General features: G+C 36.5%; 4 protein-coding genes across 16 annotated transcripts; 3 read left to right on the forward strand and 1 right to left on the reverse strand.

Annotated features, from left to right (window-relative positions):
• Positions 1–30,214: 30,214 nt before the first annotated feature.
• On the forward strand, positions 30,215–120,903 carry GPR160 (G protein-coupled receptor 160). 4 transcript variants are annotated; one of them, XR_014022959.1, is made up of 5 exons: positions 30,215–30,315; positions 30,356–30,504; positions 31,078–31,191; positions 79,878–79,975; positions 120,845–120,903. XR_014022959.1 is itself a non-coding variant. In XM_081301227.1 (5 exons), exon 5 carries the CDS (start codon positions 83,141–83,143, stop codon positions 84,155–84,157), a length of 1,017 nt encoding a protein of 338 aa, XP_081157353.1. In that variant the 5' UTR covers positions 30,215–30,315; positions 30,356–30,504; positions 31,078–31,191; positions 79,878–79,975; positions 83,075–83,140; the 3' UTR covers positions 84,158–84,489. The 4 variants fall into 4 exon arrangements, 1 of the variants encoding a protein (XP_081157353.1); XR_014022960.1 differs by lacking the exon at positions 120,845–120,903 and adding an exon at positions 115,551–115,635; XR_014022961.1 differs by lacking the exon at positions 120,845–120,903 and adding an exon at positions 110,300–110,550.
• On the forward strand, positions 76,999–78,884 carry LOC308653772 (ubiquitin-like protein ATG12). Its single transcript, XM_081302450.1, has one exon. It carries the CDS (start codon positions 77,003–77,005, stop codon positions 77,423–77,425), a length of 423 nt encoding a protein of 140 aa, XP_081158576.1. The 5' UTR covers positions 76,999–77,002; the 3' UTR covers positions 77,426–78,884.
• On the reverse strand, positions 86,751–167,841 carry PHC3 (polyhomeotic homolog 3). 10 transcript variants are annotated; one of them, XR_014022958.1, is made up of 18 exons: positions 167,802–167,841; positions 164,258–164,423; positions 159,136–159,291; positions 157,824–157,901; positions 136,846–137,004; positions 134,768–134,866; positions 128,043–128,289; positions 120,806–121,674; positions 120,463–120,510; positions 115,873–116,026; positions 110,298–110,548; positions 106,271–106,430; positions 103,311–103,425; positions 101,365–101,497; positions 101,034–101,265; positions 100,711–100,859; positions 97,581–97,713; positions 95,670–95,807 (listed from the first exon to the last, which is right to left on the reverse strand). XR_014022958.1 is itself a non-coding variant. In XM_081301218.1 (16 exons), the coding sequence occupies exons 1-16, from the start codon at positions 167,813–167,815 to the stop codon at positions 95,653–95,655; spliced, it is 3,036 nt and encodes a 1,011-aa protein (XP_081157344.1). In that variant the 5' UTR covers positions 167,816–167,841; the 3' UTR covers positions 86,751–95,652. The 10 variants fall into 10 exon arrangements, 8 of the variants coding, with proteins under 8 accessions (XP_081157344.1, XP_081157346.1, XP_081157345.1 ...); XR_014022957.1 differs by lacking the exon at positions 100,711–100,859; XM_081301218.1 differs by lacking the exons at positions 97,581–97,713; positions 100,711–100,859 and having other exon boundaries at positions 86,751–95,807.
• A 23,789-nt stretch (positions 167,842–191,630) lies between these two features.
• PRKCI (protein kinase C iota) lies at positions 191,631–261,608 on the forward strand. The gene is made up of 18 exons (XM_081301034.1): positions 191,631–192,030; positions 210,689–210,810; positions 218,386–218,475; positions 219,404–219,454; positions 222,668–222,753; positions 225,420–225,560; positions 228,619–228,673; positions 229,747–229,805; positions 235,669–235,845; positions 236,275–236,372; positions 237,305–237,391; positions 238,918–239,053; positions 244,182–244,269; positions 245,280–245,405; positions 246,811–246,890; positions 248,257–248,346; positions 251,220–251,335; positions 259,017–261,608. Exons 1-18 carry the CDS (start codon positions 191,930–191,932, stop codon positions 259,102–259,104), a joined length of 1,791 nt encoding a protein of 596 aa, XP_081157160.1. The 5' UTR covers positions 191,631–191,929; the 3' UTR covers positions 259,105–261,608.
• The last annotated feature ends 26,750 nt before the right edge of the window (positions 261,609–288,358 follow it).

The following is a 288,358-nucleotide window of genomic DNA, read 5'->3' on the forward strand; positions in this document are numbered from 1 at the left end:
TGGTTGTACATGATTTAGAGTTAAACCAGTCATGTAATCATATATGCACATAGGGTAATAGTGTCCAATTCATTCCACTATCCTTCCCCCCAAAACCACCTCCGGTCCCTTCACTTCCCTCTAATCCAAAGTACCTCTATTATTTCCTAGCCACCCTCCCCCATTGTGAATTAGCATCTGCATATCAGTGAAAACATTTGACCTTTGTTTGGGGGGAATTGGCTTATTTAATTTAGCATGATATTCTCCAACTCCATCCATTCACCAGCAAATGCCATAATTTCATTCTTCTTTAAAGCTGAATAGCATTCCATCATGTATATATACCACATTTTCTTTATCTATTCATCTGTTGAAGGGCACCTAGGTTGGTTCAATGGTTTAGCTATTGTAAATTAAGCTGCTATAAACATTGATGTGGCTGTGTCACTGTAGTATGCTGATTTTAAGTCCATTGGTATAAAGCAAGGAGTAGTTTAACTGAGTCAACCGGTTAGTTCCAGTCCATGTTTTCTGAGGAATTTCCATACTGCTTTACATAGTGATTGCACCAATTTGAAGCCCCACCTTGCTGAAGTATTTTTAAAAAGTCTCTTAACTCTGCCATTCTGCTTCCCAATTAGCTCAAGCCATTATGGTCTCAGGATGAGGCTGGTGGTATGAGGGATTAGGGTGGGGTAGATGTAGGAAGGACTGAGAAGATAAAGGATGCACACAGATTGTGCAAAAAGAGAGACCAGAGTCCAAAATTATTCCAGATTCCTGGCCTGAGCAACTAGAAAAGCCAAAATAAAAACTTTGGGACTTGAGAAAAGGTAGGGCAAGATAATTGAGCTTTGAGCATGTTGTATTTGAGATGGGACATCCAGATGGAAATGTCCAGCAGGTCATTGTTATAGTAATGTGCAGTTTAGGAAAAAGGAGAAAATTAGAACCCACCATTTTGGAGTCATCAGATCAACCTTGAGCTGGGGGGTAAAATCATGAAATTGAGTGAGATTACCAACAGGGAGCGAGAGACCAGTGAGCCAAGGTTGGACCAGGGAAGTCACCATTTAAGAGCAGGCAAAGGAGTAGGAATCCCCCTGGAGACTGGGAGGAAATGTTCCAGGAGGTAGAAGCAAGGAAGGTGGTGGACACCAAGGTGAAGGGAGGAGGGGTCAAGGATGAGGCCAGTGGAACCAAATGCACCAGCAAGTGCACTGGGCTGTGCAATCATGGAATGCCACCTAAATAGTAAAGAAAAGTTCTCCAAAGATTACTAAATTGGGGGAGAGTATCAGGGTATTGCTATGGGAGTAAAAGCAAACAAAGAAGATGACATAAATTATTTTGATACAATAATCCTTGGCCACCAGGATTAACACCAATAACAAGGACATTCAAGTATCAATAACAAGGAGCTTACCAATCAGAGCCAGACAGAGAGACGCTGGGCAGATATCTTTGCCGAAGCTTTTTATTGTTGTTGTTGTTGTTTGGGTTTTTTGGGGTTTTTTTGTTTGTTTGTTTGTTTGTTTTATACTAGAGATTGAACCCAGAGTCACTTTACCACTGAGCTACATGCTCAGCCCTTTTTATTTTTTTACTTAGATACAGGGTCTCACAAATTGCTAAGGCTGATCTCAACGTTGGGATCCTCCTGCTTCAGCCTCCTGAGTGCCAAGCTGCTGGCTCGGATTCCCCCTGGCCCCCGGGGCTTGGTACCGGCCCTGGTTTCTTGTGTGCACGCCAAAGAGGCCAGCTCCCAAGGCCTTGAAAGATTTGTGGTTTCTGTTTTCATATTCAGCCTATAACAGTCATGTGGGAACGTCCTGACCTGCTTGGGTCTGATAAGGTTCCTGGTTGAAGGCTTAGTATGAGTCGACAAGAACCACTTGTCCCCCTCCGTCCTTGCTCTCGCCTACCAGTAACTTTCCATTCTATCTGCAAGAAATATATAAGGATGAGCTGAGATAATAAAGTCAGTCTCCCCCTGGATGAAGAACCTTGGTGTCCTGTGAACTCTTTTAATCCCGACGTCTCCCGACTCGGTCCATTTTGCCGGACGCGGCAGGTGGAGGTTCCATCAAGACCGGAAAGCGGAGGTAAGCGGACGGGACTCACCTTCCATAAGAGAAGGGGGAGAATTGGAGACCTTCCATAAGAGAAGGGGAAAAGAGACCTTCCATAAGAGAAGGGGAAAAGGGGTGCGCACCATGGGTAACTCAGCAGCTAAAGTTCGTCTGGCCAACGAACTCAGAGAGCTGTTGAACACACAAGGAACAGGAATAAAAACAAAAACTGCAACAGAATTCGTTGAAGTTATTGCCCAGGCATGTCCTTGGTTTCTGACAGGGGGATTTCTTAATAACAATGATTGGGATCAGGTCAGATGTGATTTACAAAGATTGTTGAGGGATCAAGGTCCGGAAAGTATCTCAATCGCCACTTTCTCTTTATGGAGACTGGTTAAAGATGCTTTGTTAATAGATAAAATAAAGATTAAGGAACAGCTTGCAGAATGTGAACAAGTCCTTGACCAGGTCCAGGAAGAGCAAATGGCAGAGTCCTTACCCCTTTCCCATTATTCTTTCATATCTCCTTCTTCATTCTTAGATCCACCCTAGCTGCTCTCAACCCTGCCTTCTCATCTTCCCCCTCCCTAATAGGCCCACAGAAAAGTCTTAATTGACCTTCTCCAAAATATTCACCATGGCTTATTTTAGGATTTTCAGCAAAAGAATCTCTACAAAAAGGTTCAATGTAGATAAATTTCCTATTTTCATGTTGCCCTGTTTTATTTGGCTACTGTCTGAAAAGATCAGCACTCCAGGCGCTAGACACTCCCTTACTAGTTTTTCACAAAAATATGTAAACAAGGCCTCTGGCCTTGAGCTGGGCTTCACAGTGCTAAGTACATTTCTAAGATAAGGGAGTTACTAACTGGGCTCCATGGTAACAGCTGGCAGGAGGAGGAACTGGAGGGTCGAATGAAGAAGTCAAGATTTAAAGCACCTACGGCCCCGATCGCTGTTGTGCTCCCTCCTTATAACCCCGATTGGGACGAGGACAACCCCAGAAGGCGGGGGGGGGGTGTTCAGTGGCAGCCTAAGATAGCCCAAACTTTTCCAGTAATTGAAAACCTGGATGCCTATGGACAGCCGGCCAGAGTGTATGTTTCTTTAGCCTTTAAGGATATTAAACAACTAAAGGAGGCAGTTACTAATTACAGACCCCATGCCCCCTTTACATTGACTCTCTTCAAGTCTTTCTCTGCCAATCAGCTGACACCTAGTGACTGGCTACAGCTTTGCAGGGCTGTGTTGTTCAGAGGGGATTTTTTGTTGTGGGAAAGTGAAAATCAAGAGAGGTGTCGCGAGCTAGCCCGAGTCAATCAGGACGCCGGCTTCCCACGGCGTAACCTTGAAATGTTAACAGGCTCAGGACAATATGCTATCATAAATCAACAAATTGATTATGACCCTGGGGTCTATGCTCAGATAGCTGCAGCAGCCGTTCAGGCTTGGAAGGCTCTACCTATTTCAAATTCTGAAACAAAAATTTCAAAAATTGCTCAAGGACCCTCTGAGCCTTATTCTGACTTCATAGCCCGATTGATACAGATAACAGGAAAAATATTCCCTAACTTGGAACAAGTTATGCCGGTCATTAAGCAATTGGCTCTTGAAAATGCAAATTCCTATTGCCAAAATGCCATTAAATCTACCGGAGCAAAGAGTGTTGATGACATGATTCGAGCTTGTAAGGATATTGATGGAGCTCATATTACCAGACAGGTTTTGGCCGCTGCCCTCAAAACGGGATTGTCAGGGTTTAATGGTAAAGGAGCCCGACCCAAAGGCTGCTTCCAATGTGGGAAAGAGGGACATATTAAATGAAATTGTCCCGAGGGGGATAGACGGGGTCGGGAAGGCACGCCTGGCCCCTGGCCCTGATGTGGCAAGGGGAATCATTGGAGCAGCGAGTGTAGTTCCAAGTTTGATGCTCAGGGACGCCCACTGCAGCCGGGAAACGGGAACAGGGGCCCACCCCGGGCCCCGGAAGCCAGAGAGTACGGGGCGGTCCAGAGACAAAACAAGCTGCTACCGCAGTAAGATCTTGGCCAGGCGGGGAAAAATGCAGACAAAATCAAACAAAATACAATCGGTTAGGAAAACTTGGGGAACTTTTGCCCCAAAAATGGGCAGCAGACTCCATGTTGTTTGCATCACCATGGTAACCATGGACTGCCTGGCCGGAAGAGCGGCTTCCTGGTCCCACCTTCCACACTTTTGGGGGCTACTGATTGGTTCTTCCACAGTCACTCAGACAGGACTTCTAGTCCCGCCTTCCAGCCACTAACCTGTACTGCTGTGTTTCAGATTTCTACCGGAGCTGCTCAGAGCCTGTATTTTTAAAAGATGCCTACCTGTAAATGCTAACGAAAGATATCTTTTTCAGACAAAATTTAATTCTACAGGTCTCTATGTTACAGTCCTAAATTTAAGCTGGGTCTAAGTTAAATAACCTGACCTTTTCTTTATAGTTGTGTTACTAAATAATGTTCTATTGATGAGAGATATCAAATATGCTTCTTTATATTTTACTTTTAATTTTGGAGGTTATGAGGATGCATTTGCTCGCCACAGGAACAAGCCGGCAAAGTTCCTGTGATGACCAAAAAATCCTTATTTTCATTGCTAACTATAAAAATAAAAATGTATACTCAAGGATCTTATTTCAGTTACATCAAGTGACGTCACATAAAAGAGTGCACTCCTAGTTAAAAATAAATTAAAATGGATCCAAATATTTTAAGGCCACGTGGTTACATAAAGTTAATACAATTATAAGTTATGCTCTTATTCTTAATATATATATTTTTTATATATTTAGATAACCTATATTTGTTAATCTATAAATTAATTAGCACATGCCTAATTGATTAGTTAATATATATTTGCCTAATTGTTTTTCTTCAACAGGAAACCCATAATTTATGTTTTATATCTACATTTATCAGATACTCTGCCTTTTCAGTTACAGATATTTGAGATAAATGTGTTTACTATAAATTTGCTTTTAAGTGAAAATACAAACAAGTAGTTTCTAATTCTCAAGGTTACTGTTTAAACTTATAAGATGATAAATTATTATAATTATTTCTACAAAATATCTAAGGGTTTTAACTATATTTTCATTGATATTTCTTATCAAAGTATAATAATTTGTTTATAGATTCTAAGGTTTTCAGAAATTGTTCCAAAGTATATTTTTTTTAAGAAAAAGATGCTTCAACAAAGAAAAAGCACACATGGATCCCAAAAAGAAGAAAGAAATCATCTTTGGGTAAAACAAGGTCTTTATATTCATTTTCCAAAAAAAAAAAAAAAAAGGGAGAGAAAGATTTTTATATTGGTATCTAAACAGATGATGTAAAAAGTTAGAACAATTAAAAAAGAGATTTATATATACTAAACTGACTATAATTAATTTAAGGGTATTTCAGGTTATTTTCCTAATTTAACTATACTAATGTGAGCAAAAATTTTGTCCATATTTTGATATGATAAACACCTATTAAAATGTAAGTTTACTTCTTTAAAGAAAGATCCTTATTGCCTAATAATTCTTACTGTTTAAGATAAAGATTAATTTTGGTAAATAAATTCACATTGTTGATTAAATATTAAGTATATTGAACTACTAACTTAAACCCCTGTATGACCTTTTGAGAGGAGACCCCTCACCCACCTCCCTGTGAAAACCTACTCCAAAAGCCTTGAAGGCACTCAGGTTAATAGAAACAGCCTTACAAGAGATGCAGGTAATGCAGGTGGACTACTCCCAGTAGGCACAAATCTTCAAACAAGTCCCCATATTCTTAGGAATCTAAAATGGACTATACAAAATGTGGAAACGGGAAAAATTGCAGTTTTGGCCCAAGGTACCGGACATTATCCCTCACCAGGATGGTGGCTGAATATTACTTTTGACCTATGCCACCTCGTCCAAGATTCTTGGCCAGATACAGGAAAAACCAAGGAGGATTCCTACCCCCCTTGTCGGTTCCGATCATGGTATTTATGCCCGGGACGACAACGTACTTGGAAGTGTGGAGGACCTGAGGCCTATTATTGTGCCTCGTGGGGATGTGAAACCTCTAGTAATGGGCATTGGCTTAAGAATTCACCCAGGAATGACTATGCCCACTTCTGGCAAACAATAGAGGGAGGATCAAATATTACTATTCAGTTTACTTCCAATGGAAAACAGCAATCAGATTGGACTCAAGGATATCTCTGGGGGCTGCGTATTTACACCCCCGGACAGTACAATCCTGGCCTGCTTTTTCGGCTCAAATTGACCATAGAACAGCCTACTGGAAGTCTAATAGGACCTAATCAGGTGCTCGGAGACCAAAAGGCCCCATCTGGACCCAAGCAGCCCATAGCCCCGACATTAAAACCTTCCCCCAGCGGTCAAACAATAACTATGGGCTATCAAACCTTTGATTATACCCCTGAGCCCATACACCCTGGAACTGGAGATCGCCTTCTTAATTTGGTCCGAGGAGCTTTTTTCGCTCTCAATGCCACCAATCCTAACAGGACCCAAGATTGCTGGCTATGCTTGACCTCCAGGCCGCCCTATTATGAAGGGGTAGCGATGCTGTCTAATTTATCCTCTAATACCACTGCAGATCCTAAATGTTATTCTCTGCCTAGTTATAAGTTAACTATCACGGAGGTCATGGGACAAGGGGTTTGCTTGGGAAAGGTGCCGCTTTCACGCCAACATTTCTGCAACATCACCCGACCAATAAATCAATCCCAATCTGATTATTTGTGGGGTCCCAAAGGGTCCTATTTTGCTTGCAATACTGGGTTAACTCCCTGTGTTTCCATGGCAGTCTTAAATACAATTACTGATTTCTATGTGCTGATACAATTATGGCCGAGGATATCTTATCATGGATCAGACTATGTCCTGGGACACCTTGAGGGACATACTCGGCTCCCCAGAGAACCCATAACAATGACAATTGCCCTCCTATTGGGCATAGGCGGAATAGCTACTGGAATAGAAACCGGGACAGCCGCCTATGTCCAGGGAGGTCAATTATTAAATCTACAAATGGCTATGAATGAGGATTTAACAGCCATGGCCAAGTCAATTAGCGCCTTGGAAAAGTCCCTCACCTCCCTCTCAGAAGTTGTGTTACAAAATAGGAGGGGACTAGATTTATTGTTCCTAAGGGAAGGAGGACTATGTATAGCTTTAAAGGAACAGTGTTGTTTTTATGCAGATTACACTGGGGTAGTCCGTGAAACTATGGAAAAGGCCACGGAAAGATTGGCTAAAAGACAAAAGGAGTTTGAAGCACAACAAGGATGGTTTGAACAGTGGTTTAAAAACACCCCATGGCTAACCCCTTTGATATCCACTGTAATGGGACCGCTTTTCAGTCTCCTCCTTATAGTTGCTGTAGGCCCCTGCCTTGTCAAGAGATTGACACAATTTATTAAAGACCAAATTAACATTCTGACTTCTAAGCCAATACAGGTTCATTATCAACGCCTACAAACCAAGGATGATCTTGCTGAAGTTTGTCTCCGACCAATTCGAAGATGATTTTTCTACAATGATCCCTGCTTCATGCCTTTCTCCTTTTGCCCCCTTTTTCTTCCTTATTATTCCTCTCCTCTGACTCTATGCCTTGTCGAACCGGAACTGATTAAAGACCTAATAATGACTGGCTGGATCGCTACCACTTAATGCCTTGGCAACAATGAGCTGATGTTGTAGTACCCAGAGACGGGCAACTTTCACGCTTACACTGCAACCTAAGACAGGGGAATGGGGCCTCCCCAGAGACGGGTAAGCACTGTAAGGGCAGTGAACTACCTAAGACAGGGGCTACTTGATTCCCTTTGAAGTGCAACAAACAAAAGAGGGGGAACTGCTGGCTCGGATTCCCCCTGGCCCCCGGGGCTTGGTACCGGCCCTGGTTTCTTGTGTGCACGCCAAAGAGGCCAGCTCCCAAGGCCTTGAAAGATTTGTGGTTTCTGTTTTCATATTCAGCCTATAACAGTCATGTGGGAACGTCCTGACCTGCTTGGGTCTGATAAGGTTCCTGGTTGAAGGCTTAGTATGAGTCGACAAGAACCACTTGTCCCCCTCCGTCCTTGCTCTCGCCTACCAGTAACTTTCCATTCTATCTGCAAGAAATATATAAGGATGAGCTGAGATAATAAAGTCAGTCTCCCCCTGGATGAAGAACCTTGGTGTCCTGTGAACTCTTTTAATCCCGACGTCTCCCGCCGGACTCGGTCCATTTTGCCGGATGCGGCACCAAGCCACGGTACCCATCTGAACTTTTCTTTGTGTGAGATTGCTGTGACCTTTGTGCAAGGTCATGGTCCAACAGTGAATATTCTTGTTGTTAGGCATATTTGCATGAAGTCCTCTCCTTCATAATTTCCCATCTTTATTTAGTAGTAGTAGTAGTAGTAGTAGTATTTTGTTGTTGTTGCTATTGTTGTTGTTGTTGTTGTTGTTAGGACTTAATACAAGTGATTCCATTTTGATTCTGACAACTTTCACAGAGGTCAGTATGTGCTTGCAAAATGGTTTCATCGGAGGCTGGGAAGAGCCAGACATGAGCAAGGAGGAGAATGAATGAACGGGGAAGGGAGGAGGTCTGAGCATGACCTTTCCAGAACTTGGCTGAGAAAGGGAAGACTAAATAAGAATGTAAATAAAAAAAAGGATAGGAAAGACTTGAACTTGCTCAGGGTGAGACTGTGTGTGTGTGTGTGTGTGTGTGAGAGAGAGAGAGAGAGAGAGAGAGAGAGAAGCTGGATAAACTGAAGACACGGGGAGGAGATGGACAGTTTGGTGGACCTCTGATCAGACAACAGATGGGAGGAAATGGAAATCTGTGCAGGAACCCACTCACTGACCTCTATGCTTTAAGGGTCTTTAAGAACACTTTCTTTTTCTTTAACTTTAATGCTTTTATCATATTCAGAAGCTTCAAAAAATAGAAAACTATAAAAGGTGAAAAATCTCCCTCTGTCCAATTTCCCCTCCCATTTTAAACCCCTACATGTATCTTTCCAGTTTCTTTATGCATATACAGTAAAGCACAAATGTAGGTTCTTATTTTCACTGAATCCCTTTTCCCACTACCTCCTCTTCCCCTTTTAAAACCAAAAGCACATATTATGTCCTCTGTTCTGTATGTTGCTTTTTGTCACTTATCAGTGTGTCTTGGAGCATCTTCCCATGTCATTGAGTGGTGAGCTGTATGCTTAAGAGCATTTTCCTAGGGTGCTAGGGTCCTAAATGCCAGAAAAGTATGTATTTAAATTTCCTCTGGTTGAATATTCTGTCATTTCATATCATAATATTTAAGCATTTCATTTTTTAAGTGCAGCAGGTTTAACAACAATTTACTGAAAATATTAACTGGTACTGATTTTTTTGTATATTCCAAATTTGCCATAAGAGTAACAGAAATAGAAACGACCATCAGAGTCTGTACCTCCTCAGGAGGACATAGGACTCTACCACATTTTAAAGTAAGTGTCCTGTTGAATGTTGAGTGAAGAAAGAGTGAATATATCTGAATATGGCAGAAAATCAGCAGAACTACAAATCTGATAGTGGTCAGAAACCTGATAACTTGGAGAACAGGTGAGACAGGACAGTTGATTCAGGTTTAGGCAACAGGAAAATATCACCATCAGCAAAGGGCAAGTGTAGAAGTGGACCTGGCAATTTGCAGTGGTGGAGAGCACAATGAAAATCAGAGATGTTAAACTTCTTAAATCTCTCACATCCTGCACTGATGGCTTCAGGTGATGCCCTTGAAATAGAAGAAACAAAAATAGAAGCTACCTCTCTGGAAGTGCTTGAATGGGAATGGATTTATTTGAATTGAATTTTATGCTTTGAATATTTTTAAGGTTTAAATATACATCTTACTCTTGGTAACAATAATTCTCTGCAGTCAATCACTCATAATTCAGTGTTTTATTTTGCTGCAGTACTGAAGATTGAACCCAGTGGCACTCTACCATTGAGCCATACATCCCCAGCCCTTTTTATATTTGGAGACAGTATCTTGCTAAATTGCCAAGGCTCGCCTCAAACCAAATTTTTTTGAATTAGCAATCCTCCTGCCTCAGCCTCCTAAGTCGCTGGAATTATAGGCATGCAAACCAGTCAGTGTTTTTGGTTTTGGGTTTTTTAGCCAGCCTAAACCTCGGATTTGGCAATGAATTTTTATGAACAATATCAAAAGCATAATCCCCAGAAGAAAAAAATTGATAAGGTGGTATTTTAGTAATTTTTTCTTTTTTTTTTTTTTGCCTCTGTGACCAAAAGACAAGAACAATTTTAGAGGAGGAACAGTTTATTTGGCACTCACGGTTTCAGAGGTCTCAGCCCAAAACAACCAACTCCATTGCTCTGGGCCCAAGATGAGGCAGAACATCATGGCAGAAGAGTGTGATGGAGGGAAGCAGCTCAAAACATAGCACCAGGAAGCAGAGAGAGCGCATTCCCCTCAACAGAGACAAAACATATACCCCAAAGTCATATACCCTAGTGACCTACCTCCTCCAACCACACCCTACAGTTACCACCCAGTTAACCCTACAGGGGATTAATGTACTGATTAAGTTAAAGTTCTTATAAACCAATCATTTCACCTCTAAACTTTCTTGCATTGTCTCACACATGAGCTCTTGGGAGATTCCTTATATCTAAACCATAACATGTAGATTTTATCAATATTAAACACTTCTGCTCACTGGGCACAGTGGCAGATGCATGTAATCCCAGCGGCTAGGGAGGCTGAGACAGGAGGATTGCTAATTCAAAGCCAGCTTCAGCAACTTAGCAAAGCCCTCAGCAACTCAGCGAGATCTTGTCTCTAAATAAAAAATATCAAAAGGGCTGGGGATGTGGCTCCGTGGCTTAAGTACCCTGGGTTCAATCCCTGGTACAAAAGAAAATTTCTGCTCTGAAAAAGATACTGTTAAGAGAATTAAAATCCAAGCCATAGACGGAGAGAAAATATTTGCCAAGCACCATCTGATAAAGGACCTGTGTTCAAAATAAACAAAGGACTCTTAAAACTCAATAGTAAGCAAAGAAACCCAATTTTTTAAAAATGGGCAAAATACAGACACCACAACAAAGACATACAGATGTGAACTAAGCATATGGAAAAATGTTCCTCATAAATCATTAAGGAGTTACAAATTAAAACAGTGTGTTAGTCAGTTTTGTATTACTATAATGAAATACCTCAGACTATGAACTTATAAAGGAGAAAGGTTTATTCATCTCATGGTTGTGAAGGTTCCAGTTCAATATAGGGTGGCCACATTGCTCTGGTTCTCTAATGAGGGTGGCACATCATGACAGGAGCTTGTAGTGCAGCAAATCATTTCCATCATGAGCCAGGGAACAGAGAGAGAGAGAAAGAGAGAGAGAGACAGAGAGAGATAGAGAGAGAGAGAGAGAGAGGAAGAGAAAGGCCCAGAGGGGTCCCACAATGCCTTGCAAGGGCACATCCTCAATGACCTAAAGACCTCCATGAGGCCCCACCTCCTAACAGTCCATAGAACCTTCCAATTCTATCACTTGGGTACCCAGCCTTTAACATATGGCCCTTTGGGAGACATTCATCCAAACCATAGCAATGAGATACCACTACACACACACCTATCAGGTTGGCCCAGATCCAAAGCACTGACACACCAAGTCTTGGTGAGGGTGTGGAGTAGCAGGAGCTCTCATTCATTGTTGGTGTGGATGCAAAATAGTACAGCCACTCTGGAAGATACTTTGGCATTTTTCTTACTAAATAGAAATATGGATCTGTTCAAATGAGTGAAGAGTACCAAAAACAGTAGCAGTTTTCAAAAACATGTGATCTTACAGTTCCTGGGGGTCTCTTTCCAGGAGATCTGCAAGGTCAAGTTATTTTCATAATAATGCTAAGGTACCTGTCCACTCTCCTTCTCTCACAAGTGTCAGTGGCATTTTCCAAAATAATATGGCAGCAGCTTGACTGCATAGGCAGATATGAGATTCCAGCCATTGTCTAGTAAGCCAGACATTCAGTAAGTTTCTTTTTTTTTTTAACAGGTTTTTAAAAAATATTTGATGTTTCAGTTGTAGTTGGACACAATATCTTTATTTATTTTTATGTGGTATGGGGATCGAACCCAGGGCCTCGCCCACGCTAGGGGAGCACTCTACCAATGAGCCCCGCTCCTCAATAAGTTCCTTTAAACTGTAAAATAGTGCCACTTGTCTCACAACATTCTCACCTTGAAGAACAATTATTTTTATAAAGGCATGATACTTATATTACCATGTCTTTTATTGTTTCTAAACTAATTTTTAAAATTCTTGGTTTTGGTTTTTTTACTTTTTGGAGTACTAGAGATTGAACTCAGAGACACTGAACCACTGAGCCACATCCCCAGCCCTATTTTGTGTCTTACTAGAGACAGGGTCTCACTGAGTTGCTTAGCACCTTGCTTTTGCTGAAGCTGGCTTGAACTCGTGATCCTCCTGCCTCAGCCTCCCAAGCCACTGGGATTATAGGTGTGCGCCACCACACCCGGCTTGGTTGTGATTTCTAATGCTATTGATATTGATCCATATTTACCACATAAATGAAGCTCTTTGGCATTCTCAAGCATTTTTCAGGGTAGTTATTAAGCAGGCAAGAGACCCCCCCTAGAAGACTCTTGCCATAATTAAGCTTCTCCAGAGACCTTTACCACAATTATTCTTGTTAACAAAACATCAGCAAAGATTTCTGCAAAAAGGCTAAATGTGGTTAGATGCTTTATTTCCTGTTGCCCTGTTATGTCTTGCAAAAGCTAAATTTAACTGCAGACTTGATGGGTATACTCTTTTATGGTATACCCTGTAAAATCCCTGACTGGTCTAAGATATAGGATAAAGAACACCTTCTGAGAACTCAAAAGGAAAAAAAAAAAAACTTTTATATACCTCCAAGCCCCTCCTGCCACTGGATATAAAATTTAAAAAATTTCCAAAATCTTTTTCCAGAGGAGAATGTTTTAGGCTATTCCATAGCCTCTCTGAACCCTGCAGTCAACAAACCTGCATCCTGAAACCCCGGTGTCCAGCTTCTTCTATCCCTAAGGGGTCCCGAAACCAAAAGGTGTGAGAGCTGCTGTTTTAGAGCAACTTAACATTAAAAACTCTTTGATAAAGTTGACTGAAATGAGGAGGATTCAAAGACAAATAGAACCATGTGGTAAAAACAAAAGAAAGCCTTCAGAAGTGGAGGCAAACAGAATAGGACCAGAAAACTCAAGCTACAGATTAGAACACAGGAGAGGAATGGCTCAAATTTGAGGAGACTGGCTCTGCAGTGTAAATCATTTACCTGCTCAGCACAGACCAGTTGTGCCTGGCAAATATAACTGCCTGACAACCTCAGCAATTAGTTGTTTGAGACACAGATATGATTGCCGACTATGACTGCATTTAATAATAATGACACTTAAATTGCATCTGGTACTTAGGGACACTGTCCAAATCCCTTGAGGCATTATTATTCACAGTTACTTTTCTGCCATCGTGTATCCATTTTATTTAAAAAGAAATAGTAAACTCACAAAAGAAAGAGTGGGAGGTTGAATTCAGGTAGCCCTGGATGTAAAATTCTGCCTCATCCTGACTCCATCTAGAAATTGCTGGAACTTACCCATGTCAAGCCTGCACTACAGAAAGCGCTCGCCTTGAGAGCAACAGTGTCTTTGACAAATAATTCCTGTCCTGTGACTGGCTTTAGCTTTGACAGTGTAGCTTCCCTTGTTACTTCCCACAGTTTGAGGCTGATTTCTCTTAAGTCTTAGAGTCACTCAAACTTTTAAATAAATTCCTTTTCTTCTCCACATCCTCACCGATTTGTGCCATTCTTCTTCTTTTTTATCGTAGTCATTCCCACCGGGGTTGATTTCCACTCTTTGCATTTAGGATGACTGTGGATAATCTCAATATGAATTGAATCCTAAACATTTAATGCAAAGCTCTTATATACGATGCTTCAACTTTCAAGTTTAGGGTCTACTTTTGACTTCCTGAGACCAGAGCAGCAAGAAATCAGTATCATCTAAACTCAGAAGGGAAGCAGCATTTGCCCATGAGGCATAGAGAATTTTTCACATAGCTCCTGAAAATATCTGGGCCCAACTTCTCAGAACCAGAACTTGCAAATCTTTGCTGAAAACTCTCTGGGCTACCTGAATTTTTTTCTCTAGGCAAGATAATTTTTAAAAATACTTATATCTTTCTTATTTTCTATGTTAAGATATAATTCACATATTATAAAATTCATTTTTAAAGTGTTCAGTTCAGTGGCTGGGAATGTTGCTCAGTGGTAGAGTGCTTTCCTGGCACTCATGAGGCCTTGGATTTGATCCCCAGTGCCCAGCCCCCAAAACATATAGTGCTCAACTCAGTTGTATTTATATGTTCACAGTTTTGCAACCATTACCTCTAGCTAATTCTAGAACATTCTAAATAAATACAGTACCCATTAGTAACCACCTGATCTTCCCCTGGTAACCACTCATCAATTTTGTATTTATGGATGTGCCTATTCCAGAAATTTCATATAAATGGAATCATGGAATATGTGCCCTTTTATGATTGGCTTATTTCACTTGAGATACTGTTTCCAACACTCATTCATGTTGTAGCATATATCAGCAATTCATTCCTTTGTATTAATATTTCACTGAATGGGTAGACGGCATTTTGTTTATTCATTCATCAGTTGATGCAAAAATACTTTCTTTTCCACTTTGGGTTATTATGAATAATGTTGCTATGAACATGTTTTTGCATGGATGTATTTTTCCATTTCTCTTTGATATGTAACACCTAGGAGTAGAATTGTCGAGTCTTAGGATAACTCCCTGTTTAACTTTTGAGAACTGGAAAACTGTTTTCCAAGAAAGCTACACCATTTTCATTACTACCTGAAATGAAGGTGTGTTGCAGTTCCTCCATATTCTCACTGATGTATTATCATTGTCTTTTTTAGTCATTTAAAAAATTTTAAATCATTTTTTAAAATTACAGCCACCCCAGGGGATATAAAGTGATAGCTCATTGTGGTTTTGATTTGCATTTCTCTAATGACAAATGATGTTAAGAATCTCTTCTTGGGCTGGGGATGTGGCTCAAGCGGTAGCACGCTCGCCTGGCATGCGTGAGGCCCGGGTTCGATTCTCAGCACCACACGCGAACAAAGATGTTGTGTCCACCGAGGACTGAAAAATAAATATTAAAAAAATCTCTTCTTGTACTTACTAGCCATTTTTGTATCTTCTTTGGAGAAATGTTTTTTCAAATCTTAGCCCATTTTTATATTGAGTTACTTGTTTTTTTATTGTTGAGTTGTATATGGAAAGATAATTTTGAGGTGTATATTCTATGCTGTTTGCCTGAGTTCTCCAATAAAATCCTTTATTGGGCACTGTCCCTTGTGTATTAGTTTACTAAGAGTGCTGTAACAAAGTACATTGGACTGGGTGGCTTAAACCACAGAAACTTATTGTCTTACAGTTCTGGAGGCTGGAAGTTGGAGATCAGGATGTCAGTAGGGTAGGTTCATTCTGAGGGCTGTGAGGAAAGGATCTCTTCCATACTTCATACTTTTCTGATGGTTTTATGGAAATTTATGGCCTGGCTTGTCTTATAGAAGTATCATCCTGATCTCCAAATTTGTCTTCACATAGTATTCTCCTTGTGTGCCTGTCTGTGCCTAATTTTCCCCTTTTAATGACACCAATCATATTGGATTAGGGGTCTATCCTGCTCTGGAATGACTGCATCATAATTTAAATAATTTATTCTAATTTGTTATACATGATGGCAGAATGCAATTCATTTCATATTACACATATAGAGGCACAATTTTTCAAGTCACTGATTGTACACAAAGTATTTTCACACCATTTGTGTCTTCATACATGTACTTAGGGTAATGTGGTCATCCTTGGTTGGGTGGAAGTAATTCTACCTCTTCATAGATTTTTCCCTTGTCCCACTGAACTATTTCCTTACTTCTTCCTCCCTCTTACTTTACTCAACAACCATTTTCTGAGAACCTGCTATGAGCTGAGCGCTAAGCCAGGAAGTGTGGGGATACAACCACATATCCAACCCTCAAGGGACTAACATTCAGTTTCCCTCAATTGCCTTGTTGCTGGTCCAAATTAGAATAAGCTAGTTCATTGTGAAGGGACACTGCAAAGAGGGCACAAAAGCTAGTCCCCACACTGCCACCTTTGCTGAGTTTCTACCACTAGTGACATTAAGATAGGATCTCAGACTCAGCAAGAAGTCACCAAACATGGAGAAAGCTAAGGAGTGTAGTCCGGGATTTGAAGTGCTGGTTTTCCCCATGTGTGTGATTGCCTTTTCCTATATAGGCTCTGGGGCTGCCGAGGCCATCCATACCCTCACTAAGAGGCTCCCCCTGTTGACTTTACCATCCCCTCTGACCTCACTCCCCTCTCCTCCAATGAGAAATGAAGCTTTCTACAAAGTATCTGAACCATTTCTTGGCAAATGTTCCCACAAACAAGTCTTGGGAAAATGGTTGAGAAAACATTTGTTCCCTGAGGAGTCCTAATCTTTTAGAGATACACATTGAAATATTTACAGATGAAATGATATGATGTCTGGTATTTGATTCAGAATAAAGCACGTGTGAGGAAGTGGGTGGGTTATACCTGAAACAAGATTGACCATGAGTTAATCATTGTTGAGGCAGAGTGACAGGAACACAGGGGCTATTGATAACCTTTATTTATTTTTACATTTAAAATCTTCCATATTAAAGTTAAGAAGGAACATATTCCTACATTTCATCATATGTCATTGAAAGGAACTTATCATTTCGATATATTTTGCTGCCTAAATACTTGCCTAGATTTTAAAAAAATGCTGATATATGAATATTGACAAAACAGTCATACAAAACAGTCTTTTTTTAATAGTCACTCAAGCCACAGCAAAGAAAAGGGGGGCTAGATTTCTTATCTATTGGTGGTCTTAAACCAATAACGGTCTTGTCCTCCATAAAATGCATAAAACACACAAAACTCTAGAACATCATTCTAATAATCGAGTTTAAAGGGATAAACCCCATATGGGGACAGATAGTTGAACTTGATTAAGAGATTTTCGTGGCTCTCTGTGATTGAGGTATATATGTACAATGGAACATTACTCAGCATTAAAAGAGAATAAAATCATGGCATTTGCAGGTAAATGGATGAAGTTGGAGAATATAATGCTAAGTGAAGCAAGCCAATCCCAAAGAACCAAAGGCTGAATGTTTTCTTTGATACATTTCTTTTCTGTATTTGAGGTGATGAACTGACTTGTCTTGTCTCAGAATTTTCGTACACTCATTTCCAGGCAGCATATCATTGGTATTGGCTGGAGATCATGGAACTGTGGTTTTTAGCCTCAGTACAAATCTGAGAAAAACAACTGGGAGATGGGTAGAATTTTCTTTGAACTTTATCTGCCTTTTCAGTACTCCCTTGAGCCATTATTATGTAGTACAAAGACCACAAACATTAGAGCCAGACTTGCATCTTAGAACTTGTGTAAATTCTATAACCTCTCCAAACCTCAGATTCCTCATCTATAAAATATGAAATAATGTCTAATTTGCAGGGAAACTTTTAGAGAGTTATGGGTAAGGTATGTGAAATGCCTCTCCCATCACTCAATGAGAACTTATTGTGCATGTTCCTCTTCACCCCACATCTCCAATGATTAGCATATAGTAAGAATGCAATACCTGTTGAATTAAATCTCAGATGGCGGTGGTTAGTGGAAGTATTGAGACTATACCAGATTCCTGTCTTGGCAGGTCACCTGAAACACATCTAGATGACATCCTCTTCTTCTTCTTCCTCACATCTAATCAATGACCAATGTTCTATCTATTCAAGTTCCCAGCATCAATGGAATTTATCCACCTTCCTTCAATTCTGCTACTTCTCCCTTAGTTCAATACTTTTTCTTCCCTCTCTCCCTGTCTGCAGCAAAGGCTGGTCTCCTCATGTTTATGCCTCCTTCTTTACAGTCCATTATCTGCACTATAGCTTAAGGATGTTTTAAACACATATGTCAAAAACATAAGAGTATAATGAAGTCTCATGTACCCATCACCCAACTTCAACTCTCAATGAATGGCCAGTTTTGTTTTATGTATACCCATCTGCTTTCCCCAATGTTCTTGAATTATTTGAAGCAAATCCCAGAAGTCATAGCATCTAGGGACATATCTTCTAAATCCTTCATGTGGCTTGTAAGGCTCTGTATGATTTGATCCCTATTGACTTCAACTACAGATCCCACGTTGCTGTTCCCCTGTCTTAAACCCAGGCAGATCGGGCTTCTCTCAAGTCCTCCCGCAGTTCCTGAGGCCTTTGGGCTATTTTCAATGCCCAGAAGAGCTGTCATTTATCTTCTGTCCCCTTTTGCTCAGCTGTAGGTACTCATGCTCTGTTGCCATCTGCCCATTACTTCCTCAAGAGGCCCCTAGGCTCAGGCTGAACACCTCTCATCGGCTCTTTTTGTACCCTCTGCTTCTCTTGCAAGTAGTAACACGTTACTTTGTAATAAGTTATGCCAAGCTGTTTTCCCTCTTAAAAAACAGCTCCGAGAAATCACATCTATTTTGTTCCCTGCTGCAGAAGCCAGTGCAAAGGTCAATACTTTCCTTATAGAAGGCACTTAGTAAATATTTGTTAAATGAGGCTTCTAAGAAAGGTATAAACAAAAGCCACAACCATTTCATGTTATAAATTTATAAGTTGCTTTGATATTTAGACCAGTGTCATAAATCTTTCATAACCACAAAAATAATGCTTAGACCTATAATTTTAAGCAAATATTGTTATAGTCAATATGACTTTTAAAAAAATTATAAGCTGCATGTTATGCTAGACACTGAGGATTCAAAGATAAATAGTACATGGATTTTGCCCTCAGGAGCTGGGTCTAGAGGAAATGACAATCATTTCTTTGAAAATTAGCCATGCTATATATAGAAGCCAGAATGTTTTAGCCAAAGAACCTGTAAAATATCCAGCTGCTAAGAATAAACAGGAGTTTGCTGTTAAAAACAAAACAAAACAAAAAAACAGTTAACATTTACTTTGGGCCAGTTATGCTGTAAAATAGTTTTCACACATGATATCATTCAATCCTTACAACATCACTTGAGGTATGTTTTATTATTCCTATTTTACAGATTAAAGAAAAACTGCCAAGGCATTAAAGAATTAACAAATTCTTTCTAAGTCACCCAGATTTGAAACCAGAGACTTTGACCTCAAAGTGAATATTCTTACCCTGTGTCTGGGATTGACAAATAATCTTTGAGCACTGTTGCAAGAAAAAGTAAGAAAATAAAAGACACTCTTCAAATCATCCAAGTTTTCCCCTTAGTGTACTGGTCTCAGAACTGTGTATACACATTTCATAGGAAAACAATGGATGTTGAGAAAAGATTTACTGTTTAGGTTAGGTTCCCAAAGACCCAAGGTACTAACCATTGAATTGGAAGTTTGTACCAACTTCAAAGTCTCATGGGTGAAGCTACTGTCTACCATGAATTTAGTTCTGTAATGTTTTTCTTACTTGTCTATGGTGGGTTCTGACCCAAATGAAATGTATTATATTTTGGGAGAAGTTGTTAGGGTAAGTTTCACTTGTGGAACTTAAACCATGAAAAGAGATTCTGTATTAAATATACATATATTAAAGTTTTAAAAAATATTTTTTATTAAAGAAAATTTCAATAACATACAAAAGTAGACCAAATAGAATAATCAACCTCCACGACCCACCCCTTGCTTCAACAACAGTCAACTCATAGCCAATCTGTTGTATTTATATTGGCATTGATTTCTACCTCCTTTTGTTTTATTTTGAAGCAAATATGTTCGGGAATAATTTGAATGTTCTGTTCTTTGGGTTAAAAGAATATATGGAACCAGCAGAAAATTAAATGTGATTTAGTCAGCAAGATACAAGAGGAACAGGAACAAAAAAGAAGACTCTATGTGATTTTGACCAGAGGAAGACGGGGGATTGGAGTGGATTATTGGAGGTGTTTGTACAGGCAGACAGTAATGCGCCCCGCGGGGAAAGTTTTGATGTGCACAAGGAGAATGCAGTGCTTCTACATGTCACTGTCATTAGCACATCAGCTCTGCACAGTATCTTCACTGCATCTTCACCACCAAAATGATTAAGACATTTGTTCATGAATCCATGGTGCCTCTTCTGTCTGGCCTAAAGCCATTTTGTTTTTTTTTTGTTTGTTTGTTTTTTTTGCCTAAAGCCATTTTGGCATGAAAGGAAACCCTAGAGTGGGACTGTCCAATTGAAATATACTGTGAGACACAGGTGTGATTTTAAATTTCCTAGTAGTCACATTTTCAAAGTAAGAAGAAGCAAGTGAAATTAATTTTAATGGTATATTTATTGAACCGAATGCATCCAAAATATTATCATCCCAATATGTCGTCAATATAAAAATTATTATCAAGATAGTTTATATTCTTTCTTTTGTGCTGAGTCTTTAATATGCAGTGTGCATTTTATAGTTACAGCATAACTCAATTTGGACTAGTCCTTAAAATGGGCTTGATAGCAATATGGGATTAGTGGTTACTGCAATGGACAAAATAACCTTAAAGAACACAGGGTAAGGGAGTTAATATCTACTTTATAATGTAGTTGAAAATATGCTACTTAGCATCACTGGCAAAAGCTGAAGTACAGTGGGTATAAACTGACACAAACAAAAGAACACTAACAATGAAAAGGTTCGACAAATTCATCTACAAACAAGGAAATAACTACAATCTCCAAAACCCAGGCTATGAAGAAGTGTGTCTCTCCAGATCATAGTATAGTTAGTGAGTGGAAAGCATATTGGCAGTTTCTCAGATTCTTTACTTACAAAAATATGATAGTGAGTGGAGGCTTGAGTCACTCAAATCCGGGTGCTATTATTTATGAGCTGTGTGACTTGGGAAAGTTATTTAATCTCTGCGCTATGGGTTCCTCATCTATACAATAGGGGTCATGAAATGTGGGACAGTCCTAAGTATTAAGTAAAGCAGTCCACGGGAAACAAGAAGAACCACACCCATGTTTAAAGCCATTAAAAACAACACACAACAAACTTAACAGCCACAGGATCATGGGAAGATCAAGAGGAAAGTGGGAACTGAAGATAAGAAAGGGACAGCTGATGATACAACTGAATTTACAAATCATTTTTATTTTCTCTGGGGTCTGGGTTCTAACTCAGTGAAGTTGTTTGGAGGGGGAGGGAGAAGAAAGTGGAAACCAAAACGGGCTGTGTAGGTACACAGCAGAGTTCATTAAGCAAAGTTAAAAAAAAAAAAAGTCACTAGCCAAAATATCTATTATCTAGGAATCTTTTCAGTTGACCACAGCAACCTCCTATTTAGGTAACTTTCTCTCCAGGAGGGAAACTCCCACTGAGAAAAAAGGGAAATACAGATAACTTACAGAGAATGTCCAGAGGCAACATTTTCATTTTTAAACTGCCAACTACTTCAAATCACTCCACTGAGCCACTCCAAATTGTTTCTGAATAAAAGAACAAAGGATCTAGATACAATACAGATGAAGAGATGAGTCAAACACAAAAATAATGCAATCAAGTCATGTGCATAGTACAACTAAAAAAAAGTGACAGTAACAGAAGAACATTTAAGAAAAATGTATTTTGCTTGCAAAGAATTCAAAAGGAACCTATAAGTTTTTTTGTGAAAGAGCTTTAGCAAGAGAAATGAGAGAGAAGAGAAGAAGGTGATGTAAATTGGTATTAGCCAGGAAAGAAATAATATGTAACAGTAAAAACATTTTGGAAATGAAAGTCACAGGAGAAGCAGTAAGAAGTAAATATGTCTGAGAAAAGAATCAAAGACTTGAAAGTTAAGCTTGAGAAAATATAGGAGGAAGAAGTAAAGAAAAGAGTGATTACCTCTAATCATAGATTATATTAGAATAATATATGGAATAGGTATGAGGGAAGAGAGAACTTAGACAAAAGGGCTCTCATCAACCCTTGGGAAAATGTACCTGCAAAATCAAGAGACAGCTTAAGATAAAAATAATTTTCAAGAATGGGAAGGATACTGCCTTGATGCATTTGATGGTGACTACTGATTCCATTTAAATATCAAACTAGGGCTGGGGCTGTAGCTTAGCGACAGAGCGCTTGCCAAGCATGCGTGAAGCTCTGGGTTCGATCCTCAGCACCACATAAAAATAAACAAATAAAATAAAGGCATTCTGTCCATCTACTACTAAAAAAATAAAATAAAATAAATAAATAAATATCAAACCAAGGGAAACTATAGCAAGAATTATAATCACAGAGCAGAATGAGTTGCAGGGTTGACACTGATGATGTAAATGATCAACCAGGTGGTCTAGAAGGGCAGGCTTGATACCTGGGCCAAAAGTCTCCAGCAGCAGGGCTGTCTTTGGAGCAGCCATGAAGGCATGGCTTGGCATTGTTCCTGTCCTCAGAGGTAAGCCTGCCTCTCTGGTCTCCTCAAAGATTCTGGGTTTCTCTTAAAAAAAAAATCTGTTTAAATAGCTGGAGTGTTTGTCATTGGAAATGAAATGACAAACTGTTCATGTAAAATTTGAGAAAGATGTATATAGTCCAAGTGTTAAGTAGATGGATGCTCATCCATAGTGGGCAGGAATGTTTCCAAACTTTTGAAAGGGCAGTTCGGCAGTTTTGATGAAAAATTTAAATATGAATCCCTGTGATCCAGAAATTCTACTTCTGGGAATTTGTCTGATATTAAACAAACTTCTATACATTCAACAAGTATTTATTAAATATTCTGTTAGGTGCTAGAGACTGCAATGAACAAAACAAAAATCCATTTCCTCTTCAAACTCACATCCTGGGGTATTACAATGCAAGGAAACTAGTAGAGAAAGTAAAAACATTAGGTACAGTATATTATAAAACAAAGAGTGTTAACTTAAAAGAAAAAGCAAGATAGGGGACAGGGAGATATCGGGCACTTTATAATCTGAGATTGGTGGTCAGGGAAGAGTCACGCCTGAGTAGAGACCTAAAGGAGCTGATGGATGAAGTTATGTGGTATTTGGAAGAAGAAAGTTTAAAAAAAAGAGGAAACAGCAAGTGCACAGGCCCTGAAGTAAGTAGAACCCTAACCAGCGTCTATTAAAAATCAGCAAGGAAGCTAGGGTGGCTGGAGCAAGGTGTAATGGGAAATGGAAAGAAATGTAAGAGAGAGGTAATGGCAATGGGGTAGACAGCTAACTTTGTTGGCCACAGTGAGGACCCTAGGTTTAACTCTGTGTGAGTGATAAGCCATTTCAAGGTTTCGAGCAGACAGATATCATTTGATCCACATTTTCATATGGCTGTTCCAGCAGCTGTATTGCAAATGGGTTGGGCGAGGGCAAATGTTGGAACCATGCAGAAAGCTATTTCAATCACCCCATCAAGAGACAGATGGCAGCTTGGACCAGGGGGAAAGCAGTGGAGTGGGGAGAAGTGGTCAGATTGCACAAAAGGGAAAAAGTGTGGAGACAAAGATGTTCAAGAATGTTTTCTATAATCAAGAGAAACTAGAAAGAACCTAAATGTCCAGTAACAGAAGACAACATGACTAGTCAAAACAAAGCATTTGCTTCTATTGTTCTCCTTTTTATAGGTTTTGGAGAGCAGCTATAGTCAAGGAAATTAAGAAAAAAGATGTTAGGCAAATGGTGATTTTTATTAAACTTTAAGATTGAGTTTCTTGTCCCAAAGTGTCTAAAATATGAAAAGGAATAAACTTTTGTCTAAGAAGTGAAAATGGGAAATGAATGTGTGATTTGGAATTTACATATTTGCCAGGAAAATATTTTGTGGAGGCTCAAAACTGGTAGATAAGAATTATCTCAATGTGGGGCTGGGGTTGTGGCTCAGTGGTAGTGTGCTTGCCTTGCATGAGTGGGGGCATTGAATTTGATACTCAGCACCAGATAAATAAATAAAATAAAGGTATTGTGTCCTACAACTAAAAATTTTTTTTAAAAAATTATCTCAATGATCATTTATTAATCATTCCCCATATGCCAGGCATTATTCTTGTGCTTTTATGATAGCATAAAAAAAATCTAATTTTATAACACATAATCTAATTTCACAAACTTGCCCAAGGTGATTAACTGACATAAACCAAAGAGCTGAAACTCAAACCGGGGCTGTCTGATGCCAAAACCTACCCTGTGGTGTTAGGCTGGCTAGATTGATTTTTGAGGCTTTTCGTTGGGAAGAACAGTTCACCTCTTGGGATTGCATTGAATTGCATGTAACAAACCCAGACTATGAGTGCATTAAATAAGCAAGGAGGGTATTTTTCTCATGTAATAAGAAGGCTGAAGCAAGACCTGTCCAGAGCGGGTGCCACTTCTCCTCTCTTGCGTGTTACCCTATGGCCTAAGATTACTACTCTACCTGCAGCCTCAGAGCAGGAAACAGGAAACTCAAAGGAACAATATTTGCATCAATAAAGCAAAAGCCTTGCCAGGACTTCCTCCTATGTCTCATTGGTCAGAACCATGTCATGTGACCCCTGTTTCTGCATCTCATTGGTCAGAGTCCTGTGACCACCCCAGTGATGACCTCTGGGAAGGTGAGTACTTTAGTTTGGTACACAGTCTTCCAGAATGAAACCTAATTCACTCAGAAGTTAAGAGGGGAAGATTATCAAGGAGGCAGTTAGTAATGTTTATCCGGTTAATCTGACCAATTAGGGACGTGGCAAGAGGAGATGATGCCTCAAAGTGTTACTCAATGGTGGATTCCTAGGGGTTCTGGGCACCATTGTTGATAAATTTCACTGCAAGAGAGACAGAGAAATGAAGTCTTTGTTCCAAGAAGCCTTGAGCTCAGCTTCACTTCTGCTTGTTTATTTATTTAGTTGTAGATGGGCACAATACCTTCATTTTATTCATTTATTTTTATGTGGTGCTGAGGATCAAACCCAGTACCTCACACATACTCCACCACTGAGGTACAATCGCTGCCCTTCATTTTTGTTTTTACAGGAAAGAATGAATAGTGGTGTGAGGATGGCCTTAAGCCTGAGCCTAAGCAACTCTGTTTTAAAAACTCCAGTTTGAAACCTGCTGTCTCACCAGGCACACCCAAAGAGCCCTCCAGTAAGGCCTCAAACAAGTTACTTCCCCTCACCCTGATAAACAGAGTGAAGCCCCTGGCAGTCTGTCCTCACCTGATAAGAGGGAAAAGCAAAGAAAGATTAAAGTAGAGACCACCAGACCAGATGTTTCTGACCCCAGGGTAAATGTTGTCATGGAGAAATCCAGTGGTAGCTGATAAGGATTGAAAGGGGGGGTCAAAAGCCCCCAAATTTAGTATAAATAATAGAGCTAATGAACAGGGATTCAGCCAGCCAAAACAAGGATGTACTTGAGCTGGAGAGCCTGAGAGGACCTGACATCCCATCACTTGTCATCGTTTCCTGAGCCTCTACATGATCCTCACCGCTCTCAAACTCTATCGCCTCGCCTGGACCTTGGTAAGAGCCACAACTTCTCCCTATGACCCTTCCTCAACCTGTCATCCACTCCACTCCAGGAAAAGCCTGCCTTGGTTCCTGACCTGGTCACTGCAGTCTAAGTGAGTGTGCAACTGCTGGATATAAAGCCTAAGGATTAAGATTTTTGAATTTAGCATGCAGAGGAAATGTCTGTCATTAGCCTGTTATGATTAAGTGTGTTTTGCAGTGCTTAGAATTAATCTAGAATTGTTTGCTGTGAATTGATTATGTCTACTGCAGTGCCTAGCATTGAGGATTGTCGTTTTCTTGATTAAGAATCTATAGAGTGAAACTGTATTGAGTAATTTGAGTGAATATAGCATTGAAAGGGGCAGAAGCGCGTGTACATTCTTTATTTCTCCCCTCAATTGCATATGTTGCAATTTGCCCACTCGAGACAAGTGGGAAGCAATGAATGGTCTTTGCCACAATCCCTCAACCCAGCCCCTTCCATGGAGTTCCCCTCGGGAGGTACCTGGTATGCATAGATATGCTCAAGTGCACACCCTTCCTAGACTGGAGAAGTCTGAGGGCAGTTGTTGACACAGGCTTTGGGAATGGAGGGAAAGCAGAGGGCACTTGGAAATAGTTGAGGATGCTGGGAGCATTTGAAGACAAATACAGCCTCCTGAATCCTCCTGGAGAAAGACATTGTAAATTCAGTCTAGCTCCTCAGAGTCACCCTGACCAGGTCCTGTCACTAGTAAGGCACTTCTCCTCCTGGACTTCATTTTCCCCTCCTGTAAAGGCAAATAATAATCCTATCTTGAAGTTTGGAGTGATGTACATCCAGCTCCTGTTTTATAGTATACATTCCACAGATGGCGGCTGTTATGTGTTAGGAGTATGATCTGACCCCCACACCCACCACTAATTCAGCTCCTATTCTCTCCCTGTCATTAGTACTGACAGCCCTTGCTATTCCTTTATGAGAACACACACTCTGTGGCTCTCTGCCTCTTTACTTCCCCCCGGTGGATTCTGGGCAGAAATACCTCAAATTCTGGTGAATCCTATAGTCCTTCTTGATTCAGAGGATCTCACCCCTTCTCTAGGATATCCTTTCTGACCTCTTCAGATGAGTGAAGCCCCTCCCCCTCCTTAGTGCCCCTAGCAGTCCATACTTCTTTCTGTCAGGGTTCTTACTGCTCCCTGGGGCCATTACTGAGTTCCTGACAAGGCCAGTCCAGGCTCTTTCCAGGGTTGAGATATCCAGGCTCCTCATTTAAGGCTCTGTTTGAAGATGAGCAGCAGCAGGAGGAAACTGTGCCATATTTTATATATTTCAACTGTATCATATTTTATATGTGCCATATTTTATACTTTCAAATGACAAGTCATAGATGCTGTCTACAGCAAATCAGCACTGTAGACACACAAAAAGCAATGTAACGTGTGTTATTTGCAGCTATTTAATTTAAAAATAAGAATTCATAGTATATCTGAAAGGAAAGTGACCACAACACTCTGAGCGACCACTGCTTTATTGCAGCAGTGCAAAAGAAGAGAAAAAGAGAGCAAGAAAGAAAGAGAGAGAGAGCGAGAGAAGAAAGAGAGCAAGGGAGAGAGAGCGAAAGCAAGAGAGGAAGACAGAGAGCAAGAGAGGGGGCCCCGGCAAGAGGGAGTTTTTATAGCCAAAAATCTAATGGGGTCTCTGGGTCTGCAAGCTGTCTTGTTGATGTTCAATGATTGGATCACACAGTAGTTGCTAAGGCTGAAATCTTCTGCCTTCAGGCAGATGGGGCAGGGGTCAGATGTGGGTTTCTTTTATTTTTTTATTTTTATTTTTTATTGGTTGTTCAAAACATTACAAAGCTCTTGACATATCATATTTCATACATTAGATTCAAGTGGGTTATGAACTCCCATTTTTACCCCAAATACAGATTGCAGAATCACATCGGTTACACATCCACATTTTTACATAATGCCATATTAGTAACTGTTGTATTCTGCTACCTTTCCTATCCTCTACTATCCCCCCTCCCCTCCCCTCCCATCTTCTCTCTCTACCCCATCTACTGTAATTCATTTCCCTCCTTATTTATTATCCCATTCCCCTCACAACCTCTTATATGTAATTTTGTATAACAATGAGGGTCTCCCTCCATTCCCATGCAATTTCCCTTTTCTCTCCCTTTCCCTCCCACCTCGTGTCTCTGTTTAATGTTAATCTTTTTTTTTCCTGCTCTTCCTCCCTGCTCTGTTCTTAGTTGCTCTCATTATATCAAAGAAGACATTTGGTATTTTTTTTAGGGATTGGCTAGCTTCACTAAGCATAATCTTCTCTAGTGCCATCCATTTCCCTGCGAATTCGATGATTTTGTCATTTTTTAGTGCTGCGTAATACTCCATGGTGTATAAATGCCACATTTATTTTTATCCATTCATCTATTGAAGGGCATCTGGGTTGGTTCCACAGTCTAGCAATTGTGAATTGTGCTGCTATGAACATCGATGTGGCAGTATCCCTGTAGTACGCTCTTTTAAGGTCTTCAGGGAATAGTCCGAGAAGGGCAATAGCTGGGTCAAATGGTGGTTCCATTCCCAGCTTTCCCAGGAATCTCCATACTGCTTTCCAAATTGGCCGCACCAGTTTGCAGTCCCACCAGCAATGTACAAGAGTACCCTTTTCCCCACATCCTCACCAGCACTTGTTGTTGTTTGACTTCATAATGCCTGCCAATCTTACTGGAATGAGATGGTATCTTAGGGTGGTTTTGATTTGCATTTCCCTGACTGCTAGAGATGGTGAGCATTTTTTCATGTACTTGTTGATTGATAGTATGTCCTCCTCTGAGAAGTGTCTGTTCAGGTTCTTGGCCCATTTGTTGATTGGGTTATTATCTTATTCTCTAATTTTTTGAGTTCTTTGTATACTCTGGATATTAGGGCTCTATCTGAAGTGTGAGGAGTAAAGATTTGTTCCCAGGATGTAGGCTCCCTATCTACCTCTCTTATTGTTTCTTTTGCTGAGAAAAAACTTTTCAGTTTAAGAAAGTCCCATTTGTTGATTCTTGTTATTAACTCTTGTGCTATGGGTGTCCTATTAAGGAATTTGGAGCCCAACCCGACAGTATGTAGATCGGAGCCAACTTTTTCTTCTATCAGACGCAGAGTCTCTGATTTGATATCTAGCTCCTTGATCCACTTTGAGTTAACTTTTGTGCATGGTGAGAGGAGGGGATTCAGTTTCATTTTGTTGCATATGGATTTCCAGTTTTCCCAACACTATTTGTTGAAGATGCTATCCTTCCTCCATTGCATGCTTTTAGCTCCTTTATCAAATATAAGATAGTTGTAGCTTTGTGGATTAGTCTCTGTGTCCTCTGTTCTGTACCATTGGTCCACCTGCCTGTTTTGGTACCAGTACCATGCTGTTTTTGTTACTATTGCTCTGTAATATAGTTTGAAATCTGGTATCGCTATACCGCCTGATTCACACTTCCTGCTTCGAATTGCTTTTGCTATTCTGGGTCTTTTATTTTTACATATGAATTTCATGATTGCTTTATCTATTTCTACAAGAAATGCCATTGGGATTTTGATTGGCATTGCATTAAACCTATAGAGAACTTTTGGTAATATCGCCATTTTGATGATGTTAGTTCTGCCTATCCATGAACAGGGTATATTTTTCCATCTTCTATGATCTTCTTCTATTTCTCTCTTTAGGGTTCTGTAGTTTTCATTATATAGGTCTGTCACCTCTTTTGTTAGGTTGATTCCCAAGTATTTTATTTATTTTTTTTTTTTGAGGATATTGTGAATGGAGTGTTTTTCCTCATTTCTGTTTCGTGGGTTTCTGTTGCACCAGACCGGTGGGGGTCCAGTGTTCAGCCTTGAGTGGGCTTGAGTGTTCAGACTTGAGGCAAACAGGTGATAAAGAACCAGACACAGGGGGGTTGAGTGCTGGGTTATCCTGCAGCTAACGTTTGTTCACCTTGTCCTGCACCTAACAATATCACTGACAGTTGTTTTAGTGGCATGAAAGTCTTGGGTTCTGTCACCTGTGTGTAAGCTCCATCTGGAGACCACTGCCAAAAGTGTAAATTTGTGACTGTTAGCTAACTGAGAGTTTGTGATGGAGAGTTGCCCTGCCCATGCTGCCTGCCGGGGACCTGGGGTACTCTTTAAGCTGGGGCTTCAACGCCTAGTGCCAGGAAGGGTTTTTTTGTTTTGTTTTGTTTTTTTTAGTTGTAGATGAACACAATACCTCTTATTTTCTTATTTTACTTATTTATTTTTATGTGGTGCTAAGGATCAAATCCAGTGCCTCACGCCTGCTAGGCAAGCGCTGTACCCCTGAGCCAAAACCCCATCCCCAAGGAAAGGACTTCTTGATAAGCTCCCAGCAGCCTCCGCATCCCGCACACTGAGGGATGTCTCTCCGCCAGCCTCAGCCTCCGGCACCTTTCGCCACCCCACCGGCAGGGGGCGCCCCCCTCCACTCCGCAAATCCGGCTTGTCTCTCCAGAGCCTAGACGGGGTGCGGACGCCGGTTCTTCCGGGTCTGAAGCCAGATGGGCGCGGTGGGATCTGAGGGCCGTGCTCCCTGCCCTCCCCTCCCCTCCCCGGAGTGCTCAAGGCGGGGGCGGAGTGCTCAAGGCGGGGGCGGAGTGCTCAAGGCGGGGGCGGAGTGGGCGGGCGGGCACGCGGGCCCCGCCCCTGCCTCAGTCACCTGGGGCCAGGCGCGGCAGGTGCCTGGGCTGCGACCTCGCCGCTTGTGGTCTGGGAGTCTGTGAGCCGAACTCCGACCTCTAGCTGCCAGCCGCGGGTGAGTGCGGGGGCGGGGAGGCGTCCCGAGGTCCCGGCGGGTCCCCTGCCCCTGTGCTGCGCTGCTTCCCCGGCGTCGGGAGGAGAGGGATTTCCCTTACAGGATTTGGAGGGCTGAGATTTCTCTGCTACTTGAGGGACTCGGGAGTACGCCACCGACCCGTGAGCCTTCCGGGCTCGGGGTGGGACGCGACGGGTCTGTGGTGAGTTTGAGGGAAGTCAGGGAAGTGGCTTTTGAACGTTAAAAAACAGGTGAGGGCAGAGGAACGCGGGGTTGTGACTTCTGCCTCCTCCCGGGCACTCTCAGGTGATTGCGGGCCGGTACACAGGCGCGGACGTTCGCTCCGGCCGACTTTGCGTGCCGGCTGCAGAGCGGGGCGTTGCGGCCGGCGTCCGCGCGCAAGCCGGGCGCGGGGATTAAGCCTCTGGGCTTTGCAGTGCTGGCCGGTCTCCGAGGACAGAGCGCCTTGGCTGGTTCCTTGATGACCAGCCTCACTAGCCCAATGCCTTCTAGATAACCTGGGCCGGTCTTTGGGAACCCGGCGGCTGAAGCAACTTTTTCTCACCTGCGCAGGTGGTCTCGGGAGGTGGCAGCAAGCAGGGTCCCGCATTCGGGAGGCGACTGCGCCCATCTGGTCTCAGAGGAAGGAAACACGCTTTCTTCGTTCCCCACTGTGCAAACGCTCGGGTAACGCGGTTGGGTGTTGCTCAACTCCCAGAGATAACTCGCACCATTGCAAAGAGGTGCAATGTAAATGGTGGCTGTCGATATTGTTCCGTTTCTTCAGGGGAAATGGGTTCTTGGGTGCTTTGTTTATAAATTTAGAGACAAATTTTCATATGTATGATCAGCGTTTCTATGTGGTATCCTGGAAATAGAGTTATTAGAGTTATTGGGAATCACCTGGCTCCTGTGGGGTACCTGTGATTTGAAAACGATTTGAGAGACATAACACAGCGTTAAATCTTCTGAGCCTTTATTGTATCCTTATTAAATTGTTATGGTGAGATTGTAATAAATCACCCAGTCCATCTTAAAGCAGGAGAGGGAACCTTTACTCACTAGGCTGTGGGCCAAGAGGCAGGCTGCAAGTCTACACCCTTCTATTCCCTCCTGGAGTTTGAGTACACCTTTATAGTCCAAAACCACATTAATCATAAGTGGCTGCTGATATCATTCAAAACCATAAACAAACGTTATGAGATCCTAAGCAGAAGGGAAGTGGGTCAAAAAGACCCTAGTTGAAGAATGGTTACTAACACCTGGACAGTCAATCTCTGACAGGGTACATAGTCCAACAAAAATGGGATGCAAAAAGGGAACAATTTTATATTGTATAAGAATTGCCATTTTGTGATGGCAAACATGTTATGCTAAGCAACTATTGATAGGTACAGAGGCGGGGTGTTCCAATGGGAGAAGCATTCCTTACATGACATGGAGTCTCAGAGTAAAATGGAGTCTGTCTGGTCATTGCCCATGTAGCCTGGTCCATAACTAGATGAAAGAACCTTTTAAAACATTGAGATGTGGAAGAAATTTGTACTTGTTATTTGATGGGTTTTAGTTTTATTATTGGCATCATAATTATGGCTTTAAAAAATCTTTAACTTTTAGTTACTGAGTGAAGTTGAAATGTGGCTTGGGGATATGCCTTAAAATAATCCAATTTTGGGGGAGCTTAACAGAGATGGGGGGAATGAGAGGAGTTGGTTATGAGTTGTTAATTGTTGAAGCTGGGTGATGGGTATGAAAATATGTTGAGCATTTTCCTTTAAAAGTAACAACACTATTACCTGTGGAGGTGTTTTTTTTTTTTTTTTTTTTGGTTGCTTGCTTTTTATTTTATTTATTTTTTTGGCAGAAGATAGGTTTAGGTTTAGTACTACAGGTCCTTTTAGATTCAAAGCCTTCCACACTTCCTTATTCTTTGTAAATTGGTTGTCATCACAAGCCTTCCTTTTCTCTCTCTTGGGGGTATGGATTTATTTTGCTCTAAAGGCACAGGGTGTTTGCTGAGAATGTCAAAGCTGAATGGATGAGTTGATGCAGGTGGATGCTGGGTCAGCTTTTTCTGCACAAAGGGTATCAGCATGCCTGGGGGTTGAGTTGCCTCCAGTCAGGCGGGTTGTATAAAATGTGTTAGCAGTTTTTGCCAGTTGCCCAAATCCCTTTCAAATTACACTCATCAAAAAGCAGAGGCCAGGGTATGAGGATGTAGCTTTGTGGTAGAGCACAGTCCTAGCATGCACAAGGCCCTGGGTTCCATCCCTAGCACCAAAAACGAACAAAAAGGCCAGGCTAAAGTAGTGAACACACATGCGTACACTTTTGGAACCATCATATAGGTTAAAAGATTTTTATTAAAAAAAAAAAAAAGATGAGAAGAGATCTGCTTATAACTTGAAAGAGATTTTTGTATTTTCTGTGCTGATTTTTTTCATATCTTTATGAGTTTGTATTAGGAATCATGACATGTAAATATTTAGCAAAGAACTGACTACTTAAAATTCTGCATGGTGTTCCATCATTCTTTTAGAGAACCCTGCTTTGAGAGAGAATAGTATCTAACTTATTTTTTCTCAGGATTTGTCTTATAATTTCTGCTCATTCTGTCATGTTGATCAGTAATTTGTAAACAGTTGGTTCTAAGAGGGAGCTATTGAAATGCAGTGGAGGGAAAAAGGGGAGGCGTATTTCTGAAAGATAAACCCACATTTTTTAGTAGCTTCAGTGCAACTGAACTTAATGCCTCTTTGATTTAAAAAGAAAACAAGTCAAGTAAATGACATACATGACAATTAAAAGTCAAAATGTTAGATGAATCTCCTCAAGTCTAGACCTGACACATATAGATTGAGTAGTCTAAAAGAAGATGTAGAGATGTTTTAAGATTCAATTCAGGGCTAGGCATGGTGTCATGTGCCAGTAATCCTAGCAGTTCTGGGGGCTGAGACAGGTTCAAGGCCAGTCTCAGCAACTTAGTCAGGGCCTAAGCAACTTAGTGAGACTCTAACATATTTAGAATGATGTTGGCCTGAGGCTTAGCATCGATAGCCTTTACAATGTTGAGATATGTTCCTGTTATCCCTAGTTTTTCTAGTGTTTTGAACATAAAGGGGTGCTGTATTTTGTCAAATGCTTTTTCTGCGTCTATTGAGATGATCATGTGATTCATATCTTTAAGTCTATTGATGTGATGAATTACATTTATTGATTTCAGTATGTTGAATCAACCTTGCATCCCTGGGATGAATCCCACTTGATCATGGTGCACAATCTTTTTTTTTTTTAAGAGAGAGTGAGAGAGGAGAGAGAGTGAGAGAGAGAATTTTTAATATTTTTATTTTTTTTTAGTTCTCGGCGGACACAACATCTTTGTTGGTATGTGGTGCTGAGGATCGAACCCGGGCCGCACGCATGGCAGGCGAGCGCGCTACCGCTTGAGCCACATCCCCAGCCCCCACAATCTTTTTGATATGCTTTTGTATTCGATTTGCCAGAATTTTATTGAAGATTTTTGCATCTATGTTCATTAGAGATATTGGTCTGAAGTTTTCTTTCTTTGAAGTGTCTTTGTCTGGTTTTGGAATCAGGGTGATATTGTCCTCACAGAATGAGTTTGGAAGTACTCCCTCTTTTTCTATTTTCTGAAATAAATTGAAGAGTATTGGTATTAGTTATTCTTTAAAGGTCTTGTAGAACTTGGCTGTGAATCCATCTGGTCCTGGGCTTTTCTTGGTTGGTAGTCTTTTGATGGTTTATTCTGTTTCCTCATTGATATTGGTCTGTTTAAGTTGTGTATATCTTCCTGACTCTATCTGGGAAGATCATATAACTTAAGGAATTTATCAATGCCTTCACTGTCTTCTATTTTATTAGAGTATAAGGTTTCAAAATAATTTCTAATTATCTTCTGTATTTCTGTAGTATCTGTTGTGATATTGCCTTTTTCATCATGTATGCTGGTAATTTGAGTTCTCTCTCTCCTTCTCTTCCTTAGCATGGCTAAGGGTCTTTCAATTTTATTTATGTTTTCAAAGAATCAACTTTTAGTTTTGTCAATTTTTTCAGTTGTTTCTTTTGTTTCAATTTCATTGATTTCAGCTCTGATTTTAATTATTTCTTGCCTTCTGCTTTTGCTGCTGATTTGTTCTTCTTTTTCTAGGGCTTTGAGATGTAGTGTGAGGTCATTTATTTGTTGACTCTTTTCTTCTTTTAAGGAATGAACTCCATGCAATGAAGTAGTACTGCTTTCGTAGCGTCCCAGAGATTTTATTATGTTGTATCTGTGTTCTCAGTTACCTCTAAGAATTTTTTAATCTCCTCCTTGATGTCTTCTGTAACCCATTGTTCATTCAGTAGCATATTGTTCAGTCTCCATGTGATGCAGAATTTTTTATTCTTTATTTTGTCATTGATTCCCAATTTCATTGCATTATGATCTGATAAAATGCATGGTAGTATCTCTACTCCTTAGTATTTGCTAAGAGTTGCCCTGTGGCATAGTATATGATCTGTTTTTGAGAAGGATCCATGTGCTGCTAAGAAGAAAGCATAACCACTTGATGCTGGTTAATATATTCTATACATGTCAGTTAAGTCTAAGTTATTAATTGTGTTATTGAGCTCTATAGTTTCTTTATTCAACATTTGTTTGGAAGATTTGTCCAGTGATGGGAGAGGTGTGTTAAAGTCAGCCAAGATTATTTGTTTTGGTCAGTTTGACTCTTGAACTTGAGAAGAGTTTGTTTGATGAACATAGCTGCACCATTGTTTGGGGCATATATATTTATGATTGTTATGTCTTGTTGGTGTATGGTTCCCTTGAGCAGTATTTAATGTCCATCTTTATCCCTTTTGATTAACTTTGGCTTGAAGTCTATTTGATATGAGTGTGGAGACTCCTACTTGCTTCCGCACTCCATGTGAGTTGAATTTTTCCCAACCTTTCACGTTCAATCTGTGTATGTCTTTTCCTATGAAATGAGTCTTCTGTAGGCAGCATATTGTTGGATCTTTTTTTTAATCCAATCTGCTAGCCTATGTCTTGATTGGTGAGTTAAAGCCATTAACATTTAGGGTTACTATTGAGACATGGTTTGTATTTTCAGCCATATTTGTTTATTTTTGTTATTTAACTTGACTTGGTTTTCCTCTTTGATTAGTATTTCTTTTATTGTACCACCTTCCTCTGCTGGTTTTCATTGTTGTTTTTCATTTCCTCTTCATGAAATATTTTGCCAAGGATGTTTTGTAGTGCCAGTTTTCTAGCTGTAAATTCTTTTAACTTTTGTTTATAGTGGAAGGTTTTTATTTCATCTTCAAATCTGAAGCTTAGTTTTGCTGGAGACAAGATTCTTGGTTGGAACCCATTATCTTTCAGTTTGAAATATGTTGTTCCAGGGTCTTCTAGCTTTCAGGGTCTGTGTTGAAAAATCTGCCATTTTCCTAATTGTTTTATCCCTGATTTTAATCTGATTCCTTTCTCTTGTGGCTTTTAAAATTCTCTCCTTATTCGTATGTTGGGCATTTTCATTATAATGTGTCTTGGTGTGGATCTGTTGTGATTTTGCACATTTGGCGTCCTGTAGGCTTCTTGGATTTGGATTTCCATTTCATTCTTCATGTCTGGAAAGTTTTCTGATATTATTCCATTGAACAGATTGCTCATTCCTTTGGTTTGGACCTCTGTGCCTTCCTCTATCCCAATAACTCTCAAATTTGGTCTTTTTATCCTATCCCATAGTTCTTATATGTTCTGCTCCTGTTTTCTTATCATTTTCGCTGTGCTATCTACGTTCTTCTCAAGATGATATACTTTGTCTTCGTTGTCTGATGTCCTATCTTTTAAGTTGTCTACTCTGCTAGTGATGCTCTCATTTGTGTTTTTAATTTGTTTTATTATTTTGCGTTACTTTCCTACTCTGTGGGACTGGTATGTTATTGTTTTTACCCTATAGATTTGTGGTGCTCTTGTATAGTCCCAAGATCCCTCCTTTGTGGGGAAGGACAATGTTGACATTTCCCAATATCAACAATACATCACCTATGAGTAAATTATTGTTATTAAGACATTTATAGTTACTCTCAATGTCTAGAAATGTTGGATTCAATTATTATTTAAAATATAATCAGTAGTTTCATAAAAGGTGTACAGTTTCTGGTGGTGGACAGAGAACTGGGGGTCGGGTGTGTGACGTTATGTTAAGGGGGAAAGATGTGAGGGTATGGGTTAATATAACTTACGAAATTTGGAGGAGAACTCTAATGAAGAGGGTAGTAGCAGGGAATAGACAGGAGGTAATTTAGGGTAGACAAGTATGTGGGAAGTCAGTAGAATACATAAAAACAAACATATATATGTATTTAGAAAATTACAAGAAGTAAAAATTAGGATGTTGAAAGAGGAAGAGCGGGAGGAAGAACAATAAAAGGGAAAGAAAGAAAGAAAGATAAAAAACAGAAAAATAAAAAGGGGGGGCTTATGCAATTCCTCTATATTATATTATTCTGGTGACTCAGTTCTTAAAGTTCTATTTCATGCAGAGTTCTCAGTTTCACATATGTTAGGGTTGTGAGGACCAAAGGAGGAAGGGTAGAGGAGAAAGGAAGAGGATAAAATGGAAGAGAAGAAAACAAACAAACAAAAAACTAACAAAAACAAAATAAATAAACAAACAATAACAACAAAAATACTCTTCCATTTTCTTCTCTTTCAGTAGGTGGAGTTATCTATTCCAAGCTTGAGTCTCTGCCCTCAGGGTGGTGTAGGTAACCTGTGAGAGAAGACTAGAGCTCTCCCTCTCTTGCCTGGAGCTTCCCTAATCTTGGTCTCTCTGAGTTGCTCCTGGGTTTTAGCCCCTCCTCTCTCTTGCTTATCAGGTCTCAGCTTCGGGACCTCTGCCCTCGATCACCAGGTGGGCAGCGCCCTGGCTGCACTGTGCTCCTGTTCAACTGAGAGCTGATTTTGTGCTGATAGTTACTATACTGAGTTATCACAGATCGGGGAAGGGGAGTTGGAAACTGGGTACCTGTTCAGTCACAGAACTGTGCTGGTAGCCACGCCCACCAAAATATGGTAAGAAAGGTTTTCTAAGATGGAGTCTGTCTATTTTCCCGCGTTGGGGTGTCTGGTGAGGTGAGGGAGCTTGTGCTGTGGCTAGAACGCGCAGTCCAATGACCTGCGTGGGAGTGGAGCGTAGTCTGTAGTTCTGCTGCTCTGCAGAGGTGCTGATTTGGTGTTTCTGCTCCACCACTTGAGAGTCACACTCATGTTCAAACTGTGGGCACTGATTTCTGCTAGGTGTTCGCAGCTCTGGTGGATTCTGCGAAAATCCACTATATGGGGTCCTGTCACAGGCTCTGAGATGTTGTATTCGGTCAGCGGGAGATCCCGTGGAGAAGCCACCTGATGGCTTTCTCGGATTCATGCCCAGAGAAGCCAGAAACTTGGATCCTCTGTGGACAAGTTCTCAAAAAATGGTTTCTGTTGGTTTTGCCAAATAAACTGCAATTCCTTAATCCTGCCAGTTCCTGGTGCTCAGGAGCCAGGCCTGCTTCCTAGGGAACTTCAGCACCTTCACAGCAGAGCAACCCAGGACCCCGAAGCATGAGACTGGAGTCCAGATCTCTGAAGGCCTCCTCTACTCTGCTTTTCTCATTTACATAAAACTTTAGATTAGCCATACTTGTCGTACAACAAAAATGGAATCCCTATGTGAGCAGGCCTCAGTAGGAAAAATGAATGCCTTCAGAATCGCATATCATGAACTCTTTGTGTGTTGAAAAATAGGTATTTTAAACCTTGGGGGTTTCTCAGGTATCCATGGGAATGGAGTCTCAAGAAACTCTCCCTTTTTAAGCATCCTGACTTTCAGAGTCAAATGGATGTTGAGGTTGTACTTTGGCTTTTTGGAGCTGCTCTGCTGGATCCCAGCCACTCTGATGGTCTCCCAGGATAGGTGCTCTCTCTCCCTCTCTCTTCTCTGCCCACCATGTTCCTGATGACAAGTCTGCTCCTACATACTGCTTAGGCATAGCCCTTCTGAAAGCCCTGCGCTACTGAGGAACTGAGATACCCCTGCACAGTGTGGGCTTCCAGGACTTTGTACACCCCATGCCTAAGCATGACTTAATTTTCTTATCTTGAAACTTTTGGTTAAAAGTCATGAGACAGATATTCTTATCTCTACTTATATCTAGAGTTTCATCACAGTGGAAGTTTCTATTGGTTGGGAGAAAAATGGGAAAAGAAAATATCATAAAAACAAACCTGTGGAGTGGTCTTAAGAAAAAGTGAGGAGCTGTTTTGAGGCCCTTGTCACCAAAACTACCACTCTAGGTAAACACGTGCCCTAATGTGGTAGAAAAGACAGAATACACGAGGGCCAAGTGGAATACCTTGTTCTGGCTGAAAGACATAAACAAAAAGGCTGAAGTATTTTGTAAATGCCAGACCAGAAAATTGATTGGCTCCTTTCAGGAAAATGTGGGATCCAAGGGTGTGGGTTTGTGCTCCCTCAGATGATACTCCCTTGTCTAGGAAAAGTGGCTTGGTGGATTATTTGCCAAAGCAAATAGAGGTGAGACAAAACAGTCCTAAGTATGGATTGGCTAAATTGCTGGGGTTGATTTCTGATCTTTCTTTACCTGTGACCTTGACCTTTTTATTTTTTTCTCCTTTTTTTCTAACCTCTCTACCTCATTTCATCTTGTGTAAAATGGAGGTGATATAATGCCTACCTCCTGGGACTGTAAGGATTAAGTGTCACATCAGGAGCTTCTTACAGTGTCTGGCAGGGAATGAGGATTCACAGTGGGGTCACTGTTGTTATTGTTGACTGTTTCCTTTATTTTATTTGGAGGAAACACCCACCACAGCAGCAGCGTTTCCCCCCCCCACACACACACACACTCCATACCCCCATGCCAGAAGAAAGAAATGCCCTCCAGCCCTGACCTCTCTGTTTTTGGAGTGGGCTCTGGCTACATGTTGTTGCCTTAGGAAAGTGTTACAAATGCTAACAGGGTGTTGGGTGCAGCACAGTTTTAGGATTGATGACAACTGGACCTGAGCATTTGGCTTTGAACCCAGGGCTTTGGCTCTGTTGTTGGAGATTAAAATCTTTTGACTGTGAAAGCAGATGTGTGGATCTGGCATCTGTGGAATAGCAGACTGGTGTCTGTGTGGAATAGGAGGAGGTACACAGGAGTGCCACTACCCAGCAGGGGTTTAAGGCTGGGTCCTCTGGTCATATAGTGCCTCTTGTGTGAACTGGGGATAAGTGTGTTTCACAGGAATGTCCAGAGGGAAGGAGAGCTAATAAAATTTTATGAAATCCTGACACTGACACAGTGAAACTTTGCCTGTTTTTCCCCTCAGTGAGAAAATCACAGAACAGATACACAGATGGGTTTTCTTTCTAACTTAGATAAGTAATATGCTGTTAATTAATATTTACATCTTAAATATTTAAAACAATTTTAGCCAGGTGTAGTAGTGTACTTCTAGGTCCCAACACTTGAAAGGCTGGGGTAGGAGAATTGCTTGAACCTAGGTCAAGACCAGCCTAGGCAACAGAGAGACTCTGTCTCAAAAAAAGAAAAAAGTAAGGGCTGGAGTTGTAGCTCAGCAGTAGAGGGCTTGCGTCATACCTGTGAGGCACTGCATTCGATTCCTAGCACCACATATAAATAAGCAAATAAAATAAAGGTCCATAAACAACTAAAACAATATTAAAAAAAGAAAAAATACAAAACAAAACACATTTTATTGGTTTAAGAAGGGCTATCTAATTTGATCTTCAACCAGTGATGCAGTTTCCTATTGGTGTGCATTTATTTCTCTGCCTTTTGCTGCTTGTCAAGAGAGGTAAAAGTGAACTGAGATTCAAGCAAGAAAGAAACCTGGAAAGGGGAACATGGAAAGGACTTCATTTCACTTTATCAGAAGAGAGTAACATAAATTCTTCCTCCTTATGGCTTTAGGTAATCACAGAGAATGATTGTGTTCTGAGAAGGAAAAGGGAGAGATGAATTGCTGAGTTGTTACTAGGAAGCATCCATTGTGTCCAGGGAAGCCAAATGAATGGAGCAGATAACAGCTGAGCCAAAGACTCCACTGTTGGCAGCCCTTACCTAGAGCCATTCAGCAAGGGGTCAGGGAGGAGGAGAGGTGGTAGGCTTTGGATCTTCCCTCCCACTGCCAGGGTACAGACCTATGGCTTTAGCTGCTGGTTCTACCTGCACCAACCCTTTGTCTTTCTCCTGGACTCCCATTCTGGTGCTCTAAGAAGAAATCCCCTAGGTCCCATACCCTCACCCTATCCCCCAGCTAATAGGCCTCAGGTCTATTCCCTTCTTCCTGACCCTTGAATACCTGTCTCTTTTCTCCCTTTCCTCTGCTACTTTCCATTGGTATCTTTGCCTCCAGTGCCAATACTGCCCTGTATTCTGGAAAGTTTAAAGGGAAAAAATCTTTTATGATCCCACCATCCAAGAATCCAAAAACTTGAACATTTTGTCATATTTCTTTCTTTTTTTATTGAATAAACAGTAAATTTAGCATTTTATCTTTAATTCATTTTATATTAGTAGTTCAGCATAGTTGTCATACAGTGGTAAAAAATTCATCATTCTACTTCCCTATGTCTTTATAAGTGTTTTTAATGATCACATGCCATTTCAGCTTTTTTTAGTCATTTTCTTAAATTTAGAGGCCTGGGGTGTTAACTCAGTGGTAGAGTTTTCACTTAGCATGTGCAAGGCCTTGGGTTTGATCCCCAGCACTGCAGAATGAATGAATGAATAAGAGAACTAGGTGGTTACTAATTTTTTTATGTTATAAATCATTTTTTTAAAGAGAGAGTGAGAGAGGAGAGAGAGAGAGAGAGAATTTTTAATATTTATTTTTTAGTTCTCGGCGGACACAACATCTTTGTTGGTATGTGGTGCTGAGGATCGAACCCGGGCCGCACGCATGCCAGGCGAGCGTGCTACCGCTTGAGCCACATCCCCAGCCCATGGATCATATTCTTAACAATGACAGACAGCCGTGGTTTTAAAAACCGTGAACATCTAGGCATAAGCAGTGTCCTGGTGTCAAGTCTGGTATTCTGAGCTGTGTTCAGAAGCCAAGGACCAAGATTGAAGTCTGAGGAGCTATTGAACTCAGATTTGTGACTTTCTAGGTCATTATGTGCCTCTGATATGGTGAAATAATTATATGTATGTATATATCTGTTTCTGATATATATACATACATATACACACATGTATCTCTTGTGTCTGTACACATACGTGCGTGCACACACATGTATGTTTCTGTCCCTGGTTACAGACACAGAGCTCTTAAACCCTTATAGTTATATTTGGAGGTGCTAGGGAGATTCTTTTGTTTTGTATTTGATCTTTGACACCAGACTGGCAAAGAGCTCTAAGACTTGTAAAATCCTTAGTAATAGGAATGCCTGACACAGAGCTCCTAAGTTCCTTGGGATTTCTTGGGCAACAAGAGTGTCATTTGTTTTAAGATGATGTTTCCTGGATAACCTCAAATGGGGACTTGTTGTCAGTAGCCAACCCAGTGATTAGAGGGTTGGACCTTCAAGGAGGAGAGGGGCTGAAGGAGGAGTTGATCACCATAGCCAGGGATATAATCACCATGGCCAGGGATATAATCAGTCATGCTTATATAAGGAAGCCTCCATAAAAAACAAAAAGGACAGAGTTCAGAGAGCTTCCACGTTGCTCAACACATGGAGGTACTAGGGGGTGGCACACCCAGAGAGAACCAGGAAGCCCTATACCTTTTTTACATACCTTGCCTGGTTATCTCTTCATCTGGCTGTGCTTTTGTATGTTTATAAATGGATAATCACAAGTAAAGTGTTTCTCTCAGTTTTGTCAGCTGCTTTAGTAAATTAATTGAACCTGAAGAGGGGATCATGGGAACCTGTGCATATAGTTGGCATCTGAAGTTGGATGGGAGGGGGGGTCTCATGGGACTGAATCCTCAATTCATGGGGTCTGATCTCCAAGTAACTAGTATCAGAAGTGAACTGAATTGTAATGCACCTTGTTGATGTGCAGTAGAGAATTGCTTTTGTCAGGGGGACACTCACATATCTGGTAACAAGGGTTGAGTGGTGTGGAAGAAGAGAAAGATTTTCCTTAGAAAGTCCCTTCCTTTCCTTAAAAAACTAAAGGAGCTGATGATCATTGAGAAGCAGGAGGCAGTCTTATGTTCAGAGATCCTTTGGAAGACTAAATCTCTTCTGTAAGTTTGTTAAACGGTCAGCCTGTATGTATTTAAAATGTTTGGACTAGGTTTGTGGCTCAGTGGTAGAGCGCTTGCCTAGCATGTGTGAGGCACTGGGTTCAATTCTTAGCACCACATATAAACAGATAAATAAAAGTCCATCAATAACTAATAAAAATTTAAAATAAAATAAAAATGTTTTGGGAGGCTGGGGTTGTGGCTCAGTGGTAGAGCATTTGCCTAGCACATGCAAGGCTGTGGGTTCCATCCTCAGCACCACATAAAAAAATAAGTAAAATAAAGGTATTGTGTCCAACTTCAACTAAAAAATAAATATTAAAAAAAATGTTTGGTGATGACTCAAGTCACTGGCTTCAAACTAACATATCCTATATTTCAACAACTCCCATTCATATAATCCTGTAACTGTGACTTTTAGGAATCCCTTTTCCATATTTGTTAACTTCTTTAATATATTTCTGTTTATTGATATAGTTTTTAAATGGTACTGAATTATTAGTACAAGGTAATGAACTTGTATTTTCCTTAATCCTAAGCATTGTACTTGTATTAATTATCTGTTCCCACTAAAATTATGAAAAGATGAGTTTATATGCATAGAATTTGCGGTAAATAAGGCAGTCACATTGTGAGTGAGGAGTATATGAAAACATACCTCACCAGAATAGTAATTTTAAGCAAACATGAGCATTTAGTAAAAATTAATGATAGCTATGGAAAAATAAATCATATCAGTGTAAATTAATTTCATCAAGAACATTGAAAGGATCTGGAGGAAGCAAGGCACGTATATCTTAACTTTCTCATGCCGTTGATTTAATTAAGAATAACATCATCATCAACAACCCAGGAAAACATAGCTCATGTGGTACTACATTTGTGATGAGAAGATAATGCAAGCCATTATCAAGGGTATTCTGCTAGTATGGGCTGATTCTTACCCACTTAACCTTTCAGAGGTCAGTATGGAACTTGATTAATCAATTTTAATGCATGACTGGTAATGTATATGTTTGTTTGTATGCCAGAATATTTAAAACAGATGTCAAATAACCTAGATAAATTGGGTGTTTCCAAATTGGACAAAGTCAAATGAAGGCTAATTAATTTTGTAAGTACAAAGTTCAAAGGGGAGAATGACTAGCTTCATGCCTGTTCCTGGCAGGAAAAAGCCCTGGGCCATGGTAAAACTAAGAAATTACTCCATCACACTGTAATTCAGGTATATGCAGAATACCACATTTTATAAATCAGTGCTGTGGTTACAAAATTTGTATAAGGCTGAGAGCAGGCAAAAGATATAATGAAGTCATGTCGTAATTTACAGTATTAAGACAAACTATTTTAGTTTGAGGATATACTACATACAAAAAGACATTACAGAACTTACACAGGAAGCTTCAGGAGAGCAAGACAAATAAGTTTAAACATCTATTCAAGGTCAGTCTAAAACACCTAGCACAGGTAGTTATCCTATTTAAAAAGGCAATCAAGTAGATTTACTGTGGTTGGGTGATAGTAGTCCTTATCACCCAGAGAATGAGTTCACATACTCAGGAATTTTTAAAAAAGCAGTTTTGATTCAGGCAGGTATAACAACTGGGAACTCAGCTTCCATGGAATTAGGGGGCATGTAAGTGTCCACAGGAGCCTAGGCAAGGAACCTGACAAAAGTTAGGGTTGAGCCTCCTGCTTCCTGACCGAACTCAAGAACAAGGCATGACTGGAATAAATAGGCTTCTGGAAGTTGTGGAGACAGATACAGCTTGAGGACAAGAACCTGAGCCAACTGCTTCTGGACCCAGGGCTGGGTGTGCAGTGTCATTGAGATACCACAGCTGAATGGGAGCACAAAGGGCTATATCAAGGCCGGGAGGAAGGACTGAAACTAATTAGGGAAGCAGGAAGAGAGGACAAAAATAAAACAATCCAAAACTCTTACTCAAAATGAGCTAGCAGTGGTGCACACCTGTAATCCCAGGTAACTCTGGAGGCTGGAGCAGGAGAATCACAAATTTAACTTAGACCCTGTCTCAAATAAAAATTTTAAGAAAGTATTGGGGGCTGGGATTGTGGCTCTGTGGCAGAGCGCTTGCCTCCTCCGTGCAAGGGCCCTGGGTTTGATCCTCAGCACCGCATGAAAATAAATAAGTAAAATAAAGGTATTGTGTCCCTCTTAAACTAAAAAAAATAAAAATAAAAGGGCTGGGGGTAGGTAGCTCAGAGTTCCTCTGAGTTAAGTGCCCAGTAGCATACACAAACACAGGCTAGCAAATCAAAACTTTACATGAAGAAAAATAAAAACTAGGAAGTTTAAAGATTGTTCAACAAGCTACATATGGACTTTGTAAGTAATGTAAATGGTTGGAACTTCTAGAAAATACTGTAAAATAGAATTTTTGAGAGGTAAAACTTATAGTGGGTTAAAATTATGAAATAAAAGCAAGGAGGCTAGAGGAAGAACCAACGAAAAACTTGTAGTATTAAGTAGGATGAGCTAAAATGCTGTAGAAATAGACCAAATGTCTCAAATCCAGTATGAGTTCCTGGGTGAGCATTCCAGGTCTTTGTGTGGTTCTGTACACTTAGGACCCAGCTGGTGACAGCTCATCACGTGTCTTTCAAAGTTGCTCTTACTGTCCACAGGAAGTGCATTGTGCTTAAACCAGAAGTGGTTTGTATCATACCTGCTTCTGTCTGGCCAACTAGAAATTAGTCACATAGCTATAACTAACTGCAAGAGAGACTAGGGAAAATATAGGCCATCCAGGTTCCCATGAAAAAGAAAAACACAAATTTGGAGAATGGCTAATAGTTCCTGCCATATCTCCTAAGAAATAGTTAACATTGACAAGAGCTTTCTCATCAACAATAGAATTTAGAACGTGAGAGTGGTATCTTCAACTTAGAATTTAATACTAGTTAAATCATCACTCAAAAATGAGGGTTGCTGGACATGATGGCACATACTTATAATCCCAGCAGCTTGGAAGGCTGAGGCAGGAGGAATGCGAGTTCAAAGACAACCTCAGCAATTTAGTGAGGCCCTAAGCAACTTGGGGAGACCCTGTCTCTAAATAAAATATTTAAAAGGGCTGGGGATGAGGCTCAGTGGTTAAACACCCCTGGGTTCAATTCCTGGTACCCCCCCCCACCCCACAAAAAAAAAAATCTCCTTATGTGAAAGAGAATTTGGTAATTTCTAACAAAGTTATATAAGCATTTGCCTTTGGCCTAACAATCCTGCTTCTAGTAATTACTCCTGTGGAAACACCTCTACAAAAAAATGAAGAGTATATATTTAGAGAGAAAGTTTTTCATTGCTATATCATTTGCAAATAAAAAAAATTAGAAGCAACTCAACATGCCCATCTATAAAACATTGGCCAATAAGCTATACTATGTCCTCTTAATGCAACTATAAAAACAATTTTTTTAAAAAAATTAAACAGATACTCATGAACAAAGATTAAGTGGTTTCTAAGGATTTTTTTTAAGTGGGATGAAAAAGAGTTGTAGAAAAGTATATCTGGTGTGTGCTACCTTATGTAAAATGAAAAGGGGAAATGAGCACACATATACTCAAATATATTTTCCCCTTCGTTTTACATAAGGATGCATAGGAACTATAAACCAAAACCAAATAAGAGGTAGGGAGATACACATGAAAGAGATAAGGATGGAAATGGGACTTTTCTGGGTATACTTTTTTATATAGTTTTGATTTTGAACCTTGTAAATATTTTACATGTTTAGTTATATATATAAAATAAAATTTAAAATAATAAAATATCTCGTAGTGGTATACACCTGTAATCCCAGCTGCTTGGGAGGCAAAAAAGTCGGAAACAAATGTTAGATGTTGTTTACATGGCTAGTTTTTAGCAATGGTATTGGTTAGTAACAAAATATTTAGAATATATGGTAGTGAGAACAAATGAGTCACTATACTGCTTTAATTCCTCTGTGGGAGAAAGGAGATACAAATATGGAATGGAATAAGGTGAGAAAAAAATCTTGTGATTTTAGCTTTAAATTGGAGGTGTATCCATTTGAACTTTTGATTTAATTATACATATATGTACATTTCACCTATTCATATATACAGGTACATTACATACATATATATTTATAGAATAAGCATCCTTAATCTGAAATGCTCCAAAACCTGAAAATTTTTGATTGTCATCGTGACCCTACAAGTGGAAAATTCCACACTTGACCTCATATGATGGTTCACTGTCAAAATACAGGTGTACTGAAAGTATAAAATTGCCTCCTAGCTGTGTATTAGGTAAATATATAAAACATAAATGAATTTATGTGTACCTTGTGCCCATGTTCTAGTTTCTAAATACCATTTTTTACTTAAACTAGAGCTCCCTGAGAAAATTGCTCAGAGTCAGTAGCAGTACAAGGCACCAGAAGGTAATTAAAGACTGGGTGTGTCGAGAGGACTTGGGGACCAGCCTGGAGGAACTCCAGCAGGACAAATTTGGGAAATTTTGGTTTTGTTTTGTTTGAAGTGCTAGAGATCAAACCAGGGGATCCTGCATGCTAAGCAAGTGCTCTACCTCTCAACTACACCCATAGCCCATGGAAAGTTTTAATCATTCAAAAGAACAGTGATAGCAGTGGATTGTAATACCTTGAATAAAAATAAATCAGTAATGTATTCCCAGGGATAGGCGGCGGGGGGGTGGGTGGGGGGGACCCTGGGGACCCTGCATCAGAAAAGCAGAATGAACATTAGAATTAGAAAAACTACAGTTTTTACAGTTTTGTACCTCCCACTGTGGCAACTGATTTAGGCAAAGCTGATAAATGAATGCTAAACTATCAGGTAAAACTTTGTTGTGGAACAGGATGTCTAACAGTCTCAAAATATTACTTAGAGATTATTTGATTATAAAAAGGAAGCAGCACATCTATAATAGGGAAATAGGGCAAGTGTTTCCTTAATCAAGTAATTGAACTTCATATGAGACAGACGTAATGGGATATGTCATCTCCATAGTGTTCTTGCCAGAAATGTTTAATATTTAGGAAACAGATATATCCAAATTGTGTGCTAGTCTAGGAGATACCTAGCCTAGATTCTTCAAAAAATTTCCATGTCCTCAGCAGCTCGGGAGGCTGAGGCAGGAGGATCAAGAGTTCAAAGCCAGCCTCAGCAATGGCAAGGTGCTAAGCAACTCAGACCCTGTCTCCAAATAAAATACAAAATAGGGCTGGGGTTGTGGCTCAGTCATTGAGTGCCCCTGAGTCCAGTCCCAGGTAACCTCCCACCAAAAAAAATCAGTGTCATGAAGAATCATAAAACAAAAAAATTCTAAATTAAAGGAAACTAAAAAGACATGATAAATGTATTATCCTCAGTTAAATCTTGAATTTAAAAAAAATTCTATAAAAGACAACATTGGGACAATTGGTGAAATTTTAATATGGTCTGTGTACTAGATAGTATTTTATGTTACTGTTTAATTTCATGGGCTAAGTAATGCTATGGTAGTTATTAGTAAAATTATAAATTTAAAATCATTGTCATTTTTAAGCAGTGGGGAAATACAAGGATAAAATGAAATCTTATAAGACCATACTCCACATGATAACTGTTGTTAACGCTTTGGTATATTTTCATCTGGTCTACGTATATGGAAACAGAATTGTACCCCTACATGGTTTTTATGTTCTTTTTGTTCCAGCTTATCAAAAATTCTCTATTGCATTAAGTAGTTCTCACAGACAGTATTTTAAATGATTATATAATGTCTCTGAAGAGTTTCTTAATACATTGTTTTATGAAATTGCCATATTTCATCCAGTCTGACATTCTATCAATTATAAGACATAATTTTATGTACCTCTGAAAGGAAAACTATCTTGGTAAATTAAGGTGCAATATTTTTTATTTAGAATTGTTATCTTATAAAAAGTGTGTGTTTATTTATTTGTTTATTTGTTTTACAGTAGAATGCCTCTTGACATACTGTTTACAAATGGAGCACAACTTCTCATTCTTCTAGCTGTACATAGTGCAGCTGTACATAGTCCATCGGTATAATCATATATGTATATAGGGTAATAATGTCTGTCTCATTCTGCCACCCTTCCCATCCTAACAGCCCCACCCTTCCCCTCACTCCCTCTACACAAACCAATGTTTCTTTATTCTTCCCTACCCACTGGGCTCACTATGGATCAGCATTTGCTTATCAGAAAAAACATTCGGCTTTTGGGTTTGGGGGATTGTCTTATTTCACTTAGCATGATATACTCTAGTTCCATCCATTGACCTGCAAATGACATAATTTCATTCTTAAAAGTGCTTTTAGACTTATTTAGTCATGGTTTTTGTCATATCATTTATCTGTAATATATATGCATATACATTTGTCATGTTATTTATATGCATGTATTTTTTTAAATATTTTTTTTAGTTGTAGGTAGACATAATACTTCTATTTGTTCATTTTTATGTGGTGCTGGGAATTAAACCCAGTGCCTCATGCGTGCTAGGGAAGCTCTCTACCATTGAGCCACAACCCCAGCCCCTAAATGCATATATTATATGCATAATTAGGAAGATATGAGTAGAACAGATTGGTTAATGAATCCCTAAAACCTCTTCACCCTGAATGTCCAACTTTTCTGATTGCTCTTCTTTTCTTTTTTTATTTGTTCTAATTAGTTATACATGACAGTAGAATGCATTTGGCACATTGTACACAAATGAAGCACAACTTCTCATTCCTCTGGTTGTCACACAAGTAGTGTAATCATACATGTATATAGGGTAATAATGTCTGTCTCATTCTACCATCCTTCCCATCCCTATGCCTCCACCCTTCCCCTCACTCCCTTCTGCACAATCTAAAGTTCATTTTCCACCGCTCCACCTCCCCACTATGGATCAGTATCATCTGCTTCTCAGAGAAAACATTTGGGCTTTGGTTTTCGGGATTGGCTTATTTCATTTAGCATGATATTCTCCAGCGTCATTCATTTATCAGCAAATGACATAATTTTATTCTTCTTTAAGGCTGAGTAATAATCCATTGTGTATATATACCATTCATTCTTTATCCATTCATCTGTTGAAGGGCAGCTAGGTTGGTTTCATAGTTTAGCTACTATGCATTGAACTGCTATAAACACTGATGTGGCTGTGTCACTGTAGTATGCTGATTTTAAGTCCTTTGGGTATAAACCAAGGAGTGGGATAGCTGGGTCAAATGGTGGTTCCATTCCAAGTTTTCTGAGGATTCTCCATACTGCTTTTCCTAGTGGTTGTACCAATTTGCAATATCACCATCAATGTATGAGTGTACCTTTTCCCCTATATCCTCACCAACACTTATTATTGCTTGTATTCTTTTTTTTTTGAAAGAGAGAGTGAGAGAGGAGAGAGAGAGAGAGAGAGAGAGAGAGAGAATTTTTAATATTCATTTATTTTTTTTAGTTCTCGGCGGACACAACATCTTTGTTGGTATGTGGTGCTGAGGATTGAACCCGGCCACACGCATGCCAGACGAGCGTGCTACCGCCTGAGCCACATTCCCAGCCCCTGCTTGTATTCTTGATAATTACCATTTTGACTTGAGTGAGATGACTTAAGAGTAGTTTTGATTTGCATTTCTCTAATTGCTAGAGATAATAAACATTTTTCATATATTTGTTGATTATATTTCTTCTGAGAAGTGTTCAGTTCCTTAGTCCATTTATTGATTGGGTTATTTATTTTTTTGGTGTTAAGTTTTGGAGTTCTTTATACATGCTGGAGATTTGTGCTCTATCTGAGGTATGTGTGGTAAAGATTCTCTCCCATTTTGTAGGCTTTCTCTTCACGTTATTGGCTGTTTGCTGAGAAGAAGTTTTTTAATTTGAATTCATCTCATTTATTGATTCTTGATTTTATGTCTTGTGCTTTAGGAGTCTTGTTAAGGAAATTGGGTTCTAAACTGACATGATGAAGATTTGGGCCTACTTAATCTATTAGGTGCAGGGCGCCTTCAGATATAAACCAAGGAGTGGGATAGCTGGGTCAAATGGTGGTTCCATTCCAAGTTTTCTTTTCCATTCCAAGTTAGTGCTTAAGTCTTTGACCCATTTTGAGTTGATTTTTGCACATATGGATTTTGTTACATTTTGTTACATATGGATTTCCAGTTTTCCCAGCACTATTTGTTGAATAGGCTGCCTTTTCTCCAACGCATGTTTTTGGCACCTTTGTCTAGTGAGAGATAAATGATTTTATGTGGGTTTGTCTCTTTGTCTTCTATTTTGTATCATTGGTTTACATTTCTATTTTGGTGCCAATACCATGTCATTTTTGTTACTATTGCTCTGAAATATAGTTTAAGGTATGGTATTGTGATGTTTCCTGCTTCACTTTTCTTGCTAAGGATTGCTTTGGCTGTTCTGGGTCTTTTATTTATTTTTTAATTTTTTTTTAGTTGTGGATGGACACAATACCTTAATTTATTTATTTTTCATGTGGTGCTAAGGATTGAACCCAGTTCCTCACACTAGGGGAGCATTCTACCACTGAGCCACAACCCCAGCCCCTGGGTCTCTTATTTTTCCAAATGAATTTCATGATTGCTTTTTCTAATTCTGTGAAGAATGTCATTGGGATTTTAATGGGAATTGCATTAAATCTGTATAACAATTTTGATATTATGGCCATTTTGACAATATGAATTCTGCCTATCCAAGAGCATGGGAAATCTTTTCATCTTCTAAGGTCTTCTTCAATTTCTTTAGTGTTCTGTAGTTTTCATTGTAGAGATCTTTCACCTCTTTTGTTAGATTGATTCCCAAGTTTCTTTTTTCTTTCTTTCTTTCTTTTTTTTTTTGAGGCTATTGTGAATGGGGTAGTTTTCCTAATTTCTCTTGCAGTGGCTTTATTGCTTACATGTAGAAATGCATCTGATTTATGGGTATTGATTTTATATCCTGCTACTTTGCTGAATTCATTTATTAGTTCTAGAAGTTTTCCGGTGGATTTTTTGTATCCTCTAAATATAGAATTATGTCGTTGGCAAATAGTGACAGTTTGAGTTCTTCTTTTCCTATTCATATCCCTTTAATTACTTTCATCTGTCTGATTGCTCTGGCTACAGTTTCAAGGATTATGTTGAATAAAAGTGGTGAAAGGGGGCGTCCTTATCTTCTTCCAGTTTTTAGAGGAAATGCTTTCATGTTTTCTCCATTTAGAATGATGTTGGCCTTGACCTTAGCATAGATAGCTTTTACAATGGTGAGGTATGTTCCTACTATCCTTAGTTTTTCTAGTGTTTTGAACATGAAGGGGTGCTGTATTTTGTCACATGCTTTTCCTGCATCTATTGAGATAATCCTGTGATTCTTGTCTTTAAGTCTATTGATGTGATGTATTACATTTATTGATTTTCATATGTTGAACCAACCTTGCAACACTGGAATGAACCCCACTTGATTGTGGTACACTATCTTTTAAATATGTTTTTGTATGCAATTTTCCAGAATTTTATTGAGAATTTTTGCATTTATGTTCATCAGGGATATTGTTCTAAATTTTCTTTCCTTGTTGTATCTTTGTCTGGTTTTGGTATCAGGGTGATTACCAGCCTCATACAATAACTTTGGAAGGGTTCCCTCCTTTTCTATTTCATGGGATAATTCGAGGAGTATTGATGTTAATTCTTCTTTGAAGGTCTTATAGAACTTGGCTGAAAAATCCATCTAGTCGTGGGCTTTTCTTGGTTGGTAGGCTTTTGATATCATCTTCTATTTCATTGCTTGAAATTAACCTGTTTAAATTGTGTATGTTGGGGCTGGGGATGTGGCTCAAGTGGTAGCGCGCTCGCCTGGCATGCGTGCGGCCCGGGTTCGATCCTCAGCACCACATACCAACAAAGATGTTGTGTCCGCCGAGAACTAAAAAAAAATAAATATTAAAAATTCTCTCTCTCTCTCTCTCTCTCTCTCCTCTCTCACTCTCTCTTTAAAAAAAAAAATTGTGTATGTTCTCCTGATTCAGTTTGGGGTAGATCATATGTCTCTAGAAATTTGTCAATGTCTTTGAGATTTTCTATTTTATTGGAGTAAAATTTTCAAAATAGTTTCTAATTATTTTTTGTATTTCAGTAGTGTACTTCATGATGCTTCCTTTTTCATCGTGAATTTTAGTAATTTGAATTTTCTCCCTCTTTTTCTTTGCTATTTTAGATAAGGGTTTATCAATTTTATCTAAAGAAGCAAACATTTTGTTTTGTCAATTTTTTGAATTATTTCTTTTGTTTCAGTTTCATTGATTTCAGCTCTGATTTTAATTATTTCCTGTCTTCTTCTGCTTTGGGTGTAGATTTGTTCTTCTTTTTCTAGGTTTTTGAGATGTAATGTTAGGTCATTTATTTGTTGACTTTTTATTCTTTTAATATATGAGCTCAATACAATGAACTTTTCTTTTAGCACTGCTTTCATAGTGTCCAGAGATTTTGATATATTGTATTGGTGTTCTCATTTACCTCTAAGTATTTTTTTTTTATTTCTCTCGCTATCCATTTATCATTCAATAGCATGCTATTTAGTTTCTAGGTTTTGGAGTAGTGTCTATTTTTTATTTTATCATTTATTTCTAGTTTCATTCCATTATGATCTGATAGAATGCAGAATAGTATTTCTATTTTTTTTTTTTGTATTTGCTTAAAGTTGCTTTGTGGCATAACATATGATCTGTTTTAGAGAAGAATCCATGTGCTGCTGAGAAGAAAATATATTTGTTCAATGATGGATGAAATACTCTATATATGTCCATTAAGTCTAAATCATTGATTGTATTATTTAGTTCTATAGTTTCTTTGTTTAGTTTTTGTTTGAATAATCTATCCAGTAGTGAGAGAGGCATGTTAAAGTATTATTGGTTGTGGTCTATTTGATTCTTGAAATTGAGAAGAGTTTGTTTGATGTATGTAGATGCTCCATTGGGGCATATATATTTATGATTGTTATGTCTTGTTGATGTATGAGTCTCTTAAGCAGTATGAAATGTCTTTCTTTATTCCTTCCCACTAACTTTGGTTTGAAGTCCACTTTGTCTGATATGAGGATGGAAACTCCTGCTTGTTTATACAGTCCGTGCGGGTGATATGTTTTTTCCCAACCTTTCACTTTCAGTCTGTCTTTTCCTAGGAGGTGAGTCTCTTGAAAACAGCATATTTTTGGGCCCTTTTTTAAATCCAGTCTTCCAGTCTATGTCTTTTAATTGATGAGTTTAGGCCATTAACATTCAGGGTTATTATTGAGATATGATTTGTATTTTTGGCCATTTTGGTTTATTTTTGGTTTTTAACTTCACTTAGTTTCTCCTTTGATTGACTTTTCCTTTAGTGAAGTTCCTCTCCTTGCGGTTTTCATTTTTTTTCCTCTCATTTCCTCCTCATGGAATATTTTGTTGAGAATGTTTTGTAGTGTAGGTGTTCTAGTTGTGAATTCTTTTAATTTTTGTTTATTATGGAAGGTTTTTATTTCATTTTCAAATCTGAAGATGAATTTTGCTGGACATAAAATTCTCAGTTGGCATTCATTTTCTTTCAGAGCTTGATATATGTTATTCCAGGACCTTCTGATATTGAGGGTCTGGGTTGAGAAATCAGCTGAAATCCAAATTGGTTTCTCCCTCTAGGTAATTTGATGTTTTTTTTCTTGCAGCATTTAAAATTTTATTCTTATTCTGTATGTTATTCTCATTATAGTGTGCCTTAGTTTGGGTCTGCTGTAATTTTGTACATTTGGGGTCATGTAAACCTCTTATAGCTGATTTTCCATTTTTTTCTTTAGATTTGAGAAATTTTCTTATGTCATTGAAAAGATCATGCATTCCTTTGGTTTGTATATCCACACCTTTGTCTATTCCAGTAAATCTTTTTTTTAAAAATAATTTTGTTTTTGATTTTAAGTTTTTTTTAGAGAAAGAGAGAGAGAGAGAATTTTTTAATATTTATTTTCTAGTTTTCGGTGAACACAACATCTTTGTTTGTATGTGGTGCTGAGGATCGAACCCGGGCCGCACGCATGCCAGGTGAGCGCGCTACTGCTTGAGCCACATCCCCACCCCTCCAGTAAATCTTAAGTTTGGTCTTTTGATGTTATCTCATATTTCTTGAAAGTTCTGTTCATGGTTTCTTACCATCTTCTTTGTGTGGTTGACTTTATGTTCAAGAGTATCTATTTTGTCTTCATTGTCTGAGGTTCTGTTTTCTAAGTGGTCTAGCCTATTGGTGATACTTTCCATTGAATTTTTAATTTGGTTAATTATTTCCTTCATTTTGAGGATTTCTGCTTGATTCCTTTTTATAATATCTGCCTCTTTATTAAAGTGATCTTACACTTCCTATATTTTCTCTCTGATACCATCATTTATTTCAAAGATCAGTCTAACTATGTATTTTCTAAATTCCTTCTCTGACATTTCCACTGTGTTGTCTGTGCGTTCTATTGTTGGAACATCTTAGTATATTTGAGGCACTTTGTTCCCATATTTTTTATGTTGTTTGTGTGTGTCTTCCCTTCTAATGGTAGGGATCTGAGGCAGTACAGTTTCTACCCTGTAGTCTTATAGTGTCCCTGAAGGCTCCCAGTACCTCACCTTAAAGGAGGAGACCAATATTAACAACACCCAATGCAAACAATATATAACATTAAACTGAATAGCTCCTATTAAGGCATCTAAAGTTTTGTCACAATAAACAGAAATGATGTGTTCAATTATTGTCTGCAATATAAACAGTCAGTTTGCTAAAAGGGTTTACTGTTTCAAATGATGAATGAGAGGGAACAGAAGTAGTGTAAGGTGTGATGTTTATGAGGGAGAAGGAGAGAAGATAAAGGTTAAAATTTATAGTAATAGTGGGAGGAATTAATAGAGGTTGGTTGTTTGTATGAGAGAAATAGAAAGAGAATCCAGGGAGACAGATAAGGGAGATAACAAATATAGATTTTTTTTGGGGGGGGCAGGTACTGGGGCTTGAACTCAGGGGGCACTCAACCACTGAGCCACATCCCCAGCCATATATATATATATATATATTTGTATTAGAGACAGTCTCACCGAGTTGCTTAGCGCCTCACTTTTGCTGAGGCTGGCTTTGAACATGCATTCCTCCTGTCTCAGTCTCCTGAGCCGCTGGGATTATAGGCATGAACTACTGTGCCTGGCTAGATTTTTTTTTTTAAAAGGTAAAAATAGAAGAATACACAACAAAACTGTAATATACTATTCAGATATCTCATTCCTCAGTACATTAATGCATGAAGTATATTTGAATTCAAAGATGGTAGGAGTGTGAGAAAGAGGGGGGGGAATAAATAAAAATTAAAGAAGGACACTCTCAATGGAAATTTGAACAATTGCTTCTGTTGACTTTTTCAGCTTCCCTTCTCTGCTGATAGGTGGGGTTGTCTGAAGTTTGATGGTAGCTCCAGTCCAAATGGTGCCAGACTGGTTGGGTGGACCAGCCAACAGCAAGATGTTCTCACGCACTCTTCCAGTCTTCCCACCTGTTGTAACTGGCCTCTTCTGTCCCTTCCCACTTCAAGACTCACTGAACTGGAGATCACCTGGTTTTCTCCAGTTCCCCAACCTGAGCTCCCCCTGAGGAACTGCCCCTATTCTCTGGCTTTCCACAGGCTTGCTAGACCCAGACTAGCCCACACAAGCCCAGCTGTAGTCTGATGGACCTGGGCTTCAGCTTCCCCAGGCTCTGCCTTGTTGCAGTCCCCAACATCTCAATGCCCTTTCAACTTGCAGAGAGACTACCAGGGATGTGCTCACACAAAGGAGTGACCCTGCAAAGAGGCAGCGATATCGCAGCCACTAGCACACACAGCAGAAAGACCTCAGGTGCAACCAGACTTGCAGGTACCCCTACAATATATCTCCAGGCCCTGACCTGAGTCCTTAGGCTGAGGCAGCCATACCCCAAGATGGCAGTGGTGGTGATGGCAAACCTGCAAACCCTGGCCAGTTTGCACAGATGGCAGTGGCTGTGTGTAACCAAACCTGTGGGTACTGTGACAGTGGACTTCCAGGCAGCAATCGGAAGCGGGCGATTGGCAAGTGGATGTGGGGCAGTGGGTAATGGGCAGACAAGAGGTGGGCAAATGGCAGAGGATAGGTGGCGTCAGCAAGTGATCTGTGCTCAAAAGGCAAGTGATATCTCTGAATTGCTTTTCAATTTATCTTCAGTACCTGTTTTTCCCCACAATATCATCCTCTGTGCATCAAAAACATTAAGAGCATTTAGCAGTGTTCTGCGATCTTTAAGTTTTCTATTTTAAGTGGACAGATTGTATAGTATATAAGTTCTACTCCCATAAAGTAGTTAAAGAAAAAAAAAGTGTGCTCTATTATTGTGTGTGGTATCCAAGTCACAAATTTTGATGCTGATGCTTTCCTGAGCTTATTAGAAAGTGTCAGCAGAGATTTTCAAATGGCAACCACGACTCCTTAAATGGTAGTTGACTAAAAAAATGAGTGCTTATCTTCTCCTGTGATGCCACCAGGGGTAACCATTAAATTTGTCTCCTACATGGGTTGACAGCTGCTTCACAGCCAGTGTCTGGCTAACAATGATCTTAAGATTTGTCATTAGCATCCTGACTTGAGATATAAAGTAGTTAAAATATAGTTTTTGTTTTAAAATAAAATTTTCTTTTTTATTATTAAGTGTATTTTATTTTTTACCCGAGGAACAAAAACATGCTATTCATACATTTACCTAGTTGGCCACAAGACTTATTCCAGGAGCAGGGAGGGAAAGTCATTTCTCTCTCTACCCACCACAGGCAACTTATGCTCCTTTAGCTGATTCTTTCTTTGTCTACCTCCTTATCTCTGGTAACATGCTTATCTTGCTTACATTTTTCATTTTAAAGCATTATCTATAGACTTCCTAAAAAGTCCGTTATTATTTAGGACCTTCTTTTTCAGGCAAGCCCACCACCATGAACCCATGCAGCCACTAAAACTGTAATTTTGATTAGATCAATATTTGGTATTAGATTATGATTCTACAACATCTAGCCACAGCTGACCAAAGGTTTATACAATAATTATATGTCCTTTCCTCAACAACATTTTTGTTTTTCCTGAAAGTTGTCTTTATCCTTTTCTGTATATGGTCCTATGACACATAATGCTTAGGTCAGCAGAGGATTGCATTTACCATGGTGAATGCTATACAGTATTGCCTAGTCATATCTTAGCCATCTTAAGTTTGTGAACTCTGATGCTTGCACAATGAAATCACCCAATGACACATTTGTCAGAATGCATACCATTGTTAAGTCATATATGGCTGCACTTATTCAACCACAGATTTTACTTTTGTGTAAATTTGTTTTGATACACTCAAAAGATACTTGGGATTTCTCTTTTTTTTATTGGTTGTTCACAACATTACAAAGCTCTTGACATATCATACTTCATACATTAGATTGAAGTGGGTTATGAACCCCCAATTTTACCCCAAATGCAGATTGCAGAATCACGTCGGTTACACATCCACAATTTTACATAATGCCCTATTAGTAATTGTTGTATTCTGCTACCTTTCCTATCCCCTACTATCCCCCCTCCCCTCCCCTCCCTTCTTCTCTCTCTACCCCATCTACTGTAATTCATTTCTCTCCTTGTTTATTTCCCCATTCCCCTCACAACCTCTTATATGTAATTTTGTATAGCAATGAGGGTCTCCCTTTATTTCCATGCAATTTTCCTCTTCTCTCCCTTTCCCTCCCATCTCATGTCACTGATTAATGTTACTCTTTTCTTCCTACTCTTCCTCCCTGCTCTGTTCATAGTTGCTCTCATTATATCAAAGAAGACATTTGGTATTTGTTTTGTAGGGATTGGCTAGCTTCACTAAGCATAATCTGCTCTAGTGCCGTCCATTTCCCTGCAAATTCTATGATTTTGTCATTTTTTATTGCTGCATAGTACTCCATTGTGTGTAGATGCCACATTTTTTTTATTCATTCATCTATTGAGGGGCATCTGGGTTGGTTCCACAGTCTAGCAATTGTGAATTGTGCTGCTATGAACATCGATGTGGCAGTGTCCCTGTAGCATGCTCTTTTAAGGTCTTCAGGGAATAGTCCGAGAAGGGCAATAGCAGGGTCAAATGGTGGTTCCATTCCCAGCTTTCCCAGGAATCTCCATACTGCTTTCCAAATTGGCCGCATGTGGGGAGCCATTCTGACACGTGATTGGGTGACTCCCGTTAAGGGCCTGAGGCACTCTGGCTGTGTCGGAGTTATCCCGACCCTTTCCTGATGAGAGAGCCCATCCGTGTGGGGGTGTGCGTAACCACTGACCCTGGAGACCCAATCACTGACCCTGACCTTGGAGTACAGCCCCCCCTCAACCTTCATTGGATGGAATTCTCCCCTGAATCTCTTGTTTCCCCCAAATAAAAGGCTGATCCCCGGCGTGTTCGCTCTCTCTCTCTCCTGCTAGCCCAGAGTAATCCTCGCTGCCCTGCTGAGCGGCTGGAGGCAGGGAAACAGGGAGACCGAGCCGTCTCGGACCTAGCATTAAAATAAGGTACTGTCTATGTGTTTTATTTTAATCTCTTCTAACTAACTGAATGCCAGAACCTCATTAATGAAACCACTGCGCAGGCCGCGTGGTAGAATTGGCGCCCAAGAGGGGGGCATTCTGAATTAGTTAGATTGAGTGGGAGCGCGCGCTAAAAAGATTAAGGGAAAGAAATAAAGAGAAAGGAAGATAAGAAAATAGAAATAAAGAAATAAAAAGGAAATAAGGAAGATAAAGAAATAAGAGAAAGGAAGAAGTGACATTTGGGTCACAAAAATAATAAAGAGGATAAAGAAAATAGAAATAAGATAAGAGAAAGAAAAAAGTGACATTTGAGTCACAAAAGTACCGGAAAATATTGAAGGAAAGAGACGTTAATTTACTTAAAATGGGAAATTCTACTTCTTCGGATAAGGAAATGTATCTAACTATTTTAGACAGTATAATTAATCAGAAAGGAAAACAGATAAAGAAAACTCATTGCAATTCTTAAAGATTGTAGGTGAATATTGTCCTTGGTTTTGTGACCAAGAGTCTCCAAATTTACTTACTTGGGAGAAATTAAGAAGAAAGTTACAGAGAGTTTGTCTTTCTACTGAAATACCTGGAGGCATAGAGAATATACAGAAAACTTGGACGGCCCTAGAAATTTGTCTCTTTGAATACATGGACCAGAGTCCGTGGCCACCAGAAGAGCTTCTGAGAGGTATTCAAAGAGCCATTAGGTCTATTCAAATGGAAAATCAGCCTGAGGCTAAGTTAATTTCCTTTCCTTTGAGCCGTTTTAAAACAAAAGCGCTAAAAGCTAAAACAAAGGTTAGAAATGTGCAAGCTAGCCCGCAGACAGATTATACAGAACAGCATGATAAAGAAGAAGCATCTCTAATCTTGGAGAGCCCTCCAGAAGTGGTAACCAATCTTCCTGGAGAGGAAAATACAAAGGAAACTCCTAGCGGGGCTCAGGTTTCTTCTCAGCCACGTGAGTTAGAAACCCAAATTCCAAATGGCGATAGTACAGAGTCTGATAGCAGCTCGCAGTCTGAGGAAGAAGAATTAGACATAGAAACTCAGGACTTAGAGAGAAATTTTAATAGATTGCATTTAGCACCACCTGCCCAAGCCTTTAAAATTCAGCCGATACCTGCTAGAAGAACCAAATTTAACAGGTGTGCTGAATTAAAGATGACTTTTCTTACCCCAGTTCAGCAAGGTATTAAGAAGGCTCAAGAAATGGGGGAGGATACTACTGGTTTTCACCTCTTTCCAGTTTTTGAGCAAACTGATGAGCAAAATCAGAGAGTTAGAATTCATGCTGTAATTCCATTTAAAACTATCAAGAAATTAAAAAATGCATGTGAAACGTACGGCCCAAATTCGCCTTTTGTTCAGAGTCTGATAGAAAATATCTGCTCACAACCCCTTCCTCCTAGTGACTGGGTTTTTTTAGCCAGATCTTGTTTGAGCGGGGGAGATTACTTACTTTGGAAAACTTACTGGACTGATTTTTGTAATGAACAGGCAGAAAGAAACAGAAGACAGGGCATAGAAACGCCAGTAACGATGTTTTTAGGGACTGAAGATTTTGCTGATTTAGAAAGACAGTTAAATTATGATTTTGTAGTGTACAATCAAATAACTGATTGTACAAAACGTGCCTGGAGGCAAATTGTCCCCAAGGACCAGTCCAATTTAGTTCTTACCAAAATCAGACAAGGTGCCAGTGAGACTTATTCAGATTTCGTAGCCCGACTATATCAGGCTGCGAACAGGTCCATCGGAGACCCAGGAGCTAGCGAATTTATTGTTAGACAATTGGCTTTTGAGAACGCAAACAAAATTTGCCAAGATGTTCTCCGCCCCCATCGTAAGAAAGGAACAATTTCTGAGTACATTCGCTTGTGTTCTGACTTAGATTCCACTCAGTTGCAAACGGTAGCCTTAGCAACAGTATTAAAGGAAACTTTGGGGCCACAAAATTCAGTTCAGAAGTCCCACAGCAAGTGTTACGTTTGCGGAAAACCCGGTCATTTCGCCTACGAATGTCGCCAACGCAAATTTAGGTTTAGGGCTCCATCTACTGGCGATAATAGATATTGCAGGACTCGGCGCCACGTGGTTGATTCGGGTGGCACGGATGAGCCCGCCTTCTCGCCACAAGTGTTTCCTCCTAGCGAGGGGACAAAAAACTTCCGTTCGGCCCCTCCCCGGGCCCAAAAACAATATGGGGAGACATCGCACAGTGTGACGTCACTAGCGGCGCCGACCAGGACAGTCCGCGATTTTTACCGGAGCAGAGACATGAATCACAGACAGTTTTCTTAGGACCTTCAGAGACAGTTGAATTAGATCCTGAAACGGGACCAACACAAATCCCTACTGGGATTTTCGGGCCGCTTCCTAAAAATACTGTAGGTTTAATTTTGGGGCGTAATAATTTAAAGGGAGCTATTGAAGTAATACCTGGTGTGATAGATTCAGAATTTAAAGGACAATTATATGTTACTGTAAGATCCAATTATGCCCTAAGACTCACCCCAAAGGATATTTTTGCTCAATTAATATTATTGCCTTGTGTCTCAGAAAGGCACCTGCCGGCAGATTCAGTTTCTAAACCGCCAGACAGAGTATATTGGTCCCAGTTAGTGCGACAAGAACGCCCTTTATTAAAACTTAGAATTAATAATAAAAATTTCCTAGGAATAATTGACACAGGGGCTGATAGTTCAATATTGTCCAGCCGATTTTGGCCCAGGACATGGCCTCTACATACAGCCTCAGCTAATCTAGAAGGAATAGGAAAAATTTCACAGCCTGCTCAAAGTGCCAACTATCTCCGTTGGGAAGATTCTGATGGAAACAGTGGAATATTTAAGCCTTATGTGTTAGAGTCTTTACCAGCTAATCTATGGGGAAAAAATATACTAGCCAAAATGGGACTGCTACTAGTCACCCCAAATTCTATAAGGTCAGTTAAAGAAATTAATCAAAGGTATTTTCCTGGAGATGATAGGGAAAACTTTCAGGAAGAATATCTGTTTACAAGCCAGTCTCCACGACAAGGATTAGTAAATACTTCAGGACAAAATTTTTATTAGGGGCACTGAGTACTTCCCCGATCCTTAAAACAGCTAAAAAAATTACGTGGCTCACAGAAGAGCCTATTTGGATTTCTCAGTGGCCCATCTCAGGGGAAAAGCTTAAAATAATTCATAGATTAGTTGAGGAACAACTTCAAACTGGTCATATTGAACCAACACTTAGCCCTTGGAATACACCTATTTTTGTTATTAAGAAAAAGTCAGGAAATTGGAGATTATTACAGGATTTAAGGGCAATAAACCAGGCAATTCGGCCTATGGGATCATTACAGCCAGGACTTCCCTCCCCCACAGCCATTCCTTTAGATTATAGCTTGATGGTAATAGATTTAAAAGACTGTTTTTTCTCTATAAGGTTACATCCTGAAGATTGTGAAAAATTTGCTTTCACTGTCCCAGCAGTTAATTTTAAGGAACCTGTTAAAAGATACTGCTGGAAAGTCCTCCCTCAGGGAATGCGTAATAGCCCTACCCTGTGTCAAAAATATGTTGATCAGGCAATAGATCCCATTAGAAATAGCTTCCCTGATGCATACATTATTCATTTTATGGATGATATATTATTGGCCCATGCTAATTCAGAAGTACTTTCAGAAATTTTTACTCAGTTAGAGACCTCACTTACAACTATGGGTTTAAGTGTAGCTCCTCAAAAAATTCAAAAGGTATCTCCTTTTCAATATCTAGGTCAGATAATTCAAGGGAGTACAATCCGTCCTCAAAATCTTCAGATAAGAGTTAAGGAGTTACGTACCCTTAATGATTTTCAAAAACTATTAGGAGATATTAACTGGCTAAGACCATCCTTAAAGTTAACTACTTCTGAGTTAAGTCCTTTATTTCAGATATTACAAGGAAATCCTTCTCCAACCTCTCCACGTCAACTAACTTTGGAGGCCAAAGCAGCCTTAAGGAAAGTGGAAATTGCAATTAAAAATGCACAGCTTACTAGAATAGATCCTAAAGAAATACTGTATTTATTAATATTTCCAACTGAACATACCCCAACAGGAGCCATATGGCAAAAATTAGGAGTTATTGAATGGATCTACTTATCTCATTCCCCTCAAAGAACATTAACTCTTTTTCATGATTCTACAGCTCAATTAGTGATTAAGGGTAGAACTAGGATTTTACAATTAATTGGATCTGAGCCTGATATCATAATTATTCCATTTTCTGTTCAACAGATTAATTGGCTTTTTCAAACTTCTAGTTCATGACAGATAGCTTTTGCAGATTTCCCTGGCCAGATAGATAGCCATTATCCTCGTGATAAGATTGTACAATTTGCATCATTAACATCACTTATTTTTCCAAAGATTGTACTTTCCCATCCAATAGAGGGAGCTTTATCGGTGTTCACAGATGGTTCCAGCTCTGGTAAGGCAGGTTTCTTCAGCCGTGTTCATACAGAGGTAATACAAACTTCTTATACTTCAGCTCAAAGGGCAGAACTTCAAGCCCTGATTTTGGCCTTAGATTATTTTTCAAATGAGCCTATTAATATCTATTCTGACAGCTTATATGCAGTCAGAGTTACCAAAAATATTGAAACCTCAGTTATTGGGTTTACTTCATCACAGGAGTTATTTGAATTATTTCATAATTTACAAAAGACAGTGCTAATGAGAAAGTACCCATATTTTATTGGACATATCCGAGCACATTCTAGCCTCCCTGGACCTTTGGTTGCAGGTAATGATAATATTGATAAATTAGTAGCTTTTTGTCAACAGATGTCTTCATATGACTGTGCCCTAGCTTCCCATTCCTTGCATCATCAAAATGCTTCTAGCTTACGTAAAAAATTTAGTATTACCAGAGAACAGGCTCGTCAGATTGTAAGCCAATGCCCTAAGTGTGTTATTTACACTCCATCTCTGCCATCAGGGGTAAATCCCCATGGTTTAAAACCAAATCAAATATGGCAAATGGATGTAACTCATATTCCTCAATTTGGTAAGCAATGTTATGTGCATGTCATAGTGAACACTTATTCTAGATTTATTTTTGCCACAGCACGTACTAAGGAAAATACTCAACATGTAATTTCTCATTGCTTAACAGCTTTTTCTGTTTTAGGGTGTCCTATACAGATTAAAACAGATAATGCTCCAGCTTATGTAAGCTCTGCTTTTCAACAATTTTGCCAAGAGTTTCAAATTAATCATAAAACAGAAATTCCTTATAACCCCCAAGGTCAAGCCATTGTAGAACGAGCTCATTTATCTATTAAACTTCAATTACAAAAATTAAAAAGGGGGAATAAGATAATGACTCCCCAAAATAGCCTTAATCATGCCTTATTTGTTTTAAATTTTTTAAACTGTGACACAGAAGGTCACACTGCTGCTGAGAGGCAAATGTCTCCCTCGGTGACAGGCCCATTAGGCAGAGTTCTGTGGAAAGATTTACAGACTGGTCAATGGAAGGGCCCAGATCCGGTAATATCATGGGGCCGAGGGCATGCTTGTGTTTTTCCAGAAGGTGCTTTTCGTCCTATCTGGGTGCCTGAACGTGCTATCAGACATGGAGGAGATAGAACCCAGACTCAAGCGACTGAGGATAGACACGGAGGAGCCACAACCCAGAAGGAGGAGATATCGGAAAAAGATGAAGAAAGACCAGATTGAACCAGCCGAGAAGCTGATTTCATGGAAAGATGTGAAGAAATTGACAACCCAGGCTTCCCAAATACTTCGACGCCTAGGAAAGAACAGGACACCAGTCTTGATGGTAGCGACAGTAATTGCCCTACTGGGCTGTCAGGTAAAAGGGAATCAAGTAGACACTTATTGGACATATTTCCCAGATCCACCCCTGGTACACCCAGCTGTGTGGACTGGAGAATCTATTCCAGTATTTACTAATGACTCATTCATGATGGGAGGATTTACAGATACTCATATTACTCCCAATCATGTGACTAGATTTAATTATTCTGGCTACAGTGCCCAATTACCTTTATGTTGGTCACATGATAAACATGCTGGCTGTCTGAAAGTATCATTTGAAGAAAAGACAGCAATTGGTAAACCTAGACTGACAAATAATTCTATTTATGGAGACTTAAAACCTAATACTAGATCAGTAATTAAGATGGGACTTTCCCATAACAAGCCAGTCATTTCTGCAAAACCTCCACCGGTACCCCACTGTCCAAATAGTTCTACAATTGAAATTGGCACCTTTCCAAAATGGATGGATTGTGTAAATACCTTTCCTGTACAACTTAAGGTGTCTAAAGCTAGTGGGTATATTTTAGACTGGTCTCCAAAAATTGATAAGAGACAATTACGAAGAAATTCTGCTATGACACCTGCAGGATTTGTTAGTAATATTTTGACTTATAGTGAAGGAGGCATTCAAAGAGATATTTGGCGTTTAATTGCTGCCTCAGAATATTTACATTTTACAGATAAACCTTTACCAAAATTTGTCGGCAAGAACTGTAAAGAGGGATCTTGCTATGGCCTAAGAGCCTGTGTCCAATCTCCTTATGTTTTAATTATTGGAAATGTAAAAGTTAGATGGATAGATGATAGATATTTTGTTACTTGTAATAAGTACAACCTAACCAATTGTATTTCTACAATGCTTCTCTCTGGGATTGGGAGAAGGTTAAAAACCATTTATTAGGTATTTGGCAAAATAGTAATAATAGCTTGGATATTCTGGAACTTCATCACCATATCCAAGACATTCAAAATAATAGAGCTGATTTTTCAGATCCTTCTTCTTTGGCTAACCAAATATTGAAGGAGTTAAATGGATTCAACCCTGGAAATATTCTTAAACACTCCGCTTGGTACATTATTGGATTATTCTCTTTGCTGTTAATTCTCTTTTGTATTGTAACTATAGGATGGCGAGTCCTCCAATCAAGAATCCGGGGACTCCAGAGAGTGAACCGCCGCCTCATTGTTAAGAATAAAAAGGGGGAATATGTGGGGAGCCATTCTGACACGTGATTGGGTGACTCCCGTTAAGGGCCTGAGGCACTCTGGCTGTGTCGGAGTTATCCCGACCCTTTCCTGATGAGAGAGCCCATCCGTGTGGGGGTGTGCGTAACCACTGACCCTGGAGACCCAATCACTGACCCTGACCTTGGAGTACAGCCCCCCCTCAACCTTCATTGGATGGAATTCTCCCCTGAATCTCTTGTTTCCCCCAAATAAAAGGCTGATCCCCGGCGTGTTCGCTCTCTCTCTCTCCTGCTAGCCCAGAGTAATCCTCGCTGCCCTGCTGAGCGGCTGGAGGCAGGGAAACAGGGAGACCGAGCCGTCTCGGACCTAGCATTAAAATAAAGTACTGTCTATGTGTTTTATTTTGATCTCTTCTAACTAACTGAATGCCAGAACCTCATTAATGAAACCACTGCGCAGGCCGCGTGGTAGAGCCGCACCAATTTGCAGTCCCACCAGCAATGTACAAGTGTACCCTTTTCTCCACATCCTCGCCAGCACTTGTTGTTGTTTGACTTCATAGTGGCTGCCAATCTTACTGGAGTGAAATGGTATCTTAGGGTGGTTTTGCTTTGCATTTCTCTAACTGCTAGAGATGGTGAGCATTTTTTCATGTACTTGTTGATTGATTGTATATCCTCCTCTGAGAAGTGTCTGTTCAGGTCCTTGGCCCATTTGTTGATTGGGTTATTTGTTATCTTATTGTCTAATTTTTTGAGTTCTTTGTATACTCTGGATATTAGGGCTCTATCTGAAGTGTGAGGAGTAAAAATTTGTTCCCAGGATGTAGGCTCCCTATTTACCTCTCTTATTGTTTCTCTTGCTGAGAAAAAACTTTTCAGTTTAAGTAAGTCCCATTTGTTGATTCTTGTTATTAACTCTTGTGCTATGGGTGTCCTATTAAGGAATTTGGAGCCCGACCCCACAATATGTAGATCAGAGCCAACTTTTTCTTCTATCAGATGCAGAGTCTCTGGTTTGATATCAAGCTCCTTGATCCATTTTGAGTTAACTTTTGTGCATGGCGAGAGAAAGGGATTCAGTTTCATTTTGTTGCATATGGATTTCCAGTTTTCCCAACACCATTTGTTGAAGATGCTATCCTTCCTCCATTGCATGCTTTTAGCCCCTTTATCAAATATAAGATAGTTGTAACTTTGTGGATTAGTCTCTGTATCCTCTATTCTAAACCATTGGTCCACCCGCCTGTTTTGGTACCAGTACCATGCTGTTTTTGTCACTATTGCTCTGTAATATAGTTTGAAATCTGGTATCGCTATACCACCTGATACACATTTCCTGTTTAGAATTGCTTTTGCTATTCTGAGTCTTTTATTTTTCCATATGAATTTCATGATTGCTTTATCAATTTCTACAAGAAATGCCATTGGGATTTTGATTGGCATTGCATTAAACCTATAGAGAACTTTTGGTAATATTGCCATTTTGATGATGTTAGTTCTGCCTATCCATGAACAGGGTATATTTTTCCATCTTCTAAGATCTTCATCTACTTCTCTCTTTAGGGTTCTGTAGTTTTCATTGTATAAATCTTTCACCTCTTTTGTTAGGTTGATTCACATGTATTTTATTTTTTTTGAGGATATTGTGAATGGAGTGTTTTTCCTCATTTCCGTTTCAGAAGTTTTGTCGCTGATATACAGAAATGCCTTTGATTTATGCGTGTTGATTTTATATCCTGCCACTTTGCTGAATTCATTTATTAGTTCTAGTAGTTTCTTTGTAGACCCTTTTGGGTTTCTAGGTATAGAATCATGTCATCTTCAAATAGTGATAATTTAAGTTCTTCTTTTCCAATTTTTATGCCTTTAATTTCTTTCGTCTGTCTAATTGCTCTGGCCAGTGTTTCAAGAACTATATTGAATAGAAGTGGAGATAGAGGGCATCCCTGTCTTGTTCCGGATTTTAGAGGGAATGCCTTCAGCTTTTGTCCATTCAGAATGATGCTAGCCTGAGGCTTAGCATAGATAGCTTTTACAGTGTCAAGGTAAGTTCCTGTTATCCCTAGTTTTTCTAATGTTTTGAACAGAAAGGGATGCTGTACTTTGTCAAATGCTTTCTCTGCATCTATCGAGATGATCATATGGTTCTTATCTTTAAGTCTATTGATGTGGTGAATAACATTTATTGATTTCCGTATGTTGAACCATCCTTGCATCCCAGGGATGAATCCTACTTGATCATGGTGCACAATTTTTTTGATGTGTTTTTGTATTCGATTCGTCAGAATTTTATTGAGGATTTTTGCATCTAGGTTCATTAGAGATATTGGTCTGTAGTTTTCTTTCTTTGAGGTGTCTTTGTCTGGTTTCGGAATCAGGGTGATGTTGGCCTCATAGAATGAATTTGGAAGAGCTCCCTCTTTTTCTATTTCCTGAAATAACTTGAAAAGTATTGGTATTAATTCTTCTTTAAAGGTTTTGTAAAACTCCACTGTATACCCATCCGGTCCTGGGCTTTTCTTGGTTGGTAGTCTTTTGATGGCTTCTTCAGTTTCATCCATTGATATTGGTCTGTTCAAATTGTGTGTATCCTCCTGACTCAGTCTGGGCAAATCATATGCCTTAAGAAATTTATCGATGTCTTCACTATCTTCTATTTTGTTGGAATATAGGTTTTCAAAATAATTTCTAATTGTCTTCTGTATTTCTGTAGCATCTGTTGTGATATTGCCTTTTTCATCCCGTATGTTAGTAATTTGAGTTCTCTCTCTTCTTCTCTTCGTTAGCATGGCTAAAGGTCTGTCGATCTTATTTATTTTTTCGAAGAACCAATTTTTAGTTTTGTTAATTTTTTCAATAGTTTCTTTTGTTTCAGTTTCATTGATTTCCGCTCTGATTTTAATTATTTCTAGCCTTCTGCTACATTTGCTGTTGTTTTGCTCTTCCTTTTCTAGGGCTTTGAGATGAAGTGTGAGCTCATTTATTTGTTGGTTTTTTCTTTTTTTGAGGAATGACCACCAGGCGATGAATTTTCCTCTTAAAACTGCTTTCATTGTGTCCCATAGATTCCGATATGTTGTGTCTGTATTTTCATTTGTCTCTAAGAATTTTTTGATTTCTTCCTTTATGTCTTCTGTAACCCATTGATCATTCAGTAACATATTGTTCATTTTCCATGTGATGTAGGATTTTTCCTTCCTTCTTTTATCATTGATTTCCAGTTTCATTCCATTATGATCAGATAAAATGCATGGTATTATCTCCACCCCTTTATATTTACTGAGGGTTGCCCTATGGCATAATATATGGTCTATTTTTGAGAAGGATCCATGCGCTGCTGAGAAAAAAGTATATCCATTTGATGATGGTTGATATATTCTATATATGTCAGTTAAGTCTAGGTTATTGATTGTGATATTGAGTTCTATATTTTCTTTATTCAACTTTTGTTTGGAGGATCTGTCCAATGGTGAGAGAGGTGTGTTGAAGTCACCCATAATTATTGTGTTGTGGTGTATTTGATTCTTGAACTTGAGGAGAATTTGTTTTATGAATGTCGCAGCACCATTATTTGGTGCATAAATATTGATAATTGTTATGTCTTGTTGGTGAATGTTTCCTTTTAACAGTATATAATGACCTTCTTTATCCCTTTTGATTAACTTAGTCTTGAAGTCGATTTTATTCGATATGAGGATGGCCACCCCTGCTTGCTTACGAGGACCGTGTGCATGGTATATTTTTTCCCATCCTTTCACCTTCAGCCTGTGTATGTCTTTTCCAATCAGATGTGTCTCCTGGAGGCAGCATATTGTTGGATTTGTTTTTTTTAATCCATGATACCAGCCTATGTCGCTTTATTGGAGAGTTTAAGCCATTAACATTCAGAGTTACTATTGATATATGGTTTGAACTTCCATCCATGTTTGATTGTTTATCCTTTTTTTTAAAAAAAAAATTTAGTTTGTTTCTCCGTGATTATCTTTCCCCTCGCCCTCTGTCTTTACTGAGGCACTTCCCACTGATGGTTTTGGTTATTGTTTTTCATTTCTTCCTTGTGTAGTGTTTTGCTCAAAATGCTTTGCAATGCTGGTTTTCTGGCTGCAAATTCTTTTAACTTTTGTTTATCATGAAAGATCTTTATTTCATTGTCATACCTGAAGCTTAATTTTGCTGGATACAGAATTCTTGGTTGGCATCCATTGTCTTTCAGTGTTTGAAATACATTGTTCCATGACCTTCTTGCTTTCAGTGTCTGTGATGAAAAATCCGTTGTTAACCTTATTGGTTTACCTCTGAATGTAATCTGTCTCCTTTCTCTTGTAGCTTTTAATATTTTCTCTTTGCTCTGTATATTGGATATCTTCATAACAATGTGTCTTGGCGTTGGTCTACTGTGATTTTGTATGCTCGGTGTCCTGTATGCATCTTCAATTTGTATATCTGTTTCCTTTTTTATCTCTGGAAAGTTTTCTGTAATTATTTCATTCAGCAGATTTCTCATTCCCTTGGTTTGAATCTCTGTACCTTCTTCTATCCCGATGACTCGTAAGTTTGGTTTTTTTATGTTATCCCATAACTCTTGGATGTTTTTCTCGTGATTTTTTACCAGCCTTTCTGAGTTGGCTAGACTCTTTTCAAGATGGTATATTTTGTCTTCATTATCTGACGTTCTGGCTTCTACTTGCTCCACTCTGTTAGTGATACTCTCAATTGAGTTTTTAATTTGGTTTATCGTTTCCTTCATTTCTAGAATTATTGTTTGATTATTTTTTATAATCTCTATCTCCTGATACAGATGCTTAACTTCTTCTTTTAGCTGTTTATGTAATTCATTCTCAATGTGTTCTTTCGCTGCTTGAATTTGCTGTCTTGTATCCTCTTTAAGGTTCCATTCCATCTGTCTAAGGTGTTCCTTGAGGTCTTTATATGACCATTTTTCTGATGACTCTAGGTCCTCCTGAATATTTAGGCTGTCCTGCATTGTTTGTACTCCTTTTCTTCCTTGCTTCTTGAAGCTGCTCATGTTGCTTCTTGTTCTGTTTGACTGCTGAGTTACTGTTTACTCCTATAAATTTATTTGATGCTTGGGAGGAAAGGTATTAGAAGGGAAGGGAAGAAGTCACTAAAGAGAATGAGAGTAGGCAGGTAGAATTCAAGGAAGGGGGGATAAGGAAAATGAAAAGACAAAAGAAAAAAGAAATAGGAACTAAAAAAAAAAAAGAAAAGAAAAAAATTTAAAAAAATAATAATAATAATTAAAAAAAATTAAAATTAAAATTAGAAGAGAAAAAAGAAAAAGAAAGAAAAGAAAAAAAACGAGATAGAAAAATGAAGATGAAAGAAAAACCCAAATCAAAAAAAAAAAAAAACTAATAAATGCCATCTTAGAGTTTGATTAACTTCTCTTCCAGTAGGTGGCGCTGTGCCCACCAGGTCAAGTTTCTCCTGTCAATACGCGCGAACCAATCACTGTGCAGAAGCTCCTCCCAGACTGGGCGAGTCTCCAATCCTGAGTGCCTAGGGCCTCCTCTTGTGTCTAGTTACTTCCTACTTTTCCTCTAGCCAGGCCCCTCTCACCACAATACTGGCTACACGCCAGGTCTGCTGCTCCCGGGAGCCCTGTTTTCATGAACGACTGGGCTCACTCTTCCAGTTTGCCATTCCCTCAGACCCTAAATTTGTAGAGCTTGGTGCTGAGAATCCTCAGCGAATTTTACTTGCACTCCGGTAGCCACTCCTCCGTAGCTGGTGCAAGAGACCTCAGCAGTCAGCCCTGGTGGGAGCGGTAGTCCCGCGCCGTGGGTCCCGCACCACCTCTGATTCCCTCGGGCTGGCTGTAGCACTCACGGGAGAACTGGGAGGGGCCCTTAAGGTTTCCCCGATGTGTGGAGAGGGAAAGCTAGGGGGTTACACACCTGTAGCAGCAGGTTTCAATGAAGTTATCTCCTCCGCCGCAGTCTGGTGACGTCAGTTCTCTGCCATAGTGGTGTCTCTTGCAAGTGGCGACAGTTCGTTTCTCTTTGCCGGGCGACCAATGCAACGGGTGGGTCCTTACTGTCTCTCTCAAGCCCCGTTTGGAACCTGTGGCCACTACTTATGAAGGCTCGGTAGGCATTTACCTCCGTATGATGAGAAGGGCTGATCAGTTGTTTCAGCCAGATGGATTAATGCTGAGTCACAGCTGTTTGTCTCATCTTTTCAGATGCGGCGGCGCGGGGCACGGAGCGGCTTACTCACTTCCCGCATCCATCTTCCTCTTCTCGCTATTTCGGGATGATGGCGGGGCGCTCGCTCCGCTCCCTGCGGTGTGTCTCAGCCTCGGGCTCCCGCGCCTCGCTCCGCCGCCGCCTCCACAGCCAGCGCCGCCCCGGCCGCTCTCTCCGCCCCCGGCGTTCCCGGCTTCTGGCCGCGCCGCAGCCCGCTCCGTGTCTCTCCGGCTGGCGGCTCCAGCGGCGCCCGGGGCCGGGGAGGCGACAGCCCCTCCCCGGCAAGTACCGCAGTTCCCGGGCCCCGAGTCCCTGCGGCCACAAACTGACACTTCTAATAAATCTACCAATTCCCGTCAGGTCCCCTCTTCACGGAATTTTGCTAGAAGTTCCTCAGTAGGTAGACTGCCACTGTTCCAAAGGGTCTTTCTGATCCCGTTAATGTGGAGACATTGGAATCGCTGCTTCCTCGCCGGCGGCCATGTTGGATCCTCTGGGATTTCTATCTTGTAGAAATTTCTTCAGTCATATTCACAACTCCAATTTAGAGTGTCACTTAGATCTGGTGCATAGTTAATCTTCACCTAGGAATCCTTCTTCCTTTCTTCTGGTGCATCTCATTTCATGGATCTCAGTTCTTTCTCTTTTTTAGTTTATTCTCTCATTTTGAAGGCGTATGCTTCATTGACTTCCTAAGAAGTTTGTGTGAGGAAAGCAGTTTGAATATGTGGTTTTATTTTGTATCTATACATTTGGCTTGGGATAGAATTCCATGTTGGAACTTTTTTTCCATTAAAGAAACAGTTTGGGGGTTGAGGCTGTAGCTCAGTGGTAGAGTGCTTGGCTAGCATGTGTGAGGCATTGGGTTTGACCCTCAGCACTGCATAAAAATAAATAAAATATATGTATTGTGTCCATCTACAACTAATTTTTTTTTTAAGAGAAACAGGTTGGGGGGCTGGGGATGTGGCTCAAGCGGTAGCGCGCTCGCCTGGCATGCGTGCGGCCCGGGTTCGATCCTCAGCACCACATACAAACAAAGATGTTGTGTCCGCCGAGAACTAAAAAATAAATAAATATTAAAAAAAAATTCTCTCTCTCTCTCTCTCTCTCTCTCTCTCTCCTCTCTCACTCTCTCTTTAAAAAAAAAAAAAAAAAAAAAAAAAAAAAAAAAAAAAAAAAAAAAGAGAAACAGGTTGGGAACTTTATAAAGAAAGGTGGTTTATTTAGCTCACTGTTTTGGAGGCTGAAAGTGCAAGATTGGGTGGTACCCATCTGTTTAGCCTCTGGTGAGGGCTTAGATGGATGGCATCCCAATGGTGAAAATATGTACAGAAGAGGTCACATGGTAAGACAGGAAGGAAACGAGAAATTGAGGAGCTAAGCTTGCACTTTTTATAACTACCCTCTGGCAGGAGACCTCACCAGGTTCCCTTGAGAACTTTAGCAATCCCTTCTGAGGGCAGTGTCCCCAGCAGCCTAATTACTGTCTAATTAAAGGTCCTGCCACCTCAGTACCAACAAACTGGAGACCAAGCCTGCAGCACATGAATCTTTGGGAAACCTACCCAAACCACAGTAGGAAGACATGTCACAGGCAGAAGGCCATGTAAAGATGGAGGTAGAGACTGGCTTTACCTTGCCATAAGCCAAGGAATGCCAGGAGCCACCAGAATCTGGAAGAGACAAGGAAAAATTCTCCTCTAGAGACTTCAAAGGAAGGATGGCTCTGCTGACCTCTTGATTTTAGACTTCTGGCTGCCAGAACTGAGGGAACAGATTTATGTTGTTTCAAGCCATCTAGTTTAAATTTACTCCGAGTTGTAATCAGTTATGGCAATCCTAGGAAGTTAATAAACCTAATCAGGATTGTAAAGATTATCTTCTGTTTTGACTGGGTGCTGTGGTGCATGCTTATAATCCAGCAGTTTGGAAGACTGAGGTAGTACGATCGAAAATTCAAGGCCAGCCTGGGAAACTTAACGAGATCTGTCTCAAAAAATAAAAAGAACTGGGATGTTGCTCAATAGTAAAGAGTCCTGAGTTCCATCTCAGTACCATCCCCATATGTGTGTGTGTATATATATATATATCTCCACCTCCCCACTCCTAGCTGAGGGTCCAGGTGTAGTCATTCCTCTTCCTTGTCAACACGTATATTGCCAGTCTTTTTATTTCATTCTAATGGATATGCACAGATCTCATTATTATTTTTATTTGCATTTTCCAGTGTGTCCGTTTAAATCTTTTCCTATTTTTGTAAAGTTCTATATGTCTTATTATTGAGTTATAAGAGCCCTTTTGTATTCTGGCTCCAAGTCATTATCAGATATTTATTGTGAATATTTTTCTTAGTGTGTAGCTTGTCATTTTATGTTCCTTGCTGTGCTTTCAAAGAGAAGTGTTTTTTATGGAGTTAAATTTATCCACATGAGTATGTGCATGAGTGCATGATGAGGTAATCTCTTTACTAATTTACTTTGTGATGTCTTTTTGTAGTTTGGCTAGGAGTTTAACGCTTTTATTTTTTTCCCTTAAGAAACCAGTTTTGTCTCATTGCTTTTTTTCTTTTTCTGTTTTTCCATTGTTTTTTTTTTTTTTTGGTATGGGGGATTGAACCCAGGGGTGCTTAACCACTGAGCCACATCCTCAGCCCTATTTTGTTTTTTATTTAGAGGCAGGGTCTCACTGAGATGCTTAGTGCCTCACTTTTCCTGAGGCTGGCTCTGAACTCACTATCCTTCTGCCTCAGCCCCCTGAGCTGCTGGGATTACAGGCATGAGCCACCACACCTGGCTCCATTGTTGTTTTTTAATTTTATTGAATTCTGCTCGCTCTTGTGTCCTTCCTTCAGTCTACTTTAGATTTAATTCACTCTTTCTTATGATTTAAACTTAGGTCATTGTATTCATAGGCAAACATGAAAATCTGAAGGAAATGTGAAAGCAGTTATTAAAATTGAATATTTTTATCAACTTTCTTACATTTATATTACTGTTTTTCAAAGTTATTTTTATTTTATAAATTTTAAATTCTGATTCTGTAAATAATACATAGGTTAAAAGACATACATTTCAGACAAGATTGGGTATGTTCAGGGTGATATGGCCCTAGAACAAAAAAAAAAAAAAGAAGAAAAAAAAAACATTTTAAAGGACAAAGAGAATGGTAAGGAATTGTATTACGATAGGCCATAACAGATAATCACAAAATCTTGTGATTTAATCAACAGAGATATTTTTCTTGCTCGTGTGAGTTTTGCTCAAAGACCCATCTGAGCTGTACCTTGTAGAATGTGTGGTCTGTCTAGTCCATATGGTAGGAAGAGAGGACACTGAAGGGCATCTCTTCTGTAGTTAAATGCTTTGGTCACATGAGTCACCTCATTGTGGGATCAGCACTATAATCCACATCAAAGGAGAAAAATGAAAATCACCTATCCCATACACTGAGGTGACCCTTGCTTGTTGTCTAGCCTCACTGACCTTCCTTGTGGACAGTCGTAGTATGATTGGTTTGGTGGAAATGACTCCTGTGGTCTGGCAGATCATTAACTAATGCTTGGTTGTGTTCTAACTCCATGGCTCTTTTATCAGATTTTCATTATGTAAATAAGACTCAGGAAAGGGCAAATCAAGAATCCCTTGATAATTGCCTTAACAACAACATGGAAATTTCAAATTTCTTCTTAAAATGTTCTTATAGAATATCTCTGGAAAGATGTACAAGTTATAGTGGTTTTATCTATGAAAGGAACCTGGGTTAGATAGCCAATGGGAAGGATGGAGAAGTTGGAGTATTGAGTAGGGTAGGTAATTTCACTGTATACGTTTTTGTGTGTGTAATTTCAGTTTTGTACCAGGTAAATTATATGACCTTTTATTAAAGGTTGTTTCCTATATTTTCTTAATTTTTCTATACTGGGTGTTTACCATGTAATCAGATAAATACAAAACATCTGTTTCTTGAGTTATCAGAGTTATTTTTTTCCATTGAATTTGAATACATAACATCAAGCAAGAACCACATTTTGAAGAGTTTATATTTAGAGGAATAAAATTATTATCCAAATTGATAGTCATGGTCTCCTATGGGTATCAGTAATTAACATAATTATCTTAACTTGGATGGTACTTTTTTAGAAAGTTCATTCACATATGTAAATTGGGATCTTTTTACATTTCCAGTTATGAGTTGGTCCCTGATTGTGTCTTACTGGAGAACACAAGCTTTTAAATCAGAACTGAGGGTGAACTTCAGCTCCACTACTTACCAGTTGGGGAAAATGTGTATACTTAACCCCAGTCTGTTCCTTCCTGGTGGGGGAAACAGACTTTTCATGATTGTTCTAAGGACTAACTAAAAGATACATAGAAATTCTAAGGACCGTGCAATATGGCGGAGGAGCCTGAGTCTGTGTTGCAACTCCCTTCAACTGCTGCTGCTGCCGGTGAAGGACTTACGGATGTCTCCCCAGAAACAGCCACCCCAGAGCCCCCATCTTCTGCTGCAGTCTCGCCGGGGACAGAGGAGCCTTCAGGCGACACCAAGAAAAAAATTGACATCCTACTGAAGGCTGTGGGAGACACCCCTATAATGAAAACAAAGAAGTGGGCTGTAGAGCGAACCCGAACCATCCAAGGACTCATTGACTTCATCAAGAAGTTCCTTAAACTTGTGGCCTCGGAACAGTTGTTTATTTATGTGAATCAGTCCTTTGCTCCTTCCCCAGACCAGGAAGTCAGGACCCTCTATGAGTGTTTTGGCAGTGATGGTAAACTGGTCCTACATTACTGCAAATCTCAGGCCTGGGGATGAGCCATAGAGAAAAACAGCTTGCTACTCAAGATGATGTTTTCACAGAGGAAACGGCTCCATAAAGTTCTTATGCTGTGATGAGACTTTTAACAGATATCAACTACTCAGCATGTGTCTACTGTAACTCATTTATACATAAGAAAACCTCTGTAGAGTGAATAGACTAACAAAAATATGATTTGTGTTAATACACAAGTCTTCATAGAAGATGGACATCACAGTATGCCTGTTACTCCTGCCTATTACTACCATTGTTTCAGATCTGCCTCCAAGATTGAGAAGATTGAAACTACATGAACTTTCATTACCAATTTCAAAATGATTGAAATTGTTTACTTATAGAACTAGCACTCTGCTGATTTCTTTCATGGTAAAAATTAATTTTCTAATAGGTTTTTCTATTTCTTTTTAACTCATTCAAGGAAACGTCAGGGGTATAAGAGGTTTATATTTTTTCTGTTGAATTACCTTGTCAAACCAAGTCGCATTGACCTCTTAGCTGAATACCTTACATAGTCCATTAGAGGGCAGTCCAGCTGATAAAAAGGGTTTGGTTAATCCGGTTCTACATCTTTGCCAGGTGAAAGGAAATAAGACTTTTCTTGTTAATTTCTGGCCAATATGTAGCCAAGAAAGCAAGTATGTTGACAAACTGGAAGACTTTGAGAAAATAATCACAATTTAATTATGCTGGGAAACAAACAATTTTACAAATTCTAGACAAATGAGTTTTATAGGATTTTTTTTTTTTTTGGTACTATCATTTAAGATTGAGTCCCAGTGTTGTGCTGCTTTATCACTTATTTAAACAATGTCCAAAGAACTTGCTGAGTAAACCTAAAATCATTGTGTACTTCATATTATATTCAGATTGAAAGTATTCAAAGAATAATTGTAAAATAGCCTCAAATTTTATGTGTATGTCATGCCTTGACTAAAAGAGTACCATTTTTACTGGTGTGGTTAGACTGCTCATTGCTTGAAGTGAGATTTAACTTTTTTTTCTTTTGTACTTTATTTATCATGCATAATATTTAAAGCCATTCCATAAATGGAATAGAATGTTCAAACAGGTTTTGTGACATATACTATAATTTCAAGTGTTTGTTTTCAAAGATAATATGGTAGGAAGGATGTGATTTTTATGAAAGTACTTGAGCTACACTTACATCCTTTAAATCCCAGAGTGCACTTTATGGCTAGGGTTCAGCCACATATTAGCATGAGGATATGCTAAATAACAATTCACTTTACAGTGAAGAAATTGCTATTCAGTTCTCATTTTCTGCCTAAGAATGTGAATTCTTGATTTCCCTTATACCAATGACCCTTTATAATAAATGAATATGGCTAATAGCAGTGGAAAATTATTGACAGGTTAAATTGTACAAAATTATGAGAAATGTGTATATATGTTGAAAGATGGAAATAAATTTTCAAGTCAATTGGGTTAGATATAAAAAAGAAAAAAAAAAAAAAGAAATTCTAAGGACTAAAAGGCTCACTATATTATTTCTCCCACAGGCTCTTTCTACTTATCAGGCTCACAAATACAGTGACAGTGCTAGCTCCATTTTCTACACAGTAGCAGTCCAGTCCTGTTTAATGCACATGGCTTTGTTAAACTTTTCTTAGATAAAAATGAGATTATGTAGCATGTTTTTGATTACACTAATACTTGAAGTCATTGACCTTTTTCTACTCTGCAGCCCTCATGAATGTACACAGAACTTTCCAGAAGCTACCCAATATATGTGATCTCAACTGATGAAGTGTAAATGAGAATCCCACTGTCTGCCAGTAAGCCAGATACTAAAGCAATATGTGAAGTGTAAAATTTTGCCACTTTGCTCACTATATTTTTCTTGTTGGGGAAAATATAGTAAATTTTCATTTAAAAAGCTTTTTTATGTTAGCATGCAGCAAGTGTCAAAGGATTTTGAAGTGAAATAGAACTGATGGCTTAACTGGAGCCTGTGGGTGAGATCTGACATGTAAAGCAAGATTTCTTTATACGGATGCCATGTTTTGTGTGTACATTTCCCATCGTGTTTTGTGAACTTTCAATTAAATGTTCTCTTCCCTCCTTTTTGCTGGAAAGAAACTAAGAACATAAGCAGTTATGGACCATAATCCCCCAGAAAGTGAAAGTTTTTCTCAGCAGGGGTCTGGAGCCAGTCACACTAGATGGACTTCATTCATTAAGATGGCTGTTGTCTAATCCCAGAAATTTGGGAGACTAAAGCAGAAGAATTGTGAGTTTGAGGCCAGCCTCAGCAGTTTACCAAGGTCCTAATCAATTTACTGAGACCTTGTCTCAAAAAATAAAGAATAGGGCTGGGAATGAAGCTCAGTGGTAAAGTACCCCTGGGTTCAATCCCCAGTACCTGCCCTTCCCCATCCCCCTGCCAAATGGCTGTTAATGGTTGTTTTGTTTTCTGTCTTCACACAGGGCTGACTCACATAACCTTTTGGTATAGCACAATGAATTCAAGGGACCAGCATTAACATAAAATAGGAGGACCATTAGTCAAGAGGACCCCTTGGAGAGTAAGTATGGTGTGTTAAAAATGAATTGGGTCAGTGAATGGTTTGTTTCCCAGAGTCTAATCCTTCCAAAGGGAGCCAGAGCACTCAGCAAGCCTGTAGAAGAGATAAGATGCCTTGTAAAGGATTTCCACAGTAACTTTTTAGGTGTCATATGAGTTGATTCAAATATACTTAAAAACCATGTTGGAAAAAAGCCATATTTTATAGATTTCTGTATCACTGTAGTTACTATGAATACTTTTCATGAGAAAATTAAGGATGGGTAGCTTATTAAAGGATTTGTCTTTTTTTCTGGGAGTCAGTTTACAGAACAAAATATTGTAACTTTGAATACTTTTAGTGGTTATTAGAGAACTGGAGTACAGATATAAACCTGGTCTCATTCAAGAACATTTTGATTGGTTTCTGTGATCCTGATACTAAGGAACCATTGTAAAATGACCCAAATTTCATTTTCCAGTTTACTTCCTTCTGATTATTTTCATTGCTTCCAGTTGTAAATTTTCTCTGAACCTTATTTTTCTTCTAATTTTATGATTCCCTTACAAACTCTATTTTAGGCTTTTCTTTCATCTGGTCCTTTTCCGCAGAGGCTCTTGGTGAGCATTGTTGATCCTCCTCCTCTGCAGACCTTTCTGAGCCCCTAGGACACATTGGGTTTTTGTAGGTATTAGCCAGCTTTTGTGGACTTCCAGTGGACTCCACCTGACTCAATGATGAAATGAAAACTCGGGAACCAGCCCTTAGATGGTGCCTATTTAGCTTTACTTGTTTTATTTTGGAATAGAGGCTATAAAAATCACATAATATAGATCATTCTTTTTACTTCTTTTAAATAATGGTCTTTATAAATATGAACCTATAGTATTTCCCTTCCTCAGTCCATTTTAAACCAACATTAGCTGGTTTAAAATGAAGCTTGTTTTTTCCTTTGGTCCCCAGACTTTACCTGGTTGATCATTCCACCTAGGCTTCTTATTCAAGGAACACCACTTATGAGGCCAATGGCATTTGCCAAGTTGTCAAGTGGGTAGCTGTTTGTGTCCTTGTACTTCCAAATCTGGCATGGAACTTCTTTAGACCAAGTCAAGTTAAACACTGTAGTATGTGTGACTATAGGGGAAAAAATAAGTATAGGAAAGTACTAGCTTGACTGGTTCTTTTGCATTTTTATAACTATCTTTACATATGTGTGTGTGTGTGTGTGTGTGTGTGTGTGTGTGTGTGTGTGTGTTGTGCACGTGCACGCAGATGGATCATTTGTGTATAATAAACGGTAAGTTTATGACAATAGATTTATGGCCCTGTAAGAATTCAATCTGTCCACAAACCTGACAGCCTTCTTTCGCTCTGATTTCTTTACCCTCAAGCTTTTCACTACTCCTTTGGATTTTTTTAATCATCAGTGGTTTGCTTTTAGTCAAATTCAGTTCTTTTGCTTTTCAAACACACTATTCCCTTATTTTATCGTGTAAAATTTAGGAAATACAGAAAATGTACAAGTACAGTTCTACCATATTAATAACTTGATGTGTACTGTTTTAATCATTTTTATGCATGTATATTTATTATAAGAATTAGATTATGTATTGCTGCATAATTATATAACCTGCACTTAACATTATAAAATTTTATGAAGACATGTTTTTAACAATTAAAAAATTCACAAGGCTTAAGATTGAACAAGTGTAGAAAGGATAGTTTTCAGTAGAAAACTAAATCTTCCTCCTATATTGAGAAAAAAATTTTTTGTGGGAGTTTGTTGTTTTATTCTTTGCAGTATTAGGAATTGAACCCAGGTATGCTCCACCAGTGAGCTACATCCCCAGCCTTTTTTTTTTTTTTTTTTTTTGAGACAGGGTCTTGCTAAATTGCCTGGGCTGGCCTTGAACTTGCCATTCTCCTGCCTCAGCCACGAAAGGAGCAGAAAAATGTTCTTTTTTTTAAAAAAAAAATTTTTTTAAATAGTTGTACACAATACTTTTTGTTGTTGTTGTTTATTTTATGTGGTGCTGCGGATCGAACCCAGGGCCTCGAACGTGCTAGGCAAGTGCTCTACCTCAGCCCGAGAAATGTTCTTATTAGGTACATAATAGTATATCATAATATTAGTTTCAACCAGTCTCCAGAGGGTGATATTTGTTGTTCTTATTGTTTAGGTTTGGTTTGGTTTCTTGGGGTGGGAATTTGGTCTTTACACAGTGATTAAACAGTATTGCAGAAATACCTTTGAGTCGACCTTTTTTTTTTTTTTAATCTCCTTTCTTCCATTCTTTCCTAATTTCTTCCTCTCTGACTTCATCACTTTTCTTTCTTGCTTTCAAATGCAGAATGACCCAACCCTCAACTCCTACTTCTTTGCATTTCCTACCACTTCTTAAGGTCCTCAGGTATCTATTTGTGTTAAATCTTATTCTTTTCCCTTTATTTTCTTCAGGGGCCATACCTGAAAGATCATTTCCAGAAAATATCCTTGTTTCCTTTTCATATGTTCTCATTAATTTTAGCTGAACCATCTGTTTTTAAACGTTTGAGCTTCAAAGAAAAAATTCATCTAGATGATGATCCTGCAGCTAAAAATAGGTGAAAACTGCTATGCTTAAGGATGCATATGTATTGACTCTTACTTTCACTGCCAGGAAGATAAAAAGGGGTGGTGGTAATGTTGTTTAGAGTCAGTGGGACTGTATGAGAACTATCATTGATTGTTCTGAGTATTACCACCAGGCTGCTATTTTAAGCATGTATTTTGGCTTCAGTAAATAAAAGTATTTCTCCATCTCCTTCACAAGTTTTTAAAACTTAATATAGAAGTTAGTCATTTATATACAAATTTTAGTTTACATATCAGAGTTCTGGAATGTCTGGCTCTCAAAAAATGACCAGTGTATTCACGTTAACTTTTCTTGATCACGTTCTATATCCTGTAAGTAATATATGAGAAATAGAATTCCTATTTATATATTTACTTATTTTGGAAAATGATTTAGTTTTTTTTTTCCCCTCAAGGAAAGAGGTGCTTGCTTTGTAAGGTTTTAAAACAGATACAGCATTAAGATAACATCAAAGTGTTCTTTTCGCTTTTTTTTTTTTTTACAGGGATGGAAAGTGCAGCAGTGCTTTATCATGCATTTCAACAGGTCTTCTTGAAATTAAACTAAAACTATGACAGCTCTTTCTCCAGAGAACTGTTCTTTTCAGTACCAGTTACACCAACCAGACCATCCTCTAGATGTTAATAGTCTGTTGTATTTGATCATACTTGGGAAAATATTGTTGAATATCCTCACACTAGGAATGAGAAGAAAAAACACCTATCAAAATTTTATGGAATATTTTTGCATTTCACTAGCACTCGTCGATCTTTTACTTTTGGTGAACATTTCCATTATATCCTATTTCACAGATTTTATTCTTTTAGGCATTAGGTTTACTAAATATCACATCTGCCTATTTACTCAAATTATTTCCTTTACTTATGGCTTTTTGCATTACCCGGTTTTCCTGATAGCTTGTATAGATTATTGCTTGAATTTCTTTAAAACCAACAAGCTTTCATCTAAGTGTCAAAAGTTATTTTATTTCTTCATCGTCATTTTAATTTGGATTTCAGTCCTTGTTTATGTTTTGGGAGATCCAGCTATTTACCAAAGCCTGAAGGCACAGAATGTTTATTCTTACCAGTGTCCTTTTTATGTCAGCATTCAGAGTTACTGGCTATCATTTTCCATGATGCTGATTTTACTTGTGGCTCTTATAACTTCTTGGTCAGAAGTTATTACCTTGATCCAAGCTATTAGGATAACATCCTATAAGAATGAAACTATACTATATTTTCCCTTTTCATCCCACTCTGGTTATACTGTGAACTCTAAAAAAATACTCTTGTCCAAGCTTATTGTCTGTTTTCTTGGTACCTGGTTGCCATTTGTACTACTTCAGGTTGTCATCATTTTATTTAAAGTACAAATTCCAGCATATATTGAGATGAACATTCCCTGGTTGTACTTTGTCAACAGTTTTCTCATTGCTGCAATTTATTGGTTTAATTGTCACAAGCTTTACTTAAAAGAGATCACACTACCTAAGGATCCGTTCGTCAACTGGAAATGCTGCTTCATTCCACTTACAATTAATAATCTTGAGCAAATTGAAAAGCCTATATCAATAATAATTTGTTAATGTTTCATGTTAAAACTAATTAAAACAGCTACAACAAGAATCAGAATTGTACTAGTAAGAATGGCAACGGAGGACATACCGAAAAAAAAAAAAAAAAGAACAGAAGCTCTTTTCCCCTTAACTTTTTATAGGTTTTTTGGCATATCTTTTAGGGCTATATTTATTAAGTAGTATTTTCTTTTAAAAACAAAATAGATGCCAAGAAGTTTTTAAAGTCTGTTCAGGAACACTATAAATATTAATTTGCTTATTAATACAAAAGTTAAATAATAACGTTTGGCCACATTGATGTTTGTATTGCCCCCCAAAAGTGGATGCAAATGTTATGTAAATCTGAGATTTCATTACCAACTTTAATAAACATTTTATCAAATTTAGAGAAAAAAAGTTAAGACTATTTTATTTAAATGATTTGGTATAAAATTTAATGGAGATTGGCTCATTTTAATTTAGTTAATTTTAAAAATATATTGGTTCTTAATGCAGATATTATTGGAAGAATTGGAAAAGAATTCCAGCTGTTTACTCTGGGAATTGGAAGTAGTGACTAGGTCTCTTTCATGAAATACTAGATTCATTTTCAGTTATGTCAAATCATAATCATATTAGCAACATATCACACTGTAAAGTAGGGTTTCTCATTCTTGGTAATATTGAGGTTTGGGGCTTGATAACTATTGTGGGGAACTGCCCTGTGCATTGTAGGATGTTTAGCTGCATCCCTGTCCTCTGCCCACCAGATGCCAGTAGCTCTTCTTCCACAGTAATGACCATGAAAAATGTCTCTACAAGGCTAAACCTCCGTTGGTGGGTGGGCTCAACTGCTCCCAGTTAAGAACCATTGGAGTAAAGCAATGTGAGTAGCAGAATAATCTCAATTCACTTTATGAATTAAGCTATGTAGCTACTTTAATCACCATTTACATATACTAATATATGTTGCATGAATCTAAACCATTTTTTAAAATTGGGATTTTTTTCACATTTATAGTAAGATATATATTTTTTTACATCAGGAGTGATATTCATTTATATACATACTGAAGTTTATGTGTCATAAAAATATTTATCCCTACTTTATACATAATTAGTGTCATTTTTTTTTACAAATGCTAATTGTAACCCATTGAGTTCATGATCTACAAATGCATTACTTTCCGTTTTTTGAAAATGTCCTAAAACAAGTGCTGTGGAGCACTAATAACAGCAAAGATTTAGGAAGTGTTGTGTGCCAAGAACTGTTTTAAGTATTTTAAATGCAGCAACTGATATAATTCTTAAAACAACTCTCTGATTGGTATTATTGTTATCTGTTTTTACAGATAAGGAAATTAAGACATCAGAATTAAGAAACCCATTTAAGATCACACAGCTAATGATTAGGGGAGCTGAGATTCAAACCTAGAGGTCTAGCTCCAGAGTTCATGCTCCCACTCATTGTTTTTTAGAGTCAAATGTAAAGAATGTGATTTCCTAATTATTTTTCAGTTGAAATTGCAGTGTCTTACGGATTTGAGGTGCCATAGTAAAGAAAATCATTTCCTTGAGCACACATTTATTTAGTTACCACTAGCCACCTAGGAGGACAAGATGGAAAATGCTGCTGGGAATTTAGGAACTGAATTCTGAGTACAGGTTGAACACCCCTACTCCAGGATGCTCTGAATTCTGAAACTTAAGCATTAACACTGAAAAAAGTTTTGAATTTTGAATTAGAGATGCTCAGCCAATAAAGTGTATACAAATATTCCAAAACCTGAAAAGCTTTATGGTCCCAAGCATTTCAGATAAGGAATACTCCACCTGTAATACAAAACCCAATCTGAGCTAGTCTAAGAAAAAGCTCTTTATTGGCAGGCAAGATGATGTGGTAAAATACTAGGAATTTCTCCAGTTTTGTCGGTGGGCATTCTGGCTGCCAACAGCCAAGGACTTTTATTCCAGTTTAAGCACCTCCTAGTTTCAGTTGTAAACTCTCAGGAAATGACTATTTGGCTTGACTTGAATCATATACACACTGCTGTGATCACGGTCTGATAACAGCAGACATTGAACAGAAGAGAACCACTCTACTTCATGGTACAATTTTAAAAAAGAGAATAAAGGGCTGGGGATGTAATTCAGGGGTAGAGCACTTGCCTAGCATGTGTCAGGCACTGCGTTTGATCTTCAGCTCCACATTAAAAAACAAACAAACAAAAAAACAAGTTATTGTGTCCATCTACAACTAAAAATATTTTTTAAAAATAGAATTCAGGAATAAAAATCACATGTTCTATTAAAAAAACAATGCAAATAGCCAACTGTATCCAAAGTTCAGTTGAAGTAATCCTTTTTTCAAGTGAATAGGGTATATATTTAACCGGTTTAGAAAGGTCTAAACCTGGATCTTCTTATTTCATTGTTACTTTTTCCTCTGAATATATATATTGTCTTCCAATTGGCCATAATGTAGAAATGAAATACTTTTAAACATATTGAGCTTAACTAGTAACAACTATACTCTTTGCAGATTTCAAATCAGAATTTAAACTATTTACAATCTCTCCCCATATCGCATAAGCTTAAAGAAAAAAGAATTCAATAGACCAGCCAAATGGAAGAGGCTTTTATTTGTAAAGAAATGAACTTACAATGGTCTACAATATATTATTGTAATATAAACAATATAAATAAATGATCCTGCAGGCCCACTATCTTCTATCCAGACCCACATGAAGCAATGTTACAACAACATTCTATGTGAAAATGTGCAGGTTTAACAAAGGTGCAATTACAAGCAAATTTAAGCAGCAGAGTATAAGGTGCTTTCATTTAATAGTTAATGTTGCCATCAACAAATATTTGAATGCTCAATCTTACTTCACTGAATAGACACAACAGGAAAATCTAAAATTCATACACATGCTACTTGTTAATATGAAAGTGCTTTCTCTTTTTTTAAAAAAATACACCAAATGAACACTTTTTACATAGATCATGGTGTGCTCTTATAATGCAAAATTAACTTCATTTTCAGGTTATACATTTTAAAACTGTAGCTATAGACACCAGTCTAGGAATTCTAATGCTAAGAGTGCTAAAACTATTCCATTTCTCATAAGGAGGACTCTATTACAATGTCCAATGTAAGAATACATCTATATATAATCTTAATTTTTTTCAGTAAAGATAAAAAATGCTTTCCTTCTCCCTTGGTGATATTTGTTCAGTTCATCCCAGGTAGGTCATCTTTTGAGGTTTTGATAATATGAAAGTCCTATTTTAGAACAATTAACAGAAATAATTAAACTAGTTAATGTACTTGAAGCATCAACATTTTTGAAACAATTTATCACAACACTTTGCCTTTGTTAAATTAACAAAAATTTAATGAGCAACAAGTCAAAAGGTACTGATTTAATCAAGAGCCTTGAAAAGCCTTTCCACTGCAGCAGCACCTATCCCTGGGCACTGCTGTCTGTAACATCCAGCCTTCACTGCAAGTGTAATCCTTACTGTGAAGATACTTTTCGTAACTGACTTTTTCCCCTTTTATGGGAAAAACAAAACGTTTTTGTTTGTTTTTTTTAATGAGGTGACTGGGAATTTAATCAAACAACGTGGGAATTATATATCCAAAATTGCACCATCTTTTGCACTCAGTTGACTTTTTAAAATTTAAGAACATATATACATATATTAAAGTACATACATAGTAGGCATTTCAATAGCATAAAATATCTGAAAAATTAGGAACACTTGAAAAATTAAAAATTTAAAAGTAATTTTTAACTAGTTTCATGGAACAATTTACAAAACCCAGGCTATCTGGCTACTTCAGAAGTTAAGTGTTTTTGAACAGTTTGAAAGAGTCTAATGTAGATTCTAAATGAACACTTTGTTGGACATTTTCCTGCTTTAAAAAACTGCAACTCTGATGCATAAAAGTTTAAAATAGTTTTTCGTTTTATATCTTTATAGAGAATATAACTGTCAATTGATGTTAATGTTTAAAGCTAGAATTACAATGTGATTCACAGAATCCCAGAGTGACAAGGGAATTTTACCCAATTAATTGATTTTCCCATTCCATGTGTACTTCCCGGATTCTTGCCAGTTCAAGCAGGGAACTGTTTTTTCTTCAGCAGTTCTGCATTTTAAAGGGCACCCTTTTATTATGCAATACATAGGCTTTTTTATTACCAATTTTCATATATTTTTAAAAGGTAACTATCTGTAATACCCTTAAAATACAACAAGATTTATTGTTTGTAATCTTTTTAGCTTAAAAAAAAATCTATCCTGGTGATTTCTTTTGAGACGTTTCAATTTTGAAAAACTGCTACAGTGTCAATACTGTATAGAAAGCCTTTGTAGTTAAAAATGTGCAGTGAATCATTGTTCTACCACTCACCATGTACAGCCACAATTCTGAAACACTCAAGCACCAAATAAAGATATCACAACAATCTCAAAATATAAGCTCTTAAAGGATCCTTAATTTTGTAGCCTATCAGGTGCATGGTCAGTTGATGTGCAGTATGTGAAATGTTACAAGAACTGTGATTGATTCAGACCCCTTGTATGCCATCTAGTCTTTTACCCAAAGCATACAAAATTCCCTCTCAGTTCCAAGTTTACAGTCAGTACATTAATTAGTACTAACTATGACCTTGTTCATTTAAGCCACAATGAACTTTGGTCAGGAAGATTTTACTTACTAGTTTCTTCATGGTGTATTCCATAAACAATATAAATGTTCAGATGGTTTGCTAAATGGATGAAAGTGCATGAATGTCAATATGCATATGTGTTTTTATGTTCAGTAGTTAATAGGTAGCATTTAGAAAAAGGTCCTCATTTCCTTGTCTGTATGAATTTTCTACCTCAATCCTTAGAGCAAGTAAGTGACACAGAAAATGGATGTTTACTAATTTACTAATTAAGTATCAAATGAACCATTAAAAAGCAAAAAAGAACTGAGTAGGAGCAACTTTAAAAATATCTCATTTGTGGCCTACCATAGTAACTTTAGAGCTGAGAGGTATACAAATGATTATTTAAATCCAAATCAACATTTTGAAGAGTGTAGGCACCACACTGCACATTCAAAGAGGTTAAAAACAGTTACCTCAAAGTGCACACACAGCTAATTAACCAACTAAGTCAAAACTCAGTCTCCAAGCCAGTGTGTTTTAGGTTCGCTTATCATGTTAATTTAGTAAGTATATGATTTATTTCTACTCATTTTTAATACTATCTAAAGAAAAAGAATACTTTTAAGTATTATGAAAAAAATTAAACATTGGACACCTCTAGTTTACTTGAAGCACAAAAAAATCCTTTCTAAAATAGGTTGATATTTACTTCAAGGGCACCCACCTCTCGTAAGCATGAGCTTTTTCACTGCCCTCAGTTAAAGCTCCACAAAACATAGATTTAATACTCAACAACATGCCATGAAGTTTAACTTTTCAACCAATAAATGATGGCAGCTATCAATCCTTAAGGTGATTAGTGGAGTTAATTTAGCAGTTTAAAAAGAATTCTACTGCATTACTTTTACATTTAATTAAAACTATGCCATGCAAGCATAAGAACCTTTTAAAATTAGTTCATTTTTTCCAAATTAAAATTCACTCACTACTATACTTCTTTTAAACAACACATTCTTCTATGGATTCTCACTAAATACCACCAGTATCACTGAGAATTGTATTTTTCAAAAGGCAGTAGAAAAAAAAAATTCTAAAGTATAAAGTTTTAACCAAACTCATTATGTATTTTTTATCTAACATTTGATTAAAATTGTCATCTGAAAATAAAATTGTTCACAAGCTTCAAAAAGGGGAAAACATAGCATTTGTGGTAGATAGTTCTCTAAAAAGTTCCATGAACGTGACATTTGCAAGGGTTATGTGCATGTGTCTGAGTAAAATGAAGAGCTTGCATTAAGATGCTACATTTAAGATTTTAAAAATGATTGCAAGGGACTCCCCATTCTTCTCTGGAATATGATGGTAATGATTATATTTGTATTAGTGCCCTACAACTTTCAGAAAGAACTTTTTCATAGTATAATTTAAAAGAGATTAAATAAGCTCTAAAAATAACATGTAAAACTTTGGAAATTATAAAATTAGGAAACACTTTTTCCAAAGAAGGTAGTATAATTTTAAACATTTTGTATCAAAGAAATGGCTTGTACTGCTGCTATGAAGAAAACTATAGGGCATGATTTATAATTTTCTAACAAAAGAAAAGAGGGATATGTAACCAAAGAATGTTTTTTAAAATGTACAGCTTACTGGGTTGAAATTAAATCTTAATAAGATTGCATATTTAATTTTTCCTAATAGTGTATCTGTGCTTATCTGATTTGATTTCATCAAATGCTCTAAATAAATTTATAAAATGTCAGTATCAATGAATGTGGGCTAAATAGTGCATGTCACAATACATTCTGCTTTGCATCAAAGAAATAGAGGTAGGCTTGTGTTTAATGAAATTCAGACTGTAAAGAGAAAACTATAGCTTTTAGTTACCCAATTCTTAGACTGAGACACAACCACAAAATGCTATCTTAAAATACCTTTCTTTATAACAAGTCTACAAAGGTGATTTAACTGTAGTATCTGAAAATGAAAACTCCGTAATTCTGGCCACTCAATTATAACAATGAACCTTTGAATCTCTGACATATTCAACTATAATAGCTTTCATCTTCAGAAATCAAAAATTACTAATGTACGTATCATTGGTGCTATAAACACTGAGTTTGATTATAGGCAAATTTTAACCCAGTAAAAATGATAGTAGGCGGGAAGGATGTAGTTTAGGGATAGTTTCAGGTCCTGAGTTCAGGACCCCCATTACCACCACTACCAAAAAACAAAACAAAACAAAACAAAAAAACAACGAAAGAAAGAAGGGGAAAAAATAAAGAAACCAGAACCCTATTATGGTTTAGATATGAGGTCCCAAAACCTCATGCGTGAGACAATGCAAGAATGATTAGATTATGAGAGGAGTAACCTAGTCAGTAGACTAATCCACTGATATGCATGAACTGGGTGGTAGTAACTATAGGCAGGCAGGGTGGGCTGGATGAAGTAGGTCACTGGGGTTGTGCCTTCAGAGTTCATATTTTGTCCCTGGTGAACATAGAGCTCTCAGCTTCCTGGTTTCCTTGTCTGAGCTGCTATTCTCCACCACACACCTTTTGCCATGATGATCTAATTCATCTTGAGCCCAGAGCTATGGAGCTGGCCAACCATGGACAGAACCTCTGCAAAATAAACTCTTCCTAAGTTGTTAATGTCGGGTGTTTTGTTCATGGAGATGAAAAGGCTAAAACAAACCTGCTAAAATTGGAATCAAATAATTATAATTTATTATCTTGAACTATTAATGAAGGCCACCTTTACATTAGATGATTTCATGTAATATAAATTCTTCTAGATCCTTTTGGTTCTGGAATGCTTTTCTTCCTATTTGGTCTCTTCCTCCACTTCTCCCTCCAACCCCTCCCCTGCCCCCTCAAAACCTTTAGGACACAACTAGTTTCACATTTTGTGCATGAGAAACAGACTGAGCAAACAATTTGCATAGAAGGGCCAGTCTCCACTGCCCAAAAGTTTTTACCGAAACATAACTGTTAGACATTAGGCCTCCCAAGCTATCTCTATAATCAGCCCCATCACAAAATCCTCTACGGGTATTCAAGCAGAGGTCTAAGAAAAAAGTTTTTGTGCAGTTTTTGGTGGGGGCTGGAGGCTTTAGGGGAGGAAGTGAGGTGAAGTCCTTTCAGGCCATCAGCTAATGCTCAGTACCAGTAGGCAGCATGTATTTTCTGCCACTCACCAAGGATGAGAGTCTTTGAACCACAAAATATAACCAGCATCTTCTGGCTGAAAACTTAAGGGTTTCCAGTCAGGGATTTTACCCACTGGACATAGTAGTAATGTCAGCTTCATTCACTTACATCTATAATAGTTTCCAAAATTAATACACATAAAAGCATAGGCTAAGACTATACAACTCCATTGTTTCCCTACTATATTTGTGCCTTGGTGGTACTAAAACCTTGAAAATATAGATACTAGGCTTTAAGAAATTTACCTGAACAAGTCAGTGAGAGCTGGAGTACTATGAGACAGAGATCAATCCAAGACTTATCTTTGTGAATAAATGTCTGGTATAGTTTCACACAATATATGATTAGGTATGTCAAAAAATTATTCAAAGGCATGGTCACAATAATACCTGTTTTAGGTATTACTCTGAGTGTTTCTGCATACCAGGAAGCAAAAATAAACAGTGGAATACCTTTTAAAATATCATTTCCTTCTTAAATTAGGTAAAATGTGAACATTAACATCAAAAGTAAAGCAATCTGTTCAGTGTTGAAATGGGCTAAACTAACAACAACAATAACAAAAAGGCCAATGTCCTGGTCTGTGGCTTTCCCATTCTCAAGCTTGTTGATTGACATTTCTTTAATTCATTTCTACGTTCTCTATCCCTAGGTGGCCTTTAAACTTGGACTTAAAGTTCTGTTTAAAGGACTCCATAGTAAATTTTAAAAAGTGATATGCCACCAAAGAATGACAACAACTCTGTCTTTTACTGTACTGATTATATCAAAGCTGCAGAGCTGTGTTTTACACATGTCTACACAAAGCTTGATGCATATTAATGTCACATAAAAATAACTTTTTTACAAACCAGCTCTTTCAAGGTTTTTGACTAGGAACACAAAGCTTAAAGCAACTAAAATTTCAAAATTATGGTCTTTCTCCCCCCCGCCCCCTCAATGGGAAAAGAGTGCAACAGTTTAAAGAAGTTAAAAAATGCAAATTTAGATAGCAAAAATAGGAAGAATCCCCCATGTTCCCTTTTGCTTATTATTCCTTCTCTCTAGTCAAAACCCTAAAACACTCAGTAATATGAAAGGAAATGAAAACAATAGCACTCTCCCCACATATATCATAGTGAAGCTGCCTAAACTTCAGGAGAGGTGGACGATCAGTATCATATATATCCATTATCTATAAGAAGCTTTGAAATTTAGAAGACTAAATCATCTAGAAAGAAATAGCTGCATCAATGGGAGAATTACCAGTTGATAAGCAGATGAGCCATTTCTAAATCAATTCACTTGAAAAAAGCAAGTTTATCTTCTAGGTATGTTTTGAGTGGGTTACAACAGAATTACAAGGACCATAAGTAGATGTTCTCCAACAGAAACTCCTCTGGGCACAGGGGTTTTCCAGTTTAGAACAACTTACATTAGTAGAAGAAGAAAATAAAAGGAACTTTCAACATAATTCAAAGTTAATACCTTAAAGGTTATAAACAAAATAGTTATGGGAGATAAATAATTATTGCTAGAGGAGCTATCCCTGAAAAATCAATTTTATATTAATTGTGGATTAACTACAATAAAGTTTTAATTCCAGGGGAGATTTTCCTTTGTGCCTCCCTCCCTCCATACATGGACAATCTCTTAATACTGCTTAGCATATGTTTATGTTCTGAAATTGCAAGATGAGGGGAAAAGCACATCACAATTATGTCCTGATGATTAACTACTAATAAATGAAAACTGTAGAGTACCTACCTTTCCTTGAACTTTAATCCAATAATTAAAACTGTGATACAAAGAAATATGTAACATAGACTATAAGCTATTGTGGGTCTGGAACATGAGCCTTCCATTATATTACACATTCTAACCCTACACATGACTATCAGTAAACATCTTTTTTAAAAACAACTACACAAAGAATCCCACAAAGCATACATTCAAACAAGAGGCATCTAAAGATTAAAAAAATTACCCGCTATATTTTTGTATAAAAATAATCAACATTTTCTAATGTACACAAAGCCAAAAGATAAATATCTGTGATGTCTTGTGACATCTTTAGTTTTTTACTAGCTCAACGCAATCTTTTTGAAAAGAGCAGTGAAATGACTGAAACTCACGGACTCTGTTTTCACTTAATGAACTTCGTGGCCAAATATCAGTGTATTTTCCTTCAATCACATGTAAAAGATAAGATATAGGAAATGACAGAAACTTTCACAGTCTTCTCAAATATAACATTTGACACCCAAGACTATAAAGCTGTCAGGACTCCACAATATTTTTAGTGTCCTAGTTCTATAGAAAACTAACTGAAAAGTTAGTGAAAAAGTTTTGCTTCATAGTTTTTTTAAGTTAGATCTGATCATCCAAGAGAAATCACTTGGTAAGTATTCTGCAGGAAGCATGCAAAGATTTAGTAAAGGAAAAAGGAATGTGCATGTTCAATACTAGAAGAAATCCAAAGTGCAATCACATATCCACCCAAAACTTCCTTGCCAGAAAATGGTGCCCTGGTTCTTAAGTGTAATTATATTATGCCTTCATCAGTGCGCAGCACAGAGATAAGAAAGATAACTAATATGAATCAGTACTGAGTGTCAAATTGTAAGCTAGTCTTTATTTGATAGACCAATTTTATGGATTTATCTCCTTTTTCTATTATGCTTAATAAACTGGAAAAATACTTCAGAACATTAATGCTATATGAATAATACTTCCATTACACGTTTCCTCATTATGAACCATCTCTTTAAAATGTTCCTTTGAGTGAAAGAATTAACATTTTTTATTCCTTCCTCATCAGCGCTGCTCAACCTTGGCACTGGTGGCATTTTTTACTAGATAATTCTTTGTTGTGGTGGGCTGTTCTATACATTGTAAGACATTTTGTAACATCTCTGGCCTCCTACTAGACATCAGTAGCAACCTCACCCAAACTCAGTTCTGATCTATGACAATCAAAATGTTTTTAGATGTTGGCAAATGTTCTCTGGAGAGCAAACCAATCTCTATCAAGAGGCACAGCTCTAAATGTACAAACTCTGAGAGGAAAACTTGTCAGGCAAGCCAAATTATCTGAAATAGAAATCAATTCTTTTGACCTCCAGATCAGTATCATTTATGCTAGAACACAATCCTTTCTTAGAGCATTTGTTAAAGACATTTTTAAGAATGCAAACTGATATTTCAATGCATATGATCCCGTCATTGGACTCCTAAATCATTCCATATCTTTATGACAACCTTTAGAGAATGAATAGAGTACAAAAATGTATGAGAAAAGTGAATCAAAAGAAGTGTAAATCAAGTTACTTTTAAAAGAATTCTTTATATTAATGATAAACATCACTTTTAAAAATTATCTAGCATAACGTTTCTTTGAAAAATACCATGGCCCTTTATAGCAGCTTTTTCAGTGTTGCATGTAACCTGTAAAATCAATTTTACCAATGTTGACTAATCATGAAAATGTATGATGAATAATTATATTGTAGAAGAAATGTCAACACTTGATGTGGAGTTCCCAGTGTGCTTGGCCATCTATCATAAGTGTAATATTCTAGGCCAACTTAGGCCTTTACCTTACAAGTCTGTTTAAAAAGAGTAAAACTGGTGTTATATCAAAGCCTTATTGTTCTTGTTAAGATTCCTTCAGAGAGTTGATGCGTGCACAGATCTTCAGGGCTGGGCCTAGCTTGATATTCATTGCACTCATGAGATGGTCTTCTTTTAACAAGAGAAGGGCCTGTCCATCAATCTCTTGTGCCCTGAACTCGTCTGCAATATCCTGACAACCTGGAATTTAATCAGAGGACGGAGTTTAGAATTAAATACTTGACAACTAGACATAATTCCTAACAGCAATAGCTATACTCTCATTGGGTCTAAGAATCTGAAATACAAGTTGATAAACAAATGAAATTTATATACAGTAGCCTGGTATTCATCCTTGAAAAAGAGAGTATTTGTTGGCATTCTGAAAATAAAACTTCAAAATCTATGTAGAGATACTTCCTTGGAATTCTTGCTCTAAAAATAATTAGAGGTAAAAATGTACAGAGTAATCATAACGTTTCCTTCATAAAAAGGTCTCTATCACCTTGAAGCATGCCACACATGCTTGGATTAACTAGTAGATACATCTCATGAACTTTGTATAATATATCCTTCACATATAGGTACAGAGGAATGAAATATAATGTTCTGGGGCTGGGGTTGTGGCTCAGTGGTGGAGCGCTCACCTGGCATAGGAGGGGCATTGGGTTTGATCCTCACCACATAAAAATAAATAAATAAAATGAAGGTATTATATCCAACTACAACCAAAAAAAAAAAAAAAATTAAAAAAAAAGAAATACAATGTTCTGCTATTTAAATGATAATCTGGAAATATTTTCTTAAGTATCAGAATACCATTTTCATTATCATTTGTACCTTATTCTAAATTATAATCTTTGTTGCCAAGTATCTCTGAAATATTATTGTTCACTCAGGACAGACCCAATCCCTTGAGATTATAGTTATCAATGTATTGCAATATTGCTGAAATATGCTACTTAAATTATAATTCAGGGCTGGGGAAGAGTACTTGCCTAGCACATGCAAGGCACTGGGTTTGATCCTCAGCACCACATAAAAAAATAAAGGTATAAAAAAATTATAATTTCAACCTTGAATCTTAAGAAACACATTCTCATTGAAATTATGAACTTCCATGCCAGTCTTCTGACAAATAACGAATATTTTAACTCAGCTTAAATCAGATGCTTTAGCAGGTTACAATACTAGTGTCCACTTGAGCCTCAAATGTTTTTGTTATATACCAAAATTTTTGCACATCCAAGTTACTCAGTAACTTCCCTATTAGAGGTAAAGAAACCAATAGTTTAGGAAATGAATGATGAAGCCAAGAAGAAAGAATGAAAATGAACTAAAAACTTAACTTTAAAGTGTTTTTATTTTACTCAATCGGCATTCAAAGAGAAAATACAAAAACTAAAAGATGTATGTACATTCCATGTATGTATTATATATCAAAATACATTCTGCTGTCATGTATGACTAAAAAAAAACTAAAAGATAATGAAGAATAGAAATGATTACATTACACCTTGGCCATCACAATTTTGTTAGAATAATATTTGTCTTCTATTGCAAATATATCATCCCTTCATTTGTATGAGATGTCTCCTACCTTAATAACGTCAGCACCAAACGCAAAGCATTATAGGTGCAAGATACATATATTTATGAATGAGTGAAGGATTGAATAAGTGAATAAAAGATAAACAATTAACAAAAATATACTCTACTACAGAAGAATTATCTGTAAGAGTAAATCACTTTTTTTGTGTTCAGCTGTGAGGCCACCTTTTCTCTTAGTTGTTTCTTTTCCTGTGTCCTGTTTTTATATTTACTATTTCCTATATGGCATCCAGCCCTTCAATTTCTCTATTTTAATAATTTCTCAGATTTTTTAAAGTCAGCATTTTGGTACCCTCTACAGAATGTTTATGGTTTTGCCCATGTATCATTTAAAAGAAACTATAGAGATGAAAGATTACTCACCATAGAAAAGCCCCTTTTCTTTTCCCAGAGGTAGCTCTCAACAAAACTGGGCAGACAAAACTGACTAATCTTGCATCTAGTTGTGACTTCATCCTTCTTTTTATGAAAGAACTAGTGTTCTTCTCTCTTCAGTCTTACTTACAAGAACACAGGAAAGGAAAGAGAAAGATAGGATAGAACTTAGATTCAGAAAACAGGAGCAATGAGAAGTAATGAGGACCATAAGAGCTATATTTGGGAATAGAAATGAGTTCTCCATAAGGAAAATATATAGCACGCTCTTATTCCTCTGCATTGAGAGATTCCTCTGCAGATCAGATGTCTTTTCATAGGTGGACAGTAAAAGTATTGGTAAAATAATAAAGAACAAAAAGTGATTTGGAAAACAGCATTGTTAGACAGGAAAGTATATTTTGAGAAACTTGGATCAAAACTAACTTAAGCCAACCTCCAAAAAATATAGTTATGTTAGTATAAATATGAGAAAATGAAGTGCCTTTTAAAACAGGGGAACAGGGAAACAGAAGTAAATACACTTCTAAAAACTCAGTATAGAAAAACATTTAAAAAACCAAGTGCTCAAGATACAGTGAACTGAAGTTCTGTGAGCTTCCAACATTAGTTTATACTTCTGTAAAATGGTTGGAACTCAGTGATGTGCAATAAATATACACCAACTGAAGCAACCAGTTGGCTCAGCTGCTTTTACCTCAGAGGAACCAAGTACAGTGTAGTTCTCAGTATGCACTAGGTCTCAAATGATCCCTACAAATGAACAGAATCACTTCCCCATTTAAACCCAAAATTTTAAAAAATGCCCTACATAAAAACTGATTAGTAAGATTAGTAAAAAGATCACTTATCACTCAATTCAGAATAAACAACTCTCAAAACTAGTTTAACAAAATACCAGTTAAATATTCATACTTTGAAGAAATAATTCCCTATTTTACATGCTCGTAGAGAAATCTTGTTGATCCACATAATACAGAATAATATTTGCAAAAGGTAATTCACCACACAAGGAAGAGTTAAAGAAGATAACCCACATAATTTTTTGAAAATAAGAATTGTTCTTATAGAGAACTTTTTATGTATGAGAAGTTATAAGACAGTTTTTAACTGTGGTGACAGTTCTGAGAGATGTGTGTACTACATGTAAGCACAAACAGTCCCAACAGAATGGTTAACAAGATGATATACAAAAAGAACAGAAAACCTTAGCAGTAAAATAGAGGTGCCCTGATTAGAAGGGGAAGGAAGTCTACCCTGGAAAGAAACAATACAAGAGATTACAAAATTGATGAGCATGTTCATACCATAAGAAAAGCTTGGGAAGACACTACTCCAAGAAAATAAACAGTCCTGAATAAAGTAAAAGAGACTCAAAAGGAAATTCACAAAGCCCAGAGGATACAGGCATGTCCTGGTATAAGATTTACCTTAAGCTACAGGCATTATTCAGAGACAAAATTTAAGAAAGGTGGGGTAATTGATCACAGAAATAAGCTGCTTATCTGGCCTGTGGAAGCAGTCAAGAAATACTCCCATTTTATCAGTAAAGGGAAAGAGTTATACTAAGTAGACTCTAAAACAGCACCAAGTAATTATAAATTATAAGGCAGTCTCCTTTTAAGGATAATATTCTCTAAAGAACTCAGAACAAAATTAAGTGCCTAGATGAACTCATTGACAAGCACCCCAAGTTTAGCAATAATAAGTTGAATTTCTTTTTTTTAACCTCAAATGAAGCACGAATGGGACACAAAAAGTCGGCCTATGTTCTAATAAAGCAGCCAATAGTAGCAATAGAGCAAATGGATCCTGGGAAAATTAGCCCCAAAAAACCACATTAAGTGATAAAAGAATCAGCAATAGCTATTATTTGTTAATTATTTGGGCAATTAATTTCCTGAGGATGTATACCAACTCTCCTCTCCAAAAGGAAAGGAGTATTTCTCCCAAATGAGAAAGGAGACTCACAAATAGATCACATGCTCCACTTGGAAGATGAGGACTACTGAAGATGATAGAATCAAAGTGCAACCCCAGATAATTAGTACAGATTCCAGTGTTAATTCCTAAGACAACTATACTGGTCCCAAGAGTAAAATTTGTTTTATTAAATACTAAAATCACAACCAATGAAGATTCACTATCCTCTAGTATACTGAGTTTTAAAGCAGGTTATAAACCCACACGGTGGGCAATTAACTCAGACCTTAGTTTTCTTAGGCATATGCTTAAAATTTTCACATGAAAAAAGTATACCTGCTTTAAACAATTCCATCTTTCTATTAAAATGGCCATATTTTAACATTTTATTAAAGTTTTATAAAAGCTATATTTAATAAAACGCCAGAGAGTTCTGTATGTAAGTTAAAACGGGCAGCAGCTTTTAAAATTATTATTTCTAAATATATTTTCTTGCATACCACATTAGCTATAAGTATTCTTCTGAGACTTTGGTCACCTTTACAGAAAGTCAGCAATAATAGCTAAATAATTTGTTTATAGGAGTCTGGTAGATAATTCTGATGAGACATATTATCCTAGAAATCTTGAATCAAGAAAAATAATATGATTCACAAAACCAAAAGGAAACATTTTAAAATCTCATTTACCATATTCATAAAGTAAAGTGAGTAAGATTTGCTGATTTAAAATAAATATATCATCTTAACATATATAAACAGTACAGGTCTCATCATGAGCAACTGATGTCTCTAGTTGCCCACCCCTTGGAGAGAGTGGATATGATTATTGTTGCTTTAAAGAAAAAAGGAGACTTAAGTTGATGGAAAGAGTATCAAACTGAGAGAACAGGAAAACATAAATAAGAAGATTATCTTCAATATTAGAATCATATTGTAGTAGAGGGAGGATCTAACTATTGAAGTTTGTTTATTGAAAGGAATTAAAGAATGCTGCTTCCTTTAAAAGAACCAGCTTGATTTTTTAAAAAGAAACCAAAATTTTATCATTTTATATGTCTTTATTAGCTTTCAAAATGTTTAAAAAATACTAGTCTCATTTCATTTTTATAAAGGTTAAAATAGGAAATAAGAAGAAATAGAATAGAAAAATAGAGTAGAAGGGAAGAAGTGTCTGATTCAATCTCTCTACTGACCTCTCAAGAGAAATCAGACTGAAGAGAAGAGAGCACCTTAATACTGAAGAGAAGAGAGCACCTTAATATCTTCACCAGCTGGGGTGTCACAGAAGCAGGACTAGTCAGTTTTTATCAACTTGGGGGTATGAAAAAAATACCCAGTTGTGCTGAGGGAATAAGCAAGAGGAAACAGATCAAACTTCAATAGCAAATGCCATTTAATTTATACATACACGCAGACTTCTCTAGCTCTTTTGTGCAAAAATATGGATGGATCTAACATCATTCCTGAGCGTCAATACACAAGAAAAACATTAAAGTCAAAATGGTGAATTACATACCAGGTAAAGAATGGATGAAGGCCCAGACATCATCAACTGTCCATATAGAGGGCTCTGTCTGTGTAACTGGTAACAAGTCACTGTTCTCGGGCATTTTCCTAATTCTTACTTCTCGAAGCTCACGTTCTCTCTCCCGCTCACTCTGCCTGCGCAAACGAGTTGTCATAGCAGATGGTACAGAATCTTCATGAGAAGCCAAGTCTTCTTCTGCAGATGGATAAGTAATTGGAAGCTGGAAAATGTAGTACAAGTAAAATACAGCATTGTATTTTGCATTTTCTTTGCCATTTCTGAAAAGGGTATAGTATATTAAAGCAAGGTTTCTACAGACCTGCCTAAGGATATGTTCTCTTGCTGCCCCATCAGGGCCACTTGGACGACGACCACGATGCCCAAGGCTTTGATTATCAGGTTTACGATTCCAACGACTAAGTGCAAATTTTTTAGAACAGCTAACATTGTACCTAGGAAATTCAAATGAGAAAAAAATATTAAATGATGACATGAGACACTCCATTTAGTGTTTAATTATGACTTTAAAGTGCAATTATGAATCAGGAAGTGCCTTTTCTTCACTAAGGAACATAATAATACCTCATAAAATAAAGCCCAAATTAGTCAATGGATTTGTGTATTTATAATACATCTCAATATAACATTGGATACCTATTAAAAGATACTGATTACAGCATGATAGTGAGAACCTTTCTGTAAAATACAACTAATTTTTATAGCAACAAAAACATTCAAAGTTCCAGAAAAAAAATATTTGTAGTAAATATTTAGAATCTATTCAAACTGGTATTTTCCCAAGTAATAATTTCTGAAGAGAGATTAATAAAAAAGATATTGATGTAGTAGAGGGAGGATCTCAAGCAGTTAGTAAATTTTTTTAAATATTACAAAAATCAAAGTAAAAATATATAAAGTTGGAATTTCAAAGTTACAACAAATGCACTGTGCTCATTATTCAGGAAATTTGGAAGGACATCTTGATTCTTTAAAATTGGTTTATTTTTCTTTTATATCCACAGACTGCCTAATATTTTTGAACACAGATCTTTATAAGGCATGATGCTGTCTTCAAGAGTCTTACACCATCTAGTAGATCTCAGAGCCCTAGAACAAAGACTGATAAACTTTTCTTAGAAAGGGCCATGACAGCTACTCATCCCTGTCACTGCAGTGTGAAAGCAGCCACAGAAACTGATAAATGAGCATGGCTGTGTTCCAATAAAACTTTTCAATTTAAACACTGAAATTTGAATTTCATGTAATTTTTCACATGTCATGAAATATATAAGCAGCAGGAAGAACTTGTCCTGGGTGAGTTTGCCAACTCACTCCTAGAAAGAATAAAACAAAATTATCGTAGAAACAAATTTCTAAAAAACTTTGCATGTTGTGGAATGTGCAAATTAAGAAATTAAGTTAAAACATGAGTTCAATATAATTTTATTACAGATCTATCAATATGAAAGACTACTTGAATAATAGACTGACAAGTGAAATAATCCATTTTTGGAGGAAACAAGTAATAAGAGTTTTACTATGTATACTTTGGTGGCACCAATACAAAATAAAATATTCAAGAAAGAAATTCACTGGTGTATATAAATTAAGATCTTAAATTCTTTGAGGGAATTTAAGAGAACTACTTTTTTGAACAGAGAATTTCAAAATAACCAACCTGTGCATAAAATCAACTTTAGTGGTAAATATCAGAGTGGGTACTGATAATACTACATTTAGGAGTTACAAGCTTAATGAAGAAATAACATTTTTTTTTTTTTTTGCTATTAATACTCTCTGTCTAATAATTACCATTGAAAACATTAATTTAGAAAAGATATTTTTCTGTCTGATGTTAACAATGTGGAGAACTTATCTGTTGTTATTCGATAACAAACCTAAAATATGTATAGAATATGATTCAAACAAATGAAAGCACTTTAAAATAAATTAAATCCAAATATTTCAGTACTGGTAAAACAAGTGGATGATTAAAAACCATTTCGGTATACTTCAATATATTACACTGTAAAACTGATTCTAAGTGTTATGAATAGGTAATTTTCACAGTGCATAATCTAGTAACATAGTAATCTAGTAACATTATACCAATGTAGCTCCATATAATGCCAAATTATTCCTCTGAATTACAGTATCTACGTTTTCTATTGTTAAATTATACAAGAGGCTTTTTTTTTTTTTTTTTTTTTTTTTTGGCAGCGGTTATTGTCTTGTCCTTTAGGGAATTCAAGAATACAGAAATACCTTTTGGCACATGACATAGTGCAGAATCGTTTTGACCGTAAAAATTCATTAGCATATCCCATTTTCCCACAGAATTCACACTTGAGCAACTCACTGTCCATTTCTTCTAATGTCTCTAAAAAATAAAAAATAAAATAAAGGTAACAAAGGGGAAAAGTTCCAAAAAGTTAATTGTAGCATATTTTTTTTTTTAGCTCTATGTGGGTTAAATACTTCTACTAGACCAATAGTCCATTGCTTTTTAATTCATAGTCCCTTTGGCAGAGCCAAAGCCTTCAAAAACAACCACCTCCTTCTTCAACATAAAAATCATATGGACTTTTTCTCTATATAAATGAGTATAACATTTTTCCTTTTTTTTTTTTTTTTTTCCTGTGGTGCTGGGGATGGAACCCAGGGCCTTGTGTATTTGAGGCAAACACTCTACCAACTGAGCTATATCTCCAGCCTGAGTATAACATTTTTAAAGGTTCATTTTGCTAAGATCCAGCATGTCTAAAATATGAAAACTTTATAAACACTATGAGAAACAAAGATGAATAAGACATAATCACTATCCTCCACAAAGAACACTTTCAAAAAACTGTGTGAGGGCTGAGGATGTGGCTCAAGCGGTAGCGCGCTCGCCTGGCATGCGTGCGGCCCGGGTTCAATCCTCAGCACCACATACAAACAAAGATGTTGTGTCCGCCAAAAACCAAAATAAATAAATATTAAAAAAAAAAAAAACTGTGTGAGATGTGAATTTTAAAAAATTGTGCTGCGGAGATATATAGCAGGGAAGCCTTAATTCTAGCTGAAAGTATAAGGATAACTTCATAATTGTGCAATTTTGATATGTCTGATATTAAAAGAGAATATAAAAATAACTCTAAAAGAGCTGCTAGAATATATGATAGAACATATAAAGATAAATATATCTAATTGTAAAATAGTTCCTATTAGTTATATTGTATTTAATAAAAAATAACAGATTAAGCCTTAAAAAAAATCACAAATTGTTTCATAATTCTCAACAGCTGATAATTTTTTCATCATGCTTCCCATTAAAGTAGAATGTTCTCCTTCTACCCCTACATTTTCTTCTTTAGACCATAAGCCAGAACCTACAGAAGCTTCCAAACTAAATCCTCAAATACTCAGAAGCAGTCACTATAAGCAAACAATTTAATCTTCATGACCCAGTTTTCTCTTTGTAAAATGAAGCTTACAATATCTTTCCCAAAGAACTTATGTAACAAATGAGTGCCCAAAAGACAATAGGCATGAAAAATGTGACAGTTCCATTTCCTATTTTTCACACAAGAACTAAAAGTAATAAGATGTATAAGTGCTCAAGAAATACTTTAGTGAAACCTGTTAAATTTGTAAATCTACCATATGTTACCATTTTCTTGCATCATAATTCCTATGCTAAGTCATATAAAATATGCAGTTAAAAAGCACTCTAAATCATTTAGCTATGAGCTCATATGTACTCTTTCTATATTACTCTAATAAAGACTTATTAAGATGAAGTCAGGACTCTAAAAATGTAAATATGAAGGGCATGTACTCTGTAAGCTCAGCCACTCACATTATCCCAGTTTAAGGCAGTGAGAAAAACATACTCTGAAATAATATTTGACACTATGGGACTCCAAATATATTATCTGACTATTAAAATCATGAACTAAAAAGTGGTCCATCTGTTCATCCTTCCTTTCTTCTCTCCCTCCCGCCTTCCTTTCTGGATCAAACCCTGCATGCTAGGCAAGCACTCTTAACACCAAGCTACAACCCCAGCCCCTAAGGGGCTATTTTAAGGAAATTCTAAAAGTCTTTAGACTTTTAGACTTCAAAAGCAGAAGTCATCAATTTATTTGCAATAAGGAAGAAACAGTCTCAACACAATTGAAAAAAAAAATCATTCCTTCCAATGACTTAGGGATGATTTTGACACAGTTGTGACCCAGTCAGAACATCTTACCAACACATTCCTGGGACATAATATCAGAACTCCCAAATATATTATATTTGTTATACTTATCACTTGATTGAACTTTGAAAAGCCTATAACAGAGATAGAACCTCTCACTTAACCACTACACTACTGATACAACCCTAAAGAGTCCATTTCTTCAGTTGTTCCAAGATCAGGCTACAGCCAAACCTTTGCTTCAAAGTTGTTATTTTAACATTAACAAAACAATATATAATACCTGATAACAGGTTAAAATACCTTGCGAAGAACAAGAAACTGTTTTTGCTGGTGAGAGGGGGAGATACCAAAGAGATATATGGCTTAAGGATAATAGTCTAACAAAAGTAGACCTTCAGAATCTCATTTAAAAACAACAACAACAAAAAAAACTTTGTGTTTATTTGTGTTTTCCTTCAGTCATTCTGAATACCAGTTTGACTTCTATGGACTATTCATTATTGAAATAAAGTCTATTTTAGAAGATTCTTTGACAGTAAGGAGGTTTAGTGATATTTTTATCTCTGAACAAATGTAATCACCTATTGACTGAAGAGTATATCCATCATATAATTTCAATACAACCTGGTTTCACCCATCAAAATATGGAAAGTCTAAAGCCAAACAACCCAGAAGCTCTAAATTTTTAAGCAAATTCAGTAAAATGGTATTTGTTACTTAGGTTTCCTTTAAAAAAAAAAAAAAAAAAGAAAAGAAAAAGAAGAATTTGTTGCTTTGATGCAAAACTTACAATTATTTTCTCTTATACATGATGAAACTTTTCCCAAATGTCAAACACATTGTACAAATTAACACCAATTTTGCTGTTTTAATTATTTGGTCACTACAAGTCTGGTTAGCTTTCTCATTATTGTAGTCAAATAAGGTACTCCATGAGAATAAAAATGCAAATTTTTAAGTAAAAATCTGTGAAGAGTAAAAATCCATGTTCTGTTTCAAACAGTACAAGTTAAAGGGTATTTTAAGTGAATCCACACACCTTCAGCAATCATGTCTTCCATCTCTGTGTCTGAAGAATTGTCTGCATGCTTTGTATTATTCTGTATCTCTGGCTGAACACAAACAGAATTTATCACCTGATTATCCAAAAGAGGCCTTTTTTTCACAGGTTGTTCTATTAGCAAAGATGAACGGCTCACCTTTAAAAAGGAAAGAGAATAAAATGAAATAATGCCTGAAAGATATCTAGAAATAATTTGATTAAAATATCTCTTGAAATGAACAATACTTGTGAAAATTTACTTGTTCAGTGATCGGCTCCATTCATTTAGTGCTTCATTTTTTAACTAAGGATTAAGGAGTCTTTTTTTTTTGTGTGTGTGTGTGTGGGGGGGGGTACTGGGGATTGAACTCAGGGGCACTTGACCACTGGGCCATATCCCCAGCCCTATTTTGTATTTTATTTAGAAACAGAGTCTCACTGAGTTGCTTAGTGCTCACTTTTGCTGAGGATGGCTTTGAACTTTCAATCCTCTTGCCTCCACCTCCAGAGCCACTGGGATTATAGGTGAGTGAAGTCTCAACACAAACATCTTATTTTTAGTTACCAGCAGAGCAAAGGCTTCAAAGTGTTTGTGAAATGGAAACTACTGTCTTAGTTTAGGCAAGTAATTGATTTAGTAATTCCAGAATTAATACAAACATAGTGCAGGTTATCCTACACTATGAATATTTCAGTAGTTCTGCCCAACACCAAGCAAGGCTATAACCATCAGTACATTTAGGAGTTGGATGGGTTTCCTTTGTTGTTTTTGTTTTGTGGTGCTAGAGACTGAACTCCAGGGCCTTGAGGTTGCTAGGCAAGAGCTCCATCACCATGCTATACCCCCAGCTCTTTTGTTAACTTTAAAAAACATTACTCAATTAAACAATTTTCTCTCAAGTTCTATGTGGTGACTAATCTTTTTCCTTCAGAAACTTTAGTGTTTTCCATCTGAATGCAACACAAATAAAAGATGAACAACACATTTTTTAAGTAGTGGGGCAAAGCAAGGGCCTCCCACATGCTTAGCCAGGCACTCTACCATTGAACTATAACCTCCAGCCCACATTGTGTATATTTTATAACGTTTTTAAAATATTTTTTTTAGTTTTAAATGGACAGCATGCCTTTATTTTATTTATTTTTATGTGGCGCTGAGGCTCGAACCCAGTGCCTCACACGTGGTAGACAAGCACTTTATTACTGAGCCACAACCCCAGCCCCAGATAAGGAAACTCTTTAAAAGGACTAAGTTTATTGCTTTATAAAAGCAAAATCAGGTCTAGAACTCAAGTCTCCTAACTTCTAGTAGGTCAGCAACCTAACCTACTAAAATCACAAAAGGAAAGTCCTCAAACATTGTTAACATTAACATCAACAACATATTCACAATGTTTAGTTACCTGATTATCATGAATACTCATTTGAATACTCAGAACTATTTTCAGGAGAAATTAAACACACACACACACACACACACACACACACACACACACACACATTTACTGATTCTCCAGGTAAGCCTTCAGCTAAAAAATGAGGATTAGATACCAGGTGAGGTGGCACATGCCTGTAATCCCAGCAGCTCAGGAGGCTGAGGCAAGAGGATCAAGAATTCAGAGTCAGCCTCAGCAACAAGAAGACACTAATAAGCAAATCAGTGAGACCTTGTCTGTAAATAAAATACAAAATAGGGCTCGGGATGTAGTTCAGTAGTTGAGCATCCAAGTTCAACCCCCGGTACCAAAAAAAAAAAAAAAAAAGAAAGAAAGAAAGAAAGAAAAGAGGATGATTAGAATATCTTTCTTCTCAAGACTGCTGGTTAAATCTTTTGTATCAGCTACACATAGGGAAATCACAGCTTAATGAAAATTTCTAAAATTAACTTTAGAGTATTATCAGCATTTTAAATGAAACAGATTTTTAAAATTTTGTTTCTTTCATTAAGATATTGAATATGCCTCAAAAAAATTTATAGAAGTTATTCCTGAAGGGGGGAAACTAATATTCAGTGCTGCCAAAGCCATATACTTTTGACAGATGAATAAACTTAATCTTTCCATAAAATAATTTTACAATATATATCAGGTCATTTGGCTATATGTAATATGATAAAATAATCTTACTTCTATGAATTTAGGTTAAAAAAATTACTGAAAGGAGGACAAAGGTTTATATAAAAGGAATTCTTTCAGAATTTCTTCTCTGGTGGTGGGGGGCTTCACACATGCTAGAACATGTACACAACCTATACCTCCAGCCTCACAGAACTATTTCAACAGTGAAAACGTTAAAATAATACAACAATGATGGGAGGATTACATAAATTATGGTTGTCAATAAAGTGGATTATGAAACCTTACAAAATTTTTCCAAAGTGTTATTAATGATATGGTAAGGGAGCCCAGCATGGTGGGACACACCTGTAATTCCAGCGACTCTGGAGGCTGAGGCAGGAAGATGGCAAGTTTGAGGTCAGCCTCAGCAATTTAGTGAGTCTCTGTCTCAAAGTAATAATAAAAAGGGCTGGGAATGTCGCTCAGTGGTAAAGTGACCCTAGGTTCAATCCCCAGTATCAAAAAAAAAAAAAAAAAAAAAAAAGTTTAAAAAAATCTCTTTTAAAAAAAGATATGGAATGATAAATGCACAAAATTTATGATGTGAAAGTAGGATTATACAGGTAATAATGACAATTATGATTATATAAACATACACACACTGTGGTATTACTTGGGATTATATGTCTTATACATTTCCCAAATTCTCATTTAGAACATGTATATTGTTTGTGCAATCTGAAAAACAAAAGTTCTAATTATCATTAGTGATAATAAAGAATAATTGTTATGGCTATTATGTATCAGTCACTACACAGAATAATGTTTGCACGTTTAATTCGCACACAACAACCCTAAGAGTAAAGAAACATCTCCATCTCCCAGACATGCAAAATGAAGACCAGAAAGGTTGAATAACTTTACAAAATCGGTTAGTATGCAGCACAACCAGGATCCAAACAAACATTTTAATTAGACATATGGTTTTGTTTAAGTAGGGAGAAAAGACTTCCTCCATCTACAATACCAACATATTAATAAATCCAAGTTAACACACATATACACATGCAGAAAACACCACAAAAGCAACTATCAAAATACCAGATTTTTGGAGCTAGGGTTGTAGCTCACTGGTAGAGGGCTTGCCTAGCATGTGCAAGGCGCTGGGTTCGATCCTCAGCACCACATAAAAGTAAATAAATAAAGGTATTGTGTCCAACTACAACTGAAAAAAAAAAAATTCACCCATGAATCTGAAAATAGATGATTCCAAGATCTTCAAGAGAAGTAGTTTATGTTTTTACATGTCTACTTGTCCTTGATTTATTTCCTAAGGAAAAATTTTCATCTCTAGATATTATCATATAAATTACATACAGCTACAGCTAATCTCAAATTGTAAAACATAGTGATAGAATACCTCCATTATGAGGTAAACATATTAAAGCATTTAAAAAATCTGGTCAAAGGCTGAAATTTAGGAAGAAAACTATCTGGTAATTATAAATGATAAATTGGTAAACTTCAAGTGTTAGGGCACTGAGAAGTTAATACTTTCTGTATCTAAGTTAAAACTCACAAAAAAATCACATAAATACCATTCTTAAAATAATGTACTAAATGTTGTTTCAATTCTGTCAAAAAGAAAAAATGAAAAGGTTTATTTTGTTGAAGTAAACTTCCAACTATCTGTCTCTAAAAATTTCAGATGTAATGCCTCTATACTCTGAATTTTTTTCATTTTTTTCCTTACTTTATACATCTAAATAGCTAGCATAAAATTTGTAGAAATATATTTGGAAGTTACATATGTAAAGTGTGTAGAATGTTAAATTCCAGATAAAGTCAACTTTTTTTGAAATAAAATTACAAGCTTTTTCTTATAGAAGAATAGACAATTTAAAAAAAATAATGTTATGTGAATAATAATATTTTTTTAAAAACCCACAAATATGCTTGCTACTTACAGGAAATGGCTCTAATCCTTCTTGAATCACAAAGCCTTCAATAACATGAGTCAAGATCTGTGGTTTAACAATAGCCTGTGGAGGCTTATTTTCTGTGTTTGGAATGCTACTGGGCATAGATGTACTATTACTCCTTGTGGTAGCAGCTGGAAGTAAGAGTGGAGGTGGAGGAATAGAAACGTGTGAAGGATCTGATGGTGATTTAATTACTGAAGCACTGACTGATGCCACTGCAGGTAATTCCACTTCCTCTGGAAAAAAAAAAAAATTATTTTATAGCATTTTGTCCATGCAAGTCTTTAAAAAGCATTCAAGAATAAATACTGTTAATGATAATATTCAATATGTTATTTGCAAAAACTGTTCTAAGAACTTAGTATTTACTATCTCATTTAATCTGCACAGTGATCATAAAGTAGAAATACTTTTATCTCCATTTTATAAAAGAGGGCAACTTGTTCAAAATTATCATCCAAACATGGCTTAAAAAAAACAACTGCCCTGTAAGTCAGGAAATGTTTTAGAATATCAACTCAAAGAGTAATTACAAAAATGGGTGGTGGTTTTTGTTTGTTTTTTAAAGTACACAGGTATTAAATTCCCTATGTTCCTACTTCTATATTCCTGGTGGTATGGGTAGAAAGGCAGATAAATAATTTGAAAATAAAAAAGGATCATGAAATCCACAAAATATCACACAGGCCATCACTCTTAACCTAAGCAATAAGATACCTCCCTCTTCAATGGCACTATATATGTGCACTGTATTAGTCAATTTTGGGACACTGCAGCACTAGTCAAATGCAAAATGTTGGACTGGATCACTATGATTCTTTCTCTTCAAATTCTGAGGACCACAGTAAGATGGTCCTGACAGCTATGATGGGTACTTTATGCCCATTTGGTAGCACCAGCCCTTTACTGCCTATACTAAAGTGGAAAGATGGAACCAGTGGCTATTTAAGAATATCAGTGAATATAGATGTCTGAAGAAAATAATAATATCTTCTGAGCAATTCATATGCCAGGCACTATGTTCAATGCCTTACATATTCTAACTCATTTGATCTTTACAGCTAGCCTATGGGTAGATACTATTATCATCTTCATCTTAAATTACCTGCCTTAATGGCACATAGCAAATAAGCAATGGAGCTTGGATACTGAGCCAGGCAGTTTGGTCCTAGATATCATGCTCTTAACAGCTCTGTTAATTCTTCTTCACCATTAGTTTGAAAAAAACTGATACCAACTATCAAGGTATTCAAAATATAACCCAGTTAGGTACAGTAGAAGAAAGAATAGGAATCCCCAAAGAATAGAAAACTCGGCTAATAGAATATGTAGCAGGGGTTGAGGATGTGGCTCAGTGGTTAAGCGGCCCTGGGTTCAATCCATGGTACCAGAAATAAAAAATATGTAGTAGGGTTAAGGATCTATCTCAGCAATAGAACACTTGCCTAGCAAGCACAGGTCCTGGGTTTGATCCCTAGTGCCACAAAAAAATTTAAAATAAACTAATAAAATAGGGTAGTAATCCTATGCATATCATCTCAGATATGGAAATTCAGGCTGGGGATTAGTTTAACAGTAAAGCACTTGCCTACCACATGCAAGGTCCTGGGTTGAATCCGCAGCACCATTAATTAATTAATTAATTAATTAGTTAATTAATTAATATGAATGAAACAAGCAATAGAAACACTAACAATTCACCATAAATATCACCAACATGATAAATATCACTATGTAGTTTTTAATGGCACTGTTACATCATAAATTAACTTACTTCCACCAAATTTACAAAGGTAAACTATACTAGAAAGCCTAAGGTCACACAATCTTTAAAAACTCAATAAAAAATGCTAATTCTAGTAACACATATATAGTTGTACATATGTATTATCAAAAATATTCCACAGGGCTGGGGATGTGGCTCAAGCGGTAGCACGCTCGCCTGGCATGCGTGTGGCCCGGGTTCGATCCTCAGCACCACATACCAACAAAGATGTTGTGTCCGCCGAGAACTAAAAAATAAATATTAAAAAATTCTCTCTTTCTCTCTCTCTCTCTCTCTCTCTCTCTCTCTCTCTCTCTCTCTCTCTCCTCTCTCACTCTCTCTTTAAAAAAAAAATATTCCACAAAACTCCTATCCCATATATCAAATCTTCACATATATTTCTATGAAACAAAGAATAAAAAACACAAAAATTCTGAAAGGGAACTCTGTTTTCTGTTGGAAAGATAAAATTAATCTATAGGGGAACTGAAACAAAATAAAATTTTAATATCCTTTATAGGTTTATGATACTTCCTTACTTTAGAAATACAAAGTGGCATGCTATAGTCTGAATCCCAAAGTTCATGTATTGGAAATTTAATCCTCAATGTAACACTGACAAGAGGTGCGACCTTTAAAAGGTGATTAGATCCTGAAGGCAAAGCCCTCAAGATTTGATTAATGTTGTTACCTTAGGAGTGGGTTTCTTATCACCAGAATGGATCTGATATAAAAATGAGTTTGACATTCCCTTTGCATGCATACTCTTACCCATGTGATACCTTCTACCCTGTTATGCCACAGCAAGAAGGTCCTCATTAGATGCAGCCTCTTGATCTTAAACTTTCCAGATTCCAGAATCAGGAGCCAAATAAATTTTTGCTCAATATAAATGATCAAGTTTGTGGTATTCTGTTATATTTTGCAACACAAAATGGATTAAGACATACTGCATTAAACATAATTAAGTATAATTTGGTTTGTTCAGAAAATACTGGTTGGGCCAGGCATGGTGGCGCACACCAGTAATCCCAGCAGCTCAGGAGGCTGAGGCAGGAGGATCGCAAGTTCAAAGCCAGCCTCAGCAAAAGCGAGAAGCTAAGCAACTCAGTGAGAACCTGTCTCTAAATAAAATATAAAATAGGACTGGGAATGTGGCTCAGTGGTTGAGTGCCCGAGTTCAACCCCCGGTACCACATCAAAAACACAAAGAAAGAAAATACTGCTTGGTGTATATTCTAATTAGTTTTTAGATCATATGTTTAAATCTTAGTCCTAAATTTTGTTAAAAATAGAGCTGTAAGCCAGGCATAGTGGCTCATATCTGTAATTCCAGAGACTCAGGAGGCTGTGGCAGGTGATCATAAATTCCAGGCCAGCCTCCAGACCCTGTCTCAAAATTAAAAAAAGAAAGGCTGGGGCTCAGGGGTAAAGCACCCTTGGATTTGAACCTCAGTTAAAAAAAAAAAGAAAGAAAGAAAAATAAAGAAATATTGAAAGAAAGCAATAGAGCTGTAAGTTACTGACTTTTTGATGAAGCCTATTAATTGCCAGTTTATAAAAAACTGTTAAACTGAAAACAGCTGAATGTGGTGTCATATGCCTATAATCCCATTAACTCAGGAGACTGAGGAAAGAAGATCATAAATTTGAGGTCAACCTTAGCAACTCAAGCCTTCAGTAACTTGGCAAGACTCTGTCTCAAAATGAAAAATAAAAAGGGCTGGGGATATAGCTCAGTGGTAGAGCACCCTTGGGTTCAATTCCTAATACCATCAAAACAAAAATAAAACCAAATCATGAGAAACATTGTGACATATTACCATAGAACAGAAACACAATTATGAAACCTTTTAGATTTAAGGCAAGTATTATAGAAAATCTTAACTTATATAACTTTGCCATTTTATAGATTTTAGTGTCTATTCAGCACCTCATTTCCTACTCAAAAGCTAAAAACTTCTCCTAGCTTTTTGCATACTTTTACTTAAACTGAATCCTAGATGAAACAAGTCTATTTTCACAAGTTAGTTGATGGGAGTTTCTAAAAATCAACCTGTAATCCCCTGTCCCCACCTACCGCCCATGTACAATAAAAGAGTGAAAAGTATGAAAGAAATTAACGGAAGATAAATAACTATATTGTAGTTGACAATTTAGCCAGAGGAATATGCATCCACAGGATCTCAGAATATATTCCTAAGGAAAAGATGTAAAGATATTGTTTCAACATTGCAAAAAATGTTTAAATTTGGTTTTAGTACCATTAGTGATGCTTATTTTGTAACTAAATTACAGTCACAATGCATGTTTAAAAAAATAACTTATATTGAAAAACTGTTAGCATCAAAATGCATTTTTCATGTAAAAAAAACACATATATTTGATATTACAGACTTAAATCTATTTTTGAGGTATTACTTTGAATATAAAAGGAAATAATGTTAATCCATCTTACTTTGTATAATTTTATTGACTATATGTTTTCAATATTCAGAAGGGGAAAAAGTTACAAGAAAACTAATTTTCACCTTTTATACTTTATAGAGATCCACATTAGTAGTTAGGAAATAAAAGCTTGAGAGAAAGGAAGGAAAGAGGATGTAGCATGATAAAGAAGAGAGGAGGGCAAGAGTTCCTTCGGTGTAAAACAGGGTCAGTGTCCCATTACATTTGGCTTCCATGCCTATTACAGTAGTTTTTCTTAATTGAAAACAATCATGAGGGCCAGGAGATATTCAACAGAATAGGATACTTATAAAAAAGCCAAAACTAATATTGATATATTTTAGCTCATAGGTCAGCAGGTTTTCAGTGAAGGGCCACTTGGTCTTTGCAACTACTCATCTTTGTGGATAGTAGCACAAAAGCAGCCATAGATAATATTTGAACAAATAAGCATGGCTATGCTTCACAGAACTTTATTTGAAATTCAAACTTTATTGAACATAATTTTCACATGACATGAACAATGATTATTTTGATTTTTTTCAACTATTCAAAAATTTAAAAACCCTCCTTACCTCCAGCCATGCAAAAATAGGCAGCAGAAGATATCTGAAAGTGAACTAGTTTGCCAACCCCCAATCCAGATAGAATATTCATAAATTAAAAAAAAAAAACCATGGAACTTATCTGTTTTAGGATGAAACTCTGAGTTGTAAGCTAAACTAATATTTCAATAAGATACCTAAGGTTCACAAGAACTTTGATATTGTGAGGAAGGATGTTCAGGAGATGTACTTGAATTCATAAGTAGTAATGAATTAATGAATAAGAATTTACTTAAATGCAAGAATTTTTAAAAACTTACTTCTTTTAAGAAAAGTACTATAATATTAAAGAAATTAAAAGTACTTGGTCTTCTTGATCACAAATAAGTGAATATCAGGTATGATTTAGAGTGCTTTATGATTTTTAGAAAGTGTGATTTAAGTCTTTTGAGATAATTTTTATTTATTCTAATTTTTAAGATGAAAATAATTCAAGAATCTGAATAAGCATATGAAACACATCTGTATAAGCGTAAGCGACTGAAAATTAGAAGATTTGCAAAGGCATGTTTTTCATTTGAGTGGTATTGAAAAATATATAAACTGCAAAGTTTCCCTGCTATTAAACAGTTTTCCAAGAAGGAAAATAAAATCTTTTGAAATCTTGACTTCTAATCTACCTTTTGCTATAGTTAACCACAGCAACAAATTAGATTAATACCATCTCTAGTTGAAAAAAACACTTCTCATTACTCACGTTAATCAAATAGAAAAATTCCCCTATATGCTGACATTTTCTTACCTAACAAAGGATGTTCAGAAGTCAGATCTTCTCCTCTTCCCACAGTTATAGCTGCTGGAGACAACGTGGGTGGTGGTGGGGTTCTATCCATCCGGACACATTCATCTGACTCTTCTGGCATTTCTTCTTCACACACATCTTCTACTTGATAAACCTGCAATGATAAACCACACTGCCTTAAAATGTTTCCAAAAATACATTTAATGAGGTATTCTTAATTTTAAAAAATTAAATTCTAAGTGTATTAAACTTTAAAACAGTAAAAATGACTATTCTGACAAGTTGAAAGGAAAACCTTATAATCACTCAAATGAAGTTTTTCATAATACTTGATTAATATTTCACTGAAAGCCAGCTGTGTATCAGTTATCTAGGCCAGAAATTTTCCAAAATAATAATAGTCAAAGCTAAGCATATTCTTAATTTTGAGAATTTTAAAAAGTTTTGATTTCACTATAATCAAATATCAATCTCAAGAATACTACTACTGTGTCTATTAATTTCTACTTGTCAAAGTCCAAGTAGATAACAGGAATTTTCAAAAGCACACTAAGCAAATTTCCAAAATAACATAATAGGAAATTATATATAACATAATAGGAAATTAGGATATACTGTCATTAAAACTATATCCCAGGTTCTTTTTATCATGATGTTGTGAACTAAAGATTAAACTACGAAAAGCAATGTCCAAAAGCTTTAAAAAATGCAATTTATCTTTCCTTTTCTGTCTACTCAAGAATTAATGAATCCGCAAGCTAATCATGTATGCAGAATATAACTTTCTTTAAAACCCTCACATGTACACATGCACACACAAACACACACACACACACACATACACACACACACTCTAAGCCATTTGGATGTATATTTTAGTTTTTTAATATTGTTCCATATTTATGGGGGAAAGGTTTTAAATCTTTACTACCCTGTTATTTAACTGTAAAGATTATACTTAAAAGAGAACATGGAATCAAAAGATCTCTGAGAAAAAGCATTGTAAATAGAAATAACTAACTTATTAAACTGAAGGCTTAATTTTCAAAGTGCATTTCTAGAGACATTATAATATAAGTATTTTAATTGGTCATCATTTGTTATTTATTTAACCATTTATTTATGAAAGATGATAAAGACACTAAAAACAAAGCTACAAAACAGTTCACCTCCCTCCTTATAAATGTGCTAGGCTTTTACCTAAATTTATAAAGGATTATGAGTTTTTTAGAATTGTTTAATGAAACTGATTAATATTCCAGTAAAAATCAACAATATTCACAAAATAACTGTGACATCTAACATTTTTAATAATAAACATTTTGATAACTATATAAAATTAAAGTGATCAAGATTTCTGAATCCAGCGTAAGTTGTGTTTATAGATGAAACTTCAAAGGTACACATAACAACAAGAAAGAGTTACAAATAAAAATAAAAATATGCCCCAGCCTCTACTAAAAAAAAAAAGTTTTTTAAATGATTATAACGCCCCCAAATTTTTGTCCTTTCTTAAAAATATTTTTTAGATGTTGATGGACCTGTATTTGTTTTATTTTATTTTATTTATTTATATGTGGTGCTGAGGATCGAACCCAGTGCCTCACACATGCTAGGCAAGCGCTCTGCCACTGAGCCACAACCCCAGACATTTTTAGTCTTTTTTAAAACTTAAAAATTACATTACTGGCTAGGCCAGGGGTGTAGCACATGGTTAGAGTACTTGCCTATTATGTACAAGGCCCTGGGTTGGATAACAGGTATGGCAAAAACAATATATAAAAATAAAAAATTCTGTTGTTACTGATAACTTTATATCAAGTGCAATATTCTGAATTATCTCAATCAGCCTCTAAGTAGATAATGTTATTAAAATAATTCACTTATAACCCTACATCTGGAAAACTGCTTCACCAAAATAGACTCCTTGCCTCATGTATGGTCTCAGAAGAAAGCGATCATTTATTATTGTACAGTATAACGATGCTAGTATCTGTTCTTGATAATAGTAATTTTAAAAATGATGTTAATGCCCAATATAGGGAAAAATCAACCAGAAAGACATTTCGGGGTTAACCAAAAAAAAAAAAAGAAAGAAAGAAAGAAACTTTTCTGGTACCCCATTAATGTGTCTGAGTGGTTGGGGAATTAATCCTGCATAACTAGACAAGTATGTTTTTTATTAACCAGTTCAATTTTATGTGGATAGCATTTTCTTGAGTAGATACTACTTTTCTTCCAAAGAAAAGCTGAAACTATCACTTTAATCTTAATGCTGTCGTCATGTTACTCAAACATTTATTTGCTATAGTACCTTTTAAGGAATCAAAGCTTATCATACACTGAACTGATTTTTTTTAAATAATGAAAGTGTTTTAAAGGATGAAGTCATAACACAAACAGCATTAAAAAATAATCCATCAAAGAATACTGTAAAATACTTTTCATTCTCTATAGTTAAGGCCAACTATACATACTTTTCTTCCAATTTCCCATGTAAAGGCAAAGTAAGTTAAAAAGTTTAAGGAAGTAGGCAAAAATGAATCTGTCACAGACATCTGGCATGATCAGCACAAAGAAATCTAAATGCAATAACTAAAATATTGAAAATAGCAAAGTGGAGGTTTTGCTCAAAAGATCATTAGGAAACTATACATCACATTTTCTGCTTAACTTGTAACTATAACTATTCTAAAAATAACAAAGACTGCCAAACTTACCTCAATAAAGTCCATTATTCCCATCTGTCTCCCTTTCCTAAATAAACTGAGGAACATTTGTTTATTAGTTCTAAATTATCTACCCTCAACATATCTCATTTATACCCAAATGTCAATTAAAAACTTTAATGCTTTTATAAATATCTTTCAAAAAACATACTGATTTCACTTTGATAATTCACTCTTATCTTTCAAAACTTCATCTCTAAAGAAATAAGTATATCTCTCTACCTTAAATATTTGGAACCACCAAGAAACTGTAATTTGTAAATAAATGTGTTTTAATGGAAAAATAATACAAGGATTATAGAAGAAAATATAGTAATTTAACAAACAGAGCTATGTTACTCAAAGAAAGTTAAAAGATGAGGAAAGGTAAATGGAAAACATCTACAGCTAAGCATAATGACTATATCCGTGATACAGAGAAAATTATGTATTTCAAAGGAAAAAACTCTGCCAAAAATGAAATAAGAAACTTTAAAAAAAAATCTTTAACAGGGAGGTAGGCAAGAATCAACAAAATGCAACCTTAAATATTTTCAGTTTTAATTTAATTAGTTTTTAAAGTGTTATATTTTTTATATTTCTACCCAAATATTTTTCCCTTAATAAAAACAATTAGAAAATATAAGGAATATGCAGGTGTTTTATTTTTTACTTGTTAAGAGCCAAACAACTGAACCTGATAGAAAATAAAATTTAAATTAAATTTGATTTCTCTGAAGATACCATATAGTTCCTATAACAGTTTTTGTGACAGAACCCACTGTAAACTCTTAAGAAATCATTAAAAGAAAATATAGAGACATAATAATTATAAATGACAAACATTTCTAGTACTGTTGTTTCTGTGAAGGTCTGTTAAAAAGGGTAACAGCAAGTGGAATTCAATCTATGCTTATTAAGATCACTCAGAATGATAAGAATAAAATATCTATAAATTTGCATTCTGAGATCCCAAATGTTTCCCATTATGGAGACTCTGAAACTCCTTTCCATTCTAAGCCAATTATCTTTTAAGTAATAAAATCTTTTCAGTGAGGTATAATGCAAAAACCTCCTTTTAGGAAAATTCTTCTTCTCAGTATTAATTATGAGTGGGGCATGGTTGCTCAAACCTGAAATCCCAGCTACTCAAGAGGCTAAGGAAGAAGAATCACAAATTCAAGGCCAGCCTGACAACTTAGCAAGACCCTGTATCATAATAAAAGTAAAAGCACTGGGAATGTATCTAGTATGCAAGAAGCCCTGAGTTCAACTCTTAGTACTAAAAGGAAAAGAAAAAAATATAAATTGGATTTATAAAATATAAAATATAAAATGTAAAAAATATAAATTGGATTATTCTGACTAAATATTTTAGAGTTCTTATTCCAAATTTATTGTAAATTATTTTAAAAATCCCTTAGATGCTATTTTTAAATGTTTTTCAAGATAATTTTCCTTTCGAAACAACATGTAACCATTTTTAGAAGTTTATTCTAATAAATTTCACTACAATCTCAATTACTCAAAATTTTTACTCCTTCCAGTCGATTTTCTTCCATTCCCAGCATTGCAATTTTTACTGAGATTTTTTAGCTTTTTAGGTTAGAAATATTTTAAGTGTATACTTTCCCTCAGTAGAAACAAAATATCAGTTATGTTTTTTGCAAACTTGGGCTCTTTCCTAGAATAATTATTTATAAAATTTTAATTACATAATACAATTTTACCAAAAAATTACATCATACAAGCATACCTCCTCCACCTTGAAACCAAAGCCTCTCAAGGCCCAGGACTTCTGAATGCATACAACCAAAAAGGGTAGCTAGATAAACCACAAGAACACACAAGCCAACAGAAGGGATCTATGAAGGATAATCACCTTAAGAGAAAAAACTTTGTGCAGATGACACTGGTTCAAATGCATTCCCTTGGGGAAAAAAAATCAACTCTGTAAAGATAGCAGATGGATTTGTTTAAATAGTAATAAAATTAACGAGGGACTTAAATAACCATCACAGATTATCAAGCATGCAACCATACTACAATAAATAATGGCTTTTTTTTTTTTTTGCCCATATAGCATGTTTGTCAGAATACTGACATACGGAAATACCAAGCTTTTAAAATTCATAGGCATTTAGGTTTAGCAATATAACAGTGTGGGAGAAAAAAGTTTTTACTTTTAGTTCAGCAAGAAAGTCAAAGAGCTTCCAAGGGCTTACCACTGGTGGATCAACAGGTGCTGGTGGTTGTACTTGTAGGTTTACCGCAACAGTCTGTGGAGGAGGAAGAGTCTGAAATGGCAACTGGACCAAAGCTTCTGCAGCTGGAAGCTCCTCTTCTGACACCAAAGCATTCTGCACCAAAACCTGGCCCTGGGATAGAATTTCAGGCTGCACTTGTAAAGACTGCATAGACTGCAAGGGCAGTGGTGGAATCTGAGCTGGAGGAGATGCTGACATCTGTGGAGGGGTTGCAATTGGGATTGGAGAGGATTGTAGGGTTGAATATTGCTGGTGTGATGCTGGAGACACAATCTGCTGACCTGGGGACACCAAGGCAGATTGCTGAACTGGGCCAATGTGTACAACTGGAGAAGCTGGGAGTGGAAGATGGGATGGAAGATTCAACTGTGCTGTGGTTTGTACCTGATTAGCAGTAGACTGCTGCAAATTTGTCCCTGGCTGAAGAGCTGATGACACAAGAGGGTGTGGTTGAATAAGTGCTTGTGGATGAATAATTATAGTAGGAGACTGACTTGGTGAATGAGGTGGTGGAGGAGACACTACCACAGACTGCTGTGCTGACTGTGACTGGTTGGGAGACACGGTTAGAGGAGGGGGATGGCTTTGAATTGGTGAACAATGCTGTGACTGGGCATTACTGGGAGCTGGAGGAAGGCCATGGTTTGGGAGTGGTATACAGTGCTGGGATGGGGGTGGATCTTGAGTTGGATTCTGAAGTGTGATTGGTTGAATCTGCTGCTGTTGTTGTAATATCAGCTGATGATGGGAAACCTTGGGAGGTGGTGAATGAACAGGAATCTGTTGATGTTTTATTAGAGAATGAGGCTGAATTGGAGAATATGAAGCTGTGAGAAAAAAAAATAACAATTAGTACTGATTTCAAAAAATGTCAGAAAATTTTAAATAAATATAAAGGTAGAAACTTTTCACATCATGAAGGACATAATCATTTAGAATTCTTTAGCAAGTCTTTAAGATAAGGGTAATTTGAAGTTTTGTAAGAAACAGTTTTTCCTTGAAAGACTAAGTTTTTTAAATATTTTTATTTGTAGATGGACATGATTCATTCATTCATTCACTCATTCATTCATTTATGGTGTTGAGGATTGAACCCAGTGGCAAGCATTCTACCACTGAGTTACAATCCCAGCCCCAAGACTATAAAAATGTGATAAAATAGCTGTACTATGAAAAGTTCCAATAGAAAACTGCCTAAAATAATCTATTTATCGGTCATCAGAATAGCCACATTAACTTTTAGCAAAATTTATGCACTTGAATTTCTATTTGAGAGTATCATAGATGAACAAGTATAGTACATAGAAAGGTAACTTTACGTCATAAAACTGTATAATAATATATTAAAATTAATAAAATAAATATCTCATCCTATGTCTAAACATAGGCAAGATTACAAAGTTACCTAAATAAGTTTCAAAATTTGAGATCAAATATTCTGTTTATTTTTCCAGGAAGAGAAAATGTTTTGTATAAAAATGTAATTCAATTAAGCAAAATACGTGTAAGTCTTACAGCATAGTTAAATAACCATTATAATAAGTGAAACTTAGAGGCAATTCCAAAACTAGGAGAACACTGGTTTTGCTTGCAGAAAATGAGGCAATCAGAAGCCCATGCTGTCTAAAGGATCTTCTTTAATGCTCCCCCCACCACAAAAACCCACGGTAATTCATAAGAGATGGTATCAGATCTTCTTCACTGAAGAAACACAAGAGGGATAAAAATATATAGGATATCATAATTGAGTTATGAAGAGTTGCCCCATCATTATGCCTGTTCTGCATGCTGGTGCACATATTAACATAGAGTAGCAAAATCCTCCCTATGTAAGTAAAAATGGAAACTGGGTTTGTTATAAGATAAACTGCAATGATTGTTTAATATTAATATAGAATTATACACATTTAAAATAGATCTAAAGATAGGGCATAATTTTTTTCTTAAATTTCAGAAAATGATAAAAGTTCTATTACATGTCTGAAAGACTTGCATTTACTTTTTTTTAATATTTTTTAGTTGTTGATAGACCTTTATTTTATTTATTCATATGTGGTGCTGAGAATCGAATCCAATGCCTCACACATGCCAGGCAACTGCGCTACTGCTCAGCCCCAGCCCCAGCCCCAGCCCTGTATTTATTTTTTTTAAATGCTTTTTAAAAAATATTTACTTTTTAGTTGTAGTTGGACACAACACCTTTATTTTATTTATTTTTATGTGGTGTTGAGGATGGAACCCAGGGCCTCGCATGTATTAGGCAAGTGCTCTGCCACTGAGCCACAACCCCAGCCCCTTGTATCTACTTTTACATTTAACAACATGTGTAAGAAAAGTCTTATAAAAACTTCCAGCACCTTTTTTCTTAAATACTTTCACATTTGGTTATTATTTAAAATTTTAAGGATCCATTAAAGAAATTAACATCTAATTAACATCTCAATAAAGAGTGCTTAGAAGATTCAGTAGATATCTAGTAATTAAATTTAAAGAATGAGGGACTGAGGGTGTAGCTCAGTGGTAGAGCATACACATACTTAGCATGCTCTAGGTTTAATCCCCAGCACTGCAAAATACACACACATGGAAATTAAGTTTAAAATTTCACCTAACAAAATAATTTTCACATAGTAAGTAGACTGGTACTTCAAACAAAGACTGTCAGCTCTTTATAAATGTGTGCATATAGACTATGTTATACAGTATTCAAAGAAGGTGGATTAACAAAATCTCAGATTTTCATATAGTGGTTTTCCTCCAAGGCAAGATGCTTTCACATGTCTCATCTATATTTATGAAATACCTGTGGAGTAGGTAGAAATTATTATCCCCTTCCTATACATAAGGAAATAAGCTTTAATTCAATTTTAAAGTATAAATTACATTAAAATATAAATTATATTTACCATTTTCTTTTGTTGTTGTTGCTGTTACTAGCAACTGAATCCAGGGGTGCTTTACCACTGAGCTACACCCCCAGATCTTTTATTATTTTATTTTTTTTAAACTTTCAGACAGGGTCTCACAAAGCTGCTTAGGGCACTAAGTTGCTGAGGCTGGCTTTGAACTTGTGATTTTCCCTCAGCCATCCAAAACACTAGAATTACAGGCATGTGCCACCGCACCCAGCCTAAATTTATCATATACTTGATTTTTGTACGCTAGAAAGTAAATGATCTGTTTATATTCTAGAGCTGATAATCCAATAGAGTAATAGCCTATCCTTTCACCTACATTAATTTTTTCTTGGATCAGAAGTCAAAATAAGTTTATATATTTTGCATTAGTTCATAAGTCCACATGAGAAAAATGTTTTGATATTATAACTGTGATTTTTTTTAATGGTGCTGGGGATGGAACCAGGGCCTCAGTGCATGCTAGGCAAGTGCTCTACCACTGAGCTACATCCCCAGCCCAATTGTGAGGATATCTGAAACAATGTCCCCATCATACAAGAAAAGCCTAGTACTCTAGAAAAACACATCATGTTGCTTAATTCCTCTGATTTTAAACAATTATTATCAGGGTGGCCTAACATTTGGAAGACTAATGATTGGCATCATTTTTATTTGGAGGACTAATGATTGGCATCATTTCTCTTTCCTACACACACACACACACACACATTTTTAAAAATATTTTTTTAGTTGTAGATGGACTTGATATCTCTATTTATTTATTTATTTATTTATTTATTTATTTATTTATTTATTTATTTATTTATGGTGCTGAGGATCAAACCCAGGGCCTCACACCTGCAAGGCAAGTGCTCTACCATTGAGCTATAGCCCCAGCCCCAAATAACTCTGTTCTTTATAATAATATATTTTTTTCACTTAAGTTACAATGCCATGAGGTAGGCATGGCACTATACTAATCCAACATATTACAGATTAACAAACTCTGAGTAATTAAATGCAGGCAAGGGACACCACTGGGTCTAATAGAACTCATAATCCTGAGTCTAGGGACTTGTTATGGGCAGTTTCCCCTACCCCACAAAATTCATATGTTGAAGCCCTAACTTCCCTGGCATCTAAGGATTAATCAAAGTTAAATGAGGTTTAAGGGTAGGGCACTGAAGTAACAGGATTTGTATGTTTACATTAAAGAGACATCAGAGAGCTTCCTCTACCCCACTGTGCATACAGAGGAAATGCACATAACAAGAAAAGGTCATCTACAAACCAAGACATCTCACCATAAACTGTATATTGCCAGACCTTAATCTTGGGCTTTCCAGCTACCCAGTTTGAGGTATTTTACTATAGCAGCTACAGCAGATATTTTCATTGTATACTTAATTAATGTCTGCAAAAAAAAAAATGATGTATTTTCTAATTAGACTAATTTAATAAAAGCTCTACAAACTGTTTTAAAATTTTTCAGCTCTAATACAGTTCATGATTTTGATACATTTGGTTTAAGTTTGCCTTTACTGTAGGCATTAAAAACAGAATTACTGCCAGGCCACGGTGGTGCATGCCAGTGATCCCAATGACTCAGGAGGCTGAGATAGGATGATCACAAGTTCAAAGCCAGTTTCAGCAACTTAGCAAGAGAGTCTCAAAATAAAAAGGAATGGGGATGTAGCTCAGTGTTAATGCCCCTGGGTTCAATCCCCAGTATATATACACATACACAAAGAATTACTAACAAGCAGGAATTCTACACCCAAGGAGAAGTGGTTCAGAAAATATTATTTTAGCATTCTAAAAATACATATAAAGGAAACAATAAACATGTCCAATATAATTATTATTAAATGTGGTTTACATTAGAACACAGGTAGTTTTTTTAATATTTAAAATGACGCAACAGTTCTGGTTGAGGAAAAGTCCAAGTTACCAATTCTATAATCTCTCAAAATATCTTAGTTTCAGATTAACTTCCCATCAATAAGAGGAGAGAAACTAGGAGAGTATAAAATATAGCTGCTGCCTTGCCAGAATATATGAATTGCTTTGAGTAATAGCAACATGAGGCTTAAACAAACTTATAAGTTTGGTACCTGGGAAGGTTTATGTGGTTTAAGATGTTCTGGTGTGATTTTGTTTCTAATCAACAGCATCGTGGAAAAATGGAATTTGGTTAATGTAAATAAGATCTGAATCTGGAACTGAAAGTGACCTGAGACTCTGTCAGTCTGGGTTATTACATACATAAAATATTGCCCTGGTAACAGTAAAGATAATTAACAAACTACCAACCAAAGAGGAAAGAGTAAGTTGCAACTTGCAACCAGGTATTGGTTAAGAGGACCTAATAATCCAAAAGTAAACCTCCTTGCTTGAACTAAACCTAAGAGTTCCCAACTGAGAGACAAAGAAAGACAGAGAGAGAGAGAGAGAGAGAGAGAGAGAGAGAGAGAGAGAGAGAGATCCCACATTTCCCTAAAGAGAGTACTCTAACTGGAAAAAGAAATCAGAATTTTCAACATAATCTATCAAAAAGTACAGGAATCATCCAGGTACAATGGTATATGCCTATAATCCCAGCAATTTAGGAGATGTGGCAGGAGGATTGCAAGTTCAAGGCCAGCCTCTTAAGGAGGCCCTCAGCAACTCGGCAAAACCCTGTCTCAAAGTAAAAAATAAAAATGGCTGGGGATGCTGCTCAGTGGTTAAGCTCCCCTGAGTTCAACCCCCAGTATCAAAAAAAGAAAAAAAAAAAAGGTAATACAGAAACACTCAATATTATATCTCCCCTTAAGGACTTTATTATCTAGTAGAGAAGCTAAGATCAATAATTATATAGATAACTATAAAAGAAAAAAAGAACCATAAAAGAGCACAAAATGTTACAAGTATTCAGTGAGGAGAAATTTTTAACCAGAGAAATCAGACCAATCCAAAATTCTGACATTTGGTGAAGTAATAAATGATGTTAAATTTAACATAGAGGAAAAATGAAAATAGAAATAGATGTAAGTAGGAAAAAAAGCAAACTTCAATAGTGTAGAAAAACTTTCTAAAAAGTAAAGCAGTTAGTGGGGGCACATGCCTGGAATCCCAGGAGACTAAGGCAGGAGTATCTTAAGTTTGAGACTGGCCCTGGCAACTTAGTACCCTGTCTCAAAATAGAAAGAAAAAGAAAGTAATTGTTTTTTAAAGGGACTGAGGATATAGCTCAACAATAGAGCATCCAGTACTGCAAAGAAGGGAAAAAAGAAAAAAAAAAAAAGATAAAACCAGAAACAGAAACAGAAAGATGATGCTTAATGAGACTGTTGGAACAAAGGATTTTTTTTTATGAAGTGTCTAGCCTAGTGCATCTTTTTCACACATACACAATAAATAACAGTTATACTGCTGTCAAAAATATGCAGATATGTTAAGAATAGGGAAGACCTAACATGCTCGAGAAGCAAAGGATCAGCATGAGAAGATAAAACATGCTACGGTAACTATTAAACAAGGTCAGGAACAGGTTAAAAAAAAAAAGATGGGCTCATAAGCAAATGGTGTTGATCTTAAGAAGAAAGCAGGTAACACTTTATCTTATTAGAAGTGAAGGAAGCTCAATCCTAAAAAATACTGAGATGAATGTAAGAGATAGGAAGCTCACACTGGATGGGATGGCCCCAACATTTTCAGTATAAGAACCATGAGGCAAGGTTATCTGTAGAAAGGAGAGGAAGCACAGGTGAGCTTTAAAGCTTGACATGAATGAAAGTGACTTAGCCGATTCCCTGACATCTTTCTCCCAGATGAAATCAGAGAGGGGAAAAAAAAAAACAACATAGTAAGGAAAACAACTTTCCTTATTTGCATAGTCCTCATTTTTGGAAAGTGACAAATTCTTCCCATAGATGACTTTAAACAGAATAACGTATTTGCTTTTTTAGAAGCTTTTAAATTTGTTCCACTAAAATATAATAAACTATAGGCAACACACGAGGCAAATCTCTTTTAAAAGCTAAAAGATTTTATTTCTACAAGGAGAGACCAGCACACAATAAAGACATTAGTCAACCATCAATTAACAGAGAATGTCTATTTTACTGTTATAATTTGTTTTAGCTATTGGGCTTTTTAAATCTCTCCTTTTAAAAAGCTACATAGAGAGATGTTCTTTAACTCAGGAAATTCACATTTTAAAATGTCATTCTTATTCAAGTAGTAGACATCTTTGTTTTTGCTCTGTCTGCTAAGAAAATAAACAAAGCAAGTATAAAATAAAAGTTTTATCCTACCTGGTGCTATTAACTGGTGAATACTTGATGTCCTGGTGACAGCTGTGCTTCGTGATTCCAGACTTGGACTTTCTCCTTTCTTATTACTTTCTGGAGAAGGATCTCGTTGGCTGATTTTAGAACTGGTCACTGTTGTTTTGTTATGGCAAATTGTCAATGACTGAGTTTGACTAGTGCTTTTTGGTGGACCATTCTGTGAGCTAGATAACACACCCAACTTCTGGCTGCGTAATGTTAAATTCTGAACCTAAGAATCACATAACAGAAAATAAGGATGAAATCAGATGACTTTGATGTGGTAATCATTACAATTACAACAATGACAACACATTTATATTATATTATACTTGTCACACATTCCAAGTACTTAAAACAAGTGGTTAATCCTGAAGAAAAGGAGAATTATTCTAAGTAATCACATCTTAAATATCATGCAGTAATTTTTAAAAAGATGTAAGGGACAGGGGTAAGGGGAGAGAAAGGGAAGGGAGGGATTGAATAATGCAAAGGAAGGATGAATCATGAAAGACTAAATGACAACAGATTGTGAGTGTGTGGGTGGTTATATCTCAAACGGACTATGAATATGAGGAAACTACTCTGTAACATACAACATTAAAAGTGACCAGCTCTAACTATAGAGACTGTAAGGGGATACTAATCTTGTAAGAAGGAAAATTAATTCATCAAATCACCTACCCCATTGTGATATTTGTTAAGAGCATTTTCAGAAACTCTATTTTTAATTTAGTTAAATTTTGTTGCTGTTATTGAACACTCATTGCCTCTGAGAACTAGTTCTCAGGAACTAAAAAAATTGTGCATGGTTTGTGTGATAGCTCCTACTTGGGGCTATTCTACATATACTATATGTGGATGGAGGCAAGGATTATCCCAATTACTCTCACCTGAGATTTATAACATTTCCAAACAGCAAGGCAGAAAGTAAGCTGCCTAACTTCTTGCTTATCTGGAATAAATATACCAAATACATTTAGTGCTAGCACTGGTCCTGAGAAGGAAACTGAAGTAAAAGAAACTGCAAAGTGACAAAGCAAATAACATACTGCTGCTTTATAAATAATTGTTTTTCAGTTTCACGTGTGCCCTTTTTCTTAAAATACATCATTAATTGATGCTTAAAGGCTATATTTCTTCTGTCCAAGTTCCAATGTAATGTTCAGTCAACAGCAGGTACTGAAAAAATGTTCATGTTAGGAAGTCTAAGTTTTAATCAATTCTATTCTAAGCTACTGAAAGAATTTTCTAAGTGAAACTATATGGAACATCTGATTTTTCTCAAATATTTAGTTATCAATGTTAACATAATGGACTAATAACCACTGTATTATTAAAATTTAATACAAAAATAAAATCACCAATGCAGGTATTTCTCAGACTGCTATTCAAACCCTTCACAATCTAGGCCCAAACCATTTTGTGCCACATTTTCTATTCCTCCAGCCCACAATTCTCACATTCTTGCCAAACTGTTCTGTTCCCCATTCCAAACATATCTAGCACTTCCTTCATTCCCCCACAAACTCCTCTTGCCTAAATGCCAATCCACCTCAAAGTTATCTCCTGAAGTCCATTCTTCCAAGCCTAATAAAATCCCATTCATGCTCCTAGAAAAATAACCCCAAAGCCCTTTGTTGGAAAACAATTTTTTTCCCTTTCCTCTAAAAGGATTTTTCCATAGAATTGGGATCATATTGGCCTACAGCACAATGTCTAGCTTACTTTAGAATTATTAATGTATGTGTCTGTGAAATACTGAGACTATAGCTAATAGGCTCTCATCTCTAACATTCCTTTTTTTAAAAATTTTTAAAAATCTTTTTTTTTTTAGTTGTAGTTGGACACAATACCTTTATTTTATGTTTATGTGGTGCTGAGGATCGAACTCAGGGCCTCACAGGTGCTAGATGAGCACTCTACCGCTGAGCCACAACTCCAGCCCAACATTCCTTTTTGTACTCCCTACATTTCAGTGTTTAAACATATCAGAAACTTCACAAATCTCAGGTATTCTCCTATATCTGATTTTGAAATACATCTTACATAGCGTTTTTCTTTCAGTATACTCAGTTCTCAGGCTAACAATGAAATCTGTTCACATATACCCCAAAAACCTCAACAAGTATCTGATGGAGGCACATTAAAATCTCGCAGGTAAAGACAGACAATATAGAATCTATGTTAGCTGTAAATAATCTATAAAACAGACTATGCAAAAATGATAACCAAAGGGTAAATAATCATCTGAAAATCTTGAGAGCATTCCTTGAAGTGAAAAGCATATTCACAATAAATGAGGATTTGACACAATGAATCCTAAAACCTGCACCACATCCATTTCTAGAGTACATTCTAATTTTCCCATTGTTTCTGAATTCTGCAAGAAAATACATGTGTATATATTTATATACAATGCTATATATATGTGTCTATGTGTGTGTGTGTGTGTATAAAAAATTATAAATAAATCCCAACCATGTAAACTATATTGCCAAAACCTATAATCTAGCTGTTAATAGACCACATATTCAGATTTCCTTGACAGAGCTTGGTTTTGGGGGAGAAAAAAATCCATCCCAAGACAAGGAATATTGGGGCACTCCATATCCAATTTTCATTTCACCTGAACCTTTCCTATTATCAAACAAGGGAAACATTCTGATTTTGAGTCTAATTTTGCATTAAGTATTTTTGCTAATTTTCACACCTTACATTTTTATAGTGAGTCTCCACTGCCAAAATGCTCTCACATCAGTTATTTAATTCAAATCAAACAAATGCTGTAGAAATTATCATAGCATACTATCATTGAAAGGTAACTAAGAAATTAAGAGTCAATGTCACAGTGCTGTCAACAAAACTGAGTTTCTAGCTTTTAAATTCTAGCTATTTTTTATCTGTATGGCCACAGAGCAGAGACTGGGACACAGATGTTTATAAAAAAGAAACCAGATATATATTATGAATGGATTTTATTAATTTCTATATCAAATTGTATAGTACTTATCTAAGATTCAGATTTAACAATTCTAAGCAGAGATTAATGCTGATGGGAAAGACTGTATTATAATTTCCAAAATCCAAATTTTAAAAACCCTTAACTATTACTACATCAAATATACACTGCCTACCTATTGTGGACAAATTTTATACAAAGTACATCTTAATGGCTGTCACCTTTTCATTCCCCAGATACCCTTGGTAAATGAAATTTCTTATTCCTCCCTCTCTCTCTATATATATATATCTTTTGCCCTATAATATCTTTCTAAAATTATTTTTTCTTTTTGCATGATAGAAGGACTGGAGCACTTAAAATAATAAATAAGGGTAAGATATCCCAAATTTCTCATTTTTAATAGTATATTATAAAAACTATCAAATGCTGAGGAAAAATTAAATGCTATATTGACTTTTGTAGCTTAAAATATTAAAATAAAACTTCAAATATTTATCAATTACAAATACAATTTTTTAAAAAACTGCAAATATAATTTTAAAACTCAGAGTAAGGGGCTGGGGCTGTAGCTCAGTGGCAAAGCACTTGCCTAACACGTGTGAGGCATAGGTTTGATTCTTAGTACCACATAAAAACAAATAAAATGAAGGCATTCTGTCCATCTACAATTGCAAAAAAAAAAAAAAAATTAAATTAGAGTAGAGCAGAAATTTTCCAAAACAGTTTTGAACTTGAGGAAAGTTACCCTCAGTGTTAAAAAGCCTTAGCATCACCTACCACTGTTAGCCTTATTCACTGCCCTTTCCAAAGCCCAGCAAAGAAAAAAAAAAAAAAAAAAAACATTTGTCAAGAGATTCCTAAAGGTCAATCCAGTTCTCTAGTTCCTTGAAAGCACATTCTTGAATTAAGACAGATCATCACACAGACCACATCAAACTGGACTCAAAGACCACTTTTTTATTTACTTATTTGTTTAATACATGGTCTTGCTATACTGTCTAGGCTGGCCTTGCATTCACAAACCTCCTGCCTTAGCATCCTGAATACCTGGGATTATACTTTAATAAACTAATTTGACTATACTCACATTAAAGATGTTGTAAAGCCTGGTACAGTGGTGCATACCTATAATTCCATCAATTTAGGAGGCCAAGGCAGAAGAATTCCAAATTCAAGGTCAGCCTCAGCAACTTTGAGAACTTGTCTCAAAATAAAAAACTTTAAAAGGGGGCTCGGGATATGGTTCAGTGGTAAAGGGTCCCTGGTTGATTCCTCAGTGCTATATCACACACACGCACACTCTCACACACACACTCCTAAGATTTTTTCTTCATGAGAACTCATAAACAAATTGTGTTCTAGACAGCATGTTAAAAACAGTTGTGTTTTCCCAAGCAACTGGTTTCTTTTACCTTGAGAACTGTAAATCCTTTAAGTGGTTGTGTTTCTCTCTTTACTACTAGCTACTTAAAATCCAAGAACCAACTTTATATTCATTTTCAGACAATGTAGAACAAAAATAGTAATTGGTACTATATGATATTGTATAGCAGGTACTATGCTAAGTACTTTTTGATTGTTGTCACATTTATTCCTTGTAACAACCCTGAGTTAAACTGACTACCACCTTCATACACTCATGTGAAAACTAGCCTTTATTACTAAAAAAAAAAATAATATACAGAGGTAATATGGAAAATACCAAAGAACTATCTCATTTTTTTTATTACTAGAAGATTAAGATCCTTATAATAAACATCCATTTCTGCCATAAGGAGTCTAAAACATTTACTATGAAAAATAACAAAATTGTATCAAAGTAATATTTTACTCAATTATTTAAACGTCATTCACTCTAAATCATTTTTACCAAATATATTGAGATGTCGTTTATGTACAATGAAATGAATGAACCAGTTCTAGGAGTTATATACACACAATATAACCACTGCCCTGATCAAGATGTAAAACATTCCCATCATCGTAAAAGTTGACTCATACCCTTTCCCAATCTCCCCCACCTTCTGCCCCAAATACCACTCACTAATCTGATTTCCCTTATTATGTATAGTTTTGCCTGTTTTAGATTTTCATACAAATGGAATCACAGAGGATATACTCTTTTTGCCTAGACTTCTGCTAAACATGTTTCTGAGATGCATCAGTAGTTCATTCCTTTCTTCTTTTTGAGTAGTGTTCCACTGTATGAATATACAACAATTTGTTTACCCATTCAGTTTTTGAAGGACATTGGTATTTTCAGTTTGGAGTTATTCTGAATTGAGCTATCAAGAACATTAAAAGTTTATGTCTGTATGTAGATGTATGTTTTCATATCTTTCATGGAAGACATCTAGGAGGAGAGCTGCTGGGTCATATGTTAAATGTATATTTAACTATATAAGGAGCTACCAATTTTTTTTCTCAAAATAGTTGTACTTTTTTATTTTACATTTTCACCAGCAATGCATGAGTCTGGTTGCTCCACATTCTCACCAACATGTGGCCATTCTATTAAGTGTATGGTAATACTCACAATGGTTTTGATTTAAATTTCTATAATTATTATGATGCTGAGAATTTTTTCAGGTGCTTACTGGTCTTTTGTGAAACGGCTCCAAATCTTTTGCCATTTGTTTTTGTTTGATTTTTTTTTTTTTTTTTTGGCACTGAGGATTAAACCCAGGGGCATTGTACCACTGAGCTACATTCCCTAGCCCTATATTTTCAGACACAGTCCTGCTACATTGCCAATGTGGGTCTCAAAACTTGTGATTCTCCTGCCCTTAGAACTTAATTATTAAGTTATAAACATACTTTGTATATTCTGGGTACAAGTCTTTTGTCAGATGCATGTATTATGAATATTTTCCCTCCATCTGTGGCTTGCCTCCTCACTTTTTTAAGAAAGTCTTTTAAGGAATCATTTTTAATTCTAATAAAGTAATGCTCATGATTTGATGAGTACAAAAGGACTTATCATTATTTTCTTTTATGATTAGTGTTTTTGTGTATCCTATCTAAAAAGGCCTTGCCTACCCTGGATTTGTAGATATTCTCCTGATTTCTTCTAGATGTTTAACAGTTTTTGCTTTTATCTTTAAGTCTGCATGCTTCTTCTAGCTTACTTTTATGAGTGGTGTAAGGAGAAAGGTAGGTTTATTTTCCCATGGCATCAAATAAAGGAATATTCTACTTTTTTAAATTTAAAATTTGCCCAATTTAATTGATATTTATTTATTTATTTATTTATTTATTTATTTATTTATTTTTAAGTTCTCGGCGGACACAACATCTTTGTTGGTATGTGGTGCTGAGGATCGAACCCGGGCCGCACGCATGCCAGGCGAGTGCGCTACCGCTTGAGCCACATCCCCAGCCCTTAATTGATTTTTAAATCTAAAATCCATCATTCACCCTGATTTATTTCACAGTTGCCTGAAGATGAATCTGCAAAAAATAAAGTCGCATATAATAAGAAAAATCTACAATAAATCTAAAAATGTCATTAGCATAACTCTCATAAATGAATGTCAGACAACCTAAATATCTGTTTAATTGTATTATAATTTCTACAAAACAAAAAAAATTTCTTGGAATTCTTATTGTATCTTATAAAATTTCAATCTGAAATGCATGACAAAGAGCTCTGAAACCATCAGTAGTTGAACTACAAATGCAATGCTTATCTTTAACCTAAAAATCCAGACCTCAAGTACCACATTATGAAGCTAGACAAGCTCACCTGAGTAGCTGCAGACTGACAGGAAGATGACGATGACGACGAGACAACAGGAATGTCAGACTGTACAGCAGCCACAGTGGTAGCGGGTGTGAAAATCAGCTGTACAGACAGAAAACCAAAAAAATACTCTAAGACAAAAGAACATGTCCCACACACAATGTATAGCAGGCAAGAGAGACTGAAATTTATGACATAAAGACAATGCAGTTTAGGAATATCTCCTAAGCAAAACATTTTACATGACAAAGGGAAGTTTCTGATAATAGAGAACTCAAAAAAAAAAAATCAAACGGTTTTGAAAGAGCTCATGATTCGATGAGTACAAAAATAAATCAGTGTTCAAAGAAGAAAATATATTTTGGTAATATGAAATTCTCAGACCAAATTTTGTCCCAAATAAGCTGTCATACTTAATTTTTCTCCCAGTTCAAACTACAATCTCAGGATCCCTAAAACGGGAAATTAAAGCAGACAACTATAATTACTATTTTGGGACACAAATTAAATTTCAGTGAAAAACATGAAAAGAAACACTAAAAAGTTTCTTCAGTCCTCTTTACCACGAGCATAATTATGCCACACACTAGACTATAACATTTCTCTCAGCTAGAGAAGATCTAAAGGACAAACCTAGGTTTCTTTTGATTTAAAAACTATTTGTAAAGAAATATCCTAAATGTAAATGCCACAATATGTTAAAATAGAACAAAAGAGCTTCACATCAAAAGAAGAAAAAAAAGGAAATCATACTCAATTCATTCACTCATCACCATCTCTTTCAAAATTTTAACGGTAAACAAATGTCATTAATTTCTAAGGCAATACAATTCACTCACATTATCCAACTCAATTTAGTAACTTATGACAGTTGCTTCAAAGAATGTATAAATATATTATTTCAAGATTATTTTAAGGACTATTCAGTTCCTCACTGCTATTTAAATTAAACAACCAATTATGGGATCTTTTGAAACTTCTTTAGTCTTTCACTAAACTTAAGTGAATTTAACAACAAAGTATAACTTTCACATAAAGATATTTTATTTAATTTATGAAACAAACATCCTGGAAACACTAACCCAAAGAGAAGATATTCCATTTATTCTGAGCCATACGAACTATCAATTTTAGAGGTCAAAAATGGCCAAATAGCAACCATTTAAAATGGTTCTGCCCTATTTTAAAGTAACATTATTACCTAAAGAAGATATCATGAGGGGACCCAGAAATATGGTAATACTTCAAATAATCTGTGATTAACAGGTTAGTCATATCATTATTTACTGTTAGAAATGTGACTGCAAACTTCCTTTCCAATTTTAGGTGGTGAACTGGGGATCCAGAAATACACAAAAAAGTACATTAGGGCCAAAGCTTTTGTCTAGCTTCCTGTAAAGACATCAAATAAAATATATGTCAACCATTTCTACATTCCTTAAAGAAGCTCAACAATTAAATTAGAAAAAATAGTATGTACCCAATCACAGAATACCAAATTCACATTCCTGTGTTAATTTAAAAAAAAAATCAAAGTAAGCCTAATAATACAACCACACAGAATCTGAGATGGGAATAACCAAAGCTAAGAATCATCTGATAAATTATAGGCACTCCAATATGATATCAGACAGTCCCAGGATATAACCTCTTACTTATGGCTAATAATGAGGCTTTTAACACTTCTAACTATTTCACCAAATCTAACATGTCAAAAATATATAATAATTTATGTACCATTGTTAAGTAGTAATTATTAAGTGTAAGATAAAATGCAATTTCAGAGATGTTAAAATGTGAAAAAAGTTTTTGAAATTGGTAAACTTATTATTAAAAAATACCATTCTTATGTCATAGAATCTGTTAGCTTCCCAAAGTTAACAATATTATCTATTACCAAGAAGTATTATTAATTCAAATTAGAATTTTTGTAACTTTCATGAATGTATAAGAAACTCATCATATACACAAAACTGTTAGGCACTATCTTAAATATTAAAAATTCTTCATTGCATCAAATCAAGAAACATTTGGTCTCTAAGTCCTTGAACACTGAAGGACTTTGGTAGCTCATATCTTACCATTTGAGCTCGGAGATACATTTGAGCTTGGCTCGCCGTTAGAGTAGGGGAGGTACTCCCTAATAACATAGTCTGTTGGGTAATACTGCCGCTGGTAGAACTGGAAGCCTGGGAACGGCTTATTAACTGTGCAGGTGTAGGAGAAGTGGAGAGGTTGATCTAAGGAAGAAAACATATTATGTCAAAAAGACTTCAATTTCTAGCCTAAATTTTTACTAAATTTCACCAAGCTGTAGTTAGGCAATCAGTGGTATAAACTGTGACTAGGGAACCCAAAAGAGATCTTTTTTTTCAGTACCAGGTATTGAATCCAGGGGTGCTTAAACACTAAGCCACATTCCCTGCCCCTTTTTTATTTAGAAAGAGGGTCTCACTGAGTTGCTTAGGGCCCAGCTAAATTGTTGGGGCTGGCTTTGAACTTAAAATCCTCCTGACTTAGCGGCCACGCTGCCATCCCACCCAGCAGAGACCTTTATCTTTGACAGACTTCTGACTTTGAGCAATTATTTGTACCTTTGGAATCAACAGCATGGACTGGTTAGTAATTGGGACAATTTTTAAGGATATCTGCATTGTGTTTAAATAAGATCCAATATCTTAAAATATCATTTCTACTACCTCCCAAAAATTAGGGTTAACGTTCTACTATTTTAAAATTTCACATAAAACAATCTAATCATTAATTTATGCTTTTTTTGTCAAATTCACATTTTGAGGAGTTTCTAAAGTGAACAAAGATTAAAACACAGATAATCCACTAACATACATAAAAACATAGAAATGAAATATACAGTTTTAACTTACATGCTCTCAGAGCAGAAGAAAACACAATAACCACTTGTTAAAAATATGGGGGAAAATCCTGAATATTGGTTATGAAATTAAACTATAATCACTACTTTATAAAGTTTAAAACTGCTTTTTGGAATAAATTAGTGTATGGTCAATCTCTAGGGAAAGGCAATGGGATGGGACTGGTATAGGAACAAGGCAAAAGAAGACACACACACCTATTTTTATCTTTCCAATTTTAGCTCACAACCACGTATCTATCACCCATTTAAAAAATAAATATTTTCAAAAAGAGACTAATATAATTCAACCTCAAATCCTGCTCCCGCTTTTTTTTTTCCCCCTCAGTACTAGAGATCAAAACCAGGGTCTCACAATGCTAGGCATACACTCTACCACAGAGCTATACCCCCAGCCCTTTTCAAAAAAAAGAAAGGGAGAAGGAAATTCCCAAGTGCCAGAAAGAAAGAAATTCAAAACTACACAGTGGTGCACGTCTGTAATCCCAGTGACTCAGGACGTTGAGGCAGGAGGATAGTGAGTTCCAAGCCAGGCTCATCAACTTAGCAAGACCCTAAGCAACTCAGTGAGACCCCATCTCTAAATAAAACACAAAAAGAAGGGCTGGGGATGTGGCTCAAGTGTTTAAGTACTCCTAGATTCAATCCCTGGTATGAGAGAGAGAGAGAGAGAAACAAACACAAAGCCAGAGATAAAAGCTCCAGCTGACTCCCAAGGCAGTGTACAGGAGTATGTTGGGGCTATGCAGACAAAATACCCAAAATTTTGAGACAATATCCTGAAAAGGGCTGGTCAGTATGTGAAAAGGGAACTGAAAAAGCTCCACTCATGCCTCACACCTGGCCTGCTCATACTGGAGGGATGCAGGGAGGAACCTATGAGAATCAAAACTCCAGGCTTGTACAATGTAAGAATCCAAATTTATGATTCCTGTGTAGTTTCACAACCCATCCTGATAGATTAGCATCTAGGGTCTAGTTCCCAGAGCGGGGTGGGGCAAGATGGTGGAAGAGGACTCTCCAGTCATCACCCCTCTGAAGAACCATCAATTTGAATGACTATTCATGCATGAAATTACCTTCACAAAAGCTAAAGAAATCTGGTAAGAGATCTCAGTATCTGGTTATAGCATAATAATAAGAAAAGACACACTGAAGAAGGTAGGAAGAACGCTTTTATATTACTTATGCACCCCTCCCCCAGTTGTAGGGAGCAGCACAGCATGGATAGAAATATCATCTGCTTGGGGAAAGAAGAGGTCGGAATCATAGGACTTTGCTTGGACTTCAGTATTGGGCCTCCAATAGTAAAACCCATCACCAGGCAGACTTTTGACAGCCCTTGACCGCCATGCTGATACCCAGACTGAGCCTATAGATACATTGAAGAGGGTAGGAAGAACACTTTTATATTACTGGTATCAGATGGTAACTCTGTAAAGGTCTTGTGTTGTAGCCCACCAGCACCAAGTTACTGAAAAAGCCTTGAGTTCAGTAAAGATCTCAGTTGCAGGTTTATCTCAGCAACAGTAGGTTTCTGGTATCCCCCAGTGCTGAATTAGCTTCAGCAATCATAGGATTCCAATCCAGTGTTGAGCCAGCCTCAGAAGTCACAGGATATCAGCCCACTCTGCACCAGTCATGCAATCCAGGGCTTATGGCCATAACTACCACAGGTGCAGTCATCATGGGTTTAGGGATTGCTATTAAAGGACATTCCCCAAAAATGCCAGAGTACAAGGCTGGGATAAGTCCCTACTTAATTGATGCAGACCAGGGGAAAAAAAATCAGCGAAATAACATCAAAAAAAAAAAAAAAAAAACACAGGGAAATAACATCACCAAACGGACAAAAGTTGCCAGTGATTGACCTTAATAAGATGGAGACATATGAATGGCCTGACCAAGAATTAAAAATAGCTATTTTAAGGAAGCTCTGTAAACAACAACAACAAAAAGGTCAGAAAATTATCACAGAAATTTAAAAGAGCAATTGATTTAAAAAAAAAACACAAATCCTAAAAAATACAATAGATGAAAAAAAATGCAACAGAGCATCAATAGTAGAACTGATCAAGCAAAATAATGGGTAAACCCAAAGACGGGTATTCGAAAATATACAGAGGAGAAAAGAAAAAATAAATAAAAGAAATGCTCCAAGAGTACAGAATTTATGGGACGGCATCAAAAGAACACATGCATAAATCATTTGTATTCAAGAGGGACTACAAAAAAAGAGAAATAGGTTATATCCCAGCATGGTGGTGACACCTATAATCCACCACCAACTTGGGAGGCTGAGGCAAGAGGATCACAAGTTCAAAGCCAGTGTCAGCAACTTAGGGTGGGGATATAGCTCTGATAGAACATCCCTTTGTTCAATCCCCAGAAATTAAATATCCAGGTACAGAAAGGTCTAAAATCTCCAACAATATTTACTCCAAATTTAAGACTATCCCATGATATATTTTAATCACACTGTCAAAGACTAAAGACAAAGAGAGGATTTTGAACAATAAGATAAAAGAAGTAAACTATATATAAAGGAGTTACAATGTGACTAGTAACAAACTTCTCAATAGAAATTTTATAAGAAAGGGGGAAAGTGAGATCCTATATTCAAAGTGTTAAAGACAAAAAAGTGCCAATCAAGAAGACTGTGGTGGGGTGGCTGGGGTTGTGGCTCAGTGGTAGAGCTCTTGCCTCGCATGCATGAGGCACTGGGATAGATCCTCAGCACCACATAAAAATAAGTAAAATAAAGATATTGTGTACATCTACAACTAAAAAAATATTTTAAAAAAAGAAGACTGTACCCAGAAAAACTCTCCTCTGTTACCACCAGAACTGTCTTACAATAAATATTAAAGGGAATTTGAAAGTATAAAACTCACTGGTAAAAAGACACATACCATCTATCAAGATGAAATTATTAAAAAAAAAATAGAAAATCTGAACAGACCAGTAATAAGGAAATTGAATCAGTAATAAAAAGTCTGCCATCAAAGAAAAACCAAGGACCTTATGACTTCACTGCTGAATTCGAATAATACCAATTCCTTCCCAAACTATTCCCAAAAGACTGAAGAGAAGGTAATACTTCTAAATTCATTCTACAGGGTCAGCATTACCTTGATACCAAAACCACATATGGACACAACAAATAAAGAAAACTAGACCACTATCCCTGATTAACACAGATGCAAAAATCTCAACAAAATACTAGCAAACTGAATACAGTAGCACATTAAAAAGATCATTCACCATAATCAAATGAGATTCGTCCCAGGGTTCAATATACACAAATCAATAAATGTGGCACAACACATTAACAGAATTAAAGACAAAAACTGTATAATCATTTCAACCGATCCAGGAAGTGTATTTTGATCCAGGAAGAAAAAAAAAATGTGACAAAATTCAACATCCCTTTATAATAAAAATTTTCAAGAAATTAGGTATAGATGTAATGTACCTCAACACAATAATAGATAATACATGACAAACCCACAGCAATGACCCACAGCCATTCACATGATAGTGAATGGGAATAAACAAAAGCTTTTTCTCCAAGATTTATAACAAGACAAAGATGCCCACTTTGCCACTTATACCCAACACAATAATGGAAGTCTTACCCACAGCAACAAAGCAAGAGAAAGAAATAAAGGGCATCCAAATCAGAAAGGAAGAAGCCAAATTATTACTATTTGCAAATAACATGGTCTTAAATAGAGAAAATACTTTAAAACTCTATCAAAAAATATTAAATCTAATAAATGAATTCAGTGAAGTTATAGGATATGAATTAGACATATAAAATCAGTAATATTTCTATATACTATCTAATTAACAATAGCTACAAGAAAATGAAATACTTAGGAATAAATTTAACCAAGGAAGTGAAAGACCTCTACACTAAAAATTATAAAATCTGAAACTATGAAACCACCAGAAGAAAATAGGGAAAGAGTTCTAAGACATGGGTATGGGAGCTGACTTTTTGGATATGACCTCAAAAGTATAGACAACAAAAGCAAAATACACTAATAGGATCACAAACTAAAAGCTTTTACACAAAAAAGAAACAAACAACAGAATGCAGAGACAACCTACAGAACAGGAGAAAACACTTTACTTGCAAATTACACATCTGGTAAGAGATTAATCCAAAATACATAAGTAACTCAAAACAACTCAATAGTAAACCTTTGAATAAGTAACCCGGCTTAAAAGAGGACAAAGGACCTGAATAAACATTTCTTGAAAGAAGACATACAAATGGCCAGGAATATGAAAAAATGCACAACATCACTCATTATCAGGGATGTGTAAATCAAAACCACAACAAGATATCATCTCATTCCTGTTAGAATAGTTATTATCAAAGATAACAGTATTGGCAAGGATATGGAAAAAATAAACTCTTACACAATGTTGGTAGGAGTGCAAATTAGTATACATATTATGGAGATCAGTATAGAGATGATCCACAAAATTAAAAATAGGACTACCATATGATACAGCAATCTCACTACTAGGCATACACTCAAAGGAAATGAAATCAGAATGTCAAAGAGATACCTGCACTCCCACATTTAATGCAGCACTAGTCACTATAGCCAAGGTATAGAATCAACCTAAGTGTCCATCAGCAGAAAAATGAACAAAAATGTGGTATATATACAAAATGGAAAACTATTCAGCTGTAATGAAAGCATTAAATACTGTTAATTGCAGCAACATAGATAAATTTGGAGGACAGTATGTTAAGTGGAATAAGTCGGGCACAGAAAGACGTATACTGCAGAATTTCACTCACATGTGGAATCTAAAAAGGTTTATCTCAGATAAGAGTAGAATGGTGGCTACTAGAAACTGGAGCAATTAGTGGGGAGATGTTTGTCGACTGACATATAATTACAGTTAGGTAGAATGAATAAGTTAAAAAGATTTACTGTACACCATGTTCACTATAATTAATAATCACAGGCAAAGAGGGTGAATGCTAAATCTTCTAACCATTTCACAATGTATATATATTTCAAAACACCAAAATATGTATACAATACAATTTACTGTCAATTAAAACATTTTTTAATTTCAAAAAATGATAGCACACAGACAACAATAATGTACTGAGACATGAGAAACAAAATGACTCTAGCATTTTAGTAGTCCAAGACATTTGTTGTACTGAATAGTGATACAGGAAACTAGAAAGACTCATATGTAACTCCTCATGAGTCTATAATCGTTAAACAATAAAAAGTAAGCTGAGCTAGGTGATGTGTCATGAGTATATAAAGCCAGCAGCTCATAAGGCTGAGGCCCAAAGCAAACTCAGCAAGACCCTGTCTCTAATTAAAATATAAAAGAAGGCTGGGGAGGGCTGGGGTTGTGGCTAAGTGGTAGAGCGCACACCTAGCTCACCTAGTATGCCTAGAGCATGGGAGGCCCTGGATTAGATCCTCAGCACCACATAAAAATAAATAAATAAAAAATAGGGAGTTAGCAATGATGGTGTAATGTGATGGACATCATTGGATTATCCAAAGTACATGTATGAAGACATGAATTGGTGTGAACATACTTTATGTACAGAGATATGAAAAATTGTTCTCTATATGTGTAATAAGAATTGTAATGCATTCCACTGTCATGTATTTAGAAAATAAAAACAATTAAAAATAAATAAATAAAGGTATCGTGTCCAACTGCAACTAAAAAATAAATATTTTAAAATGGGGGGGACTGGGCTGGGGATGTGGCTCAAGCGGTAGTGCGCTCGCCTGGCATGTGTGCGGCCCGGGTTCGATCCTCAGCACCACATACAAACAAAGATGTTGTGTCCGCCGAGAACTAAAAAATAAATATTAAAAAAAATTCTCTCTCTCTCTCTCCCCTCTCTCACTCTCTCTTTAAAAAAAAAAAAATGGGGGGGACTAGGGTTGTGGCTCAGTGGTAGAGCACTTACCTAGCACATGTGAGGCACTGGGTTCGATTCTCAGCACCACATAAAAATAAATAAATAAAGGCATTGTGTCCATATACAACTAAAAAATAAAAATAAAAAGAAAGAAAAAGGTTGGGGAGGTTGCTCAGTGGTTAAGGCCCTTGGGTTCAATCCCTAGTACTACAGAAAATAAATTTTAAAAAATTAAAAATAAAAAGTATAATGGGTACATAATAGTTGGTTATCCAATTCTTTAATACTTTCAATTTAAATCTTCCAATTATTTCATAATTTTAATTTTAATAAAATATTTAAATCTATAGTTCAACGTATAAATATAATACAAAATCATTCTGTAATCTGAATTTTACCTCTATCACATCACTGAAACCCAATTATTAATAGTCACTAATGATCTCTAACAAATTTGGAGATTCCTTTCAGATCACCCCCGGTCTTCTTTACCAGCTCTTTTTCCTGATCTAACCACAAAATGTTCATCCTTTGTTCTCAACACTTTTATCCTTCACTTCCTAGTAGACTTGGATTATCATGTCTACTACCATGATGATCCAATCCTGATGAATCTCAATTTGGAGCTTTAGATCCAAATACCTACAGAATTCTTCTTTCTGGGTGTTTCTTATCAACTCAAACTCAAGTTGTTTAAACATCAAACTGACTGTTATTCCTTCTATACCAGCTTCTCAGAAGATGGCACTATCATCTTTTAAAACTCCCTCCAACATATATTATCTGGGAATCATTCTGATTCTTTCTTCACCCTTACACACACAAACAAACAGTCACATGTCTTGTTTCTACATCTTTTGTTGTTCTTCTCCCTTTTGATTTTTTTAACCACTTAGTTTGAGAGTCTAGCCCTGATACCCCCAGCTATATTACTTTAACAGCTGCAAACTGTTCTACCTCACTGGAATTGTATCTCCTCCTACTTGCCAAATAATCTTTATCTGATTTTATTTAGCCACCAACTTGTTCTACCTCTCCTTTCCCTGATTTTATTAATATTAATTACCCACCTAAAAATATTCTGGATAGGGCTGAGGGTGTAGTACACTAGTAAAGCACTTGTCTAGTGCAAGCAGGACCTTAGGTTCAATCCCCAGTACCAAAAAGAAAAATTTTCTGGATAATGGTCAACCTCCTCTGATAACATCCCTATTATCCCCTCTCACTCCTGTAAACACATCATTCACATTATCCATACAAAGCTATTTAAAATGTCATGATCTCTTAGGCCTTATGGCATTAGTAACAATGTCCTTACTGGAATGAGTGTCTTCCCCATCCATACAGTGAACAACTCTTCAAAAATCACTTACTTTAATAAGCTTTTAAAGGCATCCCTATATCCCAAAGAACTGACTACTTCCCCTACATTTTACCTAATTGCTAACATACATATATATACTTCTACCATAAAATTCTTTCTTGGTCTCTTTTTCTTGTCTCTCCCGCACCCCCCCTAGTACTGAGATCAAATCCAAGGCCTCTCACATTCAGGGCAAGTGCTCTACCACTAAGCTATATCCCTAGCCTTTTAAAAAATGTTTAAGACAGGGTCTTGCTAAGTTGCCTGGACTGCCTCCTGCCCCAGCCTCCTGAGTAGATGGAGTTATAGGTGTGTGTCATCATGTTCAACTATATCATATATGCATATATATGTATTATATATGCCCATATATGTATAATATATGTATGTGTATGTCTATATGTGTGTGTGTGTGTGTGTGTATACACACATACATACTTTTTTTTTTTTTTTTTTTGAGACAGGGTCTTGCTAAGTTGTTTAGAGCCTTGCTAAGTTGCTGAGACTAGCTTTGAACCCATGATCCTTCCACCCCAGCCTCCTGAGTTGCTGGGATTACAGGCATGCACCCTACCATGCCTAGCTAGCATATATTTTTATCTCACCCATCTAAACAGTCATTTCTTTAAGGTATGACTCATCTTCATATATCCAAAATCTATGAAATAGCTTTTATCCAATAAAAGTCTATTAAATTAATGAATGCCATGTTATTTTAAGGCATACATACATAGCTTTCAGCTTTCATGTAATATTTAAGCCTAATACAAAGAGAGAGAGAGAGAGTGAGAGAATGAAAGAGAAGAAAAATTTTGGTATAGCACCTAACAGTAAATGTAGAAATATTATAGTGATATCAGTTCAACTTCACTTTTGATGTGCTATGTAATAAATAAACAAGAAAAAAAACATTCTTTTTGTGTACCACTTGCTCCAAAGATTAAACTAAATCACTCAGTGGGTAGAGCTGGACCCTGGTTTTCTGACATGTATTTTGGCATTCAGGATCCTTTTTTCTTTTTTATACCTCTTATTTCTATGAGTTGGGTACTCTGCAGTAATAATGCCTCGGTCTTTCTCTCTCTCTCTCTTTCTCTCTCTCTCTCTCTCTCAATGCAAGAAAGGCTAGGTACAGTGGTAGTTACATACCTCTAATCCTAGCAACTTGGGAGGCTGAGGCAGGAGGATCACACATTTAAGGCCAGTCTTAGCAACCTAGTAGGACTCTCAGCAACTCAGTAGGACTCTGTCTCAAAATGGTGCACACCTGTAATCCCAGCTACTCAGTAGGCTAGAGAAGAATAAGTATCATATCTATTTTTAAATTCCATATAGCAAGTAACAATGCAGGCAGCTGTCTACTAAGAAACACTTGATCCATGAAAGCCAACAGATCACCAACAAATTATCTCCCCAGTCTAATTAAAACAGAATTTTCTTCCTTTCCTTATAGCTTTGGTCTGTTTTCTACTTTGTTCTACTCACCTAAACCAGATGCCCTTACATGTTTCCATTATTTTCTCTGTCAATTTCATCTCAATTCTCTTCTCTTAAATCCTTGGTCAATTCTGTTACTTCAGACCTCAAGTCCTTTCCTCCACAAAGGAACTTACTCCCTGGGCCCTATTTCATAAGCTCCATGCTGTGTCTGGCCCACAGTACTCACTATAGCCAAAGCCCTTTTGAGAGCCACCTCTGCCATTTGATTCTTTTGATCAGAATCAATCAGGTATATCATACATACTTTATAGACTTTAAAAGGGAGTTATGTACATTTATATTCTATGCCCACAGGTCAGTGAAAAACATTGCAGGGTAACATGTGGAGTATAATCCCATTTGTATATTACAAACAAATGTCTGTGTCTATACATGTTATATATGTAAAAAACATTGACAAAGAAAATGGCATTGCATATACACAATAATGTATACTCACAAAACTACATGTGACTAGATTCAATATAGAAACATAACAAATACACACTGATATCTGGGAGAAAAGTCACCAAAATGTTAAAGGATAATGCCTACTAGAAATAAAATTTGGAATTATTTGTATTCGCTTTTTAAAAATTATTGTCCATGTAGGCATAAACATTAGAATGAGAATAGAAATGCTATTATTTTTCCTTTTTTAAAAATGGTTGCCTTAGTACATTGTTCTGCTTTTATCACTTTAAAGCAGTTTATAAACTTTATTCAGTGAGAACATGTATATTAAAATACCTGTTTGTGTACAATTCAAATATCTGTAAGTGAACAGTGTTATATAGAAATTTTAGGTAATAATATATCCACAAAGGACTTTTAAGCTACTGCTGTTTTTTAATAAAGAAATCAAACAATGGCTGCGGGGGGAGTATATGTTGCTTAGGGGCAGCACATGCAAGGCTCTGGGTTCAATCCCCAGCAAAAAAAAAAAAGTCTCTTCTATTTGTTATAGACAATTCTGCCACACAAGACAGCACACACCTGCAATCCCAGCTACTTAGGAAGCTGAGGCAGAAAGATTCCAAGTTTAAGGTCAGCCTTTGCAACTTAGGGAAACCCTGTCTCAAAATACAAAAGAAAGAGGGCTGGGGGTATATTTTAATGGTAAAGCACCCCTGGGTTCAATTACCAGTACTGGAAAAAACAAAACAAAACAAATTACCACTTTCTGTAATAAATAGGCAAAAACAAAAAAAACAAAAACAGCAACCTCACAATCTCCCAATATTTTTAGATTTATAAACCCAAAAAAGAAAAGTTGCAATGTCAAAACAATGAAGATACTGGAAAAATAACTTAAAATGTCCAGCAAAAAAGATGGTTATATAAAATAAATTCCACCATTCTATATAATAGCTTAAATACTGATCCATGTGATAACACAGAAAGATCTCGACATACTAAGTGAAAAAAGCAAAATGCAAAATATCTACCTGTGTTTTTAAAAAAGTGTTAAGCACATATACACACATTTCTTTATAAAATCTATGTCCATAATACATAAGAAAAGATCTGAAGGAGTAAACAGCAAACTAAGGAGGAGAGACAGAAAAGAACATGGGGCTGAAGGGGACTTTTACCACTTTTTTACTTTTTCTAAATTGCTGAAATATTTTACAAGGACACAGTAAAGCTGCTCATGATCATATAAACATTCAGACTACAGTTCTGATTTTTAGATTGGTATCAAATAGTTGGAAAAGGCTTCAGTACTCTACCACTTGAAATTATATTCTAAAGAATCAATCCTTGGAAACAAATGAGTTTTAAAACTTAAAGTACTTCCTAAAATAGATGAGAGGATGAGGACACTGAAATGATTATAAGCAAATAGTTAATGGTTCATTTGATAAATGATTGTTCTAATTTAGATATGTTTAAAAGAAAACTGAACATTTTTAAGGGTCTTGATCTAAAAATAGTTTCATAAACCCAGTAAGTAGAATCTTGGGAACCTTAAAAGGCAGTAATTATAAATGTATACAAAGATATACAGCAGGATATTCATTTGCTTCTCCCTCCTAAGACTCACTAAAATAGCAACACAATAACAAAAAGGATTGAAGAGAAATTCAGACAGTAGGACATTCCATTCAACAAGTGAACTGAGCTCTTCAAATATCATGAAAGAAAAACAAAAAAAGACAAGGAGACTTTTTTATATTATAGGACAAAAAGAACACTCAAATGCACTGTGATCCTTAATTAAATCCTGGATGGGAAGAAAGTTTATAAAAATAATAACCTTTTTGGAAAACTACAAAGGAAATCAGAATATGGTCCACATGCTAGATATTAGTGTACTAATGTTCAGTTTCTTAGGTGTGATATAACAATATTGTTGCTATGCAGGAAAATCTCCTTAGACTGAAGGATAACGCTGCCTACAACTTATTTTCAAATATATTTTTTAAAATAAACTTATTTTATTCTATATACAAATACAGAGATAGAGCAAATACGGCAAACAACAATTGGTATAACTATAAGAAGGGCATATGAAGTTCACTGCTTAGTATTTCTATTTTTCTATGGGTTTAAATGATTTCAAAACAACAAGCATATGCAGTGGCATATTCGGTGAAATATGCCTTTAATCTCAGAGACTCTGAAGGCTGAGGCAGGAGTATCTAAAGTTCAAGGCCACCCTCAGCAATTTAGTTGCTGTAAGCAACTTAGTGAGACTCTATCTCAAAATAAAAAATTAAAAAGGGTTAGGGATGTGGTTCAGTGGTTAATTGTCCCTCGGTTCAACTTCTAGTACCAAACAAAACAAAACAAAACAAAAAAAACTGGGATATAAAAGAACAACATAAAACAAAAGACATACATACACTAAAACAAAAAGAGAGAGGAGGTGCCATCTGTATCAAGATTATACTATCATTGGGCTGGAGTTGTGGCTCAGTAGTAGGGCGCTTGCCTAGCATGCTTGGGGCACTGGATCGATCCCCAGCACCACATAAAAAATACTAAATAAAGATGTTGTGTCCGTTTACAACTAAAAAAAAAAAAAAGTTGTAAAAAATTATACTATCACATTTCTATAAAAGAGTGAAGGTGGCTATAATCCAAAATATACGAAGGAAGAAAAAGAGCAAAAGTAAACCCAGAGATTATAGGTATAGGGGCAGAGTTAAGAAGTGTGGCTAAAAACTGGAGAGTTATCTGAAAGTCTACCCACGAAACAGATTCACGTATAATAAGCTCACTACACTTAACACCTAGAACAACCAGCATCTGAACCTTCCAGAAAGATAGGACTCTTCTCTAAGTCAAAGGAACTGCCAGGGAAATGCTAGGTTTCTTTCTTTCTTTTTTTTTTTAATATATTTAGTTATAATACATAATATATATATAATACATAATATATAATATATAATATATAATACATAATACCTTCATTTTGTTCATTTGTTTTTACGTGGTGCTGAGGATCAAACCCAGCGCCTCCCATGTGCCAGGCAAGCATTCTCCCACTGAGCTACAGCCCAGCCCCAAGAAATGCTAGGTTTCTAAAGTGGATACTTAGACACTGTAACTTAACTTCTACAACTAACCTGTCATCTCCATACCTGTGCACCTTTAACTCCAAACAGACCAATATATAGCAGCAATCACAATCACTGTTATTCCCATATGTGTGGGAAGCCATTCTGACACGTGATTGGGTGACTCCCGTTAAGGGCCTGAGGCGCTTTGGCTGTGTCGAAGCTTTCCCGACCCTTTCCTGATGAGAGAGCCCATCCGTGTGGGGGTGTGCCTGACCACTGACCCCGGGACCCAATCACGGACCCTGACCTTGGAGTGCAGCCCCCCCTCAACCTTCATTGGATGGAATTCTCCCCTGAATCTCTTGTTCCCCAAATAAAAGGCTACTCCCCGGCGTGTTCACTCTCTCTCTCTCCTGCTAGCCCTGAGTAATCCTCACTGCCCTGCTGGGCGGCTAGAGGTGGGAACCAGAGAGGTGAGCCGTCTCGGACCTAGCAATATAAATAAGGTACTGTCTGTGTGTTTTATTTCGATCTCTTCTAACTAACTTTATGCCTAGAACCTCATTAATGAAACCACTGTGCAGGCCGCGTGGTAGACATATGCAAACACCAACATTCCAATTTTTCCTCTAAGGAAAAGGCCCTACAGGGGGACAAATGTACCTTCAGTGCAGTGGAGGAAACCCACCTAATTAAGTGACAATCATGCACTCTTAAACATAAGCAGAAAACTAAGAATTTGAAAAGAAGATAGCTTTCTCTTACAAGAGAAAACCCAGCAGCACAATGGAAGAAAAAGACTAAGATAGTTCCTAAGGAAAATAGATTAATAGAGAAACAGAGAAAAACGTTTTTAACATCTGAGAAGCAGAATGCTTGCCTAGCATGTGCAAGGCCCTGGATCCAATCCCTACTACAACAAAAAAATGAAACAAAGATTAAAAATAAAAAGCCTGATAAATATCATCCATACAGAAAAACAGGATCCTCTGAAAAGAATGAGCAAACAAAAGATGCTCCTAGATATTGGAAATACAATGGCTGAACTAAACTTTGGGGGGGGGGGGAGTTCAAGTAAATTGTTTAAAAAAAAAAAGTCCAACATCCCACAACAGAAAAAGAATGAAAAGGTAAAAGAAATAAAGGATCAATCCAGAAAAAACAAAACTCACCAAGGAGCTCCAAAGAGAGAACGAAGATGCCCCCTGGCAGAGTGCATGCTTAGCATGCAAAAGGCCCTAGGTTCCATTCCTAGCACCACAGAGACAGAGAGGGGTTGAGGGAGGAAGCGAGAACAAGAACAGAGAAACAACAGGAAAACTTTCCTTATAAATTTTTAGTTTCACATAATGAACATTAAATACCTAGTTTTCACCCAGAGAGGGTCATACAAGTGTCCTACACCATGATTTCTAGACATATCCTCATGAAACTTAAGAAAAAATAAAAAACTAAAAGAGAATAATAGGCAAATCTAAAAGATTCCAGAAAGAACAAGCAGTTACCCCACAGCAATGATAATGAGACTAATAATAGCCTTTCTTTCAGCAATATCTAAAATTTTGAAGTTGGAGGGCTTTTTTATTCTTTCTGTTGTTAGTTTTTATTTTGTTTTATTTTTGTTATGTGATGCTAGAGATCAAACCCATGGCTTCACAATTGCTAGGCAAGCGCTCTACCACTAAACTATAGCCCAGGCCCCAATAACCAAAATTTTGAAAACAATTCTTGTTTTCAAATTTCCAAAGAATAATTAATTTCAATATAAAATTCATGTAACAATAGTTACAAAAAATATATAGGGACGGGAGGCTGAGTCATGAGATCACAACCTCAAAGCCAGCTTCAGCAATGGCAAGGCCCTAAGCAACTCAGTGAGACACAGTCATAAATAAATTCAAATAAGGATGGGGATGTGGCTCAGTGGTCAGGTAACCCCTCCCCCCGCCCCCCCCCCCAAAAAAAATGTATGGGGAGAGAATTTTCAGTTCCATAAGGGATTCAAAATTTATTTTCCATGTAACCTTTAAAAGTAGATACTTCACCAAAACACATTCTTATCAGTTTACTTGTCTGTATCCTCAGTGTGCTCTTAAACCTTTGTTCACTTTGAATCCTTGGTACCTGACATTGTGCCTAACACTAAATAGGCACTGAAAGTACTGAAACAGAGTATCCTTGTTAGTATGGACCAACACAGGATCCCACACAATAATAACCCCTAAAACTGAGATCTACTTTTTTAGGATCATGATCTTATAATGAGTACCCTTCTCTGCAAATGTGGCCTTCCCCACCCCCCACAGCCTCCTTAAAGGGCCTATTTCTTTAATACTTTTTTTAGTTGTAATTGGACATTTATTTATTTATTTATTTATTTATTTTTATGTGGTGCTGAGGATCAAACCCAGTGCCTCGTACGTGTTAGAAGAGTGCTCTACCGCTGAGCCACAACCCCAGCTTAGAGGCCCCCTGTTTTTAATACAACCAGTCAGGGCTTCAACATATTTCAGGGAGGCAATTCAGTTCACATCATCATTTATTGAACCTTCTCCTTGATCCAGATTCAGAGATACCTAGATGAGAACACTTTTAAAAAAGTAAAAATAAATCTAATTAGACCTCTTAATTTTACCAAAAAACTCGGAGTACAGGGAGGTTAAATAACTTGTCTGAAATCACACGACTGGTCAGTCACAGAAACTAACATTAGAACCCAGATGCCTCATCTCCATCCTCCCAAACTTTTTAAAAGTAAGTCAAATGACAAGAAGTCTACTTTCAGAAAGATGGAGATGTACTTTTCCTTATTCCTCCCACTAAGTACAACTAAAAACCCTTGTGACATATAAAATAAACATAAAGATACCAAAAGACGAAGAAAAGCAGATTGGCCGGAGACTGGAGACTCCACGTACATCATGGTGGTGAGTTCCCTGGGTTTGTTTTTTTTTTTTTTTTTTTGTCTCATATAACCCAAACTTGGAACTAAAGAATTCAGTAACCCAGACACCAATGGACACAAACAAAACAGCCTAACAAAAGCCTGCTCTTTTTAGCCAAAGGATCAGGAAAGAGAAAGCCCAGCAACACAAAAAACTTAAGACAATAATTACTTCACTATGGGCAAACACTAAAGAAAAAACTGTGGCTCCACCCACAACAACAAAAAACTATACTTTCACATGCAAAGGCATCCCATCCCCTCAATCAACCCTCTATGATTAATTAGTGTCAGAAAAGGCCAAGTAGAGAGCCAGGACTTCCATCCCAACAAAGTAGTAATAAACTACCACCACCATCACAATGTACTGTGCAGTATAGGGGTGGAAAGACTACATAGGAAGCAGTAACAAGGCACTCCTCTTCCTCCCAGTCAGGGAAGCTTCCATAGAGGCCCAGTGAAGAGCCAGAATTTCCACCACAGTTCAGCAATTATGGGAAGCATCCCTTCTGGTGTCAACAGATTAAAAATAGTCACAACAAAGAAATAAAAGATATACAGAAGAAACAAATGGAAATTTTAGAACTGAAAAATAGAATAATCAAAATGAAAGAGATCATACTATGCATTCTTGCTCTTTATACTCAATACATAATAAAAATCAAAGTCTATCTGTATGTACATGTATAGCATTTTTTAGTAGCTACAGTACTCCATTGTATGAATTATCACTAATTGTCCTACAATTAATGGACACTTTGATTGTATATAATGCTTTACTACTGTAAACCATGCACATACACATAATTATGTAGAGGAGGGGTTGGTTTTGTTTTTTGTAGGACTGGGGTCAAACCCATAGCCCTGCATATACTAGGCAAATGGTCTAGCACTGAGCTACATCCACAGTCCTGTCATTTTTAATGATATCAGTAAAAAGTAACAGTCATATGAGGGGCTGGGGTTGTAGCATGTGTGAAGCTTTGGATTTGATCCTTAGCATCCCATAAAAATAAATAATAAAATAAAGGTATAAATAATAAAATAAAGTCCAGAGAAACTGGACTAATTGGGCTGCGCAAAATAACCACACAAGAGGCACAAATACCTTTTTCGTGAAAACACACACACACACACACACACACACACACACACACACGCTGACCCCTTTTATTGGGGAGAAGCTATTCAAATGAGGCAAGGGGTCAGGTTTCAGGGGGCTGAGTCTATCTTCATGATGTCCACTGTCACCAGGTTGACTGACATATAGGTAGGCCACACCCAAAGGCACAGTAAGAGAAGGGGACACACACAAGACACTTCCATAGAAGATTCTATCCTAAACAGGGCAAGGGGTTATATTACAAAGGAACAAGTGAGCATAGCTCCACCCATGGGGCTGTAGCAAGACACACCCATGCACGAGACACCATCCCTCAAACCCAAGAAGGGTGGGGAAAAGCTCTGCTACATTTCTGTGACTGAACGCCTCAGCACCCAGCCAGGGAATGTGACTCAGTCATGTGCAAGGTTGGGCTCCCATAGTACTGTGTCCATCTATAACTAAAAGAATTAAAAAAAAAAAAAAAGAGTTCCGGGGCTGGAGTGGTAGCTCAGTGGTAGAGTGCACGCCTAGCATGCATGAGGCACTGGGTTCAATCCTCGGCACCACATAAAAACAAACTAATGTATCCACCTAAAACTAAAGATACATAAATAAATAAATATTTTTTTAAAAATAAAATAAAAATTAAAAAAAGAGTTCCATATGAAAGGGCATGCATATTTTAAATTTTTATACATACTGCCAAATAACTCTCCAGAAAAGTTGTACCAATTTACATTCCCATTAATAGTATATGTGTGCCCCAAATATTTTACATCCTTGCCAGCAATGAGTATTATTTAAACGCTTTGCCTTGCTTTTGAATTTGACAGGTAAAAATGGGACATCATGGTTGTTTTTACATATATTTATTATTAATACAATAAATATATTTTTATATGTTTAAAGTCAAAAGTAGTCCTCCCCCACCCCTGGTGTTGGGGACTGAAACCAGGGCTTCAGGCATGTTAGGCAAGTGATCTACCATTAATAGTATATGAGATGTACTCCCAACCCAGTCTTTCTTTTAAAAATTCTCAGTTATGGGCCAGGATTGTGGCTCAGTGGTAGAGTGCTTGCTGAGCACGGGTGGTGCATTGTTATGCATCACATAACAATAAACAAAATAAAGGTATTGTGACCATCTACAACTAAAAAAAAAATTTTTTTTTTAATTCCCAGTTAGTCTTTGGTAAATGTTCATTGTTTATATTACTAATATAAAAGCATTTGGGGGCAGGGAATGTGGTTCAGTGGTAGTATGTTTGCCTTGCATGCATGGGGCACTGGATTTGATCCTCAGCACCACATAAATAAATAAAATAAAGGTATTGTGTCTTACAACTAAAAAAAAAAAAATTAAATAAAGGTATTATGTCCATCTACAACTAAAAAATATTTTTAAAAAAGAACATTTTGGATTTTAGAAATAAAAGCCATTTGACATACATGGTGCAAATATATTCTCTTCCATTGTGTTACTTTTAACCTTGTTTCTGTTGTTTTTTTGGCAGCAGCAAAGTTTTTAATTGGTTCAGATTTCATTTTGGCAAGCCAGATTTAACTAAACCTTACCCTCTTTCAATTGAAGGAAGACACCAACATAAAGGTTCAGTCCCAATTAATTTTAGAGTCAAACAACCATAAAATCACCACCATCACTACTAGTATTAGTCTAGAATTAGCTATCCTGATCCAATTAGGGGAAAGAAGATAAAGCTGGCACCTGCTAGTTACCTATACATTCAATTATCAAGTTTATTTCCCAAACTACACAGTTTCCCCAGGTTATGTGTCTAGGTATCTGGTTTGATTTTTTATATTCATTTCCTCACTGAGATCCCATTTTGACTCTATATCCCAACTAATCTAGCTAATTATTCAACAGCCTACCCTGTAATCCTTTCTGGAAGCTAAACCATTCCCACAGCTTCACTTTACCTGAAAACTTACCTCAAAATAACCAAACTATGAATATTAGACTGCCACCTAATGGCTCATTATTATCATTACCTAGATACTTCTATTACCACGTTCTGCCTCTCTTTTGGATAGTAACCTCAATTTACTAAGTTACTTTGGCCATTATAATATATACTGCTAGTCAATTCATTTGAGGAATAGCTACCTCGGATTTATAAATAAAACAAATGTGATATATGATATATTGTTCTTTTTTTCACACTAGACATCTGTTCTCCCTTCATGCTTCTTTTCCCCAACCAGTCATTCACAAGTGCCTATTACATGGTACAATACTGCCCGGTTATAACAAGCAGCTTTAACAATGTCATAAAAAATAAGCACAATCAGGGCTGGGATTATGGTTTAGTGGTAGAGTGCTCGCCCCACATGTATGAAGCACTAGGATCGATACTCAGTACCACATAAAAATAAATAAATAAAATACAAGGATTGTGTCCATCTACAACTAAAAAATTATTTTTAAAAAATAGGCACAATCGGGCTAGGGTGTAGCTCAGAGGTAGAGTGCTCACCTACCACGCAAGAGGCACTGGGTTCGATCCTCAGCACCACATAAAAATAAAATAAAGATTTTGCATCCACCTATAACTAAAAATATTAAAAAAAAATCAGCACAATCATTGGAATCTTAATTTCTGTGAATGTCACATACAGAAAATCATACTAAAACAGTTTAAAAGGATATCTGTTAATTATAAGACAACAAAACTCTATACATATGCACATACATATATATATATCTTAATGTTATTCCATATTTCACAGAATAATTTGTCTATAATTCTTCAACTAACACACAAAGTATTTACTATGCCTTTCCTTAATACATCTGTATTAAATCAAGACATCTGATATTAATAATCATTAACTACAGTATTCATGCTGAGAGTTAAGATAAAATATTCATAACTAATTTTGTCATATTCCAGGATATTTATGTGCTAAAAAAAGAATTTTTTAATTAAAAATGCAGATCAATAGTTAGAAAAACACCTACATGCTAAACAAAGAATGTACTTAGCAAAGACCATATCCTTAATTGAAGAATATAGCACAAGCTCCTCTTAAGTTTCTTAAAACCTATAAATCTATATTTTATTAAAGTTAATTTTACAGAATATGAAAGTACTACTATACTGGACCAGGAAAAATGTATAGAAAGGACATTTTTAGAATAACACAATAGTTTCCAACCAAAGGCAGTTTTGTCCCCCATAAAACATTTTTGGTTGTCACCTGGGGGGAAGGAGAAAGCCATAGTCTGCTGTTGGTATCCACTGCGAGGGATGATGCCTCATAATGCATATGTCAGTCAGCCACACACTAAAAAAAACTATGGTCCATAATGACATAAGTTTCAAGGCTGACAAACCTGAGAAAACTGATGTAATTCCAACATAAACTATACTATATCAGTTAAATTTCTGTAATCTAATAATTTTCCTATGGTTTCATAAAAGAACAATCTTGTTCTTAGGAAATACATATCCCAAATATTTTTTTAATATTTTTTAGTTATTGATGTACCTTTATTTTTTATTTATTTATATGTGGTGCTGAGGATCAAACCCAGGGCCTCAGATGTGCTGGGCGAGTGCTCTACCGCTGAGATACAACCCCAACCCCAACCCCACAAAATGGTTATTAAAACTTAAGATTTTCAGAAGTTTAACAATAATTCTGAATTCTCCAATTTCATCACTCGTATTCCTAAACACTTATTATTACTTAAGGTATGTAACAAATCTACACTAAAAGCTTCATGAATTACAACAGTATAGTTTTGGAAAACAGTAATTAAAATCTTTTTTTTAAATTTTAAATCCAAGAAAAAAAACGTAGGGTACTTACAGATGTCTGGGACATACTTGACTGTTGTGTGACACTTCCTGTGGGGGACGTAGATGGTCTTCCACTGGATAAACTTGCCTAAAATAATAAGACCATTATAATATGCCTGCAAAAACCTGAAGTTAAAACCTTTCTGCTACCAGCATAACACGAAAACAAAATAAGAACCAAAGGTCAATTTAATCTTTGGCCAAACTGATTTTTTTTTTTAAAGAAAAGAAAAATATGAATGGTGAAAACAGGCCCAAAAGCTAATCTGATTAGCTGTACTCATTGTCAGTTTCACTCTTCAGGTTTCTGAAGCTGAATCATCACTCTACCATTACAAAAAAGACATTTGAGCTACATCAAGAGCCAGTGGGTTTCAGTTTCGTAAGTCATATTATGAACATGATGTTACTTAAAATTACACTACTGAAAAGAATTAACATCTGGTATCTGTCAATAAAAGAAGTAAACTTTTTTCAGGTTCACTCAACTGAGATCCTTCTCTGATGAGGAGATTTAAGATTGAATCTCAGAGTTTTATTTAAGTTGTACAATATTAACAAAACAATTTAAACATAGGTATTGAATCATAAAATTATGTTATTAATTGAAATAATATGATTAGATTTTAGGAAAGTGTATATATGCATTTTTATATAGAAGATTTTTGGATATATATTAAATTGTTACAACAGTCACCTCTGAAAGTGGGACACAATGGCACATATGGAAAGAAACATTTCTATTTTATTTGCCTCTTAAAATTTTATACTGATTGATATTTTTAATATAAATTATTTACATAGGGCTGGGGATGTGGCTCAAGCGGTAGCGCGCTCGCCTGGCATGCGTGCGGCCCGGGTTCAATCCTCAGCACCACATACAAACAAAGATGTTGTGTCCGCCAATAACTAAAAAATAAATATTAAAAAATTCTCTCTCTCTCTCTCTCTCTCTCCTCTCTCACTCTATTAAAAATAAAATAAATTATTTACATAATAAAACTTTACTTTTTCAAAAAATAGAAATATAATTCATGAAGCCCTAAGTATCCACTGTTGTACCTAGAACTTTGTGGATACAAAACCATACCACCATCCACTTTGGATAAAAAACAGAGACAAAAGCTGGCAACAATTATAAAACATATTCATTTTTCCTCCAATTAACTTCTATTTGGTAGTCTATTAACATCTCCTTTAGCACAAATAATCACAAGACATATGAAAACTCTGAAATAATACCCAGGGTATTTATTTTCAGTAAGTATCTGAAGAAAATGTAAAGTTTGGCCTTAAAAATTGTTAATTTATTTCAGTCTCACCTGAACAGCAGCAAGGCTCTGGAGCTGGGAACTGCTTAAATGCTGCTGCTGAAGAGCTGCAGTGTGCAGCATCAAGTGCTGCTGTTGAGCTGCATACATTTGCTGAAGATACTGAGCAGCTGAGCTGGGGGGGCGATGCAATGCCTGTTGAATTACCTGTGATAAGTCAATTGAACCAATGTCAAATTATAATCTCAACCTTTATCTTTTTTTTTTTTCAGTGCTGGGGATCAAACCCAGGACCTTGCACACACACTATCACTCACCCATATCTCCAGTTCAATCTTTATCTTTTTTATTATTATTATTATTTTGTAGTTGTAGATGGACAGAATACCTTTATTTTATTTGTTTATTCTTATGTGGTGCTGAGAATCAAACCCAGTGCCCCATGTATGCTAGGCAAGCACTCTGCCACTGAACCACAGCCCCAGCCCAACCTTTATCTTAACTATAAAATGAAATATAAAAATGGCAGTTTAAAATTTTACTACTTTAAGATTCAATGTCCTCAAGTTTATTAACATATTTCTCTCCCAGTTACATATTGCTAGGATTCACTAATTATACAAATTAAATTACCCAGTAGAGATAAATCCATAAAAGAACCATACAAGGACTGAGGTTTGTAATTCAGTGGTTGAGTGTTTCTCTAGCATGTGTGAGGCACTGGGTTCGAATTCTCAGCACCACATGTAAACAAATAAAATAAAGGTCCATCAACAACTTAAAAATATTTTTTTAAAAAGGACCATATAAGTATTTGAAGAAATCTTTAATATAACTGTTATCAAAAATTTACAAATTAAAACATGATACTATTTTCCGACTGTCAGATGGATAAAGATTTAAAATACTTCTACTTGAGAAAATAAATCTTCCCACACTGTGAGAATTTAAGTTGGTATAGCTTTTTTGGATAAAAGTTGGAAGAATTCAGGGCTTAGGTATGAAGAGGAATATTTTGCTATGGAGCCATTACAAACAGTAGCATGGCTCTAAACTGTTTAACAGAGTAGCTAGTGTGTAGAGTAGAGTAGCTACCTGTGTCTACTGAACATGAAAATATGACTAATGCAACTAAGGAATTGGGTTTTTAACTTTAACTGAACTTTGATTTTAATGTAAATAGGTACACAGATAGCTAATGGCTACTGTATTTCACAGTGCAGATACAGACTTGTATTTATTAATAAGAACATTCTCAAATATATTAGCAGGTGAAGAAAGTTTAGAATAAGATGTCATTTTTATACGAAATTAACCGAGTAATCATTTTTATATCAAAATAACTCAGTAATCTGAGTATTCTTTGAGGATTAAATGAAGCATCTAGAACCCTGTGGAATATATTATAGGTACTCAATATACACTAGTAGCTAGTATCTCTTTAACAATTGCTATGTGCCAAGCATCTGATAAATGCTTCATGTGGATTATCTTAATTCTTCATAGATGTAGTGAGAAAGTAGACATAATTATTATCTCCATTTTACAAATGGGAAAACCAGTGTTTTAAGTAGGCTAAATAATTTCCCAAAATTCATACAGCTAGTAGCTTCTCTGACTTCAAAGTCTACACCCTTTATACCCTGTGAGTTCTTATGTTTTTCTATTATACTTGCTTGCTTCCTCTATCTCATAATAGTATTTTTCTTATAATTGCATTTGATTTTTTTTTTATCCTGAGGCTCAAGGAGATTGTAGATGAGTAGAATATTCAGTAGATGAGTAGGAATACTCTAAAAGATTTCTCTAAGTCTATATTTTGGCTTCAAATACAAAATTTGAACCTAAAGTCATTCTGCACGTTAGGGGTCTAGGAAAACATAAAAGAGTACTGTAGATGGATAGCTAATTAGAGGTAATTTTTATCTTCTGGTTTGAACTTTTCTTTAAGTGTCTAAAAATCCTACAAAAATTGTCAAAACTATTTCTTTTTCTGAAAATTACTCAATAATTATTTTTTAATGTTTTTAAATGTCAGAGTTCTTAATTTTCCACATAGAATACAATTATTCGTATTGGGGCTGAGGTTTTGGCTCAGTGGTAGAGCGTACACCTAGCACATGAGAGGACCTGGGTTCAATTTCAATCCTCAGCACCACATAAAGATAAATAAATAAAATAATGGTATTGTATCCAACTACAACTAAAAACCAAATATTTTTTAAAAATATTAGTATTAAAAAGACTCCTAAAAAGTGTTTGTGAATATTAATAAAATATAAAATCTAATCATGAAATTTCACAAATACATAAATGTGGTAAAGTTGAGTATTCTATTAAGACCAGAGAAAAATCTTGCATCTCTTCAAAAGATAAGTCCAATCCTCTGTAGCCACATCCCAAGGTCATATCATGCCCAAGTAACCAAAACAGCACAGAACCCCAATCTTAGTATCAAACCAGAGTTTCCAAAGTGCTAAGGAAGTAACAGAGCCATAATCCTATAGCTTCATAATCTAAATTTTGGACACCTATAACCATAAAACCATGAACCCAAATTTCAAGAAAGAACATTTCCATGAATTATTGTTTACTTCAGGCATGCATATGTCATCTCTCCAATGGCAAATTGCATACGTGCTGAAAACTCCTGTCACAAAAATCAATGTAAGCTTTTGATTCCTGGTTATAGAGGACTACAGACCAGCATTAAGTAATTCAGAATTACATTAATTTATCTTTTCTTGTCAGACAAATCTATATATCTTCTTTTAATTCTGTAATAAAATTCTAAAAATCAAACTGAAAAAACAAATAAACACTCTATTTGACATAATTTTATCAGAGTGCAGTAATTTTCTGTAGTTGGTAATCTTTTATTACCATTCAACACTATACTCCTGGCATTGCATAAATACAAGTTACAGGTACAGAACATTGTTCTTATTTTATTTCTCTACAGGAATTAACAAGTTAAAGAGAATTACAGGACTAAGGGAAAAAAAAGGTAGAATAAAGAACTACTTAGATAGCTCAATAAATATTGATTTGATTGTTCTTTAGGACAGCAATTCCATAATCTTTGTAACAACTAGAGTTAGAGATATTTATGAGGTATATCTACATCTACACATCTCCAATAATACTTTATTTTTATTAATACATCCACCTTAAGGGAAAACTAGAAAATGAAATGTCATATTAAAATATCCCGGGCTGGGGATGTGGCTCAAGTGGTAGTGCGCTCGCCTGGCATGTGTGCGGCCCAGGTTCGATCCTCAGCACCACACACAAACAAAGATGTTGTGTCCGCTGAGAACTAAAAAATAAATATTAAAAAATTCTCTCTCTCTCTCTCTCTTTCTCTTTAAAAAAAAATAATAAAAAATAAAATAAAATAAAATATCCCATTATGGGGCTGGGGTTGTGGCTCAGAGGTAGAGCACTCACCTTGCACATGTGAGACCCTGGGTTCGATCCTCAGCACCACATAAAAATATATAAATAAAATAAAGGTATTGTGTCCAACTACAATTAAAAATAAATATTAAAAAAATATATATATCCCATTATCATCAGCTGCACATGATGGCATATGCCTATAATTCCAGCAGCTCAGGAGTCTGAGGCAGGAGGATCACAAGTTCAAAGCCAGACTCAGCAAAAAGTAAAGCACTAAGGAATTCAGTGAGACCATGTCTCTAAATAAAATACAAAATAGGGCTGGGGATGTGGCTCAGGGGTCAAGTACCCCTGAGTTCACCCTCACAAAAAAAAAAAAAAAAAAATCCCATTATCTCAAAGATCTAGATACTCTCCCCCATATCCCTTGCCTCAGAAAAAAAGTGAAGAACATTAAATGCATACTCTCCATTCCAGTTTGAATTCTGCTGAGCTGCCTGGGTCCCCAACAGTTCTGATTCCACTCTACAGTGACTTCAGAAAACTAAATCCTAAACCACAGAACAGTTTAATAGTTATTACACTAGAGAAAAATGGAGCAGAGAGAAGACTATACCACAAACAGTTAAGAATACAATTAGAGAGGCTGGGGATATAGCTCAGTGATACAGTATTTGCCTAGCATTATCAAGGTCCCTCCTTGACTGAAAAAAAAAAATGCAGTTAGGAGGTAGAGGAAGCAAGAAGGTATAACAGAAAAACACAAGAACTCACAGGGTATAAAGGGTGCAGACTTTGAAATCAGAGAACCTACTAGCTGTATGAATTTCGGGAAATTATTTAGCCTACTTAAAATACTGGTTTTCCCATACGTCTACTTTATAGAGGTGTGGTGAGAATTAAACATGATAATCCACATGAAGTATTTATCAGATGCTTGGCACATAGCAACTGTTCAATAGATACTAGTACTAGTATTTATTAAGTACCTATAATATATTCCACAGAGTTCTAGAGGCTTCATTTAATCCTCAAAGAAACTAATGAAAAAGGTAGTCTTGCCCTCATTTTAGTCTCCTGAGGCTCAAGGAGATTGTGCCTCCCACCCAAAGCCACATAGATACTGATGAAAACAAAAATGGGATTCAAACAGCACATCAGAATGCAATGCCCATGTAGTGTACAATACCACATTATCTCCATTATTATTAAAAGTTAATAAGTGACCTAGCCCAAGACTCTTCTTAAATATTTCCTTTCCCATTTGCCCCAGGAACTATAGAAGGCATCTTCCTACTAGGGTTCTTAGGCCATATGGGTTTAAAATAAACCTCTTAACGCAACTACAGACTTGAAAAGAATTTCCCAAGTCTATATTTTGGATTCAAATACAAAATTTGAACCTAGAGTCATTCTGCATGTTAGGGGTCTAGGTTGAGTACCTTTCCTTTATAGCAACATCAAGAGACTTCCAATTATAATTTTCCTGACACATAAATGTTAACAAACTATTTAACAGTATAATTATTAAATAACTGCTGGTTGTTTCAAACATTAACAATTTTTCTTTTTTTTAAAGCAGTGCCAGGGATGGAACCCAGGGCCCTGTACCTGCTAGGCAAGTGCTCTACCACCGAGTTACATCCCCAGCCCAGATCTTAACAATTATAACTGTACATTTCAGGATCTGAATCAATACGTTGATCTGGTTTAAACAAAAAGCAATATGATACTCCAAGTCTAATTTTACCCATCATTATAGCTGAAATACCTGTACAGCATGTCGGTCTGAACCGCTGTAGACAGAAATCTGTGGTTGCTGCATTCGAGAAGAGGAAGTGGTGATGGTGGTGGTTGTTGTGCTACTGGTTGTTGTCGACACAGAAGATGCTCCAGGGTTTGGTTCATTATCCATTGTTGTACTGTGGTCTTTAAATCTGGCAGATAACACAAAGGATTTATATTGATAAAAAGAATAATCTTATGAGCTTTAAAGAATATTCATTCCAGCTGGGCACAGTGGCCAGTGGTTTGGGAGGCTGAGGCAGGAGGATCACAACTTCAAAGCCAGTCTCAGCAACTTAGCAAGGCCCTAAGCAACTTCAAAAGCTGAGGGTATGGCTCAGAACTTAAACACCCCTAGTACCAAAAAAAAAAAAAAAAAAAAAAATTTCAATAAATAATCTGCAAGCTGGGCTTAGGAGGCTGAGGCAGGAGTACTGTAAGTTCAAAGGCAGCCTTAGAAACTTAGCAAGAACCCATCTCTCAATAAAACATTAAAAAAAAAAAAAAAGGACTGGGGATGTGGCTCAGTGGTTAAGCACCCCTGGGCTCAATCCCTGGTACCAGGAGAAAAAAAAGAAAAAGAAAATAATCAGCAAGAGTCTAAGCCTCTATAAAGAAACAAAATACAGCTAGCACAAAAAAAAACACTTAGAAGGGAAAAATACTTTACATATACATAGGATATTTAATAATTAATATCTATCTATGTTGAATTTAAGTGAGCCAAGATATGTAACTGACAAAACCTGGTCTAAAGTTTATCTTTGCAATATTGAAAGGAGGGATTTAAAATCAAAATAGGTGGTAAGAGAATACCACACTAACTAGAAAAATAAAAATTTAAGCAATATCGGAGTACTTTAAAACAATTCTTTGCATTCATTTGATAACAACAAATTACAGTCACTCATATTTATACATTTTAAAAGAATGTGACTTCTGTTGAGTAGCTTAGTTTTGGTTGCTATATACACTTTACTTAAAAAACAAGTTGTCTTAAAAAAGTTAACAAAAAAAGTTTAATTCATACCAGGTTTTCTCTAATTGCTCTACAACACTGTCCTTCTTTTATTTTATTTAATTTTTGTTTAAGTTGTAGGACACAATATATTTATTTATTTAATTTATTTATTTATATGTGGTGCTGAGAATCCAACCCAGTGCCTCACATGGGCTAGGCAAGTGCTCCTCCACTGAGCTGCAGTCCAGCCCTGTCCTTACTATTTCTAATAATCGAGTTTGACTTAAGAACAGATTACGGAAATAAGGGTAGCAGTTAACAGCAACTTCCCACATCCTTATAGAAATCTTTTTCAAGATGAATTGCTCTAAATTTTAAAAACAGCAAAACTATGTAATTTTCCTCAAATACAGTTTTCTTGTGTATAGACAGTAAAGTACATTTTTGTACCAAATTTTCTATTTCTTCCAATATTAAAATTCCACTTATATTGTGATACAAAATTTCTCCCAACACAGAATCCATATGTGATTAAATTCAACACTAAAAAATCAATTCTAAGGGCTTCAATATTGTTAGAAGCTAGAACTACTGTAATTAATTTTTATAGGGTCATAATGCACATAATAATGAAAAATACACTTGAAATTATACTGGTTTTATCTTCCTTCTTTTATCTGCCTTTTCTTATCAGTCATTTCTTCTGGAGAAACACAGCCTGTGTGACAAGAATGTAACAAAAACTCTTCTACTTCACAAAAAGCAAAAGGAATTTGGCACTAATTGGGTACTCATATACTATCCTGATAGGACTTCCTTTATGTACAAATTTCCTTTTTTTCTATATCACTATGTAAACAGTATTTGGCTCTGAGGAACCAATCTCCTTTTAAGAGAAAAAGTGAGGGGCTGGGATTGTGGCTCAGAGGTGGAGCAGTCACCTAGCATGAATGAGGCACCACATAAAGTAAAATAAAGACATTGTGTTCACCTACACCTAGAAAATAAATATTTTTAAAAAGATTTTTTAAAAAGAGAGAAAAAGTAAAAGAATAAAGGAAGTAGCTGATTCCTCAGTTACTCTTTTTTATTAGAAAATGATGATTGGAGACACTGAGGCAGGAGGATAATAAGTTCAAGGCCAGCCTCAGCAACTCAGCCAGATCCTGTCTCAAAACAAAAAATGAAAAGGGAGGGGACAGGATTGTGGCTCAGCGGTAGAGGGCTCGCCTAGTACTCTGCCTAGCATGTGCGAGGCCCTGGGTTCGATCCTCAGCGCCACATAAAAATAAATAAATAAAATAAAGGTATTATGTCCAACTACAACTAAAAATTTTTTTTTAATTTTAAAAATGAAAAGGGATAGGTATGTAACTCAATGTAAAGCACCTCTGGGTTCAATCCGCAGTACCAAAAAGAAAAAAAGGAAGTGAATCATGTTTTTACACTTCTTTGCTATGTTTCAAATTGCCTTCCAATTATCAAATCACAGTATCATATGGTTCAATATTATACAGAATCAGTAGTAGACAAGAAAAACTTTTTACCAAATTACTGCCTATCATAACACGTGTGTGCCATGCACCAAGTGATATGCAAAATGCCAGCAATGTCTGGTACTTTTAAAGTTGTTCTGCTCAACCATATCCTCAAACCCAGGCACAGTTCTAACTACTAACCGAAAATGGTCACAGAGAATACAAATTCTAGGCATCAAGTCTAATACAAATTCTAGGCATCGGTGAGGGCAACAGGCCAAACCATGGTATTGCATTTCGAGGCCTGGCACAAAAGAACAGTTTTGGTAACTCCACCGTCTGTGCATATAAATACCTGCAAAATACACTACAGTTCTGGTATACAAGAGGCCTACCCGAGAAATATTTAAGTTTTAGAGTCGCTAACTAAGCATACCATTACACTGCCACACAAGAATGTGGCCCTCTAGGGAGACAGCAACCCTGCAGCCAGAGACCCAAGGGAAAGGTCTTTCCTTCCGGGGTGTTTTCAGCCTCAACAGAGCGCAGCAACCTCCGCCGCCCTCAGGCCCGCGCCAAGACACTTAGCCCTCGCCCTACCCCACCGCGGGAGGGCAGTGGGCAGCTGGGACTCTCGTTCTCCGGCTGAGAGCGGGGAGGCGCCGGAGCGGAAGGATGGTAGCACGAAGGAGGCCTGGCAGTGCACGCCCTGCCCTACCCAGCCTCCGCGGGCCCCTGGCGCAGGAGGCCCGCAGGGCCCACTTGAAGGGATGACAGCACCTGAGGGGCCCACAGGAATCTGTTTCCTGGAGAGCCCTCGAGGACAGGGCCTCAGGGGTGACCGTGCGCTCAGGGCTCGGCCGACCCGGTCCAGACGGCAGAAGGGGCGCTCCCGCCTGCAGGGCAACTGGACCCTTCAGTTCACCTCCGCCCCCCGACTAGGGCCAAGCAGGCACCAGCAGAATAATGTAGTTCTCAGGTTTCTCTTCCATGCACTGCTAGAGAAAGAGCTCTGAGCTCTTCTACTGAGGAACGTGTCGCTGCCCCCACTCGCCCCCGGTTACGACATCAGTCACCAGCAAGTCACTCACTCCGCTTCCGCCATCTTCTCTCCTCCATCACTAGCACGGGCTGCGCATGCGCCCCCCAGCGGCGGACAGAGAGGCGGAGTCGGCCCCTAGGGTCACGTGGGGTCCTCAGCTACCAATACCCCGCCCACGTCCGCTCCCGCTGTCTCTGAAGTGACCAGGTTTCTCCACCTTATTTTCCACTATCTCATTTGCAAGCTTTTACTTTCTCTTACCCGGGATCTTCCTCTTAGAAAGGTATAAGTTCTGCGTAGAGTGTTAAGTTAAATATTTGAAGACTATCTACACAAATACGCACAGAGGGTCTCGAAAGAAAATACCCACGAAGATGCTGAGGTCTCAGAGAGAAAGGAAATTCGGTGCTGCTATCATGGGGCTTGTTGGCCTGGGACGCGCTTGAGTTTGGTGGTCCTACCCAGCGGTCACTCTACCGGGTTCAAAGGTGATGTTTAGATGCTGGTGAGTGGGTGGTTAAGAAATACATTCTTCCACAAGAGTTTAAGTGAGCGCTTAGTGGGCTTAGTGAGCGCTTGAGTGCAGACTTGAATAGCATGGGACACAAACAAGAAAGGCCGCTAGTTTGCTAGTACATTTTACTATATGCCAACTCCTCTGAGGCGGGGTGAGACAAACATATAAAGATGAGTAAAATATTAACTATAACTATAAAATAGTAAAGACGTGTTCCCGGAAATAAGTCAATCTGGAGAGTGAGTGGTTTTTATAGACATTAGTGCTTTGAAACAGACCCATCAATCTCTTTGGAAACCTTAAATTCAAAGAACAAAAAAAAAATCTTTACTACTCTTTGTAGAAAAAAGAATATCCATCATAAACAATAGATTTTTTTGCTTTTGTTTGTTTTGCTGTATTGAACCCAGAGACTCGCCATCACTAAGCTAAATCCCCAGTCCTTTTTTTTAAGAGAGAGAATTTTAATATTTACTATTATTATTATTATTATTTTAAGTTTTCGGTGGACACAACATCTTTGTTTGTATGTGGTGCTGAGGATGGAACCCTGGCTGCAGGCATGCCAGGTGAGCGCACTACCGCTTGAGCCACATCCCCAGGCCTTTTTTGTTGTTGTTTTTGAGACCCACCTCCCAAAGTTGCCCAGGCTGGCCTGGAACTTGAATCCTCCTGAGTCAGCCTCTAGAGTAGCTAGAAAATATAGGTCTATGCAACTGTGCCTGGCAAGGATGTCTCTTGTATTGGTAAGACAGCGGAATCATGCTCATTTCAAGAACTAAGAATGAGGTATTGGTGTAAATTCATCCTAAAAGTGTAATGTGCTCCAATGAAAAGTATACTTATCCTTAGAAATCCTGTGTTCTGGGATGTGCTTAAGGAAGGGAAAAAAATACTTACGTGAACTTAAGCTGTCCCTTTTCTTATTTGATAACATCATTTGTTTTGTTTTGTTTTTTTCTTCTTCCTGACTGATAGCGGTTCACTTCCTACTAGAACTCACTGAGAAAGATACTTTGAAAAGCCCCTTAGATGCTTAAAACTATTAATACTTTTTCTTTCTGATTTGATATGATGTCATTGTCATTCATCTCTCTAGAATCAACTGTCTATTAATATTTATTGCTGAAATTATTGTTTAGAAAAACAGAAGTGCAAGAAAGCACCATCTTAGACCTAAGACTAATACACAACCCAAGGGTATTTGAATAGGCCAGAATTCTTTTTCATCCCCCTTTCCTTTGGATACTGAAAGCCTATATACTTTTGTGGCCTCATGCAGATTGGCTTTCAAAATGAGAAAATACATTAGGTAAAATTAGATCATTATTGATTTTTAGAACCATTTAAAGACTCTGTTTATTACAACAACTAACATTTGTATGGCTTCTTACTCACTGCAAAAGATTTCCACCTAACTCATTTGTTGATCTTCACAACAACTCTGTAATATAATTATCATCATTCTCATTTAGCACTGAAGTCACATTAATTTCAAGTGAGGCTCAAGGTAATTAGGTACCTTTCCTGACTGCTAACATATACCAGAAATGGTGTCCTAAGCTTAAATAGCTCTCCATCTACAAAGCTAAATTTCCTTCATTACATTATTCAGCAAGCCACTATGAAACAGAGGAGAACAAGTGTGATGGACAACTTTCAAGAAACTTAACTATGACTTATCTGATCAAAGAAGAGGAAAGTATTCAACCTCTTTGTTTTCTTTCTTAAGGAAAATGTGGATATGGCATGATGACAGGTTGAACTTCCAAAAGTTCATATGAATTGTTACTTTGGAGTAATAGTACCTTGGAGAAGAGCTAGGATCCTAATTGATTTTAGGAAAATCTCTTTAGCTTTGTGCAGGATGGATTAGAAAGAAAGTAAAATAGGAGACAGGGAGACTAGTTGAGAAACTGCATTAACTCTTAAAGAAGTGATAAGGGCAACAGGAATGGAAAGGAGGGCTGAGTTAAAATTTAGTCCCAAATCAGACACAGTGGTATGCCCCTGTAGTCCCAGCTACTGGGAAGGCTGAGGGAGGAAGATAAATTAAGCCCAGAAGTTCAAGAACAGGGCTGGGATTATGGCTCAGTGGTAGAGTGCTTGCCTGATATGTATGAGGTACTGGGTTCGATTCTCAGTACCATGTATAAGTAAATGAATAAAATAAAGGTCTATCAACAACTAAAAAATATTTTAAAAAAAAGAAGTTCAAGAACAGCTTGGGTAACATAGTTAGACCCTGTCTTTAAAAAATTATAACAAAATTTTAGTTCCTTGATCACACTGGTCATATTTTGAGTGCTCAATATCTGCATGTAGTTAGCCGCTAGTGTATAGGACAATGCAGATTAAAACATTTCCATCATCCCAGAAAGTGTTATTGAACAGCACTAGTCTTGACATTAGATCAGAGGTTGGCATACTACAGCCCAAAGGCTAAATCCAGCCTGCAACCTGTTTTTGAACAGCCATCAAGGTAAAAATGCCCTTTATATTTTCTGGTAATTGAGGGAAAAATCAAAAGAAGAATAATATTGTGTGATAAAACTGAAAATTACATGAAATTCAAATTCCGCTATCCATAAGTAAAATCCTTTTGGAATACAGCCCTGCTTGTTCCTTTATGTATTGTCTATGACTGATGGGCTGCAAAGGCAGAGTTGAATCTCGCTGTGACAGACACTAACAACCCACAGAGCCAATAAACATACTGTACTATCCGGTCCTTTATGGAAAATTTCCTGACCCCTATTCTAGATCACTGTTCACCCTTTCAGAGTAGTTAATATAGGACGTGCCCTGCCCTGGGCCCCACCTAGACCATGATTGCTGTCACAGAATCCCAGGTAGTGAGAAAGAAAGTCCAGCGGACCCAGATTTGAATATTGAGCTTTCTATTTTACCAAATGAGCCACCTTGTGCAAGTGATTTAACTGCACCAATTTTTATTTTATAATGTGAACGAAAGGGAGGACAATAATACCTTGCAAGATTGTTATAAAATCCAAAAAGGCTAAATTGTAAACTCTAAAAAAAAGTTCTTTTTTTTTTTTTTAACTTTTCACCAGGGTCTTCCTCCATCCAGATTTGCTCAATAAACGTCATTAAATGTACACAAAATACTTTTTTGAGATGATTAACACTTGGATATTTGGATGAATGAGGCATAAAATTTTATTATATCCTGTAAGTTGGAGTGGCACAATACATAGAATTGCTTTCTCTTTTTCTTTAAAGTAAAATGCTAAAACCAAATGCTTTCGCTAAATTGAAAAAGTAATATGATAAAATCAAACTTAATTGAATAGTATTGAAAACCAAAACCATAACCTGTAGTGCTGCCACCTCTTACCTACTCTTGTAACAATTCTATGCTTATCATTCTTATCTCTCTGTATCAATGAGTGGCACTGTACACAGTGGCTATCCCTCCAGGTGCTGAATGGTGCAACAGAGAGCACTAAAGCTGAAAGGGCCTTTAGAAGTCATGGAATCCACATGGAGGAACAATCCGTAGCACATGCAGAATTTGAATTTGCACCTTCTATCCATCCAGTCCAGAGTTTTGGGCCATATGCCACAAGACCTTAGAACAAGTGTGTTGGTGTTTGAGAAATGCTTGTGGTGCTGCGTATGGTCCTTCCCATTCTGCTTTGATGCTTAGTGTTTGCTTAGCATTGCATCAGCCTAGGGGACTTTTTGTAAGTAGGGCTTTAGAATCAAACAAATCTGAATCCTGGTTCTGCCAACTCACTGTGCTGTGGACTCCTTGCAATCCTGTCAGTTCCACCTCATTTCTGGCCATAAGACCATGATACACCACCAAAATACAAATCAGATTTGTCATTTCTTACTACCTCCACTGTCATCAATATAGATCAGGCCACCTTTCTCTCTCCTAAACTACAGCAATATACTCCTGACAGATCACCCTGCCTTCATTCTTAGTTCCCTACAGTCTGTTGTCCATGCAGCAACCTATAGAGAAAATGTAAATCATACTTGTCACTGTTCTGCTAAAATCCTGCATTGTCGATCTATACCCAAAGGACTTAAAAACAGCATACTACAGGGACACAGCCACATCAATGTTTATAGCAGCACAATTCACAATAGCTAAACTGTGGAACCAACCTAGATGTCCTTCAATAGTTGAGTGGATAAAAAAAAATATGGCATATATACACAATGGAATATTACTCAGCAATAAAAGAGAATAAAATCATGGCATTTGCAGGTAAATGGATGGAGTTAGAGAAGATAATGCTAAGTGAAGTTAGCCAACCCCAAAAAACCAAATGCCGAATGTTTTCTTTGATATAAGGAGGCTGATTCATAGTGGGATAGGGAGCAGGAGTATGGAAGGAATAGACGAACTCTAGGTAGGACAGAGGGGTTGGAGGGGAAAGGAGTGGGCATGGGGTAATTAATGATGGTGGAATGTGATGATCATTACTATCCAAAGTACATGTATGAAGACACGAACTGGTGTGAATATACTATGTATACAACCAGAGATACGAAAAAATGTGCTCCATATATGTAATAAGAATTGTAATGCACTCTGCTGTCACATATAAATTTTTAAAATTTACATAAAAAAAGAAAAGAGTAAATAAAAACATTTTTAAAAATCCTGCATTGTCTTTCCATCACTCTTAAGTGAAGCCCTGAGTTCTCACCATGAGCCTATGAGGCCCTGTGTGAGTTTCCTGGCTCCTTCTACTTCAGCCACCCTGGCCTCCTTTTTCTCATTAGCTCTTGTTCTATAATGGCTTTCACATTGGTCTCATCTCTTTACTTCATAAAAACCTTTGTTCAGCCATCTCAGAGAGTACTCCTTTACCACCGACCTAATATGGTCCTCTTGTCACTTTTCTTCCATATCCCATGAATTTTTCTTTATAGCACACTGATTCGTAGATATTATGTTATACATATATTTGTTTATTTATTTACTCTTCTCACCAACCTCCAGGTTGTAAGCACCATGTTTTGGTCACTGCTGTATTCCTGCTTCTTAAAACACTAAGTACTCAATAAATATGTATTGAATAAATGATGTTACTTCTTTAAAGGCCACATTATTTATGATTCTGTTTATATTAAATGCCCAGAATAGGCAAATCTATAGAGAATGGGGAGTGACAAAATTAGCGTGGGATGTTTTGGTGGGTGACAAATATATGCTGAAATTCAGTAGCGATGAGGATTGCACAATAATGTGAATATAGTAAAAATATACTTTAAATATATTAATTTTGTCATGTGAATTATTGCTGTAGTATGTATACTGCACACTGCATACAAAGCACAGTATGATATACATTGATTTCAGAATGATTTCTGCTATAATGATTTAAATAAATATACATTACATATTTATATAGCTTTTTTTTCCCTTGGTACCAGGGATTGAACCTGGGGTACTTTACCACCTGAACCACCTTTTTATTTTTTTTAATTTTGAGACAGGGTCTCGTAAGTTGCTGAGGCTGGCTTTGAATTTGCAATCCTCCAGCTTCAACCTCCTGAGCTGCTGGGATTATAGGCAAGTGCCACCATGCCTGGCTATATATAACTTTAATCAAATAATTTGTGTAATATTGGCATACTTATTTTGAGAAACAATTGTTACTTCCTTGAAGTAGCTCTGTGGAAATACATTCAAACAATAAAAAGCTGATAATTTTCTTTACTATTTAATCTACAGTAAATTTCCTGTTTCAATATGGCATTTGTAAAAGCCCAGAAGCAATCTACTCTGTAACATGTATGGAACATTTTTCAGGTAGTTCAATATTTGGGGGTGGGGAACTGGTGTGTGTGTGTGTGAATGTTTGTCTAGTTCTATGTAGACTGATGGGCAGTACTTCCATTTTAGAGTTAAAACCCTGAGTTTTTAACTGGCTGGATTTTCAGCTAGATGCTCTTAGGCAATTTATTTAACCTCTGATCACTAAAGCAGAGCTAACACTGATCTCTACCAGGTGAGTTTACTGGGAGAAATCAACTGACCTAAGTGTGATAGTGTATGCTAAAGTGTTCTGTAACTGCAGTGAACTAGGTATAAGTGATGCAAATGAGCTTTTACTGCAGGGACTTTTTTTTTGGGGAAAGTGGAGACAGACTTACCTTAAACTTGCAATCCTCCTGCCTCGGTCTCCTGAGTCATTGGGATTATAGGCATGTGCCACTATATTTGACTTATTATGATTTTTATTTGCAGTTCCATGGTGACTATCTTTATATTTCATTGTCTATTTGTATATTTTCTTTTGAGAAACATCTATTCAAATCTTTTCCCAATAAAAACAAATTGAGATGTCTTTTTATTGTTTAACTGTAAGAGTTAGTTCTATATTCTGCATACTAGTCCCTTATTAGATATACAATTTTTATTTTTTTTTTTTAAAGAGAGAGTGAGAGAGGGGAGAGAGAGAGAGAGAGAGAGAGAGAAATTTTAATATTTATTTTTTAGTTCTCGGCGGACACAACATCTTTGTTGGTATGTGGTGCTGAGGCTCGAACCCGGGCCGCACGCATGCCAGGCGAGCGCGCTACCACTTGAGCCACACCCCCGGCCCGATATACAATTTTTAAATGTTTCTCTCATTCTATGGGATGCTTTTGTGTGCATACGTGTGTGTGTGTGTGTGTGTGTGTGTGTGTGTGCTGGAATTAACCCTGAGTTTTCTACATACTGGACAAGCAGACAAGCACTCTGCTGTTGAACCACATCCCCAGCCCAGGGTGACTTCCTTAATGTTTCCTTGATCCACTAGCATTTTTAATTTTGATCAAATCCAGTTTATTTATCTTCTCTTTTATTATTTGTGGTTTTGGTGTCATATTTAAGAAACCATTGCCTAATTCAAGGTCATAAAGATTTACTACTGTGTTTTCTTCTAAGCATGTTATAGTTTTAGCTCTTACATTTAGGTCTCTGATCCATTTGGAGTTAACTTTTGTAAATGGTTTAGGTAAAGTTCCACCTTTACTCCTTTGTAGGGGAATGTCAAATTGTCCCAACATTATTTGTTCAAAACAACAGCTAAACTACTCTTCATCATTGAATAGTCACATGTTTTTAAATAAATATTGATACAAGTCTGCTTCTGTGAGCTCCTTGAGGGCAAGGTTTTTATTTTCTACTTTCATGTCTAGCATAAAACATAATAAAGTCCTAGGACATGATAAACGTTTAATAAACATTCAATGAATGAAAAGCTGACTAGAGATTTCTAATATCAACCAACAAATACCAAATGTTAGACTCCGTATGGTGGTAGGAAAGCTTTATGAAGCTGACAACCTAGTGACCTTTTCAAACCATAAGTTCCCAAGAGATCCTAGAATTTTATATTTCTAAAATAGAATGGGTTTTAGAGTGGACCTTGAAAATCTAAATAGCAGCTGGTAACCTATTTTATGTCAAATGAGGGTTCTAGCTGCCTTTGAAATTACATTCTGATTGTTATAAGTTAACAAAAGAGTTTTTTAGGTCTTGATAAAACATTTTTTTTTTCAGTTAGTCCTGATGAAAGTCCTTTCTAGATGAAAGACAACTGCTTCTGTTTCATACCATGCTTATCTTCTGAGATAACTGTTATCAGAGATTAAAACACACACACACACACACACACACAACTCTGCCCTAACTCTACATAATTACTCCTTTCTCTGAATTTCTATAGGTCCTACTTTCCCTTACACAAAACTAACAACAAATTGTTTGGTATTTATTGCTTTGGATTGTTATATAATATTAAATGTTATTTGATTAGTCACAGCTTTATGTGTGGCCTTCCCAAGTAAGCTGCCTCAACTAGAAGTATGGGCAGAAATTAGATTTTATAGTTTATTATATGAAATATAGAGCCTTGTACCCAGTGGACATACAGCAGATTTATTGATATTATCTGCATTCAAACAATTCATTTTTTAAAATAAGAAGTTATTAGCTGGATGTGGTGGTGCAAACCTAGAATCCCAGCAACCTAGGAGGCTGAGGCTGGAGGATTATAAATTCAAAGCCAGCCTCAACTATTTAGTGAGGCCCTTAGCAACTTAGCAAGACGTAAAAAGGGCTGAGAATGTAGTTCAGAGGGTTCAATCCCTGATACCAAAAAAAAAAAATTATTAACCATAAGTTTCATTTTGTTTCATATCGTCCCATAGACATATACAACTATTTAGTTTACTACCATGCCACAGGAACATGCCTGCTGTCTGATCTCAGAAGCTAAGCAGGTCAGGCCTGGTTAGAAGTTGGGGTAAGAAAGCAGCTTGTATTCTCAAAGTAAGAGACTTTGGAGAAGAAGCACCGTCTTTCATTTGGAAATGTTCTAGTGATTTGAAAATGTTGCTTTCTGGGCTGGAGATGTGGCTCAAGCGATAGCATGCTTGCCTGGCATTTGTGCCGCCTGGGTTCGATCCTCAGCACCACATACAAATGAAGATGTTGTGTCCGCCGAAAACTAAGAAATAAATAATGAAATTCTCTCTCAAAAAAAAAAAAGTTGCTTTCTTAGAGAAATGGAGAGACCAGTGCCCTAATAATTAGTACACATATTTTTAAAGAATTTCTTAATATCATTATCTAAAAGGTTTTAGATATTTTAAAAGGATAAGGAAAATTAGTAGAATTGGTCCCTACAACCTGGTAAATTAAACTCTCGAGAACTCTGAGTTGTAGTTTTAAATTACTGAGTCAGAAAGGAGAGAAAGAATGTTTCTATTCTCATATTGAGCTTGCTTCCTTATTATGCGATGGAGAAAGGAGATGGAGTGCCTTGCTGAACAGAAGCAGAATCTTTAAAACTACTATATAGTTCAAATATAAAATTGAGGCTAAATAAAAGGTGACTAAATGAGAAAGAATACATATCATGACATGATCCTCAGAACGTTACCATGAATCTGTGGTGATACAGTGACCCTATTGATTGTGACAATTTTTGTGGGCTAAAGTGATCCTCAAATAACAATGAATTCAGCACACATTGCTACCATGGCTGTTAAATCCTGGAAAGCAAACAAATAAAACACAAAAAGCAAAACTAAGAATTTTGTCAAGTTTCATAATTTTTTTCTCACCTTCCAAAAAATCAGCTCCTGTTTCAAATTCATGCTATTCTTAAATTATGCTAAAGAATGAGAAAAAGGGGGCGGGGGTGGGAATAAGGGAAGAGAAGTGGAATGGGAATAGGAACAATAAAATGAATCAGACATTACTTTGTTATGTGACATATGAATACACAAACAATGTAATTCTATATCATGTACAACCAGAAGAATGGCAAGTTATACTCCATATATGTATAATATGTCAACATACATTCTACCCCCATGTATAACTAATAAGAACAAATTTTTAAAATCCCTAGAAAAAAAGAATGAGGGGCTGGAGTAGTAGAGCACTTGCCTCTCAAGTGTGAGGCAATGGGTTTGATCCTAGAACCACATGAAAACAAAGGCATTGAGTCCATATACAACTAAAAAAGAATGAAAAATATATTGAGGGGCCGGGATTGTGGCTCAGCGGTAGAACGCTCGCCTAGCGCGGTGGGAACCCAGGTTCGATCCTCAGCACCACATTAAAAAAAAGGCATTGTGTCCATCTACACCTAAAAATTAATATTTAAAAAAAAAAAAAAAATATATATATATATATATATATATATATATAAACAAGTATAAAATCACTAAATCGTTTCACTTTGAGCTTCATTTATGAAAGAAGGATGTTAGCCTAGATTTGTTGCCTCTCAAACCATAATGGGTTGATCAGCAATAGCAGCAACATGTGAAAATTGGTGTAAAATTCAGAATCTGAAGCCCAATCCTAAACCTTCTAAACGAATTATTCATTTTAACAAAATCCCCACCTAATTTATGTACACATTAAAGTTTATGAAAACGACCTTAATGATACAGAGTAACTTCCAGCTAGTAATTCTATATCCCCTGATTCTGCCTAAAAGATTCCAAGTTTGGTAAAATGAGAGCTCAAACTCTTCCCTAAGAATTGTGCTTGATTTAAGTGAATGGATGGCTCAGCAAGCTGAATTAACTTTTCAAGTCACAGCTTTAAATTAATAAGGGAAACAGAAAATAAGGACTTGCTCTGCTCTGCTTCTATGGTGTCATTGACTTTTAGTATTTAAAAGGACATCGCTACGGGCTTATTATTTGTTCAATACTTATAATTTTGTAACTATTAAAAAGAAAAGGTAAGGTGGGCGCAGTGGTGCACACCTGTAATACCAGCAGCTCAGGAGGCCGAGGCAGGAGGATTGTAAGTTCAAAGCCACCCTCGGCAAAAGCCAGGCACTAAGCAACTCAGTGAGACCCTGTCTCTAAATAAAATACAAAATAGGGCTGGGATGTGGCTCAGTGGTCAAATGGCCCTGAGTTCAATCCCTGATACAAAAAAAGAAAAAAAGAAAGAAAGAAAAAGAAAAGGTGAGGTTCCTGTTCTTTAGGCACATAATATGGTAGCTTTGCTTTAAAAGACTCAGTATCTGGAGCTCTGAGCCAATTTAGTTACAGGCTTCTTCATAATTTGTTATTATCTAGAGAAGAAAGTCATATCATTGTGCACAGTATGCAGGTAATACATTGTGCACAATGTGCAAGTAAACTGACAGGCAGCTTTATCTCTGGAGTGTTCCCATTTACGTTGTATATACAATAGGCAGCCAGAAATCACTATGCACTACCAGCTCTGCTTTTCCTCCTGATTTATCAGTGGCCTAAAATAGTATATGGCTTAGTTCACTGGAGGTCAACAGAAATTTGATATGAAAATACTGAGTCCAACAGGAACTAGGTGGAGGTCATGGAGAAATGAGAGCGGGAGATGTTCACACCAGAGGCTGTGGGAGAGAACTGGATTACGGAAGGAGGCCCAAAGCTGGGTGAGTGAGCCGCTGGATCAGGGAGATTTTATTACAATAGGTTTACATTTTCAATTGAACACGCCAGCTTCAAAAAGATTTGCTTTTTTCAAATTGAAGGGTAGCTTAGATTTTATGTTTAATTGTTGTTAGTGGCAGCGTACTTGGTGTGCAAACATCATTAAATGGTGATACTGCTAGATGAAATTTCTGTTTTTTGAAGGAGTCTCTTTCACTGTGTCATTTTATTAGTCTATTTTATGCCTTGCAGTATAGCCAGACACAAGTGGGTTCTTCTGGTTCTCAAAGAAGATGAGGTAGCACTCATGTGCTATTGCAATTATTCTTTATTGTTTACTGGAATGCAATAGGTACTATTTGGCTTTTTTTTTTCTTTCTTAGCTTGTTTCCTATCATCATATCTGAACTGCAACTTTCTTGAAAGGAAGGAGAGGGCATGGTTCCTGGTACTAATTAAGGCTATAAAAGTTAATTATGTTGAGTTTTCTTAGACCTCTTTAGTGTTCCATGGCTTTAATTAAATGTTTTATAATTTCTCTCCTTCTTTCTTTTTACTGTTGACTTCTCTGATTCTTGACCTGTCCATTTGTGTGGGTCACTAGAATAAACCTTTTTTTACTGCTTTTTATATTAACATTGGGCAAATTTACTTTGGGGTGGGGGCATGGGAATCACAGGAGTATGACTATCCCATTGTTTTTGTTAGCTTTTTCGCTACTGTGACCAAATGACCTGATGAGAAAAATTTTAGAGGAGGAAAAGTTTATTTGGGTCTCGGTTTCAGAGGTCTCATTCCATAGAAACCAATTCCATTACTCTGGGCCCAAGATGATGCAGAACATCATGGCCATGGTGGAGTGTGGCAGGGGAAAGAAGCTCAGGATATAGCACCAAAAAGCAGAGAAAGAGCTCCCCTTACCACAGATGAGATATAAACCCCAAAGGCATACCCTCATCAACCCAACTCCTCCAGCCCCAACCTCCCTGCCTACATTTATCACCGAGATAATCCCTTAGGGGATTAGTGCACTGATGGGGTTAAATTCTCATAACCCAGGAGCTGCGGTTGTAGCTCAGTGTTAGTGCTCAGGCACTGGGTTCAATACTCAGCACCACATAAAAATAAAAGTATTGTATTCACCTACAACTAAAAACAAGACAAAACAACAACAAAAAAAACCTCAGGGATGGGGTTGTGGCTCACAGTGGTAGAATGCTTGCCTAGCATGCATGAGGCACTGGATTACTGGATTCAATCCCCTGAACCACATAAAAATAAACAAATAAAATAAAGGTATTGTGTCCATCTACAACTAAAAGAATATTTTTAAAAACACTCATAACCCAGTCATTTCACCTTTTTTCAAACTTTCTTACGTTGTCTCACAAAGGAGCTTTTAGAGGGACACCTCATATCTAAATCATAACACACATAATTTTACATTTTAAGAATTAAATAATTATTCCAATTTCAAGTAAAGAATTTTTCTTACCCTTGTCTTATAGATAGGAACACAAAGCAAAGTCATACTGTTCAGATGTTATTGAGCACTTATGCTAGGTACAGGAGACACAGAGGTGAACTAATTACAATCCCAGCCTTATAAATATGTCAAAAGAAAATTAAAGTAGCATGATACTGTGTATAAACTGTAGAGCAGGAGTAGAGAGGAGTACAGAGGAAAAGGAAGAACAAAAGCCTTTGTGGCAGAGACAAGTTTATAGTGTACGAAGAGAAACAGGGAAGTCAGGCAGGCATGGTGGGGACTGCATTCGAGAGAGCATTTCAGAATAACCAGAGGATAATGTATGGATATATATCCTGGCATCAATAATGAGCTTCCTTTGTCAGGGAACAACATTTGTTGTAGGGAGCACAGGGAATTGAACCTATAGACACTTAACCACTGAGCCACATCCCCCACTCTTTATATTTTTTATTTTGATACAGGGTCTCTCCAAGTTGCTGAGGGCCTCATTAAGTTGCTGAGACTGGCTTCAAACTTGTGATCCTCCTGCCTTAAATGGGATTACAGGCAGGTGCCACCATGCCTGGCACAACATTAATTTTTATATTATTTAAAAATCAAAGCAAAGCAATTATATTTCAAAGGCAAACTAGATTAAGGCTCAATCTGCTGTATGTCATTATCTGCAGTGTGGGAACTATAGTATAGATTAACCCATGTGGCTGGAGTGAAGGGAGAACCCAGATATGACCTAGAGATAAAGTCAGCAATGTTAACAGAGTGGTGAGGAAATAGAGTAGGAGTAGGAAGGAGAAAAGGAACAGAAAGTGAAGGGGACATTAGCTAGCTATGCTAATGCAGTAAGATTAATTAACAGAATAAAAACTAAATTATCTCACTAATTTCTGTTGTCTCACTCCAATCCGGAGTTTTAGTCATTTCTGGTCTTCACTTCTGCTTTCATAGGTTAAGTAAAATAGTATGATATGAGGAAATGATCATACAGAATCTGTGTGCCTGTTATTTATTCCTTCATTTTCCAAGCAGGTTATTTCTTTTTTCCACATTGGAACAAGCACTCTAATGATCACAAAAGAAGAGAATGTTGGCCAAGAATACATAAATCTCTTAAGCCTATGTAAATTAGCATTAATTTGTTTTCTCCTATTAATGGTATTACACTGAACAAAGACAAATATAGCTTCAGCCAGTGCCCAATGTTCATTCCCATAAGGGCACAAAATCCCTTCAAATGATCAGGATTTCCAGTTGGAACACTTTTCTCTTCTTTTAATGACATTATCACAGGCTCAGTGAAATCACTGAAGTTAGCTAAGGGTGACAGGCTTATGCAAAGTGGAGGGCATTAGTAAGCACAGAGAGAAAAGTGGGCTGGTCCCAGCACTTCAGGAGGTTGAGCCAGGAAGATCTTGAGTTCAAAGCCAGCCTCAGCAACTTAGCATCCCTAGCCTAAGCAATTCAGCAAGACCCTGTTTCTAAATAAAATAGAAAAATGGGCTGGGGATGTGGCTCAGTGGTTAAGCACCCCAGTACCAAAAAAAAAAAAAAAAAAAAGGAAAAAGAAAAAAAAGAAAAGAAAGCAAGAAAAAGAAAGGCAAATGGGCTGGAAGACTTTTACACACTATCTATCATTGCCTTCACATTCTCTATCACTCGATCTTCACTTGAGAAACAGACACTGAAGAGCCAGTGGCAAGAGTTTTAAGATGCTATAAAGAACGTGGCAAATCAATTTTCTTATTTGATCCTTCCTGAAAGGCACAAATGGTAAGGCTAATTCTGATTGAATATAAAGGTCAGCCTCTTCTGATTAGTCATTTTCTCATTAAAGCAACCAGTCTGAATAAGAAAAGTCATATTTCCTGAAAATATGACTACCAGGTTCCTTTTAAACCCCTTTACTGGCTTCTGTTTTGTTGTTTTAATTAAAGAAATGTCTCAATAGTTCCCAGTATTTTGTCACTAAAAATGACACTTGTGTATCCCGATTGTCCTGCATGCATTACTCTATCTTATATTTATGTTAACTGCATCATACTGACTTTAAAAATTAGCGTCAGAGAATTAGAAGTGTAGCTCAGTGATAGAGCACTTGCCTAGCATATGTGAAGCCATGGTTTCAATCCCTAGCACTGGAGGGGTAAAAAAAAAAAAAAAAAAAAAACACCTCGGAGTACTTCTAGAATGAGGAACTTTATGAACATTTCCACAGTGAAAACAACCACACCTATAAATAAAAAATGACCAGGATCAGACCAGGGAACAATTTATCCCTCAGGGGATTACCAAAAACACTAGAGCAGGGTGGGGTTGTAGCTCAGTGTAAAGCGCTTGCCCATGTGTGTGGCACAGGGTTTGATCCTTAGCACCACATAAAAATAAATAAATAAAATAAAGGTATTTGCCCATCTACACTAAAAATTAAAAAAAAAAAAACACTATAGAGGATTTAGATCAGTAGTAGTGATGTGTGAGATCCTGGGTTTCATCCCCAGCACCACAAACCAACCAACCAAAACACATTGGAGTGGTCAGTTAGTAATTAGCAGAAAGTGACATCAACAAAGGCAAATCATCCAAAATTTAGGGAGATGAGGGAAACAGACAAAGAGAACCTGCTACAAATATGGCTATCATACCTGGAGAGAAAGAGGGGGAAAGCAGAGTGACAGTGTGCATGCCAAAGCCACTTCTTCTAAGGAGCACTGTTGGAGAGTGCATACTGTAGGCAAAGTGGACTTTGTTGAATTAGTCTAGACATGTCACCAAAACAAACAAGCGAACAACCACAATGATAACCAATCTTCTGTATCCAAGTTGGTACAATGAAAATATATAGTTTGAAACAATAACAAAATAAAAAATAGAAAGTGCTGGGAATGTGGCTCAGTGGCAAAGTGCTCCTGGATTCAGTTCCTGGTACTCAAAACAAAAATAACCAAATTGAAAACCTAGAGTTGAAAAGTACAGAAATGAAAAATTTGCAATAAGGACCCAACACGAGGCTTGAACTGGAAGTTCAAGAAAGATCAGTGGAGATTATATAATCTGAAGAACAGGGTGGAGGAGGAAAAAAATATATATCCTCAGAGAAATATGGGATACCACTGTGTGTGTAGCAACACATGCATGAAAGAAATACCAGAAGGAAAAGAAAGAGGAAAAAAAAAAGTACCTAAAGATAATAGCTAAAACTCCACAAATTTAATGAAAAATTGCCACAATCTGGCTGGGCACAAAATAGCCTTGTAGGTTCAAACAGCAACCTTTATTCCCGAACTCTCACCAGCACTCTACACACACTTCCCGGGAACACACTGCCTCCACCAGGCTCTGCTCGCCAATTCTCTCAGAACCCCGCAAGAACTCAACGGGAACTCCAAAGTAGCGGGCGCCAAAGGCAGCAGGATCCGCCCTAATGCTAGAGCAGGGTCACCTTTCAACCATTCCCTCTGGCAAAAATGCCAGGCGTCATTCTGACTAAACTGTGGCTCTCAACAAAATATATAATATAAACAAACATCCAAGAAACTCATAAAGTAGGATAAATGTGAAGAGATACATACCCAGACACATCTTAGGATACAACTGTTCTCTTGTTTCCATTTCTTTATAAGAATAAAATTAAAGCTGGAATTGTGGCTCAGTGGTAGAGCACTTGTCTCACATGCATGAGGCTCTGGGTTTGATCCTCAGTACCACATAAATAAATAATATAAAGATATTGTATCCATCTACAACTAAAAAAAGTCTTTAAAAAAACAAAATTATGCAGATAATTAAAATAATTAATTATTGGGTTTTTAATAAATTTATATGTCATGTGTATTACAGAACATCACCACACTATGAAACATTATTCCTATGGAACTCTATTCCTTCATATGGGAATGAAGTTACTATACATTTGAGATAGAAGTGATAAATTTTAAAATTAATTTTAGATTTTAAATAAATTAAACATTTTAAATGCTAATGTTAAACCCCAGAGCAACTACTAAGAAAGTAACTCAAGAGCCAGCGAGGTGGGGTGGTGCATACATACTGTAATCTCAGCAATTTGGGAGGCTGAGGCAGGGGGATTGCAAGTTTGAGGCAAGCCTCAGCAATTTAGTGAGGTCCTAAGCAATTCAGCAAGACCCTGTCTCCAAAAAATTAAAAAGGGCTGGAATGCAGCTCAGTGGTAAATCACCCATGCTGTCAATTCTCCAGTACCAAAAACAAAACAAAAACCCAGGCAGAGTTGCATATTCCTGTAACCCAGCAACTCAGGAGCCTGCGACAGGAGGATGGCAAGTTCAAAGACAGCTTCAGCAATTTATGGAGACCCTGTCTCAAAATAGAAAGAGCTGGTGATGTAGTTCACTGGTAAAGGGCCCTGGGTTCAGTCCCCAGTACTCCCCACAAAAAGAGAAGAACTCAAAAATATGTATTCAAGAAGTCACTGCTGGCATTTAAATATTACATTTGAAAGTAGTCATTGTAAAAGATTTAGTAAAGGAGTAACAAAAGAGCAACAACAGAAAAGACATAAGACATAGAAAACAAAGAAAATGTAGGGTGTGGTGGTGCACAGCCTATAATTCTAGCTACTCAGGAGACTGAGGCAGGGGGATAGCAAGTTTGAGGCCAGACTTTGCAATTTAGCGAGACCCTGTCCCAAATTAAAAAATGAAAAAGCCTGAGAGATGGCTCAGTGGTAGAGCCACTGAGTTCCGTCTCCAGTTCAAAAAAAAGAAAGAAAAAAGAACAACAAATGTAAACCCAACCGTGTCAATACATTAAAAGTGAATTAATAATCAAAAGGCATAGATTGTTAGACTGAATAACAAGTTCCAACAACTCTGTCATATACAGGACATATACTTCAGATCCAAAGATATAAACAGGTTTTAAATAAAAGAATGGGAGGGGGGATATACCATGTAAATAGTAACTTCAAGGAATTATAGTGGCTATATTAATGTTAGGAAAGATAGACTTTAAAACAAAAACCGTTACTAGAAATCAAGATGGACATTTTATAATAAAAAAGTGTTAATTCATCAGAATGATATAAAATTAAAACATATATAATCAATAACATAATCCCAAAATACATGAAGCAATAACTAACAATTGAAGAGAGAAAACTTTTCAAATATTGAAGACTGTAATATCTTACATTTTAAAAATATTTTTTAGTTGTAGTTAGACACAAAATCTTTATTTACTTATATGTGGTGCTGAGGATCGGACCCAGGGCCTCCCATGTGCTAGGCGAGCACTCTACCACTGAGCCACAACCCCAGCCCCTAGTATCTTACTTTTATTATGGGATAGAACAACTAGGCAGTATGCCAAGAAAGATATAGAATACTTGAAAAAACAATAAACCAGCTAAACCTAATTGATATCTATAGAAAATTGCCACAGTCTGGCTGGGCAAAATAACCGGGACGTGACAAGCAACTTGAAGGTTGAAGCGGAAACTTCTTTGAGTGGGAGCCCCTTTATTGCAGGACAGCAGAGGTATATATATCTGATTACATACAGCTTTACTCAATTAGCATCATCTAGATACAGCAGTCAGCCAATAAGGAATCCCCACCATCTAAATGGCTCGCTGGTGTTGCTTCACAAACCACTCCTCCTGGCAAACTGCCAGGCGCCATCTTGACTTGATTTGCATCCCCAACAGAAAACTACCTAAGAACAGCTAAATACACATTTTTCTCAAGTACTCATGGAACATTCTCCCAGATGGACCATATGGTATCCATAAAACAAGCTTAAATAAAATTAAAAGGATTGAAATCATAAAAAGCATTTGTTATGGTTTAAATATTAGGTGTCCCCCAAAAGCTCATGTGTGACACAATGCAAGAAAGTTCAGAGGTAAAATGATTGGGTTACGAGAGCCTTAACCTAATCAGTGCATAAATCCACTCATAGGTGCTGCAGTCTGGCTGGGCACAAAATAACCAAGCCACTACACAGCCTTGTAGGTTCAAAACAGGAACTCCTTTATTCTCCGCACTCCCACGACCTCCACGCACACGGCCTTCTCCCGGGACACACCACACACCAACTGGAAATCCCTTCTCTGGCACTTCCCCAACCAATGCGAACTCTTCAGGAATCCCCGCAAGAGCTCAACCGAACTCAACGGGAACTCCGCGAGAACTCAAAAGTCATCATCTTAATGGCTCGCTGGGGTCACCTCTCAACCACTACGTTTGGCAAAAATGCCATGCGTCATCCCAACTTGGCTGTGGCTCTCAACACATAGGGAATTATTGGGTGGTACCAGCAGGCAGAGAGGGTATGGATGGAGGAGGTGGGTTATTGGTGTTGTGCCTTTGGGCAGTGGTGAGGAGAGTCTCTCTCTTTTTCTGCTTCCTGGTACTATGCCCTGAGCTGCTTTCCTTGGCCACGTTCTTATGTCAGGATGTCCTGCCTTACCTATGGCCCAGAGCAATAAAGTCAGCCATCTAAGGATTTAGACCTCTGAAACTGCTTTGACCCCCCCATATATACTTTTCCTCCTCTAAAATTGTTCTTGTCAGGTCTTTTGGTCATAGCAACAAAAAGCTAACTAAAACAGCATGTCCTTTGCACAATGGAATGAAATTATACATCAAGAATGGAAGGAAGTTTGGGATATCCACAAACATGTGGGCATTAAACAACACACTTCTAAAAAGAAGAAATCAAGAGAGAAATAGAAATGTCATAAGATAAAAATGAAAATACAACATACCAAAACTGATGTGGTTGGTTCAGTTAAAGAAGTGTTTGGAGTATTTCTTTTGATGGCTGTAAGCAAAACCAATCTCAAATCAGTAACTTAAGCTTACACCTAAATAAGCTGAGTAAGCCAAAAGCAATAAAAAGGAAAAAAATGATAAAGATTACAGCATAAATTAATGAAATGAAGAACAGAAAACAATAGAGAAATTGTTAGCACAAAATGACCGAGCCGGGTGCAAACTTCACTGATTAGAAAAGCCTTTGTTCAGCAGAGAAGTCATGCATCTGGTGGGCACATTTTCTGGGTAGAAACTGAGACACTGGCCAAAGGAAGAATCTGTGCTTATACATGCTCCACTGAGAGGTGACTTAATTATTGACAAAGCATGTAAGTTTGAGCACTCAGGAAACAGGTTGTGAGAATTTGAAATTCGTTTTTACTTGGGGAAGAATGGTGGGTCTGGGGGTCAGCAGTCAGTGTTTATCTCTTTCCCTTCATGGTCCCATTATATGTCACTGGAAAAGGATTTATTTGGGGAATGATCAATGCTTTGGCTTCCTCCCAAAGACTGCCATTTTCGGCTTGATAGATATCCCCTTCCCAGGGATTGTCTTCAACACTGAGAAGGATGTATTGGGGAATGATCAATTTTATCAATGTTTGGCATTCTTCCTTACTCCCTCTTCCCAGGCCACACTATTTTGGGGTTTGCTGTTTTCCATATCTTAGAGAAATCAACAAAATCAAAACTTGTTACTTTGAAACGATCAATAAAATTAACAAATTTTAACTCAACTGACCAAGGAAGAAAATGTGTGTGTGTGTGTGTGTGTGTGTGTGTGTGTGTGTGTGAAAGAGGGCTTAAATTTAAAAAGTCAAAAATGAAAAGAAAGAATATAACTACCAACCTGACAAAAATAAAAGAATTATTAAGGGAATACTATCAACAACTCTATTTTGTAAATAAATTAGATGAAATGAACAAATTCGTAGAAAGACATAACTATCAAAACTTATCCAAGAAAAAAATTGAAAATACAAATAAACCTATAACAAGTAAAGTAGTTGAACTAGTCACTTAAAATCTTCTTTTAAAGAAAAAAGGTAGGCCTGGATGTCTTCACTGGTATATTTTGTCAAACATCTAAAGAAGAATTAACACTAATTCCTCAAAAACTATTACAAGTAACATAAGAAGAGGGAATACTTCCCACCAATTCTATAAGGACAGTATTAAACTGATAATCAAAATCAAAAACATAAGAAAACAACTCAACCAATCTCTTTAGTACAGATGCAAAATCCTTAAACAAAATATTAGAAAACTGAATCCAGTAACATGTACCAAGGCCCTTAGCAACAAAGCTTGTGGGATGTAAAATGGTATATTGGAACACAATTTGACATTCTCTCAGGATGTTAAACATAGTTACCATGTGACTCAGCAACTCTACCCTTAGGTACATACCCAACAGAATTAAAAATTATGTCCACACAAAAACTAGTATATGAATGTGCGTGGTAGTATTAACATATCCTTTTGTTTGAGAATATTATTTAACTATATAAAAGAATGAAGTACTGATATATGATACAACATGGAGGAATCTCAGAAATATTAAACAAAGTGAAAGAAGTCAGACACCAAAAGTGGCATACACATGTAATGCCAGTGACTTAGGAGACTAAGGCAGGAGGATCGAAAGTTCAAAGCCAGCTTCAACAACTTAGTGAGGCTCTAAGCAACTTAGCGAGACCCTGTCTCTAAATAAAATGTGAAAAAGGGCCAGGGATGTGGCTCAGTGGTTAAGTGCCAATTGGTTCAATCCCCTGTACCACCAAAAAAAAAAAAAAAAAAAAAAAGCTACATGTTATATGATTCCATTTATATGAAATGTCCAGAACAGGAAAATCCATAGCAATACAAGCTATTGGTGTTCGCTAGAGCTGAGGAGAATGGCCAGTAACTACTAATGGATATACACTTTCTTTTTGGGGTGATGCACATATTTTGGATTTAGACAGTGGTGATGGTTGTATAACTTTGTGAATATACTAAAAACTATTGAGTTATATATTTTAAATGGGTGACTTGTACGGTATGTGAACTATATCTCAATAAAGCTATTTAAAAATTTTAATGCCATGCTTTCCCTGGTAATCGCAGCAGAAAGCTCTTGTGTCTTTCTCCCCCACCCTCTTTTTTTTTTTTTACACGCACTATGTTGCCCAGACTGGTTTCCAACTCTTGGGCTCAAGTGATCCCCCAACCTCAACCTCCCAAGTAGCTGGGACTACAGGCATGCACCACCACACCCTGCTCTTAATAGTTTTCATCTTTAAAAAAAGGAGTACTTATTTATTGATGTGAATTATAAATATTTACAGATTCTTCTGGAGAATAAAGTAAATAGAAAACCTCCTTTGGTAATGATGGTTGCCCTCAGAGTATGCTATGAGGAAAATGAAGGGTTTTTCAAAAGTGCTAAGGAATAAGGATGAAAAAATGTTTCCTATGCCTTAACTTTCATTTCTTTATTAAATTTTATTCTTTACATGACTTAAGGCGTTCCCCTACCCCCAGTAAGCCATCATGTAATCTCAGATTTGGCACATATCAAATTCTCCAGTAATCCAATTTCTATATTTAACATGCTGATTCAGGTACCCAATTGTCAGAAAACTTGATAGTAAGTTGTTCAACAAGATTTTTTTTTTTTTCAAAATGGTACTAGAGATTGAACCCAGGGCCTCATGCTGCATGCTCCACCACTGAGCTACATCCCCAGCTCTGGAAATTTTCATTAAAACGTATGATGCAAGCTCATAGCAGTGGGAGAATGTCATAAGAAGCTAAGCGTTACACATAACTCTGATGAGTCAACCCCCTAAGCCTAACTTACTGTCGTAAAGAAAGCTATTTCTTTGAATATTACAAAGCTTTTTTTTTTTTTTTTTAAATTAGGGATTGAAACCCCGGCCACTTAACCACCGAGCTACATCCCCAACTCTTTTTTATTTTTATTTTGAGATAGGATCTCATTAAGGTGCGGAGGCTGTCTTTGAACTTGCTACCCTCCTGTGTCAGTGTGGGCCATCGCGCCAGGCTGATTATTCCAACTCTTGGCACGTTTTGGTTCCAAAACATTCGCAGGGCCTCGATTCATGCCACCAGTAACTGTAGTATTTTTTGTGACAGAGCCAAGACTCGAGGAAAGTGAGAGAGTAAGTTACAGGGACAGATTCTTTCTAATCCTTGGTTAAAACCAGGCGTTGCGGCCCTCAGCAATTCCCTGGGCTGAGGCAGTAGGATTTCAAGTTTTAGGTCAGCCTGAGCAACTTAATGAGACCCTGTCTCAAAATAAAAAAGGACTGGATATGTAGTTCAGTGGTAGTGTGTCCTTGGATTCAATCTCCAGTAAAAAACAAACAAACAAACAAAAACACCTCTAGTCCTTGGTCAGCCAGTGTCAATGCAACAAATTTTTTTTTTTCCATCCAATGACAGTGCACAGGGGTCCAGCTACTAAGGGCCGTGAGGGAAGAAAAGTTTGTCTTCCCTCATATCTTCTGATTGAGTTTCTCCCTTTATTACATTCATTAGTACATTTGTTACATATAATATTAAATTCTTTCCATAAAAGAAGCTTTGCTGAGCAGGTAACCAAATGTTCCCCAAAAGAGGCACTGTCATTTAGATGATTTAAGAATTGGAAGAGAGAATTCATCAGAGAACAAAGTCTGGATCGTGACGAACCCCAGTGATTTCCAGCGCCTTCAGACACCCAAGCTGTATTTCGAATCTCCACGCCCACAGCGCCCGGGGGAGCTAGAGAGTCTGACCATCAGCCCGAAGGCGCGGCACACCACACGTAAGGAACAAGTCCCAGAATCCCACCCGGACTCCAAGTCCCAGAAACCCGTAGGACAAACCTATCCCAGGTGCCAAGAAGGCAGGCTGTGGACGCGACCAAGTTGGGAACTGGGGTGAGATGATGTAGTATTTGACCACGACCATGTTTCCTGCAGGGGAGAGGATTCTTACAGACCGATACTCACAAATGATCTACCGTGGCTCCCATGGAAAGCGCGATTCTTGGAGGTTTGGGGCTATAACTAGTGGCTCCTTAGCTCTCTTCTTTTTTTCTGGCCCCTCGAGGATGGTTCGGCCCGGCACGAAGGCTCCTTGAACTGGTCGGATGGTTGCGCCCGCCCTCCCCCGGAATGTGGGCCCTGGGAGCCCGCGAGGTGGGAGGGGCGGCAGCGGCGGGGAGGCGTGCTGGGCCCGGGTGGCTGTGGAGGCGGCTGCGGCCGCGGGCGGTGGGAGGAGCCGCGAGGTTCCGGCAGCCCGGGCTAGGCGACCCTTGGGTCGGCGCCGTGGGCGAGGTACGCAGGTAGGCGGGCGAGCGGCCGCCGCTCAGGGATCGGCTCGGGCGGCGGAGTGCTGAGCGGCGCGTGGCGCGCCCCCCGCACCCTCGGCCGCCGGCGTCCAGGCGAGGCTGTGAGGAGATGCCGACCCAGAGGGACAGCAGCACCATGTCCCATACGGTCGGGGGCGGCGGCAGCGGGGACCACTCTCATCAGGTCCGAGTGAAAGCGTACTACCGCGGGTGAGTGTCTCGGAGCAGTGGTGTGGGTGCGAGCAAGGGGAGAGGCCAGCTAGGCTTGGCCTGGAGGAGGGAAGGGTGAGGGGCTGGAGGTGTTGTGGGCGGGTTGGGCCGGGCTGGCCGCTCGGGGGGCGGGGGGGGAGGGGGTTGGTGACGAAGTGATCTGGGGAGGAGCAACCTGGCACTGATTGTAGGTACCCCAGGTGTGGTGCCGGGCGGGGGGAGTCGGGGGCTTGAGCTGCAGCGTGGAGTCCGAGAAAGAAGCCTTGGTACAGAGTGTGTGTACCTGATGGGGACGAGTCGCTCCCCTGCCGAGAGATCTGCGGGGGCTGTACGTCATTGGTTTAGGTGTGTTTGGGGTTGAGAGTTGAAGATTCCTAGTCTTGTCTCAGGTAACCTCGGTTTGCTCAGGGTTTAGAAGACAGGACTGTCTCAGTTGCTGGCCCTTGTGGTTCCCGGCAGGCCTAAAGCCTCTGGTTTTCTAAGTCAGGGTTATCTTTGCCGAGCAAAAGTTCATGGAGTACATCTGGACTATAGTCAGACCAGTATGTTAGATGTAGGAGTCATACCTAGGAGTAAAGTTGGTGGCGTTTTCAAGGATGTGTATTAGGTGTTGTGTTGTCGAGAGTGAGCGGCAAATGTGTAATTAAAAATTTGCGAACCGTTCTATATTAGTATTGTTTCAAGGACCATCTGATAAGATGAGAAGAGGAAGAGTCACAGCTTTAAATTCTGCTGTCTTTCCTCATATTATTACCTAAGCTGTAAGTACTTTGGTTACCAGAAATAATTCAGTCCTGAGATCATCGTGTTAAATCACATTCTATCATCAGTGACGCACAGTACTCCCCTTCGTTTCAATTTAGCTGTGGTTTGAAATTTTTTGGAGGTAATTATATTTAGGAGTATTAGTAAGGTGAAAGGCTAGTGTAAGCACAAAGTTTGACACTAAGGATTAACAGAAAACCCGACTGCTTTAGCCCAACTTACTGCTTGTCTAGGCAGAAATAAATTGTTTAAAAAAAAAACAAAAAAAAAAAAAAAAAAAGAAAAGAAAACACTCAAGGACTGCAAGATTGAAACTGCAGTGCATACTTTTACATTCCTGAGAGGATCAGTGAAGATAACAAACTTTCGAAATGCCTCTCGTTTTGATTTCAAAGAAAATATAATCCCCATATGTCTTATTTATTAGATGTAAGGATTTACTAGTTTGAAATCAAGAAGCCCCTGTCTTCTGTAAAGGTTGACTGCATTCAGTAGTTTATAGGAGTTATATTGGACAGTATTATAACTGTTTTTACTTAAAACACAGGTAAAAGAGGTTTTAATTTTTAAAAACAATACCAATAAATGTTTTTTTGTTGTTTCTTTTTTTTTTAATATTTGTAGCTGTGTTGCCCAGTTTGGTTCATGGTTGCCCACCAATTTAGTAAGATGAAGAAAAAAACTTCCTTTTTTAAAAATTAATCTAATCCATAATTTGATAGATGAGACATTTCATTTTGGAGTATGTTCCATTTTTATAAAGTTGACAAACAGTCCATGAGTCATTAGATGCAGAAATATAGTTTTTTTTAAGGTGTATGATTATTGATAGTTCAACAAACTAGATTGAGAATAAATACATGCACATGGCAAGAAAGTACAAATTGTGCAGAGATGTAAAATAAAAAGTGTCCCTGTTTCTCCCCTCAACTTCCACAGGTTACCACTGCTGGCAATTTATTTCTAGTTTTTCTGAAGGTTGAATTTATTACTTTCAAAGTTGTACTTTCATTTCTTAATGTATCAATTTCAGATTGTATTTGATTCTTTTCATTAGAAAGATGAGAAATTAAGTGCACAGTACCTTTGTCTCCTGTCCTTCTAGTGCCTTTCATGTTTTGGCTGTTAAGATATTTAGTTCTCTGTGTTACCTTCATGGTTTTAAATAATCTAAAATCTTGACTAAAATTTTGATTGCATCCAGTGACTCTGAAAGATAAATTAATGCTTCTTCTTTTTTCCTACTTTTATTAATAAGTGTAAATAAACATAAGTTAAAAATATTGTAAATGTCTCCTTGTCTCCATCCTCCCTTTTTATTTTGGTGGTTTGAGGATTGAACCCATAGCCTCCTGCATGCCAGCCAAATGCTCTACTAGTGAGCTACATTCACTGCAAAGGTTCTCTTTTGGAAAGAAATCAGTCTGTTGTGCTCAGATATAGACATTCTATAGATATTTTCTTCACTTACTGATCCAATTACAAAAAAGAAGACACTAAGGACATACAACTTTTTAGTTGTTTTAACTAAAATTTGTCTAAGACATTCAAGTTAATTTGTTTTTGTTTTTGATGGTACAAGGAATTGAACCCAGGGCCTCCTACCACTGAGGTACATTCCCAGTCCTAATGTTATCTTTTAAAACTTAGAAAATTTGCTAAGGAAAGACACAATAACCTCTTGCCCTTTTGTGCCTTTTGTTCTATAAAAGCTTTCTAATATTACCTTTATTTCAAGACATTAGCACTCTCTAAACTGTACAAATTTCTGTCCTCTGTTATTAGGTCTTTTAATATTATGTTTATTCATAATAATCTAACCTGATGATTATAGTAGTATATAGTCAGCTGTTCATTAATATATATGAAACTAAAATGAGTCACCAATGAAGGGTAGTTAATAAACAGATTGGCTAATGGAATACCTACCTGTTATTAAAATAGAACATCCCTTCTTTATACTCAAAAATATAAGGACAATTGCATCTAAAAAGGTTTTCTTTTCCATTAGATCCCTTGAACAGGCATTATCACTTAACTTTTCCTGTACTCCCTTATAATAGTGTTTCTTTACAATGAATGTTGAATCTTGAGATAACCAGATTTCTTAAATGAATAAATTGCCTTCTCCCTTCAGCGATATGTATGCTATTCTTATTCTGCTGAATTTGATCCTTGTGAAAGTGTGATATAATCAACATTTAATTTGATTTTTCTCCCCTAGTTTTCAAGCAGGTGGTTAATAGCACTGAGAATCTGATTTTTATGGAGACCAACCTAAGGGTTGCTGTCTCATGGCCAGCACCCTTCTTTTTCTAACATGAGAGCTTTTCAGTGAGTGGCCTTCTTCAATCATTACCTAGTGGTATTAGTTCAGAGGAAGAGAAACAGGTTTTGTTGGTTAGTGATAGATTGCTATTGTATGTGCATATCCTTATATAAAGTTATTTGATATTATGGGGTGGAATTTAACCACATAATGTCTGGATTACTCATATCCATATGGCATTATATGTTATGAGAAATTTTGCAAATAACTTTTAAAAATGCTTTTTTAAACTGCTGTTGTTGAACAGTGATAACAAACCATAGGATACCTTCTGTGCACATTTAGAAACAAAAAGGATCGTTAACTCCTTTTTTTTCCCCTCTTTTGGTGGTACTGGAGGTCAAACCTAGGACCTGACACGTGCTAAGTAGGTGCTCTGTCACCAACCTGCATCCCCAGTTAAGATTGTTAACTCTGCATATTTGGGCTTTATAGCTGGTTTGGTGAAGGAGCGTGTAGGATTTTTCTCACTGTAAACAAGTCTTGTCAAGACTTGTTTCGAAAAGTGTTGCAAAATTATTTTAAGAATATAGTTTAGTAATGGTTCTGAGAAAATAAAACCAGTGTCTTGAGTTAAGCATTGGGGGAATGATAGCAGGTTGATCCTAGAGATTTTGGCATAGCACTCAGCCATAGGGCAGCTGATCCATAGTTTGGCCAGAGAGAAAAAAATAGGACAAGGTGGCCTACTGCCAATTGAAAAAAAAAAAGAGAGAGAGAGAGAGAGAGAGAGAGAGAGAGAGAGACGCAAAAGGGAAAAGAAAAAGAAACCCTCTCAGAAATTTGAATGAAATAATATGGAGATAAATTCTTGTCAAGCACTGGGGACTAAAGCCAAAGAGTTGGAGAACAAGGCAGGTGAGGCTAGAACTGACTATATGCAAACTAAAGGTCTAAAGATACAAGAGCTGACAAGGAAGAAGCATTCTGTACAGAAAATTCTCCTAGAGGTCCTTAGTTTGTGATAGCTTTCTCACAGAACTCCTACCCCATCAATTTGGGGGGTGGGTATAGGGGATTGAACCAGGGGTATTTAATCATTGAGCCATATCCTCAGCCTGAGACAGGGGGTCTCACTAAGTTGCTTAGGGCTTCACTGAGTTGCTGAGGCTGACTTTGAATTTGCAATCCTCCTGCCTCATCCTGCCAAGCTTCCGAGATTACAGGCATATGCCATCTCACCTGGCCTAGGCCCAGGCCCCATTTCAAAGGTAACTTGAGTGACTGGTTTTTTAAAAAAAAATTATTATTATTTTAATATTTATTTTTCTTTTTAGTTGTAGTTGGACACAATACCTTTGTTTTTATTTATTTATTTTTATGTGGTGCTGAGGATTGAACCTAGGGCCTTGCACGCTAGGCAAACTCTCTACCACTAAGCCACAACCCCAGCTCCAAGTGACTGTTTTTTTAATGGCTGAAATGAGCCTAGTTAAAACATGAATTTTAAAAATTCCAATCTTGCTTAGAATTTGGAGATTATTTGAACTGGGTTTAGTAAATACTATTGAGCACCTGCTATAATCTGAACCCATGGGCTCTCCTGGACACAGGATGTAGAGATAGATGATATAAGCTTCTGCCTTTGAAGATCTAAGAGACTTGTGAAGAGAAAGATAAATATATATTTATGTTTATGTACATATATATCTCATTTATATCTTATATGTATATTATAACTACATATAGTTATAAAGGATTAAATTTGATGGGGAGGACTTGCAGGGTGCATATTGGGGAGGAGTTTGGGTGAAGGGAGCCTTTTATAGGAAGAAATGTCCACAGCTTTTAAAGGATAACTAGGGAGGGGGTTGGCACAGTGGTAAAGCACATGCTTCACAAGCATGAGGCTTTAGGTTCAATCCCCAGGATCTCTCCATTTTCCATAACAAAGGATAAATAAAAATTTGCCTGGTGAATAATGATGTCATTCCAGGCTTTAAATAACTGCATAATGTTGGGGAATTAAAGTCAGTTTAGTTGTTGGTCTCATTTTCCTTCCTTATTAGAATAAAAAATAAATAGTGGGCACTGTTGAGAAATGGGCTAAAAAGTTCACAGGGGCTAGATCCTGAAGACCCATGAAAGATCACACTTGGAACCAGAACTTGAGATGGATTGGTGGAGGATAAGACTAATTTGGAAGCTTATGAAATAATCTAAGGAGATGGAAGAAAGAAATGATTTGGTGGAGATTTTAGGGTGTAGAAATGATATAAATTAGAGATTTAGTGCCGTTAGAGGAGTACGAAACTAAAAAAAAAATATTTCTTGTTTGAGAGAACCTATACGCAAGGAAAAGATTTCTGGGAGAGGGAAATTCATTGCCAAAAACAATTTTGAGTTCTGGGTACTTGTGAGGCATCCAGGTTGGAATGTCCAGAATTAACTGAACATAATTTATTGTGTACCTGCTCTGTATGGCAAGCACTATGCATGACAACTAAACAATAGGAATGTGGCTGAGAATAATGATAGAAAAAATGTCATCAGTGGCCAAATACAGATCACAAAGACAAGGCACTAAAGTTAAATTTAAAACAGAAACATGAAGTGGAAAACTGCCCCTGTAGTCTCACATTCCCACTTTTCTAGGGCAACCCTTTTTAACTGTCTGAGCTATCCTCCATGATATTAATGTATCTATATGTAGAGACATGTATTCACATACAAACACATAGACACACCCTTTTATTTTTCCAATAGATGAGTTCATGTTTCTACGTGTGCTTCTTCAACTTGACTTTTTTCATTCTTGGTCATCTTTTCATGGATAGATGGATGGGTAGATAAATGGATCTCTTTCTTTGTAATTGATATATAGTGTTCCATAGTATTGTTATAGCATAATTTAATCTTTATGCCAGGAATCAAACCCAGGGCCTTACACATGCTAGGCAAGTAGCTCAATCACTGAGCTATGTCCCCAACCCCATTAAATCTTTTTTTTTCCCCCTGATTGATGAACATTTGAAGTTGTCTTCATTAAGTCACTACTTTAAATAATATTAGAGGAGCATCCTTATATTTAATATATTTGCAAACAAAGCCGAAGATATTCTCATTTTAAAATTTGACATTTTCTTCCTCAAAACTTAATTTACATTCTCAGAAGCAGTATGTGAGTGACGCTGTTTCTTTATGCTTTCATTGCATGTTATGTGTCTTTTAAGTTTTTGACCATTGGATCAGCAAAACAGTAACTTTCTAACAAGTATGCTTTTTTTAGGGGGTAGGGGGATACAGGGGATTGAGCCCAGAGGCACTTAACCACTGAGCCATATTCCAGCCCTTTTTGTATTTTCTTTAGAGACAGGGTCTCCCTGAGTTACTTAGAGCTTCACTAAGTTGCTGAGGCTGGCTTTGAAACTTGCAATCCTCTTGCCTCAGCCTCCTGAGCCACTGGAATTACAGGCATGCGCCACTGTGCCCAGCACAAGTATTCGTTTATACATTATTTTTAAACTAATTTTATTGGTATATTATAATTATACATAATAGTGGAATTTGTTGTGACATTTGTAAATGTATATAATTTGGTCAATTTTATTCCATAGTACCTTCACTTTCCCTCAAGTCCTTTCTTACACTGGTCCTCTTTTTCTAATCTCTGGTCTCTGTTCGACTTTGATGAGATTCCCCAACTTCCTTTATCCCCCTTTTTTTCTCTTTTACATATGAGGAAAAAATATATGCCCCCGAGTTTTTGAGTCTTATTTCATTTAACTTGATAATTCTTCAGTTTCATCCATTTTCCTGCAAATGACATAATTTTATTCTTTATGTATAAATAAAACTCCATTGTATATGTATATCACATTTTCTTTATTCATCCATTGTTGATGGATACCGAAGCTGATTCCATAACTTGGCTATTATGAATTTTGTTGCTATAAACATGGGTATGCATGTATCACTATAGTACACTAACTTTAATTCTTTTGGATAAATTCTAAAAAGTGATATATAGCTGGATCATATGATGGTCCATTCATGGTCTTTGGAGGAACTTTCATACTAATCTCCATAGTGATTGTACTAATGAACAATCCTATTAAGAGTATATAAATATTCCTTTTCCCCCACATCCTCAGGAGCATTTATTATTATTTGTATTCTTCATGATTGCCATCCTAACTGGAGTGAGATGACATCTCTGTAGTTTTGATTTGCATTTCCCTGATGCTAAAGATGGTGAACATTGTTTTCATCTATTGGTTGACCATTTGTATTTTTTTTTTTTTTGAGAAGTGTCTTTCTATTTAGCATTTACTGTTTGGGTTGTTATTATCATTGGTGGTGGTAAGTTTTTTGAGTTCTTTATTTAATTTGGATATTAATCCTCTGTCAGAAGAGTAGCTGATAGAGATGTTCCCATTATTTAGCCTCTCTCTTCATGCTCTGAATCTTTTCCTTTGCTGTGCAGAAGCTTTAATTTGATGCTATTCCATCATTTCCCAAGCTTTAGGAGTCCTAATGCCTATGCCTATATGTTGGAATGTTGACTCTGTTTTCTTCTAGCAGTTTCAAAGCTTCTGGTCCAATTCCTAAATCTTTTTTTTTTTTTTCAGTTGTAGATAGATACAATACCTTTATTTTATTTATTTTTATGTGGTGCTGAAGATGAAACCCAGTGCCTCACAAGTGCTAGGCAAATGCTCTACCCCTAAGCCACAACCCCATTGCCTAATTTCTAAATCTTGGATCCATTTTCATTTGACTTTTGTGTAGGGATCCAGTGTCATTCTTCTACATATGGATATCCAGTTCTCACAGCACCATTTGTTTAAAAGGCTATCTTTTCTCCATTGGATGTTTTTGGTGCCTTTGTCAAGGATCAGATGACTGTAGTTGTGTCTTTTATTCTATTGGCCTATGTGTCTGCTTTCATGCCATTACCATGCTATTTTTGTTACTATAGCTCTGTAGTATAAATTTAAAAGCAGGTATTGTGATGTCTCTAGTATTGCTCTTTGTGTTTGGAATGGCTTTTGCTAATATGGTCTTTTATTCTTTTTTTAAAAAAATATTTATTTATTTATGTATCTTTAGTTTTTTAGGTTGATACATTAGTTTGTTTTTATGTGGTGCCAAGGATCGAACCCAGTGCCTCATGCATCGCCAGGGGAGCACTCTACCACTGAGCCACCACCCCATCCCCTGGTCTTTTATTCTTTTTCTTTTTTTAATTAGGTAAGTTTTTTATTAGTGTATATTAATTAGACAGAATAATGAGCTTCATTGTGGCATGTTTGTAACATACATACTACATATTTTGATCATATACACCTTATTTATTTTTTTTTATTGTTGGTCGTTCAAAACATTACATAGTTCTTGATATATCATATTTCACAGTTTGATTCAAGTGGGTTATGAACTCCCATTTTTACCCCGTATACAGATTGCTGAATCGCATCAGTTACACTTCCATTGATTTACACATTGCCATTTTTAGTGTCTGTTGTATTCTGCTGCCTTTCCTATCCTCTTTTTATTCTTACATATGAATTGTAGGACTGTTTTTTTTTTTTTTTCTAGTTCTGTGAAGAATTTCATGGTATTTTGATGGATAATGTATTGAATCTGTGGATTACTTTTGGTATTGTCATTTTAACAGCATTAATCCTGGAGGTTTCTCCATCGTTTACTGTCTTCTTCAATGTTCTATATTATTTATTGTAAAGATCTTTTACCTTAGATTTTTTTTTCCTAGGGTTTTTTTTTTATTATTTTCCTTTTTCTTTTCTTTTTTTTTAATTTTTTTTTTAAAGAGAGAGTGAGAGAGGAGAGAGAGAGAGAATTTTTTTTTTTAATATTTATTTTTTAGTTCTCGGCGGACACAACATCTTTGTTGGTATGTGGTGCTGAGGATCGAACCCAGGCCGCGCGCATGCCAGGCGAGCGCCCTTACCGCTTGAGCCACATCCCCAGCCCATCCTTTTTTTCTTTTAAGGCTGTTGTGAATGGATTTTTTTCCTGATTTCTTTTTCAGTAGATTCATTATTGGTACATAGAAAAACTATTGATTTGTGTATGTTGATTTTGTATCCTCTTACTCTGCTAAATTTGTTTCTTAATTCTAGAAGTCTGTTGAAGCTTTTCGGATCTCTAAGTATGGGATCATATCTTCAAACAGTGATAATTTGATTTTTTTTCCTGCTTGTATCCTTTTATTTCCTTCTCTTGCCTAATTGCTCTTGCTGAAATTTCAGTTTGATGTACATTATTCATTATATTTCTTCTGGATTATCTTCATGTTGTTTGCCTATTTTTATGTTGTATTATTTTTCTTATTTGTTGATTGGGCACTGACATTTTTTCTTTTAAATTTGTCTTCATTTCCCAATCTGTTGCTTATCTTGAGTTTTTCATTTTTATGTAATCAAAGCTGTCTTTTTAATTTTTCCCCTCAGTGACTTCTTTTAGAAGGAACTATTTTCTGTTTGTTTTTGAGGCTTTCTTTTTAAGTTGTTCATGGACTTTATTTTATTCATTTGTTTATTTGTGGTGCTGAGAGTTGAACCCAGTCTTCACACGTGCTGGCCAAGTGCTCCACCACTGAACCACAACCCCAGCCCTACGCAGCTTTTTAAAGTATTATCTTTTCAAAGAATGGTATTTGGAAATTTAATCATCTGTAGTATTCTGATAAAACTTATTTTTAAAAAATTTATTCTAATGTTGCTTTTATTTACTTATTTATTTGATGATAGTGGTGATTGAATCTAGCAATGCTGTACCACTGAGTTACATCCCCAGCCCTTTATATTTTCATTTTAATAGAGGGTTTCACTAAATTTCTGAGGCTGCCCCTGAATTTGTGATCCTCCTGCCTCTTCCTCCCGAGTCATTGGGATTAGAGGCATACACTCATTACTGCACTCAGCTAAAAATCTGTTCTAATGCCAATTTTGAAGAGGTCATCCTTTCACCACTGATTTGAAATTACAACTTTGTTATATGCTGGTGCTTTTCTGTTTCATTAGTTTTTTAGAGTGAATCAGTTTTTGTATATGCTAGGATTGGCTAATTATTGTAATATTATAGTTAATTTTACTGTGTTAGGAAAAGTCTATTTTATTAATTTTCTATTTCCAAATTTTCTTGGCTATTGTGCATTTTCTTGCCCAGATGAATTTTAGAAGGTTTTCATAAGTTCAAAACAAAAATCCCCTATTGTTATTTTGATTTGGAATCATATTGAGTATATTAATGTATAGATTAATTTGAAAATTTATAATTTTATCATACAGAGCTGGCTTTATAAATATGTGATATCCACCTATTCTTTTCTTTCATATTTTTCAGCAAGGTTTTATAGTTCCTATTCCACTCTTACATATTTCCTGATGAGTTTATTCATATATAATTTTGTTGCTTTCATGAATGGGACCTTTTATTCTTAAAGGCTTACTATGTACCATCTTTTTTTTTTTTCATTTTTCCTATTTCTTTTGCTTGCTTGCTTGTTTCTTGTTTTCTGTTTTGTTTTGTTTTTGAGTTGGAGAGTTGCTATGTTGCCCTGTTTTGTTTTTTGTTTTTAACTTCTCCTGAGTAGCTGAAATTATAGGACACACCACCTTACTTGGCTTTATACTCTCCGTTTCTGTATGATTAAATTGAATTGGCTACTTTATTAACAATTTATTAGTTAACTGTCTTAGAATTTATAGGTAAATAGTGTACCAGTTTTTTTTTTAATATTTATTTATTTTTTAGTTTTCGGCAGACACAACATCTTTCTTTGTATGTGGTGCTGAGGATCGAACCCGGGCCGCACACATGCCAGGCGAGCATGCTACCACTTGAGCCACATCCCCAGCCCCTAATGTACCAATTTTAAAAGTAGACAAAAGTGATAGTTTTGCCTTCATTTCTCTGTATCTTACCATCTGGCTAGAATTTTCCAGATAATGTTGAGTTGAAGTTCCAGCAGTGGTCTTTTATCATAATGAAATAGATGGATAAGAAGAAAATTTCATAGAGTGTCTTCAAAGATAACCTACCCTCCTTTTCTCTTTTAAATATGTTCAAGAACATACTTTTATAATGTACCTACCCTCTTTCCAACTATGGCAAATATTTTGTGCTTGTTTTAATTTAATCTTCACAGTGATGCTCAAGGGAGATATTATTATCTCCATTTTACAGATTTTAGTATTGAGATTCAGTGACAATACAAAACTGGGTTTTAAGCTTCAAACAAAATTTCTGTTTTCCCTTTTTCTGTGTCGATGGGGCTTTAGAACACAGCCTTTTTATTTTATTTTAAAATTCTTACTGTTGTTATTTTTGAGCCCATTTTCTGTCTTCTAGATGTTAAAAACTGGAAGTTGCTTTGTGACTTTTTTTTGTAACTAACAGTTAATTTGAAGGATGCTAATTTGAGATTATATGACTATTTCATTCTCCCCAAACCTTATATCCAGTGGTTTTAGCATCCATGGATAATCTAGCTTCAACCAATGTTTATAATTATACAAATAATTTTTTTTCCTAAATAGATTGTTATTTAAGAGAAAAGCTTATGTTGAAAATAGCAGAACTGACTATGATTCTTTTGGGGTTATTTTTTAAAACATTAGAAAAACTTTCGAATTTTTATTAGAACATAGGAAATTGAATGCTTAAAGCATTTTGTCTTCTGAAGCCTGACAGCATAATTAAAAATGCTTTTTTCTTCCTTTTCACTTTTTAAGTAAAACTAAATCCAAATTTTCCATTTTAGGAATCTTTGTGGCAAAGATCAGTTTTTTTTTTTTTCCCCTTTCTTTCTGGTTTTTGAACTTAAACCAGAAAATTATCCATGCATATTTTTTTTAAAAAAATACCTTTACAATGTAAAATCTTTATTTTGCAGCTCATTTTTAGCTTTGCTACTATAATAAAGATCTGGTGATTGTGGAGTGTTATGATCATGGTACTTTCCCCGTTATTTAGAGAAATGTTTACATAAAACTTTCTTTTTTTTTTTTTAAATATTTATTCTCAAGCTTTAGGTGGATACAATATCTTTATTTTACATTTATGTGGTGCTGAGGATCGAACCCGGTGCCTTGTGCTTGCTAGGTGAGCACTCTACCACTGAGCCACAACCCCAGCCCCCATAAAACTTTCTTAAATGTTTTAGTTCCTAGCACTTAACCTATTAAGTCCTAAGTCTTCCATTCTATGGATTTTTCAATGCAGTTGGTTGGAAATAATAGGTGGGAAATAATAAAATAGGTTGGAAATAATAATCTAGAGCTTAAATATTATTAATTAATATTGATCAATATTATTGTTGACTAATTAGCACATTATAATTATATTCTTATTAGTATAATTATGTTATATATTATATACTATATTTAAGTTTTTATAGGTGTTCCACATCAGGACAATGGGAAAAAAAATGGGTTAAGGATTGGTAGTGATAAAGCATAACTCCTTCATTGAATCTCTTAAAATTGTACATACTGATGCTTTTTTAAGAATTACACAGATATTTTAAAAATATTCGTTTCTTCTAATAAACATTTGTTACCTCTTAAAAAGCCAGGTTTCTGAAAATTTTTGTTACTTACAGATATGCTTACTACATGTTAATTTTAATTCCTGGTGGATTTTAATAAGGGAGTCCTATTTTGATGATATCCAATACTATTTTCCTTCCCTTGCACTCAAGAAAGATACTTTCATATTTGTTTTTTGCTAGAGAAATTCTATAGAATTCTTTTCTTGTCTTCTAACTTAATTCCAAAATACATTCTCCCAAATCCTTATGACTTCATAGAAGGCACTTTAAAAGAAAAATTGCTTTGAGACAAGAAGATTCTCTTTTAATGTTTTAGAAGAAGGAACTATTTTCTGTTTTTATTTTCTTTTTTAATATTTTTAAAATTTAAAACTATTTTTGTTTATAAAACTTATTTTAACCTGTTTAATATCATTTAAATTTACTTAGGAAATAAATTTGATGGCAAAATACCTCTACATGGTAGAGAAATTGAAAGTCTCTTTCATTCAGAAGTCTCCCTCAAAGTATGACTTTTTAAATGTTTTGTCTCCTCCAACCACCCACAATTAACAACTTTTAAATATTATCTTGTTCTATTATATCTGTTGCTCACTATGAAAGATGGGAATTTAGCACTGTATTTTCTCTGACCATGCTTAATTTTCCTTGTTATACTTGTGACTTTTTTGTTTGTTTGTGTTTTGGAGGTGGGTACTGGGGATTGAACCCAGAGATGCTCTACCACTGAATCACATCCCCAGCCCTATTTAGTTAGTATTTTATTTAGAGACAGGGTCTCACTGAGTTGCTTAGGGTCTCGCTAAATTGCTGATGCTAGCTTTGAACTTGTGATCCTCCTGCCTCAGCCTCCTGAGCTGCTGGGATTACAGGCTTGCACCACTGTACTGGCTATATTTGTAACTTAAATAATATACCTTTCTGTACTTCAATTTTTAGTCATGGTTACATAAAATTTTTTTCCATTTAAGTGTATAGTTTAGTGGGTGTTAACTATATTCACATTGTCATGCAGTCAATCTCTAGAACTTTTTCATTTTGTAAAACGGAAACTTTCTATCCATTAGAAAACTACATTTCCTCCTCCATGGCAATCACCATTCTGTTTTCCATTTCAGTGAATTTGACTACTGTAAGTACCTCATATCAGTAGTTCCACAGTATTTGTTTTTTGGTGACTGAGTATTTCATTTAACATAATATTTTAAATATTCATTAATGTTATAATATATGTTAGTTTCCTTCCTTGTTGAGGTTTCTTTTTTGAGACTTACATAATATTCCATTTTATGTAAGTACACTTATTCATTCATCCATCAATGGGCTAGTGCCATCTTTTGACTCTTATGAATAATGCTGCCATGAATATGGGTATGCAAGTATCTGTTTACGATCTTGTTTTCAATTCTTTTTCATATATACCTAGAAGTAGAATTGCTAGATTATGTGGAAAATCTGTTTTTAATTTTTTGAGTAACTTCTGCGCTGTTTTTCAGAGTTGATGCACCCTTTTACATTTCCAATGTGCAAGTCTTCTGGATCTCCGCATCCCTGCTAACATTTATTTATTCTGGGTTTTTGATGTTTGTTTTGTTTGTTTCTTCTCTTTTTTTAAAAAAAAAAATATATTTATTTTTTAGGTGTAGATGGACACAACACAATGCCTTTATTTTTATGTGGTGCTGAGGATCGAACCCGGGTCCCGCCCACCCTAGGCTAGTGCTCTACTGCTGAGCCACAATCCCAGCACTGTTTGTTCTCTTTTCTTTTTGCAATATTGGGGATTGAACTCAGAGGCATTTTACCACTGAGCTACATCCCCAACTCTTTTTCTTATTTGAAACAATGTCTAAGTTGCCCAGGCTGGCCTTCAACTTGAGATCCTCCTGCCTCAGCCTCCTGAGTAACTGGAATTACAGGCTGTGTCTCTTATCCCAGCCTGTTGTTGTTGTTGTTTTTGATAGTATCCATCTTAATGGCTATGAGGTGATACCTCATTTACTTTTAATTTTCAGTTTCCTAATGATTAATGATGTTGAGCATCTTTCATATGGTTATTGGCTATTTGTGTATCCTCTTTGGAAAGATTTCTGTTCAAATCATCTTTTGCTTATTTTTAAATTGTTTTTCCCCCCTGCTTTTAAAATTTTCAGTTTTTGATAGTGGATTGACACTAGGAGAGAGACATTTTTGAATTTACATTTCCTTTAACTTTTTCCACATCTTGATTTTTCTTTGTAAATTTTACATTGTAAAGGTTTAAACATTATCCTATTCTTTAAGTCATAAAATTTCCCTTAGCCTTTTGTAAAATACATTTATAAGATGAAGTGCCAAGAAGTGTGATTAAATGCTTAGAGAAGGAAAAATAATCTTATGTCAATAAAACATTTTTCTTTTTTTTTTTAAAGAGAGAGAGAGGAGAGAGAGTGAGAGAGAGAGAGAGAATTTTTAATATTTATTTTTTAGTTCTCGGCGGACACAACATCTTTGTTGGTATGTGGTGCTGAGGATCGAACCCGGGCCGCACGCATGCCAGTCGAGCGCGCTACCGCTTGAGCCACATCCCCAGCCCCAATAAAGCATTTTTCTTTTAAAAGTTTCTCTTTGATGTTTTGGGCTGGTATGTTTTCTTGATCATATTTATCCCATCTGTTTTTAATCATCTAGAGTTTTCTCATTCTTTCTGTTCTTCTGGTTCCTTTTTTGTTATTAAGACTTTAGTAATTTGTTGTTTCAGTTTTCTGTCATGTCAGTGGACCCTTAGGAAGAAAGCAACAAAGATATGTTTACTTCAGCTATATTAGAAGTGTTGTATGTTGCTTTTAGAAGGTAGAATTAACTGAAAAAATGAAAAAAGGCAGGGGGGGCAGGGCCAGGTATAGAGCTCAGTAGTAGTGAACTCTTGACTGGTATGCACAAGGCCATGGGTTTAAGCCTCAGTACCACTAAAAAAAGAAAGAAGGGAAAAAGAAAAGTAGAAAGGGGGCCGGTGTAGCTCAGTGGTAGAGTATTTGCCTAGCATGTGTGAGGCACTGGGTTCAATCCTCAGTACCACACAAAAATAAATAAAATAAAGGTATTGTGTCCATCTACAACTAAGAAAAAAGTTTTTAAAAGATAGAAGGTAAAATTATTTTTGTCTCTCTAGTGAGGTTTCGCTCCTTCTTAGAGTACTGTATGAAATACAATTTTTAAAAATTATTATTAAATACATATAAATATGCTATTTTCTAGGCATTATTCCAAGTATTACAAATGTTAATTAAGTAAACTTATTAATCCTCATTATGTCATCTGAGGTATTATTATTCCTATCTTATAGATGAGAAAATTAAGGCATAAAGAAGTTAAGTAACTCACTTCAGGTCACATACTAGCTGGTAAATAATAGAGCCTGGATTCAAACCCAAACATGCCAGATCTGATGGTGCATGCCTGTAATCCCAGCAGCTCCAGAGGCTGAGGCAGGAGCATCATGAGTTCAAAGCCATCCTTAGCAATTTAGTGAGGCCCTAAGCAAGTTAGTGAGATCCTGTCTCTAAAAATATATATAAAAGAGCTGGGCATGTGGCTCAATGGTTAAGCACCCCTGGGTTTATTCCCCAGTGCCAAAAACACCCCTAAATATTTTGGTTTTAGATTTCAGAGTTTTAACCACTATATTGGGACTACCTCTCATATGCCTTTCTGGGATGCTTTTAATTTCTTTGTACTTCCTTAGAGTCCAACATATGACACCTCTCTTCGTTGAACATAAACTACTTGAACATCCACTGTGGGTCAGAAGCTGCTTAAGGTAGTGGTAACACAGTATCAGTAAAATAAAGTACCTAATCTTCCCTTTGTGCCTTTTAAATAAATTTGCAAGATGGGATTCTGTGTGTCTAGTCTGACAGTTACTGTAAAGATTAAATAAGATAAGGGCTTGTTAAACACCTCAAGCATAATAAGTATTATAAGTATTCTGTAAATGTTTATAGAAAAAGAAAATATAATAATAGTGCATTTGCTTGTACTGGGGAACAGGGCTTCACACTTCCAGGCAGGTGCTGTACTAGCTACATCCCAGATCTGAAAGTATTTCTTCTGCATTCAGTTGGGAGATATTTGAGTTCCTATTATCTTCTAGTTGTTTACAATTTAGTAGAAGATGTGTTATCAGTATATGGTGAGTTGGTGGTATGATACCTGTTGGACAGTTTAATGGAAGTTTTAGGGCCCATCACAGAGTAGTTTCCCTCATTCACCACCATACACTGAGCCCTAAACTGAGGGAATGTCTGGATTAGACTTGAATAATTAATATCTAAATGTGTGGGGTTGTGAGTAAATCAGAGTTGGAAGTGGCAGATCCAGTGGAAAATAGAAATTAGAACCAGATTATCAAGAGTTGTAAGTACCACACAGAGTTGAAATTACAAATTTAGAAGATCTCTATATGAACATAGTAGTTAAAACACTGAATGTGAATTAGATTTCAGAGAGAGAATGAATGAATGAATGTGAGAGAAGGTATAAAGAATGTCTTGTGATCAAAGACAAAAGGAGACACAAGTGTTCAGAATGGTAGACAGAGTCAGGGAAGCATATTGTTATAAAGGCCAAGGCCACAGAGTTCTGAAGGGCAGAAAAGTACAAGGTGCTTGGTAAAATAATGATAACCAAGAAAAGGCCATTTGATTTCTATTCTTGTTTGGCTTTCTGCTTACCTTTGTAGTATTGAAAGACTTCAGCTGTAACTTTTTTTGCAGATAACTAAAATTTTAATTTCTTATTTCCTATTCTGTGTTCCAACTACCCAAGTTAGTTCACAGTACTGTCATTTCCATTTATTTATTCTGTGTAGGCTCTGCTTTGGCTACTAGGAGGATTTTGATGAAAAAGTCCTTGCTTTCACCTTTACCAAGCTTATATTTTAGCTGGGACAGATGGTGGACTATAAGTATTTGTATATTTATCCAGTGGTAGGGAAAATAGGCTGTAGAGGTAGCTGGAGCCAGTTCCTATGGTTCCCTTGTGAACCCTGCTAAGGACTTCGGATGTTGCTCTGCATGACTATATATGCATTTGAATAGTTTAAAACAGAGGAAGGACATGAACTACATTAATTTTGTAAAAACCTTAGAACACAGTCTGATACATAGGGATCACTGTGTAAGTGTTAAATAAAGAAATTTTCAATCTATTTAACTTGCATTTGAGTGGATCACTGTGGCTATTATGTGGAGATTAGGTCATAGGAAACCTTCTGCTGGCTCCTTGGAGAAAACCACAAGCCTGTATTTTAAAACATTTTGTTACAATTTTAAATCTTATAGTGAATATCTGCTCTGTGAATTTATTTAAACTCTTGTTCATCTAATGCTGATCCAAAGGAAATACATATTGTATGTCTCTTCCTATATGTTTTGAGTTACTTACCTTAAAATATGAGTCACTGTAAAACCAATTTTGGCAAACTGTAATTCTTATAGGTAAAAGGTGAAAATGAAGACAGAGAGATCTAGAAATTATGCTGTACAAATAATGATTAACAGATTTATTGGTGGTTAATCTATGAAAGTCAAGGCTAGTGGGCATAACACGACAGAAGGGCATCTCTTGGATGAAGGGTAGACTTTTAGGGGAAGGGAGATATGGGACTGGTGTTTGAAACAGATTTCAGTTAAACATAAAGTAGAAGCTTATATAGAGAGCCGTTCAAGAGCAGAACAAAATTCCTCCCGAAGGAGTAAAGGTCTGATAACTAATGTTAAGGCAAAAGTAGGACTGTCATCTGTTAGAACAGCTAGAGTAGGCTTTCTCAATGAGGGGAGATTGAATTAAGGTTTCTCATTAATCCAACATCTTTGTCTTAAGAAATTTAATATTGATATTTAAATTTTTCCTTTATAAAACTATAAAGGATAGTTTTCTGGAAGTAGTACATGCTGATGCACACACAAGTTGGCTAAACTTCATCAAGTTATTAAGCATTCAATAATATATAGATTATTATAGTTTAATTCATTTTCAAACTTAAAACTCCTTTTCTTTTTCAGGGATATCATGATAACACACTTTGAGCCTTCCATCTCCTTTGAGGGTCTTTGCAATGAGGTTCGAGACATGTGTTCTTTTGACAACGAACAGCTTTTTACCATGAAATGGATAGATGAGGAAGGTGAGTGGTAAAGAGAGGGATGCCTATGTTAGCATCTGATTTAAGATATTATTCTGCCATTTTGTTTTAAAAATATAATAAAAGTGTTCTAATAAATTTAAGGGAAAAAGGTAGATCAGGAATTTAATATCTTTCTTATTTTTTCTTAAAGTATTTAAAAGAGTACTATAAAGCACAATCTTTGTTTTACCATTTTTTACTCCAAAATGAAGTAAATTTAACTTGATTTTTTTTCAGCAGTAAGGTAAATATCTAATCAAATAGCGCAACATTTTCTTTAATTTGTAATATAAATGTTATATCATATTTTAAGAAATTACCTATTTTTAACTGAATGCTACCATAAAATATTATGGAATCAAAGTGATTGTGCTAACCATTATTTCAAAGTAATGTCAGAAACTTGATACCTTAGTGACTTGTCTTCCAAAGCATTTATAGAATACCAGTGTGCTGAGAATAGATACTTCCTACTCAAACTCAGAGTCTGATAGGGAGATGGATGTATGTATAGCAAATGTGATGAATTCTGGAACATATAAACACAGGTCTTCAGGGAATACAAAAGAAGTAGTACCTATACCTACCTGAAATATCTTCAATGTTTGAACTAAACCTATTATAGCGAATAAAAGTTTTAGGGATGGAGGAGGTTGGGAAAACTATGTAGGATAAGAATAAAGTATAAAAGGGCACAGAGGTATGAAATACATAATTCACAAAAGATCAAATTATTCACTAAAGATCAAGTATAGGTAGTTACAAACTTGGTCTAGATCCTTATAACTCAAAGTTGTGATCTGCAGAACTTAACTTGAAAGGGGGGCTCTCAGTCTCCATCTTACTCTGCTGAATTAGAGTTCATATTTTAGCAGGATCCACTGGTGAATTGCATGCATATGCAAGTTTGAGAAATACAGGACTGGATCTCAAAAGACATTACAAACTATATTAGACTTTATTTTACATGATAGAGTGTAATTAAAAGTTACTCTAAATACATTACTTTTGTATAATGGTTTTCTGTTAATTGGAATACAAGTAAAGTTTTATTTTGAGTAATATGATTATAATGTTTAGCTCAATATTTGGAGCCATTTTTGGTATCAGGAGCTCTGGACAGACATTACTCCAGTTCCAGGTTACTAGTAATTCAAATGCATTTTCATTTCTTAAACAAGTTTTTAAAAGTTTCTCTAAAGTATTCAGTGTTAACTGTTTTAGGAAAAAAAGTAGTATAGATATTTATGAAATTTAAAAGAAAACCTCCTATTTGTCCTTTTTACCTCTCCTTCCTCACCAATACTAGTTGTAAAAGAATTACTTGTAACAGCTTATTATATATCTTTCTAGACAATTTCTGTTTTAGTCAGCTTTTTTGCTGCTGTAACTAAAGGATCTGACCAGAACAACGGTAAGAAAGAAAAATCTATTTGAGGGCTCATGGTTTTAGAGGTCTTAATCCATAGAAGGCTAGTTTCATTCCTCAGGGCTCCAGGTGAGGCTGAACATCATGGTGGGAGAGGGTGGCAGAGGGAAGCAGCTCATATCACGGTGTTCAGGAAGTACAGAGAGACTCTACTTACCATATATAAAATACATAAACCATAGCCACACCCCAATTCCCACCTCCTTTAGCCATACCCTACCACTTTAGTTTAGGGATTAACTCACTGGTTAACCTAAGGCTATAACCCAATCATTTCTCTTCCAGATCTTTTGCATTGTCTCACATGTGAGCTTTTTGGGGATACCACATCTAAACCATAACAGTTTTTGTGTATATACAAATGTGTATGTCTTTTTTTTTGGTACCTGGAATTAAACCTAAGAGCACTTAATCACTGAGCCACATCCTCACTGAGCCACATTCACAGCCCTTGTTATTTTATTTTTTATTTATTTTGGATACCAAAGATTGAACTCAGGGACACTCAATCACTGAGCCACATCCCCAAGCCCTATTTTGTTTTTTATTTAGTCTCACTGAGTTGCTTATTAGCACCTTCCCATTGCTGAGGCTGGCTTTGAGCTCTTGATCCTCCTGCCTTAGCTTCCTGAGCTGTTGGGATTACAAGTGTGCACCACTACGCCTAGCCCTTTTTATATTTTTTTAGTTTGAGACAGAGTCTCACTAAGTTACCTAGGGTCTTGCTAAGTTTCTGAGCCTCAGACTTTTTTTTTTTAATTAAAAAAATTCTTAGTTATAGATGGACACAATACCTTTATTTTATTTATTTATTTTATGTGGTGCTGAGGACAGAACCCTATACCTCACATATACTAAGCAAGTGCTCTACTACTGAGCCATAACCCCAGCCCCTGGCTTTGAACTTGTGATCCTCAGGCCTCAGGCTCCCGAGCCACTGGGATTACAGGCATGCACCACCATACCTGGCACAAATGTATATGTCTTATAAATTATTTATTAACACACTTTTATTAATATAAACTTATAAACTGTTATATACTATTTTCTTTTTACAAGGTGTGTTAGACATTTTTCATTTTAGTGTGCATCCATTCCGATCATTGTCTTTTTTAAAAATATTTTTTAGTTGTCAATGGACCTTTATTTAATTAATTTATTTATATGTGGTGCTGAGAATTGAATCCAGTGCCTCATACACACTAGGCAAGCTTTCTACCACTGAGCCATGACCCCAGCCCTCATTGTCTGTTTTTAGCACTGCATTGTGCTGCATGTTGTAGGTGCTTCTTGGATTTATTTTTTAATCCCTTATTGATGGACATTTGACTCATTTTTCACTACTATAAACAGTATAATTTATATAGTCATTTGCAGAATGTGTACATCATGATTTTGTCATCAAAAAAATGTTAAACCAACGAATAAAGTTATGTGTCTGCATGAATGTATCAAAATGCATTCCAATTTTATGTGTAACTATAATGTACCAATTAAAAATAAATAAAAGGATGACAGAGTACAAGAAAGGAATTGGGGAGGCAGGAGGGGAAAGAAAGAGGAAGTACTAGGGATTGAAATGGAGTAAACTATGTTGTATACATTTTTTACTGTGACTCCCATATATGTATAACTATAATGCACTAATAAATATTGTTTTAAGTTAAACCAAATGATAAGCATGTGAGGTAATGCATATGTTAATTAACTTGCTTATATCAGAATATCATGTTGTACACCATAAATATACAGTTTTTCCTTTTGGCAGTTAAAAAAATTAATAAGAATGTTAAACTGGTTAATGACACAACTACATCACATGAGAGGATCTTTTCATTTTTCCCCTTACCACCTCAGATATTATGAGTTGCTAACATTTCGCAAATATAAGTGAAATGCCAACTTGATATTTAAATTGTGTTGTTTGAGAGGACGACTAAGTGTCTTAATCTATCCAATCATTTTTTTACCTACTCTATCCAAGGTTAATTTAAATATGATTAATTATCAATGTCATAGATATCTTCCAGTAGATCTTCAACCTGAAATGAGACTAATAATTTATCACAGTACACAGCATATGCTTTTAATAAAATGCTTCCTGTCATGAACATGAACTAGTGTTATTTTTACTGCTTCTATCCTGATCAGTTCATATATTTGTTTGTATTTTAGTGGGGTTTTTTTTGTTGTTATTTGTTGTTTGTTTGTTTTTTTCAGTCAAAGTGTTCAAACTGTAACTCAGTTGGAGTCACTGAGTAATTCTTTGTATTAAAAGAACTTGGTTTAGAGATAATCCATTAAATATTTTTATAATACCTTTGTTCTTTATGTTGTCTTTGCCTGGAAGGTTCTTTCCTATATTGTCACATGGCTGATCTTTGTCATTTGAGTCTTAGTTATATTATGTCCTTCAAGGAGCCTTATTCTCATTCATACCTGTTTCTTCTTACCCTGTTTTTTTATTTGCCCCCCACCTCCACTTTTTTGGGGGGGTTGGGTACCAGTGATTGAACTCAGGGGCACTCAACCATTGAGAACATCCCAGCCCAATTTTGTATTTTATTTAAAGACAGGGTGTTATTGAGTTGATTAATGCCTCACCATTGCTGAGGCTGGCATTGAACTCAATCCTCCTGTCTCAGCCTCTGGAGCTGCTGGAATTACAGGCTGTATGTTACCACCTTGCCCGCCCCCCCCCCATTTTTTTTTTAAATTGATAGTAGAATATAGACTCCATGAGAGCAGAAATCTTACCTGCTTTGTTCACCATGGAACGCCAGGGTCTATAGCAGTACTTAATAATAGTGTGTTCAAAAAATATTTGCAATTTGTACAAAAGGCTAGTAGCAACCTTCCCCAAATTTGGTTTTACTTCAGCTATTGTAGACTTAAGCATTGGAAGTTGCTGTTCATTCTGATATTTTCTTAAGCTAGTATTTTAATTTACAGATTTATGAGGTGAATTAAATTAATTCTTTGAAATAGTCTTCTTATAATACAATTCATAGTTCTCTCTCCTCAAATAGCTATTGTGTGTTCTAATTTCTGGGTGAGATTATGGAACTGTAGCCTTTGCCTTGCTTACATTAAAAGTTAAATTTTCTGTATGCGATCTTTAAATTCTGATACCAGTTTTTTCTTAATTTTAGGCACACAGAGGCAATAGTAATAATTATTTTTTCACAATTGCAGTTGACAGTACTATAATTTGATTTCTGTAACATAAAAAACATCATTCTTGAAACTAAACATTTAATTGTGGTGTATTATGTTGGAGTACATGAAGATCATAAGCTCACTTCATCTCTCTCAACAGATTTAAGGCAATCACCTTTTGACCTGTTACTTAAAACCAGTTTTACTGATTTGTTTTGATGTGAAAGAACTGTCTTGACTAATTAAGTAAACATTTTTGAAGGAATTGTCATTTTGTAAACATCAGTCTCCCCTCCCCCGTCCCATAATACTATTTTTTAAAAAAATTATTTTTAATATCTTTATTTCATTTATTTATTTTTTATGTGGTGCTGAGGATCAAACTCAGGACCTTGCACATGCTAGGCGAGCACCCTACCGTTGAGCCACAACCCCAGCCCCCCTCCATACTATTTTATTTTATCTTATTTGCTGTGCTGGGGATCAAACCCAGGTCCTCTAGGCATGTGCTCAGCCACAGAGCTATACTCCCAGCCTGTCATGTGCCCATGTATCTGTTTTTAATTTTTATTTCATATAATTTGTTATATATATATTTTTAGTTATAGATGGACACAATGCCTTTATTTATTTTATTTTTATGTGGTGCTAAGGATCAAATCCAGTGGCTTATACTTGTGAGGCAAGTGTTCCACCACTGAGCTACAACCCCAACTCCCATGTATCCTTTTTTTGGAAGTTCTAGGGATTGAACCCAGGGCCTTCTTCACATGCACATGCTAGGCAAGTGCTCTACCCCTGAGCTGTGTAACTTTGATCCCAAGTTTGATCACAACTGAGTGAATTTAGTCTACTGGCTTATTTTTCTAACTGGAAGGATACTTTGTATGCTTATTAAAATGTGAGACTTCTGTTATTCTTTCATCTGCTGCTTCTCTGTTTAACTTTGTTTTGTAGTTAAATATAATTCTGTAGACACAGAAGTTGTTTGTTTATTTTGGTAGTTGTAGATAGGCAGCATGCCTTTATTTTATTTGTTCATTTGTATATGATGCTAGGGATCGAACCCAGTGCCTCACACATGCAAGGCAAGTGCTCTGCCACTGAGCTATAGCTCCAGCCCCAGAAGTTGGTTTTTTTTTTTTTTGCTTTTTTTTGTTTTTGTTTTTTTTTTTATTTTTCTAGTTTTCAGCGGACACAACATCTTTGTTTGTATGTGGTGCAGAGGATTGAACCTGGGCCGCACGCATGCCAGGCGAGCACGCTACCGCTTGAGCCACATCCCCAGCCCCCAGAAGTTGTTTTTTAACCTATGTGTAAAATGAAATGTAATTACTGACTTACTTACTTTCTCTCTCCCCCCCCCACCCTCTCTCTCTCTTTCTTTGGCATAGTAATAGGGTTGAACTCAAGTCCTCATGCATGTTAGGCAAGTATTCTACCACTGAGTTACATCCTTAGCCTTTTTAAAATTTCATTTTGAGACAGGTTCTCACTGAATTACCAAGGTTAGCCTTGAACTTGTGTTCCTTCTGCCTGAGCTTACCAAGTAGCTGGGATTATAGGAATGCACCACCTGGGTGTATTGACTTTAATTTAATGTGACAAAATGGAAGAAATTTGTATAACTGAAGAAGTGAATCTTTGTAAATGAGTGAAACAACTTTTGTAAACTTTCCTAGACTAGAATGCTAATTTGTTATCCGATTTATTTAAAACAACAACAACAAAAACACTGAAGTAGCCACTTAGTGGTGCAAGTCCTTAATCCCATCTGTTTGGAAACTGAGGAAGGAGGATCACAAGTTGGAGGCCAGCCAGGGCAACTTAATAAGACTGTCTCAAAATAAAATATTCTGGGAATATAACTCAATGGTAATGTGTCCCTGGGTTCACTCATCAGTTCCAAATTTTTTTAAAATTAATAAGGGATAGGAATGTAAATAGGGTAGAGCTTTTGCCTAGCTTGTACGAGCTCCTGGGTTCAATACCTACTACTGCAAAAAAAAAAAAAAAAAGGTAGTTTGGGCTTTCCATTATTCATCAGTTTATTGAATACCTACTCAGTGCAGACTGTGTTAGGTAGATACTATGAGGAATAAAAAATGAATATAGTTAACTAAGAAGGATTAATAAAATAATGTTCAGAGAAGATGAAAGGAAGTAGGGATTTAGTGACCAAATTGGAGAAAAGTACACAGGCACTCTTTTCTTCCAGACAGCTGGAAAGGAAATGAGTTCATTTCTTAATTTTTCTCTCAAGTAGTAGGCAGAGTTCTCTGTCAAGAATGACTGAGTTTGGGATGTGGTTGATGGCAGATGGCATCTAGTGCATAGTGAGGTTTAGTTTAACACAGGAATGAGCAGAAGAATGGCACAGTGCAGGCCTCAAAATTCCTTCTAATGACTCCTCTATTAAGGAATGTCATTGCCCATGAAAATGTGCCACCTCTTGATTACCAGTTGGCTAAGGGACATGTTCCTTCCTTTCTCCATTTCAGTGTTTACTAAAACTGTGCATTTATATTTAAAAGCAGCTCAAGTGGGGCTTTTCTTAAGTCTAGAGTACTTTAGTTATGAAAGAAAAATTGACAAAATGATTCCATGGAGACCTCTAACCATATTGTGGTAATGGAACTACTTTCACTTCTGGTAAAGTAGCAGGTAACAGCTTGCTCTGGACCATTTCCATTAATCATACTGCAGTGACAGTTTGAAATATGGTCAAATTTTGTTTGGTGCATTTTGAATATTAAGAACAAAATGGCTTATATGTATAAAATGTTGTCTTTGTGAGCCTTATGTAATATTTTGTACAAATGGAAATGGAAGTTATGTCACCTACTTCAGAGAATAGAATTGTCTAAATAAATAGCAAAAGCTCTGTCTTTATCATATATTTCCCAAAATATTATATTATGGAATTTGTTTACTAATCATCACATTTGGAGATTTTTAAAAATTGAGCTTTATTTCTTATTTTTTAGGAGACCCGTGTACAGTATCATCTCAGTTGGAGTTAGAAGAAGCCTTTAGGCTTTATGAGCTAAATAAGGATTCAGAACTCTTGATTCATGGTAAAATAGTAATCATTTCATACTCTTCCTGGAGCTATTTTTTTTTTTTAAAGAAATGACCCTTTATTATTGATCATTTTTAAAACACAATCCTAATATAATTTTCTTAATCTCTGTGCCTTATTCATATGTAATTGTCTTTTTTCAGTAGTTTCTCAAATGGTAGAGAAAGTAAAATCAATCTGCTTCTTTTGTCTTGGGAAATTTGTTACCTGTATATGCCTTCTTGGATGTTAAAATATGACCTTCCAGGGTCTTCACAGCAGTCTTAAGATAGGTTGTTGAGATCCTAGTAGACCTTTAGAAGTCATTTATTATTTTGCTCATCTTTTTCTAGTATAAAATTATAACAAATGCTTAAAGAAATTAGCTTATTTTAGCTTTTAAAAATATGTAATATTAGAAATTGAACACTTACTGTATTCCATGCTCTTATTAAATAAACTTGTGTCCTTTAGTACATCACAGACTATAGTAGCTGATAAGTTCATAAATATACTATTGCTTTTTATTCTACCTCATAATAGAAATGGTCTGATTTAGTATTTTTATAAACTTATAGCTCCTAATATGAACTTATATTTTTGAATTTTTGGTACTGTTTCTAGTATTACTTTATTTCTAAATTTACTTGACATCTTTAAAAATAACTCTGGTATTTTGTTTCATATTTGTATATATTTTTATAACTTAATTCTTCATGGTAGCAAAGTTATCACTATAACAAGGATTTAAGGAAGTACTAGTTAATTTCTTTAAGGACAAAAAGAATAATTAGTAATGAGAGATTGGATTTAGTAATTTGAGTTTCTAATGTCTTGTTAATAGACATATTTGCTTTTATAAAAACTTCTTTTATACAACCTTAGTAATTTTATATAATTCATATGCTTTAAATATGCTGTTAATTAATTTTCTTTTCTTTCAGTATTCCCTTGTGTGCCAGAACGTCCTGGGATGCCTTGTCCAGGAGAAGATAGTAAGTGTTTGTGTACTTTTTACATTGAAAAGAGTTATTTATGTGATGGCACAAGTCCAAAGAAGTCATAAATAGAACTTTTAATTAATTTGATTTCTTTTCCATTTTTTCAGTCCAATTTAGAATATATTAGTGACTGTGTTCTTCTTTTGCCAGATGAAATTCAGATAATTAATTACAACTCACATACTTGTCTGTTGTACATATAAAAGGAAAACTAAGTTAAATTTTAAGTCATGTGGCTTCATGTTTTTTAATTTTGGAAATTTTCAAATCTATGAAAACAAGAATACCATATATCCTTTGCACAGATTTACCAGTTATTTATATTTTCTCTGATCGCTTTACCTCTGTGCCTCTGTGTAAATATATACATATATATAACAAGCACACATTTGTTTTATTTTTATTATACCATATGATAGTAAGTAAGTGACATGACTCTTCACCTCCAAATAAGATAAAATGAAGAAATCAACTATTGTTTGTTCTGACATAATTTACATATGCAAACTAATTTTACTGTAAGTTACTACTCTTTGGTATATGGTATAATGCATTAATTATGGATATTAGCTCATTTTCATTTATGGTTTCTGCTTTCTGTACATATCTATGACTTCAGAAGAAAAATAGCAGTGAATGTTTTACTTTGAATTAAGTGAAATTTCAAGGTCTGAAGTTCTAATTCTGTGACTTCATACTCCATAGTAAAAGGGGAAAATTGAAAAATTTGGGGTGTTAATATGTGGGGTTAAATGGGATCCATGTACTATATAAGAAGATGGGGTGACTGGGGTTGTGGCTCAATGGTAGAGCACTTTCCCGGCATATGTGAGGCTCTGAGTTTGATCCTTAGCACCAAATATAAATAAACAAATAAAGTAAAAAATCCATTGGCAACTAAAAAAATATTAATTAAAAGAAGAGGAGGAGGAGGATGGGGAAATAAAAAAAAAATAGGTGGAACCTTGAGGCAGTTGTTAAAAATGCACATTTGGATTTAACTAGAAATATTTCTCTAGGGTTCCAGGTGCAGAAAGATTAAAGCCACATAAGCTACCTTCACCCAACTGGATTTCTTTGTCCAAAGCCAGAATTTCAAAATACTTGCCATTGTAGAAGTTCTTCCTGATTCCAGAGTCCCATCCTCATCCAAGTCTATCATAAATCTGTAGCATGCTTCCCAGATAAAATATAATTTCCCAGCTTTTATTATAGTTCATGCTTATTTTCCATCTTTACATTTACTAGTGGAGATTTTTACATCACCTCTCCACCAGTAAAATATATATTACTAAACTAGGGCATGGAGGAAAACTGATGAGGTCTCTTGGCCCTTTGAATTCTCAGGCAACATTAAAATGCTTAAGGTATGTCAAGGTAGTTCAAAAAAACTTCTGAAATGGAATGTTCTTTCAGGTTAAAATATTATTAACAGAACTGTTCTGCTTTGGCTACTGCTCACAATATAATTAAAGCAAATGCATCTGTATTTAAGGTTATTCTATCTGAAGATTTCTAATTCAGAGTATTACAACTGGTCTTTTCTATTTTAATGTGAAATAGTGAACTCAATGCTACATTTGCTTTAAAATATGAATTTAGACCCAGTGGCTCGGGAAACTGAGACAGGAGGATCATAAGTTCAAAGCCAGCCTTAGCAACTTAGCGAAACTATGAGCAAACTTAGTGAGATCTGTCTGAAAATAAAGAATAAAAAGGGTTAGGGATATTACTTAGTGGTTAAGTGTCCCTGGGTTCAGTCCCCAGTACCAAATAAAAATAATAATAATAAAGAATTTAGAAACTTAATTAATCTTTCCCTAGTATTAGCTATAGAGATGAAATGTTATGACTAATGACTAATAGACAATATATATGATAGTCTTAACCAAAATTAAGGTGGCCTGGACTGGACAACTTGTGGAACCTTTTTCTCTAAGTGTGTTTAAGAAAAGCATTGACATAAAACTGTTGGGGAAGAAGATACTCTTGTGGTTACAAAATATCAAATTGCTTAGGTAAAATACTGTGTATTCTGGTTTCTCTTTGTGTAAATCTTTCACCTTTTCACAAAGCAAAATGTACCTTTACAGTGAAGAGATCTGCAGTCGCTACATTTAGCAGTGACTAAATTTTATCTGTAGTGGGAGGCTATATTCTAACATTTGTGTGCCTCTTGATGTACTGCCATAAGAAATACACATCATCTGTATGTTATTTTTTGGCCAAAAGTATTTAATACTGACCCATGAGGAAATAGACAAACCCGGAATATAAAACATAAGACAACTAAAACTTCAAAAAAAAAAAACATGAAAAAACTAAAATATATAAGACAGAATGAATGTTTTATAATAAGGGATTAAGAAAAAAAAATGAGATGCCTGACTCTTGATTAGAGCCTAGATAGAAAAAGAGTTTTAAAAGACACTTTTGGAGCAATTAGGAAATTTTTGTATATGAACTCTATATTGGGTGATATTGAATTAATGTTAATGTCTAAGACATAGGAAAGATACTGTGGTTATGAGAATGACCTTAATCTCAGGCAGTGAGTAGTTAGTTAAGGGTATTTAAGCTTTATGATGTCTGCATCTGGACTTCCAAATGTTTGAGGGAAGAAAATAAATTATATTTTTTATAGAGAGGAAAGCAAAGGTGACATAACATTAATAATTGGTAAAGCTACAGAGTGCAGGTTTTGTGTTTCAGCTTTCTGTGGGCTTAAAGTTTTTTTAAAATAAAAACGTTTGGGTTGGGTGCAGTGGCAGATATCTGTAGTCCCAGCAACTCTGGAAGCCTAGGGAAGAGGATCACAGGTTCAATGCCAGCCTCAGCAATTTAGCGAGGCCTTAAGCAGTTTAGCAGGACCCTGTCTCAAAAAACAAAAAGGGCTGTGGAGGTGGTTCAGTGGTTAAGTACCCTTGAGTTCATTCCCTCTACCAAAAAAAAAAAAAAAAAAAAAACAACCTTGGGGTACATTTAAAAAAAAAAAAGCAATAGTAATAATTGCAACATTTATACTACCTGGTCTTTATTTTCATTTAGTTTTGAAGAACATGTTTTACTTTTTCAGTTAATGGTTTTTATCAGTATATATTTTTTTCCTGTAGTAAATATCATGAAAAAAAATCACAAACTTAATTATAAAATTACTTCTTTTCATACTTGTTCTTTTTTTCTTTTCTTAACTTTTAACCTCTTCAGAATCCATCTACCGCAGAGGTGCCCGTCGCTGGAGAAAGCTTTATTGTGCAAATGGCCACACTTTTCAAGCCAAACGTTTCAACAGGGTAAATTTAGTTTGTTGGATGTTGGTAATTTGAGACATCTTTTTATTTATTTATTTTATTTTATTTTATTTTATTTTAAAGAGAGAGTGAGAGAGGAGAGTGAGAGAGAATTTTTAATATTTATTTTTTAGTTTTGGCGGACACAACATCTTTGTTTGTATGTGGTGCTGAGGATCGAACCCGGGCCGCACGCATGCCAGGCAAGCGCGCTACCGCTTGAGCCACATCTCCAGCCCCTTTTTATTTATTTTTTGACCCCCTATGAAAGTTAGTTATTTTGTTCCTAAATCTTTTAGTCACTTTTGAAAAAGTAGCAGAGCCTTACATTCCCAGTTTAACTGGGGTAGTATACCTGTATTTTTAATAGCATATCCTTTTGTACTTTTTTTTTCTTTTTCAGTGTTGAAGGTTCAACCCAGGGCTTTGACATGCTAGGTACTCTACTATTGAGCTACACACCTAGCTCCTTTCACTCTTAAAAATGCTCCAAGTTGGGCTGGTATTGTGGCTCAGTGGTAAATGCTTGCCTAGCATGTGTGAGGCACTGGGTTTGATTCTCAGCACCACATATAAATAAATAAAGGTTCATCAACAAATAATAAATTTTTTTTAATGCTCCAAATTAGTTTATTAATTATGTGGTTACCCTAGCTATAAGAAATTTGCATTTTAAAATATAATCCAAACAAAACAAAATGTAATTCAAGACAGTTCAGAAAATTAGCAAGGTTTGTTTTGCAAACCATTTAATGTTGTAATTTAAGTTTCATTGTTTAGAAAATAAATAGCAAATGCTTATCTAGCTTTTATACTATATCAAGCAGGTTTTAAAAATATTATTGTTCCCCACATTTTTTATTGGTGAATTATGGTTGCACATAATGATGGGATTTGTTGTTACACATTTATACATGCATACTATATAACAATATAATTTAATCAATATCAATCCCCAGCACTTGCCCTTTTCTCCCTACCTCTCACCCCTTAGTCCCTTTCCTGTACTGATCTTCCTTGGATTTTCATGAGATCCACCTCTACCTTTTTTTTCCCCTTTTCCTCTCTAGCTTCCACATATGAGAGAAAACATATATCCCTTTACCTTGAGTTTACTTATTTCACTTAACATAATGGTCTCTAGTTCCATTTGTTTTCCTATAAATGACATAATTTCATTTTACTTTGTGGCTGAATAGAACTCGTGTGTGTGTGTGTGTGTGTGTGTGTGTGTGTGTGTGTATGTGTATCACGTTTTCTTTACTCATTTATCCATTAATGGACACCTAGGCTGGTTCCATAGTTTGGCTATTGTGAGTTGTGCTGCTATAAAAATGGGTCTGCATATATTACTGTGGTATGATGACTTTCTTTTTTTATTCATTTTTAAAATTTGTTCTTTTTAGATATATATGACAGTAGGGTATATTTTGAATTATATCAGGCAATTTTTCCAGTGCTTTTATGTATATTCATTTAATCCTTACAACAACCCTATGAGATAACTAGTATATAATTTAATTTTGTAGATGAGGAAAATGAAATGTAGGGCAGTTAAATAACTTGCCCAAGATGACACAGCTAGTAAATGGTAGAGTCAAGGTTTGAAAGCAGGCAGGCTGTCTCCAGAAGACCATGTTTGTTTGTTTGTTTTTAATATTTTTTAGATGCTTATGGACCTTATTTTATTCATTTATTGTATATGTGGTGCCAAGAATCAAACCCAGTGCCTCGCACATGCTAGGCAAGCACTCTACCACTGAGCTACAACCTCAGCCCAGAAGACCATAGTTTTAAATTTTTTGTAAATACAAATTTATGGACTTAATTTCTATTCTGAAATTAATGTTATGTCCTAAATTCATTAAAATTCATGAAATTAGAAATTCATGAAAATAGAAACAGCTACCTGGGATCCCAATAGCACTGATATTAAAAATGTCTAACAAATGAAAAGTCACTTCAGGTATTGCTGTTCAAGTACACAAGGCTGTGAGCCATAGTGGTGCATGCCTATAACTCAACAACTAGGGAGGCTGAAGCAGGATGATGGGAAGTTTGAGGCTGGCCTCAGCAATTTAGCAAGACCCTGTCTCAAAATATAGATAGATATGTATGTAGATAGATTTATAGACAGATGGATTGATCAATCTGGGGATGCATCTCAGTGGTAGAGCACCCCTGGGTACAGTCCCCAGTGGTAGAGTGGGGAAGCAGGGCTTTGGCCCTGTGTGGTGGCTCATACATATAATCCCAGCCACTCAGGTTAAGGCTGGAGAATTGTAAAATATGAGGCCAAAACAGGACTTTAATTTGACCCTTGACAGTATGAAAAGTTTTATGTTTTTCAAGTTAATTCATTTTTTCTACTTTCATTATTATGACTTAATTATGAAAATTTTTTGACCTTAATAACAAACAGCAACATGATTGCACATGTCACTATCTCCTTAAAACAAGCTCCCTTTCCTGTTTCTCTTTCACTGAACTTCATAGCTTTTGAAAAATTATATGTAAGGAAAGTTTGTTTTGTTTTTTCATGTGCTGACAATTAACACCACGATGAAGGGAATTGAGTTGAAGAAAAAAACCACTTTCATTCTTTTATGAGCAAACTCTTGGAAATGATTATAACCTTTTTTTGTTTGTTAATAAAATATTTTTGGCAGCGTGCTCATTGTGCCATCTGCACAGACCGAATATGGGGACTTGGACGCCAAGGATATAAGTGCATCAACTGCAAACTCTTGGTTCATAAGAAGTGCCACAAGCTAGTCACAATTGAATGTGGGCGACATTCTTTGCCACCGGTAAGACACAGTTGTCTTTTTTTTTTTTTTTTTTTTTTTTAATATAGTATGCTTGATAACACTATTAAAACAAGGTTAACAAGATTTTGGGCTAGGGTTGTAACTCAGTAGTAGAGCGCTTGCCTAGCATGTGTGAGGCACTAGGTTTGATCCTCAGCACTAAATAAAAATAAGTAAATAAAATAAAGATAGTGTGTCCATCTGCAACTAAAAAAATATTTTTAAAAAATAGGGAGATGTTAAAGAACATCTCAAAAAATTGTTAGTGTGGGTAGGAACACTTTACATTCCACTTGATATATTGTGAACTTTGTAACTTTTTGAAATACTTATGATAATATTTATTTGTAGGATGTAGTTTTCTTCTTTTTGACCTATAAAGTTCTCTGATTCTCTGGTTAAGATATAGGAAGAACTATTTAAGAGACTTTTTTCTCTTCTTTAAATTCTTTACTTTATAGCTCCCATTATTCTATGCTTAAGCAAAAGAGTTAGGAGTATCACATTTGCTATTTAAAGTGTGGGATTACTGGGGAAAAAAGCATTTAAAATTTTGATTTTTCTCTTCATATTTTACCTATGTAATTAAGGCACACTTAGAAAAAATAGAGAATGCAGATGAATACAGGAAAAATTAGTTAAAAATTCTCATAGGAGTAGGGGATAGGAAAGGTAGCAGAATACAACAGTCACTTATATGCCATTAGGTAAAAATGTGAGTGTGTAACCGATGTGATTCTGCAATTTGTATTTGGGGTAAAAATGGGAGTTCATAACCCAATTGAGTCAAATGTATGAAAGATGATATATCATGAGCTTTGTTATGTTTTGAACAAAAAAGAAAAAAATTCTCATAGGCCAGGGTTGTGGCTCAGTGGTACAGCACTTGCCTAGCATGCGTGAGGCACTGGGTTCGATCCCTGAACCACATATTATGTCCATCTACAACTAAAAATAAAAATTTTTAAAAATATTCTCATAAATTCTGCCATCTAAAGGTAATTGTCTTTTGAGCTATATATTTCTAAAAATTTTCTTATGCAAATTTATTTATATAAGCATTTTCAATTTATATATGAAAAATATGTAAACATATAAGCATAGGTGAAACCGTACAATGGTGGGTGGATGGAGCAGTCCCCCAGCCTTAACAGTTAACACTTAATGATCAACTTTATTTTCATCTATTTCCCCCCACTAAACTTTTCCTTGCCCAGTGTTATTTTGAAACTTATTTCAGTATATACTTCTAAAAGAGGCTTTTTAAAAATATCTAACTAGAAAAAACAAATTTCTTATTTCAAATATCCATCCAGATAATGCTCAAAATTTCAGTTGTTCCATTAGTGTCATAATTTTGGTTTTTCTTTTCATTAGGAATCAGGATTAAATTGTAATTGATTCATATCTCTTAGATATTTTTAAATTTACTAGTTCATCCCCTGTCCTTTTTTTCCTTATAATTTTATTGTAGAAGACTAGTATTTATCCAACAGAAGGCATGTGTATTGAGTGTCTCTTTTACATACCTTTTAACAAAAGTGAGATCATATGCATCCTATTTTTTAACCCATTTTTGTCACTGAACAATATAATCTGGTCATCTTTCTATGTGTGTTTATAGCTAGTCTCATCATTCTTAGCATAGTAATTTGTTACATGTCTCTACTATAATTTATTTAACCTGTGGTTGATTATAACTTACTTTCCTGGGGTTGAACCATTAGGGTTGTTTATAAAGAAAATCATGATGAACTGCATGATAAATAAATCTTATTTCCTTAAAGATCCAGCAACAGAATTACTAGGTTAAAAGAAATGCATTTTTAAAAGGAATAGGATGCTTCTTTCTAAATTGTCCTCTACAGTGATTATATCATGTTTATTTATTGGCCTTCTTTGGACATTTATTGAAAGTAGGATATTACTGTTAGCTCTTCAGTATTGGAATTATGGAGTGAGTTCATAGAATTTTAGGAATGGGTTTAAAGTTAAGGGGGGGAGAATCCAATTTTAAGGAAAATCAGAAGGCTACAAATTATAAACATAATTTTCCTGGTTCCTAATGATATTCCTGAGTATTCCTAGGTGATAGAAAGACTTGTGTGTTCATACATGTAGAAGAAAGAGGGATAGTGTTATTGATACTTTAAGATAGAGATTGAATTTCTTCAAAAATCCATACCCTTCAAAGCCTGTCATTAAGTAGTTTTAAAATTATAATTGTGTATCTAATGTTCTTCCTCAAGTTTACTTCTTCCTGCATTAAATTTGAATATAAGATTAACAAATTAGTAACAACTTTGGTTTTTTTTTTTTTTAAAGAAAGAGTGAGAGACAGAGAGAGGGAGAGAGAGAGAGAGAGAGAGAGAGAATTTTTTAATATTTATTTTTTAGTTCTCGGCGGACACAACATCTTTGTTGGTATGTGGTGCTGAGGATCAAACCCGGGCCGCACGCATGCCAGGCAAGCGTGCTACCGCTTGAGCCACATCCCCAGCCCCAACAACTTTGGTTTGAATTAACATTGTTCCTGAGATTATTTGCAGATGGTTGTTGGTTAAGTCAGTTTCTAGAAGGTATTTCTTTTCCTTTTTTGGGCCACTGACACCTTTAAGAATGTTCAGAAAAATGGGAAACCTATAAAATAAAACATAATTTTAAAGAGTTTATAAATATCTTGAAAACTACTCTGGACCTCAACAAAGAACTCATATTCTAGAAATATCTTGCCAAAGACTTAAAGTGGAATTCAAGAAAGAAAAAGATAATGTGAAGAGAAACAAATCAGAGTGCATAGGAGTTTAATTTCCAATCAGTGGTCTGAATTAGTTTTGTTTCTTTTTTTGTAAAATGTGACTAATGTTATCTAATTCACAAGAATGTTATAGGGTTTCATAAAACACTACTAGATATAATAACAACTGTCACCTAAGGTTTATTCTTTCAAATTTAAATTTTAATATTCCTCATTGAAAAAAAAAAGTTGTTTCTTAATTTATAGGAATATTGGAATTTAAAAAGAATCCACTAAGTGTGTCTTTGGAAATGTTTATAGGAACCAGTGATGCCAATGGACCAGTCCTCCATGCATTCAGACCATCCACAGACAGGTAAGAATGAGGCTCACATGAACTATTTTTCATAAACAAGGTAGTATTTGAAGACTTCTACCCAAGCTCAAAAGCATTAATATTCTTCTCTAGCAATAGGAAATAAGCTTATTTTGTGGTGGTAAGTTTAGTCATAATATTTATTTAACCATATAGTTTACATAAATATTTTAGATATTTGTGTAAACTCTAAGAAATAACTTATTTTTCTAATTCAGATGCATTTCTTTTTGAGACTCTTTTACATTCATCAAACCTAGTTTGTTTTTCACAATGAAAAAATTTAAAGCGGATTTTGTGGGCCATATTGACTGTATTCAGGTGACCTATTTTTATTCCAAGCCTTATTAGCAGAAGTAGATATTATGTAGAAGATAGAAATGCAGTTATAGGAAATCTAAAACTATGCTGTGAGTAAAAATGTTAAATAGAAACAAAACCTTAAGCACAGATCTGGGAAATTTGGAGAGCAATTAAATGGGATACAGCAGCATGATCTGCTCTTAACTCAATTAAAAAAAAAAAAAAACATGAAAAAGGAAGATAGGAGTTTTTCTGGAAAGACAATGCAGTCTCTTGCTCCTGAAGCTATGAAATGTAGGGCGTTTTTCCCCAGTTGCTTTAAGGAATAAAAGCCCAGCATTATCATTTCTTTACTTTAGAAAGTGACATTTTTGAAGTGTGAAAAAAGTAAGAAGTGAAAATCATAGGCTCTCGATTGCTGTGCTTCAGTCATACTGAAAGATTTAAATAGGGTTTTTGAGTTAGCCATATACAAGGAATTGCTTGATTAATTTGTAAAAAAAAGAGAATTGTTTAAAAAATATTTATTAGAGCAATACTTGGCTACCAAGTTGGTGCTTTCTCTCTCTACCTAAAGATTAGGATTTGACTCTTAAGTTTATATATAACATGCTATTAGTAGGACAAGTATTCAGATTTAAATGATAAAAACTTACTCAGAAGAAAAAAACTCAAAAAAAAGTGCAAACTCATAATCATCAAAAGAATTATTTATGTTAAAGTACTTTAATTGTGTTTCTTCTTTTTAATTCTTGGGTTTGGATTTTTAGTAATTCCGTATAATCCTTCAAGTCATGAGAGTTTGGACCAAGTTGGTGAGGAAAAGGAGGTAAGATAACTTGTTATAAATACACTATTTCAGTAGCTTTTTTTTTTTTTTTTTTTTTTTTTTTGCAGTGTTGGGGATTGAACCCAGGGCCTTATGCATGCAAAGCAAGCACTCTACCAACTGAGCTATATCCCCATCCCCTCAGTAGCTTTTTAATAAGATACAACAGTTTAGAAATATGATACATTGGCTTAGGTATTAGATGATAGTGATAAAAGACAAATGGTTTTTAATAATTTGAGAATTTTATTCTGATTTAATTTGGTAATTAATTTAAATTAGGAAATAGTTTGGGAAACATTTTCATTTTAAAATAATCTAAAAATCACAATGTATGGTATTTAGAATACTTGGTAATATTAGAATTATTGATTCTTTCAGTTTGTCAACTAATTGCTTATTTTAAATACAATTAAAATATCTTAACTGCCACTATTGTTTTCTACTAATTAAGCATTTTATCAGTTTTTAAAACAGAACAAATTCCTAATTTAAATTTTTTTGGGTTTTTTTGTGCTACGGACACTCAAACACTGAGCCATATCCCTACCCCTTTTTTGTTTGTTTGATTTTATTTAGAGACAGGGTCTCATTAAGTTGCTTAGGGCCTTGCTAAAATGCTGAAGCTGGCTTTAAGCTTGAGATCCTCCTGCCTCAGCCTCCTGAGCCAATGGGATTATAGGCGTGTTCCGCTGCACACAGAAAATATTTAAAATGGTAACCATTTATTTTTTTTTTAAAGTGTGTAGTGCATCATTATTGTGGCTCACCCCTTCTAAGTTTGACTTCTTAGAGTAACCACTTTTTAGCCATATCTTTTGTGTGTGTGTGTGTGTGTGTGTGTGTGTGTGTGTGTGTGTGTTTCCCCGTTGAATATTTATATCTCTGTTTTTTGGTTTTTGCAGTTTATGTATTTCTGGACATAAAAAATTTAGTTCACACTTCCTCCTCCTTTCTCCTTTTCTTTTTAGTGTATGATAGGCGTATTATATTTTGCTCTTCTCTTGGTTACCTTTTGAAAAAAACAACTGTGCTGAATGACAGGATTCCTCATGCCCAAAATCCAACTACTTAGGATACGGGAGTCAGAAGGATTACAAGTTTCTGGCCAACTTGGGCAACTTTTAGTGAGACCCTGCCTTAAAATAAAATTTTTAAGAAAGTGCTTGTGGAGAATGATATTGGCCAAATTATATTATTATATTGTGTGCATGTACAAATATGTAATAATAAATGTATAACTATAATGCACCAATAAAAAAAAATGGGGGAAAAAAGATCTGGGGTGGGAACTCAGTGGTAGAGCACTTGCTTAGCATGTGTGAAGCCTGTGTTCAATCTCCAGTACCACCACAGCAGTCAATAAAATCTAACTTTTTATTATGGAAAATTTCAAACATAAAGTAGGCAGACTAGTATAAGAAAACCCCTGTATCCATTACCCAGTTAAAATAATTAGTATTACATGGTTAGTCTTCTTATCTACCTGCATTTTTTGGTACATTATAATTACGTATAACAGTGGGGTTCGTTTTACCATATTCATGCATAACATAAAATTTGACGAATCTCATTTCCCTGAACCTTCCTTTCCCTCCCCTTCTCCTTCCTTCTAATCCTCTTTCTGGACTTTACAAATATTCCTTCTATTATTATTTTAATTAGTATATTTTATTTATATCTATTATCTATAACAATTTATTATTGTATCTTTATACATGAACATAGTATAATTTGGTAGATTTCATTCCCATATGCCCTCCTCTCCTCCCTCCCTCTTGATTCCTTTCCTCTACTCTATTGGACTTCTGTTTTTGTGATATTCCCCCCACTTTGTTAAAAATATATATCTGCCCAACACACAACACCAGCTTCTTCATATGAGGGAAAATATTTGATCTTGACTTTCTGAGTCTGGTTTATTTCACTAAGCACAGTGTCTCTAATTCCATCCATTTATTTTCAGATTACATAATTTCATTCTTCTTTATGGCTGAGTAAACCTCCATTTTACATGTGTATACCACATTTTCTTTGTACCTAGGCTGGTTTTATAACTTAGCTATTATGAATTTACTCTTATAAACATAGGTATGCATTTATTATCATAGTGTACTGATTTTAGATCTTTTGGATAAATACCAAGGAGTGGGATAGCTGGGTGATATGGTGATTCCATTCCTAGTTTTTGAGGATTCTCCATACTGCTTTCCAAAGTGGTTGTATTAATTTTCAGTCCCACCAACATTGTATAAGTGCACTTTTCCCCCACATCCTCTCCAGCAATTATTGTTATTTATATTCTTGATAATCTCCATTTTTACTGGAGCAAGATAAAATTTCCATATAGTTTGGATTTGCATTTCTCTTAATTCCTCAGGATGTCGAATGTATATTCATGTCTGTTGGCCATTTGTGTTTTTTCTTCTGAGAAATGTCGGTTTAGTTCATTTGCCCATCCATTAGTTAGGTTATGTATTTTTTTGAGTTCTTTATATGTTCTGGATATTAATCCCCTGTTGGAAAAGTAACTGGCAAAGATCTTTTTACTTTGATGCTGTCCTACTTATTGATTCTTGGTTTTATTTCTTGAACTTCAGGAATTTTTTGAGACATTTGGTGCTTACACTCCTTTTTTTGTTTGAATATTTTTAAAATTTTTTAAAAATATCTTTATTTATTTGTATGTAGTGCTGAGGATCAAACCCACTGCCTCATGCGTGCAAGGCAAGTACTCTACCACTGAGCCACAACCCCCGCCCTTGAGGTTTTTTTTCCTTTATTTTATTTATTTATTTTTATGTGGTGCTGAAGATCAAACCCAGTGCCTCACATGTGCAAGGCAAGTGCTCTACTACTGAGTCACAACCCCATCCCTCATTGTTTGAATATTAATCCTATGTTTGTTTGTTTCTAGCAATTTTAGTGTTTCTGGTCTAATTTCCAGGTCTTTGATTCATTTTGAGTTGCTTTTTTTTTAATATTTATTTTTTTAGTTGTAGTTGGACACAATACCTTTATTTGTTTTTGTGTGGTGCTGAGGATCCAACCCAGGGCCTCGCACTTGCTAGGCGAGCACGCTACCACTGAGCCACAACGCCAGCCGTTGAGTTGCTTTTTAATACCAGGTGAGAGATAGGGATCTAGTTTCATTCTGCTATATGTGAATTTTTAGTTTACCCAGCACCATTTGTTAAAAAGGCTGTCGTTTCTCCAACATATGCTTTGGGCACCTTTGTCAAGGATCAAATGACTTAATCTACATCCGTTTGTCTCTCTTCTATTCCAGTGGTCTTCATGTCTGTTATTATGCTGATACCATACTGTTTGTGTTACTATTGCTCTGTAATATAATTTGAGATTGTCTGCCCACTTTCTCTACTGCTGTATTTTTGAAGGAAATCTGTTGGTCACCTGTTTAATCTCATATTCTTGTTCTGTTTTAGTCAATATATTGACTCTGTTTTAGCTATCTATACTCTCTCTTCTAATTTTTCTTTTAGTTACATATTTTACTTTTACATTGCCAAGGTTGTCAACATTTATAATCTGTCTTACAACTAACAAAATCTTCTACATTTTGTTCACAAATTAAATGAGTCAGTCAAAGAAAGACATTCCTAATAATACGGACTAAATTCTCTGTTCTTCTGGTACTATAAGTTGTTAAGGTTTTCTTTCCTTTGGTCTTTGAACCTTTTATGTAGTTTGTGCGCCTTTTAGAAATCTTTACTGCTGTTATTATTATTATTAATTTCAGTTTGGTTGTTTATCAGACTCATCTACCTTTATTTTTACAGTTTTTAATATCTTCTAAATTGTAGAAATAGATGTAGCAGAATGCACAGATCATTAATATTTGGCAGATATGTTTTCACGAAGTGAACACCTATTTCATTTCATAGATGATCACTTGGATCAAGAATGAAGGTCCTTTAGTATCCTGAAATGCCATTTTATGCTTTCTCCCAGCCACTAGGACTCCCTTCTCCCCAAACACAACCACTGTCTTAACACCACACATTAATTTTGCCTTTTTGTTGTTCAAACTTTATATAAATGGATTCATACAGCTTGTATTCTTTTGTATTTGTTTTCTTTTGTTTTCACTGTTATGTCAGTTTTTCTGTTCTACTGTTGATTTGCCCCCCTAGATTTTGATTATTATGATTTTCTGCTATGAATATTCTTGGAAATGTGGTTTAGTTCACATGTATTAGCATTTTGGTTAGGTGTGTAACTAATTGTGGAGTTGGCTAGTTCATGTGCACATTCAACTTTAGTAGATAATGGCAACAGTTTTCTATTTGTGTCAGTTTCTAGTTTCACCAACAGGGTATGAGTTCATTTGCTCTACATCCTTGTCAACACTTTGTGTAGTCAGTCTCTAATTTTAGCAAATCTGTTGAATGTTTGGTGGTGATATTATGATTTTTTTTTAACTTCATTCTTTTACTGGTTTGTCTAGAGATTGCATCTTGCGTTCTTATTAAAATTTAGTACAAATTATTAATAATACTTTCATCATTTTCCAGAAAATACAGTGACCTTAGCATATTTCTGATTAATTTCTTTTTCTTTCCTGCCTTTGGTGCTTTTTGCATAGTTTAAAATTCTGTGTATGTGTGTTAGTGTTTTAAATAATTGATCACTTAATTTGCCCACATTTTACTTTTTGTTCTTTCCTTTTTGTGTCATTGTTCTTCCATCTGACATATTTTTCTTCCTGAAGAACTCAATTTCATATTTTCTTATAAGCTTACTGGTGATGGGTTTAGTAGTTTTTACCTGAAAATGTTTTTATTTCACTTTGTTTTTGAGGACTATTTTTGCAGCATATAGAATTCTAGGTTAGTACTCTCTTTCCTTAGGCCTTTTGAAGGTGACATTCCACTGTTACCTGGCTTCTGTTATTTCATGTAGTCTTTCATCATTGTGTCTGAAAGGAGCTGTGCTTTTTTTTATTTTATTTTTTTATAGTTTGCAGTTAAGCATTGACTTATTTTCTTACCATTCTCTTCTTTCTTAACCTGCCCTAATCTGTTTTTAATTCCTCTTTGTTTATTCTTATTACCATAGCAAATTATTAGTATTATTTCTAAATCTTCACATGATTCTGTCTTTCATTAGCTGAATTGCTTCATGCTTGTTTCCTGTCTATTTAATCTAAAAATGCCTCTAAATGTGCCTTCTGATTAGCTTAGATCTCATATATCAAAACATCCAGCATACTCTTTCTCATGTCCCCTTGTAACTCCCAAAGTCAATATGAAGACTCGAACTATTATCCCAACCATTCTGTCAGTCTAACCTACTCACACACTTTATTTTTCCTATCAGTGATACCTCCAATCCCTCAGTCACCAAAGTTATTGTCATTTTTTATTCACGCATTTCCATTGCCCCCATACCTAAAAGTTAACAGAAACCAGGTCTTTGTAAAGCCCTCCTTGCACATTTCTCAGATTTCAACTCCCTTCCATTCCTACTTTTACTTTAGCTCAAACTTATCCAATCTCATGTGTATTATATGGCTTGCAATTATATAAGAATTAAGAACTTACCATGTTTATTTTAAGAAAATATTTAAAATCATTATAAGTATAACAAAGTGTTAGAAATGTAAGTTACTGCTGGGCACAGTGGTACACACATCTAATTCTAGCAACTCGGGAGACTGAGGCAGGAGGATTGCAAGTTCAAGGTCAGTATGAGCAACTTAGTGAGATTTTGTCTCAAAATAAATAAAAGGAGCTGGGGATGTATCTCAGTGGTTAAATACCCCAGTATCTAAATAAAGAAGTAAATGTTACTATTCAGTGTACTTTTAGGTATAACTCTTTGATATGAATGTTCTTGACAGGCAATGAACACCAGGGAAAGTGGCAAAGCTTCATCCAGTTTAGGTCTTCAGGATTTTGATTTGCTTCGGGTAATAGGAAGAGGAAGTTATGCCAAAGTACTGTTGGTTAGATTAAAAAAAACAGATCGTATTTATGCGATGAAAGTTGTGAAAAAAGAGCTCGTCAATGATGATGAGGTAAGCACAGTAGAGTTCTGCTTCTAAGCTGTTAATCTCCCTCAGAGTATTGTATCAGAGAAAGCCTCAATGTTCATGTTTTATTATTTTGCTGTACCTTTCTTAATATGTTTCAAGCAGATTATGTAAGAGATCTTTAGTCTGATTACTGCTAGATTTTTTAAAAAATAAAAATCAAACCATATATTACCAGAAGTCCTTGAACTTTATAAAAGTTTTCTAAAGCGTTGCATAATACTGGAAGGTTAACTAGTGGTGTTTTCCCTTTTTGTATAAATTTTTGCTTCATGATTATCAGTGGCTCTGAAATTTAGCTTTGTTAGTTCATAGTTGAATTTGTGATACTTGAATTGCTAAAGAACAAATTTATCATTAATTTTGATTATTTAATCTCAGTTTGACGTAGATTTGTTTCATATTTTAATTTAGGATATTGATTGGGTACAGACAGAAAAGCATGTTTTTGAGCAGGCTTCAAATCATCCTTTTCTTGTTGGGCTGCATTCATGCTTTCAGACAGAAAGCAGGTAAGACTTTGAAAGAGAGTGGGATGAATCCTGGGCTTCATGCATGTTGGTATATTATATAGTAAACCTGTCCGCTATAATTCATGAAGCAGAAGTCATGGAGAAGGAGAGAAAGTATTATGCTTACAGCTTCCTGCTACTCATAAAATAAGTAGTGATATCAGTTTGCCATTATTGGTTTGCCATTAGGAAATGACCTGCTTTAGGTGAAAAAGGAAACAGCCAGATTAGAATTATGGCAATAGAAATCCCACCTTTTAAATGTCCCTAGGATTCTAATTTTATGATTTAATGTTTCTTAGAGTTTAACTATGGGGAAAAAAAATCTAACTTTTTAACCTTAAATGATAGTCAGAAGTGACTTATCTAGCAAATGTTGAATTGGGATGAGCAGATTACAAGTGTTACAATTTTTTTTTTTTGCCTTTTTAAAAAACTTTATTTATTTATTTTGAGGGAGAAATGTTTTAATGTTTATTTTTTAGTTTTCAGTGGACACAATATCTTTATTTTATTTTTTATGTGGTGCTGAGGATCAAACCCAGCACCTTGCGCATGCCAGGCAAGTGCGCTACCTCTTGAGCCACATCCCCAGCCCAAACTTTATTTATTTATTTTATGTGGTGCTGAGGATCGAACCCAGTACCTCACACATACTAGGCAAGGGCTCTACCACTGAGCCACATCCCCAGGCCGCAAGCGTTACAATTTTAGTGTTAGAAGTAGGAGGATATAGAGTTATTATCATGCTGATGTACATTCTGATCTTTTGTACTCTGTGTACCCTTTGTTTCCACCAAATCTTTGGCATTTACTTTAAAGATTAAATCATAGAGAATGCTGTCTATATTGTGGCTAGTTAGTGTTTAAAATGTAAAGTTAATACTACCATATTTTGAATTTTGGTTTCATGGTTCTCTCCTGTGTTTTAGATTGTTCTTTGTTATAGAGTATGTAAATGGAGGAGATCTGATGTTTCATATGCAGCGACAAAGAAAACTTCCTGAAGAACATGCCAGGTAGGTTTTTAAAATGTTGTTTGTGTTGGGTTTGTTTCAGGACTGCCTGACTTTTCATGTGCAGTAGTCGAAAAAAGTATGTAAATAATTTATTTTGATGCTAACTAGTTCTTTTTAAATCATGTTGTGGCTGAGCTAAGTTAATTTACATAATTTTAAATATGCATTATAATTTGCAGTTTATTTTTGTTTGTTGGCCTTATCAAATGGTCACTTTTTATAGCAAGGTCAGATTATATTTTGAATTGTGAACATAGTTTTTGTTCCTTGTTTCTTCAGCTGAATTTGGGGAAACTACCTCTGGTTTTTACTATATTCAAGTGCCAGTTCTGCTTCTATACCGTCTTTCCTTTTGTAGGAGGAACTGAAGCAGAGAATAAGTTCAGATTCTCTAATCACAAAATTAAGTAGTTAGAAGGCATGTATTATGTTCCTGTAAAAATTATGATATTGTGGGGCTGGAATTGTGGCTCAGCGGTAGATCGCTCACCTAGCATGTGTGAGGCCCTAGGTTCTATCCTCAGCACCATGTAGAAATAAATAAATAAAGATGTTGTGTCCACCGAAAACTAAAAAATAAATATTTAATTTAAAAAATTGTGATATTGTGCTACCAAACCAGCTTGGATGTTTCATTTTCATTATTTAGGCCAGTTTTAGTTATCAGTGAGTTGGTAAAGTTTTCAAAAGTTTATTCTTTAATGTTAAATTTTATTATTGTAGAATAGTTTCTTTTAATTTCTTTTCTAAAATCTTAGTATGATTTTTTGAATAGTCAACTTAATATTTTTTTTCTATTTTATACCTGGCATTGTTTCTTAGTTTTTAAGGATAGTCATTGGTCCCTTAGATAGGTGATATAAACTATAGGAACTCTGATAAGTGTACATGTACACATACAACTTTGCCTCCAGTTGTAGAATTCTGGACTGCGCAAAGTTCATCCAAGGACCCAAAGTAAACCTCTGTTTAAAATTTTCAAACTAATCACATTATGAAAAATACGAGTTTAAGTTAGACTAGAACTTTTATAATTGTGTTTTGGGCTCAGATATTTTAAAGTGGGAATCTAATTTTGGGCGGGGGTGCGATTTGGGGATTGAACTCAGGGTCATTCAACCACTGAGTCACATCCCTAGCCCTATTTTATATTTTATTTAGAGACAGGGTCTCACTGAGTTGCTAATCACCTCGCTGTTGCTGAGGCTGGCTTTCAACTCACCATCCTCCTAACTCATCCTCCTGACTAATTTTTTTGTATTAAAGTACTGGGAGGAGAAAACTGCAGGTGGGAATAGAAGTTCAATACCTTACTCTAGAAATTTATTACAATTTTAAAATTTTAAGTCATGTGAATTTTTAAAAAATATTTTTGTTTTATTTGTAAATGGACACAATACCTTTATTATATTTATCTTTATGTGGTGCTGAGGACTGAGCCCAGTGCCTCACATGTGCAAGGCAGGCACTCCACCACTGAGCTATAACCCCAGCCCTCATATGACTTATTTTTAAATTTATTTTAGGTTTTATTCTGCGGAAATTAGTCTAGCCTTAAATTATCTTCATGAGCGAGGGATAATTTATAGAGATTTGAAATTAGACAATGTATTATTGGATTCAGAAGGACACATTAAACTCACTGACTATGGCATGTGTAAGGTAAGAAAATTTTTCTAGTTGTTAATAAAAAAATAGTCTTCTGTAGCTCATAAAGTTGTCTTGGTAAAAAAAAATAACTGCATAAAGATGGGAGAGATGATTGCTGCTTTCGGCTGTTTGAAATTCTAGCACAAAGACAAATATACTTTTTTCCTAATAATTTGCAAAATTCCCATATCTTCTGTATTTTATGTGCTATAAGAGGAGTTAATTTCTTTTCATGATTTATAACTTTTTTTCTGGAAAGTTGTAACATTATTGAAGAAAATTTAGAAATAAAAATTATCTACAATCCCATTACTTGAGCATGACATTTGCGTATGACCTCTCAATTTTTGCTATGTAGTAGGAGTCTATTTTTTAAATAATGCATGTTCAGAATTTTCCCTGAAGTCTTAACATTTTTATATTTAAATGTTAACTATCTGACACAGTATAGTAAAAATCAAATAAGAATTTTTGTTACTCTCAAAACATATCTTCTTTATTTCTTGTTTTATTTTTGTGACAAGTGTTTCATTTGAAAGTCTGATCTTTTTCCACAAAACATGCAGGGTACCATTTTATTTATTGAAGCAGCTGGTACAAAATTACCCTCACAAGAGTGTAAATGTGTGAGTTGCATTCCCCATTCACTTAATGGTAGCACCACCAGGATCCAGAGATTTCTAAATGCCAACATCACACAAGATAGTCTAATCATATTGAAGATTTAATTTTATTATCTGTTAAGAATAAATTAGAAAATAAGATCTTCACAGACTATATTTGTAGCCTGGTGTGGTGGTACATACCTTTAAGTATAGCTACTTGAAAGACTGAGGCAGGAAGATATCAAATGTGAGCCCCATTCTGGGCAACATAGTGAGACTGTCTCAAAATAAAAGCAAAACTAATTTTGCTTTTATGGGTAATACTAAAAGCCATTTTTCTTGTGATAAGCCTTATAGTATTATATGGATGTTCAGTGATAAATAATTAGAAAGTTTAGTGATTAGAAACCCCTGTGTGCCTTGCAGTCATATTTGTGATACCTTTTTTATTTTTGTGCCATTTTTTCCTCTAGGGAACCCACCGCCATTTTAAAATAAAAGTGGCAGTAATAATGAAATCTTAGATTACATAAGAAAAATCAAAACTGAACAAAAAATATGAAGAATGTTAACTTTGTTACAAAGTCTGCAAATTAAAACTGACACCTATTTTTGCCTGTCAGATATTGGCCTATAGGTAAAAGAAAATAATGAAATGGGCATTCTCATATGTCTGTGATGTGTATATAAATTATGTTAAGACCCTGGGTTCAGTCCCCAATACCAGGGAGGAAAAATTATTGCATCTTTTTGAAAAACTATTGTATGTCAAAAGTAATGTTGGTTAGATTGTGTATTTTGAGTAAATATTTTGGTCTATAAGACCAAAATTTTTATTGTAATTTATGATAAATATTTATTGACTTTGTTAGTTAAATATTTTTTATTTTATAAGTCATTTAAAGTCAAAAAATCTAACAATATAAAATGTTCATAACATTAAATAAAGCTTTAAAGTATTGTCATATTTTATTATATAGCATCAAACACTAATTCTGTTTACTTTTTTATATTATAACAGTTTTGTTTTACATAAACAATGAGAACATAAAGTATTAAGGCAGGCTGACTTCCTATTTCATTTTTCCCCTTCTTTTTCCTCCTTTCCTCTGTTCCTCCTTCCCTCTCTTCTTCCTTTTTTCCTTTTGTCTTTTGTTACTTTCATTGAAAAATGAAATTTGTTGGTCTTACATCCTCACTCTTTACAAGGATCTTCAATCAAGTTAGTCAGGATCTTTGGTAAACCTCAGAGATTGGCCTGCCTATCTCTCTCTGCTTTTCCCACCTTCTGCAAGAGCTGCTTAGTTTTATTAATGGGAAAGAACACGAGGATAGGAATTTCTGTTCAGTGACTTTACTAACAATATTTTGTCTCTTTTTTTTAATATTTATTTTTTAGGTGTAGTTGGGCACAATACCTTTATTTTATTTATTTATTTTTTTATGTGGTGCTGAGGATTAAACCCAGGGCCTCGCACATGCTAGGAGAACACTCTACCATTGAGCCACAACCCCAACCCCTGTCTCTTCTCTTACTAGCACATTTACTCCCTTTTGATGTGAAAGTTCATGGGAAATGAACTCTCTTAAAATTTGGATGCTTCTATCTTGTGACTTAGAGTCAGTATTTAAACTTACCTAAAGTGTAACCTCCTGCAAATATTGAGTTCATTTCTTCTGTTGGTAACAATTTCTAGATAAACTATAAATGCTAAATTTTTTTTTCAGTTAATTCAGAAATACTTCTTTAACTTAATTTCTTCAGGCTCATACTAGATACCTTTGGAGTACAGAGGATATGATTTAAACTTTATATTTTCAGATTTAATATTTGAAATATTTTATGAGTATTAATTTTATTGAGTGAAAAATTAGCCATTTATGAATTGAGGTACCTTTAACTATTTTTTTTGTCAACAGGGAAATTTTAACAATATCTATGTTGTGCCATAGATAATTTAGCTAATAGGCCTACATTTAGATATTCAGTGAGTGCATGATTTTAGTGTAGCTCTGTTACATGTTACCAGATTGTCTCTTGCTTCTGTTTGTTGTCTGGAAGTGTGTGTCATTTATCATGATAATGTGTGACAAGCCATGTCAATAAAAATAGGGTCGGGGTTGTGGCTCAGTGGTAGGACACTTGCCTAGCACATGTGAAACATTGGGTTCAATCCTCAGCACCACATAAAAATAACTAAAATAATGTCCATCTACAACTAAAAAAAATTATAAAAAATAATATAAAACATCTTAAGTCATATTTATAGTTATTAGTACATAAAACTAACATGGCCAGGCATAGTGGCGCATGCCTGTAATCCCAGTGGCTTGAGAGGCTGAGGCAGGAAGATCCTGAGTTCAAAGCCGGCCTCAGCAACTTAGATCCTGAGCAACTCAACATGACCCTGTCTCTAAATAAAATATGAAAAAGGGCTGGGGACATGACTCAGTGGTTAAGCACCCCTGGGTTCAATCCCCAGTACCAAATAAATAAATATGTATATCCCTATTAGAAATAATTTTTTAAAAAATCCTTGGGATAACAACCTGTTACTAAGTATTTCTTGTAGATGTTTATAGTAGTGTTTAGATAGTAGAATAAAATTTGAAGGAAAATATGTATACCATGCCCAGAATATCTCTGGAGGGATGCATAAGAAGCTATGGTTTCATCTGGGAAGCTAAAACTGAATGCATCAAGAACAGTAATGAGAGGAAGATTTGATTATCAGTATACTTCCCCCACTCCATTGTCAGTTTGGAATTTTGTTACGTGTGATCTAATAATCAGAAAAGGGTTAAATTCTAGTTACATATATTTAGTTGAATTTCATAATTATTAATAATAGAAAGTCTGTAATTAAGGAACACTTAAAGTTTAAAACAACAAAACAAAACACCAACAACAAAAAGGAGCCAGGCCCAGTGGCACATGCCTTTTATCCCTGTGACTCTGGAGGCTAAGGCAGGAAGATCACAAGTTCAAGGCTATCATCACATCAGCAATTTAGGGAGACCCTAATTAAAAAAAAAAAAAAAGGTATGTAGCTCAGTGGTGAGGTGCCTTTGTGTTTAGTCCTCATTTATTTATTTATTTATTTATTTATTTTAAGAGAGAGAGAGAGAGAATTTTTTTAATATTTATTTTTTAGTTTTTGGCGGACACAACATCTTTGTTTGTATGTGGTGCTGAGGATCGAACCCGGGCCGCACACATGCCAGGCGAGCATGCTACCGCTTGAGCCACATCCCCAGCCCGAGTCCTCATTTTTTAAAGATGCTTAATTATACATATAATCATATTCTGCCCCTTTTATTTTTAGACTATCTTTTTATTATTTATTTTTTTCCCACAGTACTAGGGATCAAACCTGGGGCCTCTTAAGTGCTAGGCAGTCATTATACAACTGAATTATATCACCAGTCTACTGTTGATTCCTTATTTAGTTGCCTTATCGAAATGACATTGGCTCTTTGAAATACACTGAGATTTCTTTTATGACTTAGTATCTGGTCAGTACCCCATGTGTACTTTAAAAAGATAATGATTTCTGTTTTGCATGCAAACAAAGTCTCTCTTTTAATGTTTCTTTCTCCTTTCCCCACACACATGTGGACACATATGTTCTATATGTATGTTTTATGTGTGTTTTTATTATGCATATATGTATATTAGCTATACATATATATTAGTTATACATATAGTGTATCTACATATATCTAGTTTTCACATTTTTCTCTGCTTACTAATTATTGATCTGTGTAATCTATCATTTCTTTTTTTAAAAAAAATAGGTTTTTTAGTTGTAGATGGACACATCTTTATTTTATTTATTTGTTCTTATGTGATGCTGAGGATTGAACCAGTACCTCATGTGTGCTCCACCACTGAGCCACAGCCACAACCCCATAATCTATCATTTCTGATATAGATATGTTAAAAATCTCATCAAGATTAAAGATTGTGAACTTCTAATAATTTTGTCTATTTTTACTCTTCATTTTGAGAAAAATACAAGTTTGTATTTATTATAATTTCTTGGTGACTGTGCCATTCATTATTGTCCAGTATCCCTAGTTAGGCTTATTAATGTATTTTGCATTAATTTTCACCATCTTATAGCTATTAAAATGAGAACCAAAAATCTTGTGCCATAGAAAAAATGAACAACGTTATGTCAACAGTTGTTGTGTCAGGAGGTGGGACTTAAAATGCTGCTTTTCTTCCTGAAATACGATTCATTGTATTCCTATAATTTAAGTTTTTGTGTTAAATTTTAACCTGAATATAAACCATTTTAAATGCATTTTAAAATTCTTAGTTGAACTTACTTTTTAGCAACATCTAATAATCTTTTTTTAAGCTATTTAGTGGCAACCCATAATTTTAATAATAAATGCATTTGTTCTAGTGATTATTTAAGGTTAATATATTACTGATGCTGAAGTTATGTGATAGATAAAATAGAGAAGGTGAATTTAAAACAGAATTTTAGATCTTATTCTTCTTTCTTTGTTTTGTTTCATAAAAGGAAGGATTACGGCCAGGAGATACAACCAGCACTTTCTGTGGTACTCCTAATTACATTGCTCCTGAAATTTTAAGAGGAGAAGATTATGGTAATAAATACATAAGTGATATTTCAGCTATTGCTAAGTGGGTGGTTAAATGTGGTAACAAATATATTATAGTAAACTACAGCATTTTAATACTGATCTTACTAATGTAAACTTTCTTGATTCTGTTAAAATATACATGAAGACCCTCAGACTCTGAAATCAGAGAGTAGGACTTGGTGGTCTATAGGGGTACAAATTTAAATAATATTTTATTAATGACGAACACTGAAGAGTGATAGGTACTATTCTGAGCAGCTTATATTATATTAACTAATTTAATTTTGCAAAAACCCTCTGAGGTAAGCATTGTTGATTCCCATTTTACAGATAAAGAAACTGACATACAAAAAGTTTAAATAATATGCCCAATGTCCTAATGACTACAGTGTTACAGAGTAAGGGATTCATAACAGCAGCCCTGTGATTCCAGAGTGAGTCATGATAGAAGGTTCTCCAGATTTTTTGGGATATTTCCTTCAGAAATCTGTAAGAGGGTAGAAAGATTGGCTGGCTGTCAGGCACCAGAAAATAAATTTTCCTCAAAAAGGATTTGACTTTTTGAGTTCTGGTCCTATGATTTCAGCAAATGTAAAGGGGAATGTGGTACTTTTGACAATTGCTCAGAATATGAATTCAGGAGTCTTTAATCAGCTAGCAAAAAAAATCAAGTTTTAGACCAAAGAAGCTTATTCTCCAATGCTATATAATTATATCCTCAAAACAAAATATTAGATAGTGGGCATGAGTCTGAAATTACAACTATATTTGGAAAAAAAATTATGTTTCACTGCCCATAATTTTATATTCTGATGTTCTTTTGGGCACTTACCTTTGATGGTAAGTGACATATTTCTGTAATTCTCAGAACTTACTCAGATAGTTATAATAATTTAGAGTTTACTGTCTCATTGTGTTTATTTTTTTATTATGTGACAAAAAATGAACCTCCAATTAGTGACTTACAAGCATGCAGAGTGGATAATTTATTGCTTTAAACTGTCTTTCTGAAGGTTTCAGCGTCGACTGGTGGGCTCTTGGTGTACTAATGTTTGAGATGATGGCAGGAAGGTCTCCGTTTGATATTGTTGGGAGTTCTGATAACCCTGATCAAAACACAGAGGATTATCTCTTCCAAGGTAATTTGCAATACTTTATAGAGATTCTTTGTGAATAACCTACTCTAGAATAGAAAGTGTGCTTAGAGTATTACTTTGAATAAGAAAAAGGATAATAATCTGAACAGTATAGTCCTTACTTAATGAGATTTTGATTTTTTTAAATACATCCTTCCTGCCCCTCTCATCTCCAGTCTCATCTGCAGTTACCTTCTTGTATTCACAATCATTGCAAATGATTCCATTAGCTAATATATCACAAACCTATATGGAAGAGGGAATCCTATGGCTAGAGAGGATCATCTTCATGAAACCTGAAGCTGAGGATATAAGTTCACAAATATTATGTGGGGCATAGAGTACCAAGAAGATAAGAGGGGTCAGAAGATGGAGGAGGGGAAGGCTCATGATGGGAAGTACAAAGAATTGAGCATGACAGATAGGCAAAAAGGCCTCCTAACACACAGTCCAAAGTGTGGCCATGGGATCCTGCATTTAATAATTACCAATCACAGAATATGAATAGGCATTTATTATACTAGGAAAGTTAAGCTGAGTATGGTGGGACACACCTGTTATACAAGCTACTCAGGAAATTGAGGTAGAAGGATCCCAATTTCAAGACTAGTCTAGACAACTAAACAAGACCTATCTCAAAAGAAAAAATTAAAAGAGCCTAGCATGTTCAAGGCCCTGGATTCAATCTCCAGTACAGGAAAAAGAAAGAAAGAAAGAAACCCAAATGGGCCATGGAATATGTGAAAAGACCTTCAACTTCACTAGTATCTAGAGGAATGTATATTAAAATATTAATGATGGGCTTGGGTTGTAGCTCAGTGGCAGAGTGCTTACCTAGCATGTGTGAGGCACTGGATTTGATTCTCAGCACCACATATAAGTAAATAAAGGCCCATCAATAACTAATAAAAATATTTTTTAAAAAATTAATGATCTACCATTTCATGCATTTGGCAAAAATTTTAACGTTTAATAATCAGTGTCAGCGAAGGTATAAAGAAATTGGAATGCTCAAATGCTGCTAGTGGGAGTAAAAATTGACACAATAGCTTTGGGGAATGATTTGGCATTGTTTAATAAAAGTAATTATTATATGTGAAGCATTTTATAAATATTAACTACTTCAAACTTAATAACAAATCTTCAAAGTAAGTATTATTTTCCTGGTGAGGAAACTGAGGCACAATAAAGTAATCAAAGAATAAAACATTCTCATAAATGATACTACAGTGCTTAGATTAGAGGCCATATCCAAGGAGAGAGAGGTAATGGAAGTACAAAAGTTGTTTAGTTGGGTATGTAATATCTTATTTTTATTGTTGCAGTGCCTTAAATATCTCAAAACGAAAACTTAAAAATCAAAGCTATGTGAAGGTTCAACACAATGCTATGATTTTTATCTTTCTAGTTATTTTGGAAAAACAAATTCGAATTCCACGTTCTCTGTCTGTAAAAGCTGCAAGTGTCCTAAAGAGTTTTCTGAACAAGGTAAAATTTGTGTGTAAATATCTTTTGTGTTTTGTTTCTATATAAATCAAACCAGTAAGGAGAAAGAAGCCTAGGCAACTTCCAAACAAGCAAGGTATGCAACTTTTTCAGTTATGTCTGTAATACCTCTCTTAACCAAAGAGTAAATGACAGCATTAGCTCCTAAGATGATTTTTTCCTTTCTACTTTGCCAGTGTTATTTACCCCCAGCTACATGTTACTTATGAATTTTTTAATGTATATTTTATGTATGTGTGTGTATATACCATATACTCAGTAAAGGAAGAATTTAATATTTGGGGTTAGCCACAACTGTACTTTAAACTATTTTCCCATTTTTTCTGTTATTATCCACAGAATTTATTCATCATCAAGTACTTTTTGAGCACTTGGGCAGTAATATTCCCTATAAATTGTTATATTGAAAACCCTATAATTTGATAAAATTTAAAAGAAATGAAAGCCTATCCTAAAAATCTGAACATGGTTTAATTGTTGCAGTTTGTGGGCTAGAGAAGTTTTAGGACCTAAGGTTGCAACTTTTGGTAATGATAAATTCTACTTTTAATGAGTATAAGTTGGTATGCATTTACCTACTAAGATAAACAGGTAAGATAATTGTGAATTTTTTTTATGTTTTGCTTTTATGTTTATTTTTTAAATATGTATTTATTTTTAATTTTTTAACTAATGGTGTATTTTTAATAAAATCAGAAATTGAAGAACTTGTTTTAAATAAATACATTATGTGAGGAAAGATTTAAACTTGAAACCTAATCTTTCACAAAGTGAACAATTGAAAGTGAGAGGGTTAATATGTAAAATAAAATGGTTTTTGTCAAAAAGAAAAACAGGAACATGTTCTCATTCATAGTAATAAATAATCTAAGACTTCATAATTTGTAGACTCCTTTACTTCAGTGATTCAGGTAATGGTTATATCATTGTCTTACTCAAATTATGCTTTGTTGCTGTAATTACGGCATATACCTTTAAAATTGAGCTAAGAATGAACCTATGAAGTTTGGTGGTTTCCATATTTTGATTGACACTAGCCCATGTCAGAGAAACAACTGGTTGCTGCTCAAATGATGCTGCTAGTCTCTTTTCCTCCCACTTTTTCTTAAGCAAGGAGTGGTGACCATTCTCCACTTCAGTGACATAAGAACACTGAGGAAATCTTACATATCACAAAGTCTGGATAATTCAACTTGGGTCTAGTATTGTACTTTCTAGAAATAAAAGGTAGATAATTTCAGCTCAGAAATAAGATATCAATTAATAGGCAGGAAACTCTGGTCACAAAATTGAATTATTTTGAAGCATGACATTTACATAATTCTTAGAACATTTTTTTCTACCCTAGGACCCAAAGGAACGATTGGGTTGTCATCCTCAAACAGGATTTGCTGATATACAGGGGCATCCATTCTTTCGAAATGTTGATTGGGATATGGTTTGTAAATTTTTATTGTTTTCTGTATTAGGTTTTATTGATACCTTGGGCCAAATTTTACTGTCTTAAAAGAATGTTGAAAAACTCATATGTCACAGTTTTTTAATGTTACTGTATTTTTTTATATCTTTTTAATTTTTTTTTTAATGTGTTGTAGGAGCGAATCCAGTACCTCACACATGCTAGGAAAGCACTCTACCACTGAGCTACAACCACAGCCCTCATGTATCACAGTTTAAACACCTGAAAACAACTCTCTCAAATGCTTTTTTTAAAATATTATTGAAATGTTAAAAATTAATTTATTTTAATTAGGTGTATATGACAGCAGAATGCATTTTAATTCATTGTACACAATTGTAGCACAACTTTACATTTCTATGGTTGTACACGATTTAGCATCACATCATATGTGCAGTCATACATGTACCTTGGGTAGTAATGTCCATCTCAGTTCTACCATCTTTCCTGCCCCCTGCACCTCCCCTCCTCTCCCTCCCCTTTGCCCAATCAAAGTTTCTCCATTTTTCCATGCCTCCCCCCTCCCCGTTACGGATCAGCATCCACTTATCAGAGAGAACATTCAGCATTTGTTATTTTGGGATTGGCTTACTTCACTTAGCATGATATTCTCCAACTCCATCCATTTATCTAAAAATATCATTATTTTATTCTCTTTTAATGCTGAGTAATATTCCATTGTGTATATATACATATATACACCACAGTTTATTTATCCATTCATCTATTGAAGGGCATCTAGGTTGCTTGCACAGTTTAGCTATTGTGAATTGAGCTGCTGTGAACATTGAAATGGCTGTGGTTTCTATAGTATGCTGATTTTAAGTCCTTAAAACCAAGGAGTGGGATAGCTGGGTCAAATGGTGGTTCCATTCCAAGTTTTCTAAGGAATCTCCATACTGCTTTCCAGATTGGTTGCACCAATTTGTAGTCCCACCACCAATGTATGAGTATACCTTTCCCCCCACATCCTCACCAACATTTTTTGTTGTGTGTATTCTTGACAACTGCCATTCTGACTGATATGAAGATGGAAAGATCTCTGATGTTCTTGGATAGGCAAAATTAATATTGTCAAAATGGCCATACTACCCAAAGCACTATACAGATTTGGTGTGATTCCGATTAAAATCCTAACATCATTCCTTATAGAAATAGAAAAAGCAATCATGAAATTAATTTGGAAAAATAATAGAGAGACCCAAAATAGCCAAAGCTATCCTGAGCAAGAAGAGTGAAGCAGGAGACGTCACAACACCAGACCTTAAACTATACTACAAAGCCATAGTAACAAAAACGGTGTGGTATTGGCACCAAAATAGACATGTAGATCAATGGTACAGAATAGAAGACACAGGGACAAACCCACATAAATACGTTATCTATCTCATACTAGACAAAGGTGCCAAAAACATACAGTGGAGAAAAGATAGCCTCTTCAACAAATGGTGCTGGGATAACTGGAATCCACATGCAGCAAAATGAAAATAAACCCCTGTCTCTCACCATGCACAAAACTCAACTCAGTGTGGATTAAGGACCTAAGAATTAGTCCAGAGACCCTGCGCCTAATAGAGGAAAAAGTAGGCCCCAATCTTCAATGTGTTGGATCAGGCCCCAACTTCCTTAGCAAGACTCCTGAGGCACAAGAAATAAAATCAAGAATTAATAAATGGACCTGACCCTTTCCAATGAATGAACTGACTCTTTTCCATGAGAGCTCAGTAAGACAGGCAAAGGGAAGAGTTAAATAGAACTTCTCAGCTCTTCCCAATATACCAAAACACCTGTGGCATATAGAGTCAGGAAGACATAAAGCCATGAAAATTATCAGTCTTGCCTTATATTTTATTCAGGATTTATAACACACCATCAGAGTGTAAATATTCCTATAGATATTTAATCTTTGCTTTTTATGGACTGGGATAAACATATTCTCCTCTTATTAAAAGACTCTTGGGAAAAAAATTAAAAAATGGGGTGGACTCAAACTAAAAAGCTTCCTCTCAGCAAAAGAAACAAGGAGGTGAACAGAGAATCTAATTTTGGGAGCAAGCTTTTGCCACACACACGTCAGAGCACTTTTCTCCAGGATATATAAAGAACTCAAAAAACAACACCAAAAAAACCCACCCAGTCAATAAATGGGCTAAGGAGCTGAACAGACACTTCTCAGAAGAAGATATGCATTCCATCAATAAATATATTAAAAAGTGTTTAACATCTTTAGTAATTAGAGAAATGCAATTCAAAACTACTCCAAGATTTTGTCTCAAGTGCTTTTTTAAAATCTTCGCAACTAAAACAATTATAATATTAATGTAATAAGAACAGGTCATAATATTGTTGAGGGTCATATTAATGTTCAAATTTGCAAATTATGTCCATTGTTGTTGTTATCACATAGAGCCAGGGACAGTGGCCTATGCCCATAATCCCAGGGACTTGGGAAGCTGAGACAAGAGAATTGCAAATTTGAGATCAGCCTCAGCAACTTGGTGAGACCCTGTCTCAAAACATTTTTTAAAGAGCTGAGGTTGTAGCTCAATGGTATAGTGTCTCTGGGTTTAATTCCTGGTACCATAAAAAAATTATGTATGTATGTATGCATATGTGTGTATGTTATATACATGTACATACATAGATATATACATAAATACATACATATATATATCATGTATATTATAGTGTGTGTGTATTATAGACCGTGTGTGTGTGTGTGTGTGTGTGTGTGTGTGTGTGTGTGTGTATTTAGAACCATGCCTAGAGAAACATCAGAGCAGTGGAAAAATTTAGGTGTGGAATTTTTCTAAGGATGTAGGTTTGAGCTGTCATCTAATATGTCTTTTTAGATGGAACAAAAGCAGGTGGTACCTCCCTTTAAACCAAATATTTCTGGAGAATTTGGCTTGGACAACTTTGATTCTCAGTTTACTAATGAACCTGTACAACTCACTCCAGATGATGAGTAAGTAATTCTGTATACTGAAATATTTTTAAAATTCTTTGAAAACCCATTTTTAATGGTTACACAATGTTTTATTATCAGATTATACTATAATTCATGTAGCCAGTAGGTTACTGGATATTTGAACTCATTATATATTATCAATTATAATAGTAACTGTCATTATTTTTTCTTTGCTTTACATGCATTATCCTAATTCTCACAACAACCTTGTAAACTAGGTATTGTCATCTTCATTTTACAGATGAGGAAACCGAGACTCAGAGAGGTTAAGCAAAGTTACACAGCTGTCAGGTGGCAGAGTCAGGATTCAGACCCAGATCTGACTGACTGAGGCCTCTGCTCTTTCCACTGTGCTGCACTGTTCCCCATTTTGATGATGAGCATCTTTGTCTGGGTTTCTGTTACTTTAAAAAAATTATACCATTATCAAATTTAGCCAGCAGTGATCCAGTGTTTTTTTTGTTTGTTTGTTTTGTTTTTGTTTATGTTGCATCTTTTAAAAATATAGGTTAGAATAATTTGTGGACATTTTGATCATTTATCTGTCATTACAGATTCATTCTCTGTAAACTCAAGGAGGCCCATTTGGTTGATAGTCACTTCACTTATATCTTCATTCTTATCATGTTCTTCACAGCAGCTGTTCCAATGGTTTATATTTTTTAGAAGGCTTCATTCCTACCCCTGTCTCCATCACTCTTAATGGATTAACCTTGCCTTAAGTTGACTTCAATAATTTAGACCTCTCTGGTTTAAGTTCCTTTTCTTGCTCAGGTATCCTGATTTTACCCCTAAATCACAACCCCTCTTTGAACCAGAATACTTTTTTTCATATTTTCTTTTCAAACATTTAAAAAGAATAATTAATGAATGCTCATGGTAAAAGAAAAATAAACAAGCAGTATCTGTCTCTTCAGAGTAGTCAACAGAGATTGTCTTTGTACTTTCTTGCTGCCAACAAGTCAAATTGACATCTTAATTTCTAAATTACAAAGCACTTTTTGGTCAGTCTTCATCTACCCTGATATCTATAAGGTACTTGGCATTCAGGGCCTTGCCTTAGGTAGTGCTGCCCACCCTGGCTCTGCTTCATCTCAGCAACTACTTATTTGTCTTATATTTTCCTTTCCCTTTGAGACCAGGCTGCTCCATGGTTCTATGATTGCCGCAGTCTGGCTGCGCACAAATAACTGAGCCACCACAAAGCCTTGTAGGTTCAAACAACAACTCTTTATTCCCAGACTCTCACTGGCACTCTGCACACCCTTCCCAGGAACACACTCCCTCCACCGGGCACTCTACACACACTTCCCGGGAACACACTCCCTCCACCAGGCACTCTACACACACTTCCCGGGAACACACTCCCTCCACTCACCAATTCTCACGGAACCCTGCAAGAACTCAACGGGAACTCCAAAGTAGCGGGCACCCCGAGGCAGCAGGATCCGCCCTAATCCGAGCAGGATCTGCCCAAATCCCGGAGCAGGGTCACCTTTCAACCATTCCCTCTAGCAAAATGCCAAGGGTCATTCCGACTAAACGGGGGCTCTCAACATCTCTCCCCTTCTGTTTAATTAAACAACAAGCATGTGGCTTAGGGACTGTGCCTGTCTTAGGTTGCCCAATACTACATATGGTCCTTACCCGTCATCAGATGAGCTGACCTCAAGGCGTCAGCCTCCTGTCTTAGGTTGGTACCATTGTAATTGGATCTTACCCATCATTGGCTACCAGTCCAGCATACAGCCATACTTGTGGATAGGCCTTTGCACCAGTGGGGGGGTGAGGTTCTTTGCCTCACCTCTGTTGGCCCCCAGATTTGGCCTTTGCATCAGTGAGGGAGTGAGGTTCTTTGCCTCACCTCTGGTGGCCCCCAAATTTTAGACCATCACAAGCAGAAAGGGAGGAGGATGCAAAATGCCACAGCACCAAGCCAAATGACGGCTCTTTTTGGAAAAATTGTACCACCGACGATACCATCAGCAAAGATACCCCAGCAATACCACAGTTCGCTGCACCAACAGATAGTTCACAATGCATGCAAGTGATACATAGTCCAGGCAAGTTCTGCAAGCAGTTCAAAGCAGAGGAATCCATTAATATGTCCATTTTCTCCCAAAGTAAATCGACTCCTTGATTGAGCATCACTTGTTGAGTTATTATTCATTGATGCATCAGTTTATACAGTTTACTGTGATAGCTATCAAAGAAGCTGTAGTTTGGTTTTATCTTTGTCTTCACCGGCACTGGGATGAAGATAGGAATTCTAGCAATGATGGCTAAAAAAAAATTATGTAACATTCCAGCAGGCACTAAAAAGAAAGCAATTTTCTAAACAATTTACATTATCCTGAATGGAATTATTAAATATAATGAAAAGGAAAGGTAAAAGTAAACAAACAGATCTGTTAACCTCCTTTTTTGTTCACATATTAAAACAATCCTCAACAGCTGTTTACCCAATTTAAATTAAACCATTTAAATCACGTGAATAAAAAAAATATTCGGATCCGTTTTTTCATGAGTGCTCCTCATATATATAGACATATGCACATGCAACACAAAACAGAAATGTGTACACATAACATACAACACATAAGACAATAGTAAAGGCCTTGTAGCTTTACACAGGTGAAGTTTCCATTGCAATATTTAAAAACTCCACAGTCAAAAAATAGAACTGATCAGAAAAACATTAACCTAGGTCTGTATGAGCTCAAAAAATAAAATAGAACTTCATGATGTGGGAAAAGGCAATAATAAAATAGATATTGAAAAAAAACATCCTGGTTACCACCTGGGTTTGACTCTTCTTATGATATCCCATCCTTCTTCCTGTAACTTGCATATGGGTTTGAAGGTATTCCCACAAGCAAGCCCCAAGGTTTTTTACATTTGAAATAGGCTTTAATGGTGTTCGTTATTCATTAGCCTCCAGGTGTGGGAGAATCACTGTCACAGATGTAAGAATAGCCAAACTGGAGTTCTGAATATCAGCTGTTATGGATTTGAGCCAAATCATCTTCTTTTTGGTCTGTAGAAATCGCTTTAGTTAATCCAAATCGGCTGCTGTTCTCCCTGTGGAAACACACAAACAGACCCCCGACTCCAGATAATCACTGGGTCAGGACCTTTCCATTGTCCTGTTAGAATATCCTTCCAAAGTACCTTGGGCTTGGGGCTGGGGATGTGGCTCAAGCGGTAGCACGCTCGCCTGGCATGCATGCAGCCCGGGTTCGATCCTCAGCACCACATACAAACAAAGATGTTGTGTCCGCCGAAAAACTAAAAAATAAATGAATAAATATTAAAAAAAAAAACAAAGTACCTTGGGCTTATGTACATTTTTTGGACACATACGCCTTTCCGCAGCACTAAGCCCTGATGAATCCAAATTTTAAAAGTTTAGAATAAAAAGGGTTATTTTAAATTTATCTTTGGGGGATATATACCCCTTTCCAATTCCCTCTTTTTGCTTTAATAAGTACATTTTAATAGTTTGATGAGCTCTTTCAACTATGCCTTGTCCCTGTGGATTGTATGGGATTCCTGTTAAGTAAAACATTAACTGATTTTTCTTCAGGGATGATGTTCCAAAATATCCTATATGCATCCTTTGGAAATTTAAAGATCCTTTTAAATTAAGTCTTCCAAAAGCGTTTTGCCTTAGTTTTTAGAATTACTTTAGTCCTTTTAATTTTTTGATGTGGTTTTAAACCAATTTCCTTCTAGTTTAACGTTTTCTAAATTGACTCTTGTCTATAAATTTTAACACCCTCATCTGAGACTTCTAATTTCTGCACCACCAGAAATTAAAGTTGATGGGCTTTTTGAAAAAATTACTAATAATCTCCTTGTTCTTTTATTTTATCTAATATTTGACTTTAAACTTTTCTCTTTTACCTTTTTCTATCTTGAATGTCTGTATCTAATAGTTGTCTTAGCTTTTTGTATTTTTTATCTGAAATATCTTTATTTGACATTTTTAACCATTTTTTATCTTGTTTCTATCTTCTAGTTTTTTTCTAAGGTTTGTACATTTACCCTTAGTTGCTTTTTTTCCTCCTAGTTTTTTTGTTTGTTTGTTTCCTATTTTGTGGGTTTAAAATTTTTGTCTTCCTACATCTTTTCTATCTTTCTACATCTTCTCTATCTTTTATTTTACCTTTCTGTACTTCTGTCTTTAAAGTTTTCCGCTTCAAATTTTTAATCTTCTTTATCCAAATATCTTTTATCCTATTATCTTCCCATTTTCATGGTTTTTTTTTTTTTTAGGTAATGCTTTTAAGATTAACTAGGCTTCGAATGACTCAATCTTTCCTCCACCATGAAGTCATCTTAACCACCTTCAATTTAACCTTTTAAAGCCTTTTGTAACTTACTTAGACATTTTACAACTTTTTACTTTACCACACAAAGATTATCTCATCTAGAAACATTTCTTTTTTCTTTAACCTTTTATATTAAAATATATTTCCACATCTTGAATCTTTTTATATCCTAGCCGTTAACCCTAAAATTTCTGATTTAGACAAATTACTCCACTTTAATAAGATGAAATACTTTCATGTTTTTTTTTATGGTACTATAATACTATAATTGAAACCCAACTGAAACTTCTTATACTCTTTGTATATAAATTACACCTGATAGAATCTTAACTCTTAGTAACCCTGTTTCAGCAAAGACACAGACACAAAGCAATATTAAACTTTTTTTCCATTTACCAATTTATGAAAACACACATAATGTTTAAATATATTTCCTTATGGAACTTAATAAGTAAAGAGTACTTGATTTTATATTTAGTGGTTGATGTTTCAATACTTTAGCTTTGTAAATTAATCAGATGTCTGTAAAAACCAAAATCTTAGACAAGTGTAGTAAACAGAATTAGCCATCTCTTTCTTGTTGAAGAAAAATCTTTTTACAGGATACCATGATGGTCCCATTGTGATATATTTAACAACTCCTCTTTAAAAAGCCATGGGCTACATTTTTGTATTGTATCAACATATGTCCTAACTGTTCTTGGTCTTCCTGGGGTGCCTCCTTCCTCTAACAATTTCTCTTCCTCGGGGGCGAACAACTTCAAACTTTGAGCCAACCATTTTCCCCAGTTTGCCTGAGAAAGTTCTAGGGAAAGGCAACTTGAAATAAATCAAAACAAGAACACATTGTTTTTTGAAATGGTCACCCTTTTTTTTTTTTTTTTTTTTTTTTTTTTTTTTGCTCTTCCTCAGGGGCGAGCAATTTCACTTACCTCCAAGCTTCAGGCGTTCCCCGTACAGGCCACCAAATGCCGCAGTCTGGCTGGGCACAAATAACCGAGCCTCCACAAAGCCTTGTAGGTTCAAACAGCAACTCATTATTCCCGAACTCTCACTGGCACTCTACACACACTTCCCGGGAACACACTCCCTCCACCGGGCTCCACGTGCCAGTTCTCATGGAATCCCAAAGTAGCGGAACCCCAAAGTGGGCACCAGAGGCAGCAGGATCCGCCCTAATCCCGAAGCAGGGTCACCTTTCAACCATTCCCTCTAGCAAAATGCCAGGCGTCATTCCAACTAAACTGTGGCTCTCAACATATGATACCCTTTGCTCTATGCAGTATGTACCTTGGAGATTTCAGCTAGCATTATAGCATGGATAGTAGCTTTTTAAAAGATTCCTAGCTAAATTAACAAATGACTATTAAGCAAAAGGCACTATTCTAAGTGATAACCAAAACAGTTCAATCTCAAAAAAAGCTTCCTATCTACTAGAAGAGAGATAGAGGTATCATATCATTCTGTGGCAGCATTGTGTATTGGAAAGAACACTGGATTTAATCAAAAGATAGGAGTTTGAATCCCGATACCACCTCTTACCAACTGGGTAACCTTGGGTATGAATTGCATAACTTCTCTGAGCCTGCTTTTTCTCAAATTGTCTACCTCACAAGGTTACTGTGAAGAATAAATGAGTGATGGTCTCTGAAGCATCTAGCCCCTGCCCTGATCTGTCTCCTGAGCTGCATTTCCATCTACATCTCCCCAGTTTGTCAGATGTCAAAATATATCAAAGTCAAAAAAATAATGAATTTTTATGGCCTCTTTTTCTGTTATTACCAATAAATTTTGTGTTATTTACTGATTTCTACTCACTGTACCTCCCGTGTTTTCCTGTCATTCCAATTCAAAATGTCAGTGATTGTTGCCTCCTCTTTTTCTTTAACAGATTATGTAATACTGCATTACTAAATCTCTGTTTTTCCTTTGCTTCATCACTTGCCTTTTCTCATTCCATTTCCATAACCCTCCAGTTCCAGTCTTACTCAAGTCATACCAAGAATTGTACAAGCTTCCTAATTGATCTCCTTCACACCTTTACTATGCAGCCTATTCTTATTATTTCACCCCATGAAATACCATTCCAATTCTCAAGCCCTTTAATCAGCAGCCTTCATTAATTCCTGCATTGCCAGATAACATCTATTCTCTTGGCTAGCATTGAAAGCTTTCCCCATCGACTCCGGCTTGACTCTAGCCATCTCTCTCATTTAACAAATGGCATTGTGATCAATCTCAGTTACTTACCATTCCCTGGTAGTGAACATCTTTGAGCTCTCTTTGACACTCCCTGCTCATGCTTATATATTCCTCCATTGTTTTTACTTACTGAACTTTTCCCATCTTTCAGATGTGAAATCTAAAATATAACTAGATCTTTGATAAATTAAGGCAAAACTCCTAATGTAAACATCACTGACTTTTCAATCTCACCATTGTCTTCCTTCCAACATCATTTGCCATTTAACACCCTTCTATTGCTGTGCACCAGCTCTAATAAATTACTTGCCTTTTTCCAGACCTACCATTATCTTGCATAATTCCATTTATTAGTGTGTGTAGGATAAATGCTGCCGTCCTTGATTTCTTCAATTAGAAGTCACCTCTTTCTTTAGAACTATGGCTAGAATAGGACTTTGCTTATCATGCATGAAATTTAACAGGTACTGCTTTCTCTCATGGCTTTCCAGTGTATTGAGTTACCCCTGCCTCTTTAAAGGAGGGGGTTGTACCTTCTATAACTTTGTTCTCTGTGGTGCATTATGTACATTTAGGTATTAAAATGTTTGATAGTATTACTGTTAAGGTATATTAAACTAGAAACCCAGTGTAACCGAATGCCAACCTCTGCCCTCTGTGACCCAATTTCTCCCTGTGGTGTTCTCTCCTTATTCCAGGTCTCTCAGTGTACTTGTTCCTATTGCCTTTTCCTTTTGGCTAACTTCTTCTGGGCCTTCTCTTCACCATCTTCCATCTGGCTGTTGAGGTGACTACTAAACTGGATGCTAATTCAGATCTGAATGTTCACCTTAATTAAGAATGTTGTTCAGGTCAAAAGTTTAAGATTAATTGGAGTTGTGATAACTTGTGCTTTTTTATTCCCAGTCCAGTTTTGAACTACCTTTTGGCTCTGAGTCTGCTTGTGGGATTATTAGCCCTTTTTTTTTTTTTTTTTTTTGGTTTTAGTGCTCTTCTAGAAATGTTTTGGGATGAATCTAAGAACTTATAGATTTTTTTCCACAATGTATATAATTAGTCCTATGTTTTGTATTTAAATTTTATCATTTAAATTAAAGGTTGAAAATCTTATGATGAAAATAAATTTATTTTTCTTTTAACAGTGACATTGTGAGGAAGATTGATCAGTCTGAATTTGAAGGTTTTGAGTATATCAATCCTCTTTTGATGTCTGCAGAAGAATGTGTCTGATCCTCATTTTTCAACTGTGCATTCTCCTTATGTTGCCATTTAATGCATGGATAAGCTTGTTACCAGCCTGGATACAATTAACCATTTTATATTTGCCACCCCTCCCCCCAAAAAAACACAACAATATCTTATAGACTATAAGAATAAATTATTACATTTAAATATAACTGAAAAAAATTAAAACTAGCTTTCAGACAATCATGTCAAAATTTAGTTGGATTGAATCTTCAGAGGCCGGATGAGTAACGAAATTACCTTTTTAATTTAAAGGAAATAACTACTATTTTAAAACAAATTATCTGTTGCATTAAGGCACATAGTGGGATTACATCATAAGCTCCTCATAATTTTCGTCATTCTCTATTAATTTGGAATAAAAGGTTAATTCAAAATGCAGCAAATTTTATATTACCTGTTGGTTTCAGAGTTCTTTATGTTTAACATTCAACTATAAGATTTCTCGTTGTTTTGGATAATTATTAATTTTTAAGGCAACAATTACTAAATTGGTAATAAAAGACATTCCCTTAGAATTGGGCATTACAGATTCCTCTAGGTTAAAAAGTAGACATATTAAGAATCAGATTCCAAATCATTAGCTATTTTTTAAACACTGGCACAAATGATTTTTAATTTTATTTTTTTTAACAATAAAAGATAGTTTTTGAGCTTATCCTTTTAGTGAAAACTTAATGTTAATATATGTGTTCAAAAGACACAGAATGCAGTCAAATGGAAAACTGCTAGGTATATAGAAAGGAAAATAATAGACATTTAAAGTAGATACAGAAAAGTGCAATGGTAATATTTATTTCTTACTGGAGAGTGAATCCTGCAGTTATTCTTTATGATCTAAATAATGAGGAGGCACTCATTTGTTACCAAACTTGTAAAAGCATTCCATTTATTCGGTGGAGGCAGAATGTATAATATTTGTTCCTTATTTAGTATACAGGAAATTAATTTATCTTCTAAGTAGAATGTCTTAACTTCAATAGTTTCTTTCCCCAAAACCACATTTTTGGTACTTTTGGGTCATGTTTATGGAATCCTCAATGAAATACAGAATAAAAAGAAACCAGTAAACATGAATAAATGTTTAGAGCCACACATACACTCAAACTTATCACAGTTCTCTCTCTTTAACTGAGTTTTTATTTAGTAACTAATACATGTAATACAAAGTAGAATACATTTCAGGAGCAGAGTTTTTCATATTTTTTATTAATATTGGTGTTTAGTAACTTAGTATTTGAAGAGGTGCCAGATATAGCATCCTTCTGTTGTTTATTTTAAATATCATTTTTATGAAAAAGGGCTTTAAAAAAGTAACCATTATCATCTAAATAAATAACTGTCCAATCTTGGTAAAATATAATTTTAATTTTTTTTAATTTAGAATGATTTAAAATTTATAGACATTTAATAAATTTCTCTGTCTCTGAATACTGCATTTCATTAGAAATGTAATATTCCAGTTTGTGGTCACATATTCTCCTTTCTTCAAATAAATAAGTCTGAAAGCAGTGAAAACCTCAAAGGAAAATGTTTATATACATTTGCATGTTCATTTGAGAGGTGTTTATGTTTCTCTTAATACCTGAAACTTGTTTTAAAACAAAAAGCAGTATTCACTTCATGTCATAAACTTATATAGGGAATTCTGACATCTTGCACCAGAAATGTTCATGATCTTGCTTTTAAGTGGTGCTGTTTCCCCTTGGGTAGCATAGAATGTGGCATTATCACCCAGGGAGTTTGTTTAAAATGCAGGGGCCAACTTAGAATTTTGTTGGGCCTTTGGACCTCATTTTGAAAAATAATTTCTTCAAATTCTTTTTTGTCCTGTGGTTAAATATTAGAGCATTCCTTGTAAATAACAAACGGCAAGGTATAACCTGTCTACATTTTTTAAAAAATTATAAATGAATGATTTCAAGTTAGGTATCTTCCCCACCTTGCCCGGCAACAAAAGCTATCAGTTTTCTACCAATAATATACAAAGGATGAACATTTTTGTATGATATAGTTTTAATCATTATTCAGGGTAATCTTTTATTTTAAAATCCTTTTTTAACTAATAAGATTTACGGTGTATATTTTATACAGAATTACATTACAAATGTTTTTAATTGTGGTTTTTTTTTTTTTTTTTTTTTTTTTGCAGTCTTTTAAGTGCCATGCCGGTTCTTTTTGTGTTATGTAGAATTTCTCTCAAAATACTCACCAGGGGAATCAGGCAGTGGATAGTCAGAATGGTTGGTGTATTTGTGTTCTAGGAAATAATTTATTTTGCATAAGCATGTGGTCAGATCATTTTATACATATGCAGCCTGGATTGGACATCAGGTATATTATGCTCATTCTGTGCCGGTACAATTACTTTATCAATTTGTTTTGTTTTTGACTTTTGTCATGTAGAGTACTGCCTTGGTCATCATAATGTAATCTGTATTTGTATACCTTTTTTTTTTTTTTACATTAAAAACTTCAAATAAAATATAATACCCATAAGAAGTGGTTTGTTTTTTATCATGCACCATGTCAAAAATTTGTGTCAGAATAAGGTGTGTTAAAATGTGCTCAAGAAAACAAAATGAAAATTTTAGAGTTTGGAATTTTTGCTATAATTAAAATAGCAGTCCAGTAGTACCTATGCTATAGTATAGACATTCACTCTTCGATTAAAGTATTCCCTAGTGTATTTTTTAATTTTATTTTTTAGTTCTAGGTGGACACAATATATTTATTTTGTTTTTATGTGGTGCTGAGAATCAGTGCCTCACACACACTAGGCGAGCGCGCTACCACTTGAGCCACATCCCCAGCCCCTCTAGTGTATTTTTAATTTATTCTTCCTTTTTTCTCTTTCGTTGGAAAATAATTATTAAGAAACAGGCTGGGGCTGGGGCTGTAGCTCAGTTGCAGAGCGCTTGCCCAGCATGTGTGAGGCACTGGTTCTTTTTTGTTTGTTTTGTTTTGTTTTTAATATTTTTTAGTTGTGGTTGGACACAATATCTTTATTTTATTTATTTATTTTTATGTGGTGCTGAGGATTGAACCCAGCACCTAGGCAAGCACTTTACCTCTGAGCCACAACCCCAGCTGCAGGGGCACTGGTTTTGATCATTAGTACTGCATAAAAATAAATAAATGAATAAATAAAAAATTATTAAAAAAGAAAAGAAACCAGCTGAATAGAACATTTTAATTGGCTTGATTGATTTTACTGAGGATCAAATCTAGGGGCTCCTTACCACAGAACTACATCCCAGTCTTTTTAAAAGTTCTTATTTTTTACTTTGAGACAGGGTCACATTAAGTTGCTGAGTCTGGCCTTGAATTTGCAGTCCTCTTGCCTCAATCTTTCAGATTACTGGGATTATAGGCATGCACCACCCACTGTACCTGGCTTAACTGGCTTTAAAACTGAAGCAAATTATATTGTTATGTGCATGTACAAATATGTAACAACAAATGCCACTGTTATATACAACTATCATGTGCCAGTAAAAATGGGGGAAAATGTTACATCATAGTCTAGGACGAAAAAAAACTGAAGCCGATTTAAACAGATGTTTCCCATATTGTGTTCTACAGTGATCTACTCTGTTCTAGAAGTCTGGAACTTTCTCAGTAATAGTTCTGTCCACATATAAACAAGTATAAGTATGGTGTGCCATACTTAATCTTTTAACCTAGTGGTGTCTTCCCTTCATAAGGAGAATGATGTCTTAAGTGCCTTTTCTTTTTTATTGTCAAAGAGCAGGAGCCTGTACATTAAAACCATTCCTATTGGGCTGGGGGTATAGCTCAGTTGGTAGAGTGCTTTCCTTGCATGCACAAGGCCCTGAGTTCAATCCCCAGCACCAAACAAACAAACAAAAAACCCACTCCTGTCTTCTGTATTATTTTACCCTAATTTCAACTCTTGCTTAAAATGGAGTTAGAGGCAGTATTAATGAGGTATTGTCTGTACTATTCCCTGTATCACATCATAAATTTAATTGTTTTCTGTGAGTTAGTAAAACCCCAAAACAGCCCAAAGAGGAACTTGAAGCTTCAGGCAAATTTTGGATTGAAGCCTTTAGTCACTGGGGCAACCTGTTTCTCCCTGAAAGGTAAAACCAGTCTACAGTCCTGGATATTGAACAGCTTGGTTTCTGGACAACACCCAGCACTGAGTCATTTGACCTTCTGATGATCTTTTGTAGATTTACTCTCCTCTGCTGTGGTACTTATGGATTGGTTAAGAACCAGATAGTCTGAGTAGTTTGTATCCAGAGTTTATTGTTCCAGAATATACTGTAACTTGTTACCACTGTGCTAAATAACACTAATAAAAAAAGCTGAACCTATGCCCTTGACATTCAAGATAGAAAAGCAGACATACTGAGAAACATTCATTTCCACAACTAGTCCAATAATAAAAGCCAAATAAATGCAGTAGAATACATGTTAAGTGCTCATAACAGGTTATGAGCTTTACCAATGAAACTTGAATGAGTTTTACATAATATTCTTTTCTCATTGATCCATGCTAGACATTTTTCAGACTTATGGTAGATTCCATGAAGCTTTTTGAGTTCATAAAAACACCCTAAGAATAAATCTTAGTGCGTGTGTTTTCCCCCGCCTCCCATATACACCCACACTATAAGATTGTTTGGGGGGTATGTGCTGAAAAATATGAATTGGGTTTTACATAAGAATGGGAGTACAAACTGGTGCTTCTGGTTAGATTATTTATAATCCATGGCTGAAATTATTAAGGTGAATCTGGCTCAGGATGTGAAGTATTGCAGTGCAATTCATTTTCATGTAGCAATTTGTGCTTTACTGGTGTTAGCATTGTATTTTTACTCCGATTGCTATTTTTAATGTTTTTGTTGGAGAAACAAATAACAAATATCTAAGAATTAAGTAGCCATTTAGTATGATCTTTTACAGAATATCTGAAAGCCCAAAACCTATGCCAGGTGGATTCACTAGACTGCAGTTTGTTAGCTCAGATTTACAGCAAGAGTTAGCTGGTCAGAAGCAAATTATAACTGTAAGAAAGCTTGTTGAAAGGCTCTAGCAAAACCTTTGATATATTAGATGCTTTGTTTTTTTTCCATAAAAGGGAAGTACTGAGTATTTTCTAGAGACAGTATCTCAGCCTGATTTAAAATTTAAATGCTATAAACTATCTACATGGGGCTGGGGATGTGGCTCAGGCGGTATCGCGCTCGCCTGGCGTGCATGCGGCCTGGGTTCGATCCTCAGCACCACATACAAAGTGTCTGCCGATAACTAAAAAAATTAATATTAAAAAAAAACTATCTACAATGTGGGTGGTTTGGTGACTTTTTTATATTATTCATAATATTTTTATGAGTAAAATTATGTAATTAGGAAGTTAAGTGCTGCAGAAATCTAACTTATTTTATGCCCTACAGAATTTTTTTTTTCTGTCTTTCTTAAAAAGGATCTTGCTGTTTTGTCCAGGCTGGTCTTGAACTTCTGGGTTCAAGTTATCTTCCTGCCTCAGACTCCTAGAAGTAGATGGTACTACTGCATCTGGCTTACAGAAAATTTTTTAAGTGAATTTTTTCTAGTTCCTAAATTTTTATTTAAAAATTTATGGATCACTAAAGGATGTGCATTTGTAAACAGTTTGACTCAACTTTACTCAGTTTAAAGCTGTTAATTTACTGATAGATCTGAATCAGTGTGCCAAAGACTTGATATTCTTCTAAATTATTTTTTTCTTTTTTTATTGGCACATTATAATTATACATGACGGTGGGATTTGTTATAATATATTCATACATGCACACAATAAAACCTAAATTGTTCTTACTTTTTTTCAAACGTGTTTATAGGGGGCTTTTCAATGTGTTTAACACTGATAATTCTGTAGGATTTGGAAAAGTGCCATCTTAAGGAATTTTTTTTTTTCATAATACCTTTATTTTATTTATTTTTATGTGGTGCTGAGGATTGAACCCAGTGCCTCGCATGTACTAGGTAAGCACTCCACCACTAAGCCATAACCCCAGCCCAAGGAATTTTTTAATGTATATAAAAAGTAATAAATGTATTCCAGAAAAGTTGGCTTAAATTAAAAAAAAAGATCCTCTGTGTGTATCATTCCTTTATGTAGGAGACATTTCCTATGATTAAAATAAAAATGTTCTTTCCCCAGTAGTGTTGTCTGGGTGGGGGCAGACAGCAGTAGGCCTGGTTCTCTCATAAGGGTGATCCTCTGCTTCACCACCACCAGGGGCCACTCTTACTGTAATGAAGGTCATAGTTACCAAAATCTTAGCCCACTGGAGGAGCCAGATATTCACTGTAGATACAGATACCAAGAAGTTCCTGGATTTTATCAGTGCTGATGATGTATATTTTTATTTTACAGAACTACTACAAGTCAATGTGCCATTCAAATTGCTCTTCAGAAGGAAATCTCTGTTATCTGGGAGTCCAGCAAGTCTTTTAATAGAATTGCTTTGCCCTCTAGCCATTTTGAAAATTATAACTTTCATATTGCTCAACACAAATGAGAGCCTACTATGTGCCAGACACTGGGAATATAGGAAACCAGAGTATAACCATGTCATGTTCCATCTTTGAAGAATACATTTAGTTGAATGTAGAGTTCATTTTGACCATTTAAACATGAAGAAATTTGATTAAAACAAAGTTTAAAAATTATCCACATTTAATTGTGAACGTTCCATATGTTGCATAGCACTAAATTAGTGTCATTTTCAGATTTAACCCATGACTTTGTAGAGTGTCATATTATTCATTAAAAACATGATTTTGGAAGAGTTTTAACTGTGTTACTATTTCATAAACATTGAACACTGTTGTCCTGGAAGTAAATAGTGAAAATCATCTGTTTGCCAAGAAAAGACATCTTTCCTTATAATCCTGTTGAAACTTCCACCATTCCTTAATTCCAGGTAGTTATTTACTTCACTGCCCAAAATAACTGACTGTACAACATGCCATAAATTGCATTAAACAACCTCACACCTTCTCCTTCACAAGTTTTTCATCAACAAGTTTTTTAGGTTTGTTGTGTTGTTGACACCACTTTATAATCCATGCATTGTTACTTTGTAGTAACTAGTAAACATGAACTCTGTTCACTTACAAACTATTCTTGGAAGTATAAAGATTTTTCTCTTTTGGATTTTAAAATAGTAATAGCTGTAATGAGTCCTGATGTTTTAAACTTCTGTTTGATTTTTAGAAATGCTAAAGGCATTTAAGTTTTCCAAAGGAAATTGCTCCCCATGTCAGGTCTACCCAAATAGGATTATTATTTATGGGTTATCATAGGTAGCTGGGCCAGCACGAGCTAAATATTTTGTACATATTTCATTTAATCCCAATGATCCTGACAATGTTTTTCATGCCAGAACTATTGAAGTATTAGAAGGTAGGACTGAGGCCTAGTATCTCAGGCTAGTCTCAAGTTAAATTTCAAGAGCCATAAACTGCATTAACATTTACTATTATGCCCATTCAACAGATGGAGGAGCAGGGGGAAGATGTAAGGAAGTTAGGTAACTTACTCAAAGTCTAATATGGCTCCAGGGGGCCTATTACTCCCCAAGACAGCATATAAAATCTGCTCTAAAATTTCAGTCTCCCTCTGAGAAAGTATATACACAAAACTGGTGCACTGTTTTCTGTTTTTTGTTTTTTTAACTGGAGCTTTATAGTTACACATAGTAGTTGGATTCATTCCAACAAATTCCTACATTCATGGAATTTGATTTCAGTTCATGACCGCCCCCCTTTACCTTTCGCCCTCCTTCCCCACCCCCTGGTACCTGTTTTTTAACTCCATCTTGCTTACTACTTGATGGCCATCTCTGTGAGTCTTTTTAAGGTCTTTCTCCATAATTGTCTACATTGGCTCAACCCTCCCAGCCACTTCAACCCTGCTGTATCTTTCAGTGCTTTGAGCTTCCTTTGTCAGATATATATGAAATACACCTTCTTGGACAGCTCAGGGCCCCTTGCTCTCAAGCACTCAGAACTTTGTGCTAGCCCATCAGAAACTGTTCCCATGTCCAACAGATGGTACAAAACCACACAACAAAATAGTCCCATTGCTGACCTCCACATCCAACTATGCCCTCCTGGGCTAGAGAAGTCTACTAATTTCTGGGAAGCCAGGGAGTATCCCCTGAAATACACATACATACCTCAGATTCACTAGATGATTGTTGGCATTAGTTCCCTTAGACACCTTGGAGGGATTGTACTCTTATGCCGGTTGTCCGTGGTGACCGTCTAACCTCCCTGGGGCCCTACTTCCTGAATCAATGTTCTCAGCTTATTGGTTGGGCTTTCCTTCCCCTCTGACTGTCCCCTGAGAGCACTGCCCTGGAGAAGAAGCTGCTCCTTCTCCTGATGCTCCCCAGGGTGCAGTCTTCTTGTTCCTTCCTGCTGCTCACCTACCCTGACTCCTCCACCTTTGTGTAAAAGCCCCACTTCTGTGGGGTTCCTGCTTCGTGGCTCTGCCTCTGTCATACACCACACTCCTGTTTGTTTCATCTCACCGGAATATTTCAGCACCTGATTTATTAACTGCTGTACCCTAAGCTCTTCCATCTTGACAACTTCAGTGTCTACATGAGCTAGGCATCCAACATCCAAACACCTATTCCCTTCCCTTCTTCACAGTCTGTTTCATGCCGCACTCATTCCTGCCTAAGAACCCTAACACATGTAGCCCCTGTACCTGTAATTCTCCCCTCCTTTCTCAGGGGGCGTTGTATAGCCTCAGGTGTGTGGTCACCTCCCCCAGAAAAGCCTACACAAAACCACCTTACCTAGTGGGTCCCTCCTCTATATCACTGCACCTTCACAACATCTTTCACAATGTGGAACGATGTATTTGCTTGTTTGTCCTCTGTCACCTTTGCCACAAGGTCAGGAGCCATATCATTTCGTTACTCCTCCAGTCAAGTTCCTAGAATCATATGATCATGCTTAACACTTAGAACCTCCAGATATTTTTTTCCAGAACTGGGTTTTGAACCCAGGGGGTGCTCTACACTAAGCTACATTTCCAGCCTTTTTTATTTTTAAATATGGTCTTGCTAAGTTCCTCAGGCTGTTGTCAAACTTGTGATTCTGCCCCTCAGCCTCCCCAGTGGATGGGATTATAGGCGTGTGCCACCATGCCCAGCTTCCCAAAATATTTATAAATGCATAAATAAATTAGTGAATGGGTAAACATTAGTACTGTACTTTGGAAAGAGGGCTCCCATTGTCTCCCTGTTCTGCCTAGGTAAAGGTTGATAGGAAATTTTTCCTTTCTTCAGCTGGGTTGGGGCTAAGGAACCAGCAGTTTTAATAGACCACCCAGATGATTTTGATGCTTTGATAAGGTTTGGAAAAAACTGAAGTAGGGAAAAGCTTTCAGCCACACACTAAATGCTGACCTAGGCTAGAGAAACCGCTGCAGCCAGGAAGGTGATTCATTCTGGGGTTTTGTGGGATTCCCCAGCACTGATGTAAATGGAAGCTTTAGCAAGGTCCCACTTAACGCTGGTAATAAACAGCATCAAGAGAAATGAGACTCCTGAAATACTGTAGAAACTGGAAAGCATAGACTAATTTAGTCCATTATTAGTTTTCTGTTTTGCTTTGTAATAAGAATTTAGAAGAGGAGCATTTCAATGCATTGATGGCCTTGAATACTTTAAACAGGTAATATTACTGAGAATCCTCAATGGCAGCACATTTCATCCTTCAAAGGTGGATGTGCTTCTTAGAAATACTCAAAAGCCACTTAAACTCAAGTTTAATGTGGGTGGCAAACCAGGGGAATGTTGTTCTGGGAATCTGAACCTCAATCCCCCTCTTCTTCCAGGACCTCCTGGCAGGATGACTTCTCAAGATGATTTCTAAAGCGAAACAGGACATTTTGTTCTTTCTCTTTGGCCCTCAGAGGAGGACTTCAGTTCTACTCAGGGAAGAAGAAATGGTGACCCAGAAAACATAGTATTTTATCCAACACGGTGATTCTCAGAAGCTGTGCCTTTTGTCTCTGCATTTAGCCCACTAGACACACCTCAGGTGCCTGCTGTGGCAAAGGGTGTGGAGGGGTCTAGTTCTGAAGCTCTTTTGGCTAATGTGCACAGAGCCCTGAAAAATATTCAACTGATTCTGCACTTCAAATTCTTGAGATACAAAGTCAGGATCATTTTGGGGGACTAGGGGAGAAATGGGAAATGTGGCACCCGGGTTTAGAATCTTTGTTCCTAGGAGCTTATTGAATTGCAGGGTTCCTTCTGCAGGCCTTTGGGTGTTCTCATGCTGTAACTCTCTAAGATCACAGAGAACGTCCCACGAAGAACCACTTCCTCCCACCACACCCTACCCTCCCTTCTCATTGCCCACCATCGCTATTTTTTCCCTATCTCTAGCCCTGCTACCAGAATAGTAGAGGGGAAAGAGTGGAGATTACAGGTGGGTAGAAAGAAATGGAATTATCTAGCTTTTGTTTTGTTTGTGAATTTTCTTTCAATTTGGTCTCTCTCAAAAAAAAATTTTTTTTTTAAATAAAATGGGCTGAGTGTGTAGCTCAGTGATGGAGTTGCCTGCCACATGCAAGGTCATGGTTTGACTCTCAGCATAGCAAACGATACTACTAATGTTAGTAAATAAATAAACAGACAGCAGACATCTTGTGTTGTGAGGAATAATATCCCATATTAGCTATCTCTGGGTTTACAATTAAAATTCGTGTCTCCTACTCGTATGCTTATTGGGCCTTTGAGTCTTTGGGCCTTATAAGAGTGTCTATCTCTTTTTAAACCTGGAATAACTTTACAAAGTCCCCGTCTATTAATTTTGACTCGATGGAAGCAATGTCTGATTATTTTTCCTTCCCAATTTCCTGTTTCCTTCACTCCTATTAGCAGGAAGAGATTTGATAAATGATAGTAGACTACTGAACTGCTGCTTTTGGTATTGTAGGTTAATAAGGTATAGGAGTGAGGACATCACTGTCATTTCTAACACCCTCTACATGGAAAAAGATCTGCTGTGTTCCAAACAAAGGACAAACAAGCAAACTAGTGGACCAAGCATTACCATGGAAACATTCTTTATGTGTATCCACAAGTGGTTATATATCTAAGACACATAAAGGTGATGACTTGGGACATTTTTCTCTATGATAACCCTCTCGGAGACTTGAAAAATCTCTGGTCACTCTGAGTGGGACTTTGAAAAGTGGTTTTGTCAGCTTTCCATTGTTGTGACAAAATACCTGAGACACATATTTTTTTAATATTTTTTTAAGTTGTTGATAGACCTTTATTTATTAATTTATTTATATGTGGTGCTGAGAATCGAACCCAATATGTCACACATGGGCAAGTGCACTACTGCTGAGCCACAGCCACAGCCCTGAGACACATAATTTAAAAGGAGGAAAAGTTCATTTGGGCTCATCATTTCAGAATTTTAGTCCATGGTCATGTGGCTCTATTGTTCCTGGGTCTGTGATGAGGCAAAGCATCATGGCTGGGAGAATGTGGAAGAAAGAAGGTGCTTACCTCATAGCAGTTGGGAAATGAAAAGAGAAGGAGGGATTCCACCTCTTGGGTCCCCTTCTTCCTCTGGGGAGAAGCCTTTTCTACTGTCCTTTAATAAAACTTCAACTTTCCACTCTAAAAAAAAAAGGGGAAAAAAGAAAGGTGCAGGCATAAGATATGCCCTTGCGAGGCATACCCCCAGTGACCTACTCCCTCCAAGTAGGCCCCACCTCCTGATGTTTCCACTCAATAGTCTGTTATTTTATGAATTCATCAATGTAATAGTCCATTGATGAGTTTAGAGCCTTCATGAACTCACTCCCTTCCCAAGTCCCCACCACTGAGCCATGCTGCCACTGTGACAAAGCTTTCAACACACAAGTTTTTCAGGGACATTTTAGATCTAAACCATGAAGGAAGGCTACACTTTTCTAACACATACCTGTCAGGTGATGGGAGTTTATTTCTGCCTCTCCTAACAGTCCAGGACACAGGCTTTGCTCCTAGAACTGGGAATGGGGCTTTGCTTCGCTCTGACAATTGGCGATGGCTCCACCATCTTTAATACATGGTTTCTGGGAAGTGGAGGGGTGGGGAGGCATCCTAGTGGGGTGGGCAGGGTTTACAGTCCAGGTCTAGAGGTAACTTGCCTCATTTGGGCTCACACTTTGGCTAGAGCTTTTGTTTTATTTGTTTTGTGATCTGGGATAGAACCCAGGGCCTTGCACATGCTTGACCCCCAGGCCTTTCCTAAGCAAGAGAGGCTGAGGACTGTCAGCTAGCTATGTGCTCAGGATCAGGAGGCAAACAGATGTGGTCCTGCCAGGGGCCTCATGCTGGGGCAGTTTCTCTCAGACTGAGTGGGATCAGAACAAAAGACCTGCCGTAACCCAAGGGTCACTATGCCCCACTTTGACTTCCCTCTTTAGTCACTGGCTCAGGTGAGCTTCCAGCTCCTTCCTTTGCTCTCCTGAACCTGCCCCATTTAGCATGGCCCTGCCTCCAGGCTCACACATGCCTTTTGGGGGACATATGATACCCAGGATCCACCAACCAAGTTCCAGCTCCCTTACTAAGCTGCCCACTGGTCTTCTTGACTGTTGGCTCACAGGTCTTATGGAACATATGAACTCACATGTGTCCTGTGTACTCATATGTGGTCCATGAACTCACACAGCTCCCATGGCTTCAGTTCTTCCTAGTGTGGACAACAGTGCTCAGGGGAGTAACCCTGTCATGGCACCCCATGTCCAGTTTGCTGCCCTTATAGCCTTGTTTGGTTTAGTACTTCTTTTTCCTCTTTCATTTCTCTTACCTCCATCTGACCTCTCTCCTGGATGACTGCTGGTTTTGATTTCTTTAATTAAATTAATCATTTTTTTTTCAGTGCTAGGGATCAAACCCAAGGCCTTGTGCATGGTAGACCTCCACCCTTGATGTGACTTTCTTGAAGCTGTTCCCTTTACAATTAAAGACAGTCTCCATCTCACCAGTTAAGTTGAACCCTCTGATAACCTTCTTGGCCTTTAGGGGACATTGAAGACCCAAACCATAATGTATGCTAATAAGATCACTGATGATTGGAGCCCACAGATACCTTTGGGATGAGGACTGGTTGCCAGAAAGACCAAGGCATATGTCCTCCAAAAGGCATGTGTGGGAAACTCAATCTCCAACACAACAACGTTGAGAGATGGAGTCTGATGAGAAGCCATTAGACCCTAAGGGCAAAGAGAGTAGACTCATGCCATTATCAAGGAAGTGATTTCATTTAAACTGGCAGTGGCTTCCTTATAGCAAGACAAGTTCAGCAGTCTCTTGACCTCTCTTTTTGACCTTTCCATGCACTTCCACCATGGATGATGCAGCAAGAAGGTCCTTGCCAGAGGCCAACACCTGACTTGAACTCACTAGCCTACCAGATGGGGAGAAATAAATTTCTGTTCATTATAAATTATTCAGTCTGTGGTGTTCTGTTACAGCAGCACAAAACAGATGAAGACAACTTGATCGGAGGGTTGTAACTTTCAGCTCCACCCTTCAACCTTGAAGGAAAGAAGTAGGGGTGAAAGTTGAGTCAATTACCTGGCGGCCCATGATGTAATCAATAGTGCCTTGAAATGAAGCCTCCATAAAAACCCCAAAGGGCAGGGTTCAGAGAGCTTCCAGGTTACTAAGAGATGTCTGGAGGGTGGCACACCCAAAGAGGGCCTGGAGTTTCCCAGCCTTCCGCCTTCCCCTTATCTCACAAGAGTTGCCCTCTGCAGTTCTTCCCTCTGACAATTATTTGTATCCTTTGTAATGTCCTTTATAATTCATGGGGAAACTTGAGTGTTTCCTGAGTAGGCCATCCTAGCAAATCATTCAAACTCAAGGAGGTTTGGGAACCCCCCATTGATAGCTAGTCAGTCAGAATCATAGGTCACAACCTAGATTTTGCAACTGGCATCTTAAATGGAGCAGTTTGATGGGTCTGGGTCCTAAACCTGTAGGTAGTGTCAGAATTGAGTTAAATTGTAGGACACTCAGTTGGTGTTTGATGGAATATTGATTGGTGGTTGGTGAGGAGAAATCACCACACATTTCAGTGACCAGGGGTGAAGTATTTTGTGTTAAGTATTGGCTATATTGACTGTATGAGATAGTAGAAAAAAAAAAAACATTTTTCCCCTCTACTTTCAAAGACTATATCACATACTTAAAAGAAGAAAGACAATTTAAAGACTATATGTAGTAGAAAAGAGAAAGTGGGATATTTACTATTCTGAAGCTTGCTTTATCAATATTCTTTTTTTAAAAAAATATCTTTTAGTTATAGATGGACACAATACCTTTATTTAATTTATTTATTTTTATGTGGTGCTGAGGATTGAACCCAGTGCCTCACATGTGCCAGGCAAGCACTCTGCCACTAAGCAATAACCCCAGCCCCTCAAATTTCTTTTTAAATTTTATTTTATCAGTCCTGGGGATGGAACCCAGGGCCTCATTCATGCTAGGAGAGTGTTCTACTAGTTAGTGACACCTCCAGCCCTTGCCACTGAATTTATTCATATTTTTAATAACATGTTAAACTACATTTGGAAATGAGAATCTGTCTCGATAAAAATATGGAGTATATAAAGCAAAAGTTGGCCTGATCAAAAAATTCTTTAGAGATTTATTTGTGTCTTCTGACCAAGTGAACTTAGAGAACGAATTGTAAGTAACAGAATAATCATTCAAATTTGAAAGGAGGAATCTGCTAAGTAAGAAACAACTTCTTCTTTACAGAACCCAATTCATTTAAAATGAGAGGCAAAACTGATAGACGGTTTAAAAGGAAGTTTGACTGAAGCCTGCCTCCTGTACCCATAGCTACCTGCCCACAAGAATGTGGCTCCCTGGTGACAGCTGCACTAATTATAGAAAAATGAGTGGAAGATGAATTATGTAAATTTACATTGACTGAGGATCCTGCTGGAGCATTTAGGAATTTTGATTATTAAAATAAACTGAGGATTTTCTTACATTGAAAAGCAATTAAAAGATGAAGAATAATTTGCTATGGGCTTAGAATGAAATTTGAATCAGCTAAAATAACATTTGCTAACATTACTGCAAATTATATGCAGGTAACAGCTATTTTGTGGATTTGAGAGGAAAAATCATGTGACTTTCAGGTGGAAAATTTATCTATATTTTGTTTATTAAAAAAAGACACTGAAAAAAATCACATTTTTCATAACCCTCATTGTTAAATAAAATAAGAACCTACAACTTTCCCTGCTATATTTCAAGTAGTTTTCTTATTTTTTAAAAAGCATTTTTTAGTTGTTGATAGATCTTTACTTTTTAATTTATTTATATGTGGTGCTGAGAATCGAACCCAGTGCCTCACAAGTAGTTTTCTTATTTTAAAATATTATCCTAGCTTAAAAATTGAGGATTAGAAAACAGGAAGTGGGAAAGAATGCAGAGTCAATCTTCTGCAAGAAAACTTTTTGTGTGTATTTATAAAGAGGAGCTATTGAAATAAGATACATTCATGAGGATGCTTAAACTGATTTTTAAAACTCATTTAGAAATTTGATAAGCTTAATGTTAGTGAATGTTAGTAAAAGAAAATGAAACCTGTATTTAAGATTTTTCTTAGTGAAACATTATTCAACACTTAATTTAACATGCTATAATTTTAAATGAATCTTTTTACATACTCAGACACATTGGAAACGCAGCTAAATTGTTTCAGTCACCCACTCACTGAAGAACAAACAAAACAAAACAAACATGTCAGAAAGGCCAAGGATCTACTCCAAGAGCAGTAGATTCATGGGTAATGTTTTTTTTTCTCTGCATGAGTGAAGAAAACACTGTTACATCAGAGTCAGAAAATCATGTTAATACATGATTTTATTGCCATTCTCAGCCCCCAAATATGTATACTTCAGTAATGTGCAGCCTAGGGGAGAGTTCCCAAGCCTTTTTCCAAAGGCAACTCTCTCAGGACTGATTGTTTTGTACCAATGCAGACAGACAAAGGACAGCTTGAGGATCCCCTAGTGTTCACATTTAGCACTGACAGCACTTTCATCTGTAACGTGCCCTACAAACAGTAACTAATTAAGAGGAGCAACACCCCTGCAAGGTATTTAGCAGGATGTAAAAATGAAAATCCACAAGCAAGACAGCCAGGATGATGCATAAATGATGAAGTGTTAAATCATCATGACCTGAAAACCAGCAGGACTCCCTCCCTCCCTCTTTTCTTGCCATGGTGTCTTTGGGGAAAAGTAAGAAGTTAGGTTTTATACCAAGTGGGGGAGGGGCTGATGTCTGGGTAGGGGGAGGTGAGAGGTTGGTGATAATTCCAAGTATCGCATTTGCAAAGGGGAAATGTTTTACGAACACAGAGAAGGGGCTTCAAGACTCTAGCCCTTTTAGAAGTACCCCTAGAGAATATAAAATCAATACAGAGTTTAATTAATCTACTACAGATTGACTTCGCATCTCGAAGCCCCAGGTAGGAAAGTGCCATGCTGAGAAGCCAGACAGTGCACAGTTGTAGAATGTGAGAGGGAGATAGGAAGGACTGTAGAACCTGCATTTTTGTTCTCTCAGATGGAGGAGGGCACTGTCACTGCCCAGGGTCTGACTGCACAGACTTTGCTGTCTTTTTCTTCTTTCCCTTTTTCTTTTCTTCTTTAATTCCTTCCTTCAATTCTTTTTCTTTTTCTGTACTGGGGATTGAATCCAGGGCTTTGAGCTTTTTATCACTGACCTACATCCCATCCCTTTTTACTTTGAGTCAGGCTCGCTCTCAATAAATTGCTGAGGCTGACCTCAAACTCGTGATCCTCCTGCCTCAGCCTCCCAAGTAGCTAGCATCACAGGTGTGCACCACCACACCCAGCTTTGCTGGCTTTTTCTATGAAAGTGTTCTCAACAGGTTAACAGCATTACACAACCTTGAGTGAAATGAGTTCAGTAGCTTTTAGAGGAGGCGATGGAGCTTCATTGCAGAAGAATCTGCAGTTCAGGGCTCTGAATGAAGAATTTAAAATTGTTTATCACCTGAGCCTCCATTTCTTCATCTTTGATAGGGTCTGATAATTTCTCCCTCAAAGGGGGTGCTTGAAAGTTCAATGAGATGGATGTAAAAGTGCATATGTCAAAGTATATGCTTGATGAATTCTAGTTCTTTTTGTCTAATTTGCCTGAGGGTGCTGCAGAGATGAGGCAGGGATATTCGGTCTCAGTCCCAGGAAGGCTGCCATTGTTAGAAGCAGTGTCAGACTTAGGACTTGCCAATGATGCTCTCTCATGTCAGGAGCTATGTTGCCCAGAACAGTGTCCACAAGCAACATATGCTATTGAAGACTTTCAGTGTGCTAGTCCAAACTGAGATGGGTTGGCACTGTAGATGACGAATTCAATTTTGAAGTCTTAGTTTAAAAAAAATAAAATATTTTACAAATAATTTCACATTAACCATATGTGGAAATTAGAATATTTTGGACATATTGAGTTAAATAAACTATATTATTAAAATTGATTTTGTCTCTCTTTTAGTATATATGGCTTTAGAACACTTCAGGTTGTATATGAAGCTTTTGTTGTGACTCACTCACATTGTTTTTGTTGGATAGCATTGCCCTAGAACATCCACTCAAATGTCTTAGATAATATATTTAATCAGTTAAAAAAACAGTTTGAGGCTTAGGTATGACGCTGGCAAGGAAACCAAGAGGTATCTGGGACAGGGGTCAGGATTCTGCTCGTTGCTGTGAGACACTAAGGACCTCGTGGGCTATGGGATAGTCTGCTTCTTTGATCACTGAAGGCCATATCAGTGGTCAGAGCTGGTGCCTGCAGTGGGTAGGGATGAACACCCAGTGGCTGCTGCTGGAGGATGGGCACAGGGTGACTATAGGACGAGGATTTAGTGTCACATTACCAACTGGTATCAGAGATTTTCCCTCTAATGATTTCTCACAACCACTGTGTCTTGAAGCAGAATCCTGAGGGTCAGTGGACAATTATGGACAGCAAGACAAGGCCACAGATAGGAAGAGATTTGGTGAGTCAATTACAGTTTTGTGATTGCTCCTTCTACCATGACTGCGTGAGTGTCAGCAGAGAGAGTCTCACACTCTCGGTAGCATTCATTCAAGCCGCAACACTGAGGAAGAAAGCTACACTGAAGACACAAGAAAAACAAGTCAATCCAGTCTAGAGAACAACATTCAGGGAAACGGTACCAACACCTTCTTAGAACATGGAAATGAAAAATAACTCCATCAGCGCTCCCTCGCCAAGCAGCATGTGGAAAGTCCAAAGAACTCTATTCATCAGTGCCTCGGGTCCTGTGGAGCATCTCCATCACTTACCATAAGGAAGCAATGAATTTAAAACTACTTTTATACATCGAAAAGAACATGGATAAAATATAGAGATCTATAGACAATTGATGAGCATAAGCTACTGGAATTGTTACATCTATATGAAGAAAAAAGGGGGGGGGACTCTCAATCTCTGTAAGAAGCAGTGGGGAAATGTGTGAGTGGAAAGGGGGGGTGCAGTTGTGTGAGCGCAGTGGAGTGTGAGTTGGCAGATGCTTGTAGTGAACCAGGCCTGAAGAGCCACCTGTAGGGATAGTAAACGTGGATTCACAGTGTGAAATTCTGAGCATTTTCCCTCCCTCCAGTCAGAAGGATTAAAAGCTGCACATTGTAAATTCTCTAAAGCAAGGCTCAGAGTCCCATAGTTTCTTCGTATACTTGATGATTTGCACAGAAAATTAAAAATCCCATATGTGATACCATGACCTCATCAGTACCCACACACCATATGAAACACGGATGGAGGTGTTGCCATTCAAACAAGTGGAGGTAACTGATACTTGGGGAGTGGGGTTCATTGCTGCCCAGTGGAGTCAGGGGGACACTGTTGGTCTCATTGATCTTCTTGTCATTCATTTCCTTTGGGACAGGAAGCCTTCTCTTAGGAAGGCTTCTCTCTATTTCCTTGTCTGCAAACGGTTCTTGACTGACCCAAACAAAGAGTTCTGGGTAGTGAACAATGTTGGAAGCTGGAAGTCCAAACAGTATAGCACCAATTCCAGTGAGGGCCCCCTGACTACAACACATGTTGGTGGATGGTGTCACAGCAGAAGCACCTTCACAACTTTGGAGAGCCCTCACAGCCAGCTGCTACTGTGGGAGTTAGTGTCTTGGAGGAACACTGTTTTAGTCTGCTTTCTCATTGCTGTTACCAAAACATCTTAAACATGGATTAGAGTTCCCATCTATTTGCGTCTGTGGGAAGTCCTTGCACGTTCTGCTGGTCTGGAGATAGAGAAAAAGAGCCTAATGTGTCCTCTCAAGTCAAGGTGATAGCCACTTTACCCAGGGGTGCTTAACTACCAAGCCATAATGCTTTTCATTTTTATTTTTAAATTTTGAGACAGATTCTTGCTAAATTACTCAGGGCTTTGCTAAATTGCTGAGGCTGGTCTTGAACTTTCGATCTTCCTACCTCAGCTTCCCAATCACTGGGATTACAGGCATGCACCACCCGGCCCTGCTAAACTTTTTTAAAAAAACTTATGATTGTGACAGCGAAATGTGTACTTTGTGATTATTCATTTTGTTATACATTTGTGATTTGTGCATTTTATGTGTACAACATTTTGCTTTCCTTACTTATCTTTAAAAAAGGTTGAAAATGCACTCTCAAATATGTAAATTTTTTGTTTATATACTTCATATACATTAGAAAACCTACAAAATTAAAAGCAAGAAAGAATGACAGAAAACATGACTAGAAGCCCTAGTCCCTTCCTCCCACATCCAGTGACCATGCGTACCCCTGGGATGTGCACATGCGTCTTTGAAGATTGTTACCTTAGAAGTGGCTCTTGTCACACTCCTGAGGAAGTACACTGAGAGGAACTCAGTGATTATAATTGAAGAGAAACAAAATCACAACAAAAATTGTAACAGCACACAGATTAGCCATATGCAACCAAAGTGAAATATTACAAATGTAACAAGTAAGAAGAAAAGGCTGATTTCAGCTGCCCCCAGCTACAGCATTTTGTTATGAGTGAGGGCAATCATTTTTCCATTCTGAGCAGGAGGATGGGAGTCCCATTCCAGGTAGGGGCGGCTCCCAGAGGTGACAAGACCAGCCTTTCTGCCTTCCTTTCCTATTTCCTGCCTTCCTTCTGTGGCCAGCTATGTTGCCCAGGCTGGTCTTGAACTCAAGATCCTTCTGCCTGAGCCCCCAAGCAGCTAAGATTACAGGCATATGTCATCGTACCTAGCTAAATATACACCATCTTTCTGATGAGACTTGTTGGGACACTGCTGTTGCCAAGCTTGAAGAGACTATGGACTTGAGCAATGTGTCGAGACTACGTGCCCTGGAGACTAGAAGGTCTGCCCTGCATATTCTAGACTAAATGAGACCAACTGGGACTCTTGCATGACTTTAGAGAGGGTGAAAACCCCAGATCATGATAGAGATTAATTTCCTAGCAGCAGAATTATTTGAATTAGAAGCACACAAAAATGTGACAAGATTTTAATTAAAAAATGTCTTACTTAATAAATGTATATAGTTACATAATTAAAAATGTCAAATAAAAATAAAAAGCACCCTGCTCCATCTCCACACTGCAGATTTCCACCTCCCTGAAATGACTACCTTCAATATTTTTAGTTATTGTTTCTAACTTTGCCCCTGTATTTCTTTTTGGGGGGGCTGGGGGGAGGCTTACTGGGGATTGAACTCAGGGGCACTCAACCACTGAGCCACATTGCCAGCCCTATTTTGTATTTTTATTTGGAGACAGTTTCTTACTGAGTTGCTTAGAGCCTTGCTGTTGCTGTTGCTGAGGTTAAATTTTAACTCTCGATCCTCCTGCCTCAGCCTCCTGAGCTGCTAGGATTACAGGCATGTGCTACCACGCCTGGCCATATTTCTAAATAATGTATTTGAGTGGCCTTTTCTGAAGTTTTTGTGCTTTGACAATTTATCAAAAGAATCCTTACTATGGAAGATGAAAATTCAACTCTCTCCCTCTCTCTCTTTCACACACACACACACCCATTACCTTCCCTACTTCTAATCAATATGGTTATATCACAGTTGTTCATTATCAATAGAGTGTTTGAATTAGTATGATTATGTAAGATGCACAGCAGAGCTAGGTAATGTTACTATGATTTTCCTTTCTTGAATAATGTTTTATTTTATTGTTTAGAGTTAGTAGTACCTTTTAATAACATTGCTTTGTTTTCTATTTGCCTAGTTATCACCCATTCATCTTCAAACTTTCTCATTAAACAATATTTCCCTCTCAATATGTCCAAACATTAGGAAATCTATCATTTTCAGTCATTTTGTATCCTCCTATACTAATCTGGACATATATATGGTTGTCATTCTGGGGTTCCCCTCCTCTATCAGTCTTGCATTTCCATTTGTCCTTATCTCTTTCCTTCCTTCCTTTCTGTGGGGGTTTATGGTTATTTTATTCATTTACTCCTTTTTGATGAGGATTCAGCAATGTGCAGGTGCTACTTTTTAAATCATTATTATTTAAAGGGAGACTTAGCAAGTACTGGGAATGTGACAATTGCTAGCCTGAGATAATTCCAACTATCTGCATGATGGTGGGACTTCATAAACTACAGTCCTCACAATCTTTTTTTTTTTTTTTTTTTAAACTGGGGATTGAACCTGGGGGAACTTAACCACTGTGCCACATCCCCAGACCTTTTTAAATATTTTATTTAGAGACAGGGTCTTGCTGAGTTGTTTACGGCCTCATTAAGTTGCTGTGGCTGGTTCTGAACTCGATGTCCTCCTGCCTCAGCCTCCCAAACCACTGGGATTACAGATGTGCACCACCTTGCCCAGCCCTCATAGTCTTTAGTAATACATTAAATTTCAGTCTACAAACATCAAATTTAAGTTACTCATTTTTGTAAGTTCTGGAAAGTAGCTCTTAATCTTATAGGAAAGTGACTGCCTATGTGATTATAGGTCATTCATCTTTAAGAACCAAAGGATTCTACAAACAGGATGTTTTAAACTATAAAAAAACTGAGACACATAAAATATGCTAAAAAAAATCTATGCGGTCATAAGGAACCCCCCCGCAAAAAAAAAAAAAAAAAACATCTTGGCCATCATTGGAGGATATTCACTGCTGTGAAAACTAGCAAATAAAAAGAAATAATAAAACGTTCTGCCTCACCACAAAAAAAAGAAAGAAAGAAAAAGGAAAAGATACCTGAATATAACAAACAGAATATGAGAGTGAGCTAGTGTGTACGACCTCTGTCACCCCACTGCTCACTGGGGCTGATCTGGCTGGCTAGGTGGGTGTGTCCCCTTCCTCCTTCACTGCTCCACATGTCCCTCCCGAAGCTGTGCACTCTGTCCAAAAGGACAACCTTTCCAGATAGGGGAGCACTGTTCTTGTTCTTCCCTCAAGGGTAAATGAGAAGCTGTGCTCACCTGCCTGAACCTCCAAACAAGCTCTCAAGATAACCAAACGATAAAGAAGCGTTTCCTTTAGAGAACATTTCCAGTGAATAATGCAGAAGGAAGAAATGATATTTAACCATCCTTAAAGAAACAGTGGATGTTGGGGCTGGGGATGTGGCACAAGTGGTATCTCGATCGCCTGGCATGCGTGCGGCCCGGGTTCGATCCTCAGCACCACATACCAACAAAGATGTTGTGTCCACCAAAAACTCTCACTCTCTCTCTCTTTAAAAAAAAAAAGAAAGAAAAAAAGAAACAGTGGATGCAAGCAATGATTATGGCCCAGCTCTAGGCCATATCTCTGGTCCAACTCGTGACCCCTGCCTTAGAACAAACCTTGTTCTTGAGCTAGACCCATACTTTTCTTGGAAGCACGACTTTTGTGCACGTTGGTCCCTTTGATCGTCAGTGGAAAACTCTAGTGTCTAGCCAGGGTGGAATGAGAAATATTACGCTTATCAGACTGACCAAGTAAGAACGGGTAGGAAACGCTCTACCAGGAAGACAGCAGTCCCTTGCAGAGACTAACTCTGTTGATTTAATGATAAGAATCTGTACACTAAGGGTGTCAGCCAGCACAGGAAGTCCGTACTGGTGGAGAATCACAAGTGCCCCAGTCAGGACTGCCTGCAGCCACATGAACCAAAAACTCCAAAGGGCATTCCTTAAACACAGGCAAAGGGCAGCATGTCTAGACTTCTCTGTGTCAGGAGACTTTTCCGGTCACTGAAAGGGAGTGAAGGGTGGGGATTAAGGGCCTGAGAAAGAGGCTGAAACCCTGCCTCTTCTTTCATCCCTGTGATTGGTTGATTTTATTAGATTTTAAAATAATTCTGAGATTCTTCCTAAAACACCAGAGAAACATCAGAATGTGGGAGAAAAGAATTATTAAAAAATAGATTTTCTTTTTCTGTGTTTCCATGTCTTGCTCATTGAATAGGATTATTTTTCAACTTTAGCTTTGTCAAGATCAAATACTGATAGTACCATACAAAGGAAGCACATCAAGCCCTGAGGACAGGGGTGGGGGTGCACAGATATGTAGAAGATAAAAATGTAGTTTCTGCCCTGCAAGATCATACATTGTAGAAGATCTAAGAATTACATAAAATAAACATCGAAGACACTGTAACACATGATGTGGTAGTTCTTGTTTTTGTTTTTTCCCTCATAGTGCTAGAGTTTGAACCCAGGGCTTCCCACATGCTAGGTAAGGAAGGACTCTACCACTGACCCACATCTGCTGCCCTGGGCAGTCATGTTTTTAATGCTCATGACCTCTTGATCCAGTAGGTTAGGCAAGAGGTGACCAACTGGCTGTCAACCCTGGCATGGTCTGACCAGTGTGGTCTGGCATAGAAAGACATTCTGAGCCAATGAAAGTCTCAGTGACAATTAAATGCAGGAACTTGGGAACAACTCAAGTTGAAGGATTCCATATGAAAGTCAAAGTTATAAAGAAAAGAAGGTGATGCTGGGCTGCCTAGGATCCTAAGGACTTTCTATTTTCAGTTATAGGTCCCTTTATAAACGTCCCCTCTATCCCCCAGTGATTTGAAGTAAATGGAATGGATTTCTGTTCCTTTGTCAAGATGATCTGATTAAATTTTATGGACAGGCTGAGTGTGGTGGCTGACTACTGTAATCCCAACAACCTGGGAGGCTGAAGCAGGAGGATCAAAAGTTTGAAGCTAACCTCACTAAGTTAGTGAGACCATTTCAAAATAAAAAATAAAAAGGGCTGGGGGATGTAGCTCAGTGGTAAAGCACCATGCGTTCAATCCCCAGTACAAAAAAAAAAAAATTTATGGACAGAATAAATGGAAATAATAGTAAGGTTTTAGTTTTTTTCCTCTCTCTCTCAGTTCTGAGACTCTCTTGGTACAAGACTTCTCTGGAAGATCTTGAGAGACCCCTCCTGAAAGTCATCTTTATATTTATCAGGTGGGTGTTGCCCTTATTGTATTTGTCTTTAAGAGGAACAAACGAATCATATATTAACTAGAACTACTAGTTTTTTTTTTTCTCTCTTACTCTGGGCTTTTCCCTCCTTCTGTCCTTCCCTTCTGTCTTCTCTGTCTCCTATATGAAATGAGAGTAATGAGAAATTTAAGGTGGGAAATAAAATCAAACCAGCGGTAGTGTCAGCACGTGAGTGTATCTGGGAGGTAGTCGACAGTTGGGATTCTGACATTCTAAGAGGCTGGGGCAATACATGAATAATAACAACTATTTGAGTATTTGAAAGACAGAAGCAAAACAGTTGATCCTCAAGAGAAACTTATCCCAAGGGTTCTCATAAAAGGAACACTGAGTCATCCTCAACTAACAAATTATAGGTGGTTCTTTCTCAGAAAATCCCTTGTACAGAGAGACGGAGAATATAATGCCAAAAGTCCTCCTCAGGAAGGGAACTCTTTTATGTTTTGAGTATGAACATTTCTGATGGCCTGATTTGATTCAAGGGGGAAAAACCCACAAGGAAAGCTGTAACATGCTTAGAAAAGTGGATAGCCTTACAGTCCATCAGGCTACCTTTGATGAATACCATTTTTCACAATCATGCTTTCATATGTCTAAAAAGCAGAGAGCCTGCAACCTGAAGTGCAGACATTTAACACAGTTGATTAACAGCAGTTGCACAGTTCTGGTATTTGAACAATCAGTGGAGCAAAGGTTATGGTCAGAATCATTTTCTGGAAGCAAGGAGCCAAAGCTGGAGAGGCAGCATGAAAGTATCTTCCAGTTTAGGTAGAAATCTCAGCTGAACATCCAAGCAGGTGTGGTCCTCCCTCGGGGTCAGAGAGGCCTGCGGGAGAGTGGGACTCTTATTTCTTATTTGTTTTGGCTCACTGTGAGCACTTTCATAGATGGTTTAGGCTCCCACCTCCATGTCAATGATTGTTTACAACTAAATCATTTTTAACATTTATTAGCAAGTTGTTCTCCACTTTCCTAAAATTAGTGTAGTGCAGTATTTGTCTTAACTATTTTTGAATGTGTAAGATATTTGAATATTGAATACTGAATGCCTGGTCCTTGTCCATCCAGGAGATGGTGACTAAAGCACTTAAGAAAAATACTACATAAGCCTTTATTTGACAAGCTATTTATTTAAAAATCAATAATGTGGCTGATGGAACTTCAGGTATTAATTTCATATTTATTGTACCTAATTAGAATAAGTTACACTCCATGTGTGTATAATACGTCAAAATACACTCTACTGTCATGTATATCTAAAAAGAACAAAAAAAAGTTGATCATGCAGTCTCAGGTCACCATTAGAAAGTCATAGTAAAGTCATTAGTAAACGAGTCCAGTTACACAAATTAATTAATAAATAATTTCATAACATTGTTGAAAGTAAACCACTGTAATATAAATGAAGAAACCTAAAGCATACCTGTAATAAACTAAATTAACATGCAAAAATATTTCAATTTATCCTAACCTTAATGAGCCCATATGGTTTGTTTTTTTCTTTTAAACTTTTATTTTATTTGTTTATTTTTATGTGGTGCTGAGGATTGAACCCAGGGCCTCACACACACTAGGCAAGCGCTCTACCACTGAGCCACGACCCCAGCCCCACCATGTGTGTTTTTTTTTTTTTAAAGATCCATATTACCTATGTAAAGAAACCTATTTATTAGAAATTCAGTATCTGATTTGGGTAACAGAACCAATATTTATTTCCCACAGATACCAATTCTAGTGAGCTTAAGAATTCAAAACAGGTAATTTTGTGAATGTAAGACTTTTCTATTAGCAGGTATTTCCCATGTTGTCAATTGAAAGAATATGTTGGGCACCTTCTGTAACAAATTTAACTAATGATCAAGACATTAATAAAGTGACAGCATCTGCATTTGGGGTAAAATTGGGGGTTCATAACCCACTTCAATCTAATGTATGAAATATGATATGTCAAGAGCTTTGTAATGTTGTGAACAACCAATAAAAAAAATAAAGTGACAGCATTATTAATATTTTTCTCAGTAACTTTTAAATTTATATTAAGCATATTTGAAAACAATCATTTTATTGCCTGAGGTTTTCATATGTAACTTATTTATAAAGGAAAATATGTACATCAATTCCAATTGACTGTATTTTTTTTTGTTAAGTTTTAGAAGGAAAAGTCTAATTGGCCTAATAAATCACTATCTACCCTCTGGGCCAGGCTTTTGGGTTAGATTATGTCTAGATCATTGGCCAGTCTGTGGTTCTGGTCTCTGCTCCTGATCCTTTAAGTGATCATCACTCTTTGCTCAAGGGATGCCCTGAGGCTGCAGCAAGGGACCTCGATAAGGGAGGTTCTATTAGAAGAGGCTGGAAGAGTTGCATGCATCACAGATGGATGTGTTCCATGTTAGAAAGTTTCTAATTTTTCTCTGACAAACAACAGGATGTGCTTCTTTGTTACACATCTTTTTGCTTTTGTCCATTAATTTTGTTAGGATAAATTTTTGGAAGAGTACCTATTGAATGAAAAGGTATAATAAATTTTCATTTTGATACCTATCCTGCCATGTATTTACCACTACATTTTTCTTGATCTGTTCACATTTCACTTACTGAATATCATTAATATACTACTAAATAACCAAAGTTTCACCTTTTTCTTTTCTTTTCCTTCCTTCCTTCCTTCCTTCCTTCTTTCTTTCTTTCTTTCTTTCTTTCTTTCTTTCTTTCTTTCTTTCAGTGCTGGACATTAAACCCAGCCCCACCCCCATGCATGTTAGGCAAGTATTTTATCACTGAGCTGTATAAAATTTAATTTTTATAATCAACTTACAAACATGTTTGAACCTTATAACCTTTTTCTGTTCCTTGTTTTCCTGTGAAATTGTTTATGAAAGAATTTTAATGTTATTTTGGGAAGTATTCATATCTCCAGAATGTTTTTTACCCCAAGAAAAGATTAGGGCAGATTGGCTACTGTGACAGAGGCTAGAATCTGACAGAGGGAGAAGAAATTCTAGGTCCTATTTTTACTTAATTTTGTCAATTTTGCAAAAATATGGAACAATTGCTGTTGGGGTAGCAGAAGAGCAGGCAGATCTGGGAAAGTTGGGCCTGTCCCTTCTCTCAGATAATTCTACATTTGGACTTCTATTCTGTCTGCCCCAGTGGCCATCTGAGTAACCCTGCTGTGGCAGGCAGTCCTTAGTCATAATTCAGGTAGGTCCTTCCTCTACTGTCTCTTTATACTTCATTGTGAGTGCAGAGAAGCACCTGGTAGCTTAATCTGAAGTGCAGATTCCTTCTAGGAGGTGTGAGCCACATCTGTAATCCCAACTACTTAGGAGGCTGAGACAGGAGGATTGCAAGTTCCAGGCCAACCTGGGCTACTTAGGGAGACCCTGTCTTAAAATAAAAAGGGCCGGTGATGTAGCAAAACGGTAAAATGCCCCTGAGTTCAATCCCCAGTACAGGAAAAACAAACAAAATTGCAGTTTCCTGCATCTTGAGATTCTAATTTGGATGTTCTTGAGATTCTAATTTGGATGTCCAAGAATCCAAACATTTAATAAGATTCTCAGATGATTCTCGTGTAGGACCTTAGTCCCACTTTGAGAAAAATTGTTTTGGGGACTTGATGGGTACTTTTGAATGGGAGGAAATCAAGATGAAATTTCCCTACTTAAAAACATTGGTTGTTAGCTGATGTGGTGGCATGAACTTATAGTTCTTGCTACTCAGGAGGGTGAAGGAGAAGGATCCTTTGAGCCCAGGAGTTCATGGAGAGCCTGAGCAACATAGTGAGACTCCAGTTTTAAAATTATTTATATATTTATTTTGTGGTACTGGGGTTCAAACCCAGGGGCACTTTACCAGTAAACTGCATCCACAGTCCTTTTTATTTTGAGACAAGGTCCCACTAAGTTGCCCAGCCTGGCCTTGAACTCACTACCCTCCTGTCTCAAAATCCTGAGATTTCAGGTGTGCACTACCTCACCAGGTTAACTATCACCCTTTAAAAATAACTAATTTCACATAGACTTACATTCATAAACTCCTCTTATTCCCATGTTCTTACCCGGCTGTGCCAGAATTCCTTAAGAATCTTTAGTTTCTCTTGCTTCCACTTTAGGAACTAATGTTTTGAAGATATGTCCCTGGGACAGGTCATGGAATTGGTGGGGAGGTCATTTGGCAATCTGCCATGGGCCTGACCAGGGCAGTGCTATCTGGGTTAATTAGAACCTGGATCTTTGCCCTGAAGGTTCAGACACCTGATTTTGTCAACAAACAAGATTGGATCTGGTCTGTGAGCCGTTTCACATTAACCAAACTCACAGCACTGAAAGCACACAACCAGCCCGACATGTATTTGAGTACAGTTAGAAAAGGAACTAGAACATTTGCATTGGCACAGAATCTCCCACATGCAAGCCCCATTATAATCAGAAGGTTGTTCCACGTAAGAAATAAGAACAAGGGAGGTTAAAGACATAATTTGCTTTCTGAATATCTTGGGGCTGATTCATTAATTTTCACAATTGAGATAACCTTGCTAACCTTGCTGACCAATTATTATGTTCTGAGGGACACATTTGTTTTCCGGATTTGTTAGTACAATCAGTTACATTTCACTGTGAACAGAAAACCATTTTCTCTCTTAAAACTTACTTTGCTTCACCTTC

Source organism: Spermophilus citellus (assembly GCF_964194105.1).
Source record: "Spermophilus citellus genome assembly, chromosome: 7".
NCBI lineage: Eukaryota > Metazoa > Chordata > Mammalia > Rodentia > Sciuridae > Spermophilus > Spermophilus citellus.

Coding starts and splice junctions, on each gene's coding strand:
- LOC308653772 (XM_081302450.1), top strand. CDS start 77,003: ATGGCGGAGGAGCCTGAGTCTGTGTTGCAACTCCCTTCAACTGCTGCT.
- PHC3 (XM_081301218.1), bottom strand. Junction 121,675..128,042: donor TCACCAGTTAATAGCACCAG/GTAGGATAAAAC, acceptor TTTTTCTCACAG/CTTCATATTCTCCAATTCAG. Junction 95,808..101,033: donor CTTCATCCATTCTTTACCTG/GTATGTAATTCA, acceptor ATTAAATTCCAG/GTTGTCAGGATATTGCAGAC.
- PRKCI (XM_081301034.1), top strand. CDS start 191,930: ATGCCGACCCAGAGGGACAGCAGCACCATGTCCCATACGGTCGGGGGC. Junction 229,806..235,668: donor AAGTTGGTGAGGAAAAGGAG/GTAAGATAACTT, acceptor TGTTCTTGACAG/GCAATGAACACCAGGGAAAG. Junction 236,373..237,304: donor TGCTTTCAGACAGAAAGCAG/GTAAGACTTTGA, acceptor CCTGTGTTTTAG/ATTGTTCTTTGTTATAGAGT.
- GPR160 (XM_081301227.1), top strand. CDS start 83,141: ATGACAGCTCTTTCTCCAGAGAACTGTTCTTTTCAGTACCAGTTACAC.